The sequence below is a fragment of the Panthera onca genome, chromosome A3 (assembly GCF_046562875.1).
Source record: "Panthera onca isolate mPanOnc1 chromosome A3, mPanOnc1 haplotype 2, whole genome shotgun sequence".
NCBI classification, from domain to species: Eukaryota; Metazoa; Chordata; class Mammalia; order Carnivora; family Felidae; genus Panthera; species Panthera onca.
The window spans coordinates 4718233-5003886 of NC_138341.1; the positions used below are offsets into that span (position 1 = coordinate 4718233).

General features: G+C 48.9%; 3 protein-coding genes and 2 long non-coding RNA genes across 20 annotated transcripts; 3 read left to right on the top strand and 2 right to left on the bottom strand.

Moving 5' to 3' along the window:
• Positions 1 to 9836: 9836 nt before the first annotated feature.
• Positions 9837 to 21580, bottom strand: CMPK2 (cytidine/uridine monophosphate kinase 2). The gene is made up of 5 exons (XM_060647842.2): positions 20859 to 21580; positions 19090 to 19204; positions 17957 to 18158; positions 11655 to 11888; positions 9837 to 10200 (listed from the first exon to the last, which is right to left on the bottom strand). The coding sequence occupies exons 1-5, from the start codon at positions 21516 to 21518 to the stop codon at positions 10083 to 10085; spliced, it is 1329 nt and encodes a 442-aa protein (XP_060503825.1). The 5' UTR covers positions 21519 to 21580; the 3' UTR covers positions 9837 to 10082.
• A 7388-nt stretch (positions 21581 to 28968) lies between these two features.
• RSAD2 (radical S-adenosyl methionine domain containing 2) lies at positions 28969 to 48084 on the top strand. 2 transcript variants are annotated; one of them, XM_078445047.2, is made up of 6 exons: positions 28979 to 29385; positions 35442 to 35603; positions 39290 to 39519; positions 42139 to 42288; positions 43103 to 43135; positions 44996 to 48084. In XM_078445047.2, the coding sequence occupies exons 1-6, from the start codon at positions 29034 to 29036 to the stop codon at positions 45158 to 45160; spliced, it is 1092 nt and encodes a 363-aa protein (XP_078301173.1). In that variant the 5' UTR covers positions 28979 to 29033; the 3' UTR covers positions 45161 to 48084. The 2 variants fall into 2 exon arrangements, with proteins under 2 accessions (XP_078301174.1, XP_078301173.1); XM_078445048.2 differs by lacking the exon at positions 35442 to 35603 and having other exon boundaries at positions 28969 to 29385.
• Positions 48085 to 58911: 10827 nt separating this feature from the next.
• Positions 58912 to 223779, top strand: RNF144A (ring finger protein 144A). Of its 15 annotated transcripts, none has more exons than XM_078445029.2 (11): positions 127339 to 127467; positions 129059 to 129173; positions 129417 to 129605; positions 130777 to 130910; positions 134378 to 134523; positions 145533 to 145637; positions 145796 to 145856; positions 153124 to 153331; positions 159482 to 159629; positions 165463 to 165552; positions 222717 to 223779. In XM_078445029.2, the coding sequence occupies exons 2-11, from the start codon at positions 129145 to 129147 to the stop codon at positions 223041 to 223043; spliced, it is 1437 nt and encodes a 478-aa protein (XP_078301155.2). In that variant the 5' UTR covers positions 127339 to 127467; positions 129059 to 129144; the 3' UTR covers positions 223044 to 223779. The 15 variants fall into 15 exon arrangements, with proteins under 15 accessions (XP_081651278.1, XP_078301164.2, XP_078301166.2 ...); XM_078445030.2 differs by having other exon boundaries at positions 129425 to 129605; XM_078445032.2 differs by lacking the exon at positions 222717 to 223779 and adding an exon at positions 178725 to 182935 and having other exon boundaries at positions 127348 to 127467.
• On the bottom strand, positions 182850 to 184201 carry LOC145715350 (uncharacterized). Its single transcript, XR_014137384.1, has 2 exons — positions 183996 to 184201; positions 182850 to 183379 (listed from the first exon to the last, which is right to left on the bottom strand). It is a non-coding gene; the product is annotated as an uncharacterized LOC145715350 (long non-coding RNA).
• On the top strand, positions 188107 to 197191 carry LOC132688680 (uncharacterized). The gene is made up of 2 exons (XR_013554823.2): positions 188107 to 196256; positions 196952 to 197191. It is a non-coding gene; the product is annotated as an uncharacterized LOC132688680 (long non-coding RNA).
• Positions 223780 to 285654: the final 61875 nt, after the last annotated feature.

A 285654-nucleotide genomic window follows, 5' to 3' on the forward strand; every position in this document is an offset into this window, starting at 1 on the left:
TTTTAATGTGAACAACACATACGATAATGCACGTGAAACACTTAGCAGATGCTTCATGCTCTTTTCATCGACTACGGTGACTCCAACCTCTAAGATACAAACATTCTCTGTTGGAAAAGAGGTTGGTTTTTAACTACAAATGGAAACAGGTCTTCTTGAAAGCTTTTCGTTTATAAAATCTGCTGGGCTGTCTCTTGTGTTGGGTCACGGGGCAAATGCTTAAGCTCTTGTTACCTAGATGATAAAGGGGTAGCTCTTAACTCTTCATTTTTCTTTATTAGTAAAATTCAATAATAAGCCACCAATGTTCTTGACTGTGAGAAAAGATGTGGACCGTCGTCGTGCGTAAACTCTCGGATAAATTTGCCCTGCGCTGTGGCAATCCTCCTGCGGAAAATAATGTATATGTTGACACAACTCCAGGGCTGGAGAGTCTCAATTTGCCAGCTCGCAAAATAACTCAGCAGTGAATATTAAGAGATGTGTTTTTCGTTGAGCCCAGACATCTGTGAGAGTCCAGAGATGCTCAGCAAGATAGAAGGAGAAGGAAGAGAATTAACCGTAACACACTGTCTTGTCTGGGCAAGGACTGATCGCTCCTTTTCATCGTAGTGTCTGATTTCTCTCTCACATCAGATAATCTGAAGAAAATGATGATGTCTTTGATGCAGAAATGAGAAAATGAAGTCACACTGAAGTTAAGTAGCTTGTCCACAGAGCTCATAAAGTAGCCAAAACTCAAATCCCAGCCCAGGTCTGACAGGCAGGAGAGCCTTCATCCATTGGGCAAATACTTATTGGACTCCTGTTATATGCTGGGCACTGTTCTAGGCACTGAGGTTACAGCAATGAGCAAACAATGCCCCTGGCTCCATGGAGTGTGCATTCTAGCACAGCACAAATGAACATGTGTATATTATGGATAGAGTTATAGACATGCAAAGGGAAAGAGATACAGTTATAGATACGGATATAAATATTGTTGTGGATATAGTTATGGATATAAGTATGTAGTTACGGTATGGGTATACACGTATAGATATGCATACAGGTACAGATAGAGCCATGGATGTGGATATGATAGATGTAAATGGGGACAAAGGGGCGCCTGGGTGGCTCAGTCGGTTGGGCGTCCGACTTCGACTCAGGTCACGATCTCACAGTTCATGAGTTCGAGCCCCTCATGGGCGCTGTGCTGACAGCTCGGAGCCTGGAGCCTGCTTCGGATTCTGGGTCTCCTCCTCTGTCTGCCCAGCTCATGCTCTGTCTCTCTCTGTCTTTCAGTAATAAAACAAACAAACAAACAAATGTGGACAGAGACGCAGGCATAGACAGAGACACAGGTAGAGACTTGTAGTGACGAGTCAGAACTAAAGAGAAGAGAAAGATGGATGGTATTTTAGGCCAGACGATGGGGAAGGCCTTTCTTACGAGTAACGCTAAACAGAGACCTGAAAAAAGACCAAAATGAAGCCCTGAGTGTGATGTACGAGGTGGCGTGGAAGGATCAGGTTGGGTGCTATGCAAACAGGAGACTCTAGGGGGCAGTAGTGTGTAGGCAGAAATACCAGTGAAGAGGTCATCGGCGCAGTTCCTAAGGAGGAACATGGGGGCTCCACTGAGTGGAGGTGCCAGCACTGCTGAGAAGTGGTCCTCGCCAGCCACACCACGTCACGTTAGATTTCCCCAGGGAACTTAAAGGGACTTTTTAAAATAAAAGACTGACTTACCTAAAGGTTTTGTGGGAACCAAGGCGTGACGTAATGCAGTACGTGCCCACACCGTGCTTTCCCAAGTTCTCGAGACGGCAACGAAAGGGCACCAAACAACACATCCTGTGCTGATCCTGATAAAAATCATAAGGGATTTAGGACTCTAAGTGGATCCAATCCATTATGCGGTTGTGAAGTCATGGCCTGGAGAAGTGGGAAGCTCTCGGACCCCTTCCAGCCTGATCCTGTTTTCCAAATAGAGGCACTTGGGCAAGGTCACATAGCCACTTGGTTGGGAATGACGCCTCCCTCTGCTCACAGCCTCTTCCTGCACCCATCACCTCTTATTGATCCACATAGAAAATGAAGACGATTGTTTTATTAAAAGAATGACCACCATTCTTAGAAACAGATCTCTGCGTCTTCTACCGGACCGTAACCTCATCTTTTATGCAAGTTTCTCTAGGTAGAAACAGCCCCGAGCTATGAGTCAGAATATTCAGCAGCATGGAGGAAACTCCTTAACAGAAGTTTTGACTACAGAAAACGTTGAAAGAAATACTCTTTTACGCCTTCAAACACGTCCAGATTCATCGGTGGCTTTTCTTTTTTTTTTTTTTTTAACAACTACAGAATAGAATATTTGGGTGGGTTTTTTTTTTTTCCAATTAAAACTCGGAAAATAATCTTTCCTACCTCAAAGATGAACACCAAATGCATTGCATTTGGGAAAGTTTATAGACCAGGTTCAGCCAAAAGTGAAATTTGATAGCTCCCCCAAATGCCTTATTATTTCAGAGAAATGGGACACGCCCTCAATTATGGCAACATCAGCACAACCATTAATGTCATGCATGTTAATAAAAATCTTGGAGACTTCACAGGAGAGTTTACGATGTGCTTTCTAAAGCGTGGTATTTTGGTGATTGGTCAGTAATTACAAGAGCTCGGACCTTGTGGAATCCATTAGCCGCACCCAACATGAGCAGTGCCATTTGCGTCTAGAGTATATAAGGAAAGGGAGGTTTTAAAAGCAAATAAACAAGTACACATAAAAACCCCAGAATGTTTCTTCATGCCAGATCTCAAATCATAAACCTCACAGGGAAGAAAATACATACATCCATATGCATGTACACAAATATGTCTACGGAGGTGTGTATCTATAATATTTACTGCATCAGATTAGCTGACAACCGTCTCCCATGTTACAAAGAGCTCGGGAGGAAGGATTGGAAAACCTTCCTCTATCCCCACATCTGTGGCTAACAAATCATATGACCCTGGGCAGCAGAAGCCTTTCTCTGGCCTCATTTTCCACAACTATTAAAGAAAGAGATTGAGTCCTCTGATCACTAAGGTCTTTCTTTGAATATTTTTCTGACCCCGGGGCTGTATTTAGAATTCTTGAAGCAAGAAATTAGCCACTTTTAAAGACGTGCTACTTTGACCTAGAAATGTTCCATGTTTTGTCCTTTGTTCTCCCATTAGAGCAGACATTTAAATAAAAATGAAAGAAACCACTGTTGTTTTTCCAAGCACAGTTTGTGTGTAATGAGGGAAGTGATTATCTCGGCACAGGACCGAGGAGGGACACGGCTCCCTTGGAAATATTTAAAATTGGCTCTTTTCCTCCCTCTAGTGGAAATGCAATGTATTTGCTCTGTACGGAATTGATTTTTCAAGTCTTCGTCGGACAAAATAGAAAACAGCTAGTGTGACTTAAGTCCTAAGCAGGCATTCAACCAAATGCAATTTCTGGCAAGTTTTCTGCCCAAATGCCTTATATATGTTACTTTGTTTTAAAAAAAAAAAATCAAGATTAACAATAAAAACTTGCAAAGTAGATTTAGACCAATGCACAGTCTTCAAACCGAAACACCCTGGTCCAGATTAGATATTGCGTATCTTAGTACACGCCCACAAGAATCCTAACCTCAGTTCACTTAGGAAAATGAGTGCGTCAAAGCGCTTTACCGAATAGGGCAAGCGACACGGCGCTGAACAGCACGGCACAAGGTTGGGCAAGAAATGTCCATGTCAATCCAGCGTAACATGTATTTACACCTATTCTGTATGAGGTTCTTGCTTCCATCTCTGAAGCCACTCTTGCCACGCCCCGGCCAACGTAAACCATACCCTGGTTTGTCTTAACCGTCTACACCAGCCACAGAAAGTATGGCGGTGATGTGGATGGTGTGTGTGTGTTTCTGTCTCTGTACATGCACTGTGAGCTCCTGGTAGGAGCCCCTTACTCTACTGGAGAAGAAGACTGGGTGGGGGGCGGAGAGACTCTGACACAGGTGGACAGGCCGTGACTCGGAAGGCTCCACCCTTCAGTTGTCTAAAGATCACGGGGCTGAAAAGTTTGTTTGTATTTAAGTAAAATCAAACAATGTTGTCCTGGCTGAATTCATGGTGCTAACCACTCCAACATCAGCCCTGCCTGGCCCTGGGAGAGAGATTTTCCACAAGGAAGAGTTGTTACGATATCTGCACTTTAAAGAGGAACGGGGGACAGGGAAAATAGAGCCGGCGGTCACTGGGTGTCTACGGCAAGAATCCAGAAGGTGAGAGCTTCACTCCATGAGATCAAAAGCTACACACGAAGTTTTCGGTCTTACGCATCAGTCGTGAGCCGCTCCCAGGGTTACCAGAACCTGAGGAAAGCATCCTACCCGGAAGGTGCAAATAAACAGAACTCCACCTTAGAAGAAATGGTGACTTTCTAAAAAGAGTTTCATTTTTTTTTAAGTCTATTTATTTATTTGAGAGAGAGAGAGAGGCAGAGAGAGAGGGAAACAGAGAATCCCAAGCAGGCTCCGCACTGTCGGCACAGAGCCCGACGGTGGAGCTCGAACTCACGAACCGTGGATCGTGACCCGAGCCAAGATGAAGAGTCGGACGCTTAACAAGACTGAGCCACCCAGGCGCCCCTATAAAAAGAACTTTAAAACAAGGCACAGTTGATCATCTCAAAAAGAGAAGTAAAGACCTAGCATCCAAGAAAAAAGAAAAGACATTATTTTTTAAGACAAGAATATTTAGATATGAAAAGGAAGAAAGGAAGAGGGCAAGGGAGGGATAAAGGAAGGGAGGGAGAAAGAGAAAGCTTTTAGAATTTAAAAACCTCATAGCAGATTTCCAACATCTAAATAATAAGCTATGTTTGAAAAAAAATAAAGAGAAAAGAGTGAGGAGAATTCATCAAGGAAACAATCCAAGAGAAAATTTCCCAAAACTCAAGGACGTGAGTTTCCAGACTGAAAGGACCCAGCGAGAACCCAGCAAAACACACACCGAATTATGTGATGGCGAAACTTAGAATCCAGTAGGCAAGCGGAAGATCCTGCTTGCTCCAGAGAGGAAAAAATAAGGTTGGACATGTTGAGGCCCATGCCCCCCAACTTCCTGCTCCAGGCTTTGCCCCCGAACCACCCCCAGGGGACATCAAGAGCACCAGTCTCTCCAGTGGCAACCTCGAACCTCTCTGAACCAACCCAAAATAAAGTCTTGTCAAAATAAACCAGGCTGCGCAGAATGACTGAGCAAAGGAAGCCTTGACATCTCCTTTCTTTAAGTTTATTTATTTTTGAGAGAGAGAAGGCATGTGCACACGAGCGGGGGAGGGGCAGAGACAGAGCGGGAGAGAATCCCAAGCAGGCTCCACCCTGGGTGTGGATTGGGGCTCGGTCTCATGACGAGGAGATCGTGACCTGAGTAAAATCAAGAGTCTGATGTTCAACCAACTGAGCCACCCAGGCGCCCCCACATCTACTTTCTCGACTGTTCTCAGTTCCTTGACATTTGCACATGCCCTGAGAGTCTGTGAGCCCCCAGAGAGGAGGATCCAAGGGCTGCAGAACTGAAAGTGGCCATGAAGCCAACTATGGCTGGGGCTGCATGGAAGACAGACTCAGGAGACCCAAACACTGGTGAGACCCCCCACTGAGGCCAAGTTCATCATAGAGGGCTGAAGGAAACACATTTCAGTTGCCTGTGCCATCAGGGCAATCCACACCCAGTTAGAGAGAGGGCACGCTGACGACAGACCCCTTTCCCCTCATCTTCAAGGTGGCCTAAATGACATTCTAGGCTCCAGCCGCCCAGATGCCATCTCGGAGAAAGGCCAGCGTGAGGCTTGGAAGATGGGGGAATCTGAGCCACTGGGCATCTTCTCTCCAAGAGTGTGCATTACCTAGAGGGCCTGTTAAAAGATCACATCAAGTTTAAATCTGATAGGAATAAACCTGTTTCCTCCACTAACCAGTTACGGTGCTCATGAGAAAGGCCAAATGCAAAGGGAAAACATCTTCTAGTTGCAAATTGCGCCAACAGGCTGAATGGATTTCATGAAGCTTTTAAAGTGAGGAAAAAACGGGGCGCCTGGGTGGCTCAGTCGGCTAAGCGTCCTCCTTCAGCTCGGGTCATGATCCCATGGCCCGTGGGTTCGAGCCCCACGTCGGGCTCTGTGCTGGCAGCTCGGAGCCTGGAGCCTGCTTGGGATTCTGTGTGTCTCCCTCTCTGCCCCTCTCCTACTTGTGCTCTGTCTCTGTCTCTCAAAAATAAATAAAGATTTAAAAAATTAAACATTAATAAAGTGAGGAAGAAAGTAAAACCTTCTGGGGGAAAAAAGACAGCATTCATTTCTCCTCTCCCTGCTCCCACGAGAAATATATCCAAGCATATGAACACAGCTACCTTTACAGAAGCCTAAGGTTCAAACGAACTTGCTAGTGGACGTATTTGCCAACGTGAAACATAGCTTACGGCCTGGCTCCCAGGTTCAAAGAAAAACAACAGCCTGCATACAAAGAAAGCCTAAGGCCAGAAACACCCGTCTCCCAGCACACCTGCAATCATACTGTTGCTCTCGCGTACACAGAGCTCCCATCCTGGACCTGCCAACCTAGTGAAATGCTGTAAAATAATTTCAGCTGTATCTTTGCTTTCGGCTGAAATTGAAATCACTGGCTCTCACTGAGAGAAAAGTATTTTTGATGCTTTACAACTTCTTAGGTGTCCTGTACTCTGCTTAGGAGTCCCTTGAAAGGATTCACCCTCGGGGCACCTGGGTGGCTCGGCCGGTTAAGCGGCCGACTCTCGATTTCGGCTCAGGTCATGATCTCATGGTTCTTGGGCTTCCGTGGGTTCGAGACGGCACGGAGGCTGCTTGGGATTCTCTCTCTCCCTCTCTCTGCTCTTCCTCACTCACGCACACAGGGGCACATGCTCTCTCATAAATAAATAAATAAATATCTTCATAATAAAGGATCTACCCTGATGTATTTAACGGATACATATTATACATAAACATACATTATGCAAATACATACGTATGCCCCAATTGCTTGAAGTGTGTTATGCGGAGACGATATAACATTTGTATGTGCCTCACCGACTATTTCCTTGGTACACATTGCAAGAAGATCCCAGGGCCTAAGCACTTTGAAGATGCTACACAGTTCGGGCCCCTGGCTGGCTCTGTCAGTAGAGCACGCAGCTCTTGAGGTCAGGGCCGTGGGTTCGAGTCCCATGTTGGGTGCAGAGATTGCTTAAGAAAAATAAAATCTTTTTTTTTTTTTAAAACCTTTTTTTTTTTTAATGTTTATTTACTTTTGACACAGAGAGAGACAGAGCATGAGCAGGGGAGGGGCAGAGAGAGAGGGAGACACAGAATCCGAAGCAGGCTCCAGGCTCCGAGCTGTCAGCACAGAGCCCGACGCGGGGCTCGAACCCACGAACCGTGAGATCATGACCTGAGCCGAAGTGGGTTGTTCAACCGACTGAGCCACCCAGGTGCCCCAAGAAAAATAAAATCTTTAAAAGAAAAATATGCTACACATTGCTCCTAGAAGACAGAGAGGTCACAGAGAGAGGGGGCAGCAAAAAAAATAAAAAAAAAAGAAAACACTCTGGAAAACAAAAAAGAGTTCAGGACGTGCCACTGAGAGAGGCAGGCTGTGGACGAGGAGGAATCTGAGGTACCATAGTGCCCTGGGTCTGCCTGACGGCCCTTCCCTAAGTAGATGCCCTTTATGCCCTTTACGCATTCATCCCTCGTCCACATCTGTTTTCAGGAATGAAGGCAGCCTCCGTTCAAGCCTCCTGTTGTTGCCTCTGCACCTCCACAGTGTCACCCTTGTCCCTCGGTCCCAGGAAGGCTCACTGTCACCGCCGAATACCAGACAGCGTGAAGGGTCAGCAGAGGAAGCGACGCTCCATACGCCCCTCTGCTCACAGGTTCCTGGAAGACCTATACGTGCCCAGTTGGCCACTCTAGCTGCAAGGAAGCCTTGGGAATGTACTCATAATTCTTGGCAGCCATGTGTCAAGTCAAAAATTCTATTACTGGGGAAGAAAGGGAGAATAAATACTTGGGACAACCAAAGGTCTATCACAAGACCAGAAGCGAAACCCAACTTGTCACGAAATCGAGCCAAGCGAATGATTCCTTGTCATCAAGTTTCTGGGTAGGAGATGCCGTCTTGTCTCATGCTCATAAATCACACACCTATCGGTGCATGAAAGAACCCAAGTGTACAAAGAACGATTTCTTCTTCTTAATATCTGCAATGAAGAAAAGATTCTACTTTCCTGAAACAGTGTTTACAAGAAAGTGAACACACCCCCCTTCCTCTGAAATCACTTTGACCAGAGATCCCACTTGGCCCACGAGTTCACACCTCCCCACTTTGCTGACCAAAAATTCCAGGAAGCCACACTGGAGGGACGCCTCAGAAAAACCAACATATATGGGGGACACCACCATAAACTGGACAATCCCAACAACTTTACTCATTTGCGAGGTACAGAAGGCAGGCATTAAATGTTTGTTTTTCTAGACTGCCAACACAAGCTTTTCAAAATGTTCAGACGAAATAATACCAAGGACACAGATATCACGTCTTACAGAAACCTAATGCTATTTATTAGCTTTAAAAAATATTTTCAACAGAAACCAATTACATAGTTATATATGCAAATATATTATATAAAAATTACCTGGAATTCTTTTGAAAGACAGTATGATACAGTTATTAATATGAAATTTATTATAATTCAAGTCCCCATATAACCGGATAAGGCCTTGTCTAAGACTTAAATGTCTTGGCAAGAAGACATTCCCCCCAAAACAAGTTGCAAGCTTCATCTATCTTAGAACCAGAGGGATTTTAGGTAATCACCTGGTTCAGCCAACTCCTTAATACAAATAAAGGATGATTATCACTTTTCAGATCAAGTTACATGGGCTATTGATGTTCAGCGACTCACCCAAGGCCACATAGCTATTAAATTTCCTCTTTCCTCAGCCATTTCTTTTTCCTAAGCAAACAGATCTCAAAGCTGATTTCATATGTAATCATAAGACATTCAAGTGCAAGATAATTTACTAAGAAACCCCATTCCAGGATCCACTGTGCTTATTTAGCAAGATAAATTAAATCTGTGTAATGAAAATACACAACAAGCACTGCCTTTAGCTTCTTGGCTTTGATTTTAATTAGTAAAGCATAGCCCCTCCACCGAGCAGAAACATGATGTAAATATCAACATAAATATATTGCTGCATTGGCTAAGTTTTAATGCATCTAGTTTAGTCCAAAACACTCATTATATCCAAACCCGTGTTTTCAGAGGAAAGGAAAGGAACGTAAATAAACAGAACATAATCCAAAGTGGGTTGGTATATTTGTATTGAGAGCATCTGGGTTGGCAGTCTCTATATTTGACTCTGACCACGAGGGGATCGTCTCAGGGGTTGTGAGACACAAATCAGATGTCTTCTTTGTAAATGTCGCCTACCCACAAGGCGACCCTGTGGGCGTTGTCCTCAGACAGCCAGGACACGTGGACCCTTTCTTCAGGAGCATTTAGCTCTAGGATCAGGGCTGAGCCCCCCCAATGATGGAGTGAGGCCATATAGGGAAAGAGGTAACTATGTCACATCAGGGTCTTATCAGTGACCCAGGAGGAGGTATGGGAGGGGCCGGAGGGGCTTCCGCCGATTTGGAAGATCTTCCTGGTTATTTCTGTATACCTCATGCTTTGTGGATAAGACAAAACTTGGAGGGATTTGGTAAGAATGAAGCTGAAAACGCGTTCCAGGAAAACGTTTGTTACACTTGAAGAAAGCAATCACTGATCTCTGGCTGGAACGTTGACGGGCTCAACCTTGATGCGTCCTTTGGTCAGAAGGGAGTATAACGGTGTAGGTAAAATCGAAATGGTCTGGTCTTCGGCTTTCTAGCACACGCCATGGTTATGCAACAGAAATCTGGGAACACCATGTACCCCGCCGTGGGCCTAGATGTATCAAACAACATCCAATCTGCCAAAATGCAGAATTACATTTTGGAGTAATTACAATTAGCTAAAATTATTTTGGATTATGCCTAAAACCGTCTGGAGGACTTTCTCTCTCGAGGGACTAGCATCGACCACGTGGCAGGCGGGGTTCTCCATCCGCTGATAGGACACTTCTACCCTGGGGACAGGCAGAAACGAAAAGAGTTGGCTTATTTTTTAACAAGGCTCAACACACAAATGCCATTTCCCCACCAGGATGCACACAGCCAGGGCCCCATCTGATTTATCTCGCCGTTGCCCTCGGCCGCTAGCTTTGTCCGCAGGAGACGTGTGACACGTTTTGGTTAATAAATAACAAATTCAGAGTAATGTTTAGTAGCTAGCCTTTACGGCTACCTGTTTTCTATACAGGCATCAGCGTCCTGCGTGATCCTCCCGTTTTCATACTCAGGGTGACCTGAGGAAGGGAACCGTGTCACCCCCATTTCTGCAGAGAAAGTAGCAGATTCCAAGAGGTGAACTAATTGGGCACACAGGAAATCGCTCCACAGTCTGTGCCCTGAGGGATTTCAGACAAGCCAGAGGCCCTCGGCCAGGACACTGTCTTCACAGACGAGTCTCTGAAAAATTCACCAGGTTGTTCCAGAGCTCCTTCGGGCGTTAGCTAGCCTTGACGCGTAGGAATGACGGAGGCCGGTGGCGTTCGGGAAGCGTGACAGCGTGTGGTTGTCACACGTGCTGTTTACTACTCACTAGCTCAGTGAACTCATCAAACTGCTTTCCCCTCCGCCTCGGTTTTCTCACCTGTAAAACGAGGGCTGAAATAATGCCTTTCCGGTGATGTGTCACGAGGCCTAATTGAATTAATACGAGTAAACTGCCTGACACGGTTTCTTTGCGCACAGCCGAGTTGTTATTTAACTATTTAGAACAGGGCTGTGTTAGGACAGCGGTGCTATGATTGTTTATTTGTATAAACTACTCCGTTTTGGCTTTTCAAACCAGTCTTACGGAACGGATTCAACCTCGGCTCTAAGACAGTGAGGCTCTGGTCCAGGGTCTCCAGCTACCGTCCCACAGCTTTCTCGTGAAAACAAAAGCGCTGCCTTCAACATCGAAAAAGATCTTGATTTTAATCCCAGGTTTACTACACAGTAGCTATGCAAATCCAGACAAGTCGCTTCATCCTTGGAGCCTCAGTTTTGTAAACCGTAAAATACGGCTGACGTGGCCCTCGTGCGCATCAGAGAGCGTCCGGACCCAGATGCCTGACACACGGGAAGCACCTTCTAAGGAAAAGTCACAGTGAGGTCATCGGACAGCACTCTGTGCCCATTCTATTAGGACTGGGGAACCAGGACCCAGAAATGTGTATTGCGTTCCCCGGGTTCACACTGTTCCTGGCACAGCCAGGACTGGAAGGAAGCCCCGATGCCCTGTGGCCGTGCGTCACCAGTGCTGCGGCCGTGTGGGAACTGCACCGTCAGAAGGAGCTGAGCTACCCTGGGGGACGCTGCCTCTCGGGTTCGAACGACGAGAACAACGGCACTTCCTCCACATTCCTAAAGCCGGCGCCCATCCTGGCTCTCCGCCACGGCCAGGAACCCCTGCCGTTCACATCGGGACACCTACTTTTGACGAAACGTGCTGTCGGCCTCCAGTTCAGCTTCCTCTCTGGTCCGCTCCACGCCCCGGCCCTCAATTCTCTGCATCCTCTTCTTGGGGCTCACTGTGAGCAGCAGGGCCAGGTCGGGTCTGAGCAGGTCCCTGGGCCACTGGTATATAGGGTGATGGGCCGGGGGCAGGTACTGGAGCCCCCCGGTCACCTCGGTGGCAATGGCGTAGGTGGCCGTGCTGTGCCAGTACCTGGGAAGGAGAGGACGAGTGAGATCTCCATCTGTAGAGGCCGAGGTCAAGGTGCACCTGAAAATCTGCCGCGCGAGAGGCTGAAGCCAGCACGGCTCCGCTCAAGTTTCCCCTGCGTTGCAATCTGTTCAATAAATAAAACTCAATCTGGGGGCGCCTGGGCGGCTCAGTCGGTTGAGCGGCCGACTTCGGCTCAGGTCACGATCTCGCGGTCCGTGAGTTTGAGCCCCGCGTCGGGCTCCGTGCTGACAGCTCGGAGCCTGGAGCCCGTTTCAGATTCTGTGTCTCCTCCTCTCTCTGCCCCTCCCCGACTTGTGCTCTCTCTCTATCAAAAATAAATAAATGTTAAAAAAAAAAAAAAAAAAAAAGAACATCTATTCCAAAACGCCCAATGGCTTTCCACTGCCTGCCGGAAACGTCCAGCCTCATGAAGACACAGTTACGGTGTGTGTCCAGGCGCACGGCTCCACGCGGGCCTGTCTTCACACTTTCCTCCAGCGGGAGTGAGGCTCTCAGTCAGCAAAGCTCCTACTCTGCCTGCACAGTCCCACTCAGACGGAGCCCCACGGAGAGCTCGCTGTTTTCTCCTCTGGGCTCCCAATGCCCCTCACGCCCGACTCTAAGGAAGAACTTCTCACGGTAAAGAAAAGCAAGTTGTTTGTAGGCATGACCTCTTCGGGCTCCTCCGTTAGAAAATTTCTTGTTTAGTCACTCCTGCCTTCCAAAACCTGAAACCAGCGTGTGGCACACAGTAGGTACACAATAAATGTTCTCTGGGTGTGCATATGACTAAATTGGAATCATTTCATTAATTGGCATAGCTTATTATAATCTTGACCTGCCCATGTCGTATTCCAATTTTAAGAGGCTACAAAACTCCAAATTCAATATCAAAGGACTCTCATCACAGATATTTATGAAACAGTTACAAACATTCCAGTGTGGAGAAGGACCCATGGCCCCATCCTTGTCTGTATTTTCAACTTACTAACTTTAATGTTTTAAAATCCTAAATTCTTGGGGCGCCTGGGTGGCTCAGTCGGTTGAGTGCCGACTTCGGCTCAGGTCACGATCTCGCAGTCCGTGAGTTTGAGCCCCGCATCGTGCCCCTGTGCTGACAGCTCAGAGCCCAGAGCCTGTTTCAATTCTGTGTCTCCCTCTCTCTGACCCTCCCCCATTCATGCTCTGTCTCTCTCTGTCTCAAAAATAAATAAACGTTAAAAAAAAAAAAAATTTTTTTTTAAAATAAAATCCTAAATTCTTAATCATTGGAGACTTGAACTACTTTTCCCAGTGAAAAGGACAGACTGGTATCTACCAAACGAATTCACAGTGTTATCTGAGCTGTGTGTTAATCTACCTTCTGCCACCTACTTCCTCTGCGGACACAGGTAACTCATTTAAGCCAATGTAGTCTCAATTTCCTCATCGGGAAAATGAAAAGCATGCAAAACCCCGTTTCTCTTCCACAGTTGCCGCAAACATAGACCGTACCTGTGTATCACACTGTCATTATAAGAAAACACACACAAAAAAAATAAATAAATAAAATTAAATTAAAAAGAAAACACCAAATGTTGGGCGCCTGAGTGGCTCAGTCGGTTAAGCGTCCGACTTGGGCTCAGGTCATATCTCGCGGTTCGTGAGTTCGAGCCCCTTGTCGGGCTCTGTGCTGACAGCTCAGAGCCTGGAGCCTGTTTCGGATTCTGTGTCTCCCTCTCTCTCTGCCCCTCCCCTGCTCGCACTCTGTCTCTGTCTCTCAGAATAAACGTTAAAAACAATTTTTTTTAAAAGAAAATCCCTAATGTTTAGCGGACACTGCTTATAACTAAAGCTGCATTTTCAAATGATGGTAATACAGACAGTACTGAAAAGGAGACACAAACAAAAATTAATTTGGGAGGTGAGCAATTCTCACACCATCCATCCTTCGAAGCCCTCATCCACCTCCAGAAGCGGCCACCGTATCGGCCAGCTCCTTGAGTCCTGCCCGGAAGCATTTCTCTGTGCCGCGTCCCTGAGTCACCATTTCCAAACGTGTGCTTTCACCTTCTGTCTCAGATGCATCTCGTCTCCCAAGCCGAATAAATCCACGAAGGGTCCAGGTTTTCTGTTTCTTGGCAGCCAGACTACAATTTATTCTGCTTTTTTGCACATGTTCCGTGTTCACTGAATTAAATACTCAGCTATGAATACCGAGGCTGATATCATCTTAATTTTAAAAGCCTTCCTTTTGTAGAAAAACCATCAGCAAGAACAGACTTTTAAAGGTAATGAGGGTGATTAAGTTGCCAACCTTAACCACAGTCACCATCAAAAACTACTCTGTCTCCCTCGTTTTTTTCAGCTAGATGAGGGTATAGTCTAAAATGGATTTCATTAAAATCTTTACACATGAACAAAGCCCACCCAGACAACAAATAACTGCTCTTTTCTTCCCGTTTGACAAGGTGATACAGTATCTCTTTAAAGAGCAAAATTGCCGACGATTCCCAGACACAAAGAAGGAAAATCAAGGTAAAAATGGAAGCCCGGTTTTCTATAGCTAGAGCTCTCTCACTGACAACGCCGTGGCTCATTTCAAATAATCACACCCTCTGGCCATCAATTTCAGACTCTCCGCTAGTTAGTATTTTCCATTCTGCCTTCAGGGAAACCACATGGGTTCAAATCAGATGCAATTTGTCCACACGTTATACGCAGCTTCTATAATAACGCTTTGTATCTTCATAGCGATTTGCTATTTCGAAGCACTTCTCCCTGTATCAACTCAATGGCTATTCATCACCAGTCCTAACGGTAGGCGGGGAAGCGAGGAGGGCTCTCTCCCTTTAACGGATTAGGAAGCCGGGAGCGGAGGGGATCGGCATCCACCTACACACAGAAGCCAGTGCAGCTTCAGGACTTGGGACATCGGAGGAAACAATGTGCCTCATCAAGTCGCACCATATGAGGAGAAGTTCAGGCTTTCTCACTGAAAAAGGACACTGCATGAAAACAAAAAAAATCTCAAATATGGCAGATTCACTTATTAATAACGGGGCAAAAACATCCCCCAAAGAAGTCCCACAAAGGAATGCAGTTTCTCACCCTTCTTGCCAACCCTCAACCTCTTGAAATAACCACCTTGCCATCCCCGAAGTTAAAACTACCTCCCGGCACGGTCGCTCCGACGAGAGTACCCGGCTTCTAACTCATTTTCACTGTTTTCCTCTCGCCCGGCAACCCACCACCTCAGGCTTTATCTCCTGCACACGCTCAGAACCACCTTTCCGTGGGGTGTTGCAGAGCTACAGAAAAGCCTGTACAGAAAAGTACAGGGGAAGGTATTTCAAGAAAGGGGTAGAAGTTTCCAGATGTGGCAAACCAGCTTGAACAAGGGGAAAGCCTAGCATAAAAGGCTGGCAATGCTAAGTGTTGACCAGGATGCGAGTCAAAGGGAATTCTCATACACTGCTGGTGGGGGATGGGGGTGGCTGTGAGTCGTTTCAACCACTTCAAAAAACTTTCTGGAATATTTGCTGAAGTTGAACACATGTGAACCCCCACGCCCCTGCAGCTCCAGTCATGGGCATCTCTGCACCAGAACTGCAGATATACAGGCACCAGAGTTACGTAAAAAATGTCCACAGCAAGGGGCATCTGGGTGGCTCTGTCGGTTAGGTGGTCGGCTCTTGATCTCGGCTCAGGCCACGATCTCGTAGTTCGTGGGTTCGAGCCCTGTGTTGAGCTCTGCACTGACAGTGTGCAGAGCCTGGTTGGGATCCTCGCTCCCCCTCTGGCTCTCTCTCTGCCCCTCCCCCATGCACACACACTCTCTCCCTCTCTCAAAATAAAAAAAACAGTAATAAAATAAAACAAAAACGTTAAAACGTGTTCATAGCAGCAAGGGGAGTATCATACGCGGCATGAAGGCCGTCAGACGCAAAGAGCAGTAATGCACACCTGCGTGGACAAGCAGTTCAAAAACAGAAGGAACAAGTCAGGGCAGCAGTTACCACGGTGGGGGGGGTGGGGGGGGGGGAGGGAGGCAGGAGGGGAGAATGGACGGTGACCGGGTGGGAGAAGGAGGTGGCTTTATGGGGGATGGTGAGGTCGTAAGTCCGGACACGGGTGCGGGCTATACTTGGGTGTGTTCCCTACTTGAAATTCCTTGAGATTTACAGTTATGATTCCTGCTTTTTCCTGAACTCTTGTCATACTTCAATACGGTTGCTTATCTTTCCAAAAATAAGCAAAATTGCAGAAACGGCAACAAACATTCACGTAATGCGAAGCAATAACACAAATGCAGCTCATGACCTTTTGTACTTTTTATCGACCGTGCGTTTTTTCCCTAGCCCTCTCCTGAATTTGCTCAATAACCTTCCATCCCTCCGTACTCTACAGTTTGTCTTAATTTGCATGTATTTTACTCAACGCCCGTCTGCAACTCGATTTTTTCAGATTACGGTTTTGTAATTTCTGCACAGGGATACACTGCACTGGTCTATGTGGCTGAATGGGGCCCCATTTTACAAATACGCTGGCATTTATGCACCCTTTCTCTTACTGATGGGCTTTGGTTTTTCACATTTTTCAGTATCTGAACACAGCTGAAGGCATCTCGGTTTCTTCAGGCGGTGAAGCGGTCTCCACTCTGCTGTGTCTCCACAAACCGCTCTCCTAGCCCTCCACCCCCACCAGCACCCTGGAGGGCGTCAATCCATGCACGTGATCGCCAGCTCTGAGCTCTGGGCATTAGGGCATTTTAACTGGTTCTCAACAACCTGATGAGAGCAAGCTGCGATCTCATCGCGACTGTAATTTCCATACCACCAAGTCCCGGTGATTTAAAGCCTAGGATAACTTGCTTTCACCCATTTGTGTGGTATGTTGAGCTATTTCTTACGCATGGAATTGGAAACACACAAATCAGTTTACATCACTTCATTATCTGAAACCTTCCAACGGCTCCCCTCGGCGCTCAGAATAAAACCCACACTCTCTCCGCCTACGGGCCCTTCTCCTCTATCCTCTGCCTCTCTCTCTCTCTCTGCTCATTCACCCAGAAAGCAGCCCCCGGTCCACTATGTGCTCATTACACTGGCCTGTTTCTAGTCCTGGATTATGTCAACTTCTTTCTGTCTGTAGGCTTTGCTCTTACTGACTCTGCTGTCCATAACGCTGTTCCTCCACAGTTTTCATTTCCACCTCTTCTGGGGCGTTCAGAGCTCAGATCAATGTTACCCCCTTATACAGGCCTTCCTCAGCCATACCCACTTTGCTTTACCCTCTTCGGGGTATTTATCACTCTCTGATAGCATCACAGCTGTTTATGCACTTGACCATCAACTTCTCCTGCAACAGTATGTCTGCTCCACGCAAGCAGGGCATCGCCTCGCTCACGGACCGCCGAATCCCCTAAATTGAGAGCGATCTTTGGCACACAGGAGATGCCCAATCAGTGTTTTACAAATAAGCCGGTGAACAAATGAACCACTGAAAGCATCAATTTCTAAAAGCACAGCCTTTGGCCAATATCCTCATACACCATTTCTAGCTTAGTCACTTGGCAGGTCACTTAACCTTTTTTTTTTTTTAATGTTTATTTTTGAGAGAAAGAGAGAGAGACAGACAGAGCATGAGCAGGGGAGGGGCAGAGAGGGGGGAGACACAGAATCTGAAGCAGGCTCCAGGCTCCGAGCCGTCAGCACAGAGCCTGATATGGGGCTCGAGCTCACAAGCCGTGAGATCACAGCCTGAGCCGAAGTTGGACTCTCAAGCCCTGAGTTCCCTAGGCACCCCGACCTTTCGAAGACCTATGTTTCTCATCAGTAAATTGGGAATAACATATAGTATCCACTAACCATGCATAATTGTTCCAGATATCGAACAATGGTATGCATGCTCTTAGCGAAATGCCAGCCTGTGACGTAGGTGATTAATAAAGCATAGGCATTCTTCCTATTCTTATCATCACGCGGTTTGACTTAACATACACAGTTGAATACATGCATGCGTAGGTACACACACACACTTACACGTTGGGGAACAAAATGCCAAATTCATAGGATCTTCATACCTACCTGTCTATAATCACAGGAGATTTTGTAGATTCTTTGGCTATTTCAGAAGCCACAATATAATTGCCCAAAGAATAAAAAGCTCTCCTAATGATAGTTGGCTCATCATCAAAGATTTTCCTCCACTGGCTGATGCAAGCAGGTGGCGACTTTAAGAGGACAGCCCCGAGTGTGTCTGAAACTGACTGGGTCACAGTGGTTTTACCTGCGGGCCAGATACAAACACAGGGCTTCGTTACCATGGCCACGGTATCACTCCCAAACTGCTCAGATGAACTCAGACAGAGCAAAGACACTCTTTCCACCCGTAAACCAGCGTAGCTCATTACCTACCAAGATTATTTAAAATAAAAAAAATTAAAAAAAAAAGATGCAGACCTTCAGGAACCTGGGTTTGCTCAGTGTGGTATCAGAACACTTGAAAGATATCACAAAGCAATGATAAACTCTGGCAGAGACCTCCTGGCCCTGGGATAACCTCCTCGCTCCTTCACACTCTCTGCACCCGGGGAGCCCCGCCTCACGCTGAACCACGTGACTTCAGCCCAGGCTCCACCTTGTCCTTGGCTGTTCTCCCGCCGCCTTTACAGCCTTACTACTCCTACTTTTGTGTTTTGGGCCAAGTGTGGGTATGTCCGTTGTACTCTGAGATCTCTGCCAGCTCCAACGCTTCTGCCCCCCACCTTCCTAGTACTTCCCAAGGGTCCTCGGAATGGCCTGTGCTTCCCAAATGCCCCCAGGCTGGCTCAAGTCCCTTCTCTTCGGCCCACGCTGTTTCTTCCGCCCGGAGGACCACTTCTGTCTTCCTCACCTGACCTGCTCTGATCTGCACTGAAAACAGCCCTACGGGAGCCACCCCAACCACGCTCCGTCCCCCACGCGGAGGCTGCCTTAAGTGCCTTCTCGTGGTCGCCAGAGCACCTGAGGCTCAGCCCCTCCACCCCTCCCCTGGCTTCCCACTCAAGGCCTTATTCACCTTTGCATCGCACGCCTGCCCGGCTCTGTGCGTGGCACACACCAGACACTGCCGTGAAGCTTACGAGCTGAACTCTGTATAAAGTTGTACTTGTGAAGCCCTGTCTATTCCCACGAGAGATCAATGTCTCTCCTTGCCTGTAACTGAAAGGTAATATTACCTGTGGCATCCAGTCCTTCAAAAGCAATGACCGGGAACTTCCCTTTGTGGACTTGTTCCGGCAACTGGTCAACCAGGTCGAGCACTGCTTGGGCCTCAGGAATGAAGGGTATACACTGTAAAACAATGCGTGTGCAGCCGTAGTGAGGCAACGGGGCTTTTGCAATATCTGATTGCTGAGAACAAGATTGCCCAACACTAATAAGACATAAGTCGTGTTTCACACCACACCAAAATCATGCTGTTTTGAACCTGAGAGGGGTTGGGGTGCCTGGGTGGCTCGGTCAGTTAAGTGTCTGACTTCGGCTCAGGTGATGATCTTACCACTCCTGGAATATGGGTTCGAGCCCTGCATCGGGCTCTGTGTTGACAGCTCAGAGCCTGGAGCCTGCTTTGGATTCTGTGCCTCCCTCTCTCTGCCCTGCCCCGGATCGTGCTCTGTCTCTCTCTGTCTCTCTCTCAAAAATAAACATGTAAAAAGAAAAGCAATTTTGAACCTGAGAGGGGCTGAGTCCCTCCATTTTATACTGAATAGCTCTGGCTCAAAAAGGCGACAGCAGCTGAGATCCCTCAGCCTTACAGGCCAGCTACCCCAGAGGAAGGAGAGGGAAGGCCACAACTGGGGGGGGGGGGGGGGGGGGGCGGGGCAAAGGCCCCGCTTGGCACAGTATGTGGGATGTGGGAAACCAGCTAGGACTGTAGCTCCCGGAAGCAGTCAGCCGGTCCCTTCCTGCCCCCGCTACGAGGGGAGAAGACAGCCTTGCACTGTGGTCACCAGGGAGCAGCACAGGAGGTGCTGGGCATTCAAAGTTCTCGCCTCTGCTCTCCCGCTCTATAGCGAGGACCACATGTTTGTTTATGTACACGCTTAATCTCCTAAATGCTTCTCCAGGATTAACATGGCCAGCCTTCACAGTAACCCTGCGAGGGTGGCAGCATTATTATTCCCAACTACAGACTAAGGAAACTGAGGCAAGGAGGGTTTAAGAAACTGAAAGTGACACAGGTAACAAATGCCGGAGTTTGGATTTAAACCCAGGAGACTGGTCCTGCCCTCTTCACCACTCCTTAACACTATCCCAAAAGCTTGCAGAAGGCACTGAATAAACTCCATTGCGCAGCCTCAGCAAGTCGAGTCTGGACACCCCAGGCCCTGCCCAGGCTGCCCCTGGGAAAAGATTCTCAGTGCTCCTTGCCGGAGCACCTGCTGTGTCCCAGATGTTTCCTTGTCCTAAGCACCTCAAGGGGAGTGTTTCACAGACGAGACAGGAAAAACAGGGGGCTTGTGCCGCTTGCATGGGCAGCCGGTAAGCAGGTGGCCACAGATTCAGTACGCGTTTCTCAAACCCCAAACCCTGGCCCTTTTCTCCCCAAAACTCATGCCCCGGCCTCCCAACAGTGTGACGGCTTCCCAGATGGCATGACCCTCCCGGCACCCAGCGGCCTCTTTCCTCCTCCCGCAGCGCCTTCCCCGCGCATTCAGGGCAGGAACTCGAGCGCGGCCTCGGGACATCCATCACTTGCCGCCTCGGAGGGAAAGTTCCAGGCGGCTGAGGATCCAGAAAAGAGCCGCAACGTCTAAACCGGAGGCCGGCACTCAGGTTCACGGCCCCATCTGCCCAGGGACGTCAATCAGTTCCCCGCGGCAACAGCGCCCGGGCTGGATAGACCGGCCCCCCCCACCCCCACCCGAGAACCCACTCCTCCTTGTCTGGGGGGGGCTGGGGGGGGGGGTCCACCCCGAGTGCGAGGAAGGGGCAGGCCTCTTACCGCCTCCAGAACGGCGCGGGCGGCCTCCCGGTGCGGGAAGACCCCGGAGCTGGGCAGGTCAGGCACCACCGGGTGCAGGGCGGGCTCCGGGGCGGCCAGGACGCGCTCGCGGGGGCCCACCTGCCGCCACTCCGCCCCGTCCCGCAGCTCCCACAGGCTCTGCCACACCTGCTGGTGCGCGTCGCCCACGAACTCGCCCAGGCGCGGGCCCCCCGGGGCGTCGCCGAGCAGCGAGAAGAGCGCGCGCCGGGTGTCGGGGCTGTCGCCGGGGTCGCGGAGCAGGAAGCCGCGCTGCACGCCGCCCGCGCCGCCGCCGGGGCCGTAGCACAGCAGCCGGCGCAGCTGGCACCGCCGCAGGGGGTCGCGGCGCAGCTGGTGCAGCAGGCGCTGGTGCAGCCGGGCCGCCCGCACCCGGGCCGCGCAGCCGCCGCCCGGCGCCTCGGGCACGCACAGCGAGTAGCTGCGGCCGGGCGGGCCCAGGAGCGCGGCCACGCGGGGGTCGAGGCGCGCGCCCGGGGCGTCCCCGCCGACGGCGAAGTGGGCCAGGCCGCAGCCCGGCAGCTCCAGCGCGAAGCGGCGCGGCGGCGCCATGGCCAGAGCGCGGGCGCCGCGGAGACGCGCGAGCGGCAGCGGGGCGCGCGGGCCGAGGGCGGAGGCCATGGCCCGTCCGGTCCCGCCCCCGCCGCGCCCGGGGCGCCCCCGCCACCGGGGAATCGAAAGCGAAGTGACCGGCGGGCGGGGCGCGGGGGAGGGGGTGGGGGAGGGGTGGGGCGGCCGCGGCCTCGGCCTCGGCCTCCTCCGCCCTCTCGCGGTCGCACCCGGAACGGCGGCGGCGGGGAGGGGACGGCCGCGGGTGGCGCGCACGCTCCGCCCCCCCCCCCCCCCCCCCCGGCTTGCACCCCGAGGGTGCCCGGGGCCCGGCGCTGGGGGCGGGGAGGGGGCGGGGGCCCCAGGCCCTGCACTGCCGATGCTTCCGCTGTTGTTTACGTCCCGGGTGGGGTGTGTGTGCGCGCGAGCGCGTTAGAGAGGGAGAGAGAGATCGGGACTCTCCGCTGCTCCCCACCCTCACTGGCCCTTCAGTGCAGACCCCTTACCCACAGGCCGCTGGCTCAACCTCAACCCTCCCGCTGGCCGGCTCTTTGGCCCTCACTCCCACCCGAGTCCTAGCAGCTGCTCCGACTGCCCAAACGGGGAGCGCTTCTCCCTCTTCTGGGACTTACCCCTCTCCTTTTGCTGACTCTCAAACCCGGGTGTCTCCCGATGTGCGCGCGGGCCAAACCCAAGGCCCGCATTCGGGTCCCAGTCGGTGGTGGGAGCAGCTGTATCAGCCAGAAGTCCGCCGTCGACGGTATCGCTGTCCTGGTGCGGCAGCTTTCACACGCCTGTCTGGACGTATCGTTGTGTGCTCACTGCTTAGCTGAGGATATCTTGGACGATGATGGTCAGGCCGACTGAAAACCAAAATCCTATGGGGAAGAGTCAAAAATTCACAACTGAGCTAAAGGTGGAAAACGTTAGCTGAACGGAGAGCAAATAAACTTTACGATTTAAGCAATTTGGATTCAGCGCGGGTGCATGTGTAATCCCGAAGGGAATACAACTTGTCGACAAGCAGGAACTTTTAGACCTGAGGTTGAACTATGGCTTAATAGACCAGGGGCAGTTCAGCTCTTCGAGAACAGGATCACTCTTACTCTCTGTGAGCAATCTGACTTTGGGCACTTAGCGCGCAGAGGTGTTTTCACGTGTATAATCAGCACATGGGAGACAGAAGAAGAAAACACCCATACTGCGACCTCCCATGAGCCTCTCTTGGCCCTTTTTGCGCGCCCCTTCCCCACTGCCTCTGTCCTTTCTTTGTTTTCCTCTCCGTTTCACCTACCTCCCCCCACCAAGAAGACAGTGAAATTAAAGACCTCGCACCCCCCGTGCTCAGTCAACGTTCATATCTGTTGACAATTGAATATAGAATATTTTCACTCATAAAGGGAAAAAAAAATCTGTCAGATTTTTGAGTTCCAGTTTCAAATTCCTGTACAGAGAATCTGATGGTCCCAACTTAAGTGGATGTTTCGATGGAACAAACTACCCTTGTGGGTGGAGAGCAGAGAAGCTGGGAGCTGGAAAGATCCTTCAGTGAAGTCTTTCAGTGAATGGATAACACAGCTTCATTCATTTAAAAAAGTCGTATTTTTCGGGGTGCCTGGGTGGCTCAGTCAGTTAAGCCTCCAACTTTGGCCCAGGTCATGATCTCGCAGTCCGTGAGTTGGAGCCCCACGTCAGGCTCTGTGCTGACAGCCCGGAGCCTGGAGCCTGCTTCGGGGTCTGTGTCTCCCTCTCTCTGCCCCTCCCCCATTCATGCTCTGTCTCTCTCTGTGTCTCTCTGTCTCTCTCTCTCTCTCTCTCTGTCAAAAATAAATAAACATTTAGAAAAAAAATTTTTTTAAGTCATAGTTTTCAACACTTGGAGTATTAAATGGGAAAACTAAAGCTATCCTGGCCACTCTGTTCATGGGCGGGGTGGGGAGCAGAAAGGAAGAATTAATAAATATAAATGCAGTAAGTAATAACTAATAAATGAAAACACTAATATTTATTTTGGAAAGGAGATTGGTTTTGGAAAACCTGCTGAAGTAGATATACTTCTAGGTCGACTATTCAAATGGAGAAAAAGAAAGAAAATGCAACCAGCACGATAGGTATCCAAGAAAGGAAAAAGCCACAGATTGTGAAGGCCTCCAAAAACAGAGAAGATTACATACAATTCTACATCAATACGTCTGAATGTCACAAAATAAACGGTGAAGTTGGAAAATAAGAATTGACAAAATAGATCCGGGAAGGAGTGATGATTCTATAATCTAAACCCTGGGAAAGAAGGTAATGAAGGACCCCAAAGTAGACGCATTTAGTAAGTAACTGCTTTATTAAGGAACAGGTAAACCCTCTAGTCCATAAGCCTTCTATTTCTCTTTTATAAAGTTCTTTTGGATGCATTTGTGAGCTTCCAATCTGAAAAATATCCTATCGTATTGCAGAGTTGATTTTCTCACTAATAGAGCTTACGTGTCAAACCATGAAGAAAGAGTCAACACAGCTCACTCAGAGCATCTCTCCAGGGGAGACCGGAGCCACGATCGATCCTGGCCAAACCCTAGAAACATGCCCTTCAAAAGGTTCTTTCTACGGATCATTGATGATTCTGTGTCTATACGGGAGCAATGCCACATCGGCCTGTCAGCACTGTTCTGCACACACCAAGGTTGGTGATGGGCACCTCATTCACCGTTGGGTTTCTTAGATTTGGTGACCATGGCCAGTCACAGCTGAATGCACCTACACGTCTGGCCCTCCACATAAACCCAGACTCTGAGACTCAAGCAGGCTTCCCTGACCAACTAATTTGTACTTGTCCCTGTAGTGCACTGCTTAAGAGAAAGTCCATCCTGAGCAACTCAGGCCAAGGGCTCAGAAGCCTGTGCAGACCTCTCCAGACTCAGTCTGAGTTTTCATCTTCTTCCTGTTTTCACTCTGCATCCCTTCCCTGGAATAAACCCTAACAGGGAGTATAACCTGCTCCTGAGTCGTATGAATCCTTTTAGCCAATACCCACACACAAGACAGCTAAGTAAAAATTTCAAGGAACAATATCTTATTTTGAAGCACTTCAATAGTCCATTTCATTTCCTTAAATACTCACACGGATACACAAAACCACAGCTCTGCAAATTAATAAAATTGTACCCATTAAATCAATTAAGTTTCAACTAGTAAATGAGTGAACAAGAAAGCCAAAGAGTTAAAGATATGTACAATGTGTGTAACCAAGAAAGTTCATGATAAACAATGAATTTCTAAAAATCTGTACTAAAAATACGGAAAGTCCACTGTGGGGGGAGGGGAGGGTGGAATGCAGGAAGTCCAATACAAAAGTGGGCAAGGGACGTGAACAGGCACTTTACAAAAGAGATGGCTAATACACATATATAAAGGTGCTTAATATCACTAGTCATCAGAGAACTGGAAACTAAAAAAGAGCTACCATTACATATCCACTGGGTGGCCAAATTAAAGCAGACAAAACAAAAATCTTACAGTGAAAGTGCCAAATGAGAAGGAAGATGTGGAGCAGCTAGAACTCTTACGGTATTCTGGTGGGAATGTAAACTGGTTCAAGCGCTCTGGAAAGCTCTTTGCAGATATGTGCTCAAGGGGAGCACACATACACCACATGAGGCAATGAGTCCATTCCTGGGTATATACCCAACATAAACGCACATGTATATGTTGACCAAAAGGCATATACAAGAATATTCATGGTGTGATAGCAAAATATTCCAAACGTTCATCATAACAAAATAAGGGGCGCCTGGGTGGCTCAGTCGCTTAAGTGTCCGACTTCAGCTCAGGTCACAATCTCGCGGCCTGTAAGTTCGAGCCCCGCGTCGGGCTCTGGGCTGATGGCTCAGGGCCTGGAGCCTGCTTCCGATTCTGTGTCTCCCTCTCTCTCTGCCCCTCCCCCGTTCATGCTCTCTCTCTGTCTCAAAAATAAATAAACATTAAAAAAAATTTTTTAATAATAATTAAATGAATTGTGGTACATTCAAACAATAGAATCAATAAATGCTAGCTAGGAAAATGAACAATCTACTGCTAAACACAGCAACATGGATAAGTCTACAAACAGCATTGAGTGAGAAAGTCCTGACAGAAAGCGGGCATGTCGTGATTCCATCCACATGAACTTTAACAGCGGCAAACCTGGAGTATGGTTTCTAGAAAACAGGACAGGGTTATCTTTGGGGCAGAGGTAGGGTTCAGGGCCTGAGGGAAGGTCTTGGAGGCCTCTTGGCAAAGTTCTATTTCTTGATCAAGATGCTCATTACATACATGTGTTCAGTCTACCAGAGATTCATCGTGCCGTGCATTTACGAATTGTGTACCTTTTGATGTATGGGATGCATAGTAGTTGATGGGTAGTCCTGACGTATGGCATGCGTGAGCAAAAGACTTACCACAGAGATGTTAGGATGTCTGCAAATAACTGAACGGATTCTACGTTCGGCTGATGTGTTGCAGCCGCTGTTGGGACATCCCTGCAGGAAACGGTACACATTAGGGAGCATGGAGTATGTTACAGATGTTCAGGTGTTTAGGAAAAAAAGTCCCTGGCTACAGAAAAATGACGATGACATTTGACTGTTTTCCACTTGCATGTGGATGCCTTTAGAGATGGCCGACTCCCACTAGAGAGCCAAAACGGGGCTGCCTTGTACTTCCCCCAGCCCAGCCCCATCTTGAGCAGTTGGAGGCAGAAATCCCTCCCTGGCTTGTGCAGGCCCTGACTTTGAATAAGAAAGTCTACCACTCCTGAACCTTACTCTTAAATGGGTGGGAAAAGACAGGTTGGAAGGAATAGGACATATGTTCAAGGAATACCATAAGGACTTAACTTTTGTGAGTTCTCTGCTGGAAAAACTTGGGCTTATTTATCTGATTTGTATTTTATTCACATTTACCAAGGTTTTCTCTGAAAAGTAGGAGGCTCTCAATAAACACTTGTTGAAGCAAAGAAGAAAGGAAGGAAAGAGAGAATGCCTGGAGGGAGGGAGGGAGGGAGGGAGGAAGGAAGGAAGGAAGGAAGGAAGGAAGAAAGGGAGGGAGGAAGGAAGGAAGGAAGGAAGGGACAAATGAATGCATAAAAGAAACTGGCCTGCTTAGAACAGATTTAGGAAAAACTAAACTAACGTGCTGATAATTATCATTGAGCAGGTTTCCAGGTGTTACATCCCAGTTCAAACACTCCCTGCGTGGCGTGAGCTTCTCCAGCTGTAAAATAAGTAAGTGCATGCAAAGTGTAGGCCGGGGCCTGGGGCACAACGCTATATGGTGTGTTAGATATGGTTAATTTATCACGCAAGCACTACTCTCGGTGCTGAATATACATTTTTTTTTTAACATTTATTTATTTTTGAGACAAAGAGAGACAGAGCATGAACGGGGGAGGGTCAGAGAGAGAGGGAGACACAGAATCTGAAACAGGCTCCAGGCTCTGAGCAGTCAGCACAGAGCCCGACGCGGGGCTCGAACTCACATACCGCGAGATCGTGACCTGAGCCGAAGTCGGACGCTTAACCGACTGAGCCACCCAGGCGCCCCATACATTTTAATCCCTAAAATGCCCTGTGTGAGTGTGACATTACCATCCATATTTCCAGATGTGTTAACAAGATCAGGCAGGTGAAGAAATTTACCCCAAATGAAACACTCTTGGCTGAATTAGGATTCAGACCTTAAAAGGTCTGGTTTGAAAAGCCTACATGGTCACCCTCTGTGCCTTACCTGATACTTAATTTGAAATGTAAACCGATTTGGTTTTCATTTCTTCAAACACATGTGATCCGGGGTGGGGAAAAAAGTATTTCCTGATTGAGCCATACGACAGTGAGGTTTTAAAATGCTTTGGGCTAAGATTTCAAGCACTTGCGTTATATCCGTTAGTGTGTAATCAGATCATTACACACAGGCTTGCTATTTTGCTGACTTTGCTTTCAGTTTTCTTTCCAAGTAAAGTGAAAGTCATCTTTGTTTCTATTTAGAACACAACACCGCCAGAATAACAATAGCTGACCCCAAGTGAACACGTGCCACTTTCCAGACACCGTCCCAGTTGATGTGATCCACAGAAATGAGAACTTTCAGTCTTCACACACAAAAAAAGCCGCACGAGCTATCTGGACTTACAGATGAGGTAACGGAGATCCAGAGAAATAAAGTAACTTACCAAAGCCCCATAGCCAGTACGTGACGAGCTTGGTTTGTGGCTCCAGAAGCTTACCTACCAGGACTGTCCCAGCTTTCCATGAGCTTCAGGAAAACTTAAGACCACCTGCTCGAACCACAGTCCCTGAGTTCGAGCCCCGTGTCAGGGTCTGTGATGACAGCTTGGAGCCTGCTTCAGATTCTGTGTCTCCCTCTCTCTGACCCTCGCCCGTTCATGCTCTGTCTCTCTCTGCCTCAAAAGTAAACATTAAAAAGAATTTTTAAGACAATTCTGATTAAAGACAGCTAAAGCAAAAAAAAGGTGCAGCACAAAATTCGACAATGCTCTCTAGGAAACTGAAAATCGGGAAGAAACTGCTGTAATTCTTGACAATGAACAAGAACCTTAGCAAAGCTTCTGATTTTCCTATGGTCTTTTGAATGTAGAATAGAAACGGGGTGCCCGGGTGGCTCAGTTGGTTAAGCGTGTGATTTGGGCTCAGGTCATGACCTTACAGTTGGCAAGTTCAAGCCCCACGTCGGGCTCTGTGCTGACAGCTCAGAGCTCGGAACCTGCCTCGGGTTCTGTGTCTCCCTCTCTCTCTGCTCCTCCCCCCACTCTCTCTCTCACAAAAATAAGTAGATATTTAAAAAAAAAACAAAAAAAAAAAAACTAAAATAGAAATGGTGTGCCTGGCTGGCTCAGTCCGAGGAGCGAGCGCCTCTTGATCTTGGGGTCGTGGGTTCGAGGCTGATGTTGGTTGCAGAGATTACTAAAAATAAAAAAACTTTCAATCAATCAATCAATCAATCAATGAAATGCAGGAGAGTGTAAGTGTCTGAGTTTCAACGCTGGGAAAATACAGAAGGTGGAGACGGACAGCTAAAGGTGGATGGAAGATGGGTGTTATCATGTGCCTGTGCATTTGGACCACGGTCTGCGAGGGGCGCCGAGGCTCACGGGTCCTGTCCTCGCCCCGCAAGGGCCGCCCGTGCCATTCATTCTGTGGCTTTCACACCAGACTCTCGCTGGGGGCGGCAGCAGGAAGCGTCATGTGTGAGGAACGTGCCGCCTGGAGAGCCGCGGCATCTCTGTCCGGGCTGCGGCTCCCTGCTGGACGGAGGGCCAGACGGACAGAGGGTGAGGTCCTGGTCTGTATCCAGTGAGAAGGCCCGTGCCGGCCCCCAAGACAGGTGAAAGGTGAGGCCGGGCCGGGCCGATGCTGGCCCCGATCCCCAGCCTTCAGCCTTGGCCCCGTCCCAACTTTCATTTTCACGAACAGGAAAATCGAAACTTGAGCTCAGCCGAGAGTTAGTCAGAAGTGTGTCCGGCCGGCCCACGTGACAGGTCGCTCCTGGCACATATAAGCCCTGTCTCCAGGCAGCAGGACAGCCTCAGGGAGCCTGGCCACCATGTGGATGCTGGTGCCCGTGGCTTTTGCTGGAAAGCTGCTGAGCGCTTTCAGGAAGCCCCTGCGCTCCCTCTGGAGCAGCCTGGTCCCCTGGGTCCTCTGGCTCAGGGCCACACTCTGGCTGCCAGGGGGCCAGAGCGCCCGGCCACCGCAGCCGGGCCGGGGAGAAGCGCAGGGGAGCAGAGGGGACGGCGGGCAGGGCCCGGAGCAGCCCATCACCCCCACCAGCGTCAACTACCATTTCACCCGCCAGTGCAACTACAAGTGTGGCTTCTGCTTCCACACGGCCAAGACGTCCTTCGTGCTGCCCCTGGACGAGGCCAAGCGAGGGCTGCGGCTGCTGCAGGAAGCCGGTGAGTCCCCTATCCCAGGAGGAAGTCAGGGCGCGGCCACGGGCTTGGGGATGCGCACAGGTGGCAGAGGGCCTGCAGAGCGTCCGTCCCGCGAGGGAGAATTGGGGTGAATTGGGGGGGGATGCCTGGGGTGAATTTGGGGGGGGATGCCTGGGCCTTCGGAACCAGTCGGCTGGCGCAGCCCGGAGGGACTGCAAACCCATCCCTCCTACAGCCTCCAGGTGAGCAGAGGTCCCTGCACCTGCCAGGCTCCCAGTGCCCCCGCTCCCCCCCGTTTGCCAAGAAGCAGGTTGGGACCGTTCTACTTTCTGAGTTTGTCCAAAGCACCAATGCAGTGGGGGTTTTCCAGAAAGAATTAATGAGGAAAGTTGAAAACAAAGACGAAAACTCTGATTTGGGAACTACAATGTTCCAGTCTCTTACTTCGGATTATGTATGTGTTCCTCCCATGAAACTTTAAAATTTTTTTTTTTACATTTGTTTATTTTTGAGAGACAGGGAGAGACAGAGCGCAAGTGGGGGAGGGGCAGAGAGACAGGGAGACACAGAATCCGAAGCAGGGTCCAGGCTCCGAGCTGTCAGCACAGAGCCCGATGCGGGGCTCGAACTCACGAACCGTGAGTTCATGACCTGAGCCGAAGTTGGGCGCTTAACCGACTGACCAACCCAGGCGCCCCTCTCCCATGAAACTGTAAAGAAACTATTTGCAGTACAAATACGACAATGATTTTGATCTCAAGACTTGCTTACTGAGCTTCTCCACGCTAGCGGAAGCATCTCCGAGAAGGCTCGGCATGTACATGATTCCGAGGCAGCATCTTCCCCTCCACATCCGTCCTTCCTTCTCACCTGGTCTTCCTGTCTTTCCCGGAGCTCCTGGGAAGCTGGCAACTTCAGCAACCTTGCCAACTTTTTCTCAACTTGCTTAACTGTTGTGTTGTCGTTTTGTTTTGCTTTTTTTTTTTTTCAACGTTTTTTTTTTTTTTTATTTTTTTTTTTATTTTTATTTTTGGGACAGAGAGAGACAGAGCATGAACGGGGGAGGGGCAGAGAGAGAGGGAGACACAGAATCGGAAACGGGCTCCAGGCTCCGAGCCATCAGCCCAGAGCCTGATGTGGGGCTCGAACTCACGGACCGCGAGATCGTGACCTGGCTGAAGTCGGACGCTTAACCGACTGCGCCACCCAGGCGCCCCTTGTTTTGCTTTTTTACAGAAGTATAACACACATACACAAAGTCACGCCCGTCCTGAGGGCATAGCTGAGTGAACTGCACAAAATAACCACGCCCAGATAAACAGTGCTCAGACAGCATCCCAGTGCCCAGAAACGTCTCCCTTCCATCACTGCCCTGCCCCCCACAAGGGTAACCCTGAGTTTGTCTTCTAACGGACAGATGGCTTTTGCCTGATTTTGTACTTTACATAATGGAATGATCTGATTTCTTTTGTCCCCCGTGGTGTTTGCTCAATCATCCACAGCCGTTCAGCCAAGTGGAGTCCCACCTCACTGTTCCCGTGGGGTCTGGCTCAGCGTCTCCCCATTTCTCAGCTGGATTGCTGCGATTCTTACAATCGTCTCTGCTGCCCCCACGGGGACCTCGACATCCTTCACCCCAATGCCCTCAGTGCCCTATGCTCCAGGCACATCATGTTGTACTCATTCTCCCTCACCACCTGCATAAATCAGGCCTGTGATCACGCTATCCTCTCTTTCTGGAATGCCCTCTCTCCCTATTCGTGATCCCACGGTGCCTGCTATGAACGTGTACTATAGCACTTTTGAAGTTATGTTTCGTTCCATTGTTTTAATTTTTTAATATTTATTTTTGAGAGAGAGACAGAGCATGAGCTGGGGAGAGGCAGAGAGAGAGGGAGACACAGAATCCGAAGCGGGCTCCAGGCTCCACACTGTCAGCACAGAGCCTGACACGGGGCTCGAACTCACGAACCATGAGACCGTGACCTGGGCTGAAGTCAGACGCTTAACCGGCTGAGCCACCCAGGCACCCCAGGTTGTTTTATTTTTAATATCTGGGTCCCCAAAGGGTTTGAGTTCCAAGGCTGAATGTTAGCATTCTGTGTATTTTTGTGCCTAGGAGAATATCTAGAATGTAATAGGGGGGTAATAAATGTTTTTGGAGACATGAGCAAATGAAGGGAGGTCTGGCGTCCTGGAAAGAGCTCAGACTCTTGACTCGCAAGGCAGGACTTGACCTCTTGCTGCAGCACTTATGTGACGTGCCAAGACATTTAACTTTTCTGAATGTAAGTTAACTAATCTTTAAAATGTGTGTAAAGGTAACTCATATGCCAACCTCAAAAAGTAGCTACGAGGCACAGATAAGCAAATGCTCAGACGTTTCTTAATAGGGCCTAAACTACTTTAGTTATAATTAAAACCCTTATATGGTGACCTCTCAGTTTTAAGTAAATAAAACCAAAATTACTTAAAATGATTAAGGTGTAGTATAGGTTATGTGCCCTGTAGGTGAGATTTGTGGCTAAAATAGGACAAATCTACTCTGGTGGTGATTAAAATTTTAAATCTAAATGCAAATTATATTTACAATGAAAATGTACTACTCCGGCTGGAGATGCTTCTCCAGAATATTACTGACTCCTCTCGCTTTTACACGCAGGACACGGAAGAGAAGGTAGCCACTCCGGGGTTCAGTAGTGATCTGGGCTGTAATAGGATCACTCCTTGTATGTTAAGATCACTGTGAAGTCATTGTTCCTCATCTAAGATCTCAACTACGCATCCACATCCCGTTCCCTCAGCTCCCTCTTCCTTTCATCCCCTCTACGTCTTACCCTCAAACTCATCAAGGGCCACGTCACTGGCCAACACACTGTGTCACGCTCTCTGGTTTGTCTGACCCTATTTAACCACACTTTAGGGAATAACGATGTTTTTATTAAATATAACCACCGCCACACAGCCAGGCTCCTAGCCCTCACCAGTGAGGGGATAGAACTTATCTCTGTCCAGTCGTAGGCCCACCGGAGCATGAAAGGCGGTGTTGAAAAGAATAACAGGTGACATCTGGTCTGCCATCAGGCGGGACTAGCTTGGGCAAGCGGGGGTGAAGGGCCGCCCCGCTGACAAAATGGAAGGCTTTGGAGCTTGGACATCCATCTCAACATTTTTTTTTTCCTAGCCTTGTATTCGTGAATAATTCGTGAACCTTTCCGGGCTTCAACCCTGCAACTAAAAACCAGGATGGGGCGCCTGGGTGGCCCAGTTGGTTAAGCACCCAACTCTTGATTTCAGCTCAGGTCACGATCTTGCTTTTGGTGAGTTTGAGCCCCACATCGGGCTCTGCGCTCACAGTGCGGAGCCTGCTTGGGACTCCCTCGCTCCCTCTCCCTGCCCCTCCCCTCCCCGACTCGCGTGTGTGCTCACACGCTCGCTCGCTCTCTCTCAAAAATAAACTTTAAACAATAAATAAATGATAAAAACCAGGGTAATGATGCCTTCCTTGCTGAATGAGTTTAAGGATGAATTTAAGGATGACCAGCCTTCAGCCAGGACCTCAAAACCGGGTCCGGACAGCATTTTAAAAGCTGGGCTACAGTGAGTTTGCACAAATGGAATGGCCAGGCACGGTATTCCATACTTTGTAGGGACCAAGTTTGTTGAATGGATGTTAACAAATAAAATTCTTAGGGAATTTTGTGGCAGATTGTGCTGTTTGGCCCTTAATAAGATCCCCAGCCTTCTCCGTTAGTTTATTTGGTGCTTCTAATTATTTTATTCCAGTGACTCGGTCTGTTTGCTGCTCTTACTGGTCTCACGCTTGCTCCTTTGACCTCTGATGCCCACACACGCTTCTGTGTCAGCAGCCTGTCACCCTGTGCCCTTTCCTTCGCATGCTCTGAAGCGTGGTGGCTTCTGTCTCTAATCCGAGCAGGCTGTCCACTGCCTGAGCTATCAGCACCCTTAGAGTCCCATGAAGCATGCGTTTCAAACTCCACTTAGCGGAGCTAGTTGCTTACCGATTAAGGGTTCGTTCTGGAAACGTCCCGCTCTGATATTGCCAGTGGAACAGAGCATCTGGTAGAGACGCAGTCAACCGAGTTGAACTGAACTGAATGGAAATGAACGCCACTATGACAATATCGCTGCAGAAATTCTAAATGTATTTAGACCTTCTGGACGTTCTACTGAACGCCCTTCCAATCTTTCCTTCATGCCACTAAAGTTCCAATAGCATCATTGAAAGAAGGGGCATAAGCCCACAAGGAAATCCACAGGTTGTTGTCCTAAATGGTTTATGGCTCTTGGACGCCTTCAGCATGTGTCTGCAGGGCAGTGGCTGTAAGAGGCTCACCAGCCTGCTGCATGGAATGTAGGACATTTCAAAGACGGGAAGCATGTTAGCATGCAGAAGCACAGCGTTGATCCACAGGTAGGGGGTGAGGCGGGAGGGAGGAAGTAGGCCAAAGGCCCTTCCACGGCTCTCCCCACCACGGTCAGACGAGGTCCCTCTCCAAGTCCTGCAGATGACAGGCGGCTTCTTTTCTGAGGGATCTGGACCACCAAGGCTGTGCTCAGGGACCCCAGGTGGGGCCGGGAGGAGAGCCCACACTGAAGGCCGGGGGTTGAGAACCGGCCTGCTGGTACTTTCCAGGGTACAGGCAGCCAGGTGGTCAGGCATAGCAGGAGATTAAGAGTCCTTCTCCAGGAGAACAAAATGGCCCAGAGGAAACACCAAGGCTACCGGCATGTGGGGCATTATCCAGTGAATAAGTCCATTTCTCGCTCTGTCACTCTGTACCGAAACCCTCCGTCTGCGTGGTTTCTTCCTGAATCACAGAAATTCCATTCCGCTCTTTTATGCTTCACTCAAATTAGAAGGGACGAATAGAAACCCCAAAGTAAAAGGCAGATGCCAAAACAAATCAGCAAAGAGAATAGAGGAAAACGTCAAAAAAAAAAAAAAAATCTGTAACTGATCATCCCAGAGAGATGAGAGGAAAATTATTATGCATAAGAAGTAACACAATGCTGAGAAAACAGTCAGGATATGGGAGAGTCTGGAGAGTGGACACTGGGATTTCCAAAATTAGAATTTTGATAGAAAGACTAAAAGATAAGGTCCTGAGAAAATGGGACTCCAGAGACACAGCCCGAGGGCGCGGTGGTTACGAGCGGAGCACCAACAGACCAGAACCTCCAGGGAGAAAAGCAGGTTCGAGAAGAGGTGGGAGTTACCGACAAAATAGGAGAAACGTCCCATTCCCAAAGAAGCTGTATTTTTCCATCCAGGACCTGCCAAGTGGCCAGAACAATGAATAGAGACAGATCTCACGAAGGCACATCACCTTGAAATTTGGGGACATTGGAAAGAAAGCTTCTGGAAGGGAAAAAAGCAAAATCATGTCCTTCGAAAGGATTATGAATCAAAGTGTTATCAGGCTTCTGAACAATAGTATGAAAACCTAGAAGACAACGAGTAATGCCCTTAAAATCCCGAGGGCAAAGTGATTTCACCCAGAATAATATACCTGGTCAAACTACTGATCACAGGTGTAGTTTGAAACATAAGTCCTATAGTTTGCATATTGTTTTTCGAAAGCCTTTTCCAAACTAAGGGAGTACATTGAGAGAGGAAAGGGCAGGAATTTTGGAACCACAGGCATCCAGCAGGCAGAGAGGGAAGGGACCCCCCCAGGGCAGCGTGCGGGGCCGTCTAGGCCTGAGAAGGTGCCAAGAAAGACCATTCTGGATGGGATGGAGGAGGTTTTCGCACATCCCTGTGTTGACTCAGCACCCCCTTTGCCTCCTAAGAGAGTCTCTCACCCAGGTAACTGATTCCCTAGTAAGATGCATCCGTGTTCAAGCAGGGGCCAAGGGGTAGGCCCCGGCTTGGGTGTGTGTGAGTCCCTCCCCGCTGTGGGAAGCACGGGGAGCCAGGCTTGGGGGTGAGGGGGGAGATAATCATTTCGTTTTTGTTACCTTGAGAAAACAGCCCTTTTGTGGTTAAAGCAACAAGGGGTGTTTTGCAGTTGGGGGGGGGGAATAAAAGATTCACGTCGGGCCTCTCACAGGGATGGAGAAGATCAACTTTTCCGGGGGAGAGCCATTCATTCATGACCGGGGCGAGTACCTGGGCCAGCTGGTGAGGTTCTGCAAGGAGGAGCTAAGGCTGCCCAGCGTGAGCATCGTCAGCAACGGGAGCCTGATCCGGGAGCGCTGGTTCAGGACTTACGGTGAGCTGCCTGGCGTCACGCGGGAGTCGTGGCCGCCGTGAGTGTTGGTTCTGGGTCCTTCCATCCCGGGGCCTTAGGCTGGGGGGCGGGGGGGGGGGGTTGGGCAGGGAGGAGAAACCAAACTGTAATATCTTTACAAGGCTGGCACGCAGTTAGAGGTTTTCATGCCGCAGGGCTCCACGTAAACAAGCATGGCAAGACAGATAACGGAAAATATTAGCAACCGCGACTCTTCTGTGCGTCCCAAGTGAGCAGGTATCGGCACCTGTGGCTTTAGCTTAGCCGCTGGCAGGGGACAGTGACACCATTCTGCAGAATAAACCCTTATGGCTTGCTGCTAATGCTCAATTGTTAAATCTCCAAGGAACTGTCATTCTGTTAGTCTCATCGATGAAGCATTTGGGCCAAAACTGTCCTCCCCCCCTTTGGCTACATATGCGGCTGCTGAAGACATTTAAATAGACTATCTGCGTGGGGGACTGAATCCCAGGCTCATTATGTCAGAACGTCGTGGCGTGTGGACAGACCAACCTGAGGGGCTCCGAGGGGCTCCGCTCTGCAGCCGGGATGGCGAACCATGGATCCTAAGACCCTGGAGGTCCCTCACAGCTGAGTTTCCATAGATGTGACATCCCTAGAGCAGAGGCTGGAACTTAGGGAGCCCCGGAAAATATTAGCTCTTATTACTATTATCATTTCAGGAGACAATTACCTAACTCTTAGAGCACAGCGTTCTGTCCTCCCTTTGGACGAGCGGTGTGAGCTTGGCTGCCACCGAAAACGTGGCCGTGTTTATTCTCTGTTGAGGCTGCTCACAGAAAGGCTCTGACCAAATACCCCTGCAGAGATGGTGAAGACATGGGTGTGGGGGGGGGGGGGAGGGGGTCGTGGACGTGGGTGGTGCAGCCCATGGGATGAAGGGTAAGCGGGAAGACAAGATTCGAAAGTGTCTGGGAAAGGCGAATCCGGGAAGACTGTGAAGGGAGCCGCTTAGTCAATCAGGGTCAGAAGCATCAAAGGAAACTTTAGGAACCAGATTCAGAGAGGTAACAGAGGCTTAGGGAACCGTGTGAGCAGAGGATGATCGGCCGGGCTTACTGGCAGTGTCCCTGCGTAACGTCCTCCCTCCAACACTGGCTCTATGTGGGCGACATAGGGAGCAGGCCCCGCGGGCTCGCTGCACTCCAGGGTCAGAAGCCCAGATGCCTGTGTGGGAGAGGCAGGGTGAGTTGGAAGCGCATGAGAAAAGCCCGCTCCAGCCGCGGGGAGCAGTAAGAGAGCGCGAGGCTGTGAAGGATGGGGAGCACCAAGTCCCGTTCATGGTGGACGAGCTGACCGCCAGCTGGCCACGGGCTTCCACGGGCGTTTGTCCTACATGGGGTTTGGGGTACGTGTCGCCACGTCCCGAAACTCTTAAAGATACTTCAGAAATCCACATGCTCTGTGAAATCTCCCAATTCAATATTTGCACGGAAATTTGAAATATCTTGAGATGCCACGAGGACCAGCCACGGCAGTGTTCGTGTCTCACCGGGTGGTCTGTAAGCCTCAATTTTCCACCTCTGGTTTAAAGGACCAAGGGTAAGTCTGTGAGCTTGAGTGGACAGAGGGAGCGGCTGAGTCTGGTAGTTTTCTAGGAGTGCTCATGAGACTCAGCGGCCACTTATCACCACAGCTAAGGTTCCTGAGAGCCAAGGACACGGCTCAGAAACAGCAGAAGATGTGCATCCCTGGGGTCCAGAGAGGCCAGATGCAGGCTCCCGGGTCCTTCCCCTCCAGGGCGAGCAAGACGTGCTTTCTCTCTAGCCGAGAACTTCAGGGACGTGTTTGGAATGTTTTTGCCGAGGAATGTTCATTGGAGTCTGAGGGCCTGAGACTTTTATGCAGGGCTGGTCACTTAGGCTCGCACTGTTGGGCAATCACCCACGGCAACTGAAACTCGGGACTCCCAGCAAGGAAACCAGGTACGTCATGAATCTTGCATAACAATCCCAACAACTCTTGACAAGCTGGTAGAACGTGCCCTAGACATACATACGTCATCAAAGGGAGACCCAGAGAACGTGCTGGCATCCATATATGCAGGGATCGGCCAAGACTCCACCAAGGTTCCAGGCTTTCCTGGAGACTTACAAGGACTGAGCACACAGGTCTGCATTGCTAACTCTCTCTTCACAAGGGCTCCGACAAGAAAATCCGAGAGCAGGAGGAGGGGACATCATGATCATAGAGCAGAAGCTGGAGAAGCGACAGAATAAACCAATGGACAGAGATGCTCAGCTGACTCGGAAATCAACTAATATAACATAACTGACAGGTCTCTATTCTAGTTTGGAACTTTGATTTTGTTTGGGTTAGAGACCACTCTCTCAGTTCATTCCTTTCTTCAATATCGTAAGCCATTGGGAATTTACCTGAGACCAATTTTTAGAACATTTTGAGTCGCTTTATTTTTTTTTAAGTTTATTTATTTTGAGAGAGATAAAGATAGCACGAGAGGGGGGAGGGGCAGAGAGAGAGGGAGAATCCCAAGCAGGCTCCACACTGACAGCGCAGAGCCCAACACAGGGCTTGAACCCACCGACCATGACATCATGACCTGAGCCGAAACCCCCAGAGTCAGGTGCTTAAGCGACTGAGCCACCCCGGTGCCCCATTTTGAGTTGTTTTAAATAATGGTCAGTTGCCTACTCTGGTTCCACTTTGTGCTAGATACTTTGAGCCTCTAAAAGAAGTAAAAGACAAGTGCTTGTCCTTGGAGAAACTAAAGATTAGTTATCCTACGATGGAGCCACATTAATTAATAGATCACAACTCATGGTTCAGAGTTCAGGACGGCCAATCACATCAGTTCCCAGTTTGTGTTGAGAGGCGGAGGGCGTACGTGTGGATAACGTATTAGCCCCCACATCGTACTTCAAATTGCTCCCTGATTAGAAAATCAGACAATAGTTGCTTACAGAGTTTTGGAACCCCTAGTTTCTATAATTAGGGAGTCGTTTTAAGAATCAACTTTGCAACCAATTCTGCAAAGTCCTAATAATGAGGAAAGCTCAAACCTAGTCCGCTGTGAAGATGTGGCCGGAGAATGAGTGGGTGGTAGAAAATGTCTGGGCTTCGGGCACCTGGGTGGCTCAGTGTAAGTTTAAGTTCAGATTTAGCATCTGACTCTTGATTTCAGGCTCAGGTCATGATCTCATGGTTCGTGGGATCAAGTCCCACATCAGGCTCTGCACTGACAGTGCATAGCCTGCTGGGGTTTCTCTCTCTCTCCCTCTCTCCCTGCTACTTCCCTGTTCACACATTCTCTCTCTCTCAAAATAAATAAAATAAACTTTACTTTTTAAAGGTTTTTTAATTAATTTTGAGAGAGAGAGAGAGAGCAAGTGGGGGAAGAGGCAGAAAGAGAGAGAGAGAGGGAGAGAGAGAATCCCAAGTAGGTTCCACACTGTCAGCACGGAGCCCATTGCAGGGCTCAAACTCACAACCCGTGAGATCATGACCTGAGCTGAAATCAAGAGTCAGAGGTTTAACTGACTGAGCCACCCTGGTGTCCCAAATAAAATAAACGTGAAAAAAAATGAAAAATTAGATACAAACGACACTTTTTATCATAAAAGGCTATAAATGGCCTAAAAGGTTTGGCCCTTGAATGGAAAAGCTTAAAGATGCCCGTTTTCCTTCAGGTGAATATTTGGACATTCTTGCCATCTCCTGTGACAGCTTTGATGAACAAGTCAACGTCCTCATTGGTCGTGGCCAAGGAAAGAAGAACCACGTGGAGAATCTTCAAACACTGAGGACATGGTGTAGAGACTATAGAGTGGCCTTCAAAATAAATTCTGTCATTAATCGATTCAACGTGGATGAGGATATGAGGGAACAGATTAAAGCCCTGAACCCGGTCCGCTGGAAAGTAAGTACCGTGTCCCGTGTCGCTTCTGCCGAGTATAACTCAGAAAATGTTTCGGAGACGCTTGTGTCAATGAAACCCGAAATGTCAAGGTTAGAGAGAACTCTGGACTGAAGGAGCCAGCCAGGAAACCGGGTCTTTCTTCCAGCCCTGTTAAACTTTAGGCTGCTTACGCTGTCTTTGCCTCAATTCCCCCTTCTAAAAACTGGAACCGATTCCCTTCTGGAATATTGGGAGGATAAAGGTCAAAAGATATAGTCAATGCTTGCAGGTGTTCTAAAAAAATACATCCATAGGTGGGGCGCCTGGGTGGCTCAGTCGGTTAAGCGTCGGACTTCGGCTCAGGTCATGATCTCAAGGTCCATGAGTGTGATCCCCACACACATGGAGGCTGCAACACGGAGCCTGCCTGGGATTCTCTCTCTCCCTCTCTCTTTGCCCCTCCCTCGCTCTCTCATTCTCTCTCAAAATAAACATTAAAAAAATAAAGCATATATCCATACAACACCTAACCGGTATTTATTTATTAAATATAGTAATACTGGATTTCTTCTTGAAACTCTTGGCTTATTCATAAGTGGATACACGTTCTTCATAAATTCTGTTAATATATTACTCACTGAATTATTAGTAGATATTGGGGCAACACCATCCCCAAGCTGCAGCAAAGTTCATTCACCGAGATTCGTGCTTTCGATCCCTCCATCAGCTACTAAAAGTCTAACGTTCCAATTCAAGGTGTAATTACAGCACCCACCATGGACAGACACTTGCAGATAATGACAAATTAAGCTTTCCTACCCTTGGCTGTTCCTCAGACTCAACTCAGGGAACTGTTTGAAATGCAGCTTCTTGGACCTGCGCCCCGTGCCCCGAAGGAATTAGAGAAAAGCCAAGAAAGAGAGACAGGGGCAGGAACGAAGGCTGTGGTCCAGCAAGGGGGATGGACGAGGACCAGAGGCAAGGCTCAAAGCTCTTAGACTCTCCTTCTAGAACCACCTGCCGGACACTCTCCTTTTCCCTGATCCCCTATCTCTGTTCCACTACTGTCTTCCTCATTATTCTCTTTTTAGCTTCTCTCTCCCTGTATGTGTGTGTATACATACATACATACCTGGCTTTGGTTTGCTGGGAGCTCCTTGTAGCTTCCTGATCCCATAGCTTCTTTCCTCCCATCTTGTAACTCCTCTTGTGGCTTCTGCGTGCTGAGTCACTCCAGAATCGCCTTTTCAAAATCCTGAGTTTTCTAGAGGGAGCAGATTAGCTGCTGTCTGTTTGAAAAGCAGGTTTGGCATCAGATCACTGGCGTCTGCAGGCTGCAAACTGATGAAACGCAGCGCCCCTGGGTCAGGTGCCTGGACCCCCGAGGCCGCGTCCTCCACGGGAGGCCCCGTGCTCAGTACTCCAGCACTGAACGAGCGTGGGAGGGAAGAAACCTCAGTGTTCGTCCACAGGGGGTCTGCCATCACCTTCAGGCTTGTTCTGGGGACAACAGAGCAGGCTGCACCTGACTTTCCCCATCCAATCCCACCACCCTTCCCCCTGTTTTGCTTCTCAAGCCCCACTGAAGTTGGTGGATTCCAGAACCAAAGTCACCACGGCCAAAGTCCCTGCGTGTCTTTACTGCACCTGCTATTCAAGCCGGCTTGGGATTCCCACCTGTGTGGAGACCTCCTCTGACCCCCTCTCTCTCCTCACCCTGTGCCTGGACTGGGGATGGGTGCCATGGGGACAAAGATGAGAGGTGTCCCCTCCCAGGAAGCTCCCAGCCTACAGAGCAAGACAGCCAGGAAAGCAAATAGTAAATCTACTGTGTGACCAGGGTACGCGGAGATGGATGTTTAAGGACTAGGGAGCAGAGAAGAAGGGGGTGGGAATAGAGTGAGCAAAGAAGGCAACATGTAGGGCGCTTCAAAATTAATTCTAAGCTGGCTAAAGTCTTAATTACATGCTGTGCATAATCCCCCCTCCCTTACATGAAAACCCTATAGCCCTGGGCTCTCTGCTGGGTCTGCGTTTGATCAGCTGTCACCTATTACCACCTTGCTCAGGTCCCTGGGACAGTTTTTTCCTTCTCAGAGGATGGTATTCCTTACGATGGAATAATAATTCACACACACACACACACACACACACACACACGCACACACACACTTTACTTACTTAAAAGAATGTTAAAAGACTATTAATGGCTTTGGAAACTATCCTTGTATATCTACTGAAAAAAGCCCCATGTAGTGTAGAGGGCTTAATAAGGGATGTTTGAAGTCAGCAGAGACAACATTTCGAAAATACTTATTTCTTGGTGGATCGCAAATGATTTGTCTATTTTCTTCATACTCTCATTCCCTGCGGTGAACATCACTTAGTTGGTGGTCTGAAAAGGTTAGATGGTCAGACTGGCTCAAACATAAACTCGACCAGTTTTATATTTTCAGACCGTTTGCACTTCCTGACGTTGAGGGCCCCAGAGAGATGTCTTTCTAGAATGTTCTTTAGTAGGAGGACTCTTCCTTGCATAGAGGACACGTAGCCGGGTCTGGGGAGGTGAGGCTTGGGACACAAACATGGGGGGGTGGGGGGGTCACTCTCTGCTAAGCAAACACCCTCCTCGCCTTCCAGGTCTTCCAGTGCCTCCTCATCGAGGGGGAGAATTCTGGAGAAGACGCCTTGAGAGAAGCGCAACAATTCATCATCAGCGATGAAGAATTTGAAGGATTCTTAGACCGCCACAAAGATGTGTCCTGCTTGGTGCCCGAGTCTAACCAGAAGGTATAATGGAGCAGACATGGTCATGTCTTGAGATGGTTCCAAGCAGGGACCTCTCTAGCTCAAGGGATACACACATTGTTCCTTTAGAGGGCTCAGCGAGGAGGATGAGAGGGTGCAGCCTCGGGGCTGGAACCCACCACCAGCCCTGCACCTGCCAGCTGTGGGGCCTCTGAAAGACCTTCAGGTTCTCTTCCCCCGCCCCTGTCCTTGGACTCTGTGTCCGCCCACCGTTCCCGCGGTGGGAGCTGTTCCAAGGACGCAGCCTCGAGAGGGTAGGTATAGCTTCCTCTGGGAGAATAGGGACACCTTTCATATACCTACAGAAGGTAAAACTAGTTACGGGTAATGAAAGTAACATTAAAATCTGCAGGCAGACTCCCAAGTTAATAGCCTTAAAGCTTAATTCCATTGAAAATGGGGGAAATTCCATGCATGGTGGAAAAATAGCCATCGGGAACACTGAATAAAAAACAAGGCTCTCCCACAGCTTGAGAAAATGGGGAAATTAGCCTGGGGATTTCATCCTCGGAGAAGCTCTCACAGTGTCCTTTGCCCCTTTCAGCCTGGGGCGGAGAATCCAGCCTGCTGAAAACTGTGAGAGACGCCCCTGGAGATGTATGTTAGGTGGGGACAGGGGCGCTGACTGATGTATCCCCTCGTAAGGGACAGAGCCAAAGACACTCACGTGGTATAAGAAATGCAGACTCCAGAAGCAATAAAACACAAACGCGCAAACCCCGTAAGACCGACCGTTGAGCGCACATACTGAAAAATACACTTGAAACTAAATTTGTATTTAATTTCTCTTTTGCAGATGAAAGATTCCTACCTTATTCTGGATGAGTATGTGAGTATTTCTCATGAATTATAAAATTTAAAGGCTCAGGCTTTCTCCCGTGGGGCGATGGGTCCTCGGGTGTCACATAGAAAGTGGCACTGCGTGTCCTGTTGTCTTGGGCTGGGGGTTCTCCAGCACCAGAGCGCCCAGGGTACTTTGGAGGAAGGTCCTATCACACTTCACATCACCTTTAATACCTCTGATGTTGCCAGCTTGTCCCCTGATCAATCTTGGCTTTGGTGAGAAGAGGTTACCTGCGGCTCCTCTCCAGAAGTCACTGACACGATTGCTACCGGCTCTGCCTTCCAGAGAAGAAGGAAAATATTCCCCTTCTCAAATTTGAAAAACAAATTACTTTTTTCTTTCGTCTTTTTTTTTTTTTGCTAGATTCATAAACCATTGCCAATATTTCTAGTACAGGACAAACAAGTCCATTCAAAGACCTGTTTCTAAGACATGAGCGAGCTCCACGGGCGCCTGGGTGGCTCAGTCGGTTGAGCACCCAACTTCAGCTCAGGTCATGATCTCGAGGTTCATGAGTTCGAGTCCTGCGTCGGGCTCTGTGCTGACAGCTCCGACCCTGGAGCCTGCTTCTGGTTCTGTGTCTCCTTCTTCTCTCTCTGTCCTCCCCTGCTCACGCTCTGTTGGTCTGTCTGTCTCTGTCTCTCTCTCTCAAAAATAAATTTAAAAAAGCATTAAAAAAAGAAATGAACTCCAACAAGAACAATGGTTTTAACGTATGCATGGAACTTGTCAAAATGAGAAATGCTCATTTTGACTTTTGGTATTTTATTATTTTCAAATTAACCAATGATGCTTCACAGCCATTTCATGGTCTGTCAATAGGACAAACTCTATGGGGCATAAGGAGAAAGGCAATGATGCTAATGTCCAGTGTTAGAGGGTTCAAGGTAGAGAGGAAAAGTCAAGTAGAATTTATTTCTGTTTTTGGAGTATCATGATAGGCAGGGGGTTTTGACCAATGCTCCTTTACAAACTCTCTGGCCTCCACACAGTTCGCACAAACATAGTGACACCAAAATTTGCTTTTGGTAATTTAAGAACATTCTGAATCATCAAATATTACTGTAAGGTGCTTAGTGCCATGGTGGGTGTTAAGAAGGGTGAAGACCTCATTCCCGCCTGACAGGGCATATAAGACTCTTCGGTCTGGTGCCTGCCCGCCTTGGTATTTCCTTTCTTATCCCACTCTCTCCCTTTCTCAAAAGAAAGTTTTATTAACTTTACACCTGTATATCTGTGCGTGAACAGTTTTCATTCCAGCAGTATCACCTACATGCCAGCCTGTGTCATGCTTCTGTGCATTTATAACACCGTTCTCTCCAGTTAACAGTTTCTAAAATTTTCTAAGTTTATTCTTTTATTTTGAGAGAGAAAGAGACAGCGCGAGTGGCGGAGGGGCAGGGAGAGAGGAGAAGGAGAGAAAGAATCCCAAGCAGGCTCTGTGCTGCCAGTATAGAGCCCAAAGGGGCTCAACCATGAGATCATGACCTAAGCTCAAACCAAGAGTCTGAACGCTTCATCGACTGAGCCACCCAGGCCTCCACCTTACAATTTCTAAACATTACCTCCCCCCGACCCATGGAGGGACGTGTGGCAGGCATGTAATTTGGTTTATCATGTGCTCGTCGATCTAATGTGTTTCTGTCGGTTAAAGTGAGCTCTTCGAGCAGAGAAAGAGTGTTCTAGGAGGTCAGCATCCACAGTGTAGTGTCTGGCCAACAGCCGTCGCTAAATATTTGTTGAAATGGCTCCAGGGTCAAACGTCACTGTGGATTAACCCCCCAACACTGAGTTTCAAGGAATCAGTTGTACAAACATATCCCCTTTCTGTCTTGAATTTTCTAGATGCGCTTCCTGAATTGCAGGAACGGGCGGAAGGATCCTTCCAAGTCCATCCTGGATGTTGGCGTAGAAGAAGCTATAAAGTTCAGCGGATTTGATGAAAAGATGTTTCTAAAGCGAGGAGGCAAATATGTGTGGAGCAAGGCGGACCTGAAGCTGGACTGGTAGACCCAGAAGTGGACCCTGGCCCTCGACCCGCCCGTGGGGACACTCGTTCCGACCTGACGTGTGCTGGCCGTGCTCAGCAGTAATTCCTGCTGCATTTCTCAACGGCCCCCAGTCCCATCGTCTGTTGCACCTGCTACCTGATTCTCCGCGGTAAATCCTGGATCATCAAAACCCATAGATAATGCAAAACCCTTAACTTGAGTTAATTAGCTTCTTTAGGATTGAGTTTTTTGAGCAGCGTTTTCTGCGACTCCCGTGTTCCCAGTTTTGAAGCTATTTGTATCAGACCTTTCATTTGATAGAGTTGGGGGCTTTTTGTTTGTTGTTTTTTTGTTTTTGTTTTGTTTTTTTGTTTTTTTGTTTTTTTTTTTTTGCTAAATGTTGAGATGGCAATTTTCACATCTAGAACAACGACACAATCCCTCCCCCGGTTAGTCTGCCCACTGTAACTCTGTCCTTTCTGCCTTCATACCATCGTGGTCTTGGGCTTTTTAACCCAGAAGTCTAGAAATAGTCAACAGATGTTTTCAGAGAGCAGGAGACGATGATCTCATCGGTGTTCAGTAAGGGCCTAGAAGGAGATAGTTCATCTGCCCATGCTCTGCACGGCCCCTGGCCCATGCTGACTATTCCGTGAATGTTAGCTCTCTCTGCTAGTCCCTTTTCTCTTCCAAGAGTCTCAGCAAAACAAATACACACTTTACACTTCATGACAAAGGGGTCAGGGTTCAGATTGCTGTATGCACCTGTTATCCAAGCCACCGGGATCTTCCCTGCAACAACGTATGAGTGCATATGAATAGACAGTTGTCCCTGTATCTGTGATAAATCACGGCTACTAGATTGCTCTGATCTGTTAGGAAAAGGCACTGGGATGCTGTCTAGGAAAGAATGAAGGGAAACGCCTAGAATGTACCTGGATTTTACATAAATGAAGCCATGGCTCAATATAATATTTCTCAACTAACTCTGAATCACTTGAAACAAGGATATAATCTGGGTCAAAAAAAAAAAAAAATCTAGGCGAAGAGGAGAAAACCCGTGCCTTCCTTTTCTTAGCTTCTTTGGGAAAATATCACTTAAACTGGGTCAGGGGAAAAGATTCTCTACTTGTGGAAATATCAAACACAGTTTGTTTATGTAATTTAGACAGTATCTCATTGCCTGGAAAACAATAATTTCCTATCATTGTTTCAAAAAAGCAAAATCATGGACCATTTTTTTTGCCCAAGCCTGGAGAAATTGTAACCCAGCTGCCATGCCAGTGTCGGTCACTAGGTGGCGTTTAAACGCTGCCCGAGTCTGTGAAGCAGCCACACAGATTCGCTTCATAATCTACTTTCCAGACTTGGTGATTTTGAAAGTTTGGTTTGTGATTTTTTTTTCCCCGGAAAAGATATTTCTACTTCAAATTTGAAGTCACTATCGTACAACGGAAATATATTTGTGTCCCATCTAAAACAGGATGGGTTAAAAAAAATAAAATAAAAACTTTTTAAATAAATAAAAAATAAAATAGGATGGGCTGTCCTGCATTTTCCATTTTTTTGTTTTATATTTTAAGAGAAAAATGAATTAGAAAGCTTTTTCCCTGTATGGGCCTTGAACATATCTAAGCTATGACCGTAACTAAGCTATGATGACCTTAGTATATATAATCAGTATATAAAACACTTTTGATTTTTTTTGCATAACATGACCACACTTTGCTGATCTTCACATTATTCAACAAGAGTAAGTTCAGCAAACAAAGTTCACGTATGTGAAAGCACCGACGACGTTGTCTGGTAGACAGCAGGTCCTCAATCATGAAACAAAATCTAAATTGAAAGTCCAAATCCTCTGAGTTGGAATGAATTTCTCTCAAATTCGATCAAACTCAAAATGCAGGAAATTGTATTACTCATTCCCCAAAGGAAATCTAAAACAAAACAAAACTGCACCAGAGAAATGAGTATCCTACATCTATTTTCCGGCTGTTTTTTACATCACTAGTCCCTTTCCTTATGCACCGTTAGGATCTGCAATGTTTAAAATATCTAAATGTTCATTTTTAAGGGGGAGAAATTGGGACATTTAACACTGCGTAAAATTCACATTTGAACTTCAGAACCTTTTGCTTTATATTTTCAGTTTTAAATATGAGTGTCAGTTTTGTGAAAGTCTTTTTTATTGAAAAAAAAAAAAAAACAGAGTCCACGTCTCGTGATGAGCACTGAGTAATGTATAGAATCGCTCGATTACTATGTTGTACACCTGAAATAACACGATGCTGTACGTTAACTGGAATTGGAAAAAAATAATGAACAAAAAGGGGGAAGAAAACAAATGGTAAATTTAACTGAGGCATCTTCATTTCAATGTGAAGAACAAAGGTTTTGTGGTGCTTTTGAGTGTTGCTAATGTTTACATGGTGATGATATGAGTAGAATTTTGTCTTACGAAACCTAGAAAGGTCAGACAATAGTAATAGCATGTTGGTTTCAAAAGTATGAATCAACCCTGCCATTTAGTGATCGATGGTGCGAAAGTTGCCTATTTTCTTTTAAGGTTGAAGGGGAGTGAGATCATGAGCTGAGTCATCTGAAATGCAGGCTCCTGTTCCTTCTCTGCTGGGGTCTGGAGTCCAGTCCCTGTGTTGGGAGAGACACGACATGATGCTAACACAAGCGAAGTCTCAGTGAGACTCTATCGGGCAATAATTCCTCCCATAGGCTACCCTCTGGTTGAAAGACTGTTTAATCAGCTGTGATTAGAGGAAGACCAATCATGCCATAAGATTTTAAAGCTTTGTCTTGCGTATGTATAGAAGGTCTCCATTATTAGGGGGAAAAATATATTTTTTCTTCATATGTGCTGCTCTGGAGTATGGATCTGATGTATTGTAAGACGTTGTAATATATTAAAATATTGTTTGTACACTGCCTCCTCTCTCAGTGGGCCAATATAACGAAGCCTCTCCTGGGTGTGTATTTAAAGTAATCGTGTGCTTTTACAAACTGCCATTGCTAAAGGCAAGTACAGTTTAAAAATCAACAAGGTTATCAATAATTAATGAGCACATTGCAGACAACCCGATCACCAACCAGAGGGAGCGGAGACGAGTCACCGGAGAAAATGGCCTTTGTATTCTAAAATGAAAACCGGCGTCTTGGGGGCCGGGTGTCCAAAACCCGGTCACGTCAGGGATAGCACCAGCCTCCGCACCAGTGGGCCTAGCTCGGCGCTCGGAGTGTGAGCCGTCCAGCAGTCCCAGGGGCAGGCAGGTGCCTGGCCCTGGGGTCCAAGGAGGTGCACCCCTGGCACCCTGGCTCCCGGCCGTCCAGTCGGTTCCTGACCCCTTCCTTACAGGCACCCCCTGGCCCTGCCCCGGCTCCACAGGAAGAGCTGTTACCTCCCAGCCGGCCAGCGCCCTCCCCTCCGTCCCTCCCATAAGTGATTCATCTTTTCCCTCAGGGCGTCTCAACGTGTCCCTGTCTCATTCAGCTCCCAGTTCCAGGCTCTCGCAGCCAAGTGCTCTGCATTCCTGGCCCGGTGTCCCCCTCGTGCCCTCCATTCTTGCTCTGGTCCTCCTCGGCCGTGCAGGATCCTCTCAGACATGCCTGTGCCCCACCCAGACCTCTGGTTGCAGCACTCGCTTCTTCCAAGGGGATGTGGCCTCACGACTTTCACCCTCCTGGACACTCGCTAACCCTGGGCTCCAGCCCCAGAGGTCAGGGGGCAGATCCAGTTCCTCCTTCCAGCCAATGAGTCTCAAGGAGCAGCTCGGGTCATTGGTCGTGTGTCCAGGCCACATCCGGGGTGCACGACTCCGTGTCAAGCCCCTGGTGCTAGGTGCCCTACGCAGCCACGGTGAACGAAAGGGCAAATTGTGCAGAACCACCCCCAACACCCCCACCCCCACCCCCCCAGCAAGCCCAACTCAGGTGCTCTTGAGATGGGCTCCAAAATTCAGGCTTTAACATTTTTTTTTTTCACGATTCCTCTTCTTTTTTTTTTTTTTTAATGTTTATTTTTGAGAGAGACAGAGTGTGAGCAGGGGAGGGGCAGAGAGGGAGACACGGAATCCAAAACAGGCTCCAGGCTCTGAGCCGGCAGCACAGAGCCCAACGCAGGGCTCGAACTCACGTATCGCAAGATCCCGACCTGCGTCGAAGTCAGGCGCTTAACGGACTGAGCCACCCAGGCGCCCCTTCATGATTCCAAAAACGATACACGCTTGGAGTATATTTGAAAAACAGAGTAAAGCCAAATGAAAGAAATAAAAAAAATTATCCATAACTCTATCACTCAGAGGTAACTGCTAATTTGCTTCAGGTCTTTCCGGTCAGGCACATTTTTTTAAGAGAGTTAAGTTCATTCTCAATTTTGTTTCCCACATAAAACCTTCTGAAGGTTTTTAAAGTCAGTGAGCATTCTTACACCTTAATGAGAAAGGCCAGTTCCTCACAATTCACACTAATAGGTGGAAGGACGTTCAATGTCGTTCCAAAAACCACAGTTGATTTGAAAAAAAAAAAAAAAATCACTGGGTTTGGGTTTTGAGTTGCTTACAGATTTGTTTATGAATGTGAATGTATCTCATGTTCTGGGAAGTCACTTTATCTAGAAAAAAACATAATAATAATTATAATTACAACATAATATATATAAATATATAAATATATATATTTTATAAATATATATAATATATAATATATAAATATATAATATATATTTTATAAATATATATAATATATAAAGTTTATAAATATATATAAAATATAATTATAATTATAAATATATAAAATATAAATATACAAAAATATATAATATATTTTATAAATATATATAAAATATAATATAATTACAATTATATAAACATAATTATAATTATAAATCAGCTTCTCTGTGCAAGCTCTTTCCTGGAGAATCTGGGAGACCCCCCAAAGGTGAAGTATTTTTTCATTCAGGGCCATCTCAACTTATCCCTGCCTGATTCTGCTCCCAAGTTGATCTGTGAGGTTTTTCCCCACCACTGAGCCACTCTCCAATTGTGGGTGCCCCACAATTCAGCTCAACTCTGACATTTCTGCCTGGAGATAGCGGTAGGTCCACAGGGTAAGTGGTCCCTCCCACAGGACCGACCCCCACACCCCTCTTCAGATGCCAGTCCCAAGTTCAGAGAATCAACAGCTATATATTGGAGGTTCCCACAATCCCTCCTCAGGTTCAATTAATTTGCTAGAGCGGCTCATTGAACTCAGAGAGACATTTTACTTTCTAGATCACTGGTTTATTATAAAAGGCTATCACTCAGGAACAGCCAGATGGAAGAGGTGCGTAGGGCCAGCCACGGGAAAGGGTGAGGAGCCCCCATGCAGTTTTCAAGTTCACTGGTCTCCCCAAATCGCTGCATGTTCCCCAACCTGGAAGCTTTCTGAACCCTGTCCTTCCAGATTTTTATGGAGTATCATTACAGATGCGTGATTGACGGAATCATCAGCCATTGGTGAGTGAACTCAATCACCAGCCCCTCTCCCCTCCCAGATGCCTGGGGGTGGGAAGAAAAGATCCCACCTTCCAATCACAGGGTTGTCTCCCCTGGCAACCAGCTCCTAGCCTTCGAGATTTTCTGAAGTCACCGTATTAACATAACAAAATACACTTTTATCCCTCTCATTAGGATAGGATCCCTTAGGAAATTCCGAGGGTTTTAGGAGTTCTGTACCAGGAAGCGGGACAAAGGCCATAGATACATTTCTTTTTTAAAAAAATATTTTTTAATGCTTATTTATTTATTTTGAGAGAGAGAGGGAGAGAGAGACAGACCGAGGGAGGGGCAGAGATGGAAGGAGAGAGAGAACCCCAAGCAGGATCTGCACAGCCAGCATGGAGTCTAACTCGGGGCTCGATCCCACGAACCGTGAGATCATGACCTGAGCCGAAACCAAAAGTTGGAGGCTCAACCGACTGAGCCCCCCAGGCGCCCTTATTTCTTATTATGTATAAATCACAGCATCACACTCTGAAACCCCCTTAGCTCCTCGACTGAAGAGTCTGACCTCTGTCGCTTCTTGAGGTTTGGGTTGTAATCAGCTTTCTGCGAGCTCTTTCCCGCAAGCAAGTTGTTACGGAGGAGTCAGAGAACAGGAGAATATGTGAAGTTAGAACCGTGTCTTTTCAGGAGGGATAACTTACTGCTCCATAATAAAATACCATCGACCGGGTGGGGGGATGGATCTTTAAAAAGAGATGTGTTTCTCCCAGTTGTGGAGGCTGGAAATCCAAGATCAAGGTGCTGGCTGATTTGGTTCCAGGTGTTAAAAAACAAAACAAGCCCCGAGTGGAGTCACGTGACTCCTGAGGGTGAAACTAAGATTCCAAGTTTCAGCCTCTCCCAGGAACGTGGCCTTTTAAAAGTCCTTCCGAAATGTCCTGATCAGCCCCAGGGGAGGCCATCCGTGGGATCAAAACCCTGCTGTTCTTTCCCCCTGAAAAGAACCCGACCTGGCCTGAAACAAGCCTTCCTTTTCTTCCCCCGGTAGCTCCTTGCCCTGTCGTCCTTCCCACGAACACCTGCCCCTGTGCGGCTGCTGGGACATCTCTCCGCTGGCTTAAAGGGATGCTTTGATTCAGGAATCACTTAATAAAGCCAATTTGATCTTCAGACTTAGTCGAACCTTGTTTTTTTTAACACAGGTATGCGATTCCCCCTGGCCTGTCCTCGCACGGCAGAGACCCCTCTGTTCTCCAGCACCCGAGTTCCTCAGAGCGCAGTCCAACGTCAGAGCCAAGATGAGGGAGAGACCTGTTCCCTCCTCCTTCCCAACCGCCGGGGACCCAGACTCCACATCTGCCTTCAGCTTCTGTTTTGCTGTTTGCTTATTTGTTTGAATCCGTGGGGCCTTCTCCGAGGGTTAGATGTTGTGAGGGTGTGTCTTCTTTCGGGCAAATGGGATATGTCCTGACCCTGTGGTCCTGGAATAAAAGTTCTCAGAAACACAGCCCCGGGGGTCCGAGGTTCGTGCCCGGATAGGAGAGGGGCGAGGGAGCCAAAGGGAAAGGGGGTGGCTAGATCTTTGGACACACACAAAACGGGGAAAGAGACATGCCACATCCTGCGTTGTAACTTCTCACGCGGCCACGTCTGGCTCCAGACACACGTAAAACGAAAACGTAGCAAAAGTTCCTGCAGGTGGAACAGGACAGTCAGATTAACGCATCCGAAGGAGTCATGGAAGTTACCAAGGGCATCACTGGGACGAGGTCTGAAATAGTAGGAGAGGTTTGCCAGGCCGCCAAGGGGTAGGGAATTCATGTGTGTGTTGTTGTGTTGTTATTGGTGGTGGTGGTATGTATGTGTGTGTAGACAGAGAGAAAGAGAGGTGTTTATGGATTGTCTGCATTTTAAGGAGGTTGAACAATCTTAAGACTACCACTTTTATTTATTTAAAACAATTTTTTTAATGTCTATTTATTTGAGAGGGTGAAAAAGAGCGCGAGTAGGGGAGGGGCAGAGAGAGAGGGAGACACAGAATCCGAAGCAGGCTCCAGGCTCTGAGGTGCCAACACAGAGCCCAGCGCGGGGCTCGAACTCATGGACCGCGAGATCATGACCTGAGCCGAAGTCGGGCGCTCGACCGACTGAGCCACCCAGGTGCCACTAAGTACTTTTAAAATCACAGTGGAATAAAACTTAAACACAAACAAAACCCTTCTTAGAAACCAAACAAAACAGCCTCTAAAGAGCTCTCTACATCTTTTTAGGCCCAGAAAGGGTCTGCATAGCCCCAAATTCTATTCTTACTCTCCACAGTCCCGGCCCCAGACCTTTCCATCCACAGGTGGATCCCAGGCCCGCGCCCAGCTGCCACCCTCATTTCTAACGGACAAACCCTCTGTCCTGTCAAACCGGATGGTCCGTGCTGGGGAAGGTGTTACCCGATTTTCGACACTGCGGTGGCTGGAACTCTTCAGGGGCCATCACTCACAGTGGTCGGATCCCCGTGAAGCGGTTCCGGGATGGCTGTTTGCCAGCTGGAGATGCTGTCAGGACCGCCCCCTGTAGAGGGTGGTGAACGGCAGGTCTGGGGTGCATCCGCCGTGGAGACTCAGCGGGTGGATCTGGGGGCTGGGACCCTAGAGGACTGGCTCAGGGTGAGGGCGGCAGGGCAGGTCTTTAACCTGGCACGGACCAGTCGTTGGAGGAAGCTGCTTCCAGAAAGCGGGTATAAATGTGGGTGCATCAGCTTCCTTTGGGAGAGGACAGTTCCTGGGAGGTGTGCCGTCACCCCCCCCCACACACACACCCAGCAGCTGGGGGAGTGAGTGTTGTGGTTCTGCACAGGGGTCTGCACAAGTCGCTGTGGCATTCGCTACACCTGTGAAATCTCACCCAAACCCCAGCCAGTGGATGAGGTGCTATGTCCCACACCCGCCTCACCATCCTCTGTACCTCTAAGACATGATACCACGTGGCCACATCCAGGATGCGTGTGCTCTGGGCACCCCACCTCTTGTCCTGACACACTGCCGGTTTCCTTACTGCCAACCCGATCCCTAAATTCCTTCCAGGTTCCCAGAGTTTCCTGGCTCCTTGCTACCTGCCTCAAATGAGCTCTCGTGTCCGACACTTGACAATCTGTTCTCCTTCCTTGGTGGCACACTTTGGCTCTCTTTAAGACGCCGAACGACGAATCGCTGCTCCTCAAAACCAGTCTATACTGAGCGCGTCAGTTGGTTTACACGAGACCAAGCTGCAGTCACAAATGCACCCTAAAATTTCAATAGCTCGACACGTGGGACTTTATGTTCTCCCGGGAATTGTCTTACGAAGAGGCGACTCCGAGATCCGGGCGGATTTCACGTTGTGATCCAAACATCTCGAGAGGTGGGTCTATCATCACTATGGTAGGGGTGGGCAAGGTGGAGGTCTTGAAATTCTTCTCTGTCTCAGCCCCAAAGTGAAACTCCTGCCTGCAGTCTATTGAACAAAATGAGTCAAGTGTCCCCACCTAACTGCAAGGAGGCTGGGAAATGTGGAGAAACACAGGGGTATTCAGTGAGCATTAAATGTCTGCCCGCAATTAAGTCCATCGAATGTTGAATATAACTTAATCATTCCTTCCGAACTGAAAAAGGCCTTTTAAATTTTGTTGAGCCACAAGGGCCATATTCTATTGATCACTATAGAAAAGCAGTGTAATAAAATGTCACAAGAACTCCGAATCTGCCAAGAACCTTGAATAATAGCACCATTTATGCCACTAGCTGGCGGTGATCTTGGAGCCGTCAAAGGCCACTTTAAACCTTGGTGTTTCTGGATGTGCAATGAAAAGATTAGACTCAACCTGCTCCCTGGTCTCAACGTCTATGTACATCTACGGCATTTACGTCTGAGCCACACAGAAGTCGTAGTTCGTGAGACTGTAGAAGACGAGACTCATTTACTTCATTCAACAAATACTTATTACGTGTCCAGAACCTGTCCTTCCTGAGCTGAGTGCGGTGGGGAACAGGGCAGAAAACGTCTCTGTGTGCTGCCAAAGATGCCAAGCACAACAGTTTTACTTCGTTATTGACACAGCAACCTTCTTATTTACGATTGTTACTCTTAAAAATAAACCTACCAGTGGGGCGCCTGGGTGGCTCAGTCAGTTAAGCGGACGACTTCGGCTCAGGTCATGATCTCGCGGTCTGTGAGTTTGAGCCCCGCGTCGGGCTCTGTGCTGACAGCTCAGAGCCTGGAGCCTGTTTCTGATTCTGTGTCTCCCTCTCTCTGACCCTCCCCCGTTCATGCTCTGTCTCTCTCTGTCTCAAAAATAAATAAACATTTAAAAAAAAATAAACCTGCCAGTTGTACCAGCAACAACGAGTTTATTCAGGAATAACAGAGAATTGCCATCTGGGACAAGCAAGCTATGGCAAAAACCATAGGCAAGTCCACAAGCAAAGGAAAGGAACGCTCCTTTCTCAAGGACACCAGGACGTTGGGAAGGCCGTTGTACGTAAAGAGTCCACTGGAGTAAACGAGGAGCTGGAAGTGTAGTGGCTCCTCGAGGGCTGAGATGTGACGGTTTCTCATTGGCTGGGCTGTTGCCCTGGAGGAGAAGACCTTCCTTCCACCGGCAGGTGGGTGCGGTAAAGGAACATCCATCTGCCAGGCCCCTCTTGTCCAGCCGGATTGGCAATGACCGGGAGTGAAAGGGCCCGAGAGATCCCTCTGCCCAACCTCCTGACTCCTACTTCTGTGCGGTGTCCTTTTAATTCATCCTCACACACCCATTAATTTTTACCTCCTTTGTATATGGCGTTTGTATTTTTGTTGTGACGCTTATTGCCTGGATTGTAGTCACACATTGGGCACCTTCTGGGGGCTTGTACAGGGTCGCTCGGACTCCTGGAACAAAACACCAGGGACTGAAAGGCTCAGACAACAGAAATGTATCAGGGCACAGCTCTGGAGGCCGGAAGTCTGAGATGAAGGGGTTGGCTTTCGGGGAGGATCTGTTCCCAGCCTCCTCTGGGCCTCTGGCGCCTGGCCTGCGATCTTTGGCGAGACCCAGTTCGCGGAAGCATCACCAACCTCTGCGTTCATGTTCACGTTCACAGTAGCGTCTCCCTGACGTGCACGTCTGTCCTCAAACTTACTCTTTTCGGAAAAACACCAGCCACGTTGGATCGGGGCCCACTCTACTCTAGTATGATTTCATCTGAACTACTGACATCCCCAACGACCCTATTTCCATATAAGGTCACATCATGAGTTAGCCGTGGTTAGAACCTCACCATAAGAATTTGGAGGGGACACAATTCCATCCACAGAAGTGCCGTCAAGGGACCACAGGGGTGAATTTTTCTCTCCACTTGTATTTTCTTACTTGAAGTTTTGATTGTCTTCCTTAAGCTGTGCTTCTTTTTTGTTTCGACCACGTATTTCAAGTGATCGTAATGTAACTTTGCTTTTTTGGTACCTTCTCTCCAGGTAGTCTAGGAAAAGAGCTGAGTTTTATAGTATTTCCAGCTCCGGGGTGTTTGCAAAGCTGAAGGCAGAGCTGAGGACAATTTCCCTGCATCCTGTCTTACGTGGATGTTCTGGGCACGGATGAGATTCTTTGGGATGTGTAGGTTGGGGGAAAAGGGAGAGGCCTCTGAGAGGTGGGAGGCAGGAGTGGCCACCAGGGGAGATTTCCCAGGATGCCCTGAGAGTGGCAGGAAGGGATCTGGCATTGCCTTGTCCCTCGCAGGCCACCTGGGCCACCTGGGGAGCTGACCCCGTGGAAGAGAAACCGTGGCCAGCTTGCTCAAAAGGGACAGCACGGCTTGGGGGAGGCTGTCAGGGGACCTGGCCACGTGCTGAGGGCAAATGTGGGTTCCATCCTGCACTCCCCGAACCGTGAGATGCTCCTGATTCTTGTGTATCCCAGCCAAGAGAGGCAGAACAATAAGTGACATTTAGTTGCTGGCTGCGCTCTTTGAAACGAGGCATGGCATCCAAACGGATTTTAAAAATTAAAGAAATGGGAACTTTCTGTACTTAAAGAATGTGTGATTACAAAGTCATACAAACTCCGGCGTCTGAAATGTTTTCCTTTTAATCCACGAGCGTGAATCTGGAGCTTCCCTCAATTTTGTGTCTGGAGGAGAACCTCGAGAATGGAATTGCGTTTCTCCAGCCTCTGGACCATTTAGGCAGCAGCCTGTTTCCCAGCGAGCCCAGAATCTTGCCTCCAGTAGGTAATCAAAAAGGCACTTGTTCCGTGAGGGAATGATGTGTCACAAACACTTAGGAACAATGGGTATCTTTTAAAATGGGCCTGGCGTGATAAGCCTCTGACAAAACCTCTGGGGGAGATGGCCCAAAGTCACCACCTGTGAAGGGATCGGACTGGAAGCCAAACAGCAGTGAGTGGAAATGACCTTGAGAGACCCAGGCAGCTCGTTGCTGGAGAGAGCCAGGATGGATGCTCCCAGGTTAGAACTCAGAGTGGACGATTTCACCCTTTATTTATTGGGGGCTTAGTATGCCCAAGGCCCCATGGGGGAGTACAGAGAAAAACGGCCTCATCACTGTTCTACAGAATCTTAAGATCTAACAACCAGACGGTAAATATCCGAAACACGAGTGTGACAGATGCCATGGTCCGCACAGAAACAAGCTCAGTATTACACAAGTTTAGAGATCTGGGGGGTGGGAGAAGACGCGATTGGTCGGGAAGCCTCTAGAGAAAACAACTGTATTCTAGTCGCATTGGATGCAAGTTATATTATCGATGACGATGTCCTCTTTCTCAGATGATCTCATTACCCAAGTCAGAGCGGGAATGAAGTCATATACACGTCACTGCATAAACACTAGCTCAGGTGTACCCCGGTTAAGAGCACACCCCCTTCCAGCCCCAGATGCTCCTTCTCAACTCCTCTGATTCGATTTCATGTCTGCATCTCAGCATGGACCCAGGCGTCACGGAGCGGGCAGGCTCATTTCCAATCCTCGTGGATCCACAACCGCCCTTCCACCCGACATTCTTCCGTAGGTCCTGTCACACAGAGTCCGGGAAAGGTGATTATGTGCTCTGTGAGGCTCCGGCCCCTGTGCTGGGCCGTTCTCACCTCCCACCGAGCATCTGGAGTGAAAGTATTAGGGTTCATGTCACTATGCCTCCTTCCTGATCAACGACATTTCCATGAGGAATTTGAGAGACCTCGGGAGTCAGGTACCCGTTCATACGTTCATACGGGTACCTTTGAGGAGGGGAAATATTTACCGGAGTAACTTCCCAATGTGGATGAGACAGATTTATGTTTTTGAAAAACAGACGTGTGTGCCATAGAGGAAGATCAATTAATTATACACAAAGTCAAGGAAGTTGAGAATCTTGCAGTGTACCTGTTTGGGGTAAAGGGGAGGAATAACAGCCAAGGGCACTGCTGTCCTTAGAGTCGGGCATTATCCGTTGTGTGCATACTGCTCTGTGTGTAGCTGACTGACTTAACCCCTCGGAGGATCCCTGAGACACACGCACCTGCATTTCCAGCGAAAACAATGGAAGCACCGAGAAGTTAGGAAGCACAGGGGGCCGTGGGCGAAGGCGTTAGAATTGTGAGCCCACAGTGGCGGGGATGGTGTTAAGGAAGGAAGATACTGTGGGGGGTTGACCCACAATTCTGGAGAACCCAGTCTCTGCATTGAAGGAGGCATTGTTTCACACACACACCAACGAGTTTTGTTCGGCTCTGCATGCCCGACAGGCATATAATTTAACACTTGGCGAACTTCTAGCTACCAAAGGGAGTGGCAAAAATCAATCTTGCAGGAATTCTGCCGTCAACGGTCTTCGACAGCAACGAGCCAGAAACCCTGAGACTAGGAAGTGGATTGCTTCTGCCGGGGGTCTCGCGTCTCCGACCGTCCAGGTCGGCTCTCCTCCGTCCGTCCGAGCAACCAGGTAGCGGGGATGGAGAGGCATCTCCGTGACGCCGGCGGAGAAAGGCCCTCGGCCGTGACCGCCAGGTCCTCAGCCGGCAGGGATGCGGCCGCGGTCCTGCGGGCTCGGGTCTGGCCCGGGGCGGCGCTCTCCCGTCACCCGGCTGACGGTCGGAGGGGGTCACCCGCTGGCTTCCCAGCCGGCTGACGCCGCCCCCCCTCCCCCGCCCCCTCCGGGGTCCCGGCGGCCGCAGACGAGGCGGGACCCCGCGGTCCCGGGCGCGCGGCGGGCGGAGGCGCCGCCCCGGGCGGGCGGGCGGAGGGCGGAGGGCGGAGGGCGGAGGCCGGGCGCGCGGCGGGCGGCAGGGGGCGCTGCGCGGCGGGCGGGGGCGCGGGCCGAGCCCGGGCGCCCGCGTCTTTGTGCCGCTCGCCGCCGCCCGCTCTGCCCCCCGCCGCCGGTGCGCCCCGCTGGAGGGCGGGCAGGGGATAAAGGGCGGCTCCGGCGGGCGCGGGCACCGGACAGCGCACCCCGCACGCGGCGCCGGACACCCGGCCTGGGCGCAGCCCCCGGAGCCCCGGCCGCGCGGGACCAGGTGGGTGACGCGCGTCGCTTTGTGTCGGCGTCGCGGGAGCGGGGCGCGGCCGGGGGTGGGGTGGGGGGGACGGAGGGATGCGGCGGGGCGGGGCGGACCCCGCCGGGGTCCCGGGGCGCTGGGGTCGGGGCGGGGACGCGCAGGCTCCCGGCCGAGGGCGCCACCCCGGCCCTGCCCTGTCCCTCGGTGGCCCCGGCGCCGGGCGCGGGTCTGCAGCGCGGCGACCCCGGCGCTCCGGCAGGCGGGTCGGGCGGGTTGGGGCGCCGGGGGGGGGGGGCGGGGGAAGGCCGCGGGCCGCCGGGTGGGACGAGCGCGAACCGGCCGCGCGCGGGAGGCGGCGGGGAGGGCGGCGCGGCCCGGGGCGGCCGGGAGCCGCGCGTCCTCCGCTCTGCCCATCCCCGCACCCCGGTGACCGCGGCCGCTGCCCTCCCGCCGCGCCCTCCCCTCCCGGGGGTCTGGGCGCTCCGCCCTCCGGCGCCGCACTCCCTCCCCCGCCACCCCCAGCACCCCGGCACCATCCTGGGCGCTCGGGCCAGGCTCCTGTCCCGGGGACCAAGGGGCTCCCTGTTGTACCCTCGTGATCTCCATAGTCAGGTCTAGGATGGTCACTTCCAAAGTTCTCTCTCTGCCTTTCTTTGCGGCGAATAATAATAATAACAATAATGCCGATTCAACAAATACCCGGTGCTTGTCTTGCGCCGGGCGGAAGTCCGGGTAACGGACAAGGGTTGGATAAGGCTCCTCAAGAATATCCCGAGTGGGTGCCCTGGGGGAGGGGGCCTTGGCCCCGGCACCAGAAAGACATCTGACTTGGACATCTTGCAATGAACAGTTCTGGCAAGAAAGCTCTTTGCTGGGAGCGGGGCCTGGGGATCTGTAAGGACACATTCTAGTGAATGGGGCGGGGTGTGGGGGGGGTGCCCTTAGGAGAGAGTGGCCAGCGGAGGAGCTGTGTGCTGAAGAAAAGGGCAGGGCCCAAAGTAAGTTGGTGCGGATTTCTGTGGAGCTGGAGTCCCGGGGAGGGAGAGGAGGGTCGGGCTGCCTGCCGGGTGAAGGAGGACTGTTGAGTCAAAGCTGGAAGGCGGGGCGGGTCCGGGTGTCCGGAAATGCACCTGGCGGGAGCGATCTGCCTGGCCCAGAAAGGGGGGGGGGGGGGGGTGGGAACCACGGTGTGCAGGGATTTTTTTTTCCCTGGCACCAGGCACCTGGTGTTTCCTATTTTTCTGGTTGACTTTACGGTTTTTGTTTTTTTATGATTTGTAAAGAATGCAAAGGAAATTTGGAGACAAATCACCATCTTTCAAACTCCGGGCTGACTTTGGTCTCGATCCAGTGGCGGCGGGAGCCCTTGAGGGTTTCCGAGGTGGAGGAGAGTGAGCGAGCTGAACGCTGCTTTGTGTGATGAGGGGGGTGTTGGTGCAGTGTGCCCCCTGGAGAATCCGACCCGCCTCCCCGCCTCCCACCTACTGGGGCGTGGGCTTCCCCCTCCACCACTTCTCAAAGGTCAGGCACGGATTGCAGACCTCGTGAGAAAACGGGACGCACATAACCTAATTTTGATGGGGTGGGAATTTTCCAGATCCAGCAGAATTGGAGTTTGGAAGTTTACGTGTTTAAAGGGGCCCTGACACTAATGGCAGTGGGCCTGGAGAGCTACCCGAGGGCGGACTCAGACGCTGAGGGCTGAGCTGAGGCCACGAAGGCGCACCGTGGGCACCCACGGGCTGTGCCTGGATGGGGTCCTGACAGCCGGAAGGCCACTTTCAGATGCGTGTTTGATCAGCGTGTTCGGTGCCCCTGGTTTGATAGTGTGTAATTCCCGCGTCCCGGCTGCACTAGAGGACGGTGCTTCTCCTGTGGACCCGCTGTGGTTGGGGACTTGGGAGGGACCCCACGCACTCTCCGGCTGAAGCTGCTGACGTTTGGCGGGTGAACTTGGGGCTCAGCCAGAAGCTAGGAGCCACGTCGCTTCTTTGTTCGGTTGTGGTTCCTAATTTGGCCCTGCTGCCTTCTTTTGTTCAAATTTCTCCTCTTCTTGAGAGCCTTTCTCTCTGGTGGTGGAGACAGGAGGGGGTCGTGTCCTTGCAGACTGAGGATCCCAGAGCTGGATGGTCATTACAGATTCCTAGCCCAGCCACTCGTTGTGACTTGGAGAGGAGACAGGCCTGCGACCCCAGCCTGGGGACCCACGCACACGAGGGCTATGGCTGGCCTGGGCCCGGCATCCCCTTTCCTGTCTGCTGTTCCTTCTGTTCTGCGCTTGGGCTAGGGACAGTGGAGACGAAGTCAGCTGCTCTGGGGGTCTGGTGGTCTGGAATCAGGATGACAGTGAGGCCTCAGACTCTTAACAGGTCATCTGACCAAGCATGGAGTGCCCCCCCACACTCAGATTTCTGGAGGTGGGACATCAGAGGGAGCCAGGGGGCCATGAACAGAATAGAATGCTTCTAAGGAGGATGGACCCTCTCCATATTCACCCGGGTAGCCTCCTACCTTGGAGATCCAAGGACTAAGTTGAAGGTGCCTTTCCTTAAGACTAGAAAAGTTGTTTGAGGTCATCATTCTCGGGACCAGCCTCCTCTGTCCTTTGTTTCTGCATTGCTGACACACATGAATAGCTTTTCTTAATTAGGTGATGAAATTCAATTGCAGCAACTGTTCACATACCTGCTGGGGATTATTCCAGAAGGACAGAGCTTGCCCAACTCTCTGACCCCGCTACGGGACTGAGAGCGAGTGTCCTAACCTTCTTGCGGGGGCCCCAGTTCCTTCAACTGTAAAACTCAGGTGTTGGCCTGAATGATTTCCAAAACCGAGAAAGAACAGTGGGCTGCCTTAAACGGCTTTTCCGGGAGAATCAGCCTTGCAGGATAACTCCCCAGATGCAACCAATTTTAAGGATTTATCAAGAAGAGCGTCTTCCCTTGCAGATGATTATGTTGAGAGGTAGGCTTTGGAGAGGGTGGTTCTTGGTGATGAGAATGTCCATCTTCCTTCATTCCCGGAATCTAGAACCTGAGTTGGAACCTGTTTCCTGGATGGCCTGTGGACTCGGAGAGCAGGACTTCCTCTGCAGAGCAGGTTGACAAGCCGGATGTACTGTTAACAGAGAAAAATAAGTTCCCCCCGGATGGTGTGAGGTAGTGTGTCGACCAACATTTGAGTCTCCTAGCGTTTGCCGTAGGGAGAGAGGAAACCGTAGCTCACGTTCAGTTAGCGCGTTCTGTATCAGCAGGTGCTGGTCGGGCCGTAGCGGTGGACCCAGTGTTCACACAGCCCCGAGGGACAGGCGCTCCTGCTGTCCCCGACCTACAGGGGAGGGAAGTGAAGCCGAGGGCCGTTGGGTTGGCCAAGGCCATGCACTTGGTACATGTCGAAGCCTGTGTGAGACCCGGAGTCCTCAGGAAAGGGTATATTATGTGATGTTGAGGGCGGAAGCACATTCGTAGATTGTTCCATGGCTGGGGCTGGAACGCAGAGTGAAGTGGGGCGTGGCGAGGAGTCTGCCCGTTAGAGCCGGTGATGCCAAGGACTTGAAGGATGAGTCTGGGTTAGCCAGGCCACTTTGGAGGCCCAAGGTCAGATCTGGGTCTGGGAACAGCAGGCAGTAGCCAGGGTGGGCTGGGAGCTTAGAGCCCACTGCTCTGCCGTGGTCTTGTTCTCCAGGAGGCTGGCTGTCTCTGAAGGCTGTTCCAACCGAGAGTCTCCGGGCAGTAAAAGAGGTGCTTTCGTTTGGGGTGTCTTCTAGAAGCTCCTCCCCTTCCGGGGGGTGGGGAGGAGATGGGCTCACTGTGTAGTTTTAGAGCCTCTGCCCCTCCCATTTCCCTTCCCACCCGCCAGGTCTGTGGGCTGGAGGAGATTCGGTTCAAAGAAGGTGAGCGGAACCGCAAGCAGCAATCCAGGAACCTGCCTCTTGTCTTCAGGGCCCCCTGAGCAAGGCCGGGCCCGTAGCAGCCTGCCTGCTATTGAGAACCTCCCAGTCGGTCGTCAGCCACATCCTCTGTAGGTGCGGGCTTCGGTAGCTTCTGTCCCCACGGCACAGCTCTGTGGGTGGGAGCCTGAGCTCAGACCCAGCAGAGCAGAGGGGAACATTCCAGACCCACAGAGTTGCTGTGGATGGTGGCTCTAGGAGGGTTATTGCTTCCGCAGGGTTTTGTGTCTGTCCTCGGAATGCCTGCCATTACGTGGTTTTCCTGGGACCTTTTTGGGTGCAGTTCCTTGGAACGGGGTGTGTTTACTTAACGCTGGGGGACGCAGCGTGTTAAGGTTATCAGGAGGGCGGTGGGCCGGTGCAGGCTGCGTCAGACCAGGAGAGAATGCCTCTCAGACTTCCACTGATCTGTTAGCCATGCAGACAGGGAGGGCGCCCGCCCTCCCTTTGGTCCGTCCGCATCCAGGACGTGTGTTAGGGGGCCAGCGGTGGGTGGGGTGTGGTCCTTCCTAGTTGCCCCCGGCGGCTGGCTTGTCCGCTGGCTCTCCCAAATTCCACCTGCCCTCCCCTGCTCGCCCACCCCTCCTCCCATCGAGGCTTCCTACCCTGCGGGAAGGGTAGCCTGCTGATCAGGGAGGCCGTCACTCTCCCCTGGCTTGGGGGTGGTGGGACACGTCCCCTTCACAGAAACGTGCAGACCCCTGCGTTAGGCACCCTCCTCTTCATCCGGGTAAAACCTTCTCTTCGATAGGTGTTCTGAAGCCAGAACGATGCAGGTATTTTTTGACTTTCTTGGGAAGCTTTGTGTGACACCCACCCGGGTCCCTCATCATGTCTTGTCAGTTTGCTGCTGGGACACCCCCGGCTACCTCCCTTGCTTGTCGACTAAGGGGGGAGCAACCTTGGTTGAGCCTCCTGGAGTCTTCATCGCTTGGCCCCAGCCCGCCTCCCCAGTGCGGTTCCCCCCGCGGTCTCCAAGCGTGTGCCCTGGAACGTTCTTCTGCCGTCTCCGTGGGCCACATTCCTAGCGGTCCTTCCAGGCTCAGCGCACGTACCGCCTTCTTTTCAAAGCTGCAGGATCATTAACGTGGGGATCGTGGAGATCCACCCACCGGGGGCTGGCATCTTGCAGATGGGACACTGGCCGTGTGTGGAGCACAGGACAGAATGCCAGCCTCTTCCCTGCCAAGTCCTGGCTTTCTCTGTCTCCCATCCGCGGGCCGAAATGTTCTTTCTACCAGGTGCTTCCATGGCAACTTTTCCTTCAGAACCTGTGATTGCCCTTGAAACTCTCTAATCTAATTTTAGTGATTTATGTAACCGTTTTATTTCCTCTGCTAAACCGTAAGCCCTACAAGGGTAAGAACTTACTCATTTTTGCATTCTCTTTGCGCACGTCATGCAGTTTCTAAATGCGAGTTTTTTGTTAAGTGGCTGAATACAAGATAAACCTGGCTCAGAAGGGAAACCTTGGGTGGACTGTTGGTGAAGAAATCGGATTCCAGGTTATGTTCTGTACTCCAGCTTGACCTGAGCAAATCGAGAGGGTTCTCTCTTTGGGAGGTGAGTCTGAGCAGTGCGCTTGTAGGACGGTGAGAAGCTGAACGCAGGGCTGGTGGGGGTCGGTTGGGGTCGGAGAAGGGAGGGCTGTGGGCTCCAGCCCTGTCGGCCAGAGATGCAGGGAGGAAGGCCTTGCCGGTCCTGGGTCCTCCAGTTGTGTAGACAGCAGACGACGTCAGTTTGAGTGTGAGACAAGAGCTCCTAGTAGGAGCTAGGAGCTCCTAGTAAGAGCTCCTAGTAGGAGACTGGAGTTCCCAGGAAGAGTGTTTGTTGGGTAAATGCGGCGTGGGCCCCTGAATCGCACGGTTCTTCGCCCGGAGGAATCACAGAGCAGCTGCGGAGATCCTCCCGCTGCGTGTAGAATGTTCCGTGTGTTCTCCACCTCTGAGGAGTCTGTTGAGTGCCCTGCACCCTCCTTTGGTCTGCGGTGACGCCTCCCATTCTGTGGCATGACACAGGGTGTGGCGCCCAGGAGCGGCTTTGCTTCGGGAGGCGTGAAGGCGTGGGGGGACCCTGGGGGCCGCCGTTGGTTATGTCAGCGAGCAGGTGGAGAAACCGTAAACCGACGCTTCCCGACGCCCCGATGGCCACACGGTGCGTCCTGGTGGCACACACGCACTAGCACAGCGGAATTAGGAGCTTCCGGGAGGCTCTGACCCTGATCTTGAACTTGTTGGCTAAAACCGTGTATACGTCTTCCTAATTGCTTGACAGGCAGGCGGCCCCAGTGCCCCGTGTGGATGAGACCGCTCCGCTGAGATCATACTCACCTCTTCCTTCGTTGTGTCTCCACGAGGCATTAGCCGCAGGCCCCGGGATCCCAGGCCCTGTGGTTTCCGGAGGCCAGAGGGGTGGCGGACAGGGCCCGACGTTGCGGAAGAAGGAAGAAAAGAAGGTGTTTTTTTCCCGTCGGCTGGTGGCACCCGAAGAAGCCACCTCTGGGTCAGGGTGCGCTCAGTGCGTGTCCCGCCAAATTCCTGCGTGCAAACCTCATCCCCAGTGCGATGGGGTGAGAGGCGGGGCCTTTGGGACGAGCTTAGGTCATGAGCGGGGCGCGCTCATCCACGTGATCAGCGCCCTTATCACCAGGCCCCAGGGAGCTCCCTCGCCCCGTCGGCCCTGTGAGGGCACAGTGAGTGGATGGCTGTCTGGACCGGGCGGCGGGCTCTCCACAGACACCCCGGATCTTGGACTTGCGGCCTCCAGTGCTGCGAGAAGTGAACGCTTCTGTTTACCAGCCACCCATCCTGTGGGGTTCCTGGCATGGACAGATACAGGCAGCAATGGCTGGTCGCCAGTCTGCTGGTCACCTCTCGACTCGACCGTCTGCGGAGACCCCTAACGAGGTCACATTCGCAGATACCGGGGGTTAGGAGTTCAGCGTCCCTTCTGGGGACACGGTTCATCCCATGGCACCCCTACCAGCGTCAGGTCCTACACGTTTGTGTGCGTTCGTACGTTACTACTGTATGTCTGCCCTGCAACGGAGCACCTGTTAACACGCACTTAGCGTGTTTCTGTGTCCTCGACGGCACGGGGGCCGCTCCGTGCTGCTGGCCAGAACCGGGTTCCGCTCTTGCTGTTACCTGCGTCCTCAGCATGCTGTCTTTTGCCCTCATGCTGGGTACCCCCGGGGTCCAGCCAGCTCTCCCCAGCTACCGGCTCACATCCGTGTCTGAGGTGGCGTGGGAGGGGGGCCGCGTCTGTCCTTTTTATCAGGGAAGAACAGGCTTTTCCCAAAGCACCACGGCACAGGGGTGCCTGGGTGGCTCAAAGCGTCCGACTCTTGATCCCCACCCAGGTCATGATCCCATGGTTCGTGGGATCGAGCCCCGCGTCGGGCTCTTGCTTGGGATTCTCTCTCTCTCTCCCTGTCTCTTTGCCTCTCCTCCTCATGCACCGCTTCTCTCTCAAAATAAATAAACTTAAACAAAACACAATAAACAAAGCACCGCGGTTCCTCTGCATGTGTCTCCTGGAACCGGGCTGCCCGGCAGGTGAGAAGCAGCCAGAACCTGGAAGAGCGTCCCTGAGAGACTGGACGGGACAGACCATGAAGCCAGTGCCCCAGTGGTGCCTGGCCAGACTGTGCTGTCATAAATTGTGCCTGCTTCTCTCACCTGTTCTGTGATAGGCAGGAGTCCTCAGGGGACGAGGTCCAGACCAAGGTGCACGCGGCTTACGAGGTCTTGGTGTCTTGCCAATGTAAGGTGAGCACCCTGAGTCTTCTCTGAGTACTTGTCGTTTCAGGTGCCCTGGGCACCAAGGAAATCACGGTCCCGTCCTGTTGATTTCTGTATGCCTGTCCGGCACCGGCTAAATATCTGTGGAACTTAACCCGGCATCTTCCCCGTTCAAAGACATCTGAGGCCAGAAAGCAATCTCGTCCATTCCTTCTTTTGTTCTTTTGTCCATTCATTTGGCAAACCTCCTCGGTTCCAAGGCAGATGAAGGAGTACAGGGGGGAAGGCGAGGACAGGGCGCGAGGGAGGGAAGGGGGCTGGCGAGGCCCTTCCAGAACAGATGGGGTGTGCTGTTCTGTAATCAGCAGGCAGGTATGCGCCCCGTAAGCTTTTGGAATTTCATACATTCCAGTTTTGTGGGAGTAAAAACAACCGGTCGGGACACACAGGAATCCCTTTTCATCGGGCATCACCGCTCACCCTGCACTTTCCCTATTCGTGAAGGAGCTCAACACTTAAGGTGTGTGCTGTTTTGTTTTGTTTTTATGTTGAATGAATATTCACTGAGCCCTCACCCAGGTGCTGGGCTGGGGACTACGCAGACGGGAACATGTCTCAGGAGGAAACGTTTTCAGTTTATTCTGAAATGGACTTGCTCTTCCCATAGCAGCATGGTGGCCAGGGGCACAGTTCTTATCTGTTAATACTTTAATCGCTCCCGAGACTCTTTCTCCGCTGGCCCCACGCCCTGCGTCCGTGACAGTGACCTTGTTTTCTTTCGGTTCCTGGCCACATGCAGTGGGTACGGACTCTCTCCAGGGGACCAGCTCGCGACCAGCTCGCGACCAGCTCGGGCTGTGCCCCGCCGGCCGAGCACACAAGGCTGTTCCCTGGAAGATGGTGTTTATCTAGGGGAGGCAGGACCTCCTCCTCCGGGTGGAGCAGAAGCAAACCGGACCGGACAGGCAGAGGGGAGCGCAGGTGGAGGGCTGGGCTGGCTGGGCGGTAGCTGCCGGCTCGACGGGCTCCCGAGCCCCGTGCTGTGTGGCCCGTCCCAAGGGACCCGGTCTGTGAGTGTAGAGTGTAGACAGCACCCAGGTCTCGAAGGTCTACTGTGAAAGACAGAATATGCACGTGTGAAATATCTCAGTAATAACTTCTGTATCAATTGCATGTTGAGATAATTTGACTTTATTTACATACAGTGTTGACTAACCCTAATTTTCCTTGCTTATTTTTCCTTTTTAAAAAACCGTGCCGGAAAGTTTAAAATCACAGATGTGGCTCACATCATATTTCCTTACTGTACTTGCCATAGCGCTGGTCTGGAGGGACAGGGCCGAATACCTTTCTTTGGAGGTCCACGGACCTTCTGAACAGCTCCGCCCCCCCCCCCCCCCAGAGGGCCCGTGCGTCCTCGGACGGGGGTCACCAACACTGGTTGGCTGCACAGTAGCGTGTCTGGCCCTGATTTGGGCCGTGTTCTCATTGTCACTCTGCAGTGACAACGTGTTGAGTTTAGCCCCAGATACTTGAGATTCCTGCCTGATTTGGCACATTTGTGCCTCCCTTCGATGTGGCCTGTGTCATTCAGATTCAACTCTTCAGGGGACTGGGCTCAGGTCAGTATCCGTTCAGATGCACATATCCTCGGACTTTGTTTTTGTTTTTGTTTTTTTCAGTGTATAAAATGAGGGGGTCGGGTTGGACAAACTTAACACCACGGTCCTTGAAACTTGCCCCCACTGTCACCTTGGAAGCAGGTTAACTGCCACAGGACCTCCTGATTGTCCCCCTTCCCTGGAGAGGGAGTCCACCTGTCACTCTCACAGCCCCTGCGGTGATTTTTCCGGAACATTGGCCCTCTCCCCGCCCCCCTGCAGGGATCAAGTCAAGCGTACCCGGATCTCCCACATGGTAGAGCCCAGCGAAGGCTGGTTGAGAGACGCCTGTCCCCACATTTTGTCACTTTAGCACCTGCTCCCTAAGTCAGCGTGTCTCAGCTTAGTCTTAGAATACGAAACTGAGCTGCCCTCCAGCTGGCGAGCCCCTCGCCCAGGATGGCTCTCCCCGACCTGCTCCCTGCCGCTTGCCTCATTCCTGGAAGCAGTGCCTTCCTCACGGCACCCCCACTTTTCCTCAGGGCACCCCTGCTTTCATAGCTTCCCAGTGATTTCCTCTGCATCTCGGAAGCATGTGGGTTCCCCTGGCTGGTTCCGCTCTCTGTCCTGTTGTCCCTGGCTGGCTGTGTTTCTGGCGGTCACCTGACACGCCCCTGTGGTCCAGGGCATCCCAGGGTATCCACCCCCCCCCCCCCCACCTGCTCCTTCCTGCATCCCTGCTGCCTTCTGTCCCGGTCATCCTGCCCCGTCTCCCGCCTGAGCTGGGACTCAGACTTCCACACTTATTTGTCACTCTTTCTTGGGGTGAACGTGCTGCCAGCTGGGCTCCTTGAGGGATTCCCAGCACAGGACCTGGTCCGCTTAGCTTCAGGACGTTAAACTTTAAAAAAAAAATTTTTTTTTAGTGTTTATTCATTTTTGAGACAGAGAGAGACAGAGCATGAACGGGGGAGGGTCAGAGAGAGGGAGACACAGACTCTGAAACAGGCTCCAGGCTCTGAGCTGTCAGCACAGAGCCCGACGCAGGGCTTGAACTCACAGACCGCGAGATCATGACCTGAGCCGAAGTCGGCCACTTAACCGACTGGGCCACCCAGGCGCCCCAGGACGTTAAACTTTAAAAAAAAAATTTTTTTTAATGTTTATTCATTTTTTTGAGAAAGAGAGACAGAGCATGAGCCGGGGGGGGGGGGTGGGGGGGGGGAGGGTAGAGAAAGAGACACAGAATCCGAAGCAGGCTCCAGGCTCTGAGTGGTTAGCAGAGAGCCCAACGTGGGGCTCGAACCCACGAACCTTGAGATCATGACCTGAGCTCAGGTTGGACGCTCAACCGACTGAGCCGCCCAGGTGCCCAGTATATTAAACTTGTAACTCAACTTGATACATTAAAAAATATAAAGGATCTTCAGATCTGCCCCAGGGTTTATGTGTTCGGTTTTTCTAAAACCTACTCTAAGGTGATTTTTAAGACTAATGGCATCTATAAACTGACCCCAGTGGCAAACACCCTTAGCTGAGCTGCTAGTAAAGAGAACCGTCTGGATGCCACAAATGTAGTTTGTGTGATTTTCGCTTCAATTACATATGAATCTTTCCCTGTATGAGCTCTGTCTACCTTATCTACACCATACTGTTTCTCTAGAAGTCAGTGTGGTTACAGTGTAACTACTATTATGTGATAGTAAATAACTTGAATGGTCAGAAAGATTTTTCTTGGTAAAGATGAACTTCTTATTTAAAAGAATTTCTAAGAGGAATAGGTTAAAGGCACATTTGCTAATACGAAGTGGGCTCTGAGGCAGAGCAGGAAGTGGTTGAGAATAAATTATGCTGGCTCAGCAGAAGGCAGGCATTTCTAGGCCTAAATACGGCTGGGGTGGGGGAGGGGACTGCTTAAGGATAAATGCATGATTTTCTTTTTTTTTTTTTTTTTTTTAAATGCATGATTTTCTTTCTTTTTTTTTTTAAATGCATGATTTTTATTTGGGACCGCAAATACTTCAGACAGTTGCATTCTGGGCAGCGTAGCTCAAGGAAGCCATAGTAAACATGGAGAAAAAGAAATCTTTAGGCCCAAATGTTTCTCTTGTTTGTTTTTTTAAGCAACAGCCCCAAATGGAAAACATCTAAGTATGGTTATGTAAATATCCTTCTCTGGTGAGATAAGATTTTTGGAGATTGTGGACATGGGAAAATGTTCGTAATAGATCATGAAGCGAAAGCAATCAGGAGACTGAAGTACCATGTACAACACGTGTCCAACCTTGGAAAATATGCTGAGGAAAGGGATCATAACTCATAAGGACCGTGGCATTTTCTTCTACTTTTGACTCTTTATTGTGGTTCTGCCTTATGGTGAAATACGTGGTTTTGTTTTTAACATTTTTTTAATTGTAAATCTTGCCCACCAACACACCTGCCTACATTTTGTTGGTTCAGAAGCAGCAGATACATCTTTCAACAAATAAAGTCAACTGTCTCCGGCCGGACGTGGACATTTCGCTGCCGTGGGCTGGACGAGGAATGGGTAATTAACAAGGAGAAGGCACCCTGTTATCGATAAATGAAAGAAGCCATCGGAACGCACACATTTCCCCCGCGGGGGGTTTTACGTCACAGCTGTGCAGGTCTGACCAAGGGCAGCTGACATCAGTTGGGTGTGACGGTGTGGCCCGAGGAGCACCTTACGGTTCAGCCGCTGTGGTCACGACTTGAGGGGAACGTGGCACGACCGCCAGGCAGGGGCTCCGGGGCTTTGGATCCTGTTCCAGTCAGTGTCCACGGGGTCCTCTGCAAAGACCTTGAACCTGTCTGGAAACTTCCCATCTTATTCATCTAAAAAGTGAGAATAGTACTTGGATGACTGCCTTTTCCGGGCTCCTGCAAGGATGAAATCGACCGTGATTAAGAAAACTTAGAGAAACCATTTAAGGCGTGTCCAAAACGCAGATTCACAGATGACCCCTTGGGTTTGGCAGGTGCGAGATGTGAGGAAGTGGGGAGGGCTGTGGACACTCCAGGAACGCTGTCTGCTCTCCCCAGATTCATCTGGAAAACACTTTCTGGTTGAATAAAATACTGCACTTCTGGTCTGCGAAAACGGAAACCATTAGGCCCATCAAGGCTGCTATTATTTTCTCTAGCTTTTCAACTAAAACTAGGGCAGGCTAAACGAAATGATGCCGTATTTCCTCCTTTCCCTGTTTTTCTCTTTTGGTGGTGGTTTTCCTTCACCTTTTCAGTGACGATGCCAGCAAATGTGGCGAACTCAGCCCACGGCTGGTGGACGCAGGACGGGTACCTGGCCGTGGGCTGAGTTCGCCACAACTTCTTATGGAAGGCATACACCCCTAACATCTTCGGTACCCATCATACCCTTCACGATTTTAGCCTGACTAGACGTTTATCAATTTTATTCATCTTTCAGGGAACCAGATCGTGATTTCCTGTTGATGATTTCGTTGATTTCTGCACCAAAATTTATGTCTTTTCTTATGCTTGTTTGAGCTTAAATTGCTTTCCCATTTTTTTTAAGTTTATTTATTTTGAGAGAAAAAGAGAGAGAGCGCGTGCGAGCCAGTGGGGAAGGGGCAGAGAGAGAGGGGGAGAGAGAGAATCCCAAGTAAGCTCTGCACCAGCAGCACAGAGCCCCATGTGGGCTTGAACTCATGAACCGTGATATCATGACCTGAAATCAAGAGTCGGACACTTAGCTGACTGAGCCACCCTCGTGCCCCTTAAATTGCTTTTCGAACTCTTTTTTCCTAAAGAGGAAGTTTGGAGTAATCACTTTAGATCCTTCTGATTTTCTTTAATGTTTATTTTATTTTTGAGAGAGAAAGAGCATGATTGGGGGAGGGACAGAGAGAGAGAGAGGGAGACAGAATTCAAAGCAGGCTCCAGGCTCTGAACTCTCCGCAGAGAGCCCGATGTGGGGCTCAAACCCGTGAACCATGAGATCATGACCTGAGCTAAAGTCGCTTAACGACTGAACTACCCAGGTGCCCCTTAAATTGCTTTTCTAACTCTCGTTTCCTAAAGAAAGGTTGGAGTACTGACTTTAGATTGTTCTGATTTTCTAATATATGCGTTTAATACTACAAATTTCCTGGGGTGCCTGGGTGGCTCAGTTGGTTAAGCATCCAGCTCTTGATTTCAGCTCAGGTCATGATTTCACAGCTCATGGGTTGAAGCCCAGTGTTGGGCTCTGGGCTGACAGTGTGGAGTCTGCTGGGGATTCTCTCTCTTCCTCTCTCTCTCTCTCTCTCTCTCTCTCTCTGCCTCTCCCCCACTTGCTTGTGCTCTCTTGTACACTCTCAAAATAAGTAAATAAACAAAGCAAAAAAAAAATGCTACAAATTTCCCCGTAAATACTGCTTTTGCTACATTATACGTGCTTTGATAAGTTTTATTTTTTTTTTCATTCAGCTCAAAATGTTTAGTAATTTCTTTTGAGGCTTCTTCTTTGCCCCAAATGTTATTATTTTTTTTAAGTTTTTTAAAGTTTATTTATTTTTGAAAGAGAGAGAGCAAGTGAACATGAGCTGGGGAGGGGCAGAGAGAGAGGGAGACACAGAATCTGAAGCAGGCTCCAGGCTCTGAGCTGTCAGCACAGAGCCTGACGTGGGGCTCAAACTCAAGAGCTGTGAGATCATGACCTGAGCCAAAGTCGGACGCTTAACCAACTGAGACACCCAGGTGCCCCTGCCCCAAATGTTATTTAAAAGTCTATTTAATCTCCATATATTTGGGGATGTTCCAATTTTCTGTCATTGACTTTTAGTTTAATACCATTGTGATGTGAAAGCAAAGCTTAAATGATTTTGGCTTTGATTTTTATTTACTAAGGTAGCTTTTATGGCCTAGAATGTTCCCTATGAGCTAGAGGAATGTGCATTCTATTGCTGTTGGATGGAATATTCTATGTGTCAAATAAATCAAGTTGACTGTTAGTGCTGCTTGGGTTAGCTATGTGTTGACTGATTTTCTGCCTTCTGGATCTGTCAGTTACTGAAAGAAGGGGTGAAGTCTCCAGCTATAATAGTGGATTTGTGTATTTCTGCAGGGTCTGTCAGTTTTTCCTTCTGTATTTTGATGCTCTGTTGTTTGGTACATACATGTTTAGTGTTGTCATGTCTTAGAGAACAGACCCCTGTATCCTTATGTAATGTCCCTGTTTATCCCTGATGATTTTTGTTCTGAAGTTGGCTCTGTCTGAAATTAACACAGCTACTCCAGCTTTCTTTGGATTATGGTATATCCTTCTTTACCCCTTTCATTTTAACCCGAGCCTTTTTATTTACGGGGTATTTCTTTAGACAATATAGAGTTGACTCTTGCTTTTTTTATCCACTTTGAAAATCTCTCTTTTAACTTTTATCCAGTGTATTCAGACCGTTCACATTTAAAGTGATTGTTGATACAGTTGGATTGATATCTTCCATGTCTGCAATTTTTTAAGATATTATTTTATTAAAAAATTTTTTAATGTTTTTATTTATTTTTGAAAGAGAGACAGTGCATGAGCAGGGGAGGGGCAGAGAGAGAGGGAGACACAGAATCGGAAGCAGGCTCCAGGCTCCGAGCTGTCAGCACAGAGCCTTAGGGGCTTGAACTCACGAACCATGAGATCATGACCTCAGCTGAAGTCAGACGCTTAACCAACTGAGCCACCCAGGCACCCCTTAAAGATTTTATTTTTAAGTAACCTCTATACCCAAAGTGGGGCTAAAACCCATAACCCCAAGATCAAGAGTTGTGTGCTCCACTGACTGAGCCAGCCAGGCACCTCGTAATTGTTTTTATCCATTACACCTGCTCTTTTTCCCTCCCCCTTCTTTTTACTGACTTCTGTGCTTCTGAGTATTGTATATAATTCCTTGTTATCTCTTCTGTTAACACATAAGTTATACGAATTTCTAACATTTTCAGTGGTTGCCCTAGAGTTTGCAATATACATTTGCAAGTAAACTTAAGCCCAGTTCCAAATAATACTCTACAGCTTGATATGTAATAATGTTATCTAAGATACAGAGTATTCCTTGTTCTGGTCTCCCTTCCCTTATGACTTTCCTGTCATTCATTTCCCTTATCCATATGCTATAATCACCCAGTGCGTCGTCGTTGTCATTGTTTAAGCCATTTTCTTTCAGATCAATTTAAAATAAGAAAAATAAAGTATTTTAACTTGGCTTGTCCCTTCTCTCTCTTCCTGTGTTTATGTTCCTCTGAGTTTCTAACATTTGAACTCTCCTTCTCTCTGAAGAACATTTAACATTTCTTGGAGTGCAACACAGTTGGTCCCACATTGGTCAGTTTTTGCTTATCTGAGAGTGTTTCTTTTTTTGTCACTTTGGACGGATAGTTTTGCTGGAAATAGAATTTCAGGTTACTGGTAGGTCTTCCTTCAATGCTTGAAATATTTCACTCTGTTCTCTTCTTGCTTGTATGGTGTCTGAAGGGAGCTCAGACCTGATTCTTGTTCCTGCTCCTCTAAAGTACCAGTGTTTTCCCCTTCTCTGGCTTTTTTTTTCCAAGATTTTCACTCTGTCTTCGATATTTGCCATTGACTGTGATAGGTAGGTGTACATTTTTTTTTACCCTGCTTTGTTATTTGAGCTTCCTGAATCCAGAGTTTGGCATCTGTCATTGATTTGGGAAGTTTCTCAACCATTCTTGCCTCAAATATTTTTTGCCCCCATCCTCTCTTTTCTTCCCAGTATTCTGGTTTTGTGTATGTTATGTATTTTGAAATTATCCTACGGTTCTTGTATGTGCTGTTCTTTTCTTTTTTCCTGTTTGTATTTTAGTTTAGAAACTTCTCTGTCAAAGTCTTGAGGCTCACTGCCTTTTCTGTCTGCTGTGCTCAGTCTACTGGTGAGCCTGACAGAGGCATTCTTCATCCTTTAACTGGGTTTTCATTCTGCCCTTTTCTTTGATTCTGTCTTTAAAAGTCCATCTCCCTGCTGGTTATAACCCGTGTGCTCGTCTGCTTTTTCTCGTAGTGCCTTTAACACATTCACCCCAATTATTTGTAAGTTCCCTGTCGGATGGTTCCAGTATCTGTGTCCTGTCTGAGCTTGGTTTCGATGCTTGCGGCCCTTGCAGATTGGGATTTTCCTTGCCTTTTGGCCTGCTTTGTGTATTTTTCATTGTCGTCGATATCTGGGGGCGATGGATCTGGTGTAGGAAGTGACCTCAGTGTGAGGTTTCAGGTTCATCTGCATAGGAGCTGAGTTGTGTTCCTCGAGGGCAGAAGCGGTGGGTGCCGAATGCTCCAGGTCCTCTAGGGGCCTGTTTTCATCTGGCCTGTGGTCTTCAGGGGTTTCTTCCTCGTTCAGCAGCGTCCCTTTCTTGCAGCTCTTTGAGCTGTCACCCTTCGTGATCAGATGGGACCCTGTGAACGGGCGCGAAGTTGAGGGGCAGGAAAGCGTTCTCTACTCTCAGGATTCAACCCCAGGCTTCCAGCAGGCCTGTGTAGCCAGCCCTCTCCAGTGTTCCTGAGCCGTCTTGCCGCTCCTCAGGTGAGCTGAGGAGGAGGTGGGGCTGGGGTCGGGTCACTGTCCTTCGTCAGGTGGGGGGACTGTGTCACGTGGACCACCCCACGCATACGTCGCTTGGTTACTCTCCCCCCGGCCTGAGCTGGGGCTGGGGGTGTTCTTGGCCCTTTGCCGTGCGATCCTGGTGGGACTCCTGGCGGGGTGGGGTGGGGGGGTCAAACCCACAAATACGTGGGCTCTCTCAAGACCGTGGCTCCTCGGAGTTTCCTTTTCACTCTCGAGCTAGTGCATCAGACTCCAGCAATTTGTGACCATTGCCATGCAGGTGTTCTGTCAGTTGTGGCCCTGACAGCGAGCAGATCTCGGCTGTGACTCTCTTTGTCTCGCCTCTCGCCAGATTTTGGGGGGGTGGGTTGCCCTCTGCCCCGTTTTCCGATGGTCGCAAGAAGCCCTTGATTCTTGGTTTGTCCGACCTTTTCTCGCGAGGATGCGACCAACGGCCTCCCTGCGCTACACGTGTTGGACTTGAAACTTCAGACTCCCACCCTCCAAGTTTTACACCCACACGTGCTCCTCTGTCTCGCTCACGTCTCTGCCCTCACAGGCCCCTTGAAGGCGTTGGCCGTGGTAGAGGACAGGTCATAGCTGGACACAGGACACACTGCAGCATGAAGCCGGCCAGTTTTGTGGGTCTGGGCTGCGACTTTCTGACCTCTGAGTAAGAGTTAATGAACCCTCTATTCCCTTCCAGCTCTGAATCTAACATTCTGTTTCTTCTAAACGACTTAGGACACCTTGCAAGATATTCTGCACAGGTTGTGTGTTCAAAATTTCCGGTTGACTGATAACTTTTGCACTACTGAGCAGAAAATGCTTCTCTGGATAATCTTTGCAGGGATCGTTTCATTTCTCTGTCATCTTTGGGGCGTGATATAATGGGGTTACAGATATTAGGCTTTTCAAATATTTCTGAAAAAAAAAGTGACAGTGAATGACTTGGATAAAATATTTCCGGGAAATATTTGATTTATGTTAGGGTTTTTTTTCTTTTTTTTTTTAAAGATGTCAGAACATTTTATTTTATTTTATTTTATTTTAACGTTTATTTATTTATTTTGAGAGGGAGAGCAAGAGAGCGGGGGAGGGGCAGAGAGAGAGGGAGGGAGAGCAAATCCCAAGCAGGCTCCGTGCTGTCAGCACAGAGCCCGATGTGGAGCTCAAACTCACAAACCGTGAGATCTTGGCCTGAAGCCGAAACCAAGATTTGGATGCTTAACCGACTGAGCCACCCAGGTTCCCCCTAAATGTTAGTGTTTTAAAATGAAGTACAGGGGCGCCTGGGTGGCCCAGTCAGTTAAGCGTCCCACTTCGGCTCAGGTCACGATCTCGCAGTTCATGGCTTCCAGCCCCGCATCAGGCTCTGTGCTGACACCTCGGAGCCCGGAGTCTGCTTTAGATTTTGTGTCTCCTTCTCTCTCTGCCCCGCCCCCACTCACATTCTGTTTCTCTCTCTTTCAAAAATAAATATTGAAAAAAAAAAATGAACTACAAGAGAAGCCAGCTATAAATGGTCACTGACTGTGTTATCCCAATTTTATGAAAGATCCAGAATAGGTAAAACCATGGAGGCAATGCCGATTGCTGGCTGTGAGGAACTGGGCAGAGGGGGAGTGGAGAATACCTGTTTAGTGGGTAATGTGTTTTATTTTGGAATGACGGACATGTTTTGGAATCAAATGGAATGTGGTAAATGGCACTGAATCATTCACTTTAGTTTGGTTAATTTTCTGTTACGTGAATTTCACTTCAATAAAAAATATATAGTACATTAAAAATTAAAAAGCCTAGTAGTACAGGAACGTTCACAATGCAAAGCACTTCTTTCTCCTGCCCTAGGCCTTTAGCCTCCTATCAATTTCTTACACATACTTGCACACCGCCCCCCCTCACCTCCCTTTTTAAATGGGAAATACGGCATATTGCTTTTTTCTACTTAATCTGGAGATTTTTTCCCCCTATCAGCACATAAAATCTACCGTATTTGTTTTCAGACTACATAGTCAAAGGAATTATTTTCTAAGTTCTTTAAAGTTGGTGTATGCTTTATGTCATCGTTCCATTTTTTTTTTCCCTGCAGTAACACCTGTACTATAACAAGCTTCTTATTTTGTTCCTAATTCAGTATCCAGTCGGGTAAATCGGTCAGCCCTTTGTGCAAGCAGGTTTAAAGCTGAGAATCAAATTCCTTTTTATGAGTCATTTCTCAGAATCAGGAATGATGGTGGAATTAGCCAAATGCCTTCTATGACAACAGGAGAATTAAAAAAAACAACGCATTTAATTAATTGATAGTCAATGAGCCAATGAATTTATTCCATAGCTAATTTCACAAATGTCTCCATTACTGGAGAATGTATTTTATTTTCCCCCAGAGGAGACAACGGTGGAGTAAGTCAGTGCAGGACAGCTCTAAAGGGATGCCTGTGGGGCTCTCTGTCCCCCAGCGTGCACGACCATTAGTGACAATGCCCGTAGACAGAGATCGCTTTCTTGAAGCTGGACAAGACCTCTATTCATAATAAAGTCAAACAGATGGCACATGCGAAAGCCTCCACTCATTGTGGCTGCACAGGCCGAAACGCATAGATCTGTGTTGATTTGGGGAACAGTAACTTCCACGTTAGGCAGCAGCTAAAAGAAATTCTCAGCTTGGGAATGGAAAGATTGGGGAGAAGCAGAGGGATTGCCTTTGGGTTCCTTTTGTGTCTGTGTGTGGACGGGGTTGTAGGTAAGTGAGCACGAGCCTGTTAACACCGAGTCTGAAAGTGCATTCGCCACGAAGAGGGGGACAGAGGAGACAGAGACAGCAAGGAGAAGCCTGAGCTTCTACTGACTATTCTCCGCACAGATGTCAGAGCAAGCCTCACACCAAGAATTTGCTTCAGGGACCCGAGAATGCAAAGCAGTGGGGTCTTTCTGTGGGATTTTAATTCAGACTTGCAATGTGTTGTACTTAACATGGTCTTTGGTGAGGCCAAAGAAAACTAATTATTTTCCTTCAATGTGTGTTATCTCATGGGTAATACATCAAAAATCTTTAGCTCTAAAAACATAAGAGTTATAAAGGCAGAAAGTAAAAAAAAAAAAAAAAACAACAAAGAAGAAAAAAACGCAACAGTTCAATTAGAAATAAAATGAAGGGGCGCCTGGTTGGCTCAGTCGGTTGAGTGTCCGACTTCGGCTCAGGTCATGATCTCACAGCTCGTGAGTTGGAGCCCCGCGTCGGGCTCGGTGCTGACAGCTCAGAGCCTGGAGCCTGCTTCGGATTCTGTGTCTCCCTCTCTCTCTCTGCCCCTAACCCAGTCGCATTCTGTCTCTGTCTCTCTCAATAATAAATAAACATTAAAAACAATTTAGAAGGAATAAAAATGAAGAGTAAACTTCCTTTTAGTCTAAAGTATTTGGATCTGTTTTTAATTTATTTTACAAATGGCACCCATTATCATACTCCTAAAAAAATAAATGGAAGTTCCTCTCACACCACACTCAACAATATTGAGTTTTTATCCAGCAATGTTGCATTTTTAATCATTGCTGCTCTGATGGCATCTTTTCACCCCATTTCTTTAATTAGGAGTGAGATCCAGCATCTTTTCAAATACGTATTCATGTTGTTTCTCTTTGTCTATTTGTTCACATCCTCTTCCAGCTTTTCTATTGCAGTGTTTTCTATTGTTATTTTTTCTCCTTTTTCTCCTTTGTCAATTAGGGATGTTAATTGTTTATTACATATAACAGGAACGACACCACGTTTTTCACTTATTTCTTATTTGACTTATGGTATTTTTTTTTACCATATAGAAACCCAATTTTTATAGTTAGGTCTTTATGACTTCTTTACTTTTGAGGTTTGCTGGTAAAGTTGTGGTTTTACCTCAAGGCATTGTTAGGAGACACAGCCCATTTTTTTCTCACGTGCAGCCTGTGTCCCAACACTAGTTGTGAAAGACCAGTCTTTCTCTAGTTGTTTGGAGACCACAGAGTATCCACATAGTTACCTGTCTTCTCATCTGTGAATGAAGCCCTTGTGCAGTGACTGTGTTCTTGCCAATGTGCACCTGCTACTGGGTCAGCGAACACATTTATCAGGATGAGGTCGATGCCTCTTTCTTCTCCTTGCTGCTTCTAGACCACTGCCCCTCTTCCTCCCTAAATATCCCCTGCTCCCTTGAAACATGAGCATCAGACTTTCTCATTCCCATCCCCTCTTGTTTGAGCCTTATGCTGACCCCCCTGGCCCTCCTCCATGCCTACTGAGGATTTTACCAACAAGTCCCATGTCTGCCTTCCTGTTACTGCATTTGCAGTATCTGTCTACACAGAAGATCATTCTAAAAGTAGGATCCTGTTTAAAGTCCAAAAAGAAATAAAGAAAAGTAGGTTCCTGTTTCTCCCTAGCCCTCCTTTCCGGTCATCTTGGCTTCTGTCTTACGGCAGCTGCCTGTTGCCGGAGTGGTACCTGGTGGTTCTGACACCGGGGCGCCTAGCGCCCGCTCGGATCACCATCGTCCCCCATGGTAGCTATCCTCGTGCACCTGAATACTTCATCCCTGCTGTGACCGGCGGCCCTGCTTCCTTCTTGGTGTTCGCTGCCCCCTTACGTACGACCACACTCCTTTTCCTTCTGGAAAGTGGTCCTTTCTCCTCCTTCCCTGGTTACCTGGCAAAAGCCAGCTTTGGCTAAAACACAGTTGTCTGCCGCTGTGTGCTTGCACTGGGCTGCTGCATGGGGCTGGGCGCAACGCTCATCCCGGCCCCCTGCCACCCTGTGCCCGACCACTGTGCTCCCTCAGCAGGCTCCAGCCGTCCCGGTGTTTATCTGCTATGTATGTATGTACATGTAATACCTGACTGTGCATCTGTATGCATGTGTGTGAATATAATACCTGCGTGTGTATATGTATGTGTATATATATATATATGTAATATCTGAGTGTACGTACATATGTGTACGTGTATAATATCTGAATGTACATATACTATCTGAATGTCATTATGTATGATACCTGAGTGTATATTTGTGTGTGTGTGTGTGTGTGTGTGTGTGTGTGTATGATACCTGAGTGTGTATATGTATATATGTAATATCTAAGTGTATGTACATATGTGTACAAATACAATATGTGAATGTATATATAATATATGAATGTCATTATGATACCTGAGTGTACGTATATAGGTGTGTGTGTGTATATACATAATACCTGAGTGTATGTATATACGTGTACATACGTAAAATCTGAGTTTATATATGTTTAATATCTGAATGTCATTATGTATATCCGAGTGTATATATGTGTGTATATGTAGAATACCTAAGTGTATATATGCATATGCGTATATGTCAAATTTCTAAAGGTTTTGAATGCTTATCCCTAGCCCCGTTTTTTTTAGTGATGCTACTGTTCTTTGGTGAATTAATTTAACGAAGAAGAATCTTAAAAATACGTGCTAACAGGACCCGTTTATGTATTGACGGACATACAATTGGTGAAAGAAATAAATGAGTAGAGTAACCTCTTTAATGCATATTTTTGCGCCAGTTTGGCTTTCTCTGGCTATCCCAAACAACCGAATCCTTTGTTCATAATTCGATGTAGCGTCCGTGTTCACATAAAGGAGAGAATTAATGAAATTGAAATTACCACAGGGGCGTACTCTTACAAAAGGAGAAGCCTCATCCCATACTTTAGTACAGCATATTTGGTTCAAGCAACAAACACTTCAAATGGCAACCACTAACACAGTTAACTTTTTTTAAGCATTCAAAGGGTAACGGATGGACGTAAAGATTCCCACAACGTCTGAACTCCTTCAGAGCAAACTCGTATCCCATCCATTTTAATTTTTAAGTTTTGTTTTTCTTTTTCGGAATCTCTACACCTAGGGTGGGGCTCCAATTCCTGACCCTGAGATCAAGAGTCGCACAGTCCTCCGACCGAGCCGGCCAGGCACCCCACATGCCGTCCATTTCTGTATCACTCCTACACGGGTTCTCAGCAGATGGTAGGAGGGCAGGAAAGGTGGATCCCTGAGTAGCTACCATTGGTGTTTCGGCTACACTGCAGTATGTGCGTTCCTGGTACCCTGCAGAACTGTGCACTAACAGTAGCAGGGCTTGTGGGGAAGTGTCAGGATAGGGACTGGCCACTCACTCTCCGTGCAGCTTCGTAGGCAGAGCACTGCTGAGAGCTGGATACCCGGGTGATCGAACCCCGGCTGGAGGCTGCCACAAGTCCTACTCAACACGGACAGGAAAGCCACCGCAGGAGACGCTACAGCTCTTTCATTCCTGCCTGTGTTGTGTCGGGGCAGTGCAGGGGCCGGCAGCTCCCTGGCAGCGGGGCTCTGGAAAGGTGGGGTCGGGGGCGGGGGGGGGCGGTTTGCAACCTGCGAACAGCCCACAAGCCACGTGGGCTCACAGCGAACCCCCCCGGGTTGAGAGCTCTGCATGCAGCCTCCCTTTATAAATCTTTGTAAAAGGCAGCTAGAAAAATCTCCTTTGCCAGCGCACCAGCTGAGCGGAGAGCTTTTCCTTTCCTGCCGGAGATTATAATTCTACTTCCTGGCTCTTCTAACCTGGGAAAAGTGCAGAAGCAGGTAGCAGAAGACTGTCTTGTATTGTGCGTTGTTGGAAGCGTCTGAATGTATTGCCAAGTAAAGGTGGACAGTAGACTTGCAAACAATGGGATCATGTTTTCCAGAGTCCGTATCTTGATGCCTCAGGACAAAGGAAGTGTAGCTTTCTGCGGGTCAAGAGGCTTGCTCTGTGCAAGGGCCACGTGATGCTGGGGGCAGGTCGAACTCTCAGCCTTAACATGGAAGGCTTTGGACTCAGGCGCTCTGACGTGAACATCGCATTTGGGAAATCTTGTCATGGGAGAGAGCAGCGAGGAAGGAATAGCTGTGGGTTTATCCATCGGGATGTATCTCCTGTCTACTCGGATTTAAACGTTGCCTGCTCTCTGTGCCCCTCTTTGAAGTGACTAGAAAAACGGAATTGATTTTGTGCTTTGCTCCCTGACCGGAGATGCCTAAAAATAAGCCAAGTTCAGATGCTGGTGTTGAGTTCCTGAGCAGACACTGTACTTGAGGAAAGAGAGTTTGGGAAGTTCAGGAGTTATCTTGCCTTACTCTTTTTAGACTTTTTCCAGTTTTTTAAAGTTTGTTTATATAAGTAATCTCTACACCCAATATGGGGCTCGAACTCATGACCCTGAGATCAAGAGTCACATGCTCCACCAACTGAGCCAGCCAGGTGCTCCTGATGTTTTTCTCTTTCTTTCTTTCTTTCTTTCTTTCTTTCTTTCTTTCTTTCTTTCCTTTTTAAAGTTTATTTATTTTGAGAGGTGGGGGCAAGGGGCAGGGAGAGGAGAGAGAATCCCAGCAGGCTCCACGCTGCCAGCACAGAGCCCGATGCGGGGCTTGAATTCAAGAACCTTGAGATCATGACCTGAGCCAAAACCAAGAGTCAGACACTTAACCAACTGAGCCACCCAGGTGCGCCTCTTTTTAAATGATAGTTTCATTGAGGTTAAAATTCATCATTTTAAAGTACAGTTGACCCTTGGATCACATGGGTTTGAACTGCCCAGGTCCACTAATATGTAGATTTCTTTTGCTAAATACAGTCCAGGACAGTCAATGTGTTTTCTGTTCCTTATGATTTTCTTAACAACATTTTCTCTTCTGTACCTCACTTTGTGTAACAATACAGTATATAATACATACAACATACAAAATATGTATTAATTGAATGTTGGACGTTTTTTTGTGCTTATTGGACATTGAACGGCTTTTTTGGAGAAATGTCTTTTCAAACTTTTTGCCCATTTTTGATTTGGGTCATTTGTCTTTTTACTGTTAAGTTGTATGAGTTCTTTGTATAATCTAGATACTAGGTCCCTGTCAGACATATGTTCTGTATGTATTTTCTCCCCTTCTTTGTTTTTTGTTTTTTTTTTTTTTTTTTACTTTATTGATGGTGTTTTTTGACACATGAAATTTTAAAATGTATTGTTTATTTTATTGTTTGCACTTTTGGTGATATATTTAAGAAACTGGTACCTAATCAAAGGTCACAAGGATTTACTCCTATATGATCTTTTTCTAAGAGTTTTGTAATTTCAGCTCTTATGTTGAGGTCTGACCCATTGTGAGTTAATTTTTTATGAAAGTTATAAGGTCTGTGTCGAGATTCATTTTTTGCACGTCAGCACCGTTTGTTGAAGAGACTGTCATTTGCCCTTTAAAACGTCATGGAATTCTTGTCAACAGTCAATTACCCATGAATGTTTGGGTTTATTTCTGAACCGGCAGTTTTAATCCAGTGATCTCTATGTTCTTATGCCAATACCACACTATCTTGATTACTGTAGCTTTTTTTTGACATCGGGAAGTGCAACTCCTCCAACTTTGCTTTCCTTTTTCAAGGTTCTTTTGGCTATTTTGAGTCTCTTGGATTTGTATAGGAATTTTAGGATCAGCCTGTCGATTTTGAAAAAAAAAAAATGAAAAGAAAATGGGAAACGGATTTGAATAGGGGTTACATTTGAATCTGAAGGTCAGTTTGGGGAGGATTGCTGTCTTCACTGTTTTCTAGCCTATGTGCACTGATGTCTTTCCATTTATCGAGGTATTTGAAGTCTTACAATGATGTTTTGGTCGTCTTCACTGTACAAGCCTTACATATCTTTTGATAAATTTATTTGTAACTATTTTATTCTTTTTGATGCTCTTCTAAAATGTGTCTCTTCTCTAACGGCGCATTTTTAAAATCCATTCTGCCAGTGTCAGCCTTTTGATTCAAGTGTTTAGACCATCTTACATAATTACCAGTAAGGTAGAATCTATGCCTACCATTTTGCTCTTCATTTCCTATGGGTCTTACATCCTTTGTATTCTTTTATTCCTCTAGTGTGCTTTCTTTTATGCTGAATAGTTTCTTGAATACCGTTTTAATTCAGTTGTTTATTTTTTTACATATTTTAAAATTATTTTCTTAGTGGTTGCCTTAGGGATTACAGTCAACATAGTCTTATTTGTAAGCTTTTCAGTGGACCTGAACCTTTGCCTATAGGAATCCGATTAGGAGAAGTCCAATGGCTGTGAACGGAAAAGGAGGGGACAGAAGAGAGAATCGGGGACGATTTGTTATCTGAGAGTTACTTGTGTTGGTGGATTCATCTGTTAACTCCTTGGTGGAATTATTTATACCACAGACCTCTCCAGTGAACCAGGATACTTACCAAATGTTGGATCTGATACAGTTTCTAGTAATCGTATCAATAGCCTTCCCTCCGGGCTTGGGGATTTGAGAGGCTGGTGCTGGGGAGGCTGGAAGTCAGCGTGGTGTCCTTTCTGCCTCCTCCTTGCAGCCTGCTCTCTGAGCTCCTGTGCTGTCCCCACGTTTCCCAGGTGCCGAGCACCCTGCTGAGTGTGGACCGCTCCAGGTCCCCACGTGTGGAGGGACCCCAGGGCCCGAGACCTTCTCCCACGTTTCCGTGAGGGTGGCCGGTCATGAAGGGAGGGGCCAGCCGAGTGCACGTGAGCGTAGCAGGACACCAGGATTTGGCCAGAAGACGTTCCTTTCCTCCCCCAGGACTTCTCGGAGGTAGTTTTGAATTTGGAAAAATGAAAACCTTCATTTATGTCTTCTTGGCGGAACCTCAGCCACCAGAAAGACTATAGCCCTGCCTGGGTGGATTTCTCCACACCTCTTAAGCTGCACCATGGAAACAATTGCCTAGTACAATTGTTAATTTTGAGGATGGTTCTCAACATATTATGTTAAGCTATTATAGTAATTAGTACTTTATGAAGATTTACACATGGGCCCTCATTTACTGCTTGTAACAACCCGTGGGGTCCATATTGCTCGTCTCGCTTCGTAGACGAGGAAACCGGTTCAGAAGATGTATCGAAGGTCTCACCGATTGATTAACTCATCGAGAACCAAGGGTTGTGCCTGGTGCTGTTCTCACTCAGGACACACAGTGAACTCAACAGACACAAGCCCCTGCTTTCAGGGAGCTTCTAGTTGAGTGGGGGTGTGAGTGGAGGATGGGGGTGGGGACGGGAACAGACAGACCACAGACAGCCGCCAGCGTGAAGAAGGAAATTGTATGTTTCATTACAAGGCGCGAATGTTGTGGAGAGAAGAAAAAGTAGACCAAGTTTTGGAGGGTGGAGGAGGTTGCAGTTTGAAAGGGGGTTGGTCAGGAAGGGCTCATTAGAAAGTTGACATCTGAACGCGGATTTAAGGAGTTGTGCTAACTAACCACTTAGTGTCTGGGACAAGAGCATTGCAGTTAGAAGAACAAGTGGGTGCAGAGACCCACTGGCGTGCTGGAGAGTCACCAAGGAGGCAGGGTGGCTGGAGGAAAACCAGCAGTCACAAGTGAGTTTGGGGGGTGGTCGGGAGGCTGAACAGGAAGCTGACCACGTCTAGCATCACAGGCTGTTGGGGAATTCTAGGTTTTATGATGGGAAAGCAGTGCAGGGTGTTAAGCAGGGGACGGACAGGATCTGCATTGCATTTTCATAGGTTCATTCTGGCCTCTGTGTCCATATGGGAGGTAGGGGTGGAAGATGGGGGTAGACCAGGTGACCGTTGACAGGCCAATAGAGAAATCCATTAGAGTCGTTCAGACGAGACAATGGTGGCTTGCTCTATGGTAGCAGTGGAAGGGGCGAAAAGTGGTCACGTTCTGGATACAGTTTGAAGACAGGGTCCTTAAGATGTCCTGGCGGAATGGGTGTGGGGTGTGAGAGGAAGGGGCAAGTCTGTAAGTGTGTTGAGGGTTTTAGCTGGTCACTAGACGGACCTGTCACCCATGGAAACGGGGACGTCCGCAGGTAGAGGAAGTTGGGTCACGAAAAGAGTAGAAGTTCGGTTCTGAGCGTGTGGAGAGGTTGTAAGACAGATGCTGAGTGGACAGGTCCGTACAGATCCGATGGTGGAGGCCGGTGATCCGGCTCGGGTGTAGTGGGAGTCTTGGACCTGTGGTTGGTTGGTGTTTAGGGGAGTAAGATCGGATGAGATCCCAGCGAGAGGAGAGTTTTGAGGACTGGGCCCTGGGACATTCCAGCTTCGGAGGAGCAGGCGGAGAGGAAGAGACGGCAAAGGAGACCAAGGGGGGACAACCAGAGACCAGGGGGAGACCAAGAGCGTGGCATCCTGGAAGCCCCATGGAATCATCTCAGAAGCGGGGGGGTTCTGAGCTGATGGCGCAGGTGAGGGGAGGGCTGAGAAGTCTCTGGGGTCGGCACCGTGCTGGTCGCTCACTGGTGGCTCTGGGAGCAACACGGAGGTCTGGTGGCTGTGGGCCCAAAAGCGCCATTGGAGTGGTTGCGGAGAGAAGGCCCGAGGGGAGGACCGGGAGACAGATGCTGACAGCTGTTCTGGGCCGCTCGCTCGGCTGCAGAGGGAGCGGAATCGGGGGTGGTGTCCGGCGGGGTAAATAAGGCCAAGAGAGTCAACTTTCAGTTGGAAGCGTTGGCCCTTGTGCCGTGGGCGGCGGTTCAGTCGAGACTGAAAAACTGGGAGTGCTGGAAGGACCTTGCTGACCTCATTTCTTGAGCAGGTGGGAGGCGCATCTTGCACTACAGGCTTGCTGGAGAGGAGTGCAGACAGTTGGGGTGGGGGAGGGGCCGAGGACAAGTTCGGGGTGGGGGGTGGGGCTGACGACACACGCGTGGGTGCCCGGGAGGTGGCCCTCGGGGAGGAGGCCCTGCGGGTTTTCTTCTGGTTGCTTCGATCGTGTTCGTGAAATGGGAAACCCGGTGGCCAGCTGAGAGAGTGCCCCGGGCGGAGGGGGGATTGCGAGTTTGGGGAGACGGGGCGAGGAGTGAAAAGCCGCCTAGAAAGAGTGGTCACGTGGTAGCAGGAGGAAGCGCGCACCTGACTCGAGACCCTCCTCCTCCCCCATCAGTGTGCTTGTGTGTTTCTTTAGCCAGCTGGCTGGGGCACGGAAGGCGCCCCGGGGGCCAGGAGCTGAATTCTGGTTTGGCCCGGCCCAGGGGGCAAAGCGAGAGGGGTGGCCTGAGTTGTGACAGTGTGTGTGGGAGGGGGAGGGAGGGGGCCGGGGCGGACGCTGGGCAGGGGAGGCCTAGAGGAGGGCCAGCACTGTCCCCTTCCGGCGCGGGTGGGAGTGGTTGAGAGACACAGGTGGTGGGGTGGGGCTGGGCAGGGCACTGGGGACCATGGGGCCCCTGCAGGTGCCTAAAGTCCCTCGTTCCTCCCTCCGGCCCGGCTCCTGGTTACCCACCCTGGCCTCTCACTGTCTGACCAGAGAGCCTGCCTGAGGCATCCTGCTGAACCCCAAACCACAAACCAGTGCTGCCTACACCGCCCCGGGGCGGTCTTGGGAATGTGTTGCCAGGAGCACAGGGCTCTGCTGGGCCGGAGGGGGGTCTGGGGCCCTCCTCACCCTGGCAAGGAGGAAATGCGGACGTTGAGATTTGCCATCGTCTCCTTCACATGCCTTGGAGGCTGTGTGCTTGCTGGCCTTTTCTTTTTTTTAACCTCAACTTTAACCTTCTGGGGTTCTTACATCTTTCCTGGCCCAGAGGTCTGGAGAGTGTCAGGTGTAAGGGAGACAGGAGGGCTCCCCCGAGAAAATGCACTGTAAGGCCTGGAGGCGCGGGGCCTTTTTCCCTGCCCACACCCACCTCCCAGGACGTTCCAGCAAATTCCAGGAGCTGTGAACCGGCTTCATAGTCACAAAAGATTTCATGTGGAAGAGGCCAAAATACCAGAAAATGACATTCCAGCATGAGCAAAAGATCTTTTTAAATGTTTAGGATTTATAAAGAGAAACAGTCTTCATGGACCATAAACCACCCCCCGTTCACACTTCTGTGACTGCAGACGCTAAATCCGAAAGCTGATTCTGTTTTGGTGTTTGGTTTTTTTTTCTTCAAGTGGAGAATGTCATTGGCGAGAAAAGATGTCTCGGGCTGAGAAAAACTCCGACTCGGCCTTGGCCGAGCCTTGGCTGCAGCCGTGAGGCTCGGCTCAGTCACCTCTGCTCTTGGCTAGTGAAGCTTTAAGGCAAAGGTCGTTTAAAACGCTAACTAGAATCGAAAATATCAATACCCTGCTTTGCTTCGCTTGGGTTTCAGAGTGGCTGAGGTGGTTAGGCGAGCGATATTTTTAGAAAGGGAAACAGTTAAAGATGCTGCTCGGAGATGCTGTGGCTGAAGGCTGTTAGAATAAATCATCACAACCACATTTTCCACGTTCATCGTAGTGGCAGTTGCTTTGTGTTTATTTTTTGTTCCTTTTTTTGTTGGTTTGAGAGCTTTGGGTCACTTTTCGTGTGTGCTCACTGCCTTGTGGGCCTCTGCAGGGCCTTGGGCACGTCCTCTGTAAGCACCGTGAACTTGCCCGTGCCGGGTTCTGGTGGCAGTGGGCTCTAGGGGTCGGAAGAGAGAGAACGTGGGCCTGGGACAGCAGGTTTCTCTGGATGGGTCATCGGCAGACATCCTGTGAGCATCCCTTCCGAGCAGGGCCAGGTGAGGGGGCCGGGAGGGGAGGAAGGGGGGAGATTCTGCTTGTGTGTTTTTCTGTGACTAATGTCAACAGTGTCCTGAGCTCAGGACAGAGCAAAGCCCAGGCGAAGAGGAGGGGTTGCCGAGGACAGGAAGGTCCCCTGGCCGCTGAGACTCCATGAGCTGTCCTGCCACGGGAGACGACAGGAGCAGAGATGAGAGGAAGAGGTGCCAGGAGCCACGTGTGCTGGGCCCTGAATATTTGGAGGTAGAATCTATCCTGTGGTTGATGGAGAACCATAAAAATGAAAGGTAGTGGTAAGATTTATTTATGTATTTATTTTAAAGTTTATTTATTTATTTTTGAGAGTGGGGGAGGGGAAGAGAGAGAGAGAGAGAGAGAGAGAGAGAGAGAGAGAGAGAATGCCAAGCAGATTCCGTGTTGTCCGTGCAGAGCCCGACCAGGGGCTTGATCTCATGAACTATGAGATCATGGAGATCATGACCTGAGCTGAAATCAAGAGTCAGACACTTCACTGACCGAGCCACCCAGGCGCCCTGGTAGTGATGGGATTTAAAAAAAAAAAAAAATGCTTCGGACAGATTCACTGGAGGCTGTTGTGCTTCCAATATGAAGGCAAGATTGGAAGCAGCCAAGAGTCAAAAAGAAACATTTGATCATGTGACCTAACAAAATTAAGGGACTTCCCCCACCCCCCACCCCCCACCCCCGGTTTTAAAAATACAGTACTTTTTTTGGTCATTCCTAAAAGCCTAACAACAGAGCTCACAGACTCCTGCATACACAGTTACCAAAGAAACGTCATGCCTTCTGCTGTCCTTAGGGTTGCGTAAATAACTTAACGATCTTAGCTACATTTAACACTGCTTGATTAAATATCAATGAGGAAACCGTTAGTATCGGGTCATTATAATTTATTACAAAAGGGATAACATAATTCAGTTGCCTTAATCTCATTTTCATTCTGACTGTACTGATTTTAATAATTGATTTTATGAGTGTGTCCCATAATTTATTTCTAGTGTTGTATAAAGTGTCTGTCTATCGACACATTCACTTGAATTGAATAATAAGGTGAAACGTTTTCTGATAGGAAGGAAGTCTGATGGGCTGATTGGTTTGGCAGTGAAAATGGTCTTTGTCTCTTCAATTATTGGAACACACTAAATACACACTAAATAATATGGACAAACATACAATGAAGCCCTGTTAAAATAAAACAGTGCACTAACATATTTTGTATGAAAGATACATTAAAATTTATATTTTTTCTTTTAAAAAAAATTTTTTTTTTCAACGGTTTTTTTATTTATTTTTGGGACAGAGAGAGACAGAGCATGAACGGGGGAGGGGCAGAGAGAGAGGGAGACACAGAATCGGAATCAGGCTCCAGGCTCTGAGCCATCAGCCCAGAGCCTGACGCGGGGCTCGAACTCACGGACCGCGAGATCGTGACCTGGCTGAAGTCGGACGCTTAACCGACTGCGCCACCCAGGCGCCCCTAAAAAAAATTTTTTTTAATGTTTATTTATTTCGGAGACAGAGACAGAGCATGAGTGGGGGAGGAGTAGAGAGAGAGGGAGACACAGAATCTGAAGTAGGCTCCAGGCTCTGAGTTGTCAGCACAGAGCCCGATGCCGGGCTCGAACTCACGGCCTGAGATCGTGACCTGAGCCGAAGTCGGACGCTCAACCGACTGAGCCACCCAGGCACCCCATAAAATTTATATTTTTTCAATTCTTCCTGAATGTGTTGGTTTAAACGAGGTGCCTCTAAGAGAAAGTAATGAGTACAACTAAGATATTTCTGTAGCTTTAGTGTACTGTTTTGACGTACTTCCCGGAAATTGGACCTTGAATGATAGATGTCTTGATAGTTCATTCTTGTGCAGAGCAGGTGTTTTTTTGTTTTTTTGAGGAAATCCACCGATTAAATTGTTGGTGGATCACTAACACTAGTTTTTATTTTATGATTATGTGATTTTTGGCATACGTGTGGAAGAAGTACAAAAAAGCGAGTTCCATTTTTAGAAATACCATCTGTTCTCGGATATGTCCATATATGCAAAATTGATCTTGAACTGGTGCTTTGTGGGTGTCCGAAGATTTCCCGAGTCCCGTTGGTCACTGCACCCAGCCATGAGAGGGGCCATCTGTATTGAAATCTGATGAATTATTTGCACAGGTTAGGACCGTCACTGTTAAGACCGTGAATGGACAGGGTTGGTGAACGACAGGAGGGGTACCTACCAGTGGGCTTTGGGCATCGGTCCCTGGAAGTGAGGCCATGCAAGGTGACCACGCAGTACTGTGTGATTTTGTTCTGGATCCCCCTTGTCCATTTTGAGTTCCACGTTGGCGTAAGCTGGAGTGAACACCAAAGAACGTAACCTTATCACCCTGCCCCAGCAAGAAAATCAAATGCAATATGAGGTTTCGAAAAATCGGAAGAAAGAGCATTCTGTGATTTCCCCACTGTATGCGTAAGAGAGCGAATGTGAGGATTAAGAAGAAACAGGATGTTTTGTGTATAAATTGCTTCAAGATGGGGAAAAATCATATTTCATAATCTTTGAAGGGGGTGCTAGCCTGGAGAAAGCATTTCACAATACTTTTTTTTTTTTAAAGGAATCCAAAAGTTTCCAGTAAAATAGAGACTAAATCAAAAGTGCATGGTCTGAGGAAGATTCTTGCTCTGTTACAAGACAGGACACAAGGATGTGCTCTATACCAAGGGTCACAGAATCATGGATGTTAAGAGCTGGCATTGGAGTTGAATCTTCTGTAGCCTAGAGCTGGGTCTCTGGCCGTGGACATGGAGGTGAGGGGAGGGTGTAGATGTTACTTGGATTTCCATTCAGAGACTTGGCCACCAGCTCTGCTAAACCATCCGTGTTCTATTTAAATCGATTGATAGTGAGCCAACAATGGGTTTTCTGAATCCATCGAGGATCTTATCTCTGATTTTGAGTTTTTTATTTTTTAATGTTTATTTATGTGCTTAGTTATTTATTTTGAGAGGGAGAGCGAGAGCGAGAGCATGAGCAGGGGAGGGGGCAGAGAGAGAGAGAGAGAGAGAGAGAGAGAGACACTCACAGAATCCAAAGCAGACTCCAGGCTCTGAGCTGTCAGCACAGAATCCGACACGGGTCTCGAACCCACAAACTGCGAGATCATGACCTGAGCTGAAGTCAGACGCTCAACCGACCGAGCCACCCAGGTGCCTGAGTTTGGGCTTTTAATACAGTGTTGTGTTGAAGTAATGGAAGATGTCCTTTCCCTGTTCCTGATTTTTATAAGGAATATTCTAATTTAATTAAGAATGATATTGCTGTCGCTTTTTCTTTTTCATGTTCCTTATTAGGTTAAGGAAGTTCCCTTATGTTTCTGTTTTGTAGAGTTGTGTTTTATGTTTTTAATCATAAACGCATGTTGAGTTTTATCAAAGGCTGTTCTGCATCTATTAAGATGGCCATATGGCTTCCACTGTTTTCCTCCTACTATGTTATGTTACATGAATTATTCCAACGGCAAACTCTTTTGTACTCCTACGATAAATCTAGCTTGTTCAACTTTATGGTTTTTCCCCCCTAAATACAATTCTGATACACATCTGGATTCTGTTTGGTCTTAACTTTGTTTAAATTTTTTTTTCTTTACTCATAAATGAGTTTGCCTATATTTTTCCTTACTTTAACTGCTTATGTCTGATTTAGAAAGAGGTTTCTTTTTTTTTTTTTTTCCTTTTGTCCCTATTCCTTGCAGGATTTTGTATGTGATTTGAGTTATCTGCTCTTGAAATTTTGGTAGTACTCAGCTGCAAACAAGAACCTAGTCCTTTTCTTGTTGGAGGATTTCTATCGCTTCAGTTTTTTTCAAGGCTTATAAAATTATTTGAACTCTTTCTTTTTGAGCCAATTTTCTTAAATTATATTTTTCTAGGAGTACAGTAAAACCTTGGATTGAGAGTAACTTGTTCTGCGATTTTTCTGCAAGACAAGCAATACTTTTAATAACTTTTAATTTGATAAATAAACCAACGAGGTCTTACAATACGAGTAGTACATGATGCTGAACACCATGCGATCACAACTGAGCCAACGGTTCTCACAGTTAATTCCCTTTGATATGTGAGTGCTGTGGATTACAAGCATGTTTCCAGAATGAATTATGCTCGCAAACCAAGGTTTTAGTGTGTATTTACATCCCCTATATTTCAAGTTAAAATTAGCATAACACTATTCATTTAATTTTAAGTCTCTGCTGGCTGTGTTTCATCACAAATATAGTTTGTTGGGGCCATGTCGTTTTTTTTCCTTGACCGACTTGCCAAAGAGTATATGTTTTATTACTATTTTCAAAGAAAAATACTGTTGACTTTGTTGCCTCTCTTTATTTTAACTTTACTTTGTGTTTTATTTATTTTTGTTTTTATCTGTAACTGGTCTTTCTTTCTAGTCTGTGTTTATTCTGTAGTTCTTACCTAACTTCTTAAGCTACAGACAGTTCTATAATTTTTAGACTGTTTTTCTTTATTTTTTTAAATTTTTTTTATTTTAGAGAGAGCACATGAGCAGAGGAGAGGGGGAGAGAGTGAGAGAGAGAGAGATGGAGAGAGGGAGAGGGAGAGGGAGAGGGAGAGGGAGAGGGAGAGACAGAGAGAGAATATCTTAAGCAGGCTCCATGCTGAAGGTCGAACCTTACATGGTGCCTCTTGGTCCCACGACCCTAGGATCATGACCCGAGTGGAAATCAAGAGTCAGATGCTCAACTGACTGAACTATCCAGATGCCCCTAGACTTCTTTTTTAATAGAAGCATTTAAGATGATGAATTTCCCTCTCAATACTGCTTTAATGGTGTCTCCTAGGTTTTCTTAAAAAACATTCTTATTGTTGTTTAGTCCTACATTTTTTTAAAGTTCTGTACTTTCTTCTAAACCCATGAGTTACTGATAAGTCTTTTACAGTTTTCAGACGTGGGGACTCTTTTCCTTATCGATGTCTGTCTTGACTGCCTTAATGTCAGAATACCTGGTCCGTGAGATACCATTATTTGAAATTTGCGGAGTCATTTTTTATGACTGTGTGTGATGTCAGGTTTTGTAAATGTTCTATGTAGTTTTGAGAAGTTTGTGAATTCTCAGTTTGTTGGTGATGAGACTGACGTTTATTCAATTTAGGTTAATAGTGCTTTTTATACCTTCCATGGTCTTACTAATTTTGTATGTTTATTATATTAAGTAATATGTAATGAATTTCCCCTCTGATGGTATTTTTGCCATTTTTTCAGTAACCATGTCAATTTTATTTTTCATATTTTGAAGCTGTTTGGTGTATACAAATTTAGAATCACTGTAGCCTCATGATGAATTGGACCTTCTACTGTTACATAGTTACCTTCTTTTTTCTAGTTCTGCTTTTTGCTTTAAGTTCTCATTTTTCCAATAGTTTTCTTTTCGTTAGCATTTTCCTGGATCACCTTCCTCTGTGATTTGATTTACAGTCTTTCCAGTTCCATGAGGTTTCATGTGTATCTCTCCCATTTTATGATGCGGTTTTATCATTTTTCTTCCTTTTGGCTGTCCAGTATAATCCATTTATTTCGTAGGATCTTTAATATCTTTGGCTTATTTTCTCCCAAAGTATTTTTATACTATTTCCTTTCTTTCTTTTTTTAAGGGCATGTTTCTTTGTGTTCTTACTGCATTTTTTCCCTTTTATGATTTGGCAGTTACACATTCTATTTCCCTTCTCTTAGTGGATACGACTGAAACTTTACCACATGTTATACACACAGCTTAAGGCAAATCTCTTCAATCCTCAGTTTTTAAAATACACAACAGCTTGGCCAATCACACTGTGATTAACTTAGAGGCTTATATGCCAGCCACGCTTTTCGGTGGGGGACTTTATTTTCCAACGTGAAGGACCTTTATAGAATCGAATTCATTATATTGAGAGGCATAGCTGTTTCTCATTTTTATGTTACAGTCATTGCATCTTTGTTGCTACTAAAGGTATGGCCTCTTGAGTCCTACGCCCATGTCAGAATCGGGAGCATCCCAGAGGGTGCTAAACCCTTCCCTGATGGCAAGGTTTCCATGACTTCTGTGTAGATTGTCAGTGAAGTGTGTGCAACAAGTACGAGCATAAAGACATATTGTTAGTCAGTGTGCACTAGATGAATGATCCGGATTTAACCTGTATGTGAGTAGAGCGGCTCCTTCTTACGTCATACAAGCATACAGAAAGAACATCACTGTTAAAATTAGTTACTATCAACAAGGTAGTGTAGATGTTTGGATTCTATAATCTCATTTGACTTTTATTTTCTATAGTATATCAACATGGGTAAGGAGACTCGCCCCATTACCCCCCACGAAAGAAAAGGCCAACGGGATGTATTTCTTTAGAAGACACCTCTTTGGCTCACGTTTTCGTCGGTGACTTGAGATTCTGGGACACAGGGTTTCGTGATCAGGTGTGTTTATTAGGTGTCTGTGGCATTACACCAGACCCTGTTAGGGCCACATCAGATGTGCCTTTTCTCCTGATGTTTCATTGTCTGGCCACACCTATGTGTCTGGATGTAGAATTGCAGAACATTCAGCTCAGAGGAAGTCAGGGAGCTCTGCGGACAGCGGTTTCCAAAATTATTTTGGGGAGGTGATGGTGCAGTGGCCTCTTTCTTCAAGTTAAGTCTCATGGAAGTCCAAGGTCTTAAAAATAAATAGAAATAAAAGTCAGCGCAGGCTCTGACCGGAACAAGCTCGGGGCACCTGTAGCCCGCACCAGCTACGGCCTCCCCGCCTTGGCCCCAGGCAAAGCCAGGGAGCAGCAGAACCCGCAAAACACCCTTTCCATTTCACCCCTACGTTTCAGCGGAAGAGACAGCGGAAGCACCAAGGGAGTCACGGGTTGGTTGGTAGCTGGACCAGAGTTCAGTTCTTCCCGGCCCCTTCTGGGTTCTCTGCAACCGCCTGCTCGTTTCCACAACCCGGGAGAGTTGCTACCCCACGTGAAGCCGAGTAGGACGTGATTTACACATGTCCACTTTGAGTTGAGTTGCTTCTTCAGACCCAGATCTCCTGTGGATCCGGGCCTTTGGCCTGGGTGACCCCAGTTTTCCAGCCAAGACTTGCTGTGTCTCCTTAGTCCCAGCCCTGGGTCTGCTGCGAGCTTCCTCGGGGGTCTGCCAGACCAGGGAGACGCCTGTCCAGTGTCCCGTAACAGGGCCATGGTGACCAAAAGACTCGTCTCTTCTCTGCCTTTTGTTTGCTTCAGGCCCCTGCTAGTCTTCTCACTGCTGGTCACAGAGGGATCGATTCTTTCCAGCAGACAGACCACATGCTATTTCTGTGCTGTAAATTTCCAAAGCTTCTTCCCCGTCCTCCTCTCCAACCGCACGCTGGAATAAGCAGTGTGTTTGCAGCTATAATCAGCACACTTAAATACTAGTTAAATTCGGAGTGAGTACAAAATCCGTACAGCTATAAAAATACCACGTGGCTGGGGGCCCTCTGAGACCTTTGACAACGAGGTGATCCCTCCAGAACTTTTTCAGGCTTATGGGGTGTTCCAAAATAGCCCAGATTACAGGTTAAGGGGGCTCTGATTCACAGAGAGTCGTGTCTGACACCAAGGAGTCTTGGCTGCCGGCTGGCAAATTCCTAGTTTCTGTTTTCCCGAGGGAAGACACGCAGTCAGAAACATTGGTTTTCCTGTCAAGTCGCTGAGGATGACACCTTCCATAATCGCCCCTTGTCCTTGGCGTCTGGAGCACGGTATGTGCCTGGATGGTTGCGGGCGGCCCCTGGCTCCCCGCGTTCCCGCTCTCCTTCGTTCGTGTGTCTCTGGCGCTTTCCCTGCCCCCGTGTGCACACCATTTCACCCACCCCTGTGGTCGCCCGGCAGGTGTAGTATGCAGGCTTGCAGGGCGGGAGCTCAGGAATCCAGTTGGCAGTTGGGTGTGGGGTCTAGGTCGGCTGAATCTCACACACGGATTCTTTCCATTTCACTCTTGCCTCCAGGTGGATCCTCAGAGATGCTCTGTTGTTGTTTTTTTTAATGTTTATTTATTTATCTTGAGAGAGAGAGAGAATGAGAGAGAGAGCCTGAGCAGGGAAGGGACAGAGACAGAGGGAGAGAGAGAATCCCAAGCAGGTTCCGTGCTGTCAGTACCGAGCCCCACATGGGGCTCGAACTCAAGAACCGTGAGATCGTGACCTGAGCCGAAATCAAGAGTCGGCCGCCCCACCGATGGAGCCACCCAGGCGCCCCGAGATGCTCTGTTTTAATCTATGGCATCTGGGGGCGCTGTTCAGCCCCCACTCAGCACGTCACTTCTGGAAGGCTCGGTGTTGTGCAGTGCACTCCCTTACTTGTTACGTGATCGGCTTTGACTGCATCCACACGCTACGGAAAACGTGGAGGCTGTTTCCACATTATTACTTGTCTGCAGCGAAGTTCTAACTGGGTGTCTCTGCCCCTAAGCTGTGGAGTAATTGCTCTAAAATGACAAACATGATGACTCTGTTCACAACTCCCATCAGTGGCTCCCAGGGCCTCGGGGGCCAAGTTCAAACTCTTTATCTGAACCCCACCAGCCGCTCTCATGTGCTCTCCGGGCCCCGGAGACCACCTGGCTGGGTGCTTTTTCACCGGATACTCCCTCCCCTCAGTCAGGGGTCTTCAGGAAGCTTGTGCTGGCGCAAGTCTGGTGCAGAAGCCCCTTCTCTGTCCCCTGTACCTGCTTCTGTCGTAACCTTCATTCTTGGGCCCCGTGGCCACGGATTTCCTCAGCGGTGACTGCATCGTGCACTCCGTGTGGAAGGCCTTGTGCGTGCTGGGCTTTCAGAGGACGCCTGGAGGTCAGGATGCATTTTGTTGAGTGTTTGCCCAAAGAATGAGCAGCAGTGATACAGGTTCCCTTTTGTGTCCCCTTGTGTGGAGTGTGTGCAAAGTGTGGCCGTGAGCACGACCGTCCCGGGGGGGCAGGAGCTCGGTGCGGTGATTGTCCAGGGGAGGCCGGTCCCGCCGGCTGTCCTCTGTGGCATCGGGGGTCCTGGCTCCACGCGCTGGTGCATAGGGCGCCATGGGGTCTGTGGGCGGAGTGGTGCCCCTGTGTTGTTTGTCCCCGTGTTCTCCCAGCAGCTCTGTGTGCCTGTGTGCGTGCGCTGGTGCTCATGGGATTAAATAACGCCGTGGTTTCTCTAAGCGCCGAGACTGATGCTGTGCTTCTGGGCATCATCTGAGACCTAGAGAACTCCCGAGAACCGACTCTGCAAATGCTTCCTTTTAAGTAACAGACATGCCCTTCTTTCTCACACCCCTTCCCCAGTCTTTGAACTAGATTCCTCCTTGTAGGTCATCTCCCCCCCTCACCCCCCGCCCACCACCCAGTCCCGGTTTGTCTGGTTTTTAGTAGCCTATACTGGGTTTTCGGCCTGTCTCCTGGAGGCTGCAGCCGAGGCCGCCTGGTCCTCGATGTGCCCCGTTAGGCCATCGCAGGCTCAGGGGGTTAGGATGACAGGTGTGTGTGGACTGCCAACGGCTTCCGTCCCGTCGCGCCTGGAAGTTGGCAGATGGAAACACACAGCTGGCTTGGGAAGGTTGTCCTGCGTGGCCGCCGTGGGGTGCTGGCCGCCCGGTCACCGCCACCCCTTGCCCCAGCTCTTTGCAGCCTCACTGCTCTGACCTGCCGCTCCAGGGGGAAGGCTGGCCGGACGTCCAGAGAGTATAAGGGACGTTTAAAGACAAATCCCAGGTAGTCCGCTAACTGCAATGACACGGACAGCCCAGACGGACGGACAGTGGTAAATGAGGACAAGCCTTCCTTGCTTTTCCCCCACCCCTTTAGCTCTATACCCAGTGTGGAAGGAAAAAAATAGTTCTGGTAGAGCAGCCTACTAAACGGAAAGTTCGGGACCCAAATGGTTGAGTCACGTGTAGACCGCTGGGTGTATACCCCGGGAAGGTGATCCGTGTGACCCACTTGGGAAGCCCCTGGCTGCTGGAGCTCCAGGTCCCCTGGGGAAGTTGTAGAGGTCAGCCGTGACCCGCACCTTCAGCTGACGCACGGCAGACTCTGTCCTGAGTCAGAGGGGCCAGTTCAGGGGACTCTGATGTGGCTTTTCTGGGCCAAGCCAATGCCTCATCGTCCACTATTCTGGGAACGTCCCGGTGACCATAATTGACTTCCCAGAGGGTCCCGCCGGCCGCTCCTTCCCGGTTGGGCAGTGGTTCCTGTGAACGTCAGCGGGGCCACGGGGACGTGCGGGGCTCGGCGTGGCCCATGGACGCGGGTGACGGCTACCCTGGTTTGTGTGGCACGTGCCTGGAAATGCAGCATTCGGAGAGATCCGTGCGTCCTGTGTTCCTCGCCGACCTCGTTCCGGTTGGCAGGGTGGGCGGCCTTACCAGACCGAAGGCCTGTTCACGGCCGCGGGGTTGCAGAGTATTTCAGACCCGCGGGGCCCTCCGCGCTCGCGCAGGCCTCATGCTTCCAGAACACTTTTCTTTAGGCAGCAGAACTTTTTTTTTTTGGTCTTTTTTCTTCAAATGAAATAGCATGTGCGGCCTGAGCTGGGGTAGAGGACTCAGACCCTGTGCCTGCCCCCCCTTCCGCGTGCAGCTCCCGTGTGCGGCCTGCTGCTGGCTTCGGGGCGCCCAGGCGGTCCTCTCCCTGTCCTCCAGCCACACGCCAGGGGCTGGAGGCGGCACTGGGACGAGCTCTGCTTAGTCTCTGTGGGCGCTGGCTCAGATGTTCTGGGAGCCCCGTGGACTCAAGGCCACCTGCATCCCCATCGTGGGTCCCGGCCTTCCCCTGTGTGCTCAGAAGGGCGAGTTTTGTCCGCATCTATGACAGCGGGGGACAGACAGCCCATTCACTGACCACATCTCAGAAGCACTTGTGGTTAGGATGTGATGTGTTCTGTTAAAAATTGGGGGGGGGGGGGCGCTCGTGGTGTTTTTCCCTTGAGAAGAAGTTTAAACGCCCTCCCCCCTTCAGGGTAGGGCTGACTCTGGAATGAGCTGGTGACTGAGACAGCCGTCCCTTGTAAGGTCTTCCTGTGATCAGGGAAGGGCAGTGAGGACTCCGTGTTGTCCGAAGGGCTGGGCGCTTTGCACGTGTAACCACAGTGACCTAAGGGGCGGGCATTTCCACCTGGGTTTGGATGTTAGGAAACGGAGACCCAGAGAAGTCAAGCTCGGGCCCACAGAGCAGTTAGGAGCCTGACCCACACGTCACGCCCGGTTTTCCCGGCTCCAAATCCTGCCTGCTTTCCTTCGCACACCTTGGTCCGCTCACAGGGCCGTGAGGTCGTTGGATGGTCTTTATCTGTCGGTGCCCATTCTCCTGCGCCCGGTGCAGCTCAGCGTTATGTACCCGAGGCCTCTGCGTGGTGAAAGGCCAGTTCACTCACAACACCTGTTAGGGAGAGGTTGGGGAAAGGACCAGGGTTGTGACCAGGGTCAGGTGTCCAGGGTGCTGCTGGGGCCGGTTGTGGAGACCACGGCCAAGAGCTTGGGCCCGTCTGAAGGCCCTCGGATACCAAGCTGAGAGTTCCACTTTACTCCATGACTACCCCCTAAACGATGCCCTTACGAGTCCGCTGCTGGCTCATGGTCATTACTCAGCAGCACTGGCTGCCGGCATGACCGTTCTTTTTTTTTATTTAAAAAAAATTTTTTTTTAACATTTATTTATCTTTTGAGAGACAGAGACAGAACATGAGCTGGGAAGGGGACAGAGAGAGAGGGGGAGTCACAGATTTCAAAGCAGGCTCCAGGCTCCGAGCTGTCAGCACAGAGCCCGATGTGGGTCTCGAACCCATGAACCACGAGATCATGACCTGAGCCGAATCTGGCCACCTAACAGACTGAGCCACCCAGGTGCCCCCGGCATCACTGTTCTCTTAGTGCCCTAGGGAGGACATGTGACTGTCCCACTGAAGTGCCCCAGACCTGTCCCGGGCACACACCCCTCCCCGTGGGAGGCCAGGGTCACCAGATGCTGCAAAAGGTGCTGCCCTGGCCAAGACCCAGCTCCCCGTGAGGCTGCTGAACGCGTCGGAAGCATCCCAGCCAGCAGGGAGCTCCAGGGGGCTCGGGGACCCACGTCTCTGGGTCGGGGAAGCCTTGCCACTGTCCAGCCTGCTCTCCTAGGAGACACCTGGGGTTGCTGGGAGGTGGACAGGGTAGAAAGGAAGCAGAGGAATTGAGAGGTGGGGTGCAGAGAGCTTCTGCAAAGTAGTCTCGTGGTTGAATAACAACGCTGAGACCCTGGGGTCTTTTGGCTCGCTCACATCCTCGGGGCGGGGGGGGGGGGGAAGGGACTGCGGCTGGGGCAGCACGTGGGGTGCCCAGGCCTGTGGGAGTCCACGTGGCTTGTCTGGCATGAAATCGGTCTCTGACCTCAGCGCCTGCTTCTCACCCGGGGCTTGCATGGTTAGCACCGTGTCACTTCCTTGCCGTGACCCTTGGTTTCCTAAGACCCACCTGCTGCCCGGCCCTCACGTTCTGGGGTTCTGAGAATCAGGTTTTCTTCAGAAATGTGCAGGCTGCCTGTCCTGTCTGGGCGGATGTTCCGTGACGGCGGAGGCCATTGGAGAACCGCATGCAAACGCGGGGGGAGGAAAGGAGACTGCCTCGGTGTGGCTCTCGGCTCAAGGCCGCCCTTAGATTTTATTCTCTTCCGTTTCTCCCCCGGGATGGGCTAGGATGGGCCGCGTGGACGTTTGTTCCTTTGGAAGGAAATCTTCACAGCAGAGCCGAGCTCTCTGAAGTTTCCGGAGCAAGAACCAGCCTGGAATCTGGCTGCGGTTCTTAGTTTTGAAAATTCAGCCGAGCAAAAGTTTGCTTCTGATGCTGGGAAGGGAGCCTCTGCTTTTGTTCTGTCAGAGCGGCAGCGTGCGATGAGTCTCCCAGGGTCCCCGGTTGCTACTTCAGCAGGGCGACGAGAGTGGCCGGCGTGTATTCCGGAAGGTGTTCTCCAACCCACGCAGCCGAAGATACTTGATCCAGTCTGGAAGGTGCAGAGAGCAGTCGAGACTCAGACGAGTTGGGGTGCAGAGGTGGGCTGATGGAAGCTACAGGAGCCGTCAGCTTGTTCTCTGCACGATGGGCGCAGAAATGCCCGGAATGTCTGCGCACACACGGGGTCCCGGCACCCACGTTCACAGGGGGTCTGTGTACTTCCTTCAACCGAAGGAAAAAGTGGTCCGCATTTTATTTTGAACTTGGCAGTGAAGGAATCGTGTAAGGTCATTGGTCAGTGTCATGCCAATTTGAGGGGTGTGTGCGTGTGCGTGTGGTATTGGGGAGAGCTTAAAAAACTGCTTTGGTGTTTGAGATAAACCTGGTGTCGTTGATGTCTTCCTTGGTTTGTGGATTTAGACTTTGTTTTCTTTATGCATTTTGTGTTATTTCTCTCTCTTTTTTTCAGCGTTTGTTGAGGGAAGGGAAGGGAAGGGAGGGCAAAGAGAGATGGAGACACAGAATCTGAAGCTGGCTCCGGGCTCTGAGCTGTCAGCACAGAGCCCGACGCGGGGCACCCCCTCGCATGATGTTTCTAAAGAGAAAAATATAGGGCCACCTGGGCGGCTCAGTTGGTTAAGCGTCTGACTTTGGCTCAGGTCATGATCTCACGATTTGTGAGTTCGAGCCCCACATCAGGGCTCATACACGGAAGATCTTTGGCTCATGTCTGGACAAACCCATGCTCTTCCTATGGTTTGCACCATCACGAGGTGGATGCTGAACCCTTGGCGGGGGGCGGTCTTTGGACCACGGTAGGGTTGGCCGTGGAAGAGAGACCACGTGAGCATAATGGTAATTGGAAAAGATGGATGAATGAGGAGGCCTTCCTGAGAAGGGGCCGTCCTGAGCACTAAAGCAGAGGACTGGAGAAGAGTTAGCTGTACGTGGCCTGGAATGAGGCTACCGAGTCCCAGAGAAGCATTTGACTCGTGAAATCCAGTTTCTGTGAGATGCGAGAGGACGTTTCTGTCTGAACTTCGCCTTCCACAAAGGCACACGGAGGTCTGGAGAGCAGGGGTCGAGGTCACACGGAGAGTTCTCAGATGATGGGAGCATTCGGTGCTTCAGAACGCGAGCCTGACTTCCGTTCACCCTCTCTGGCCAAGCAAGGAGCCTTTGGGTTGAAACATGCCCGTGCATTTTAGAGATGAGGGAACTTCCGCTGGGTTTTGGCTGGGGCCCCGGAGTTAGTGGGCGGCACCCCCTGGTCAGATCCCCTCCCTGCGCTGGCGTCGTCCTGCTTCGTTGCTCGGCCTTGGGGCCGTGTCCCTCTCCAAGCTCCCAGACGTTCCTTGTCACGTGTTCAACTGCTCCTTGGCGTCGTATTTTCCTGCGTGAAACCACTTCATCTCGCTCCATCCCCTTATCAGAGTTAATGTGTGTAATTGAATGCGTGGATCCAGGTGGATGCCGTCTCCCTGGCCGCCTCCATCCAAAATGACAGAATGAAAGAACATTACGGGAGAAGAGGGTCCAATAAACCAAGGAGGTTAACTTCCTTCCCTCCCTTTGTCCTTCTCTCTCTTTTTCTGTGTTTCTTCCTTCTTTCCTTCCCTGTGTCCTTCCTCTGAATTGAAGAGTCAAACCCTTCTAGCTGGTTAATGACACCTCTAGAGGTAAAACTCAGGGCTTCTGGGTCAAATGTCCTTTATATGCAGTCGCTGGGTGAGGATTTGGGGGTTTTTAGGACGAATTGCATGTGGCTCCTGCCCCCAAGCAGCCCCAGACGAGGGGAAGGTGCAGGGCCCGCGGCCTGCACGTGGTTGGCAGGTGTGCATTTGAGGACCGTCCCTTTGGGAGCTGGAGTCTCATATTCCTCACCCGCTGACTGGCCCGTGTCACCAGCCTGTGGGCAGAGCTGTTGGAGATCTCATGAAGAGGCCTAGACCAGAGGAACACCACTGCCAGAGGATCACCGACTACAAGAGGAGCACCACCGCCAGAGGAGCACCGACCACAAGAGGAGCACCAACCACAAGAGGAGCACCACCGCCAGAGGAGCACCACCCACAAGAGGAGCACCAACCACAAGAGGAGCACCACCACCAGAGGAGCACCACCCACAAGAGGAGCATCACCGCCAGAGGAACACCGACCACAAGAGGAGCACCACTGCCAGAGGAGCACCAACCACAAGAGGAGTACCACCGCCAGAGGAGCATCACCGCCAGAGGAGCACCGACCACAAGAGGAGCACTGACCACAAGAGGAGCACCGACCACAAGAGGAGCACCACCGCCAGAGGAGCATCACCGCCAGAGGAACACGAACCACAAGAGGAGCACCACCTCCAGAGGAGCACCAACCATAAGAGGATCACCAACCACAAGAGGAGCAATACCGCCAGAGGAGCACCAACCACAAGAGGATCACCAACCACAAGAGGAGCACCACCCACAAGAGGAGCACCACCCACAAGAGGAGAACCACCGCCAGAGGAGCACCAACCACAAGAGGAGCACCACCGCCAGAGGAGCACCGACCACAAGAGGAGCACCACCGCCAGAGGAGCACCACCGCCAGAGGAGCAGAGATGTAAAGGACAGTGCATCCCCCCTCCCTCGCCCGGATTCTCCTCCTGTGGGAGCCCCCGTCTGCGGTTCGAGCCCCAGGAGGCAGCGAGGAGAGTCAGTGCAGAGGTTGGCTCGCTGCGTCTGAAGGAGCCCTCCCAGGGCTTGTGCAGGACGCCCCGAGTGGAGTGGCGTCTGGACCAGTGTCGTCGCGCAGCTCGACTGGCCGCGTGCTGGGAGGATGGATTGTCACCAGGAACGTCACATGCTCTGCAGACGCTGGTCCATGAGGTGGCCGGGAGGGAAACGGGTTGTGTCCTTGGGTGCTGTCTGGGGGTGTGTTGGGGACAGTGGCAGGAGGCAGGTTTTCCGATCCCGTGAGGAGGCTGAGATGTCCGATGGTGTCTGCAGAGCCGTGCTCACTGGGGCCGGTGGAAAGTGCCGGATCAGTGGGCTGGCGGCCCCAGGCCCCTTCCGCAGGGAGGGCCTTTTCTCTCAATTACCCGGATATGGGAAGCTCTGTATATTTAGGGCCTTTAAGGAGCTTTGGGGGCCAGTGCCTTACGCGGGGCGGGTCCCCTCTTACACTGTGGACACGGATGTAAGCATTTTATGTGGAGAGCAGGTGCATGTGAATGTGACTTCAGCAGAGACCCAGAGTGGACAGCCAGTGGCTTCCAGTTCTGGAAAATGGCACAGGGTAGTGTCTTTAGGACTCCACAGAGGAAGCCATGCCCCTGTCCTTCCAGGTAAATGGCAAAATGGGCACAGCATTTTGTCTGTAATTAAGTTTCGTCATATGAAAAAGGGAATCTCTGTTTTAAGAACCATTGTGTTCACTGTGGTTTCATTTATTGTTTCCTGTTTTTAAACAGGGTGTGCATTGTGGTTGTGCGAGAGTTAAACGTTTAGTGTTATTTAAGAAAAGAAAAGGAAGGGAGGGAGGAAGGAAAGGAAGGAAGGGAAGGAAGTAGGGAGGGAAGGAAAAGAAAAAGAAAGAGGAAAGAAAGAAAGGGAAACACCCCAAAACACCCCAATCACACATCCAGTGCGAGAGGAGGCATTCAGTCAGCAGACATCTGTGTGGCCCATCCTGTGAGGCACCAGCTTTGCCTTCATTCTTAGGCCCTGTATTTAGTAAGAAAAAGAGGCGATCTGGTCGGCCATGTGAGTGCATCTAATCGTGGCACATCGGCCAGGGCGGCTTGGGAATTTTTTAACGTTGGGGTTACTCTCCGCATGGGGGATGTTGTCCTCACCTGGGAGCCAGGCTGCCGAACCCACAACAGCCCGGCACGAAGACTGAAGGGCAGTGTCTCGTCGGCGTGCCGGCCCCGGCCTTCCCAGAACCTGAAAGGCTGGGCTTTGAGGTTTGTTTTGGGAGAAGGACAAATTGCCACTGTCAGAATCCCCGCTCACCAGAAATATCCCAAACGGCCTATTATAAAGAGAACATTTGAAGCTGGGTCCCTTTTCCATGACCCCCCCGCCCCGCATTCTGCAGTATAGTAAATACCACCGGGAGGCCGTGCTTTGGAGGCAGTTCTGTGGGGTCCAGAGACCCTCTCTGTTCAGTAGAGGAGTAACCAGGGCAGGAGTTTTGCGTGCGGGACAGGGAGGAGTGGCGGTCGTTTCTGCACTTGCCGGGATCCTTGGGCCGCTGGTACCCAGACGGGCACACGGCCCGGACGCTGCCACCTGGAGGCCCTCTGTGCTTGCACATGCATGTTTCTACCCTGCACAGACACCTTTCCCCCCGTTAACCCTCGAGTTCTTGCCCGATTTCTGCTAATGGTGTCACGACACTGCCGTCCCCGCGTCCACGTGCACGCCCCCGGTCACCACCCCCACCGTGGGACTCTCCGGGGTCCATTCTTTGTGCCTTCCTTCCTCGTGGTCACCCCAGGGCCGGAGGCTCTTAGCAGGTCTCTCACGGAGTGGAATACATTCTCACCCATGTCTGTGCCTGTGGGTTGTTCTTGCCCCAACAGGAGTCTGCCTTTTCTCACAAATTACTGCCCATCAGGCTCCGCAAATGTTACGGGAGACACATAATTCCCCATCCACAGAAGAGCCCAGCTCCTTGTCACCTTCTGCAGAAATCTTCCTGGAAGGACAGGGCTTGGGGCAGGACGGGAGACCCGCCCCCCAGCGTGGCCCGGCTGTGGGCACCTGCGTCTCCTGCCCGAGGACTTGATGCGAGGAGCCCCCCCTCGGCCTGCCCCTGTGGAGGCTGCAGGCGTAGAGATGAGCACCCGGGCCCCTCCTGGAGCCCTCCCTGCCCTCGGGCATAGAGGTAGGGACAGGACCCTCTCCACCTCCAGGATGCCGAGACGGTGAGCAGGGTGTGACAGGAGCCCCCACCGTCCCCAGGGGGATCAGTTCCCGGTAACCACGCTGGCGGTTGCTTGAGGACAGGTCCTTACCGGCTGCCTGGCCCAGCACCCCCCCCACACCCCCGCAGCCACAGCCCCGTTGCCGCATCGCTTCCCAGATAAACGACCGGCGTCGGTCTCTGTCTCAGGGTCCCTGCTGCGGGGGGAGGTGGGTCAAGTCTTCCACACGCTTCGGTTTTCCCGGGTGTGATGCGAAGAGCTTGCTGGGAGAACCAGACCCGTTGAAGAACGCGAACGGGCTTTTAAACTCAAAGCACTAATCTGTTTGCTTCTGGCATCTGTGTTTCGGTGGGCCTCTGATTAGCATCTCAGGGAGCCCTGATGTTTTCCAGAAATGCGTCACTGCATGCAGGGAGTTGTTGACGTCTGGGGAGTAGGGGAAAGGGTTTCCTCTCGAAGGGATTCTTTTTTTTTTTTTTTTAAGTGTATGTATTTTAGAGAGCGAGCGAGCACGAGCAGGGGAGGGGCAGAGAGAGAGGGGGAGAGAGAGAGAGAGAGAATCTCCAACAGGCTCTCCACATCAGCACAGAGCCTGATGTGGGGCTGGATCCCGGGAATCGTGAGACCGTGACCTGAGCCGCAATCAAGAGTCGGATGCTCAACTAGCTGAGCCACCCAGGTGCCCCTTGAAAGGATTCTTAATTCTCTGGCATTTGTTGTCTGTTGCTTTTAACCGTGTGCCCTCCTGCCTGGCCACTGCCAGGGTGCCGTGGGACAGGGGACAGAGGATGAGGGTGGGGATGTCCGCTGCGGGTGGTGTGCGGGAAAGACAGCAGGGCGGCATCCAGCCCCCCCAGCCCTGCGCGTGTCCCTTCATCAAGTGTCTTCTCTCGCGGCCACTCTGGACACAGGTTCTAGAACCCTCTGGCTTTCCTTATTTGCATTAGAAAATACAGAATGAGAATATCCTCCAGGATGACTCACGAGTTAAAATATGTTGGCAGAGTTTGTTTGTATTTTATTTTGGTTGAAGGAGGAGGACGGTGAACATTTAGGGCACAGAAGGAAGCCAGGTCAGAATCGATGCCAGAACAAACTTCTGGTCGGCAGTCTCCAGCTTACCCGACTGCTATGCACATCCTGAGCTGGGGCGAGCCGGTGATTTATTCTGGGCGCGTGGAACACTAGTCCAGTAATTGTGCCCCGTGGCACAGGCAGTGCCGAGGCCCCGCGTCTCCCCCCCCCGGCAGGACTCGGGGTGGAAGAGCCCCCTCCGCGCTGCAGGGCCAGCCCGCGGTCCTCGCAGGGGGCGTATACACTTGGCAAGTGGCTCGTTTCCTCCAGACAGACGAAACGGCAGCCAGAAGTACCTGTCAGTTTGTCGTTTACAAAGTGGTGGGGCCGCAACGTCTAGGGAACAGCCGAGCACTGTCCCTCAGGACAGAGCATTCAGTTTGGGACCTGTGGGGCCGTTGCCAGTGGCTCTGAGAGTCACGTGACCCTCCTCCAACATCGGGACGGGTGGTGACCATCACTGTGTCCCCTGAGCACCACGCCGTTCCCTGGGAGGGCGTGTGAGGTTGGCGGATGGCGGCCCACTCCTGGCGGTCGGATGGGGTCTCGGCGCAGGGACACTGTGGACGTGGCATCGCGTGACTCCCGGTTCGGGGCTGCGACCGTGGTGACGGCCCGTCGTCCGTGATGGAGCAGGGGACGTTATGACCGAGCTGGGGCACCGTCGGCGGAGTGCCACAGCTGCTCAGGTGTGTGGTCCTCACGACAGCTCTCTGAGGTGAGCGCCGCCGTGGGCTGAGCTGTGTGCCCTCAGAGTCACATCCCCGGGACGTCAGAATGTGCTGCTATTGGAGACGGGGCCTTTCCAGAGGGAATCAGGTGGCCACGGGGTCGTCGGGGTGGGCGGTAACCCGCCATTGCACACGTGCTCATGACAAGGGGACATTTGGAGACGGACGCATAAGAAGGGCAGACACAGGAGGAAGATAGCCCCCTGCAAGCCCAGGCAGATGGGAAGCCTGGAACAGACTGTCCCTCAGAGCCTCAGGAGGACCCAGCCCCGCGGCACCTGATCGCAGAGCTCAGCCTCCGGAACAGCCGGACGGTAAATTGTTCCAGCCACTCAGCCTCCGATCCTTTGTTACGGAAGCCCTAGCAAACTAATCCAGGTGTTATCCTCGTTTTGTGGAAACCGAGGCACGAGTGGCTCAGTCACCTGCCCAAGTTTCCCGGGAGAGTGGGGGCTGCAGGCCCGTGAGGCCCCAGGCCGTCGGGTTCCAGGGCCTCATGTGCAAGGTCCTTCCTCCTGAACAAGGTTATCGACCCAGTTTCCTGTGGCAAGTCCTCAGGTGGCCCAGTGCCTCCTGTCCTTCCTCCCCCCGTGCCCTCAGCCCCGTTCAAAGTGTTGAGCTAAAGTGCCTCCAAAGCATGGCCTGCACAAAACTTAGTGCACGAAAATGTTTCTTAAAACAAATAAACCAACCTCGGGGACATGAATTTTGTACACTGACATCACGCCTGGCCCTACTTTGTTTTCCTAAACATTTCTTTCCTCGTTCTCACGTTCTCTTACCCGTTTTTCGTATTACGAAGTAGAGCTCGCGCCTTGTAGGATGTCCGGCAAGTGGAGAAAGTCAGAACTACCGATCACCATTTTGTTTTACTTTATAGTTGGTGACTGCTGGTTTCCCACCGCCCCTTTCTGTGGTCCTTGTGGCAGAAACTCCGGCTGCCTTGAGGTTGGCCCCGGCCCGGAAGTCACTCGGGGCCTCGGGGAGGGCCGTGGGGACTGGTGTTCTCTCAGTTCCCTCCATTTCCAAGAGTCTGTGACGCTCCGCCCGCAGGTGTCTCGTTTCCTGAGTCAGCCCTATCTCTTTGGCACCGAGAGATCTGCAGGGGGTGAGGTTGGCCGTGGTGGGTGGGGGCCCCACCCATTGGCCTGTCTGGTGTATAGGATAACCCTCATCCTGTTCAGCGTAGGTGCCAGAGAGATCACGAATGTTGCGGAATAAAATACGGAATAAAAATAAAATTGCGATGTGATGCTTAAGGCTGAGAAATGAACCGGGTTCTTAGGTGACGTCTGGCTAAGAACCAGATGGAGTTTCAGGATAACTCAGTGTTTTCCTTGAGCCTTCACTCTGGCAGACTTCCTGCCCTCTGCCCATCACTCCAGCCACGCGGAACGGCTAGGAACGGGCCATCCCTTCTTCTTTAGGCTAAGCCCTGGGATCTCCGTGTGGTGGGCCGGCAACTCCAACGATCTGGGAATCAGGAGTCCCGTCTTCTGGCTTGGTTGCGCCCCTCAGCCCTGCGACGTTGGACTCTATAGAATGAGGGCTCGGGCCACAGGATTCCCAGGGCCCCTCCCTCGCTCTTCTGCCGCATTTTTGGCACGGATGCCATTCCTCATTCTCTAACCTGTACCTGCACCTCCACCTTCGAAACGAGACCTTGAATGTTCTCCTCCCGTAAGTTAAGAAAGTACAGAAGAGATACTTCTAGCTTCCTGTTCTGCTGCTGCTGCTGAACTGAACGCGGTTTTCTTCCTCTTTTCTTCCCGGTTTGCAAAGGGGGGAGACGGCAGCCGGGTGGGGGGACGGCTCTCCCCTCCATGCTCGCAGCCTCACCCAAGTAGGAGCAAACCGGGCTGGAGCCAGCGGAACCCACCCGTCCCCCTGGAAGCCCGAGCAACAGCGGCACCGCTCAGTAGACTCTAATTTTAACTGGTCCCCCTCCTCCTCTGCCTCCCCCTCCTCTTCCTCCCAGGCGGGGGTTGCGGGCACGCGCTCGCTCGCTCATTTGCGTGGCGGTTCTGCAGCAAGATCGAGTGACAGCCTGAAATGCTGCCGTGCCCCTCTGTTCATTTGTCAGGCTTTGGGAGACAGCTTTCCCCCAGCCTCCGGCAGGCATCTTACATAACTTCCTCCGGTCACCCCCACCCGTCTTAAGTCGCACGTCTTCATATGTTTGTAAGTCATTTTTACCTTTAGGAGAATTTTTCCAGCGGGTTGGAGTGAGCGGAAACAGCCCTGGGTGGCTTCTTCTTTGGGCTGTTTGCTATTCTTGGAGTGGAAATGGGGGGTTCGCTTCGCCTTGGCACCCCTTCCCCTTTCTAGGTCCTCTGCTTCCCGGCCCCTCTAGCTTATGAACACTCTTACCTAAGACATTGGCTGCCTGCTGCGGGTGGTTCCTGTGACCACGGCTGGCAAGGCGGCCAGCTGTGTATCCGGGGTGTGTCCAACCTGGAGGTCAGGGGACCCACCCCTGGGCCGTGTCCTGGCCGAAACTCGCAGAGAAGAACGTTTTCTAGACGCTTGTGGCTGCACGGGAGAGAGGCGGGGAGGCCAGTTCTCTGGCTCACCTTAGCCAGACGGTGCACACCTGTACCAATGGGGGTAGAATAATCCCAACAGCCCACGTTGAATAACCGGCGATGACAGCAGACAACATCGCCATCGCCGTCGCCGTGGCCTCTGAGGCCTTGAGTGCATGGTCGGAGCCGTGAGACCTAGATCACCCGGGGGAATCAGGGCTCTGATATTCAACCCTGGAGACTTTGTGGAACCTCAGCACCTCAGCCCTCTTGTCTGACGTGGGGTAGGCGTGTGCCCTTCGCAGCCAGCGAGAGGATCAAATGAAGCGATGTGCGGTCATACGATTTAAGATAGCGCCGCGGGAGCTGTGAGCCTTACATATGTGACTTGCCGCGGTAGCACGGCTGACGTGGTAACATGTTGGCTCAGCTGGGATTCAAACCCGGCGGCCGCTGATCCTGGAGACTGCACGCCTTCCGCGAAGGCCGCTGCCTGTGTGAGGCTCAAGTGGCGTCTTGGGCTCCTCGGATACAGAGACTGAGGGTCTTCTCTCAGAACTGCACGACCTGTGTAACCACCGTCTGGCTGGATTCATTTTAGGGCAGGTCCTGCGCCTCTCTGTGTGTATGGGGATCGTAAGGCCGTCATGTTTTCCCCAAAGCCACGGAAGAGTCAGGGGCATGGGGCCAGATGGCATGGCTTTGACCCTGAGACTCTTGTAACCTTACTGTGGAGGCAAGTGGTGTGTGAGGTGCCTCGGACACGGGGTCCGTGAGACTCACAGGGGGTCCTCGTGCCTGTGCTGTGGGGGTTTCGGGACACGCCATCAGCTGGCTCGTGAGGGGGGACACGCAGATTCACCAGGTGGAGAACGAGGTGGGTGGATGTCTGTGCCACTGGACGTCCCACTGGACGGACGTGTGGGAAGGCCCGGACTTCTTCGAACAATAATCCCTAGAGTGCGTGGCCAGAATAGAATGTTCTCTCTCTGTGTAGACTGGGTCTGAGTCCTGTGTGAGGCTCCGAGGATGAGGCCGTGACCTGTCTTCACAGCAGGCTCAGGCATTTTGGAGAGGAAGTGAAATTTTAGGGGGGGGGAACCCTTGTTAACATGAGTTAACGGTGTTAATTAGTTACCGAATTAACTAAGTCTGTTAGTTACCCGTGTGTGGAGAAGGGGAGAGATTGGAATGGTGGGAGCAGGCTCTTCCCCAAAGGGGCCCCGCACCAGGGACCACGGCGGATTAGGAATGGTTTCTGGCTGCCCGGGTGCTGCATTACTAGAGTCCGGTCGTTGCTAGAGAGACTCCGTGGCCCGCGGAACCCAAAATACTGTCTGACCCTCTACGGACACAATTTGCCGACCGACGCTCGGCACCTGTACTGGGCTTTAGGGCGGCAGCGGGAGGAGGGCCGCAGAAGTGAGGACGGGGTCACAATTCTGGACTCCGTCGTGTAGGGGCCGTGGTTTGTGCTCGTCCCTGGATCATAGCTCGCTCGTTTACCACCTCCTGACCTGGGGGCGGTGGGGGGGGGGAGCTTCGTACACCTGTTCTCCGGGAGTGTAGTGCGTGCACGAGACCATCCTGAAAACAAGAATGTGACTGGCGCGTGCTTCTGCACGTGGCCAGGAGTGTCGCGGCTTCGCACAGTCCCGTGTCACTTCCGACGGGAGAGCCTGTGGGTGGGAGAACGGACTGGACCCCATCTCCGTCGCGAGGCTCCCTGTGCCTGGGGTCCTCCACCAGATGCGGGACACCGGCCCCCACCTCCCCAAGCCGTCCTGCGAGCAGGTGGCTGGTGGCCGAGGAGATCTCAGTAAACACGAGCTACCATTATTATTTCTGAATTCCTGCTCGAATGAACGTGGCTTTTTTTTTTTTTCTGCCTTGTGGGAAAACCAAAAACTCTCCCCCAAAGCCTGGAACTGCTAAAGCCTTACTCCCTGAGCTGACAGGCACTTGTCTGAAATCTCAACGCTGACAGGCAGCTGATCAGAGGATGTTGAGTCTTTTGACGATGAAATAAATGTCAGATTTTAAATTCGGAAGAGACACGTAGGAGAGCAGATATCCACTGACATTTTTGGAACTCGGAGCTAGCTCCGAGAGGAAAAAGTGCTACTAAATATCATTTGGAACTTTTCTCTCAATTCGTATATACTGACAGACATTTCCCAACTTTAAGTAGGCAAGCAGGTATGTAGAATGAATAGATACGACCCTCTTGATTGAAGGATCAGAAAAGAGACCCTTTACTTATCCTAAACTACTGTGATTATGAAGTTTAAGTTCATTTCATTAAAATCTTTGTAATTTCAAAATAGAGCTACCCATAGCATTCACAGGCAAATTAATTTAATTGTAAATATCGGGAAGTTCTCTGCCTCTCTCTTCTCCACCCTCAAGCCTCTCCATCCTGTTAGAAGACTGTTTTAACTAGGATCAGGGCACCTGGGTGGCTCAGTCGGTTAAGCGTCTGACTTGGGGCCAGGTCATGATCTCACAGTTGGTGGCTTCGAGTCCTGCATGGGGCTCTGTGCTGATGGCTCAGAGCCTGCATCCTGCTTCGGATTCTGTGTCTCCCCTCTCTCTCTGCCCGTCCCCAACTCACACACTCTCTCTCTCAAAAATAAATAAACATTAAAAAATTAGAATATAGGGTATTTATCTACTGCCTCTTTATGCAAACAAGAAGAAATGGAAGTATGCATGAAGATTACGCAACGTTTGGTATATAACATGTACCACTGCATATACTTTGCTCTTTTCACTTAATGTCTTTTGCACATCTTTCCACTGTAATGCGTAGAAGGCTTTTCTGCTCTGTCTGCGGTGGCGTGGTATCCACAGTGTGGACGTTCCACGGTTTATTTAACCAGTGTCTAACTCGCATTGTTTTTAATCTTTTGGCATTTTGAACAGGACCACCGGGACTCTTTAGTCAATGGTCACGTGCATAGAAATGGGATATCTGGGTCAGTGGGTAAATGTAGGTAAAGGTTTGTAGATTTTGACAAAAAACTCTTTCCACGTGCTGTGTCATTTTGAACTTCAGTGTGTAAGCCCACCCTTTTCCATTCTCCTGCTTTTACTGGTTTGATAGTCTTTTAAAAAATTACGTTTATGCCCTTCAGCTTTTATAACATTGTGAGAAATACTGTAATGAACATTTTCATGCCCCGGATTTTTTTCTTCTATGGACAGATTCCTAGAAATGGGGCTTTGTGATCAAAGGATTGAAACGCCTTGAAGGTCATGGGTAAATCTCGCCTGATGCCTGTTAAGGCCTGTCATTGCTTCTTGCCATTAGTCACGTTGATGGGTTTCTCCTTGACTCGAACCAAATTATTATCATTTAGAAAACGTGCAGCTGATGGGGCGCCTGGGTGGCTCAGTCGGTTAAGCGTCCGACTTCAGCTCAGGTCACGATCTCGCGGTCCGTGAGTTCGAGCCCCGCGTCGGGCTCTGGGCTGATGGCTCAGAGCCTGGAGCCTGCTTCGGATTCTGTGTCTCCCTCTCTCTCTGCCCCTTCCCCGTTCATGCTCTGTCTCTCTCTGTCTCAAAAATAAATAAAAGGTTAAAAAAAAAAACTAAAAAAAAAAAAAGAAAACGTGCAGCTGATTTTTACAAGTGGAAAATCAACCCCATCATTTCCTACGTGTGTCATCAGGGTGCAGAGCACTTAACAGATGTCACGGTCACGGAGCTGGCTAAAAGGCAGACCCGAGCCCAGAAGCCAGTGCCCGCGTTCCCAGGAAGAGACACCTGGCACGTTTTCTACACGAGTTCACACCAAAGCATGGGTGATGACATGGTTCCCTGGGCAATTTTCACATAAATTCATTGGGCCCAAACGAGTGTTTTTATTTCCCTGTAGAGCAGATCACACCTAATTGCTAGTAGTCATCGAGCCTTCCACTCTGCAGATACTCTCCATGTGGCACATTATACCAGGTGTCATGTAGAACATTCTCCCAGGTAGTTGCTATTCCACGGGCATAAAAATCCTCCCTGTTACGAAGGACGCTTCTAAGATAATAGAAGAGGTAATTCTTTCAACACGGTTATCCCGGAAAGGAGTTTCGGAGCGTCACATGGTGTGGACCTGCTTTTATGGACTTTCTCCGCCATGCCAGTGCCGTGTGAGTTCTTTGGACGCGGGAGAGAGCCAAGCAGATGCAAATTGCTGCCCTCAAGGAGAGCACATCCTGGAGTGGGGACAGAATCGAAGGAAGTTGAACAAGACAGATAAGTGCCGGGGAGAAGAGGAAAGTCCGGAAGGATGCTGAGAAGTGTGTGTGGGGAGAGGGTGATGAGTTGGCTTATGAGGCCTGACACCGCGGGGGACCCTGGCCGTCTGCAGGCAGGGGAGATCTGCCGAGGTCACTTTGTTGTGGGCACACGGCCGGCGGGGAGCCCAGAGAAGGCACCCCAGCTCCTCCCTTCATCTTCGCACAGGTGAGCGGCCCAGGAGCGGAGACCTGGTCTCACACAGCCCTGCAGAACTTGGACCTTTGTCCTTCTGGAACACCAGGAAATCCGTCCACAGCTGTTGGCGTGTCTGAGGACTTGTGAATGAGGACAACACGGGTTGCACAGAGTCGGTTGTATTAGTTTTGGTCCCATAACTCTATACTGATGATTCTCAAGTGACCCAAGAGTTTTACGTCCGTAAGAGAACATGGTCCCTGTAGACCCATTATCGCTTCAACGACTTGGTCCTTCTTATTTTTTTTTTTTAAATTTACATCCAAGTTAGTTAGTATATAGTGAAGTAATGATTTCAGGAGTAGATTCCTTAATGGCCGTTACCCATTTAGCCCATCCCCCTTCCCACATCCCCTCCAGTAACCCTCAATTTGTTCTCCTTATTTCTGAGTCTCTTCTGTTTTGTCCCCCTCCCTGTTTTTATATTATTTTCATTTCCCTTCCCTTATGTTCATCTGTTTTGTCTTTTAAAGTCCTCATAGGAGTGAAGTCGTATGATTTTTGTCTTTCTCTGACTAATTTCACTTAGCATAATACCCTCCAGTTCCATCCACGTAGTTGCAAATGGCAAGATTCCATTCTTCTTGATTGCCGAGTAGTACTCCCTTGTAAATATATACCACATCTTCTTTATCCATTCATCCATCGATGGACATTTGGTCTCTTTCCATACTTTGGCTATTGCTGATAGTGCTGCTATAAACACGGGGGTGCATGTGTCCCTTCAAAACAGCACACCTGTATCCCGTGGATAAATGCCTAGTAGTGCAATTGCTGGGTCACAGGGTAGTTCTATTTTTAGTTTTTTGAGGAACCTCCATACTATTTTCCAGAGTGGCTGCACCAGCTTGCATTCCCACCAACAACACAAAAGAGATCCTCTTTCTCCGCATCCTCGCCAACATCTGTCGTTGCCTGAGTTGTTAGCCATTTTGACAAGTGTAAGGTGGTATCTCATTGTGGTTTTGATTTGTATTTCCCTGATGAGAGTGATGTGGAGCATTTTTTCATGTGTCGGTTGGCCATCTGGATGTCTTCTTTGGAGAAGTGTCTATTCATATCTTTTGTCCATTTCTTCACTGGATTATTTGTGTTTTGGGTGTTGAGTTTGATAAGTTCTTTATAGATTTTGGATACTAACCCTTCATCTGATGTGTCATTTGCAAATATCTTCTCCCATTCTGTCAGTTGCCTTTTCGTTTTGCTGATTGTTTCCTTTGCTGTGCAGAAGCTTTTTATTTTGATGAGGTCCCAGTAGTTCATTTCTGCTTTTGTTTCCCTTGCCTCTGGAGACGTGTTGAGTAAGAAGTTGCTGTGGCCAAGATCAAAGAGGTTTTTGCGTGCTTTCTCCTCATTTTGATGGCTTCCTGTCTTTCATTTAGGTCTTTCACGACTCCGTCCTTCTGAGGCCGCCCTGTGTGTTCTCCACAGCTGAGGGCTTCACACACAGGGGCACCGGCCCTGGTTGGGGGGGGACCCAGGTTCTAACCCTGGGCTGGAAGTAAATACGATTTACAGACACGTGTTATTATGGGAATTCCCAGCAGGAATGCTTCCTCCTGGAAGCCTGCTCCCAGCTTGTTGCTGGTGTTTTCCTGGGATTAATTTGAAGTTTGCGTCTGTGTTTCCCTTTCAGGAAAGGTTGCATCAGTTTATTTGATTATGTTCGAATCCCTCAGGGGTGGGCTTGGAACAAAGCTTCACGTTCAGGAAACAGTGAACAGGTTCTGCCGTCAGAGCACCGGCCTCGTTCGTCCGGGGCTTTTCTTCTCTCCTGGAATACTCTTAAACTTACAGCTGTGCTCCTACACCGTGGATCCAGGCCACCATGTCAGAGCTGATTTTGAGTAAGTCTTGTGGTTTGTTTTCATATTTAATAGAGCTCCCAGCATCCTCCAGCCGAAGGATGAAGTGTGGGGATGGGCGAGGCGTGGGGAGCAGGTGGGGCGTGCAGGGGTTCCCAGCACCGCCATGATCACTTGTCCCTGTCGTGAGATCACATGTCCCATTCCCTTTCGTGACTCTTCGTCTGTCCGTCTGGTGAACTCATCTGTACTTGGGGTCTCTTTGGCCAGGCCCAGGAGAGGGGGAGATTGGAATGGCCTTGCATCAACGTGAATTCTAGAATAGTGGGTGGGGGGCTGAGCCTGGGGTGTGGATATGCAAGTCATGTTGGGAATTGTCTGACTGTGGGACGGAGCTGTAGTGGGCACACCCTTCCTGATCTCCTCGTGGTCCTGTGTGAGGACTTAGCGAGGGCCAGCCTTCCTCATGGAGACTTAGGAGACTCCGATTAAAATGAGAGATATCCTGCCTCCCCGAGTATTAGCTTTTACAGTCTTTGGCCTTGGCCTTGTGGGAAGACTGAGGGGTTGAGTGCTGGATGGATTCCTGCATTGTAGCCAGCCGAGTGGTCTTATCATTACCATCATCAAGCCAGATGCCTCATTTAACAACCGGAGGGGTCTCTGTGATGACAAATACTCTTCTCAGGTGCAAGAAGCTAAAAACGTCAGAGGTGTATTTCCTCAGAGGGGAGCCTCTTCTGTTTTCTAGCAGGTGGGACACGGGATGGGCGGTCACGTCACCCCTTTGTGTGCTGATGGGGCAGATGGGGGTCTGGTGGGGTGGTGCAAGCATTGGGAACCTGCTGCGGCCGGGGAGTCTGGTGCCGGAAGGGAACGTGGGCTTCGCAAGCCTCGGGTTAGAATCCTGGAATTACTACTCGTCACCCTGGACTTTGGGCCAATTGTTCATCTTCTTCAGCCTCACTTCTTCACGGGTTAAGGGAGGATAATTAAGCGGACTTCCTGCCTCGGTAGGGCGGATTGATGAATTGCAGAGTAGAAGTGGGGACACTGATGCTAAAGCACAGGGCAGCTAATCCTAAGAGCATCACGAGACGCCATTCAGTGTGATTCGATGGGAAAATCGGTGTCTTGAACCTCCCCTATTTTATCAGTGCAGGGGGCAGTTTGTTTGCTTGGCTGCTCGGTGGCTGGGGAAAGGAATTGTCTCCACCGCAGTGAAACAGGCATCGTCCCATCGATGTGAGTACTTTTTTCTACCCAGTTAGCGAGGCAGTATAGGAGAGAACAGGATAATGTATGGCAGGATTTCTCTTTGAGTAGGATTTTCAACTGTCAAATGGTAATACTCACCCTCGTCATGGAGCTTACTCTCTTCAGGGGGAAAAAGGCAAACAGACCAAGATGTGCACATAGTGTGTGTCAGAGAATGGCTGGGGTGGGTGAGAGGGGAAGGTGACAGGGAGTGATGGGTGCCAGCATTTAGGGGGTGCGGATGGTTAGGGGTGCGGGCAGTTAGGGGGTACTTGGGGTTAGAAAGGCGACGGTTAGGGGTGTAGGCGGTTAGGGGTGCGGGCGGTTAGGGGTTTGAGCGGTGGGGGTGTGGGCAGTTAGGGGCGCAGGTAGTTGGGGGTGCTTGGGGTTACAGGTGTGGACGGTTGTGGGTGCAAGTGGTTAGGGGTGCAGGCGGTTGGAGGTGCAGCGGTTAGGGGGTACTTGGGGTTAGGGGGTACCCGTGTTTTTATGTGGTGATCAGAGGACTGAAAGCTAGTGGGGGATGTAAATAGGCTGTAGACCACTGTGCTTTGGAAAACAAAGGTTAGTGACGTTTTTGTCCCAGTGATGGTCCTGCTAGAGTGACATGTGATTCTTCAGGCTTGTCTCACTTGTAGTCTCAAAACAAAGTGGGGCCCTTTATAGGTAGGGCTCCTGGGTGGCTCAGTTGGTTGAGTCAGACTCTTGATTTTGGCTCAGGTCATGATCTCAGGGTTTATGGGTTTGAGCCCCACGTCGGGCTCTGTGCTGACAGTGCAGAGCCTGCTTGGGATTCCCTCTCTCTCTCTCTCTCTCTCTGCCTCCCCTGCCCTGCTGGCAGTCTCTCACTCTCTCTCAAAATAAATAAACTTAAAGAATGGGCCCCTTTCATGATTCTCAGACTCTTTTTACACCGAGAAGATGGTTGAGGCCCCGTGTCCCAGAACGTCGTGGGTGCTGCGCAACTCAGTGCACAGCGGGTTGCAGTTTACGAGCAGTTAGAAGTGAACTCCGACGATACCCCGAGGTGGAGACCCGTTTGGAGATGGCACAGGAAAGATCTGTCACGTGTGCGGCGTGCCCCAGGTCAGTGGGTGCTGCTTGCGGTTGGCAGGCGTCACCTGCTACGGCTTCCAGATCGCGAGACGAGGAGACTGAACGTGGGTGGACTCCCGGGGGGGCTGCAGAGTTTGTCCGCGGGGCCCTCCGTGCGGGCTCCTGGCCCCCGAGAGCAGAAGCGCATGGAAGGCTCCTGTTCGCATTCCCTCTGAGAAGTGTCCTCAGAGCTAAGGCTGTGTGGGCTGCACCCTCTGGCCTGGGTCCTCCTTCTAGAACACATCCTGGGAGCCTGTGGGTCTCAGTGGCGGGAGCGCCCAGGCGCGGAAATGGCAACATGTCCTTGAGAGGCTGCTTGCCCCTGTCACGAGCACCCACCATGTCACGTGTGGAGCAGGTGCACGTGTTAAGGGGCATGTTTGAGACTCAGGCCCCTGCGGTCCTCCCGTGGTCTTGACCGGGGACCTGCTCGCAGTGGGGGGTTTCCAGCAGGACTTCCCACAGTCTTGTTCAGGAATCCTTGCTTGGCCCCGTGTGCGGAAGCCGAGATGCCAGCCTCTACAAGCAGGGTTGGCAGACTTTTCTGCAAAGGGCCAGATAGTGAGTATTTGAGTTTTGCTGGCTTACGTGTCTTTGTGTGCTTGCGACTAGGTCATTTTATAATCTTTAAAAATGTAAAAAAAGTATTCCGTTTGAAGGCCATCTGAGGAAAAGGCCTGGACCTTGGCTGCACACGGAGCCTGCTGTAGGAAGGCCCGCGCCTGCCTTCTGTGCTGCTAACAGAGCACTGTGCCTGCCTCTCGGGAGAGGAGCGGGTGGGCTCAGGGGTCTCGCTGATTTTCCCGCAGCCCGCGGCCCCGGAAGGCGCCACACCTGCCCTCCCCGGCTTCCTGTGGCAGCTCCTTGCCCTGTCCTGTCTGCTAGGTCAGAGGCCTGGGGCTGCCCGCCGCCCCCTCTCACACCCACACCCGACTGTGAGCCTTCCAGCAGCTTTTCTTGCAGAGTCTGTCCAGAATGTGACCGCTTGTCATCAGTCCTGTTTGTCATTGCGCCCCCCCTGCAGGACAGGCACCGACCTCTGACCTGGATTGTTGCAGTCACTCCCCGGCAGGCCCCCCCCTTCACCCGCCGGTGTAAGGAGCACCCTGCACCCCTGCACAGGGTCTCTGCACCCCCTTCCCGTCCCTAGTTAATGCCCCCCCCACAGGACTCACGGTACTAACTAACATGCTGTGCATTGTACCCGCTGACCTTACAGACGCATTCTCCGTTCCCCCGTGGACTGTAAGCTCCCGGAGGGCAGGCCGCCTGGTCTGTGCATCTGCTCAGCGGTATCATTCCCGGTGACTGGAACAGCGTTCGGGCCGGGCGCTGCGGGGACCCCTCCGGTTGGTGACCTGGTGCAGGTCTCCGCCCTCGGTTGCAGCAGGTATGTGAGCCGAAGGACCCTTGCGGCTCACGTTTTCTCCACCCCAGCGACGTCGATCCGCATTTGAAAATGACGAGTGTGTGCGTAGCGTTAGAAAAACAAAACCCAACCAAGTAAATGTGAAGAGCGATCCCTGAACCGGGCAGCACGGCATGCAGCCAGCGGATGTCCCAGCAGCCGTACAGGGGCAGGTGTTTGTGGGAAGGACGGCGGGTCAAGGAGCCACCGGGGGAAGAAAAGGAAGGCTTGTTTCAGGCCAGGTCGGGTTCTTTGCAGGGGGAAAGAACAGCAGGGTTTTGATCCCGCGGATGGCCTCCCCGGGGCTGATCGGGACATTTCGGAAGGACTTTTAAAAGGTCACGTTCCTGGGAGAGGCTGAAACTGGAATCAGATCTCAGTTTGCTGAGCTGGGCGGGAATGACTCCATTTGTTAAGCGTGTATACCTTTCCCCGTTGTGTAGGGCCTGCGTGATTCCTCTGGCATGTGCCTTGGTCCTGGGCTGCGTGTGTACCTACCAGGACCTGGGGCGGGGGCCACCGATGCCTCCTGGTGATTTGAGACCCATCAGTGGGCCCCAGTGTCTTCCTGCCAGTTCTCTGTCTCTGGAACCGCCCGCAGCTCCTGCCTCCCTCTCCCGCAGCCCTTCAGCCTCCCAGAGCACTCCCACCTGCCTCCTGCTGTGTTTTCAGGGACCCTGTGCCCTCTTACCTTCCCCGTCCAGCTTCTGGACAGAAAGCAAAGACTAAATCCAAATATTCTTGAACTTTTGAAATATTTTTGAAATATCTTGAAATATTCTTGAATATCCGTGCAGTGAGAAATGTGCTCCGGGGTGCCCGGGTGGCTCTGTCGGCTAAGCGTCTGACTTGGGCTCAGGTCATGATCTCAACGGTTTGCAGGTTCAAGCCCCACATTGGGTTCTGTGCTGACAGCTCAGAACCTGGAGGCTGCTTCAGATTCTGCGTCTCCCTCTATCTCTGCCTCTCCCCAATTCGCTCTCTCTCTCTCTCTCTCTCTCAAAAATAAAAAAAAAAAAATTTTTTAAAAGAAAAAAAAAGAAACGCGCTCCACATAATTGGAAGCCACAGATTTTACTTAATTTTCTCGTTGAAGTAGATCAAAGAAGTTAAAACCACAGCCTAATATTGGTAAGAAGGTGATTCCCCTCGATTTCCCTAAAGTTCCTCTGAACAGATCCCTTGTCATTTTATACCTTGTACTTGATCTTTTTCTTTCTGGATGGGATCTTCCAAGGTAGGTGCATTAGCCAGAGAAAGAGGGTTTGGGTTATCAGTGGGTGCTCTGTGCGTGGCGCCTCTGTTGCTTGTAATCCCGAGTCTAGAACAGTGCTTAGAACGTTGTGGGAACCTGTAGACGGTGGCTAAGTTACTGTGTGAATGGATTAGGGAGTGTAAATCAGGACCAGGAGGGACAGGACCTGGGGAGGTAGAACTGCTTCGTAACACAGGACCTGCCGTACATGCTCTAATGGACAGAACGGGGCCCCTGGGCGCGGGCACATCGTGTGCTCTGAATTGGGGGCTGTGGTAGCAGGGTTTTCTCAGGGAGGCATGTTTGTCCTCCACTCCTCTCACGTCGGGACCCATTTCTCACCTCCGGGAAGACATTCTGTTGCCATGGCAGCAGCCGGAGCAGGAGGCCTGTCACAGGAGCAGAGTTGCACCTGCTCAGGTGGGTCCGAGGAGCAGGGGGGATCCTGGAGGCCGGCCCTCCCAGCCACGGTGGAGGCGAGGCCGTCGGTCCACGGAGGATGGCGATGCACCATGAGGGTTTGCGTGGTCGGTGAGCAGCAGAGCAGAGACGATGATGTCCCCGGTTTCCTGACTCTTCCCAGAGGCCTGTTTCTACCCCCACCACATGCTCCTCCCTCCATCACGTGCCCCGAACTCACAGGATCGGCAAGACCCCACACCTGGGAATTCCCCAGACTTGTCCTGGCAGCAGGGATCCCACTTGGTGCCTGGCCTGCCAATCTCGCGAGCTGGCCAGAGCCGTGCCCCCCAAACCGTCCTGCCGCCGGCCAGGACTGACCTCCCCGCCACGGCGGGAACCAGCCTCCCGCAGCCCACCCGTGTCCTGTGGTTCGGGGCAGGGAGCCGGGACGGCCCACGGCTGCTCAGCCTTTGTCGTAGATGTCAGTATATCTGGCTGCTCATTTTCCCGTGCCCTTATCTGAAACAAAGTAGGAGATCGTGACTATGTCACTGGCAGGTCGGCCAGAATACATTAAGGGTAGTTCATTATCAGGTAGCAGGAGGTGGTGTTGGGGCCGGTGTGTGGCCTCTTAGCAAATCCCTAAATGGCATAGACTAAGGAAATCATCTCTAAGAGGACAAACGATCCAAAGACCCCCTTCGGCCTTGGAATGTAATGATTGTTTTATGTATGACTTCTAAAGTGTCACTTGTGGTAGCCAAAGTGTAATGTTTTTGCGGGCGAATTGAAGTAGAAACAATAGGTCCTTTGTGTCTCCTCTGCACTTCATTCCTGGATGGAGGTCAGAGAGGCAGGCTTGTCTGGGGCCGTCTGTGGGAAGTCAGCTGTGATGTGGAAGCCACCAAGGCATTTGCAGCTTGCGTTTTTTTGCATATTTGATTGCATAAAATAAGGAGTATTTTATCCGCCTTAGAAATGAGACCGGGAGTTCTCTGCCATGAATGCCGATCGTTTCCCAAGCCACACGGCCCACCAGGGAGGCAGCTTCGGGGAGCAGGTCCGCAGAACCGCTCAGCCTGGGGAGGAAGAGTCTCAAGGTCATACCTCAAGGTCATATGTAGTCCTGGCCGCCACCGGAAATTCCTCCGGGGGCATTTTCAGCAGGATTTTTGTCACATCTGTGTGGGTTTCCTGGGGGCCTTGCTACAGGAAGTTTTCCGCCAGCGGTCTCTGCATCAGTCGCGACGTTTTCTTCTGTCAGGGCAGGTGCACAGACTCTGGGTGACATGATGGGGGCAGGCCGGGGCCTGCTCCGTGGGAGGAAACAGCTCCCGTTACGTGGGCCTTCTTCAGAGTCCCGTCGACCTTGGGGTACTGTGCGGTTAGGAAGCTGCAAATGATGGGCCTCTTCTTCTCCCTCACCTGTACAGGTGTGTGTCCTCGTGGGGAACAAAGCCCTCCGCGTGGCTATGGCTGTTTCTCCAGTGGATCTGTTAAGAACTGGTCCTCTGCGTGACGACAGCTCGGACAGGCCAGGGCCCTCTCTCTGGTCCGTCCCTTCTCCGTTGTTGATCGTATCTGCTCCCCTCAGGCCCCTGCAGACTCTGAAGGCAGGGAAGCCTGTTACGGGGGAAGTTTATTCCGCCCTTACAGAACCTGCATGGCGTGTGGTTGCATGTGAGCGAGCGTGTGTGGTCCTGTCCGGTCCTACTCGACGTCCTTCTTGGAGCGTCACTGGGTTCGTCAGCATGTTAGAAACCACACGGAGTTTAATCGTTAAAAATAAACAAGCCTGTCCGACTAGACTGAGGACAGTATTCCTCAGACTTTTAGTGTCACGCTTGATAAGTCTATTTGGGAAAACAATGGCTTGGAATGTTTTCTTTCCAGTAGAATCTGCATTCCTGTGTCTTATTTGGGTTTAAGTGGAAAGGCAAAGTTGTTTTGTTCATAAGCGTTTTATTTTAGTGCGGTTTAGATTTAGATGTACAGATTTAGATTAGATTTAGGTTAGCAGATTTGGATTTTGGTTTAGAAAAGCAACCCAGATACAGGAAGTACCAGGAGCTCGCCTGCGCCCACACCCAGCTTCCCTTATTATTGACATCTGGTAGGAGTGTGCTGCACTTGCCATGGCTCATGAACCGGTACTCACCTTGGTTTCGATGACCTTGACAGTTTAGCGGGGGAAGACCAGTCGGTATTTTGTAGATGCCTCTCGACTGGGGTTTGTCTGATGTTTTCCTCATGGCGATTAGGCTGGGGTTGTGGGTTGTGGGGAGAAAACCGCAGAGGCACAAGTGCTGTTTCTGTCCTGTCCTGTCACGTCAAGGGTCCGTGCGATCGTCGTGACTCCCCGCGGCTGATGCTTGCCTTGACCACCTGGCCGAGGCGTGTGCCAGGTTTCTCCGTGTGCAGTTACTCTTTCCCCGCATCCACCCTGTCCCTTTGCATGATGCCACCCCGCGCAGCCACACGTAGAGTCGGGAGTTGTGCCCCAACTCCTGGGGGGTGGGGAGCAGCTACGGAATATGTCTTTTCTCCGCCATTTATTTATCAGTTCCATCATTTACGTATATCATTGTGAGCTTATGGACACTTATTTTATATTTTTGATTATGCTCCCCATGACTTTGTCGCTCAGACTGTCCCAGCTTCAGCCATTGGGAGCCCATTGTGTTGCCGTGACACATCCCCAGCAGTGTGGCTGTTTATTTCGAGCACTTCCTTGCTTTGTGGCACTACCGAGTGTTCCAGGATCATCCGGAACGTTTCTTGTGTAAGCCCTTCGAGCCGCCCTTGAGCCCTCGTTCCTTTGTTGCAGCGTGGCCTCAGAAAGCAGGCTCTGGGCACTTGGTGTGCTTTGTGGCGAGCCGGGGCACCCTCGCCTGTGTGCGCCAGCCGGCAGAGCAGGGGACCGGCCGTGCGTGTGTTGTCCCTCGAAGACGCGTGTGTCTGTAAGCCGTGCCGAGTGTGGTGGGCTGCACCTGTGTTGAGCTAATCGTTGAGTTTGTGCTGATGTCTCCAGCTCTAAGCCAGGACCTCGTGGATCATTCCAGCCACCTCCCCTCGCTTGTCTGGGACCTTCCACTCTGACAGCGAGAAGCCTGACTCCCACCTTCCACAGTCCGCTTGCTTGTTTGTTCTAGTACACGGATGCATAGTAGTTTCAGAATTGTTAACCCACCCTCGAGCGGAGACGGCTTTGTCTGCTAGGGTCCGGGGCTTATGGACAGTTCCGTTTGCCTGCGGTCTTACAGGTTCTACTCATTTCCAGACTTACTCAGGTCAGGGCTTTTCCCCACCCCTGCGGTGAGGTCATTTGGTACCCTTGTAGTAGAGTTCGAGTTTCTCTTCCCAGCCTGCATTCCGTGCCAGGATGCCCTTCTTCCTAGAGTATTGTTTTAAAAACGTGCATGCATCCAGGTTCACTCCCTGTGCTGTGAAGTTTTGTTTCATGGGTTTTGATAAATGCATAGCGGCACGCATCTGTCCTTACAGTATTCTACAAAAGTACTTTCCATGCCCTCACACACCCCCTGCGCCTCACCTGCTCAGCCCTCTTCTCCCTCCTCCCTCCCCATCTCCTGGTAACTGCTCATCTGTCTACTGATTCTACAGTCTGCCAATTCCAGAATGTTCTATGATTAGAACCATATAGTATGTAGCCTTAAAAAACAAACAAACAAAAAAACCCTTTTGTTTCTTAGAGGTTTAGGTTCATAGCAAAATTGAGGGCCAAGTACAGAGTTCCCGTATCCGCTCTGTCCCCCCACAGGCACAGCTTCCTTCACTATTGACATCATGCACCGGAGGGGCACCTGTTACATGGATGAACCTGCAGTGACACATCATAATCACCCAAAGTTCATGGTTTACTGTGTCAGCTCAGGCTGCCAGAACAAAACACCACAGACCGGGTGGCTTAAACAACAGGACTTTATTTCTCATGGTTCTGGAGGTGGGAAGTCTGAGATCAGGTGCCAGCATGCTCAAGTTCTGGTGAGAGTCCTCTTTCTGGCTTAAGACGGCTGCCTTCTCACTGGGTCCTCATAGCGGATGAGAGATGGTGAGGGAGGGAGAGGGAGGTACCCACATTGTCCTCTCTTATAAGGCCACGGTCCTACTGGATCAAAGCCCTGCTCTTTTTTTTTCTTAAGTTTATTTATTTTGAGAGAGAGAGAGAGAGAGAGAGCATGAGCAGGGGAAGGGAAGAGAGAGAGAGAGAGAGAGAGAGAGAGAGAGAGAATCCCAAGGAGGCTCCACACTGTCAGCACAGAGCCCCACACGGGGCTTGATCTCAGGAATCGTGAGATCACAACCTGAGCCGAAACCAAGAGTCGGACGCTGAACCGACTGAGCCACCCAGAAAGCCCCAGTCTTTATGACCTCATGTAACCTTAATTACCTCCTAAAGGCAAACGGTCACATTAAAGGTTAGGGCTACCCCTTAGGGATTTGGGGAGCAGGAACACCGTTCAGAGCATCCATCTTAGGGCTCCCTCTTGCTGTTTATACATCCTGTGAGTTTTGACAAATGTAGAATGATGCATATTCACCATTGCAATTATGTTCTGAATAGCTTCACTGTCTTAAAAAATGTCTATGGGCTGCCTGTTCACTCTGTTTATCCCCTTCTCCACTCCCCCCGTGGGCAATCACTGATCTCTTTTACAGTCTGCATAATTTTACGTTTTCCAGAATGTCACGTAGTTCGAGGCACACAGTATGTAGCCTTTTCGGATCTGCTTCTTAGGAACATGCACTTACGGTTCCCCCACATCTTTCCGTGGCTTCATAGCTCCCGTTTTTTTAGCCCCGAATAATAGTTTATTGTCTGGATGTGCCCACTTAAATAAACTGGCATATTTCATTCACCGAGGCCCCATTCTCCCGTGATCCAGAAGGAGACACAAAGGAGGTCTAGCAGGGCGGTCACATGCCTGTGCGTCAGCACCTTGCAGACTGCGAGTCAGTGGGTGTGTGTGTGCTTGACCAGGTCACGCTATCTCTGTGCCTTGGTTTCCTCGTTTGTAAAATTGGAATAACCCCAGACTGTTAAAGTCCCAAAGTCACCGTGTGGAGAAATGAAATGATGCATGGAAGTGATGACCGTGATGCCTGATGCACGTTAAGCAACCAAGATGTGTCTATACGTACATACGTGTCTACATGTACATACATATGCATATATAGAATATGAGCATGTGCCTGTGACTAGCACTGTTAAGGAGAGAGAATGACACTTAGCCTTGGATAATATATTAGCAAGTTGGAGAGAGAAGCTAATACATACAGACTTGGAAAGCCACACTCCCCCAGAGAATGTCCTAAAAAGAATAAATGAAGATCAACATACCGAGTCTCGCCAGTGCCTGGCAGACACAGTGCTCGGCTGCGATGTTTGGAGAGATGACGTGCCTGTCGGGCTTAAGCCCACATGGGTTTTGGAGCCCGCGACCTGGGTGGGGGGTGCCGGAGGCAGAATGGCGTAGACCAGTGGCTCTCAACCCTCCCTGTAGAGGAGAATCCCCGGAAAGGCCCGTGGAGCCGCGCATTGCTCTGTCTGTCCCTCCTCCCCGCCCTCCCCCAGAGTTTCTGATTTTGAAGGTCTGGGTTACCAGCAAGTCCTCCGGCGGTGCCGATGCTGGTGTTGTGGGGAGCGCGTGTTCAGGGCCGATGACCACGTGCAGCAGAGACTCAGACAGGTCAGCAGCTGATGGGTTCAGAGGACCGGGGGGGACCTCACGACGCCAGGGGCTGATGGTGGGCACGAAGGGCTGGGAGGGTTCAGACCCCTGGTGAAGAAGGGGGAATGCAGCGGGGAGGCAGGATGCGGGGGGAGACGGCGCTTCTGCCAGCGGGGGCTTGTGGGTGGTCTTCGGGAGAGGGAAGGGTGGGCAGTGACCGGCTGGCAGTCAGTTACCCCTCCTCCTTTGCTCTCCTGGAAGGGGTGAAGGCGGGGAGCGTAGGGACCCGCACAAGCGCGCAGCCCCCAGCCCAGCGGGGGGACGTCTCCGGATGGCAACCAGAGCTCGTGTTCACATGCGACTGCCTTCCTTTTCGGCCCTTTCTGCTCCCGTGTCCACACCTCCTGCGCCACAGTGCCTGCTCTGCGCGACCCCCGCAGCGCTTAACAAGTAACTTGCCTGATAAACATTCTGAATCACTTACATTGAGCAACGCTTGTCATTGACCAGATGTGCTTAAAATAGTTGGCTTCATAGGACTTGACCTTCACATTAGGAAAACAAAGATTGTTTTTCTTTTCTTTTATTGTGCATTGTGATTTTCTTAGCAAATTCCTATTTCAAGTTTGCAGCTGTTCAGTGTTTGTAAAATCATATTCAGCCCATCCTGTGTGTCGGGAAGGTCCATGACGGGCTTCAAAAATATCTTTTGTTATGTCCCGTTGTCCCCCGTTTGAATCCTGATTTGGGGCACCTCAGAGAGTATCCAGTCTAGAGGAGAAAGAATACCGACTGACGAGGGACCAGGAAATTGGCATCTGACCCGCTTTAAGAGTAGCGCCCAGGGAGGGAAATGAGGGGCCGGGCTGCCTTGCGTGCAGGGCAGAGGGAAGCCACGGTGTCCAGAAGTCAAGTGGAAATCACGGTCTAGGAGGAAAGGAAGTGAGAGGTCAAGCCTGCAGTTTGTGCTAAGGATCACATCTTCGGAGAGGCCGTAAACAGGAAACAGAGCCAAGCCCAGAAGCCAGGAAGAGCGGGGAGAGTCTGGGAGCGACCAGGCCAGGAGGTGACCAGTGGTCCAGGGTGAAGGTGGTACACGGTGGGTGGGGCAGGCGAGCGTTCACGTGACCCCTGGTCTGCCCGGGACTCGGGGTGGGGGCTGCGAGGACTCTGTGTTGAAGGGTTAGATGTCAGCCGTCCTGTGGTGCGTTCTGGGGTGCCGTCCGATCGGGGGCCACACTGAACAGCGGACAGTAAAGCAGGGGCCTTTGGCTTTCGTGTGCTGCTTCTGAAGGTTACCGCCGTCCCTGGCACTTCCTGAAAGACTAAGTTGATCATACAGTTTCTATGCTCGCGCCTTGTCTGTCCCTTTAGTCCATATGGGTTCATGCCCAGGGCTTTAAACCTGATGCAGGACAGTGACTCCCACTTCCCGGACAGGTAAAGTGTCCCAGGAGTCCTAAATCTATCTCTTCTCACCCTTCCCAGCCAGTGGATGCGGGAGGGTACGGCGTGTAGTTTCATGGAGTGAAAACAACTACAGTTTCCTAGTCTGTCCAAAGTCAGTGACCCAAGCGGCAGAACCCTTCTCCCTTCCAACGTGGGACCTCTTTACCCTCAGACCGCTGCTACAGAGCCCTCCAGCATCCGAGACTGGGCCTTTGCAACAGAGCTCCCGGCCACCTGCCCCCAGCTGTCCGGGAGGGACGCACCAGTCAGCAGCCGCCGCCCACAGCTGCGACGCCTCTGGTACAGGTTTGTGATCCCTTTTAGGGATAGCGGACCTCCATAGTCAAAATGGGATCGTCGCTCTGTACAGTGAGCTTTAAGCAATGTTACTTGAAAAAAAAATCATTGAGGAATAAAACAAAAGAAGATGTGGAGGGATAGAGAGAAAGAAAAAACATCTTGGTTCACGAGCCCAGGATTCAGAAAATGCTTGTGGACATTTAAAATAATAATGATGATGAGGTTTTTGGGGGGGGGGGGCGGGTTCGGAGCTGACGGCCAAGAAAGAATTCTTGAAGATGTGTTTGGTGCAAAAAAGGTGATTTTAGTAAAGCACAGGAACAGGACCCGTGGGCAGGAAGAGCGGCACTGGCGTTGTGAGGCATGACGGGTTATACACTATGGAGTTGGGGGAGGTACAGTCAGGAAGACATTTCTTAAGGGATTTCCATATGCTAAAGTAGACTCCTGGGGTAGCAGAGGCCTAGCTATGGTCAGGCTAAGGTGGTTTTTGCCTCTGGCAAAACATTAGCATTAAGACAGGGGGAAGTTTCTGGACTTTAGGTTATTGGTAAGATTGCCCTTTTTTTGTAGTTGTACTAAGATGTTTGTGAACTGATGTGAACTCTTATCAGTTTAACCGTTTGTTTTCTGTCCTTTCCTTTGCTCTTGGGCACCCAGAAGTGCCTGAGGAATGTTACACATATCCCACGGGGTGTGGGGGGGTTATGTGTGCCCCGAGATAGCTCACTGACCCCAAGCCACCTAAGTGTTGGCCCGTTGGCTGTAGGTCAAATTATGAGGCTTGTTTAAATTATTTGGAAGACTCCGACCAATCCAAAAGTTCCTTGCGTTTGTGTCAAAGAGTTCTTTTCAAACAACAGAAAATACACTTACTTTAGACTAAGTTGCTCCCAGTGATTAGCTTTCCGGGGAGGGGTCCTGGGTGCCGTCCCTTTCCTGCCCTGACCGCTGATCTCTCCTCTTTGTCTCTGTGCAGATTCCTGCCGGCCTCCGGTAACTGCCGTCCTTTGCTTGGGCTCTTGAAGGTCAGGGTCTCCCCCTGCGTCTCTGTTATTTTTCATCACTTATGTTCCTTTGTTCTTTGTGTCTAATCCGTCTGAGTTCAAGATTCTGCAGTTACCTTCTCCCCCTCCCTGGACGCCCAGTGTAGGATCCACAGCGATGACTGGTGAAAGTTGAGAAGGGAATATGAGTAGATTGTAGAAAGCAATCGTGACAACTCCTCGCCCCTGGGAGTAGCTGGCACAAAGAATGGCGGTATCTAACGCCTCGTTGGAGAGCTAACTGGCATCCTCAGAGTCTGCCAAGGATGGCTAAATGAGACCTTGCAGGGGAAGAGGAGCGGGGGTCTTTTTACTGAGCACTTCCTACATGTGCCAGGTCCTGCACATGACCTCTCTTGACCTCACAGCGACCCCGGGAGATGGCGCTTCTCCACCCCCTCACCCACGGAAGCACACCGTGGCTGATGACGGTCAGGCAACCGCACCGTAATTGTCCTGGACGCTCAGTTTGCCCTCAGAGCACAGAGTTTCCTGTTGCTTCTGCTGTGGTCCTGCCACGCTCGGTCCGCCTGGTGAAACCTGTTCCCTCCTGCTTTGATAGCCACTCCCTGTTCCCGATGTGAAATGTAGCCTCCCTTCCACACTCAAGCTTCGTCTTCCTCATGAAGCTCTTCCAGTTTGCTGAGGAGTCTTCTACCCAGACTTATCTCATCTTTACCAAGTGCCTTGAGCACCGATTTCGCACATAAACCATATACTGCCTTATAGTATCGGTTAGCTTGCTCTTTGGCCAAGTGGGTTCGTGAACCGAATCCGAAGACGCCCCAAGGCAGGGAATTGTGTCTCCTGCATCTTTGAATCTTTCCAAGATGCTAGAATCATTTTGTGTATGTTCCGGTCATTGGTTGGTATTCTGATTTATTTTTGTTGTTCCTTCGTGGGTTAGGTCTTTGCCATTCTATATCCATCCCTCTGCTGTAAGTATGAGGCAGGACAAGACAGATCCTCCCTTCGTGGCCTCACAAACTAGCAGGGAACGCAGGTGTCTCTTGCTGTCTATGTCATTTAGTCCCTCAGTTCAAAGATGAGGTTGGGCAGAGAAGGATGCCAGGTTGTCTAAATCAGTTTGGATCCTGAAAGCTGGATAGTAGGAGCTCTCTCTCAGAGTTCAGATGGCTGGGGATTGCGCCTGAAATTTTAACTGAATCGTACTCGGTTCTGAGTTTGGGGAGCACGGGCACGCTTACCTACTGTGGGTGCACACTGACTGCCGGGCTTAGGTCGGGTGCCAGGGGTTCAGACTGAGAAGACGTAGCCCGAGATACAAGGATCTGTTCATTCACTCAACAGGCAGTTGTTGAGAGGTCGCTGTGGGTCAGGCGATGAGCCAGAGGCTAGAGGCACGCACCTTCCCTGTCTTCCCCAAGCAGCAAGCAGTGGGAATCAGTGTGATAAATACAAAGAGAAAACACATGCTATCGGGAAGCAGACTGTGGGCAGGTGAGGAAGTGACCAGAGAACGTCCCCGGAGGATGGGGAAGTTCCTGGGGTGCCTGGGGTTCACACCAGGCATCGTTGGATGCACTTGACCCGTGTAAATGAACAAGTCTGCCAAAGGCCCTTGCCTCCCTGAAGCTTACGTTTGAGAAAATCTGCCAGTGCTTAAGGAGGCAGTGGTGTTGGGGCTATTTCTGGGGGGGCCGGGTAACACCTGGGTGTTGTGGTGTGGAAAGGTGGATTCCATTTGGAGGGCACTGAAGACTGAGGGGGAGGGGCCACACCCACCGCTTTCTTTCTTTAATTTATTATTTATGTTTTTAATGTTTATTTTTGAGAGAGAGAGAGAGAGAGAGAGAGAGGAAGGGAGGGGCAGAGAGAGAGGGAGACACAGAATCCGAAGCAGGCTCCAGGCTCTGAGCTGTCAGCACACAGCCCGATGCGGGGCTTGAACTCATGAACCACGAGATCTTGACCTGAGCCGAGGTCGGACACCCAACCCACTGAGCCACCCAGGCGCCCCTCCACCGCCTTCCCTGAGATGTTCCTGCAATAGAAATCCTAGAACAGTCCCGTCTGATCAGACTATTTTAATGGAAGCTTCTTCTCCACGCTTGCCGAGGTTTTGCCCTCCTAGACGAGGTGCTCGGTTGGTGGGGGTGGGGGCGTGTCTTACTCAGTGCCCATCAGAAGGATGGAGGGAAGGCGGCAAGGGGGTGGGTCGTTTGCCATTTGGAGGGTAGACACGATCGTTACCCTCTGCGCGGGGGAGGGGTCACCCACAGACCCAAGGGACCCGGGGACCCCTGGTTAAAGCTCCGAGGACCCAAATGAGCTAAATCCCTGGGCCCATCGACCGCCCCTTGGCCACTCCCTGGGGCCCCATGTGGAGCCGAGAGAGGTGACTCCTGCCTCGGTTCTGCTGGAGGCCACGCGGGGGTCTGATGCCCTGTGCTTCTCTCGTTTCAGACTGTTCTGCCATGACCACAGCGCGGTACCGGCCCACGTGGGACCTGGCCCTCGATCCACTGGTGTCGTGCAAGCTGTGTCTCGGGGAGTACCCGGTGGAGCAGATGACCACCATCGCCCAGTGCCAGTGCATATTCTGTACTCTGGTGGGTCCTTCTGGAGAAATCCACTATTGGAGGGAATTTCGGGAGGCGGCCTCTGCTTTCGGTTTTAGCGGCACCCGGCAAATCTCTGACCCCACCTTTGCCAGCTACCGAGTCTGTCACGCGGTTGCTGAAGGAATCCTCCTTCAAATCAGTCGGGCCCCCGGGTAGATGGCCGTCACAGGTGCTCGTGATCCAGAAGTGATCAAACAGAATTTTAGAAGCTAGTGATGATGCAATTTAGAAGACCTGATCACGGCACGCGCTCGCCTTTCCAGAAGGGAAAAGCTTCACCTTACCTCATTGTTTAGTTTTTTTTTTTTTAAGTTTATTTATTTATTTTGAGAGAGAGAGAGAGAGAGAGAGAGAGAGAGAGCACGAGCAGGAGTGGAGGAGGGGCAGAGCGAGAGGGAGAGGGAGGGTCTATACTGCCAACTCAGAGCCCGATGCGGGGCTCGAACTCACTAACTGCGAGATCAGGACCTGAGCGGAAATCAAGTCAGATGCTTAATTGACTGAGCCCCCCAGGCGCCCCTACCGTTCCTCATTTTAAATTGAATTGTACAGTTCTGTGCTTGAGGTTACAAGAGTGCTGACCTAGTGATCGTGCACAGGTTGAATATTCAGCTATTTGCGTCACCTTTCTCTGGTGTGGTGTTAGAGGGGATGTTGACATCACGTTTAAATTTCCGCAGATTGTCTCCAGCACTATTTGGGGGCCAGATGATCTGCTGGTAGTGATTATAGGGACCTCTCTTTCCATCAGGCCTAAGTCAGACCCAGCATCTGACCCTTCGGAAAGGGAAAATGAGGATGTAGGGGTTTATTTTCAGATCATCTTAATTGAATTCTACTTGATGGTTCTTCCCATTCAAGGGGGGCGGGGGGGTGAAAGTCCAGAAAAGAAAAAAAGAACTGTTTTCTTCCAACTATAAGAAACCAAAGAAGTTGCTTCTGAATTTAACCGCGTTATAAATGGACCATCTGGGTGGCCTGCCTGTGTATGTTTCAGATGTCTAGGTTAGTACCGGGCACTAGCTGGCCGTCCCTGGCCTTCTGCAGGAGACGTGTTCTTCCTTCCTGGCCACGCTTCACAGGCCTTGTTTCGCTTGTCTCCTGATGTCCCTGGGGCACCGGCACCTTCAATGTACCATCTCCGTTTCACGGAGGGGGAGATGAGCTCGGCAAACATTTATGTCTCCATCTTCTGACTTGGGCTTGAACCAGCCGCTGGCTTTCCGAGGGGCTGGAACCCTGGGTTTACTCAGGACTCGTGATCACTAATCGCTGAAGGGTCTCTGGCCTAAACTGCAGCGAGTCTGCGTTGGTGTTGACGTGGGAGAAGTGTGTGTCGTTAAAGCCTCAGGAAAGTCACTTCAACCAGGAGGACAGGAAATTGCTTTTGACCTTTTCCTGAGATGGCGAAGGATGGGAGGGAGGGGGACGCGGGAGGGGCGGACTGACAGACCTCCAGCCGCTTACTGCGGCGTGTTGGACTCCTTTTCATTTCTAGGGGAAACGCCAGGATGGGGGGAGAAAGTCTGGGTGGATTAGAGAATCTGCTTTGTGCCCATCGCCTCCCTCTTGGCGGAAGCGAAGTCTTCCTCTGTCTCCACCAGTGGAGTCCAGTCCCCTCCGCCCTGCGCCTCTGGGCGACTTTGCTGTGTCTCCGTCACCTGCTCCTTCCCTGGTCTTTCACCCGCTTTCGCTGTTGCTGTTTGGGGTTTCTGTTCGTAGAGAATTGTAGTAAAAACCAGCAACTCTAATTCACATCATATGCTTAATGTAAGCCAGGGGACTTTGGAAGGGGGAAAATAGCTCTGTTCCCTCAAAGACGGGGTACCTGCAGCTCTAGGAGACGGCGTGACAGCGGAGATTTTTTTTTCACTACCAGGTATTAAAAATTAAAATGTTTAGAGCAGTTCTGCTCGTTTCTTCAGCGTGAATAGGGGAAGCAGGTGCGTGTTGACCGACCGAGATTGGGGCAGGTGCCCACGCCCCATTTCTTCCCGGTGTGGGGCCTCATGTCACCCCAGCCCACTGCCATGGCCGCAGCCAGAGAGTTGTGATGTCCCGGGGGACAGACGTGGGGACGTGGGAAAGAGCGAAGAGAGAAAATTGTGTGAGACCAGAGGACGCCCTCTTAATAAATAATCACGGAAGAGTTACACTTAAGTTCTGAGGCACATTGATTTTGAGGAGGAAAGGGTTCATGGGGAAACTGACTCTGCAGTCCGGCGTCTCTGCCTTGAAATGCAGGCTCTGTTTCTGACCTCGTAGGCCTTTTCGCCACATCCGTATATGCTGTTCCCCAGGAGTTAATGGTGGAGCCCATCCCGGAGCGAGCCGAGACTCGTGGTCTGTGTAATCGATGCTCTTCCTACAGCGGCCAAACGATGGCAAACTGTGACACACAGAAAAGTTGGCCTGACTGGAAGAAGGTCAAAAAGCAATTTTGACTGGTCAAAAGCAATTTCCTGTCCTCCTGTCCCACTACTCCGGACCCCACGCTTTCTGCCTCCTGTGTGGCCGTGGCCGGGCGTGGGAGGTGGATAACCCAAGGCTGCCCTCAGAGCACCCACTTTCCAGGCAGGTAGCACATTGCTCCTCTCCCCCCACGTCTACACTGCCGATTTCTGGTCAGGAGCCCCTCCAGGCCCTGCCGGCTATGTCACTGTTACGCTTTAGAAACCAGTGGAAACCCCAGCAAAACCCTCCCCGTCTGGCCCCATCACATCATGACACCCCCACTTGTGCTTGCCTGCTGTGATGGCTCTGTCCACACTCACGTGTCCTTCAATAGCTAGTTCAAGTGACCCCCTCTGTAGTTGAGACTCTTCTTGAGTGGAAATGCCACCGTGCAGTTGGGTCCCTCCCTTTTATCCAGCCTCAAAGCTCCATTCCTGACTCTCTCTGTCCACTTCCTCTATTCCTACGCTCAATGGTTCCAAACTGTCGGAAGCTTCCAGCTCCCCTTATTTTCTGGTTCCTTTCGTCCCACTGTGTTGTCATGATGTCTGCTTACCTATACCCTCCCCTAGAGGAGCAGGGATTTGGTTTTGTGTCATTGTCCACATAGTGGAGCTCACACAAAATGTTGCTGGAACGGCAGGCAGCTTGAGTTCTAAAATGGCTCAGGTGCTTCTCTGACTGTTCTCTTCTTCGCTGTCACAGCTACTCTTGCTCGGATCCTGCCTCTCCTCCTCTGAGACGAGTCTGAGAAATGTTAGTGTCTTCAGAGTTAGAGGAAGCTAACTCTGGCTCCCCCCAGGGTAGGAGTGAATCCTGGGAAGTAGTTTTCAAAGGGTCCTGCAGTTCAGGGTCTCTATTCAAACCAGAGTCTACAGGGGAGACTGAAACCATGTGAAGTGGTTGAACACAGGCCTGCTCTGCCAGTATGGTGTTTGGGGGCCACGAGCCCGGTGGATTATCTCTGTCCCAAGTGCTCTGAGCACCCTGGGCCTCTGAGGGGCACAGACTCCTGGCCTCTTCTCCGTGGGCTGGGGGCTCCGTGGTGTAGAGGGCCTCTTCCTAGTCTGGGGTCTCTAGATGGGGAAAACACTCGCAGGCTGAGGTGCCTTGGGGCCCAGGGCTGAGAATGGACCAGAGGGCTGGGGCTTCCAGCTGCCAAGGTGACAGGCATGTGGATGCGTAGCTCTGCAAGGCCTTTCTGTGTCGATGTGGCCCACATGCTTCCTGATGTGCACCGTCTCGAGGCGTCACCCAGACCCCTCGGATTCTCTGTCCACGCCGCTCACGGGCATGCCAGCGTGGTTTTTGTTGTAGGGTCCCCCTGAAGCTCTACCTGGCGGATAGAAAAGGATAGGGAATAACATTTGTTAACTGCTGGTGACTTACCACATGCACCTGTCATAAAACCCTGTGAAGTGGCCAGAATTCTCCCATCTCACGAGAGGCCACTGCAGCCCAGAAAGACGAAAAGGCCTGCTTAGACTGGCCGCTCGCACCCAGACGTGATGCTTATCCACCAGCGGCCCCTAAGATGACGCTGACTCCTGGCGCCTGCTTTCCCGGGGAACTTCGCACAGGGCTAGAGGGCCGCTCTGGACTCATCCGCGTGCTGCTCTCTAGGTCATACATCCCTGGATCCTGGCACCTTCCAACCCCGAACGGGCACTCGGAGGCTGCTTTCTCTGTCCCCGTCTTGTGTAGTTGACTCTCCATCCCCAAGCCCACCTCTGTGTTCGCATCCAGGAGACCCTTCCAGGTCTGTGGCAGGTGGGGTCCTGGGCACGGTACCCGGATGGATCCACCCACCCATCTTCCCGGCCCCTTCTTATCTGAGGTAAAGAACAAACAAACCGTTGGTGTCGCCATTTGATGGAATCATCCTCAGTGGTGTGGACGGAGGAGACCGCGTGGCCTGAAGAGGTGGGATGAGCGGCCTCTCCCTCTACTGGAATGAGCCCTCAGGCTTCCCCAGCTCTGAGCAGTGGCACCGCTTGGGTCCTCAGAGTCATATACGTGCACCCCCTTCTCTCACAGGCCTTTACCCCACACACGCGTGATCCCAGAGCCGCACTTAGAGGCACGCGGACTCCCTTTGGCAGACGTCCCCCCGGGGCTCATCTGTTCTCGCACGGTTTTGGCTTCTAGACTTTGCTCCAGGGTGAATCTGAATTTGTTGAGTGGATGGCATGCTGGCCTCTTGGTGTTCCCACCTCTAGTGTACGTGTTAACCCCATCCCACCAGACACCTCTGACCTGCCTTCTTTGTGAGGAAGGTGAGGTTTGGTCACTCAGTTTTGCTCCTCTGTGGCTTTGGTTTTTCACATTCAGCAGGTAGAAAGCGTCGTCCACACTTGCTGTTTCCCTTACAGCTTATTTACAGGTGTGGTGGGAGGAGGGTGTGACCTCTAGGAAGGAGACTGTGCTCCCCGGAGGAGGATGTGCTCCCTGGAGGAGGGCATGCTCCCCAGAGGAGGGTGTGACCTCTAGGGAGGAGGCTGTGCTCCCTGGGGAGGAAGGTGTGCTCCCCGGATGAGGGTGTGCTCCCTGGGGAGGAGTGTGTTCTCCCCAGAGGAGGGCGTGACCTCTAGGGAGGAGGCTGTGCTCCCTGGAAGCGGCTGTGCTCCCTGGGGAGGACTGTATGCCCCCTCGAGGAGGCTGTGCTCCCTGGGGAGGAGCGTGTCCTCCCTGCAGGAGGGTGGTGCACTCTCTGGGACCTGTCCACTCCCCACTGGCCAGCTCGGCCTCTGCACCAAGGAAGGGAGCGCAGGAGCCCCCGGTCGGTCACTGTGCAGGAGAAAGTCCTCCTTCCCCTGGGGTGTCCGTCCTGCAGAGAGCAGCAGTGCCCAGGCTCCCGAATCCCCAGCAAGCCCGCAGGTTGTCAGAGCAGGATGGGGCCCCCTTCAGGCCATCCTAACCATCACCTCCCGGCTTCCCTCAGCCCCGCACTGCACCCCACTCCGGGTCCCGCCTCATCGGAGCCCGCCAGGCACTGGGCATGGCCCGGCTCTCGGAACGTCCTCTGGTGCTCCGTCCACAGGGCTGCCTGTGCCTCGTGCGGGACCCCGGGAGATGCCGCGTTTCGATGGTCAAGTTTTTCAGTCCCTAGTGGCTTCAGGCCGGGCTGTAGGATGTGCCCAGTTCCCGACCCGTGAGTTGTCACCACCACCGCTGCCCGAAGCCGGAGCGCCACGTGGCCCTGATGGGGACCGTGGGCCTGAGCCGTTTTACCTGGTCTCCCTGCCCCGCTCAGGTCTCCCCTCCCCCCGCTGAGACTGGGTTCTCGTGATGTAGCCTTTGATGGGGCAAATCCAGTCCAGCCCCAGGTACTCTGTTTGACACCCCCGGCCATCAAGACAGCCTTCTGGCGTTGTGTGCCTCGCGTGGACCTGACACGGGGACGGACACTTCCTTCTCTGCCGGACTGTGTTGAATGAGCAGCCGCCCCGTCCATCACGGTCCTCACGTCACCCGCAGCTGGCTCGTGTCTCTCTTTGCTTTGATTGTTGTGAAGTGAGGGCCCCCCAAGCCTCCCCCTCGCCCCCACGAAGCTCCAGCGGTCCTTGTCACCAAAGCAGGTGCTCCGTGCCTACTGGCTGAATTGACCCAGACCCCAGACACGTGACAGAGCCATGCCTGAGGGCCTCCACCTCGGTGCTCTGGAAGGAGAGGGTTCCACGCCATTCTGTCGCTCTGCGTCTTTACTCGGCATCTGTAATCACAAGCCTACGAAGGGCTATAGGATGCCCGTGTCCCTGCGTGGGGGGGCCATCCGTGCGCTGATACCCGAGGGGGCGGTGGCTACAGGCGGCTGCGGAGCTGAGGCCCAAGGAAGGCGTGTGGCGCCCGCCCGGTGACTGCAGCCGCCGCAGGTTGATCTGGTGGCTGGAGGGGGTTTGGCGGCAGGCTTACCCCGTGGGGCTCGGGGAGGTGAAGCTCCTTGCTCACATCTGCCAAGTTGGTAAGCTGGGATGTGAAGCCAGCTGTGCAATTCCGGGGTCCTTGCCCTTCAAACAGTGCTCACTGGGGTCCCACTGCGGTTGCGTGGACCTGCCTGCACGTGATGTTCCTAAGTAGTGGATCCCTGAGGAGCATTGGCTCCTCGGGCCCCTCTGAGCACGGTTTCTGGAGTTTTCTCCTGCTCTCAGGATCTTCCACAGCCGCCAGGCCCTCAAGTGAGAAAACACACAACCTTCAGACTCGCTGTAGTCGAGGCAGGGCCCTGCGTCTCTGTGGCCCGCTTCTGCTCGGAGGGAAATGGATTGCCATTCCTCTTTGGAACTGGGTTTCAGGCTGTTGGAAGACGAAATGGAAAAGGAAATTCCTGGAACATTCTGTGGCTCTCGACACCTCCCCTCCCTCCTTCTGCCCTTTGTGCAGCAGACACCCCCTTTCCTGGGATGTCCTTGTCCCAAAGGAAATTCCTGGAACATTCCGTGGCTCTCGACATCTCCCCTCCCTCCTTCTGCCCTTTGTGCAGCAGACACCCCCCTTCCTGGGAGGTCCTTGTCCCTCTGGCCAACATGTCACCTCTGGAAGCCTTCCTGACCCCGTCCGGGTGGAGCCCCTGTCCTCCCACTGGGACGTCGGGCACAGTGCACGACCATGACCTGCAGATGAGCCCCTCCCCCCCGCAGTGGCTGTCCGGGGCTTGGTGTCTGGGACCGTCCTTGCATCTGAGCGTCATGGGCACGTACAGATACATTCCTGGCTGACTCAGACCTTGCCAGTTTAACCAACTGAGCCACCCAGGCGCCCCTAGACTTTGCCAGTTTAAAGAACATACAATTCTCCGTTCTAACAAAAACACTGATGAGGTCACTGAAGATGCATAATAGATAATTACATTTGAAAGAGTTGTTAATTGAGGAAGAAGGCAGAAATTAAAATCAAGAAACAAAGACTCACCTGTCTGGACTCTGGCACGCGTGAGTCCCCGCTCCCTTACTTACAGAGTATGCCTTTGAGCCATTCTTAGCTTCCCCCAGCCTTTGTTTTCTCATCTGGGAAATGGAAGGCTGTGGGTAGTGGGCTAACAGCTAACGTGAAGACCTTTGATCACTGGGAGCTATAATTAATATGATAGCAGGAAGTCCATTGATATCTGCTTTTGTACTGCGTAGTTTACTGAGCTTCTCTGCCCATTTTTGTGTGTGCCTTTTAAGACATCTTTTAGCTATTAAATTGAAAACCATGACTTGTGAGTCATGACCCACGCGTATCTGGAAGAAGACCGGGCTTGTTTTCAGTGGATGGTTGGTCAGACACTTAGATCATCTCTCTTTATGTAGTAAACAAATTGATGCTCCCAGAGCGTACTCGTCATAATCATTTTGCAAACAGCACAGATGCATCTGAGGGGCCGGGGATGTTCGCTCCCAGCCAGACGTGACACACTCATCGTTGCTCCATGCGAGTCTGTTGTGGGTTTTTTTTAATGTTTTTATTTATTTTTGAGAGAGAGAGAATCAGAGAGCATGTGCGGGGGCGGGGCAGAGAGAGAAGGAGACACAGAATCGGGAGCAGGCTCCAGGCTCCGAGCCATCAGCACAGAGCCCGACGCGGGGCCCGTGAGAGCATGACCTGAGCCGAAGTCGGTCGCTTGGCCGACGGCGCCACCCCGGCGCCCCAAGACAAACTGATTATAAACCGTAACGTCTTGTGGCTAAGGTTTTGGTTTGTTTTTATGCCCGTGACTGTAGGAAACACGCACAGGTAGACAAAGCGCAGGAAACGGGAGTCGCTGTTTGCCTGGCTCGGGCCGCATACCAGGAATTGTGTCGGGCTCTTTGACGTTCTTTCTTTCAGTCCCCAGAGCCCAGCAAGCGGGGCATCCCTATTTTATGGCTGAGGGAGCTGCGGCCCGAACCCGCCAAGGAGCCCGGCCGTGGCCTCTGCCTACAAGGATTCCATGGGTCTCTCTGGCTCCAAAAGCCTGCGGTCTTTCTCCCTCCGCGCGCGGCACGAGCCGTAAACAGGACGTTCCACGTTCGTCCTGGCTGTAAACACACCATTGCTGCGAGGGTCGCGGCCGCCAAGCCGCGACATTGCCGTTTCCCCGAACAGCTGCTGCGACGGGGCCCGGGCCCGCCAGAGGCTCCGTGTGACTGCTCCCTCTTCCTCTGCTGTTCCCCCGCTTGTGACGTTGGCTCCGATGAGTGGACCCCCGGGACCACCCTGTGCCTCATTGCGGGGCTCATCCACGCCTGGTTCTCCGGGAGCTCTCTTCCCAGCCATCGTGCCGGCAAACTGTCTGTGGTCTGTGAGTGACAGACGTTCGGGGCGACTGCACTCACCGGGGGCCCAGGCAGGACAGAGGAGGGCAGGCTGAACTCGGGGCCGGGGTCTGGGCACCAGCGTGGCAGGTGACAGGTGAAGCCACGCGTTCTGTTCAGCGCTCTGGAGGGAGGCTCCGGGGAACGGCTCCTTCCGAGGATGACCTTGATTGGTATTTTTAAGAGAAATTGCTACCTGGGGTCTGTCGTGGACGACGTATCCTGATGTGCTACGACGGTGGAAATTACCCGTTTACGTCAAATTATTCTTTACATAATCAGGCATACGCTGCTTTCCACACGGTCTTCTGGATTCTCTTGCGCGAATTCTTACAGCTCCACCAGGAGGTGGGTTAAAGCGCCCCAAAGTGCAGGTCGGGAAAACGAGGCTGGTAGGAGGAGAGGAAGACTTAGCCCGGGCATAGGGACAGGGACAGTTGAGGCACACCCATTAGCAATGACCACGCATCCTTCTAGGGAAATGCGGAACACGTCTGGGGGGAGGTGAGGCTTGGGAAACATAGCTTATGGGCTTTTCTCGATGAATCACTATTACTTTTAATAGTGTTATTATAAGAGTGGTGTTGGCCTCATGAACCCCAAATATTGAACTGGGCTGTGATTGCAAGTTGATTTGAGGATATGCTGTTGTCATTTTTACACTGGTTTCTCTTCACTTAATGGCCCCAGGTTTAGTACTCTGAGTTCTTCTCTGAGCTCTTCAAAGTCTGTCTCTGTTTACTTTTGGTAGTGAGCTTACTGGGGAAGGCTATATCTTTTCTTTTCTTTTCTTTCTTTCTTTCTTTCTTTCTCTCTCTCTCTCTTTCTTTCTCTCTCTCTTTCTTTCCTCCTACCTTCCTTCCTTCCTTTTTCTTTCTTCCTTTCTTTCTTCCTTTCTCTTTCTTCCTTTCTCTCTTTCTTTTTCTTTCTTTCTCTCTTTCTTTTTCTCTATTTCTTTCTTTCTCTTTCTCTCTTTCTTCCTTCCTTCCTTTCTTTTTCTTTCTTTCCTCTTTCTTTCTTTCTTTCTTTCTTTCTTTCTTTCTTTCTCTTAATGTTTATTTATTTACTTTGAGAGAGAGAGAGAGAGAAGGAGAGGGAGAGAGGGAATCCCTAGTAGGCTCTGAACTGTCAGCACAGAGCCTGACTCGGGGCTCGATCCCACAATCCGGGAGATCATGACCTGAGCCGAAATCAAGAGTCGGATGCTGAACCGACTCAGCCACCCAGGCGCCCCCATGTTTTTTCTTTTAATTGGGCTTTATAATGTGCTTTGCAGGGGAGTGTGGGCTTCCCAGGCTGGTAGACTGAAGCAGGAGTAAATCAGCATGGGGTACACCCTCATCATTCTCGCTAGAACCCTGCTGTGCCTCCCGCTTTTTCTGTTTGACTGACCTGAGACTTTGCAACAGTCCACCCCGTAGGTGAGGTTGTAGTAAGTTATCACTGAGTAAGCGGGGTGTCAGTGAGTAAGGATCGGCAGAGGGTCCTAAGGGGGAGCGTGGGGGCATTTCCGAGTCGAGATAGGCTGGGCTTGAATCTGGGCTCTGCCCTTGCTATCTGGGTAAGCTGGCAAGTTCCTTTGGTGACTCAGTGTTCACACCTGACATATGGGACAGTCATGCCTGTCCTGTAAGAGTGTTCTAAGGAGTAGGGGCGCCTGGGTGGCTCAGTCGGGTAAGCGTCCGACTTCAGCTCGGGTCATGATCTCGTGGTCTGTGCGTTCGAGCCCCGCATGGGCCTCTGTACTGACAGCTCAGATTCTGACCTGCCTCAGATTCTGTGTCTCCTCCTCCTCTCTCTCCCTCCCCTGCGCGCGCGCGCTCACACACACACACACACACACACTCTCTCTCTCTCTCTCAAAAATAAATAAACATTAAAAAAAAAAAAGAATGTTCTAAGGAGTACATGAAACAATGGAGTATAACAATTGAGTCCGGTGCCCGATGTCTAATATGTATTTGAGAAATATTCCTTCCCGACCTTCCTCCTCCTCTTAGACTCACTGGCTTGGTGTTTGGTGAGGTCGTGTGCAGGGGTCCCACCCGCAGCCTCAGTTCTGTGACCAGCATGGCACAGGGGGTGCCCCATCAGTACTCGAGTGAATGAAACCTCTTATTCGGTGGTTGCTATGGGTGACCCAGGGAAAATACGAAACCGTAAGGGAACAACGTGCTCGATTCATCACCTCTTCTGCACCTGCTGAGTTTTCTCCCTTAAGGAAGTAAAGATGTTTACAGATACTTCTCTGACTTTTTTTCTTTTCAGTGCCTGAAACAGTATGTCGAGCTCTTGATCAAAGAAGGATTGGAAACTGCGATCAGTTGCCCCGATGCCGCCTGCCCTAAGCAAGGCCACCTGCAGGAGGACGAGGCATGAGCCCCCGAACAAATCCGGTTTTTAACACGTGCAACTGTGCCCTGCTTGGTTGGCTTTGCGGGTGCCGTGGGTTCGGTTTAGGCTGACCTGGTATCATAGTCTAGCCCTCGGCTTGTTACACTTCTTGTTTGTATTTTTTTTTTTCTTTCTAGATCGAGTGCATGGTGGCGGCTGAAATTATGCAAAGATATAAAAAGCTACAATTTGAAAGAGGTAGGTGGCCTAGCATATTAGCCGGTGATGACTCCTATGATAGAAGAAAGGTAACTCGGCGGGGAGAGCGCTTCTGGCGGATAGGATTACGCATCATTTGGCTGCCACAGTGAGAGAGTCAATGTAAATTGGGTTTCTGAAGTTTGTCACTCTCAAAAAAATTTTTTTTAATGTTTATTTTTGACAGAGAGCGTGTGCAAGCTGGGGGAGGGGCAGGGAGACAGGGCGAGAGAGAATCCCAAGCAGGCTCCTTGCTGACAGCACAGAGCCCGACGTGAGGCTTGATCTCACAAACCGTGAGACCATGACCTGAGCCAAAGTCAAAGTCGGATGGACGCTTGACCGGCTGAACCACCCAGGCACCCTGTGAAATTTGTCACCTTGAATTCTCTGCAGAGCTCACAGTTGGAAGGACTGTTGTTGGGTCATAAGGTCATTTGGTCATAAGAAGGATTCATGAAACATGACTCGTTTACAGGGATTTGGCCTTAGGGGGTGTTCTAAAGAGATTTCACCCTCACGGGGTGTTATTCTTCAGCCGGGTTAGGACTAATAGTTTGAGGACCAAATTCTGGGACCTATGCAGAATTTAAAAGATCCAAAGGCACACAAGGAAGTTCCGAGGCCAAGCATAGGTGAGTTATGATGACTGCCATCCTGACAGGAAAGCACCCTGGTCCTCCACATTCACTGTGCACCTGGTGCTGAGTCCCTGGTCTCAGTAAGTGTCCGGACAGCCCTGCTGGTTGTCGTCATATGTGAACAGGACACCCCAGAGACTGACTAGCTCGCCTGATTTCCACCTCTAGTGGGTGGGGCGCGGTGTGGACCAGATCCCCCTCAGGCCCCCAGAGGGCCCTGCACAGCCCTCGTGGTGGGAGCCGGACCTGCCGTAGACCTCGGGGTTCTCCAGGAGCACGGTGTGGCATGTGCAGAGCGGCGACGGCGTCATTTTCGAGGTGGCCGTCGCAAAGCGTTCACACGGGTTGGACATCCAGGACTGGTCTTTAGCTTTGCTCTCTGAAGTGTGCCAGGGTCATCAGATGATGTTCTAAAGAGTCCATCAATTCCATTCGCCTTCATTTGCATATATGTCCTGGACCTTGGGCTCCTCTGAAAAGGAGCAGAATAACAGACGTGGGTAGGTGACGCTCCTTACGCAAAACTTCACTGTGTAGATAACGCATCCGAACTCTGACCTCAGCTCAGGTTGGAATGGTCCGAGCATGCCCTCTCCTCTTCCCGGTCTGGTACCCAGAGCCTGGTCTGCATCAGGCGCTCACGACTGAGACACAACCCTGGGAAACACCATCAAGATGGGACTGGAAGGCAGAATGGACCAGAGCAAAGTATCAAGAGATTCCCAGCTTAGCTGAATGTGGAAAATTTTTTCTTTTCTTTTTTTCCCCCATGTTTATTTTTGGGAGAGAGAGAGAGAGTGCACAAGAGTAAGAGAGCGAGCCTGAGCCAGGCAGGAGCAGAGAGAGAGGGGACAGAAGATCCGAAGCAGGCTCTGGGCTGACAGCAGACAGCCCAATGCGGGGCTCGAACTCGCAAACCATGAGAGCATGACCTGAGCTGAAGTTGGACACTCAACAAACTGAGTCACCCAGGCGCCTCTTCTCTTTCTCCTTCTCCTCCTTCTCCTTCTCCTCCTTCTCCTTCCCCTTCCCCTTCCCCTTCCCCTTCCCCTTCCCCTTCCCCTTCCTCTCCTCATTCTCCTTTTCCTTCCCCTTCCCCTTCCCCTCCTCCTCCTCCTCCTCCTCCTCCTCCTCCTCCTCCTTCTTCCCCTCCTCCTTCTTCCCCTTCCCCTTCCCCTTCCCCTTCCCTTTCCCCTTCCTCTCCTCCTCCTCCTCCTCCTCCTCCTTCCCCTTCCCCTCCTCCTCCTCCTTCTCCTCCTCCTCCTCCTTCTCCCCTTCCCCCCCCCCTCCTCCTTCTTTTTTCCTTAAGAAATGCTAAAGATAGTTGCATTTCTTTTAGAGGCTTACTTCTGGAAAACAAAAAAAGGCAGTGTGTGGCCAACTTAAAAAAATAAAATCAAACAGGATTTTGATGGCATTGAAATTGTTTTCAAGAGCCTGTTTATTTAAATGCCATATATCATTTAGTTTGCGGTGGTTTACAGCTTAAATGTAATGCCATGTGATACAAGAGTCAGTATGTGGAGCTATAAACTTGATGAATTCGGATTTCTGAGACTTTCAGGCTCTTCTGAAAATATTTTCTGGAGAGAATCCTGACAGAAACTGGCAGTTATTTGGGCTACAAGAAAATTAACTTTCCTGGCCTGGAATTTAATTTAAAAATGCAGCTGGATAAATTTTCCTACCTAATAATTTTGACTTTGTTCTTTCAAATACTTTGTAATTTCCAGTGCTTTGGTTTAGTCAAAGACCTTTTTTTATAAAAACTTTGCAGAAAAAGGAAGCCAGCTTGACTTAGGTTAATGGAATCTCTCAAACCCATGACTTTAGAACATTTTGCTAGCATTATGTGAAAAGTCACAAGAACACCAAGTGAACTCAGACTCAGTATGACCAAAGACCCTTCTGGATGAAGCATTAAGATGTCAGAGCTAAAGGAGGGACGGATGCCTGGGGGTTCAGTCAGTTAAGCGTCTGATTTCAACTCAGGTCTTCATCTCATGTTGGTGAGTTTGAGCCCCGTGTCAGGCTCTCTGGTGACATCGTGGAGCCTGCTTGGGATTCTCTCTCCCCCTCTCCCCCCTCTCTCTCTGTCTCTTGCTGCCCTTCTCTGCCTGTCTTACTCTCTCTCTCTCTCTCTCAAAACAAATAAATAAACTTAAAAAACAAGATGTCAGAGCTAAAAGTAAAGCTGTTACTTCTAGTTCGTGGACTGAACAAGTTTTGAGGTATGATCATAGAGCAAGTTTCAGCCTGTTCTGTCCTTTTGAAATGCAGCCAGGGAGGATACCCTGGGAGAAAACCCAGTTCCCAGATCTTCTGACAACCGTTAGTTACTGAACAGTTCTGTGGTGGCTTTAAGTTGCAGACATTGTTTCCGTTGGGTCTTAGAATGACTCATCTGATATAACAGCCTTGATGGCTCTGCTCTCTCTTGTTTAATTGAAGTGTGGTTGACACGGCATGTTTTATTAATTTCAAGTCTAGCAACCCTGATTTTAATCTGATCTCCCCCACTCCTCCAGTTGGGTTTCTGACAAGCCGGAGGCTGTGGGGCTTGTTTTCCTTCCTTCCTCCCTCCCTCCCTCCCTTCCTTCCTTCCTTCCTTCCTTCCTTCCTTACAGTTTATTCATTTATTTTGAGAGAGAGAGCACGAGTGGAGTAGGGGCAGAGAGAGAGAGAGGGAGACAGAGAATCCCAAGCAGGCTCCACACTGTTAGCACAGAGCCCAACACAGGGCTCGAACTCACAAACCGTGAGGTCATGACCTGAGCTGAAACCGAGTCAGACGCTTAACTGACTGAGCCACATGGGCGCCTCTGTTTTTTTCCCCCCGAGTGCTCCCTTGCCCATCTGGAAGCCTCCAGAGGCTGGTGGAGGTAGGCTCTCTGGGAGACTCCCTCGCTCTCATGCCCCACGACGCTGTACCTGTGCTCCTGTTTGAGCTCCGCCAGGCCAGGCTGCTGGTGCTTGTTTGCGTGTTCCTCTGTCCCAAAGCCCCTGCCACCCAGAGACAGGGCCTGCAGCCTCCCGGGTTCGTCTGACAGCCGCGTGTAGGTCAGAAGCATACTGGAGGGGTGTCTTGTCCAGCATTGTGTCGGTGCTTTAAACAAGAATAGAGCCCGGAGAGATGAACCGACTTGCTGGGCTCACCCATCAGTCATCAGGCCTGACCAGAGCCAGGGATCCCCACAGGATGGAACTCACTGCCTCCGTGTCGTAGCCAGTTGGCCAGCCTGGCCAGCGGTGCCGTGAAAGCCCGTGTCAGTGAGGGACGGGATGCTAGGCACGTCCCCTCTTGTAGTGTGCTTCTCAGAGAAAACCATGTTTAAAAAAGAAAAGCGCCTTTTTAAAAAGTCTTGGGCTTTTTATAGACAGAGCAATTAGGGACCTGCTTCATTAATCTATTTTTTTAAATATTTTTAACGTTTGTTTATTTTTGAGAGACAAGAGTGCAAGCAGGGGAGGGGCAGAGAGAGAGAGAGAGAGAGAGAGACAGAGACAGAGACAGAATCCAAAGCAGGCTCTGGGCTCTGAGCTGTCCTCACAGAACCTGATGCGGGGCTCGAACTCATGAACTGTGAGATCATGACCTGAGCCAAAGTCAGTCACTCAACCGACTGAGCCACCCAAGCATCCCTAATCTGTTATTCATGTATCTTTGGGAGATGGGAGCTGAGATTGGTTTCTTCTGGTATGCCAAAAAATATGCTGCTTGCCTTGTTTGACAATATATGCTATGCATAGACACGTCTATATAAAATATTGGATATAACACATACAAGATACAACATGCGTAACGTACTTTATATATACGTGTATGTGATTGACAGGTCTAGATGTGTATACCTACATGCGTCCTGAAAAGAATAGCGCTCTGGTGTTTCCCAGTGGATTTTCTTATTGATCGATTCCTGTCTTCTACACCAGCTGCCAAAATTCAGGAGTGGGGGTGAAGAGAGGAATATTAATAGAAGTCCAAGTCAAAAACCCTGGGGCCATATTCACAGGTTTTGTGGTGCCCTGGCAGCAGGGGAAGGATGTTTGCATTTGGCAGATGGGACAGATTATTTGCCCTTTGCTTCTCTGATAGGGAATGTCTCCCCAGGGGACAGGGGAGAGCCTGTCACAGCTCCATGAGGACAAAAGTCTCAAAATTTAAGTCATTGCCATGGAAACCTTAACTGGATCTGCTCACCCTGCACTCCATGATAGAATTGGGCCTTTGAGGACGAGGCTGGCTCATAGCTCCGTTTGCTGGGCAAGGGGGGATGGGGCACAGCCATTGGTGCATGAGGAGGGGTCACCGGCAGCGTGGGGAGCCAGCCCCTCCCTGAAGCCAGAGTAGAGGAAGGGGCAGGAGGGTCCTGAGAACCAGAGGGGTCTGCATAAGGGCAGCGTGTTCACCGAAGCTCTCAGATCAGCACTAACCACGGGGTCCATCTGGAAAGAAAACAGAACAGGCTGAGGATTTCTCTCCGTGTCACGTGGGGGTTGCTGTGCTTGGGGCCCCCATCCTGCATCGCCCTCCCTCAGGGGCCGTGCCCATAGGGGACCCCGGAATCTAGTTGGGGTGGAGCTGGGCTCCCCTAACACACTCACGAGCACCCAAGGCAGAGAGCCGTGTAGACACATGAGGACGTGAATCAGGCCGGGCAGGGGGAGGGCCGAGGGGTCACCTGCCTAGCTTTAATTCCCCAGGGGGACCTCCGTGGGGCCTTCGCTCCCTCCTCCTTTCTCCCATCCCATCAGCTTAGGCTGGTTCCACACACATGTGCCTTGGAGGCACCACCTGGGATCTGACGGCCACAAACTTTCCTAAAAAAGCAAACCCTGAAACTCAACTGATGAGAAGAGCTGATTGTACTCATTCACTCACAATTAGGAACACCATAAAGATTTTTCATTACTCTAACAGAAATCGGTTAAAAAGCAGCACTTTTTCCTGGATTCCAGAGTTCCTTTATATTAATAGGTTCTACTAAATCTTCCCCTAGACCTACCAATGTGATGGTTTCCTGTCCCCTGATTAACTCCTCCTTCAGAAAAACAGGTCAGGGGAGGACTTGCATTTGAGCAGGAGTGGGCCAGCCATGGCCAGCTGGCCAGAGGGGCCGGGCCCATGGCCTGGCGTTATAAATAAAGCTTTATTGGAACCCTCATTTACAGATCAACATGGCTGCTTTTGTGCCCCAGGAGCAGAGCTGAGTGCTTGGAGAGAGACCGCATGACCCTCAAAGACCAAAATACTCACTGTCTACTCCTCTGCAGAAAACGTTTGCCAGTTCCCAGAATAGAAGACAGTCTTCAGGGTTGTACCTGACGCAGCTTATTCCTAGAGGGCTGAATCCGGCTTCCCTGTTTCATTGGGGAACGTGGCGCCGCCTACGTGTGTCCCGGGGCGGCCCGTGTAGGTGAAGTCTGGGCACAGTCCAGCCCACGTCCAGCCCCCCAGGCTGTGGTAGATCCCTAGTGCACACAGATCCCGTTTTCCACGCAGGTGAGCTTCACCCACCCTGGCCGTCGGTGGGTCACACGGCCGGGAAACTTGCAAGGGCCTTTCATTGCCTTCCAAGTTTCCCTGGCAAAATTCGGCGGTCTCGGGTTACTTCCCCAGAGCAACTGCTGGAAAGCTTAGAAACCAGTGGCCTACTTGAGGGCCTTTGAAAATAGTCCGTAATCCTTTGGCCCGTGATAGCTTTCTGGCAGAGACTTCGCATTCTGTGCGGTTTCCTGTCGGGTCCTGGCTGCTGCCCGTCGCTGAGGATTCAGTGTCACCCCAGACAAGCGCTGAATGAGACGAATGACCAGGCTCACGAGGCAGGGGCAGCTCGGGGCTGATGATTTAAAGACTTGCCAGTTCTGCACCGGGACACGGAGGAGTGGGAACGTCAGGGTATCCTGTTTTTCAAAACTCGCTTCCTCCCTAACTTCCCTTAGTGGGGCTTCTTAGCAGTTTGGGCTCCACTGGGATGGGAAACCCGGCCCTTTCACACAGTGGTTAGCCCACGGCTTAGACTGAAATCTGGGAAGGGCGGCAGCCTTGGGCAAACGGGCCGTTTGTGGAGAAGAATCTGGCCACGTTCCTTCCCTCCTCTCTCTCTGTCCCCCTTACTGGGCATCGTCCGAGCGCCTGCTGCGCACCTCGCCCGAGGCGAGGTGGCGAGGCTGCAAGACTGAAGACACGGGCCTGACTTTAGAGAACTGAGTCCTGGGGAGGCAGACGAGGGGGCAGAAGGCCTGTCTGGACCGTGGCCTGTGGGCACTCGGAGAAAATCCTGCCCCGCCGTCGGGCAAGGCTTCCTGGATGTAACGCAGGCAGGGGCATCCCGGGTACCACCCGGGTTCAGACAGCAGCATCGCTAAAGGACTCTGAGTGTGTTTTGTGTGGGGCGGGGGGGGGGGGCGCGGGGGGGTCATAAGCAGGGAGTGTCTGGAGGGGAGGAGAAAGAACCAGACCGGCACCCGATCACGAAGGGCATAGAATGTCAGACGACGTGGTCTGGACGTTCCCACCCTGTTACAGACCCGCAGCCCTGCGCCGACGAGATCCCTCAGTCCGAACATACCATGAGATCCTTCGTGTGCGGACTCTGACGTGGCTGTTTTTGTCCTTGCGCTAGAGGTGCTGCTGGACCCCTGTCGGACCTGGTGCCCTACTTCCACCTGCCAGGCCGTGTGCCAGCTCCAGGACATGGGGCTGCAGACGCCCCAGCTGGTGCGGTGCAAGGCCTGTGACGTGGAATTCTGCTCTGCCTGCAAAGCCAGCTGGCATCCCGGCCAGGGCTGCCCGGAGACCATGCCCATCTCCTTCCTTCCCGGAGAGACCAGGTACATTCCTCACGGGCGGCCATGGAAGGCACGGGCTGGGGCTGGGGGCTGGGGGGAGGGAAGAACACGACTCCTGAAATGTGTCTCCGGAAGATACGACCGCCATCTGGATCGTCTCTTTCTCTTCAGCCTCATTTATAATTTTTTTAACGTTTATTTATTGAGAAAGAGAGAGCATGGGCAGGGGAGGGGCAGAGAGAGAGGGAGACACAGAATCCGAAGCAGGCTCCAGGCCTGCTGTCAGCGCAGAGCCCGACGCGGGGCTCGAACCCACAGACCGCGAGATCGTGACCTGAACTGAAGTCGGACGCTCAACCGACTGAGACACCCAGGCGCCCCGTTCTTCAGCCTCATTTAAACCCAGGATGGTTGGTTGGTTGATTTTTTTTCTTTCTTTTGGTTTATTTATTTTGAGAGAGAGAGAGAGAAAGAGAGAGCAAGTGGGGGAGGGGTAAAGAGACAAGGAGAGGGAGAGAGAATCCCAAGCAGGTTCCGTGCTGTCAGCTCAGAGCCGGATGTGGGCTGGAACTCACGGACCATGAGATCATGACCCGAGCTGAAATCAAGAGTTAGATGCTTAACTGACTGAGCCACCCAGGCGCCCCGGCTGACTATTTTTGAGAACCGATTACGTGTCGGGTAGCGAGCAAAGCAGTGGCTCTGTAAAGTTTGTAGGAAACAAACCGCACTCTGCCTCTCCAGAAAGACAGACGCGTGACAAACGCCTGTCACTGCGGGCTTTATGACCCGTGATACCTGAAGTTTTTCCGACACTCCGTTGTCAGGAACGGGATCAGGAACGGGGACAGGAACGGGAACCAGAGTAGGTGGACCGTGGTTATAAGTACCAGACGCATCCCCAAAAAGAGGTCCCCAGGTGCCCGAGACCAAGAGGTTACGTCTGCCTGGCAGAGGGGGCGGTCAGAAACACGTGGGGCGGCAGGACTGCGTCTAGGCCCTTCCGCCCGCTGGCCGGGCCCTCTGCCGGGCCACCAGGTGGGCCCTGTGGCATCAGTGTGTGTGCCTTGAAGTTAAGGAGGCTGAATCACAAGAAATTGGTAATATTCAGCTATTTTTGGCCTGCAAGGTCTGTGGCACAGATGGCTTACCGAGACAACGTGGGCCCTGTGCCTGCTGAGGCTGCGTTCTTGATGGAGGGACTCCCACCATCCACTCGAACGTGTGGTCACCAGCTGCTCCCCGTTTTCTTCTTCCTGTTCTGCTGCCCCGCCCCCACTCCTCAAAGCTCCACCCGCACAGAGAACCTACTGTTCCTTGTCCCTCGGGCACAGCCCTCCTCTCCCGAGTCTGCACGTTTGCACCTGTGTCTGGATGCCCCTTCGCCACCCTCCTCCTTTACCTGGAGTCGACTCGCCGCCCTGGAAGGCACGGCTCAGGTCCGTCCTTTGTCAGGCTGCCCAGCCCCCAGGGCGGGACTGGTGACCCCACCCTCTGTGCCCCCACTGGAGATTGGTCTGCCTGGATTACGAGGCCAGCCAGACTGTGCCCTGGGGCATCCGTTTACGTGGCCGATTCCTCCACGAGGCTGAGCTCCTGACATCACAGCCTGTGTTGGTTTGAACTCTCGTCGCCGCAGATCTTGGCACGTACAGCAGGCACTCAGATGGTCGAATGAGTCACTTACCTCGTATTTTAGGTTCTTAATGTTTCGTAACTTTGCAAGAAGAAACACACTTCTGTGTGGTCAGAGTGCACATCGCTGGGAGAGCTGGGTGTCCAGGGTGGGGACCAGGTAAGGAGGAGGCGGGTGGGCAACCCGGTTACCTGTTTAAAAGAAAACACCCAGGGCACCTGGGTAGATCGGTTAAGCATCCAATTCTTCACTTCAGCTCAGGTCATGATCTCAAGGTTCCTGGGATGGAGCCCCGCGTCAGGCTTGGGATTCTGTCTCTCTGTTTCTCTCTCTCAAAATAAATAAATAAATGTTTTAAAAAATTAAAAAAAGAGAGAGAGAGAAACTCAGTGAGTGGGTTTCTACATTCTGTTAAGAAGGAAAATCGGGAGTGAGAAAGAGTTGATGCCCCATCCTGGGTGGGGTGGAGGAGGGACCCAGCCGTGATGTTTCTTAAGCGTAGAACCTTCAGATTGAAGCTGGTGAGTGTTGGGAGCCTGATGACTTAGTATTTCTTCACCTGTGATGTTCTGGTCTCTTCAGGTCATTGGAGAGAGCGACAGCCATTGCACCCTATACACGTGTATTAAATCATCACATTGTACACCTCGCAAAGAACAAAAACAAACAAAAGTGAAAAATACCACATTTTGCATAGTAAAAAAAAAAAAATGGCACAGGGAAATTTAGATCCAAATTCACCAGTCTCATTTTGCGGAAACGTAAACATCAAAAGATGTCACGTAAAAAATCTGAATTTCTGGCTCGCGGAGCCACACTGAGCCATCATGCATCCCCAATTCCTGGCAGTCTCTGGAGCCCAGAAGCAGCCGGCTCTTTAGAAGGGGGTTTGTGCTGTCTTTAGCCTGCGAAGTCGTGACCACACCCTCTTGCTCGCCGGTCCTGGGGCTGATGGCAGGTGGTGTTTGTAACTGAGGTACACTCAACTGTTTTCATTGCGGTAGGGTTGTTTCCCCCATTCCCTTCACCGCTTGACCGGTGTCAGCGGCTGTGTTGGCCTGTCTGCCTCTTAAAGACATCAGAACATGCGTGGGCGCCTGGGTGGCTTAGTCGGGTAAGCGTCCGACTCTAGACTCTAGATTTCAGCTCAGGTCGTGATCTTGATGGGGTTCTTGAGCGAAGGGCTAAGAAAGAATTCTTGAGATGTCTTTGGTGCAAAAAGGTGAGGGGACAGGACTGTGGACCGACAGAGCTGCACTGGGGTTGTGAGGAGTGACTGATTATACACTTTGAGGTTGGGGTGAGGGATGGCGTAAGTCTCTAAGGAATTTGAAAGCAAGGCTTTCAGAACCTTGGAGTAGCTGCTGTTAAGATAAGGTTACTTTCAGTCTTTAGTAAAACAAAATCACTAAGGAAGTGAGGCAGCCATGAGTTCCTTGACCTGACTCAAGGAACCTGCATGTTTCAGCTCTATCTGTGGGCTGTGAGTTGTAAGGAGATTTAATCTAAGCTACTTTGCTCTTGCCTTTGTTTTTCTCATCAATCTCAAGGTTCGAGGGCTCGAGCCCCTCATCGGGCTCTATGCTGGGGGCATGGAGCCTGCTTGGGATTCTCTCTCCCTCTCTCTGCCCCTCCCCAGCTTTATCTGTCTCTCTCTCAAATAAATAAACTTAAAAAAAAATAAACGCATAAAGACATCAGAACGTGCAGATCATGAGGAAGCTGTCGAGGGCTCCTATCTGCCTTCATAACTTTGAATTTTTAGTGAGAGTTGTCATTAGTAGTAATTTGAAATATAATTCAAATGCCAAAATATGTTTGAAAACCATTGTCCGTACCATGTAAATTTCTATACATGCCACAACACACCAGAGCTTACATATTTTAACTGTTTCCATTTTTTTTTTAGTTTATTTTTATTTATTTTGAGAGACAGAGAGAGAGACTGAGCTTGAGCAGGGGAGGGGCAGAGAGAGAGAATCCCAAGCAGGCTCCGTGCTGTCAGCACAGAGACCAACTTGGGGCTCGATCCCCGGACCTGTGAGATCATGACTTGAGCCGAAGCCAAGAGTCAGTGGCTCAACTGACCGAGCCACCCAGGAGCCTCTACTTTTTTTTTTTTTTTTTTTAATGTTTATTTATTTGGAGAGAGCGGGCGGGAGAGGGGAAGGGCAGAGAGGGAGAGAGAGAATCCCAAGCAGTTTCTGCATTGTCAGCACAGAGCCCAGTGCAGTGCGGGCTCGATCTCATGAACTGTGAGATCATGACCCGAACCGAAATCAAGAGCTGGACGCACAACTGACCGAGCCCCCCCACCCCCCGGCACCCCTAACTGTTTCCGTTTTAAAAAGTCTCCCTGAGAGAGGGTCTTCACTCTCATTGATGTTACGCCCCCTCCCCGTTCATGAATCATGTGAGAAGATTGGTTTTCATGACGTGAAGGTCACTGCCGGCTTTCAAACTGAAACAGTGTTATCTAAGCTGATAGCCGGCCTCAGTCACGGATCTGGTGACTTTTTGGCTCTCTGCAGAAACCAGATTCACCTTCAGGAGTGGCCGGCTCGCGTCGTGTCTGGTCCTGCCGGAGGCTCCCGCAGGGTTACCTCGCCCGCGCCTGTGACCGTGACCGCCCTGTTTCATTCTAAGTCACGTGTGCAACCAGCCTGCGGGGCGTTTTGCCTTCCCTTTAGAGAAGAGTTTGAGCCACAGACAGTGTCATCTTTCGGTGACAGCATGACAGGCACTGCCACCTACTGCGGGCCTCGCTATCCCTGTGCCGGGTTCCGTGTGAATGTACCACACGCACGGAGACCCTTTCGAGCTTCACAACAGTCTCCGATGGGGAGGCACCAGCCTCGTTTCTAGTGGCGGAAGGGGGACACTAACACTGGTGATACCCGAGTGGCAGGGCCGGGACTCACGCGTCTCTAGACCCGGGGCTCCTTACCGACAGCCTGCCTGCCTCCTCCCAGCATGTCCTCCCTGGTCACCTGCTAGTGAACAGAACAGAACCGCGTTCAGCTGGAGCCCAGGCCTCACGGACGAGGAGCCTCCACTGACCATCAGATTAGCTCTACTGAAGTCAAACCGTTTTTGATCATTGCATTTACTGTGATGCCTGTGGAAGATCCGCCAGCCAGAACGCACCCAAAATGCCAGAATTTGCCCACTCTCAGTGAATGTATGCTCATGAACGCATAGGGTTCTGGAAGGGTTGCTCGGTCCCAGGGGCAGATCATTTTTCCCCTGGCGGTGTTGGTCTGATGTAGCGGGTTCAGATAATGCGGCAAACGTGTTGCCATGACCCGTGATAACTTCTTGTAGCGGTTAACCATTTATCCTTCCAGATGTTTCCATGCATATTTGTTTAGCCTTCCCTTTCAATTTAATAGCGTGGGATGGACCATCATACCGACGCATCTGTGTCATGTTTTTATTAGCATAGAATGGTTGCTGTCATGTATCGGTCACTTCACCCATGCTCGGTGCTACGCTGGGCTCCTGTCACGCGTCACTGTCTAGCATGCGCACGCTGGGAGGGCTGAGGCCTGGAGTGGCTCTTACACAGCTTGTCTGCAGAGAGCCAGCACGTGACCCCAGGCCTGCAGCCCCTCAGGCCAACCACCTGACTCCCCAGCCCCTCAGGACAACCGGACTTGCCAGGAAAGCGATTCTGTCAAGACAGGCCCAGTAGATCTAATTAAACGATGAGCATGTATCTGTAACCATTTTTTCTGGTAATAGCAAAGTGCATAAAAATTGTCATCGATCCTTTGGAAATTATACAGATATATGAATAAGGAACATACAATCCGACCATAATCCCATTACACAGACACCGTCATTATAGGCCTTTGCCATAGTTTCTCTCTCTTTTTTTTTTATAATTTTACGTATTTATTTTTAATGTTTTATTTTATTTGAGAGAGAGCGAGTGGGGGAGAGAGAGAAAGATTTTTTTTTTAAGTTTTAATGTTTATTTATTTTTGAGAGCAAGAGAGAGCAAGCGGGGGAGGGACAGAGAGAGAGGGAGACACAGAATCCAAGGCAGGTTCCAGGCTCCAAGCTGTCAGCACAGAGCCCGACGCGGGGCTCGAACCCACGAACCGCGAGATCAGGACCTGAGCCGCAGTCGGGTGCTTAAGGACTGATCCACCCAGGCGCCCTGCCATAATTTCTTTTGTTTGTCTACACATATCTAAACGTGAATGCCTCCTGACACTGCTTTCTCCTCCCCCCGGAACCCAACTGGCTGACCCACAGTTTCTTTGGTGATTGTTTTTTGGAGGGTTAGCTTCATCGGTTTCACTCTGTAACATCTGATAAGAAGGGGGGGGATGGGCATCGCGGGGAGCACCTGTTGGGATGAGCACTGGATGTTGCATGGGAACCAATTTGACAATAAATTTCATATTAAGACAAAATAAAAAAATAAGAAGGGGCCTCGGCCCCTCTGGCTGAACTAGAGCTTGCAGCCTGGCCCTGCCCACGCCTCTCCCCTCCCCTCCCCTCCCCGGGCCCCGCTGAGCGGATCACTGACAGACTCTCTCCCGCAGCTCTGCTTTCAAACTGGAGGAGGACGACGCGCCCATCAAGCGGTGCCCCAAGTGCAAGGTGTACATCGAGCGGGACGAAGGGTGTGCACAGATGATGTGTAAGAACTGCAAGCACGCCTTCTGCTGGTACTGCCTCGAGTCTCTGGACGTGAGTAGAGCCTCTGGGTGCGAAACCCACCAGCTGCCCTGAGGAGCTTAGAGAGTGTGCCCCGGGGGAAGCAGAAAGAACATTATCAGATGTTTTTCTGTGCTTCTGAAAATATTAATTCCCCCAGTGTAGTGGTGCCAGAAGATGGCAATTCGTGCAGGGGTTCCAGAAGCAAAAGGGCGGCTCAGCCTTGGATTGAGCCTGGGCAGGTGGCGGCGGGGTCTCAAGGTCTTTGGTTTTGTCTGCGGGGACCATCTGGGCTCAGTCTGCTGTAACTGAACACCAGAGAGTGGGCGCTGGAACAACAGGCTTTGATTCTGGAGTCCGGTAGCCCAAGGTTAGGGTGCCAGCAGATTCGGTTCCTGGCTCTTGACCTCCCTCGGTGCCCAGAGAGGCAAGAGAGCCCTCCTCCTGGTTTATGGACGGCCGCCTTCTCACTGTGTCCTCACGTAGCAGAGAGACAGATTGGTGTCTCCTCGTTGAATAAGGGCACTGACCCCATCCTGGGGCACCCACCCATCTCGTGACCTCATCTGAACCTAATCACCTCCCAAAGATGCCACCTTCGGACACCGTCACATGGGGGATTCAGGCTTCAATGTATGAATTTGGGGGGGAGGGGAGGATGCAAACACGCAGGCCAAAGCACGAGTGTTAGTGGAATAGGAAGGGTAAACAGAGGCAGGGCACTGGGGAACATGTTGGCAGTGGCACAGTTCAGTGACCTTCTGTCACCCACAGGGCAGAAAAACATACAGTCTGTGCCATCTGGCAGAATGGAAGTTTCTAGCCTCATATGGCCACCTTCTCCCAAGTGTGACCTGTGCTGAATGTGTCCCAAGCACTCTGTACCCCAGTAGCTCTGCACGTGCTAAGTCCCCACCGAGAGCACACAACCCTCCCCTCTTGAAGCACCTGGTTTTCTCTGGAGCTTCAAGGCCAGATGCAAAGGATACTAATTTCAGTTTGATGTTCTTCTTCAACCATATGAGGAGATTGGGCATCTTGCCAAAATGATGACATTCTGACTTCAGTTTTACAAGAGTTTATTTGTACATAGGTTTTTATTTATTTATTTTTTTAATTTATTTATTTTGAGAGAGAGGGCGTGTGCAGAGGGGCAGAGAGAGAGAGACCGAAAGACAGAGAATCCTAAGCAGGCTCTACACTGTCAGCTCAGAGCCCGACTCAGGGTGTTAACTCACGAACCACAAGATCAGGACCTGAGCTGAAACCAAGAGTTGGCCACTCAACCCACTGAGCCACCCAGGTGCCCCTGTACATAGGTTTTTAAAACTATAATTAAGGGGCACCTGGGTGGCTCAGTCGGTTGAGCGTCTGCCTTCAGCTCAGGTCATGGCCTCACACTCCATGAGTTCAAGCCCCGCGTCAGGCTCTGTGCTGACAGCTCGGAGCCTGGAGCCTGCTTCGGATTCTGTGTCTCCCTCTCTCTCTGCCCCTCCCCTGCTCTTGCTCTGTCTCCCTCTGTCTCAAAAATAAATAAAACATTAAAAGAAAATTTAAAAAAACCACTATCATTAAGTACCAGAAATGATCATCTGTTAAAATCATTCCTATCAGTGACAATCCAAGCAAATCAAGTCCCGTGTCCTGTGTGTTTGTGTATGTATATCCTGGACAGCAAGGATGACTGTGTGCAACTCTTCTAAAACTAGTGAAAGAGAGGAGGGGTTGTCACACACCCCTGCTTTCCATCGCTAGGAGTTCATTTGTCCACAGCCTGCCCCTGCTACCCTAACTCTGTTATCACTCTGCTGGTCTGGGTGAGTGTCCCTCTCAGGGGCTACATCAGAGCGGTCAGTGACCTTGAAAGTTTGCCTATCGTCCTCAGGACGGGCCTACAGATTATCAGGAATATACATGCATATTTGAGATTGAATCTTAAAGAAGGTAACAGATCTGTAACCTAAGGGCCATCTTTAAAAATATTAGATTGCTTCTTTTGTGTTGTTTTTTGGAAAAGGCTTCTGTTCGTTTATTAACTTTCAGTTATGAAACGTACAGCAGAACCGTATGTGGCTGAAAAAATCTCAGGGAGTCATCACCTGTTTTCTATCCTGAAGGCTTCCTTTTCTCATCCTAGGCAAGTTTCATAAATCGGTTTGGCAAGGTTAATCTTCTCTAGCGTAGATCCAAACAAGTTTGTTCTATGACCTTGCGTGGTGGGGAGAGATGTTAGAGGATGTCTCAAGCGCTGCAAAGTCCTTGGGGCCTTAAAGTTCTTACATATGTATGTATATAAAATTATATATGGCCTTTCTCTATGTTATGTCTATAATTTTGCATTTTTACCATAATCCAATTTGGGGGGAAATCTGATTTTTAAATTCTGATGTTATCATTTAGTATCTGGTCTGCAATTTGCCACTCCTTACAACTTTTCCTACAGGGGAAAGGAAGGGAAATGCCAGTTGTATTACATGTTAGCAAATCTCCTGGGAGACTTTTCTGGGGACGGATTGAAAAGGAGCTGACAACAGGTTTAGTTTGCGGTTGGGGGTGGGGAGGGGAGATCACTGTGCTGCCTTGATGAAGTTACAGGAAAGGGAATGGTCTCCATTGAACACAAAGCTGTTGGCTCTGCTCTGGTCCCTGGAGAAACACCCCGTCTGTCTGTCTTTCTGTCTGTCTGACTCCGTTCTGAGGCCCGGGTTCCCCCACCCTGTGCAGAAGGCCTGGACCCTCCTGGCTCTGCCTGAACTGATGACAGAGGAACGGCTCTGCCCTTTTCCACCTTGAAAGTCATCATCCTCCTGGCCAAGTGCTTCCTGTTAGTCTCTGTAAAGGAAGAGCTGCTGAAAAATGACCCTGTGGCTTAGAAAGCAGATTCTCAAGGAAAGCGAGTCTGCCCTGGGGCCATTTATCAGGGACAATAACCATGATTTAAGACAAGTGCATGAGCACATGGCTGGAAGCCAGGAGTGCTTCTAAGACAGGAGTGCACTTTACTGGTCTTTCTCATCTCGGGAACTTCTCCACTCGAGACAGCCTCTTGCACATGTACACATTGAGGAGTTATAAGTCACATCAGGCTGCTTCCTTCCATTGTGGGCCTTATAGTCCTCTCTGCACCTGGCCCGGACCCTCACTGGTGTGCACGTCGTGCTCCCCCTGCTCCCCGCCATCGCCACACAGTTGAAAGGGACACATGTACTCTCTTCCTTTTATTTTTTGGGGGGATAGTTTTTATTGAAGTAATTGTTACATGGCCCACCCTGTGCAATTTGTTCTATAAACCCATTTTATTAAAAAAATTTTTTTAACATTCATTCATTTTTGAAAGACAGAGACAGAGCACAAACGGGGGAGAGCTAGAGAGAGAGGGAGACAGAATCAGAAGCAGGCTCCAGGCTCCGAGCTGTCAGCACAGAGCCCGACGTGGGGCTCGAACTCAAACTGTGAGATCATGACCTGAGCCAACGTCGGCCGCTTAACCAACTGAGCCACCCAGGCTCCCCAAACTCATTTGATTTACTACACACATTCTGTCTGTGGGAGTTGGAATTAGTTTGCGAGCAGAATTTGTTCTGGAAACATGCTTGTAATCCAAAGCATTTGTATATCAGAGTGAATTTCAAGAACCATTGGCTCAGTTGTGATCACGTGACGTTCGGCATCAAGTTAAAGTTTATTAGAAACGTTTGTCTTCGCGGGATGCGCCCAGAACAAGTTACTTGCAATCCAAGGTTTTATTGTACTTCCTTTTCTCAAGGGGAATCCGGGAAGATTTAATGGTCTCTACTCTTTGATCTTTCAGTCTCTAAAAGACAACAGTTTGGGGGGAGACCCCACTGGTGCAAGCCCGAATTTGACACAAAAGGCCTGGGGGGGATTTACTTCTATCCTTGAATCTCTCCACGATTGCAGCTTTCTGCTCATGTGCCATTGTTTCTGTTTCCAGCCAGGGGCTCAGTGAAACTTCCCTGAACGGTAGTAAGGGAAATGTTGGCCTCCCACAAAAATACACCTGGATTCCTGGCAGGGCCTGGGGTGGGGGTGGGGGGTTCTGCCCCAGGGCTTCGGCGGGAAGCTTAACATCACAATGAAATCATGTGTGTTTTGTAAAGGCATCTTCGAGTGCTTTTGTCAGGTGTAAGAAAGGACCTATTTGAACAAGCTTTTCATTCTGTTCCGGAAGCTGGCCCCCAGTGTCCAGGCTCCACCGGACTCCTCTGAGCAGAGGCTGGGGTGGAGGCTGTCTCCAGGAGGCTGGCGGAGTCCATGATCTTGAGGAGCTAGTGATTGCCCTGCCCACCCCACCCCACCCCCACCCCCGCTTTTTTTTTTTTGTATTTCTGATAACAAATTCAAAAGCTGTTCAGGAGCCTCCGGTACAAGGCCTTATGATAGTCCGTCTGGGAAAATGAGACATAGCAATGAAACATTAACTAATTTCAGCGTATGAGTAAGTTAATATCAGGGTGAAGGAGGGCGTAATTCAGAGTTCAAGGAAGCGCGGGGGGTTCGCGGTGGACAGACGCCGTCAGGAGGAGCTTCATAGCAGATGAAGCACCGGCTGGAAGAAGCTTTGTGTCCACGTGTACCTAGGCTTCCTTCCACAGTCGCGGGGACCGGGAGAGGCCCTGAGGCAGGAGCCGCAGGCTGGGACGGCAACTCCCGCGGAAGCTTCTTGCTGCTGCCCCAGAAAAGCCAGGGTCTGCTGATGTGGGTGTGCGTTCTGGCACTGCCAGGGTGGCCCGTAAAAGCCCCAGATTTTCTGCCAGCGTCGTTCTCAGGATGAGCCGAGGGCCGGGGGACGGCGGCCGCCCAGTCCGGTTCCGACAGAGCTGGGTTTAAGGGCCGGGCACACGGCTGATGTCCGGCTCCACGGGGCTCTCGAAGAGTGACTTCCGGGCCTCTCCGAGACCCGGGGCCCTGTGCTCATTTATCCCTTTCTCAGGGGGAGGCTGGCTGTTTACACCCCCAGTTAAATGAGCGCGCGGCCCTGGGCCCCTCCTCTGCACTGTTTACTGAGCTGTTGTTTTTCGTGTTCGACACGAGAGAAACGGCATTTCCTGCTGGAGTTGGGGGAGCGGAGGGTTTTGTGTGCAAAGCCCCTTCCTGCTCACTTGGTGCGGGCTCGGGATTTGGGGGCCGAGCGCTGAGCCGCGAACATAGTTAGAGACTGTCCCCGGCTGAGGGTCCCCATCCCAAGAACCTGACAGCGATCAGACGGGAGGTGAGGGTGGGAGGTGAGAGCGCCCGGAGGGAGGCAGGAACAGGATGTTTCCGTGGGTCAGAACTCACTTCAGACATCTGGAGGAATTGGAGGCGGCAGATGGTTCCCGAGCTGCTTGCTGTGGAGGAATGAGTAGGTTTTCGTGGTCTGAGCTGAAAGGAAGCCGCACTTCCCAGGTGGGAAGCCCGGCACTAATGGAGGAGGATGAACCGGAGATCAAGAGAATCATCTAATCCGGGGGTAATCCTGCCGGGCGGGCGGCCGGAGGATGTAAAGGCAGCCGAGCTCTGGGGGCATCAAACACAGCCAGGCCCGGGAGTGGCTGGCGGAGTAGCTGGGGCCTCTGACCTACTTGTTCACAAGCCCCACTGCACTGAGAGCCTCTCCCCTGCAAAAGCCAGAGATCTGGGGCAGGGCTCCCTCTAGTGCCCGAGGCCACGTCCCCTTGGGGAGGCCACGGGGAGAGAATGGAGGAGGGAGGTCCCCAGGAGGCAGCCCGGTGCTGTGGGCGTGAGCCCTTCCTCTGTGCCCCCCACCCCCCGCCCCTGTCCCCCACTTACTTTGGCCCAGGCAGGACTCACTCGCTGAACTTCGAGGAACCTGCCATCCACCCTGCTCTCTCTCCTCTTCCAGGATGACTTCCTCCTGATCCATTACGATAAAGGACCGTGCCGGAACAAGCTGGGCCATTCCAGGGCATCTGTGATCTGGCATCGGACACAGGTAGGAGGTGACTCACCTGGAACTTTGATCCCCGGAAGAGAGAGTGTGTGTGCGAGCCAGTGGGTTGGAGACGTGCTGTTTAGAAAAGTAGAGCCTGCCCGAACTTTTCTTGCTCTGCGATTGTGCTTCTGGTCGCCCTGGCCCAAAGTTGTGGCAAATAGGCATCGCATTTGGCGTGTGGTGGTTCTTGGAACGTCAGGCTGTAGGTTTCTTGCACCTTACTCATGGCTTTGGCGGTGATCCATTCTGTCGGTTAATTCTTGCATGGCCCTTAATGAGGAGCTTTTTTTCTAGAAGCCTGGAGGTAAGCAAGTCAGTCACAGGAAAGAAAAACAGAAAGAAAGGAAAAAGTCCCTACCTGGTAGTGTCTGAGCAGCAGCCTGTTGGGTTTACAGAGGGCCAGTGCATTAATATTCATTCATACTTTCAACATGCATTTATTTCCTGCTGCGTGCCAGGCGCTATCCTAGGACAGGGTATTCACTGGAAGAATACGATTCATGTGTCTTACTCACTGGAACACTTCCAGTGAGTAAGATAGATGTACTCCAGTGAATAAGATAGATGCGTGCCGTGTATAATACACCAGCAGGACATACGTGATAGGAATTCAACTGTGGAGGGGATGTGATGGGGATTGCGTGGTCGGGAAGGGCCATTCGATGGTACCCATGGTGGAGTGCTGAGTGGTATTAAGCCTAAAAATAAAACTTCCAGCTATTTTACCAACAAAAATGGGTTTATTTGGGAATAGCCTGGAAATGCAGCTTGGGACATACAAGCTACAGCCAAATCACAGACCGGTCTGGAGAGCAAAGGGGAGGAACTCTCTTTTGTAGAAGCAAGGGGGCGCTGGGAAGCTCCTCACACACATCAGAAGTCCTTTGGAATAAACCTGGGGGCTCCAAACGTAGTGGCTTCTCACTGCCGAGTTGTGAGCGTCTCATTGGCTGGGTTGTGGCAGGGGTGGTGGGGGAGGAAACTGTCCTTCCTCCTTCTGGGGAAACAAAGTAGTAGCTAAAGTAGGATCCAAGTGCAAGGTCCCTGTTGGGTCTGCCCTTGAGGACAGTGGTGGCGTCTGAACTCTACCTGCTGGCCTCCTGATGCCTTTTAAATGAAGTTTCCTTTAGTAAATTTCACAGTGATGAGGAAGAGCTGGCTGTGGGAGAGGGGGACAGGGCGGAAGGGACAGTCCAGGCAGAGGAAGGACAGCCTAGGCACAGGGGACAGTTCAGGCAGAGGAGGGGACAGTCCAGGCAGAGAAGGGGTAGTCTAGACATAGGGGCATAGGGGACAGTCCAGGCAGAGGGGAGACGGTCCAGGCAGAGGGGGAACCGTATGCGCAGGGGACAGTCCAGGCAGAGGGGAAAGTCAGGCAGAAGAGGGACAGGGACAGCCCAGGGAGAGGGGACGGTCTAGGCAGAGGGGGGACAGTTCAGGCAGAGAGGGGACATTCAGGCAGGGGGACAGTCCAGGCAGAGGAGGGGACAGTCCAGGCAGGCAGAGGGGACAGGGAGGGTTGACTGGTAGGACCTTGGCGTGAAGGTCCGAGGAGACCGAGCAGGGTGAGGCAGAGGGTCAGAGATGCTGTCAGAGGACGGACCCCAGCGGCTCGAAGGGCCTCTGTCCACTCTCACGTTTCAGCGCCTGTGCGGCTGGCCGAGGTGGGTCCGCCGGCCCATCTCGGGTAGAGGAGCGGGTCTCAGGGCAGATGCCCTGTGACTCACTCAGTCGCCATCATTATAGCCCACGTGGCCGAGCCAACGAGGTGCATGCCGTAGGGGGCTGACAGAGGCCTTCCGGCAGGGGGCCCGGTGGCAGAAAGTGTCGGGTTTGCCGGCGGTGAGTTCTCTATCGCAACCCTCAGATGTGCCTAGTGGGGAGCAGCAGCTGCGGGCAGTGTGTCAACACAGATCTGTGGCTGGGTTCCAGGAACGAGCCTTCTGAGAAGTGGGTGGAGGATTGAAGTGGTGGCGGTCGCACGATTCTCTGGACGCCAGACACCAGTGACCCGCGCACCCGCCTGGGTGGGTTGTCAGCGGTGCGCACTGTGCAGCCCAGCAGAGCTGTTAGAGACTTGGCCCTGGGCCCGAGCTCTGACCAGGGTCTGGAGAGACAGGTGCGTGTCCTGCCTCCTGCTAGCACAGCCACCTTGGGGCTCAGCCCCACCTGTGTGTGAGTTTGGCCGTCTGTGGTCATTCGCGAGGAAGCGTCTCGAACAGCACGGCAGCAGAAGCGTGTGCCTCAGGGTCTGGAGCCATGTCAGGCACCAGGTGTCACGGGGCCACACCCCCTCTGAAACCTATAGGGACCCCATTCTTGCCCATTCTGGTGGGGGCCATCGGTCTGCACTGTTCCTCAGCTCACAGATGCTTCCCTCCAGTCCTGAGTGCTGGCCGGGTCGTCTGTCTGTGCAACTCTATCTGGGTCCCCGTTCCCCTTCAGTAAGGGCACCAGTCCCACCCTAAGAACCTCATTTTAACATGGCGACCTCTATAAAGATGTGATTCCCAAATCAGGGCACGTTCTGAAGTCCTGGGGGTCAGGACTCCACATATTTGGGGGGACAGGATTCTACCCATAACTATATCCGCACCCTCACCCCCACACAGGAAAGGGAACCATAGCGAGGCCACGTTCCTCATTTGCTGTCCTCCTCCCGTGTCTGGTGGGGATGAACCGCACTGATTTGGGCTCCCTGCCTTGGCACAGCAGCCCCGTAAGGGGAGGCTGTCGTGTGCACCTGTGCGGGATCACTGGCAATCAGGGCAAAGGGAGGACTCGGGGATCATGTTCTGCTCCAGCCTTTCCCATGTAGGGAATGAGCCCCAGCCGAGGGAATGTGACTTGCTCAAAGGTGGCTACCTATTGCTGTGTGACAAGCCTCCCCAAATGCGTTGGCCTCATATCCTCACGTTCGCCGTGTTCACCATCTGCAGTGTGAACAAGGGCCCACAGAAGGCTTGTCTCGGTCCCCATTGGCATTAGCCGGGATAGAAGTTCCTTCAGTGTCCTTCAGTTCCTTCGGGGTAGCTGGACACGGCAGGGCCGTGGCTGGTGCTGGATCTGGAGCTCCTAACCGTGTCTGTCCACGTGGCCTGAACTTCTAACCACATGGCAGCTAGTGGCAAGCGTGAGCCCCCCAGGACAGAGCAAGGGCAAGATGGGAGCTGTGTCCCCCTTTCTCCTGGAGCCTGGGCAGTCACACCTGATCACGTGTGTGTGTTCATTCAGACGGAGAGAGTTACATGTCCCTGGGGGGTCCTGGGCAGCACTGAGATCCTGGTAACAGTCATTAACGGGACTAAAGAAATACACTTGAGAAAGAGTCCAAGACACAAGGGTCCCTACCCTGCGCTAGCCTGAAACCCCTTTCTACCAGCTCCTTTTTGGCTCCTGAGTGCCCGCTCCGAGCTAGGTCCCGAAGCCACTTGGGTGCCCCCGATCGCAGGAACTGAGCGGGAGAACTGAACAGAAGCATGCACTGTGTAGGGTCCCACGGAGACATCTTCTCTGTGGTGTGAGAAGCTCCCGGAACGGATAAGGCCATAGCTACAGAAGTAGAGGGTGTCCACAGGTTAGTGTTAGATTTGGGGAAAACGGTAAAACACCTGCGAAGCAGCGTCAAAACGAAGAAAAGGTAAATCACCAAACACGCAAAGTAGGGGAAGTGGGAGGGGGTGGGGCCACGGTCTGTGGGCTGGACTCACCGAGGGGCACTGTGGGAAGAGGTGGAGCCCAGGCCTGTGGGCGGGACTCACCGAGGGGCACTGTGGGAAGGGGTGGGGCCAAGGCCTGTGGGCGGGACTCACCGAGGGGCACTGTGGGAAGGGGTGGAGCCAAGGCCTGTGGGCTGGACTCACCCAGGGAGTCTGTGCGTGGAGGCCAGAGCCACCCGGGAGAGATGTTCGTGTGCAGAGGACGCCCCAGCTGTTCCTGAGCCTTCGGTGTTGACAGTGAGGACCACCGCCAGCACAAGGTAGAGACCACCCACCGCCGGAGGCTCTTGGGCGTTCGTGGCTCCTTCTTAGGGTGAAGCATCGGGTGGAAGCTTAGTCCTCATTTCCCGTGTGCGTCTCCTGCCCTTTGCGCCGCTGGGGCCGTCGGTTCCCTTCCCCTTCACACAGGCTCCTGCTTGGGGCCCACTTCCCCGCAGGCTTCTTACTGATCCCGGGGCGGGGGGAGCCTCACTTTGTGTTAGTGCAAAGCTTCTTGAGCAGAAATGGGTTTTCCTGTCCCCCTTCAGCTCATCTCTGAAATGTCCGGGAAGTGTTGGTGAGGCGCCTGGGGTGGTGGTTGATCGATGCCCGGACACCCCAGAACGACAGGTGGGACCCTGTTTCCAGGGCCTGGCGACGCCTTCCTGCTCTCCACTCACTGGCCTGCGGGACCGCGGTCCTGCCAAACCCCGGTGTCCTCCTGATCTCCCCGGCTCTCTCTTTCCTCTGCTTGTCCCAGTCTGGCTCATGGAGATTCTACTCCCTTTGTCTATAGCCAAGGTCGGGGTCACGTCCTCCGTGATCTCCCCCTACCCCCCGCAACTGTTACCAGAGCCCCCCCCCCCCCTCACCCCGGGCTCCGAGCATTTGTTTCAACACCGATCACTTATCGCGACCCCTCTTTTTTTCCCCTCTCGAGCGTGTGGCTTAACTCTGAAGAGAGATAGACTGTCCTCCATAGTTGGGACTTGTTTTGCTTATCTTTGTGGCCCTATGCCCCAGCTCCATGCCTGAGCCAGAAAGATGCTCCAGAAATCAACCTGGTTGAAAGTGTGGTCGATTGATTGGGCTTTCTTGTGACTAGTTCACGGCCTTCCTACTCAAAGCCAGCCGTCTTTGGAGGGACCTTTGTCCTTGTTCACTCAGCTACTTTTCCCTTTGGGTGGGACAGGAAGCAGAGGGGCCTGTCCGGCTGGCCCATTTTCTCCAGGAATCCTGCAGGAGCTGCTGGTGTCCTGGTGGGGGCCTGATGGCGGCTGGGGACTGTTCAGAGAAATAGCACTTGGCTGTTGTCGGGAGGCGCTGTGACTTGTTCCCTGTCTGGGGGAAACAAAAAGGCTCCTGTTAAGAAAAGTGGACTCTGGACCTGGAGCACGTGTGTTGGAAGGAGCAGGAGCAGGAGTGTTGGTGTGACAGAGTGACAGGTAAAGGGGGCAGCACTTGAGCGGACACCCACCCTGCCTGGAAACCCCCAGCTTCGCCTGGGCTCATCTTTGTCCGCCTGTTAGATCATCTCCAGGGGCCCGCCTGGTCCTCTGGCTTCTCCCGTCTCTCCTGCCACCTTGTCTGTCCTCTGTGCTATGCAGGGCTGACCCATGTGGCCTCCCTGCAGCACTTTGAGGGAAGCCCAGCAGACATCGATCAAGCATGTTTCAGGAGCTCATAGGACTGCAAGGCGGAGGGAGATGTGAGAAGCACAGAAGTATTTCTCGTTGATTATTTAGGCTGGAAGATTTGAGGAAAACTATGGAAAGCGGGGCAAAGAATTCTAACCATAAAGTTTCTGAAATGGGAGGCTGCAGAAAAGACTTGTGGCGTGTGGGGCCATGAAACAGGGGCCCAGAATGTGACCCTGGGGACAGGATGGGGGTGCCTGGAGGTTCAGTGCAGCGGATGGGAAGCTGGGGCAGAGTAGTGATTGAGCCTGGAGAAGACCCCCAGTGTCATGCTTTGACTTAAAAACTGTGGCACTAGGGAGCCACAGCAGGCTTAAGAGCAGCAGAGTAGAATGCACAGATGGGATACAACCTGAAGACTTCTCATCCTGGCATTCCTGGTCCCTCAGGACCAGGGTCTTACTCCAGCCCCACCTGCTCCGGTCCCCCGCCTATCACATACCCAGGCCGTAGCGCATTCTGAACAATGGCTTTAGAGTTTTAACTTGACTGAGACCTGTAGGTGGAAACACACAGCGCCCTTCAACCCGTCAAGTACTTGCACACACCCACGTATGTATCCTACCTGCTCGATGTGTTCTGTTTACTAAAGTTCTGGTCTTGACCCCCAGACTGCTTCACCATCCCCCAGACGGGTCAGGTGCTGCCCTGAGGCACACAGATGTCTCTTGGAGCTTCTGCCCGGGGTTGGCTTCCTCAGCTCCTTAGGGAAGTGCCTCTCTGTCGGCCGCTTGGGGCCTCGCCCGACACAGACCTCCGCAGTACTGCAAACACGGCCCTGAAGGCAGTGCCCTGTGACTCCTGTGTGTAGGGGCTGTGGTTGAAAGCCCAGTGTAATCTCTTGCTGGACAAGGTTCCTGCTCCTTTGCGTTTCCTGCCTTTCGATAGGAAGTTCGGTAACATTATTTTAAGAGATCGTTTGTGAGAATTGTGGCGTGCTTCCTTGTGACGATTGCAGGCTGCCCTCAATATTGTGGTGGGAGTGAAAACATTAGATGCCAAACACGTTTTACCTAGTGTTCTGCCAGATGAATGGAAAAACGCGTCTTTGTCACGTAGAGGTTTTATACAATTCCGTTTTGTCCCGAGCGACGTCCTTGTTTTGATTTCGTTCGGCAGGCTCTCCTTGCGGGACGGCACTTTTGCACACAGGAAGGAGGAGCGGGGTGGTGTCGGCTGTGGCTGCAGGGGTGGAGACGTGGCCTGCTCCTTACTAAGCTGCGGAGGCCTGGGTGTGAGCAGCCGGGGGTGGACAGCTGTGCTCTGCCCTCGGCCCCCGCTCGTCACTTTACACAGGGTTGCTGTGCACTGCGGTGCCTTTGCTAGTGCTGGCCCCGAACTCGGCCATCGTGTGCCTTTCCTCTGCACGACTTCCTTGGGACTACTTCCTTGGCTACTTCCTTGGGACGCCAGCACCTGACGGGGGAGGAGGGCCCTCTCTACACGGGCTCCTCCTTCCCCTCTGAGCAGGGAAGCGTCACCATCTTCGTGCTCAGGGACACCTCACAGTGAAGGGAGAGCTCACTTTTACTTACTTATTAATTTATTTTTAAATGTTTATTTTTGAGACAGGGAGAGAACGATCAGGGGAGGGGCAGAGAGAGAGGACAGAGGACCCCAAGCAGGCCTCCAGGCTCCGAGCCGTCAGCCCAGAGCCTGCCGCAGGGCTTGAACCCACGAACCGTGAGATCATGAGCTGAGTCACAGTTGGATGCTCAACCTGCTGAGCCACCCAGACGCCCCGGGAGAGCTCACTTTTAGCCACAGGATGGTGTTTAATAGCCAGCTGATGGCCGGTCTCTGCGTTCATGTGTGTGCGTGCAGGCGTGCCGCTGACGCCCTCTGAGTCCAGGCTGACGGGTGGGAGTCCTGTTCCACAGACACCCCTGTCCTGGGAGCCTCATGCAGGGCCCTGTCCTACCAGTACTTTACTTTTCCAGAGCTCAGTGAGAGAGACACGCACTGTCTCCTGTACTTACCCAGGATGCCCGGTCCCTTCTGTCTTAAACAAATTTCGAGACCGTTCGAATCGCCTTTGGCCACAGATTTTGCACTGGTGAAATGAGAGCACTGGGCTGGACTGTAATCTAGGGGCCGAAATGACTTCCTCATCCTGTGTTTGTAGGGAGGTGGGACCAGCCCTTGTGACAACAAGGAGCCCTCCTGGTGTGCTCCCTGCCTCTCCTGTGACCACGTGGCCCTGCCCGTGTCGCAGCCCCATTGACCTCCCAGCAGAGGCATCTCATGCCGCTCGCTGTCCCCACGTGGGTGCCTAGTGGACATTTCACACAGGACGTGTATGGGCAGAACTTAGGTTTTCCCTCCAAGCCCCCTCCATTGTGGGAAGTGCTCTGCTGGCCTCCATGGCCCTCAGATGAAAGGCCCCAGTGACCTGGACCCCCCACTTCCTCAGGGGCTTGCTCCCCTCCAGCCAGTGTGTTTCTATTCTGTTCCCTGAACCCCACTCCCACGTCCCTCCCTGTCTGCTTTCCCCGGCGGCACCCCTGCCCTGTGCTCGTGGAAATGTGTCTGTTCACCCGGCTGTGGCCGGCCCTCCTCCCCGTGGAACACACTGTCTGGGTCCCCTGAGCCCACGGTGCGGAGGTGGAACGTGGGTGCACCCGGAACCCTCCGGAGCCAGGAGATGAAGAGAGGGAATCGAGGAGACGTCTGTCTAGAGGATGCAGGCAGCCCTTTGGGGGCCACCCCGAGCCCGTGCCAAGGGATCTGAGTCTCCCGTGTGCCCCTCCCAGCTTGCAGACCTGGAGGGAGGTGGGAGAATCAGTGCATCTGTCCCCTGCCACCTGCTTCTGCCCCCACTCCTACCCGCCCTCCTCCCTCTCCACTCGGGGTCTCCTGACACCGAGTTCCTTCTGATTCTCCTACAATCCTGTGCTCACTTCAGCAGCACATGGACTAAAATCCCACAGTCCTGATGCTCTTCCTTGTCAGGGGCTGGGGTGGGCGCCCCGAGAATTCCCGTGTTGCAGTCTAAGCCCAGATGTCTCAGAACATGACCGTATCTGGAGATGGACCCTCAGAGAGCCGATGAAGTTACAGTGGGGCTGTTGGGTGGGCCCCAATCCAGTATGACTAGTGTCCCTATAAGAAGAGATGGGGACACAGACGAGCACAGAGGGACGGCCGTCTGTGAGCCCAGAGAGAGGCCTCGGGAGAAACCAGCCCTGCCCACACCTGGGTCTCAGGCTTCTTGCCCCCGAGGACTGTGGAAGAAAGACAGATGTCCAGTGTTTGGGCCCCGTCTGTGGTGCATGGTTATGGTGGCCTTTGAGATGGCCTTCTCTTCTGCACACGGGTGGTGGGATGGCTTCATTCCCTTGCTCACTGTGCTCCGTCCCTGGGAGACAGTCACTCGTTTGAACATCTCGGGGCTAATGGTCCTGAAATCTGCTGGCTTCTCCGCAGAGCCCAAGATTCACGTCCCCACTGCCTCCTCCATATCTCCATGTGGGTGCCCGCGGGTCTCCCAGACTCAGAACGTCCAAACGGAGCTCACTGTTCTTCTCGTTACCAAGATGGCACGTCCATCCCCCTCAAGCCAGAACTGAGTGCACGGTTCTTGGAGGCCTTCAGGTCTTGCTGATTTTGCCTTCTGAACACCCTCTGCGTCTGTGCCTCTTCTGGTCACTGTCCTCCCTCCCACCTGCCCGGCCTGCTGTGAGTCCTGTAGGCTCCTAGCTCCATCTTCCCTACTGTGGACCCGTCCTCCACAAAGCCCCTGGAACTTACCCCCTTGGTTTCTCAACGAGATGAGTGCTCAACTTGCGAGCAGGGATCCCGAGCTCTCCGTTCTGGCCTTGCCGGACCCCGCCCGGATGTCCTGCCTGCACACGTCTGTGTTTCCTGTTTCCACCTGTACCCTCCTACAGCCGGCCAGAAATTCTCTCTTCCTGATGCCTCAGCCCGTGCACACCTGGCTCACACCTGCTGGCCCTGCCACGTCCCTAAGGAAGCCACCCTGAACTTCCCAGCACCTGTTTTCTGAGTCTCGAATCTGTTTCTGCCCAGAACTCTTCAGCCCTTTGTCACTGCTTGCGGCTGCCTGCCCTCCTGCTGGGCCCCGTCTTTCAGAGAACAAATCGCCCTGCACCGCACAGTTCAGAACAACAGATATTCATTAAGCGGAGAAATGAGGAGCTGTTACAAAGGGTGGGCAGGAGAGAGCGGAGCCGTCACCTAGCTAGACTCCACACAGCCCCCACCCTTACCTTGTGGCTTCCCCTGCCTCAAGGGCACGCGTCCACCCGCTTGATAGTCATTTAACAGCAGCCTACCTGGCAGGGGGTGTTTGCTTCCTGTGGTGTAAACACTCCCATCCTGGCTGTTTCAAGCTGCCCCCCGTGATGGCACTGCAGGGAGAATTGGGAGGAGACATGTGAGCGACCACAGCCCTCGGTCCCTTATTCCTGTCATTGTCCCAGCCTCTCCCAGCCTCTCTAGCGTGTGGTGTGCTGGGTGGGCCTCGATGTCATGTTCAAATGCCAAGTGTCAGAGAATTAAAGGGGTTCCATACATTCACCTTATTGCATCTTTGATTTTGGCATATAGTTCCTAAGTGCTGGAGTGTGGTTTGTAGAACTCTCTGGAGGAGAGGATTCAAAATGTACCAGTTTCTGTTCATCTGGGTCAGTCTCCTAAATGTCTGTTGCATGTTTGGTACAGGAGATGCACTGGTCTGTGCACAGAGGCTTATACGGGTCACAGAACCTATGTTATACTCTGAAGATACAGTCTGAATTTGAGAAGCCATACTTTAAAAATTTTTTTTAAATTTTCTTTAACATTTATTTATTTTTCAGAGACAGGGAATGAATGGGGGAGGTGCAGAGAGGGAATCCAAAGCAGGCTCCAGGCTCTGAACTGTCAGCACAGAGCCTGACATGGGGCTCGAACTCATAAACTGTGAGATCATGTCCTGAGCCAAAGTCGGACGCTCGACCGACTGAGCCACCCAGGCACCCCTAAAAAAATTTGAAAAAATATTTTTTTTAATGTTTATTTTTGAAAGAGGGAGAGACAGAGTGCAAAGAGGGGAGGAGCAGAGAGAGGGAGACACAGAATCTGAAGCAGGCTCCAGGCTCTGAGCTGTCAGCAGAGAGCCCAACGCGGGGCTCGAATCCACAGACCGTGAGATCATGACCTGAGCTGAAGTTGGACGCTTAACCGACTGAACCACCCAGGCGCCCCTAAAAAAATGTTTTTAATGTTTATTTATTTTTGAGAGAGAGACAGCATGAGCAGGGGAGAGGTAGAGAGAGAGGGAGACACAGACTCGGAAGCAGGCTCCAGGCTCTGAGCTGTCAGCACAGAGCCATATGTGGGTCTCGAACTCACTAACTGTGAGATCGTGACCTGAGCCAAAGTCGGCAGCTCAACTGACGGAGCCACCCAGGTGGCCCGAGAAGCTGTACCTTTAAGTCTCAGAGTTTGCCAGGATGAACAACGCCGCGTTCTGCTGTGAGTCCCTCCAGAGCCTGAACTGTTTACTCATCTGTATCACCTGTAGTATACAATCTAGTGCCTCTCACACGTTTATAACACGCTCACTGATTACTTCTGTTTTGTGATATTTGCATCCTGTCTGATTCGTCACTGGTAGCTGCTTTCCTTCTGGCAGTTCTGCATCCCATCACTGATCCGCAGGAGACTGGGTGGCTAACCTTGCTTACTACCTGGCACGCGAAGCAAGAGGCAGGATAAACGGGGTGGAAACTAGGATGTGTCATTGGCCAGGAAGGTGAGCATTTGGTCAAGGATTTTGATGTGTTTCCGATCGCAGAGTGTCCCTTCTTTGGGATGGACGGTGTGTTCCAAGTAGTGGAGATGGCTCCGGGGCCTTCCAAGCAACAGCTTTCTGGGTGTTTTCATATTTTCTAAAATATCAGCATGCACGTGATTTTAACAAAGCCTGATCTGGTTTCACATCTCATAATTCCACCGTCGACATTATGTTCAGACAAATGGACTTCGCCAACTGGGCAGAAAGCATGGCTTCCTAGCATTTGCAGTATAATTTATAAATGCAGTGCGATGCATGTGTGACGGTTTTCAGGCAGAAATCTAAGTGAAGGTTCCTTTCTTTGACGCAGTTGGAGTGCTATAGCCTGGTATCCTCTTTCAGAGCTTATAATGACCTTTAGAGTTCTTTTCATCTCACGTGTTTATTTTGTATTTGAGAAAAATGAGGCGCAGAGAGGAGGGAACACGGAAAAGTCAGAATTAGCACAGAGTGCCCGGACCGGTCATGTATTTATCATTGTGAACACTAGGTGGCATTGTGACGCTGTCATCAGGTTTCAGTTCTGCATTGTCCCCTGCTTGGGGTGGGGGATGGGGGGGGAGGGGGGTGGCGAATGTTGGAGGCTGTCAAAATAGGAACACCCTGCTTTCCTGACCAGCTACACTGTCTGACTTAGATGACAACGTGTCTACATTTGAGGCTTATTCCTCTTGGCACCTGCTCATACCGAGGCATAAGCATGTGTTATAAAACAAAGTCAGAACCTGTAACAGTCAGTTTTAAAAGCAGTGCTGGGTTTTAAACTCTGGGAGTAACACAGGTCTGGTTCCTTTTCTCAAGTTCTCCCGTCTTATCCTAGTCTTTCCTGTACGCTAACCACCTCCTTATCTTTGTAATCTCGGGCATGTCCCACTGGCAGCCTTCCTTCCCATTAGCAAATGCAGGTGTCTGACCCTTGGACTCCCTTTATACCTGGAGCCTGATGGCAGTTTCTTTAAAATGTATTGTTGTCAGTTGATGAAGTCTCAGTCTCTTTCCACTGAACTGGTGCTCCTCAAGGGCCATGATCTGATGTGTCTCTGTATTTGTAAGACCTCATACAGTGGCTCAGGGGAGACTTGTTTGTTAACTGGGTGTATCAATGGATGGTAGTTTGGGTCCTTACGTGGAAGTAGGTGGAAGAGGAAAGGGAGAGGAAGAAAAAGAAATGAAAGGGCAGGGGATGTGAGAGGAAGCAAGTACTGATGGATAGGTGGACAAATGGATCCATGGATGGATGAGTAGATGGATAAAGGATAGAATGATAGGTGGATGGGGGATAGGATAGGTGATGGATGATCGTTTGATATATGTAGGTATGGATGGATGGCTGAGTGGATAAGTGGGTTGGGTGGATGGATAAATGGATGACGGATGGGTAGATGGTGGGTGGATGATGGGTGGATGGGGGGATAGGATGGGTGATGGGTGATCGTTTGATATATGTAGGTATGGATGGATGGCTGAGTGGATAAGTGGGTTGGGTGGATGGATAAATGGATGACGGATGGGTAGATGGTGGGTGGATGATGGGTGGATGGGGGGATAGGATGGGTGATGGGTGATCGTTTGATATATGTAGGTATGGATGGATGGCTGAGTGGATAAGTGGGTTGGGTGGATGGATAAATGGATGACGGATGGGTAGATGGTGGGTGGATGATGGGTGGATGGGGGGATAGGATGGGTGATGGGTGATCGTTTGATGGATGGATGGCTGAGCGGAAAGATGGGTTGGGTGGATGGATGAATGGATGGGTGGGTAGATGAGTAGTAGATGCAGGATGGGTAGATGGATGGGTGGATGGATGGGTGATGGATGAATGGCTAGATGGTAGATGGGTGGCTGGGTAGATGCATAAATGAATGACAGATGAGTAGATGATGGGAGGACAGATGGTTGTGTGGTTTATATTTCAGTCATGGAACCTACAGACTAGCCACCTTACCCTCTGCTCCTATGTTTCCTTCTTGCAGGTCGTGGGCATTTTTGCTGGATTTGGGCTCCTGCTGTTGGTGGCCTCGCCTTTCCTGCTCTTGGCCACTCCGTTTGTACTTTGCTGCAAGTGCAAGTGCAGTAAAGGTGACGATGACCCACTACCCACCTAGAGGAAGGCGCGATGCTGGAATGAGACCCCTGCCTCCGGGAAGCGTGGCCCGCCCCCACCCCACCCCGCCGCCCCCCTCACTAAACATCTTTCTTGCCTTATGTGCCCCATAGAGCTTCACAGTGTCACGCTGGATGCCGTGATTTCAGGGACTGGTGTCAGAGCGCTTGCCGAGGCCCCGGGTGCAGTCACCTGGGCGTGGGGAAGGCAGGCTGCAGCGGGTAGGGTGCGTCCCCGCACGATCGGTCTCTGCCGACTTGACGAGGGAGGCGCTGTGCAAGGCACCCCGGGCAGTTTTCTCCCAGTGGCGATAGACTAGGAGTGTCTGGTGGCTGCTTCAGAGACCTTCTTGTGCAAAATGCTGTCCGTCTCCTCCTTGGCGTCCTGATGGTGCCATGTTTTTGAGAGAAGGAGTCTTTTAAGGATTACAACTCACTTCAGGCAGAATCCAATAATTCTGACTTGAGAAAAGCACTCTGTTTATGACAACTGTTTTTATTACTAATGGCATTTAGTAAAATCCTTTTTAGAAGGTGTCTTTTTGTTTTTCCAACTGAGTAGTGAAAAATCAACAAGGTGCATCTAAACCATCCTATGCCTTTCTTGAAATGTGCATTTTAAGAAGTTACTGTTCAAATGACTTTTCTGGCTCGGCCACTTTTCAGGAGATTTAGAAAGCCTTATGCGCTCTTTGTGTTTTTCTTGAAACCTGTGACGACGTTTTGAACACCGTAAGCGGTGTGCTGTTAGAAACGCGCTTTCTCTATTGTTGCGTTTCTTTGACGATACTGACGTGTTTAAAGGAGTATCTTCATCACTAGATTTTCCTTTTGTTTTTTCTCTCTTTGGTGATTCAGCTCAGCTCATGGGGCTTATCTCTTCTCATCCAGGTATGAGCAGATATTTTGTAATGTCTTTGGAAACCAAATGTTTGACTCGGGCATGGCTCTGCGGAGAATCAGTATGTTTTGGCTGCTTGCCCCAGCCTCCTCGCGCAGACAGTAAGGAGCGAATAGTGCTATTGATCCTCTTAGGCAGGGCTTCCTGGCAGGACTGGAGCACTCCCCTGGGGCCTGGGGGACAAGCTTCCTGATTTTCAGTTGTTTAAATGACTTAAGTTATTTTGGAGAAATCCTGTTACCTTACAGAGTTCCGAGTCCCGTTGCTAACCATTTTGCCCCGCTGAAAACACCTTCCCTTTCACTTAGGGGGTTTTACCACTCGGTCTCTCCTAGGCCGCGTGTGACTGTTACCATGGCAGCAGAACGCGCGGATGACTAAGACACACGTTGCTCTATCCGTTGAGTTTAAAACGCAGAGAGCGCATCTTTACAGAGAGTTGGCTCTCCTATGGCCTTTGAGGCCACCTGTGCTTTTAAGGAGCAAACCGATTACATTGAACTTGGGGGCCTCTGAAATAACAGAAAGGCAATTGTTGTCGATTTATTATCGCGGAACTTTTTAAAACTTATTACACATTCCACAAAGGAGTGAAACGGAAAATCTGACGTGTTTGCTTATTGTGAGCACATTTGTAAAACGTGGCGGGTTTTTTGTGTGTTTGATTCTACCTTTCTGTGTTGGCCTCGGGTCCTGCTTTCCTTCCCCGTGTAGACACTTCTTTGTTTCTTAACATTTGCTAGGTTAGAAGGAACAGCGTCACCTCACTCTTCACCTGTAGTATTTATTATCTTTATGAAACTGAAGCCATTAGGAAGCTAGTCTGTGTCAAAATCATATTCAGAACATTCTCCTTATGACCGCAGCTGAATTCTTACTCAGTAACAAAATAAGAACATGCCTGAGACTGTCTTTTCAATGGAGCCTGGGCAGTGAGTCTCCGTCGCCGGAACTGTTGCGACAGGGCCTTGTGGTAGGTGGCTTTCTGGAGAGGTCACGCTCAGTGAGTCCTGAGGCTCGAGTCGGTGGCCCAGGCTGGGATCAGTGAATGCACTTGTCTAGTGGCACCCTTTAAAATGCCTGTCAGAGGCGGCCGGCTTGCGGCCCTGTTTGCATTTTGATCCAGGAGGGGGCAGGCCTCACCCCATCCCTGTCCTGTTGCACACGGCACAAGTCCCCGCGGTCGTGCCCCTCTCCTCCGAGGTAGAACGGGAGCCTTTGGAAAGGATGCGTTCCCTGGGCTAGAGCTCAGGTCTCTATTCCTAGCGGCTTGGGCTGTTCGTCTGTCCCGGAGAAATCTGTAAGCAGGCCCTGCACATTCGTAGCCCCCCACCATCCTTGTGCCTTCACCCCTGACACGTTTCACAAGCACGTGGGTCGACCCAGGTAGGGACCATGAAGATTCTCGGGCCAGCCGCAGCCACACTGGCACCTGCTTGCTCCCGAGTTTTTGCACCAAGCATGCCTCAGTTTGATTTTGTAGTTACACAGCTAAAATCGTCTGTTCCTTGGGAAGATACCAGCAGGATTACAATGGGATCCTTATATAAACTTGCATTTCTTCCGTGTGACGCTTTTATTTCAGTAGGGAACGCCAACCCCATTGTTCACGGGGGTGCAGTACTAACCATGCCTGATGTAAAATGTAAACGGAGCCTGGGAAGATGGCCCGCGTCTTGGATTTTAACCTTGCCCTCACTCCCTGGTGAAACCTGGGGAGTTCTGCACTTGGTGGTGGGCTGTTACATGGCATAGCTTGTCTTAACTGAAGATGACATTCCCTTTCACGGATGGTCTTCATGCCGACGTTCTGGAAGCACACGTATGTTTATCCCTTTCGAGGCCTTGAAATCCTGGCGAGGAGGGAAGAAGGTCCTCAGGTCATGGCTAACTCAACCGGTGTCCAGTTGGGGTGGCCCTGGAGGGTGCGGGTGACCTGTGGGTCATCCGAGTCCCTCTGACCCCGTTGGGTGGTTTTGCGGGACATGCCTAGTCTGTCAGTCTGGCTGTCATGTCCCCTGCAGCCTGGCCTTCGAGCTTTGCAGCGGTCACAAGAGGCCGGCGCCCTCCGAGGAGGAGTCACTGTAGATCTTCGCGTAGCAGAGATCGACTCAGGACCTGAGCATAATCAGATCCTTGGAAAGCATGACCGGCTGTCCGTATCAGTTCTTCCTCACCCCGTGGGAGTGGCCGTAGCCCGGGGAACTGACCTCCACCACCGCTCACACCTTCTGCAAAGGGGAACAAGTTCTCTTTATGGAATATTATTCCATAAAAACCAGTGTGTGTAGGACCAGGCCGGTTCCTTTTTAGAGCCCAGGGCCTGTGGGGAAAGGGATCCTCAGAGATCTAAAAATTGCTCCAAGATGAGTCTATCTTTTTCATCTATCTTGCTTGCAAAGTTTAAAGTTATTTAAAAATTGGGAGAAGACATTTTCCCTTGATAGTCTTTAAAAATTAGGAGATTGGAAAGAACCAGGGTGGGCTTTTTGTATATTTTTCAGATTCTCATTTATTAATAAGTCTCCATATATATATATGTGTGTGTGTGTGCGTATATACATATATATATATGACACTGAAATCATCAAGGGAAAATATTTTGCATGTCTAAAGCTTCGTGAAGGTCTCTTTAAAAAATACCAAAGCTTGTTTATTCTTTATAATTAACCCAAGCCCTTAGGAAGATACACAAAATGAAGAGGTTATGACTGGTATTGCCCAAAATGCCACATGGAACGAAGGGCCTGCGCCCAAATATAGTCGCTAATGCGTCAGTAGTAGGGGAGCATGCTGTTTGGGTTGAGAAAGCCCCGCGGGCGCCCTTCTTCCTCCGGTTGGTATAATCTCGTCTTCCACACTCCTGGGAGCCTTGGGTTAGGGGTAAGTACCAGCCACATGCCTGACCTTTCCTTCATTCTTTGCTCATTTTACCACGGGTGTATTTTTACTCTTGTAGAAAATATGCACGAATGGGTCATGCACACGTAGACAGTATGTATTTGGCAACGGTGGTAAAAACAAGAGTTCGGTTCTCGTTTTTGACATGTCAGTGCATCTTGTGCCACTAACACTGTGATGTATAAAAGAGCTGTTTGAATGCCTTTTAATGTTGTGTTTTGTACTTTGGAATCACATGGAAAAGCTTGATTTGTAATTTCAATACATATTTTAAATGTATTGTGTCTTACATAGTTTGTCTCCCCCCCCCCCCCCTTTAGAAAAGGGATTTTTCTTTTTAAAGAGATTTTGGCTGGAATACAGGTTACTTTTGTAAATCCGGTCTGGCTCCATCTTTTGTACATTCTTCGTTGACTCCTGGCCCACAGGTTGAAAACACGACGATTGGAGGCGGGAGTGAGGGCGGGTCGGGGGGTGGGCTCCCGTCACCGCTTTCCTCTTCTGAGGTTTTCTCCGTTGGGAGTGTTCACAGCTCCTGGTGCCAAACTGATCTGAGTTGCCGGGTAAGTGGCCACACATTCCCCTCTCCTCCTTGTGGTTCCGGTCCAGTGACGCAGCATCAGAAAGCATCTCCCTGTTGGCTGCTTCCGTGCCCAAGACGAATATTTACAAGCCTGTCAAGATTTGTGGGCAGTGTCGTAACAATCCATGAGCATCCTTTTCCTGCTAGGAAAAGAATAAATACAGATTCTGCTTGTCTTCATAGTGACTCTGGTAACTCACTTTGATTTTCATTTGCTGCATTTAAACTTTGTGGGAGAATATATACCTTACTTACTAACGTGAAGCAGCAGGCCAAGAATGGGGGACTGTTCCCTGTATTGTGGTTACATTTTAAAAACCATCCTTAGAAGCTTAAGGTGCCGATCAGAGGGGGTGTATTTTGTTAACTGGTGATTTGCTGGCACCCAAGACACTATTCCTAGTCACTGGGAGCTCCTAGTCTGGAGGGGAGGCAGGTCTGCCGTTCGGTGACGAGAATAAGGTGTGGCAAGTGCTACGTGGAGGGCATACGTATGCACCGCACCCGGCGAGGGTGGCGGGTCAGAGGAGGCTGATGGGAAGATGCCGTGTGCGGCCTTGCAGATGAGTAGGCGTCAGCTAAGCAAAACTCGGGGCGGGAGCGTTCAAGGGAGTGGCCAGTCCAGGAAGTTGGTCCATCCGGCCCATCGGGGTACCAGTTACCCAAGTGTCCGACCTCAGAGGGCCCAGTGCGTGGAGCCCGGGAACTGAGCTCTAAAGCTGTGGGGAGTGGGTATTGGGCTGCCGTGCAGATTACCAGAGACTGGGGGGCTTAAGCAACAGAAGTTTATTCCCTCGTGGTTTCGGAGGCTGCAAGTCTGCGATCAGCGTGTCACCAGCGTTGCTTCCTTTTGAGGACCGTTGGGCTGGGATGTCTTCCCAGCCTGTCTCCCTGGCCTCTCGTGCTTTGCTGGCACTCCTTCACCTCCCTTGCCTTGTAGATGCACTGCCCCAGGCTGTCATCCTCACATGGTGTTTTCCTGTGTGTGTGTGTGTGTGTGTGTGTGTGTGTGTCTGTCTGTGTCCACCTTTCCTCTTTATGAGGACACCAGTCATCGGATTCAGGCCTGCCCTAGTCCACTATGACCTCATCCTGACTCGATCATCTTCAGAGACCCAATTCCAAGTAAGGTCACAATCACAGGTCTTGGGGGTCAGGATTCCCAGCATCCTTCTTGGGGACACAGTGCAGCCTATAATAGGGAGTATGGTCCACGGGTGGACGGTCCCGCCCTGGCGAGGCCAGTCAGAGGAGACAGACAAGAACAAAAGGTGAGGGGTTGCCCAGCTGGGGTCCAGAAGCCCCTGTTGCTGAAGCTCCCCTCCCCGAAACAGGGCTTCCGCACTCTGGTTGGACTTTGATTCTTTGAGCAAATCTGGAAGGCAGGAATAGCCCCAGAGAATGCTCTTGCTGAGAAACAATTTTGAGCAGGTAAATCTGTATGCATGTTGTATCTATAGGCACATGATCTGTTTCCCTCCCAGAATGCCTCAGTGGTGATGTTTGCCAACATTAAAGACTCAGAGGGACCCAGATTACCAGGCGCCAGAGGTGGGGCCGCACCGATGGGCAGCACGTGGGCAGGGAAGGTTATTCCGAGTTGAGCTCAGGGTGTGCAGGTGTCACTTGGGGGCGGTCCTTCACCTTCCTGGCCTGGTGGATGTGTTGCCCCAATCTCTGTCGTCCTCACGTGGTGTTTTCTTGTTGACTCTTCCCGGTAATAGTGACTGGTGGACTGTGGAGCAGAGGCCCCGCCCCACGGCGTGTAGAAAGAAAACTCGGGATGTGAGCACTTCAAGGGCAGGGACCAGTGGTGACCAAGGGAACCTGTCTTCAGAAGGGGTTTCAGAGACGTGAGAATAGGGCAGCCTTGCTAGGATCAAGGGGCATTAACAGCACCATGAGGATTTTTCCAGACTGTTCTCCCAGGACAGCAAAGTACTTCCCAGGACAGGATCACCTTGGAAATCGACATTCCCCAAGGTGTGAACTGGAATAAAAATAAGATCCTGGATGAAATTGGAAACCACAGAAGCAGATGTTGGCAAAGGCCACTCAGCTCATTCTGGAAGAGATTCACTTTAGCTGAAGATTAAGTATGAATGCGCAGGAGATGGATGAAACGATGGATGCCAGACACCTGCTCTGCGGAAATCACCAGTAACAAGGACACCAAAAGATGCAAAGCTTCCTCGCCCCCATCCTCGCGGGGCTCAAGGTCTGGTGGGGTTTACAAGCCACTGTCCTACATGAGAGGATGGGAACCTTGGCAGGACATAAATTCTTTTAAATCTTTTATTTTCTTTTGACGTTTATTCATTTTTGGGAGACCGAGACAGAGCATAAGCATGGGAGGGGCAGAGAGGGAGAGGGAGACACAGACTCTGAAGCGGGCTCCAGGCTCTGAGCTGTCGGCACAGAGCCCGACGCGGGGCTCGAACTCATGCGCCGCCTGATCATGACCTGAGCTGAAGTTGGACACTTAACCGACTGAGCCATCCAGACACCCAGGATATAAGTTCTTAAAAACAAAAGCAATAGACAAGAAAGGACTAATTAGGTAATGTTATGTCCCTCTGGGGAGAGAGGATCTCTGGAGATTTTGTTTTCTGGTTCCACCTGACACCCAGGATCCTGAAAAAATAATCCTTTTGGTCCACGAAGGGGAAAGGGCAAAAACTTACCCACACTCAGTTGCTTGAGAAGTTTTCAGGGGCAGGAGGAATGGGGCACGTTTAGAGTGTAACCTGTTTCTCTATTCTGCACAACTGATTGGTTGTCAGTGCAGAATGGATATTAAATAATCATTTAATGTTTTTATTCATGACAGGAGCAATCAGCACGTAATGAAACATGCAGGTGATACTAGATGGGGAGTTACTACAAATTAGGAGAAGCAGACAATGCCGAGGGCGGAAAACAAGGACAGTTACAACAAAGCGAACTTCTGCTTTGCAAAACGCAAGCAAAATACACCTGTAAAAAAAAATGCACACTGGACAGGCAGAGGGCGAGGCAGACACAGGCCTGCAAGGGACAGTAGCTCCCTGCCCACTGGCCCTCCTCAGCACACTCCACCTAAGGGTCGTGTGCCTCATAGATCTTTTCTGGGTTGTTCTAGTGAATTCTGCAGCCCTGTCCCATTTCCACCCCCAGCCTTCGGTATTCTCTCAGCAGCATTTCCTGTCACAGCCTTCAACCTTTCCTTCCTGTTAGGGAGTTGCCTTTGCGTATTTTGTTATAATTCAGATTGCATGGCTTTCCCACCTGGCTTGGTCCCCTCTTCCCTTGCTTTCAGTGTCTACTTTGCTGGAGTCACTGGTGGCTTGGTCATCTGCAGATCTCCGGTTTCTGCATCCACTGCGTTGAGAACCATAATCCCCGTGTACACCAGAAGCTCCCCGACCGTTTGCCTGGTGCGGCATGTGGGCAAGCTCCCTTCGGAGCTCTTCTCTGGAGCTTCATGTGCTGAGATGCCTCACGTTCCCTGCCCAGGACTGCACGGTCTGACCCCTGAGAGCTCTCACCAGTCTGGATTATCAAAGAAATGGCTCATTCATCAGCTGGAGGTGAGAAGGGAGACTTCGAGAAGTACGTTACAGCCTTAACTGTGGCCAGGTCGAGGGTTAAAACCATCAAGCTTTGTCTTTGTGACACACGGAGCTCTCTATATCCCTTATTGGAGACGGTGACACAATGGCTTGTGTTAAATCTATCTGCAATACGTTCGAAGCTGACAGCCAGCCCGTTTTCTCTTGACCTGTCTAGCTCCACTTCCAGCACAGCACCTGATGCACACTGAAGATCTAATATTTGCGGAGTGAGTGCTCCGTGGTTCATTCCAGAAGCAAGATTTAGGGACAGCTTAGTGAGGAAGGGCTTTCTGATCTGGAGGAACAGGAGTTGGGTGGCCCTCTGGCAAGTGTTATAGAGGCCCCAGGGCGTCAGGGAATCACAAGAGCTAGATCTCATTCTCCGTTCATTAGCTGAATGAACTTGGACAAGCGTGTTCTCTGATCGCCAAGTTTATTTGCCAAATAGTGAAGATAACCTCCATTCTGTGGACTCTGTTGATGGCATGACCATAATGGATGGGGAAGTTACTATTTTCTTTTTGTGTGTAATTACTATAGAGTGGCTCCATTCTTCCTATGGAGATTGGAGTTATCTTACTAACAGTCTTAGAATTATCAAGTTCTAGTTGCCCTCCATCAACCTGAATATATTTTAATTTTTTTAAAGTTTCTTTATTTTTGAGAGGTGGGGGGGAAGGGCAGAGAAAGAGGGAGAGAGAAAGAATCCCAATCAGGCTCCACGCTGTCAGCGCAAAGCCCGATGTGGGGCTCGATCCCATGAACCATGAGGTCATGACCTGAGCCACAATCAAGAGTTGGACGCTTAACCGACTGAGCCACCCAGGCTCTCCTGGATGTATTTTACATAGTCCTGTGAACTCCAGGATAATCCCAGGGGGTGCATAGGTAAGAACTGAAAAGAATCATGGTACATTTTCCCTTAGACATCTTCCCGGAAGAGCAAACGTAAGCCGATACTTGTCAGTGGACACATGTGACTTAATCCCCACAACACTGAAGAGACGAAAATAACAGTCTACTTTTTAATGTAGGTAGGGGCACCTGGGTGGCTCAGTCGGTTAAGCGTCCGACTTCAGCTCAGGTCACGATCTCGCGGTCCGTGGGTTCGAGCCCCGCGTCAGGCTCTGGGCTGATGGCTCAGAGCCTGGAGCCTGCTTCCGATTCTGTGTCTCCCTCTCTCTCTGCCCCTCCCCTGTTCATGCTCTGTCTCTCTCTGTCTCAAAAATAAATAAACGTTAAAAAAAAATTAAAAAAAAAAAAAAAAAAATGTAGGTATCAACGGTGTGCCAGGCACCGTGCTAGATATTTAAGGTGCAAAGATGAATCAGCGTGATAGGTGAGGTGGCCACCACATGAAGACTCGAAGAGCCAACTGGAGTAGGGATTGGGTCAGAAATGGAGGAAAGAGAAGAAAATTAAGAATCAAGACAAGGGTGCTCCAGGCAGAGGATAACACAACAGCACAAGCTATGGAGGCCAGTTGTAAAACAAGAGGGTGTGTATAGGGAAAGTACGAAGACAAAGCTGTTATCAGACTGATTATTTTTAGCTTTGTATTATGGAAAACTTCAAGCATATACAAAATGATATAGAACAATATGAGGAACCCGTATGAATTCAACATCTATGTTCAACTATCATCAGATCATGGCCAGAAACTCTGGTTTTCTCCATATCTTACTGACTTTCTTCAGCCTTTATATTTTGAAGTAAATATCAGATATCTTATCAATGTTTAAACACTTCTCCAGGTTATTTCTTTTTTTTTTTCCTTAAAATTTTTTTTTCTTTTATTTTATAGAGAGCAAGCAGGGAGAGGGGCAAAGAGAGAGAGAAAGAATCTCAAGCTGGTTTCACGCTCGGTGCAGAGTGCTACATGGGGTTTGATCCCATGACCCTGGGATCTGAGCAGAAGTCAAGAGTCAGATGCCCAACTGACTGAGCCACCCAGGTGCCCCTGCGTGTGTCTAAAGGATAAGGACTACTAATTATAAGTCTGCTACTACTATCGTATCTAAAAAATCAGCTATTATTACTTGATATCCCAAATCTCTAATCGGTGTTTACGTTTCCCCTGTTATTCCACAGATTTTGCATTAGTTGGTTTTAATCAGAATCTCAGAAAGGTCCAAACATTGTGGTTGGGCATATCTACATGTGTTTGACTCTGCAGCTTTCTCTTCCCTCAGATTTTTTTCCTTACGATATTTTTTTGTGAAAGAGGGAGCCGTGTTTCCTACAGAGGGCTCCCACATCCTGTATTTCTTGGACGGCATCTCTGTGGTGCTGTATGCATGCTCCCTTCTCTACGCTCCCTGGACATGCCTGTTGTGTCTAGATGTCCCTTTATGAAGAACTTAAAGGAGGGGGGTGGTGCTGGGTGGCTCAGTAGGTTGAGCATCCGACTTCAGATCATGATCTTGCGGTTCGTGAGTTCGAGCCCCGCGTCCGGCTGTCTACCGTCAGCACAGAACCCACTTCAGATCCTCTTTCCCTGCCCCCCACCTCTGCCCCTTCCCCACTTGCACACATGCACACACACACTCTCTCAAAAATAAATAAATATTAAAAAAAAAAAAAAGAACCTGAGTGGGTAGAGGAGACCCAATGAGGCCTGGTGAGAGTTGCCATGGATGAACTAGGACACTGTTGTACTATTAACCTAAGGTTTTAGTTTTCAGTGTTTCTTGCTCTCTGGTCCTCTGTGTTTGCCACCACCGCCAGCCCAGCGCTGTTGGAGTCGGGCAACAGTGTGGTGTCTATACTGAGGTTTCTGGGTAGAGTGAGTGCACCAAAGACGCAGGGGAAAACAAAACTTCTGGTAGAAATGCAGGGTGGTTCTTGTAGACAGAGGCCTGGGGGCCAAGTGGAGGCAGATACCTCAGTCGGTGTTGGTGCCAGTAACCAGGGGTCAGGAGTCAAACGGAAATCTCCATCAATTCTCAGGAGATGCTGACTACTGAGAACCCCAAGCTTTCCCACCCGGTGCTTTGTTACCCTGGAACTTAGCCCAAGTCAAAGTCGGCAGGGGTGAGGGAGAAACCCTAAGCCAATCACAGGGGTCGTGGGTGGGGGGGTTGCAGAGAAGCTCCCTGAGTGGATTGCTTAATAGGAATTGTTTAAAAGTTCATTTTCTTGAGCGAAAAGGGTGCTGGAGGCAGAAAAAAAAAATGCAGTGCTACTTTGTGGCTCTCCGAATCTGCCGAAAGCCTGGTGTCACGATTGCAGACGCGGTGTTCAGGACCTGAAATTGTTGGCAGGGGAAAGTGGCGCTTAAATGCTGATTTTGGACACAGGAGTGTTTTGAAGTATCGCCCATTCTAGCGGCAGCCCGTCAGGATAAGGTTCACAACAAGGGCTTTCTAGACAGAATCCATGGAGCCCCACCGGCCATGCTTCCTCGTCTCCCACACACTTGCCTTTGTGCTTCTCTCGCACGGTTTTCTCTTCTGTCTTTTGTCCTGTTTGGTACTTTCTTCAGAACTTTGGAAGGTCTGAGATCTGATTCTAATGTTTTGCTTTTTTTTAACTGTGAGGTTTCTGGCTGGATTTTGCTGGCACTCTGCTTTCTCAGAGAGACATCAGTAGCCAGGAGGACGTTGACAAAGACAACAGGGCTCAGGTCCAAATGCACGAATGTCCAGGCAACCGCCAGCCCATTCTCGAAGCTCGCGGCAGCCTGCAGGGCTGGTGCTTCTTTTGTTCCCATCAGATTCCAAAGGAGTCAGCCAGCCTCATAGCCCAGTGCCCTCCGAGTCGTCCTCTCTCGCCCAAACTGCAGCCAGAATTCACCAACGATGAGATGGAGGGAAAGGCCACTGTATTTTTCTGGGTCTCCAAATTCCTGTTCCAGATTTAGCTCCGATTTTTCCAGCTTATGCTCCCTAACCATCACCACCCAGGCCTTCACTGTCCCAGACCACAGCAGAGACGCATGGAATCTCCTGCCCCGTCTTCTCACCTGCAAATTCTCATCTCCTCCTAGAGACCCGCTCACGTCCCATCCTCTGTGAAGACTTACCTGCAGATCTGGCCACCACCCTGTCTCACCTTCTGAGACCAGCGTCCGCGGCCCCTCCTTCCTCTTGCAGCCCCCTACCGTTCGGTCTAGTCACCAGGTTGACACTTGAGATCAATTACAGTGACACATTTATGAGTCTGTATTCCTTTGTGGAATGCACTTTCCTTGAGAGAACATAGGGCCTGAGTCTACACTTTATCTTTCCTAGTGTCTAGGGGTTGGGTAGCAAATGATTTCTAGAAGGGCGAATGGACACCACAGAATCAAAAGGCAAATAAAACAATACTTCGATGACCTGGGCTCTGCTAATACAGTGGCCCCAGTAGCCCTACTCTGTTCACCCCCAACAACATGAAAGTGGGTCACAGACATAAATAGGCTGCTGGCACTCAGACCGGAGCTTCATCATCAGGTCCAAATTCATTCCCAGTGTCCAGGCAAAAGCATAACGTAGCCCACACTGAGCTTGCTTATGTAAATATTTTTCTGCATGGTTTTGTGGGTCTGACTTGGGGTCTGACTTCCAATGTCAGCATAGAACCCTGTTGGGAGTATAACATTTCCACCAGGCTTCAGTTGAATATTTATGAGTATTCTGTAGTCGCTGCCTTCTATTGTTCCTGGAAGACTTGTATTATTTAGAGAGTGATTAATCATATTCCGAGGGAACATGCTGGAGCTAAGCCCCGTGGTGAGGTTTCTGATGGCTTTTTCTTCCCGGATGGGCAGAAGACTAACATCAACCAAAGCTTTCCCGGAGAACTGCTTGTCTCCTGTCCCCATCTGCGCACATTTCCATGGGTCAGGGCAGAATTCCATCCCCAGGCAGCCAGTTCAGGGAGGGCACAGCTCAGGAATAAGTCTCCTGCTGTTCAATTTTGCTGACTGTTAGCACACCCATTCTTTGGCATTCACGATTTAGGCCAAATGCTGAGGCCTAGAATGACATCTCACGCTTACTTGTGGTAAGGATATCGCAGCTCTTCAAATTACCCAACACGAGAATGAGAAACAGTTCTAGAGTCTCAGAAGTTAATATGCAGGAATGCTCACTCTGTGCTGTAGACCTATTACTCGACAGGCTTTACCTTTCAAGTATCATATGTAGTATAAGTCATCTATTTTATATGGTAGGCATTTTCCCCCATTTTACTCCAGATAAAAGAGGCAGGAGCGTATCAGTGTGCTACTGATAATTAATCATCCCCACCCAAATTTAGCGGCTGAAAACCATGAACATTTACATTTACTACTGCCCATGCATCGAGTGGTGGTGTGGACACTTCTTCCAGCCTCCGCAGAGCTCACCCAGGCCCCTGGGATTAGCTCCGGGTCAGCTGGGTACGTGGTTCTCCGGGTCAAGGCTGGGGCCTGTCCTGTGTCCCTTACCTCAGCTGGGGCAGTTGGATGGACTCGGCTGTGCTTTGTGTGGCCTCTTATTTCCTGCTGTTGTCCTCAGCCTGGCCTGGGCAGAGGTCAGAGAAAGAGCAGATACAGGCACCCACGCTGGTAGTCTAGGCTCGAACCTATTTCATTTTGACTTTGACTTGGATTTTGACATGGACAGAGGGAGGACATGCGGGTGCCAGTCACTGCTGTGTTCTTAGCAATGATTCGGAACACTCGAGAAAAGAGGGATAGAAAGGAGGCCTTCCGTCTCAAGGAAAGGTCACAAGGCATAGCATCCATAGTGGGAAGGACATCATTGTCCCAAGTTAAAATAGATGGCGGGCATCTCTGGAGGGGAGTGAGATAAATGAGGTTTGCTCACCATTGGTTCCAGGGTGCACGGTGTTGAGTGATATGGGCCAGAGGAGACGTTAGAGACACGTATGCAGTTTCTCTCTCCGTATCTCTGCTCACTGAGAAGTGAATTCTGTCCTCGGGTCAGACTGATTGTGGTACAGACCGATCACTGGCTTCACTGCTTCTTCACCAGCTCAGATATGCAACTTCTGCCCCTGCAGCATAGTGGGGGTGGTAACGCTACAGATGGAACAGTGTCCAGTAAGTGCCTGTGTAGCTCCTCTCCTTTCTTGAGACCCTTCTTTAGGAGGAACAAAAATACAACAAAACAACGACAGCAACTCGGCTGGAAATATTTGTGGTCTGAGCCCTGAGTAGAGACGGAAGAGCTCAAGTTTGATGTTTATCCTCAGGTTAAGTTGTAGGCAGGTCTGGGGCACGATCGGCTTTGCAGTTTAGTCCCGGGTGAATGCCGACACTAGATTTGGGAGCACAAACCTGGCTGTGGCAGGAGTTCAGCGGCGAGATGATGAAGGTCCTGACCAAGGCCAGTTGGGTTGGAGAATAGAGGTTGTATTTAGTGATGTTCGTAAGGAACATCACTTGGCAGTTCCTTGGGTGCAGAGTTGTGGAGATGACAGGGAGAAGTCAGCAGCTCCCTGTTTTTGGCTTGAGACTTTGAATAAATGTGTAGAGTGCCCTGGGGTAGTGACTATGGGGGAGAAACAGGATGGAGATGGGAGGGAAATTGTTGGTTTAGCTATGGACAGGCTGAGCACCCAGTGGGTGTGTTCGAAGGACAGGTGGATATATGAGAATAACACTTAGGTAAGTATTCAGGGTGGGATATTAATTTTGGAGCATTGTTATACAAGTGGACGGTAAGGATATGGGAGCCAAAGAGGGATGAGAGAGAGAGTTGCCAAAGGAGAAGAGGCCCAAGGCAGGGAATTAACTTTAAAGCACGGGCAGAAGAAGAGCTACCTGTAGAAGGAAGGCTCAGGAGAAGTTGTCTGCAAGGTAGAGGGAGAAAATAGGAGTGGAGAATAAACCATTTCCAAAAGGAAGGAATGGTCTAGTGTCTCATGCTGCATAAAATTCAGGTTAGCTCTTTCTGAAAGTATCTGTTATTTAGAGCCATAAGGAGAGCGTTCGTGATCCCAAAGAAAAGATTGTATGAGAGCAGAGTCACGGACGCCAGCTTGTGGTAAATATAAACAGCTATTGCGTTTAACATGCTTGTTACACGTCTGTGACTTTGCTTGGCTGTAACAACAATAATGGTAGAGAAGCTAACATTCCCTGGGGGTTTAACCTGTTCCCAACATGGCGCTTAGTGTTTTAGAAGGCGCCTTTTCTTCTTTAAAACTCTCAACAACACTGTGACTTTGGTGGTCTCATTTCTACCTTGTAATTGAGCACAGGAGACTTAGAAATGAAGTATTCGGTCCAAAGGCACTCACCTAATCATGGGGGAACAGAATTGGTTCCCAGGGGCAGCCCTCTTAGAAAACAGTGCCCCCTGTTCATGGTGTATTAGTTCAGGCTCTTTGGGCTACAGGGATCACATCAAGCTATTTTAAGCACGCAAGAAGAAGGCAGATGGATTCATGACAAGGATACAGGCAGGTGTACAGGAAATCTATTGGGATGGAAAAAAGCTGTGGTCTTTGTAGTGAACTCAGTCTTCTCTCCATCTTCTTGCATTGACCTCTCCTCCTTCCTGAAGGCTAACTTTATCGGTTCCTCACACATCAATTTCCTGGCAACAACTGCTTACATTCACTCTTCAAAGAGGACTTAAGTTGATGTGGGCATCCCTCAGTTCCAAATGCCAATTCCTGGGGAAGAACTCTAGTTGGAAGGAGTTGATCAAGTGCCTTCCTCAGGCTGAATCGACTGAAGCCGGGGGCCTGGACAGTCATCGAATGGCTACTCTCGTTTGACCACTGAGAACCAACAGGGCCAGGAGAGCAGGTCCCTCAATAGCAGGATGGGTGTGGGGAGTCGGGGATAAATCAGTAGTGTCCATATGTCTAATTTCTGTGCCATCCCTGAGAGCTCGATCGTTTACCCCACATTTTATTTTATTTTTTAAGTAAACTCCATATCTCTACATCCAGTGTGGGGCTCAAACTCACGACCCAGAGATTAAGAGTCTTATGCTCTACTGACTGAATCACCCAGGTGCTCTTACCCCACATTTTAAACCTAAGGACCAACTGGTAAGTGAAAAAATGCTCAACGTCGCTAATCATCAGGAAAATACACATCAAAACTGCAAGGAGATATCACCTTACACCTGTCGGGATGGCTGTTATCAAAACAAACAAAGAAACAAAAACAAGACAACGAGCATTAACAAGACCATGGAGAAGACAGAACCCTCAAGCCCTGCTGGTGGGAACGTGAAACGGAGCAGCCACTGTGGAAAATAGGAGGGAGGTTCCTCAAAGAATGAAAACTAGAACTACCATAAGATCCAGCAAACCCCCTTCCGGAAGTTTATCCCAAAGAGTTGAGATTGGGATCTCCAAGAGAGATGAACACTTCGGTGTTCATGGCAGAGTTCTTCACAATACTCAGGATATGGATACAACCCAAGTGTGCACCTGCAGGGGAATGGAGAACAGGTAAATACATACAATGGTCTAAACACACCAATCAGCCTTAAACATGGCAGTCCTGCCACCTGTGACGACATGGAGGGACCTTGAGGACATTACGCTTGTTGAAATAAGCCAGCCACAGAAAATGAACACGGTCTGATTCCACGCGTACGAGGTATCTGTCGTAGTCAAATTCACAGCCTGGAAGGGTGGAGTAGTGGTTGCTGGGGCCTAAGGGGAAGGAGGAAGGGGGTTTACTAACTAACAGGCATCAAATTTCAGCCAGGCAGGATGAACAAGCTCGAGAGACCTGTTGGACGACAGCACACGAAGGGTCCAGAAAAACGTAACGCACATGCAGAAATTTGTTAAGCGGGTAGATGTCCTGTTAAGCGTTCTTACCATAATTTTTACAGAAAGACAAGGAAACTAAAACAGGAAAGGTAAATAATTTAGGTGATGCCAAAGAGAAATTTAGTCATGAAAATGATGGTGGGTTCTGATGACAGGCTTCAGACACTATGGGGGAAAGGAGGCCTGGAGGGTGGTGTTACCATCAGAAACAACAAACAAGGATAAGAAATGAGAGAGATCGTGATGATTCCGAGTGTTGACATGTTAGTCAAGGTTGAGGCCATCAAGACTGGAGAGGGGGCATTCCAAAATGGCAGCCTGGGCTGGAGGTTGCCAGGCAGACAAGAAAAGCCAGACTCAGAGTGCCCGCAGGCACCACGGGGATAGAGGTGTAGTGAGTGTCCCGGCCGCCAGCTGTGAGGGACTAGAGGAAGGGACAATGAGAAGGTATAGCCAGCTCCCGGAGGGCAGCATCGTGGAGTGGTGACATCACAGCAGCCTCCCGCTGATGAAACTTAAGGTGGGCGTGGAGACTTTGGGACCCCAGGGGCTGGCAGAGGCCTGTCACCAATAGGGACACTGAAGTCACTACGGATGGGAAAGTGGAGGTTAACCAGCATTTCCCACGCTGCAGCCCCTGGGCCCGTGCTCTGCACACGCCAGCACCTCATCCCGACAGCGACCCTGGGAGGTAGTTACCGCTCCGTCTTCCAGCTGAGGAACCTGGGAGCTGGGGGGTGGGTCCGTCTGCCCTAGGTCAGTAGTAGCCCGCGGGGAAAGCAGTCCAGTTCAGTCGGCCCCACAGCCCCCGATTTCGTGTGGGGCTGGCCCAGCTGGATGTGGCGGGCGAGGGGCTGTGGGGACCGCTGTTGGGCGCAGCCCAGCGCACCTGGAGCCCCCCACCCACTGCCCATGTCTGCTGTGCACGGGCCCAGGGCCCACGGGGAGGTCTGCCTCAGCCCCCAGGAGCCCTGGCGGGGGCTGGCGGGTCACAATGGATGGATAGCAGGGTCGTGCCACACTGACAGCAACAAATGAGTCCTAGTTTGAAAGCATGCTTGGGCCCCGGCATACTACTTGGTAGGACTTTTTTCTACCCGGGTTTTCTTTTCCCTTCATGACGTCGTTCCAGTGATACCTGTGTACCCTCCTGAGTACCTCCTGTACTCTCTTTTCTTTCCAGTACTCTCTCCCATCTGCTTCTGTTTCTTTCTTTCTCTTTCTCTGTCACTTGCTACTTTTCTCTCATTCCGTACATCCGTGTCTCTCTGCGCCCGTCTCCCTTCGTCTCTGTCTCTCTCTGTCCTGTTCTGTCACTGTCAGAGTCTCTAGCCCTTGTAAATAATTACAGATTGTCAGCAAGTTTTCTCTTGCTCCTCTTCCCAGATCTCGGAGGGATGAGGGCAGGGGATTCGTGTTCAGGTGGATGAGAAATCAGACCCCCGCTTGTCCCCAGGAAACTTCTGCAGAAAGTGATCGACCCACACAGTGGTGAAGACACAGTTCTCGCTGGTCTGATAGAAGTTTCTTACCATCCTGGAGATGAACTCCCTGAAATATTTTAGAATTTGTGCCTTGAGTGACAGAAACAGCTTCGTTCTCAACAGTTCTGGGTCTTCTCCTCAAGGTTCTGAGTTGTCTTTTTCCTGTGCCTGGAAGTGCTAAAATAATGTCACTTAATAATGGTGTCAAAGGGACTGGGTTTGGGTACTTTAGGAGACTTCCAGAAGAATGGAGTGATGAAGACCACTGCATGGACAGTAACAGGGAGCTTTTTTTTTTTTTTTTTTGATTGAGCTATTATTGACATATAATATTATATGAATTTCAGGTGTGCAACGTAGTGATTTAATATTTACATATGTTGCAAAATGACCACCACAAGAAGTCTAAAAAGGGAGCTTTTTGAATGAAGACCAGGTGAGGGAAATAGCTTCCAAATAGTGTCTGAACCTGCGTGGATTGAATTATGTCCCCAAAAAGGAAATGTGAAAATCCTAACCCATGCTACCAGTGACCTTATTTAGAAATAGGGTTGTTGCAGGGGGCGCCTGGGTGGCTCAGTTGGTTAAGTGTCTGACTCTTGGTTTTGGCGCAGGTCATGATCTCACAGTTCGTGAGTTCGAGCCCCTCGTCGGGCTCTGTGCTGACAGTGCGGAGCCTGCTTGGGATTCTCTCCTTCTCTCTCTGCCCCTCCCCCACTTGTGTGCGCATATGCTCTCTCTCTCTGTCTCAAAATAAACTTAAAAAAAAAAAAAAGAAATAGACTTGTTGCAGATGTAATCAAATTAAGATGGGGTCATTCTGGATTAGGGACGGCCCTGATACAGCATGACTGGTGTCTTTATAAAATGAGGAAACTTAGACACACACACACACACACACACACACACACACACAATACCACATGAAAACAGAGGCGGAGACTGGAGTTCTGTCGTCACAAGCCAGGGAGCACCAGGGTGGCCAGCAGCCCCAGAAGCTGGAAGAGGCCAGGTTCTATCCAGGGCCTCGGAGGCGATGTGGTCCTGCTGGATGCCTTGATCCCCTCCAGCTGCACTGGACACGTGGCGGTCCCTAAGGGACACTGAGCTCCGTCACTCCACGGGCCCTCCCCTTGCCGGTCCCTTTGCCAGTGATGAGTCCCCTGTCTTCATCCCCCCGGGAAGGTCTGCTCAGCCTTCAAGACCGGCTCTCAGCAGCTCCTCTAGGAACCCTTTTTTCAGCCTCCCCTCTGCCAAGTCCGCTGAGTGTCTCACTGCCGAGAAATCCTGCCGTGTTCACACCAGATTGCAAAGACGCCTGTCACTATTTGGAAATGGATTATGAGCTTTGGAGGGCGGGAGCAACCTCATGTTCCTGTTTGTACAAAGACCCACACGAGGTCAGGACGCCGCTCGAAATGTCCGATTCATACTCAACGTTTGTCTCACGTTTCTCTGAATATGTGATAATTTTCTGGAAGCAGCAGGAAGAATGTCCTAAGGGATGGGTGGCTTTTTGAAATTAAGTCGAAGGCTCATCAGGGATAACGGTGTGTTGGCGTGAGGTCTGGCACTCCTGCCCTGTGCCGAGCAGAGTAACCCAACGCCTGGCACACGCTGAATGTGCTAAGTAACTGCTGTCCTATCTGTGAATGGAGACAATATAACAAAGCTGAGGTTTGTTAAGCGCTTACACCACGCCAGGCACTGTTCTAAATGCTTTTTATGCATGAACAACACCTCGAGGAAGACACTTATTCCCCAGGTGAGAAAGGTGAGGCACAGAGACATAAATTGGCCCTCCCAGGTTTACGCCACAGTGCGTGGAACATTCTTCCCGCTCCTCCAACCCAGACTGTGCTGGGAGTGAGACCGAGAGGGAAGGCCACCTCCCAGAGTCAGCTCCCCACCCCCGTTCTCTGCCCTCAGCCCCTTGAGCGTTACTCACAGAGCTTCTGTCCATCTGTCTTGCCACAGAGCTGACTCTTCTGTGTATTCAGGAGGGCGGAGCCCTGGCCCATCCCCAGGGTGAACGAGCAAGTTCCTGCGAGCAGGTGTAATTCTGCCTTCCCCGGCACCCCCCCCCCCCCCCACCATCCCATGCCAACACCTTGCACAGAGAGGAAATCCGTTACATTAAGTGGCTCAGTGACATGGTGCCAGTTTCCAGGGGTTTGGGAACCTTCCCTGACATAAAAGCCAGTGGATTCTGTGTACTATTCGAGAGCCTCTCTGGCACGACCCACCTCCAGAGCCTTACTAGATCTGTGTTCATGCGGGCCTACCTGCCCACCTGCCTGCCTGCCCACCGGTAACCCCACCTCCCATCGTACTGAGGGTCCAGGAGGCAGCCACAGACCCCATCACACGTAATCTTAATGCACAACTATAGGAGTTGAGTTATAGTTGACTAGTTGAAATGTTACTCTTGGAGACATTTAGAGAACTATAAATTAAACTTTATAGTTCTAAACAAAAGTTTGTATATAGCCAGTGATTCATTGGTGGTGATGGTAGTGACATATTTTCCTAGGCTCTTAGAAACCTCTATGCCTTCGAGTCTAACAGTTAAGCCTGTTGAAAGTCATTCAGTGCATCTCCTCCTCTCTGGGTCATAAGCCCTGTGCCAGGAACAGCTGTGTCTTTCTCACTTCTGAGACCTCAGAATAGAGCAGAGGGCCCGGAACAAATAAACAACTCTGGAGGGAAGGAAGGAAGTCCTGTATCTTTAGAATTTCTTGGAATGAAATGTGACTGAGAGACCAGAGAATGACAGGGAGGAAGAGGTTAATTCTCATTAGGTTTTTCCTATAGTATAGCTTGATTTTTTATTTTTTTTTATTTTTTATTTTTTTTTATTTTTTTATTTTTATTTATTTATTTATTTATTTTTTACTTTGACGACTTTATTATTCCTACTAACTGTGTCATAGGTAATTACTTAAATTCTCTCTCAGTTGAATTTTTTATAAAATATTGGTTATGATTTCACAGAAGCTTTTTAATCAAGATTTAGTAGGATAATGTCTTTATGTGCTTAGCATAGTCACTGGCATTTAGCAATTACTCAATTAATGGTCACTGTTTTTGTTTTTAAAGTTTGTTCAGATCTTTGTGACTTCTTGGAACTTTCATTGAGTTTTAACCTGTTACTTGTAAAAGACAATATGTATAAATCCTTAAAAACTTTAAGCATCACCCATTCTTCTTCTGGTCACTTCTGTGATGTACATTAAATTTTCTGAAAGTTGCTGTGGGCATCCACAAACAATGTGTAATATTTTCAAGCTCTCTTGAAGGATTCTTTAAACTATATATGCTCAAACATGCATTTCAAATATGTAAGATGAAGTGGACAAACTGATGCCTTAATGAGAAGAAATATCGAGAAGACATAAATTTTAAAAGTGTAGCACAATTATCCCCTTACTCTGGATCTTTTGGCTCTGAGTAGAATGGTAGTTTTAGCACTTTCCAAGTTAGCCAAGGCCATGGGAGTTATAATTAGATAATAAAATGAGAGTAGTATCAAAGTTTTTACACTTTTTATATGCCTGACAATCATACAAAGAGCAAGTGTCTCTCAAGACAGAATTGACACGATGGCTCGACTTGGCAACCACAGGAGCATGAACAGTGTACCTTGAAGAGCAATTGAAATCAACCCATCTTATCAGCACCCACCATGGAAACATGTTCTCTGGAGCTTGGATTCCCTAGCTCAGAGATTCTTTCAGCTATATTCAAAATAAAGACTGAGATCATGCACATCAATTTCACTTAATTAGCTTTTTACATGACTTTCATTTCTGTTAAGTTAGCTAATTAACAACATGCTTCTGAATCAACTCTCTTACTTCTCTCTCTTGAGTTCATGGGCTTCTTCACTCTCATAGTCACTAAAGTCAGCTCTGTTAATGTCTCTTCTTCAGCAATGATTCAGGCTTGAGGGTAGTTCCCCATCGAGATACAGTAGCTATACTATTATTATTTTTTTTTTAATTTTTATTTTTATTTATTTATTTATTTATTTTTTTAATATATGAAATTTACTGTCAAATTGGTTTCCATACAACACCCAGTGCTCATCCCAAAAGATGCCCTCCTCAATACCCATCACCCACCCTGCCCTCCCTCCCACCCCCCATCAACCCTCAGTTTGTTCTCAGTTTTTAACAGTCTCTTATGCTTTGGCTCTCTCCCACTCTAACCTCTTTTTTTTTTTTTTTTTTCTTCCTTCCCCTCCCCCATGGGTTTCTGTTATGTTTCTCAGGATCCACATCAGAGTGAAACCATATGGTATCTGTCTTTCTCTATATGGCTTATTTCACTTAGCATCACACTCTCCAGTTCCATCCATGTTGCTACAAAAGGCCATATTTCATTTTTTCTCATTGCCACGTAGTATTCCATTGTGTATATAAACCACAATTTCTTTATCCATTCATCAGTTGATGGACATTTAGGCTCTTTCCATAATTTGGCTATTGTTGAGAGTGCCGCTATAAACATTGGGGTACAGGTGCCCCTATGCATCAGTACTCCTGTATCCCTTGGATAAATTCCTAGCAGTGCTATTGCTGGGTCATAGGGTAGGTCTATTTTTAATTTTCTGAGGAACCTCCACACTGCTTTCCAGAGCGGCTGCACCAATTTGCATTCCCACCAACAGTGCAAGAGGGTTCCCGTTTCTCCACATCCTCTCCAGCATCTATAGTCTCCTGATTTCTTCATTTTGGCCACTCTGACTGGCGTGAGGTGGTATCTGAGTGTGGTTTTGATTTGTATTTCCCTGATAAGGAGCGACGTTGAACATCTTTTCATGTGCCTGTTGGCCATCCGGATGTCTTCTTTAGAGAAGTGTCTATTCATGTTTTCTGCCCATTTCTTCACTGGGTTATTTGTTTTTCGGGTGTGGAGTTTGATGAGCTCTTTATAGATTTTGGATACTAGCCCTTTGTCCGATGTGTCATTTGCAAATATCTTTTCCCATTCCGTTGGTTGCCTTTTAGTTTTGTTGGTTGTTTCCTTTGCTGTGCAGAAGCTTTTTATCTTCATAAGGTCCCAGTAATTCACTTTTGCTTTTAATTCCCTTGCCTTTGGGGATGGCTTGATTTTTTAAAAAGGAAAGTATTGTTTTGTAAAACTTTTATTTCTGTTGCCTACACGTATACATGCACGCTGGTGATGCAGTTACAATGGTCACTGACAAACCTTCTCAGGGCAACCATCGTATTCTGCTCGTGGTCCCGCAGAGCAGGAATTTGGGGGCAGGACCCATGAGATAGCTCCTCTCTTCTCCGTGACGTCTGGGGGCCCAGCTGGGACGAATCAAAGGTGGGGAGGCTTGGCCCCTGGGAAGCATCAGGAAGCATCTTCATTCACGTCTCATGACAGGTGCCCTCCGGGGCCTCAGCTGGCTCTCGGCTAGAACATACACCAGGTGGTCTCTCCGCCTGGGCCACTTTGGGCTTCCTCCCAGCATGGCTGCCGAGCTCCAAGCAAACAAGGCTCAAGCGATGGCATGTTTCCCACTCAGCTGCAGAAGTCGCATGGCGTCACTTCTGCTACAGGCTCTTGGTGGAGCCAGTCACAAAGGCTGTCCCACGTTCAAAGGGAAGAGAGCCCTGGAGACAGGGCGTATTACTGAGGCTTCTTGGGAATGTATCGTCAGTCACAGCAGGTCCACAGTGGAAAATGTGTTTCCTCTTGTGCTTAGTGGCCAAAAAACGTTTGAAAAATCTCTGCTTGATATCCTCCAGTTACCATGTCAGGCTGTTCGAATGGACATGTAAGTAGTTTCCAAGTTTCTTGACTCTGCGAATGATGTTGCAGGGGGCGCCCAAGCTAGTGCTCCCGTGTGCACACGGGACGGCTTTGTCACAGTGCGTGCTCTCAAATCCTAGCCTCCTCCGGGTTTGCTGAGGGTAGATGGCCGGTGTGGTTGAAGGTTAACTGTGTGGGTTGAGGATGTGTTGCCGTTGTGAGAAACCCTTTGTTAATATAATTGCTTATCACGTTGAATTAAAAGGGACATTGCAATTGATTTCTTACTTTACTAGAAATCCTGTGTAAATACAGCTTCTTCCCCCACACTTTTGTCGTATAGACGATCCTGCAGGAACTCTGCGGTCCTTGCCGGCTAATCATTTCCTCGGGAGTTTCCCGGAAGGATGATAAATGGTTCGGCGGACGCTAAAAGCATTCTGAAGGCCCTGGTGCATATGGCCGATCTATAGCATGCTGTTTTGGCCGGGCAGTGGGGATGAAAGTCAACTTCTCCATGTTAATACTGACTACACGGCTGTACTCTGTGCTCCTGAATGTAATCAGGGAAGTTGTGCAGTAGCATGACATAAGCAGTCATCGGGAGGATAATTACCGGTCGGCCAAAGCCCAGCTTCTGATCGGAGGTGCCTGCGGGATGCAGCCAGCCCCCCAGCCCCCCCCCCCCCCCCCCCCCCCCGCCAGGCTTGCAGGGTGCTGTCCCAGGCCTGTAGCACCGGCTTTCCCAAGGCTCACCTGTATGGAGTTACTGCAAATCAGCCAGGCTTCCTTGGCCTTGGGCTGTGAGGAGGCCCGTTCCGCGGGGTCCTGGCAGACACAGGCGGCCTACAGATAGGCGCGGTGTTGATAGACCATCACACGGCTTTGAGGAAGCACCTTCCTCCCCAGCACGTGCATTCCTGCAAAAATTAACGCCTTCCTGTTCACAGCATCTGTCCCATTCAGCTTATCAAACATTTACTGAGCATTCAGTGTGTGCCAGGCCCCGTGCCAGGGATCTGTATGCAGATTTTGGGGGGTGGTTTCTCAATAGGGAAGCTAGTCTACAAGATAGAGACAAGGTTGTGAGCCAGCATTTGGGATCGATGGGCACTGGCCGTGAGAGGGGCAGGTGCAGACTGATGCAGATGTGTTCACGCCCCGGGGCTGTGATACAACAGCTTCTAAGTATGGGGTGGGGCGGGGGGGGGGGGTCCCAGGGGAGCCAGTGTTTAAATTGGGTCTTGAAAGATGTTCCCCGGACAGAAAAAAAGAGGGGGGGATAATTGAAAAAGGGTCAGTTCATTTCCAAGGATCCTTTGTACCTTGGGATCTGAACGGGGGAAGCGCTGTGGGACTTACGGGCGCTCCGGGAGGTCCGCAGGGAGAGGGAGCAGCGGGTCGGATGGGAAGCCGCGTGCAGGCCTGCACACTTATCCGCAAGCACCGCTGAGGAACTGACCGGTGAACGGCGCAGACTTGCCCTTGCTGAGCGCGGAACCGGTTTCTGAACACAGCACACGGTTCTTTTTCCAAAGCTCTGCTCAGAGAGCGCTCCTGTTAGAGACCTCGTGGCTGGAGCCAGCCCACGGGGGCCGCGTGCGCCTGGGGAGGATCCGGGCTTGGCCTCCTTGCTCTCCGGAGACCCCCGCCCTCCCCAGGGCGCGGCTGGGGGCAGTTCCCCACCTGCCAGGGTTAACGGAGAAGCCCCGTCTCCTGCCAAAGCCGTGGGGAGGGTGGCTTCAGCAGCGTGTCTAGGGGGCCATAATCATCACAGTGTAATGCCGTGAAAATGAAGTGCTTTATCTGCTCTGCCACTGGGCTGCAAGTGGCCCCAGTGACAGGCCACCCCGTGCAAAAGAGGGCTGTGACCGAGCCCTGCCATGTCCCTGCGGCCTCTTTCTTTCTCTCTCCCTTCCTCTCTCTCACATCCCGGCTCCCAGCTGGCTCTCCTCCGCCAGGAATACAGTCACGACAGGCTCCCTGCCCGCGCCCGCACTCGCTGGGACAACCACTGTCACCAGCGCCGGGAGCAAGCAGCCATCAAGGGCCACCTCGGTGGTGCGTGTCCCGCGCAGCCATTTCCCCTCCCTGTGACTCGTCATTTCCTCGATCCCGGGTGCTGGGCTTTCGCTGATGAGAAACCGAGCCAGAAACCATAAGCAAAATTGTAGAAGGTGGCATCGTGAGAAAGTGGCATGGGGTGATCCCAAAGTCTCACCTCTCAGGACTTGACACTTGAAGCAGTTGGTCAGGCCACCTCGTGCCGGGCCTGTGGACGGGTGGAGAATATCCCAGATGCGTCTCCGGGTTTGCCCCCTCGCCGCTCCCCCTCCCTGGACACTGGAAGAGTCCCCCCATGATGTGGTTGGTTTTTGTGGAGCCCTGAGTGTTACAGGGTAGGGGGCTCCTCACTTCACTTTTATTCCTGCGGCCAGACCTCTGCTCACCCCTTTCCATACTTGACCACAAAACTCTGCTTTTCTGGCTTGAACTCCTTTCCCAAAAGAGCCGTGACTCCCGTCCAAGGACTTCCTCCACGTATGCTTTAGGGAACCAGCCCAGGCTGTCACCTCTGGCCCCTGGAAGCCAGCCTGACCTTGGCCGATCTGCCAGGCTGCCAACCTTCCTGGCTTAGCTCTGGGTTTCCAAAGACGGGTTCAGATGATGACAGGCTGACATGACTCCACCATTACCAACGTGTGGGCCACGAAGCTGCCGTCCCACTGCCCGGACGTGGCGAGACCCTGGTGCGCTAACAACGCTGCCTCCAGATGGAAACGCTTGCCCTTGGATCCACCTACAGGGAGGCAAAGAGAACAAAGCTCCTTGTCCTGACAGTGCTTCACCGTCCCAGTTGGCTTTGTCCACTTGTGTCGTTTGGACCATATGTGGCTTAAGGCAAGAAGAATTAGCTGTCTTTCCCAGAACTCATTCTCATCAGTATGAAAGCCACCTATAACAGACAATCCCTCTGGATCTACTGTCCTTTAAAATTGCTAAGATTTAATTTTTTAGGGGCGCCTGGATCACTCAGTCTGTCAAGCATCCAACTCTTGATTTTTGGCTCAGGTCATGATCTTTCATGAGTTTGAGCCCCGGTTCATGAGTTTGAGCCCCGAGTTGGGCTCTGTGCTGACAGCATGGAGCCTACTTGGGATTCTCTCTCTCTCCCTCTGTCTCTCTCTCTGACCCTCCTCCACTTATACATGCACATGCTCACTCTCTCTCAAAATAAATAAACTTTAAAAAAGATTGAATTTTTTAAAGTCATTTAAGTTCCTAGAAAAATTGAGAGAAGGTACAGACATTCCATATGCCCTCCGACCCCACGCTGCACAGCCTCCCCCCGGCATCCACACCCCACACCTGAGTGGGGGACACTTGTTACCACTGAGGGATCTGCATTCACATATAGTAATCAGCCAGCACCCATAGTTTACCCTAGGGTCCACTGTTGGTGTTGGACCTTCTGTGGGTTTGGGCAAATGTATAATGCCATGTATCCATCGTTAGAAAATCACAGAGTATTTTCACTATCCTGAAAGTCCTCTGTGCTCCGCCTGTTCATTCCTCCTTCCCCCAACTCCTGGGGACAACTGATCTTCATACTGTCTCCGTAGATTTGCCTTTTTTGTTTTTAATTTTTTTAATGTTTATTTATTTTTGAGAGAGAGAGAGACAGAGCACGAGCAGGAGAGGGGCAGAGAGAGAGAGGGAGGCACAGAATCCCAAGTAGGCTCCTGGCTCTGAGCTGTCAGCACAGAGCCCAATGCGGGGCTCAAACTCACGAACCGTGAGATTGTGACGTGAGCTGAAGTCGGACATTTAACCGACTGAGCCAACCAGGTGCCCCTAGATTTGCCTTTTCCAGAATGTCACGTAGCTGGAATCATACAGCATGGAGCCTCTTCAGATCGGCTTCTCTCACTCAGTGGTATGCACTTCAGTTTCCTCTATGTCATTTTCTGGCTTGATGGCACATTGCTTTTTAGCTGAGTAATATTCCGTTATCTGGACGTCCTACAGTTTATTTACCCGCCTACCTACTGAAGGACATCTTGTTTGCTTTTGCCGGTTATGAATAAAGCTGCCACACATACCTGTGTGCAGGTTTTTGTGTGGACGTGAGTTTTCAACTCCTTTGTTTCTTTTTTTTAATGTTTATTTACTTTTGGGGGGGGGGGCGGAGAGAGAGGGGGGACAGAGGATCCGAAACAGGCTCTGTGCAGACAGTGGAGAGCCTGAGACGGGGCTCGAGCTCACGAACGGGGAGATCAGGACCTGAGCCAAAGTCAGATGCTCAGCCACCCGAGCCACCCAGGTGCCACTCTGCTCCTTTGTTTAAATACCCAGGAGTGCATGTGCTGGATCACATAGCAGGAGTACATTGGGGTTTGTAAGAGACCGCCAAACTGTCATCCACAGTGACCGCACCACTTTCTCTTCTTTACCAGCGATGAGAGTATTCCCGCTCGCCCACATTCTCAGCACATTAGATGTGGTCAGTGTTCTGGGTTTTGGCCATTCTGATATTTACGTAATGGCATCTCGTTGTTTTAATTTAAATTCCCCCCTGACATATGATGTGGAACATTTTTTCACTACTCTCTTTTTTTAGGGCTGTGTTTAATCTGGAAAGGTCATGAAAAGTTCTCTCTAAAGATAGAGTAATATGAATTATTAAGGTTACCCTCAAACGTGTGTTACCTTTATCCTTCCTTCCCTCCTTGCCTTCTTCCTTCCTTCCTCTGTCCCTTTCTTCGTTCCTTCCTTCTTTTCTTTCTTTCTTTCTTTCTTTCTTTCTTTCTTTCTTTCTTTCTTCCCTTCTTTTCCTTCCTTCCTCTTTCCTTCCTTCCCTCCTTCCTTTTTCCTTTTCCTTCCTTCCTTTCCTTCTTTCCTTCCTTCCTTCCCTTATTCTTACCCTCCCTCCTTCCTTCTTTCCTTCCTCACTTCCTTCTTTTCTTTCTTCCTCATTTCCTTCTTCCTTCCTTCCTTCCTTCCTTCCTTCTTCCTTCCTTCCTTCCTTCCTTCCTTCTTCCTTCCTTCCTTCCTTCTTCCTTCCTTCCTTCCTTCTTCCTTCCTTCCTTCTTCCTTCCTTCCTTCCTTCCTTCCTTCTTCCTTCCTTCCTTCCTTCCTTCCTTCCTTCCTTCCTTCCTTCGACAGAATGTCAGTGGGACTAACTCTGCCATCACTTGCTGGAGGGAAGGGGAAGGGTGTGGCCCGGCACCGACAGGCAGCCCATGGTTAGCGTTAGCAGCCCTCCATCACCAGCAGCCTGCGAGCTCCCTGAAATAGGGGCTAAGGTTGTATTTGCCTTGGCTTGTCCCCTAATAAAATGCTAGGCTCTGAGTAATCACTGAACCATGTTTTTAAAGTATGAATAGATGAATCTTGTGATCATTAATAATTTACAGTCACCTGACGCAGTGGTACTTAAGCTGGATTGTACGTTGGAATTACCTGGACCTTTTCCCAAATGTAGACCCAGACTGAATGGTTCCTAATTTCTAGAGATGGAGCCTGAGGGGGAGGGGGGCGGGTAAAACCTGCTGCAAGCTCCCCCTGGCGATCGTGATAAGCAACTGCACTTAGAAAACTAAAATAGACCATCCACTTTCAGTCATGAAAAAAGTGTAAAATTTCCCAAGCGTATAAGAATCTGGCGTTTAAAAATATCCAGGGAAATAATTTCATGTTTCATATCTTGGAGATGAAAGCATGTTCTTAGAAAAAGACGCACTTCTCGGTAACTCCTGCCCCTGACCTCTTTTCTATTCCTGTGTGGCTTGCCCTTTAGATCTTAAAACACTGCAGTCCCATCTGGGGTCAGCTGTGTGTGGCGTGATGTGAGCTTGTCTTCCAGCTCTGCTGCTCCTTGGGGGTGGCCCCCTCCCTGCACACAGTCGCCTTTGTCTTCCTCCCTGCCCTCTGTGGGCTTTTCCCTTCCCCACATGCCCAGCCTCAGCCACCTCTAATGCAGAGTGCTTTTCTAGGGACCCATCCACGGGGATGAGGCTGCTTGCCCCTTTGGGCCAGGCCTCCTCCCAAACAGTCCGTGTGCCGTGATGCTGCAGGAACACGGATTTTTTTCATTCATTACACTCTCAGGGCCTCCTGTGGAAGCCATGCCGGGAGAGGTATGATGGGACTTCCCCTGCCTACTCCAGGGGCGGGATGGCCACAGGCTTCGGAACTGGAGATGATGGGATTTGCGTGGCCACATGTGCAATACTGGAAACGTGCCTTGGCCTGAACCCAGCGCTCCATAAACCAGTGATTCCGCTTTGTAGGTCATTGTCGGGATGGAAGGAAACGTATGCAAAGTTCCAGGCACGTAGAGAGTTATAAGTCGATGGTAATTACAAGACGAGTGAAAAGGATCACAGGATGGATGAAGGAGCGCCGTGGCATTAAAACTACTCCAACCTCTGGGGCTCCTGGGGGGCTCAGTCGGTTAAGTGTCCGACTCTTGGTTTCGTCTCAGCTCATGATCACACGGTTCATGAGATCGAGCCCCTTGTTGGTTTCTGCACTGACAGCGTGGAGCCTGCTTGGAATTCTGTGTCTCTCTCTGCTCCTCTGTCTCCCTGTGTGTGTGTGTGCTCTCTGTCTCTCAAAATGAGTAAACATTTCTTAAAAAAACTTGTTACAGCCTCTGTGCTGTCCACTTCATCCTCAAAACCCTTCATTTATAAATTTAAAATAACTCACTTTATCAAACCTTGGAGTTACAGATGGTTGAAGTTCAAAAGACTTTAAAGATCAGCGACTTAATCCCCAAGCATGCCGATGAGCCCATGAAGTCATAGAAGGAAAAAGTGATTCACCCAAAGTCACGTCTCTCTCTGGTCCCTTCTTGATTCAGTCCCTATCAGTTTAACTTCAAATGAGAGCGCAGGCCTCCAGGACGTGGGGCATTTCTTTCTAACCTGGTTAGGAGATGGGGGGTTGATGAGAAACAGAAGCTGGAAGTCTGAGTTTCTATTTTGAGGAATGCGAAGAAGGACGGAGGTACAGGTCATTTATTTCACGGGCCTGTTTAATTGCCAGCCCTTTGGGATCTGAGATGCCCGGGGGATGAATCAGGGAGGGCCACACGGCAGAGTTTGCTCAGAAGGTATTCACAGCCTGGGGCAGCTACGGGAGCAAGGCTTTTGTAGAACAGAGGGCGGGGGTAGGTGCCATGACTGGAGGTTTGGGGAAGCTTCGCTGGGAGGGGGCTTTGCGCTAAGCCTAGAGGGATGGGTACAGTTTGGACATACGGCATCCAAGGAGGGCAGCCCACTCAGAAAGAGCAGCGCAGTCAACACAGACGCTGGAAAGCCTGCAAGGAAACTAAGTTGTCTGGCTTGACTGGAACACAGCGCACCTGCAGAGAACAGGGAGGAGCCGCGATGGGGAGGATGGGACAGCGGTCACCTCTGTCATGGCGGCGACACTTTGGCCTTTGACCTGCAGACCAGCGTTCCCCAGACAGGCTTCCACGGGGCACTGGTGATATGCCACAGGTGTCCTGCAGACGTCACCTTGTGCTCCACCCCATTAAAAGGAGGCAGGAGGGTAGGGAGAAGTTTGTTGTCAATTCCTGCCTTGGGGACATGATGGGCTAATACAGTTACAGATGCTGCTTTTATATGTCACCCGTCTATTTATTGGCCTTGAGAACCTCATGAGAGACATAGGATGTGGCGTCTCCTATGAATGTGGACTTGGAGGTTGCTGGTTGCACCATAATCTGGTAAATGTCAGGGTCCCAGTTTAAAGTTTGGGGTAGAAAAGAAAGCTGCCTTGGAACGCCTGGGTGGCTCAGTCGGTTAAGCGTCTGACTTCAGCTCTGGTCGTGATCTTAGGGTTCGTGAGTTCGAGACCCGTGTTGGGCTCTGTGCTGACAGCTCAGAGCCTGGAGCCTGCTTCAGATTCTGTCTCTCTCTCTCTCTCTGCCCCTCCCCTGCTCTCCCTCTGTCTCTGTCTCTCTCTCTTTCTCAAAAATAAAAGAAGCATTAAAAAGAAAAGAAAGCTGCCTTAAACAATGTGTCAAAACATCAACCTTCATGTGACCTGGGTTAGCATCCGTTTCTAACTGAACACTCCCAAGGTCACTGTCCCCAAGGTAGGTTCAGAAATGTCTAGAGGCCCCGTCTGCTTGCTCCTTGTCCCTGGAGCTAACCTCTGACGGGCCCTCCTCAGGGCTGCGGGCACTGACAATCAAGGCCCCGGAGTCTCATGTGCAGGGCGGCCTCTGCTCCAGGGCCTGTCCCGCTGGAGCCAAGGAGCCTGGACAGGGCCCCCGACCTGCTGCCCGTGGGAGGCAGAGCAGAGGCAGGAGGCCAGGGCCTGTGGCCGAGAGCAGGAGGGTGACTCATGCTTTCCAGGGGGTGTGTCCGGGTCCGGGAGGCCCCAGAGCTGCCTCTGCTTTGAGAAGTAGCCTCCTGTCTGTGGTCAGGGCCTGTGCACGGGGCTCACCCTGACATGGAAGATGCACCAAAAAGATTTCTGGCCAAAACTTTTTTGTTTTTAAGTTGCGGGACTGAAGTGTGCACGTGTGCATGTGCCCAACTACATGTGCCTGTATGAGTGTGCGTGTGCGGACTCGGGCTTGTGCACGCGCGCGTGCATGCATGAGAGTGCCCATATGTGTGTGGATACATGCTTGTGCACGAGTGTGTGCCTGTATGAGTGTGCATATGTGGACACAGGCTTGGGCACATGCATATGCATGCATGAGAGTGCACATATATGGATATGTGCTTGTGTGTGAATGTGCACCTGTATGAGTATGCGTATGTGGACAGGGCTTGTGCACGCACGTGTGCATGCATGAGAGTGCACATATGTGGATATGTGCTTGTGCATGAGTGTGTGCCTATATCAGTGTGTGTGTGTGGACACGGGCTTTTGCACATGCGTGTGCATGCATGAGAGTGCACATATGTGGATATGTGCTTGTGCATGAGTGTGTGCCTATATCAGTGTGTGTGTGTGGACACGGGCTTTTGCACATGCGTGTGCATGCATGAGAGTGCACATATGTGGATATGTGCTTGTGCATGAGTGTGTGCCTATATCAGTGTGTGTGTGTGGACACGGGCTTTTGCACATGCGTGTGCATGCATGAGAGTGCACATATGTGGATATGTGCTTGTGCATGAGTGTGTGCCTATATCAGTGTGTGTGTGTGGACACGGGCTTTTGCACATGCGTGTGCATGCATGAGAGTGCACATATGTGGATATGTGCTTGTGCATGAGTGTGTGCCTATATCAGTGTGTGTGTGTGTGGACACGGGCTTTTGCACACGCGTGTGCATGCATGAGAGTGCACACGTGTGGATATGTGCTTGTGCACGAGTGTGGGCCTGTATGAGAGTGCGCATCGGCAGACACGGGCTTGTGCATGCACGTGGGCCTGTATGGATGTGCGTGTGTGTGTGAGTGAGAGTCCCGACACAGGCAGGTTCTCCCTACGGGTCCTAAAGGTGGAAGAGGGGTCGGTTTGCGCATGACGTCATCGCAGGGACGAAAGTCCACGCATTTCAGCAGCTTCGTGCGAGCAGCCGGGCGGCTAGGCCTCAGCCTGATGCAGGTGCCCGGTTACAGTCAGTCCTGGTCAGGACCCCCCCGCTCCGGGTGTGCCTTGCCCTCTCCGAGCCTCGCCCCCCTCAGCCTGCAGGCAGACAGGATCCTCTGCGCTCCCACTCTGGTCCAGGCATCGGCTCCCTTCAGCCTCCTCCCCGAGTTCACGCCTGCCTCTCTCCAGCCCTGAGCTGCTCGGCTCCCAGCCTTCTGGCCCCGTTCCCTATTTCTACTCCCGCACCGGCCCCTTGGGACTGAAGAAACAGTTGGCATCTCTCCTCTGGCCTTTATTCTGCTTCCAAATGTGGTTTTCTTCCCTTCTGACTCCTGCTCCCGGCCACACAGGGGCTCTGGGACGCAGCCCTGGGAGGCAGGTCGGACACTGATGACCGTGCCCTGGGTGAGGGGCAGGCAGGCCCAGGAGACGGCGGCCGGTCTGAGGAGCACCCCGGAAGGAGGCAGGGCTGGCCTGGAATCTGGGGAGCTGACCCCGGGCTGGAGGCTGGGAAGGCCTGGAGATAGGCAGTGCCTTCCGGGTTTCTGCCTCAAAGTCTGCTCCTGCCTTCCCTGGGGTTGACTGAGTGAGCCAGGTTGAGTTCAGCTTCTCAATCTGATTTTAAATCCTTATTTTTTTTCTTATTTATTTGGTAAATCCCTAATTCTTAACCTTTGTCAGACTTTTTTTTTTTTTGATGTTTGTTTATTTTTGAGAGACAGAGTGACACACAGCACGAGCAGGGGAGGGGCAGAGAGAGAAGGAGACACAGAATCGGAAGCAGGCTCCAGGCTCTGAGCCGACAGCACAGGGCCCAACTCCGGGCTTGAACTCATGAACCGTGAGATATGACCGGAGCCGAAGTCGGACACTCAACCGACTGAGCCACCCAGGCGCTCCGACCTTTATCAGACTTTTTAAATTGTTTGCACAAACCTTTCTAATCTAGAGGGAGAAAGAACCCTGTAACTTGTGGTAAATGCTGGCAAGTCAGAAGACGTGGCCGTTCCCACCTTTTAAAGACCGGAGGCAAATCTCTCTGGATTCTGCTCGAGGCCCCGGCAGTGCAAGTGAGGGAGGATTACGCAGCAGAGATGTGACAAGTGGGGGAGACTCCAGAAAAGTTTCCTTGATGGGGTCATTTAAGGTAGAAGCTGGGACCAGCTTGCCGCCCCCAATCCCCGGAGACTTGGGGAGGAGTTGCGGTTCTTGCCAGAAGTGTGGGGGCAGACGCAGGAGGGAGTACTAAGAGGTGGCGGAGGGAGTTGGGGCGATGCCCCCATTTCTCGGCCATTAATTAGCCTCCCAGAGTGCTTGGGGTGAAAGAGCTGTGTGTGTGTGTGTGTGTGTGTGTGTGTGTGCGTGTGCATGGAAGTGTGTGTCCGCTCTCGTAAACCTACTGCAGGGTCTGGATTGGCATGGAGGGAAGCCCTCGATCAACCCGTAAGAGGCAAGAGGAAAACCCGGGAGGGCCTGGAGCCGTCGCCGTCTCTGGAATTGGAGTTTCCGTCGAATTGCACTAGATTTCTGACAGGCTAGAGTCAGGGGCTCACATGGGTTTCTGGTCACTGCATCTCTCATCGTAATGTAGGAGGGCTGAGCTTTCGGCCAGCACAGACACCGGTGGCCTGAAATGAGGGGCACTGGCCACCGGGAGACGTGCACTCTTCATGGTCATATCGAGAAAGTTGCATCAATAGCACATGGTGAGGGAGGGATGTAGGGAGCAAGGGAGACCAGGTGCTGGTGGGGAATCCCAGATTTCTGGGCATCTGGAGAATGGCAGTGCCTCTCTGCTCGGCACAGGGAAGTCGGGAGGCAGAGAATGTTTGAAGCGAGCAGGGCACTGATGAGTTTAGATGCATGGAGTCGTCCGTGGCACTGAGCATCCAAGTGGAAAGACGACCAGTTTGGCTGTTAGGTTCTAGACTTCCGAAGGGACTCTTGGGTCGGCAGAACAGGCTTGGCGACAGGTTTATCCTTTGAGCCCCGTCTGAGGGTTTTCCCCTGTAAAACACTTGTTTCAAGGCTAGACTTGTTGCCCAGAGATGAGAGTGTTGAGTGGTGCAAATAGGAGGAAAGATTGATGAGCAAGAAAATGCTGGCAGTGGGGAGGACAGGGCTCTGCTCCAGGAAGGAAAGTGAGAAGGGAACTGATAGTTGAGGGGGACACTCTTAGGTCGTTTGCGGGGGGTGACAGAGCCTCGTGTTGCCTTAGTGATCCTCCTGGGGACAGCCGTGCTCACAAGGCTCAGGAAGAAGGCATCCACTAGGTCCACGGGGCAGAACTTCAGGAGATGGACCACAGGACCTTGGTCACCACTGTACTGTGAGAGAGCCGGTGCTTGAAACCCTCCCAATTCTTAGCCTAAGAGGAGCAGAACTGGAGCCTGGTCCAAGGACCGGCATTTTCTTTGCAAGTATTAACTCAACAGACAGCGGTTGGAAGCCTCGGATGTTTCACGCTCCTTGTTCTGAGGGATAAACCAGTATCGCTGGAACCTCACAACCTACAGAGGCCATGGGTGCGCGAAGGGGCACGAACCTTGCGTGGAGCTGGCGAAAGTAGTGCCGGGCTGGGAAAGGCGGGGAGGAGGACAGGGAGCCTTGAACTGAGCCTAGAGAGAGGTGGGTGGTTTCACCCAAGGAGCCCGGAGGAGCCAGGCTGGAAGAACAGGGAGGGTCAGGTTTCGATGCCCTTCTGGGGGAAATTGCCCCTGTATGAAATGGGAACCCCTGGAGGGTTTTAGATTGGGAAGTGACAGTTAAGTCCTACGCTTTAGGAAGACTTTGCGGCGCCTGGATTGGAGGGGAGGAGCCTGAGATCTGTGGGGTTTGCTGGAAAGTGGAAGGTCCTGGATGGGGAGCCGCCTGCCAGCATGCAGTGCCGAGAAGCGGCCAGCAGGTGGCACTCGAGCACTGCGTTTATCGAGTTTCAGGCGGGCCTGTGCTTTGCATTCTTTTGTTACTTTGTTTTTTATTTGGGTGTTTTTGTTTTGCCTGTTAGTGGTGGATTTTTGTGTTTGCCTCCGGGCCTTCCACCCTGTACCCACCCAGCTTCCTTTCAGCTTCTCTTAGAATACTTTCTACCCCGCATCCCGCGCGAGATAAACCGAAATAAGAAAGGACAGCAAAAAAGAGAAAGCAAGTGGTCAGTTTCAGAGGGGACAGGCTAGCATCTGGGGCAGCTGGGCGGGCCCCCGTTGCCCTCCGAGCTTGAGGCCAGGCCTCTGGGGCCACTGCCCCACCGTGGGCCTGGCGGTCATCACTGCCAGCAACAGAGACCTCAGGCAGGGGGAGCCCAGGCTCCGGAAACGAGGGGCAGACAGGTACCTCTTCGTGCACCTGCCACACTTCCTCCTGCATCCCAGGTGACCCCACCCATTTAAAGAGGTCCCCTTTCAAGGTGACACAGAGATCCACCTTCATCCCAGAAGTCCTTCTGTGACGTTCTGGGTTTGTCTTACTCCGTGATTTCCCCCCATAGGCTCCTTTCTTCATCGTACAAAGAGAAGGAGCTCCGGAGGCACATCCCCCTAAGTGGCCCCGGTTCTGCCAGTCCCCCCGGTGCAGCTCCCTCATGCTCAGTGTGGCCCCACCTGGGGCACGCCCCAACCCCCAGGGCGTGAGCGGAAAGCAAAAATGAGGCAAGGGTGCCCACCTCCCTTCCAAAGGGTTTTCTGTCTCGTTTAACGCTTGGAAGGCCTCTGGGCTACACATCACCTCCCCCCCTCGCCGTCTCTACCCCTCACTGAGACCAGTCACGCCTTGGGCGCTTCACGTCCCTCTCTGAGCCGCAGGTCCCTTGTGTGCGCTCCATCCGTAAAGTACGGGCAAGAGTCCGACTCCATCCAGGGGTCCGTTAATGGAAACGAACGTGTGTGACTGCGGAGGTCAGTATCACATCTCGGGATCTAACCTGACGCTAGCCTGTGCGTGGATGACAAGGGGACTATCTTCTTCGTTTATCAACCGCCACACGCTACTAAGAATATGGGTCCAAAACATTTGCTCACCAGTCTTGCAGTGAGGTGTTTGGGCTGCAAAGGCGACCCTTATCCCAAGTAAAGATCCTTCTTGCGTAAGGAGAAGAGTGATCCCAGGAGAGGAGTGATCCCAGCTCTTCCTCGCTCCCAGTGGCTCAGCCCAGGCTCTGGGCGGGGATTCAGGGTGTTGGCCTGTTGCCAGCCGGACGCTAGAAGGGGAAAGTGGAAGACCCGGGGTCCTCTTCTGCTTCTGGCCAGCTGTGTGGTCTCAGACAATTCATATCACGCCTCGGGACTTTTCTTCTTGAAGGTGGGCTTTGCTTTCTTTCCTTGACTGTCCCCTAAGGCTGTTGGGAATATCCAGGGCAGATGGGGGGCGAGAAAGCCCTCCCGGCATCACGGAGACCTTGAAATTTACCTTGAGAATCTTTTTCTTCCCTGAGTATTGCCGTGAACGTCTTCCTAGCTGCCAAGCCACTGTCTTCTTCCTCACCTTGTGTCCCAGTGTTGTACCGGCTGGCAAGGGTGCTGAGCCCATGAAATGGTCTTTACGCTCTGGAAACATCCGTCGCTTTTTTCTGAGAACACAGGCGGTTAGCACCCACGTGGGGCATCGGTGCTGTTAACTTATCCACCAAACAGGCATCTCTCACGTGCACATTATCCATTCTTTAAAAATTCATTTTGCGTGTTCTTGCATTTTGCATAAAAAATTTTGCATTGTCTCGCAATTTCATCTTAAGCTACCTTTTTCTTTCAATGCCATCATCATTAGAACTCTTCTTGTGTTACTTTTGAAACGTCCACTATGCATGCGTTTATGAGATGCAGGGAGGTTTATATATTTGTGAGATGCTTCACATCAAAGCACCGTGACATACTTACACCTGCATCGCCCAGCAGAGCAGACGGAGTTTGTTCTAGAAGATACCGTCCGTCCAGTCTAAGAAGGTCCTAAATGAAAAGTTTGTGAGCAGAAAACAGCTTGCAGTCTTGCCCATTCCTATCACAACAAGAGTTTTAAGCCGAGAATTAAATTTTAATTTTACCAAAAAATTCTAGAAATTGCTTCCTTTCAGCGCATTCAAATGGAGAATTGCACTGGTAGGCCGTCCACCGTTCAGTCACTCTTGCATTTCCAGAATAATCGCTGCTGTTCATGGTGCTAGTCTTTGAATGGCCTCTGCATTGTGCTTGCTCATGTCTATGAAATTAAATATAAATTAAACATAAAGATTTGGAAGCGCTGGCGGGCTACGTTTTTCTTTTTCTTTTTGCCTCTTGGTTGGGGGGGGGGGTTGGGTTTTATATTTTGTGAGCTTGGCAAAAATGATTTGGGGAATTTTCTTCCGCTTCTGTCTCTTCCTCCCTCCTTGTCCTGATTGGAAATACTGAATACTGTTTTCCTCGAAGATTCATTAGAAATCTCCTGTTAGGGGCACCTGGGTGGCGCAGTCGGTTAAGCGTCCGACTTCAGCCAGGTCACGATCTCGCGGTCCGGTCCGTGAGTTCGAGCCCCGCGTCGGGCTCTGGGCTGATGGCTCAGAGCCTGGAGCCTGCTTCCGATTCTGTGTCTCCCTCTCTCTCTGCCCCTCCCCGTTCATGCTCTGTCTCTCTCTGTCTCAAAAACAAATAAACGTTAAAAAAAAAAAAAAGAAAAAAAGAAATCTCCTGTTAATAAAGAGAGTGGGCTTGGCGCTCTTTTACGGGAACGGGGTTCATCCCCTGACTCCGTCTGTTCCATGAACTTGGGTCTGCGTGGAAGGTCTCCTTTCTGTGGGAGGACACACGAGTGTCTGTTCTCTTCCACATGCTGCGTGAACCCTCCGCAAAGTACGTTCCTGCCTTTTTTTTTTTTGTTTAAACTTCCCGCTAGGCCTGCAGCCATTTCTTCACCATCAGTTCCTACTGTTAACGGTTCATCATTTTTACTGTTACCGTTGGCTCTTTAATGTGTAAAAACCAACTCATGGGTTTATTAATTACTTCTCACACTTACTGTCTCTAAATAAACAATTTCTGCCTTCATCTTTTTAAATTCTTTTGTTCTGCTTGCCTTAGTGTTTTTTTTTCTTATTGTTTTCTAATTTCTTGAGTTGCGTAATTAAATAACACATTTCCATTCATGCTTGCTAATTGATATACATATTTCTGGCAGAAAAATCCCTCTGAATGCTTTTAGTCCTATGCTCTGGATTCTGGCATTTCGTGTTTCAATTTTCCTCCTGATGAGATGTTTTGCTTTTCAGTATTGAGGTTTCGGTTTACTCTTTTTTTTTTTTTTTTTTTTAATGCTTATTTATTTTGAGAGAGAGAGAGACAGAGTGCAATCAGGGAAGGACAGAGAGAGAGGGGGAGACACAAAATCTGAAGGAGGCTCCAGACTCTGAGCTGTCAGCACAGAGCCTGATAAGGGGCTCGAACTCACGAACCACAAGTTCATGACCTGAGCTGAAGTCGGACACTTAACCTACTGAGCCACCCAGGCACCCCTTGATTTACTCTTTGATCAACGTGTTGTTAAATAGAAATTTCTTAAATTTCCTTCTGGAAGGCTTTTATAACTGGTTTGACATTCCAATTTCATTTTTGTTTTTTGTTTTTTTTTTTTTAATTTCTAAGTTTTTCTCCTATGTAGCATTTCTTTGGGTTTTTAGTGAAGTTTTCTTGTCTTGTCGTCTAACAAAAAGTCAGTTTTTAAGGGCTGTTCCATGGACACTTGAAAAAGTTGGCCTATCTTCTGTTTCCATGGCATATGATTAGACATGTGTGAAAAATATCCATTGATTGATTGATTGCATTGGTTAGGTCTTCTGTATTGTGATGTATTCCGTCTACTTTTATCTCTTATGAAACGAGACACGTATAAAGGGCCACCACTGGAGCGTCCCCATGTGTCTGTGCCCTCTTTCGTTCTTCATAAATGCTGATTCCAGGGTATTTGGAGAATAAACCTTAGGTTTGTTCTGGCTTAAGTTCAAGTCCTGGCTCTATCACCTGTTAAGAGTCTGGCCTTGATTGAGTTCCTTTGTTTGGCTGAGCTGCCTTGTCTGGAAGATGGGCTGATGATTCATGTCCTGCCGAGTCATAACCCACTTTAGGGGGAGAGCCTGTGATGTGCTAGCCCCACAGTAGATGCTGCTGTGCTTTTAACTGCGGCTGCCTGCTCATAAGCGCACCTGGCTGGCGAGCACAGTGGCTAGAGCTCGTGGTGACCTGTGCTCTCCGGCGCGATTCTAATGGGTTCGCGACTTCCTTGGAAGTTGTTTGTGTTGGTCCTTCCACTGCAGGCACTACTACTGTCACTCGAGCTACTGAAATCGCGTTACCCCTCTCCCGGTGGCTGCTTGGGACCCCCGTCGTTCCCGTTACTGCGTCTGCTGTGGTTCTTGCTGATGCTACAGCGACTCTACTTGGCGCTCCTTGTACCGCGACAGCGTCTCCCAGGGCAGCTGCTTCTCTTGCCGCTGCTACTGCGTAATCACTGGCGCGTTGGTACTGTTTTTTAGATTTATTTCAGGAGAGAGAGAGAACATGAACAGGGGGAGGGGCAGAGAGAGAGAGAGAGAGGGAGGGAGGGAGAATCCTAGGCAGGCTCTGCACCGCGAGCGCAGAGCCTGACGCAGGACTTGATTTCACGAACCGTGAGCTGGTGGCCTGTGCCAAAATCAAGAGTCGAGCGCTCAATCGACTGAGCCACCCAGGCGCCCTGATGCATTGCAATGATTTATGAGCCTCTTAGTATAAAAGGAGGTGGGACTGGATGCAGAGGGTCAAGGCATCCTTCCGGCTTTTCCACGTACCCGCCTTCCTAACCTCACAGACGTCCTCACAGAGGATGTCACCGCCTGCAAGGCGCCCCCGCAGACTTGCCGCGACGGGTGAATGAGACAGCATCTCTGGAGGGTCTGCGAAGCTCTGGGGCAGTAGAGGTGGCCTCAGAATATGAAGCCTTGGCTTCTCCCTTGCTTTGCTTAGAGAGAGACAGGGAGCGACAGAGAGACAGAGGGAGAGCGGAGGTTAACATGAGCCAAAGATACAGGACCGAGCGCCTCAATTCCCGTGTCTGGTTCCAGATGAAATACCACTCGTGCAGGGAGAGGACTGTGCGGGGCTGGCAGTTCTGGAGGCCAGTCGATTCTGCGCCGTTCCTGGAGGAAGAGAGCAGGTAGGTGGAGGCCACAATGTGTCACTCTGTCCTGGGGGTATTGAGTCTCCAGTTTCCAGTATTATGGCCAAGCTAAAGCTATGGACCCGTAGATACAATAATCTACTTTAGGTTTCAAGATTTGTTATCTCCTAAGTGAGACCAAGGAGATGGCTTTTGCAAAGGTTTCCGGGGGGGGGGGGGGGGGGCGTGGCATATACCAGAATGCGACGTCTACAGGAAGGAACCCAGTGTGGTTTTCATTAGGACTTTAAGGTCTGAAGTCACTGAGGAGCCTATTGCTTTCCCAAGGAAAGATGCGGTTAGAGTCTCCTTCCCCTTCCAGATGGAGGACCTCGTGGCCCCATGTCCGTCCGCCGTAGCTCACTGGGGGCCAGAGGTGACTTCAGAAGGGAGTAGGGCCTCCGATGCTGGCCTCCACTCCTGTTCACAGGGCTGCCTCCTCTGAGTTTCCACGCCTGGCTAAATGCGATCATGCCAAGGTGTATGCAACAGTGAAGGCAAGTATTACATGCTCAGTGGATGTTGTTATAACAAAGATCATCATCTCTTCCCTACAGGGAATGTGGCTATAAAAGGGAGCGACCATGTGCCTGCGTGTTTTAGGCACTTGGGGAACGTTACCCTTTTCTCTTAGATGTTCTGTCACGACAGACAAGGATTCAGCATGAGAATAGAAGGTGACGTTTGCAGGACTGACAAGAAGCGACCAGAACCTTAGAATTTTGGAGGAGTAATGAGGAGACAGAGGTGGGCAGCTCTCAGTTAGGTGCCCACACATGTGTGGACGTGCATGAACCGCTCACGCACAACACGGAGGCTGTGATGTTGAATGTGCCAGGAGTTGGCTCAGATATGAGGCACGCTGGAGAGGCCGTGCCCTCACTCAGATGCAGGGGCTGACCCGGAGGCTGGGCCTGGACAGAGGTGCCTCACCTGAAGGGTCCAGTAGGTGACTCTTCTTCATACATGGAAGTGATGGAAGGCAGTGCATTTCAGAGAAGCCCGATGGATTTCTCTAGGTTCCCGGCAGTTGGAGGGAGGGTACCCCCACTGGGGTAGGAGGCAAGGGGAGCTGAGAGCTGAATGATGAAGCAGTAGGTGGGAGAACCACCCTGAAGAATTTCTCAGCTCAGGCGTGTATTGCCAAAACCAGGTTTTTATCAGAAGCCCGAGCATCTTACGGGGTTGGGGGTCACTACATTGTGACTGGTGTGGACGGAGCTGGGAGGCCACACACACCTTTGTCAGGGAAGGAGCCTCCCTGCTGCGTGTCTGGGGAGACAGACTGCTGGAAAACCTTGTTGGGTCGGGGCACCCAGGCTGTCCAGTCGCCGTGTGCAGAGGGACAAGTCTCAGCTGTGGTTGGGATGGCGTGGGCACCTTTGTCCCAGCCAGGGACTCTCCAGGTCAGTAAGGGCGTCTCCGGATGACTGGCCAAGAAAGCAAGTGCTAGCGGGTGAGGGGTCCACTGTGAACTGAGACCAAATGCAAAGGGGTCTGATGAGGTGACAGATAAGGGATACCTTATTGTGGCTTTTATGATCATTGGTCATTTACAAATCTTCCCCGGGGCTCACCTGCTTTGAAACATAGTATTTCTACAACACAGGCATCTACGAGTTGATTTTTCAGCTGTCATAATATTTGATCATTAAATTCCACAGATGAGGAACTCGACCTTTGAGATAAGTAATTTGCCCAGGTTTACACAGCTTGAGAGGTGGAAAACGTGACTGGCCTCAGAGCTGGTGCTTTATCTCTTGGCCTGAGTGTCCTAAACTCATCCGGGTTCTCAGAAGTCAGAATGGGTTGGTTGGTTCCCTCCTGAAGGTCATTTATGGCGATGTGTGCATTCAACCGTTGCCCGCAGGCAGCCTCTGGTGCTGTGTGGGTGTGCGCTTGTGAGTATGGGATGTTCACCTGAGCCTGCGTCAGATTCCATCTAAGCCAACCAGGGGCCCTTCCCACCGGGTGTCACCAAACACCCAGCAAGGCCATTTGGCTGTTTTATAGCACACGTGAGTGAGGCCGGGTTGGGTTCTGTCGTATGATGAGGCATAATTCCCTCTCGTGAAGCCCCAGAAACGTCTTTCTCTTCAGCCTGTTTAAAGGTTTTGCTTTATGAGATATTGGTTAATGATCACAAAGTAATAATCATTTGCCATTAAAAACAGGTGCTCGTCCCTGCACTTGACGCTGGTGTCTGGGGCCAGTGGGAGAAGAGCTTAGTCCCTACGCGGTGCGTAGGCATTGGCGGAAGAAGGCTGCAAGCCCCAAGTGGGCAGAGCATCCAGCTGAGGGCCCCTGAGCTTGCGCTTGGTGCTATCTTACTACCACCGGTCCTGTTGGCTCAAGACCTTATCATTTCCTTGGGTGGGGGCTCTTCCCAGCCCTGTGGACGCCCTGTCCAAATACAGGAAGGGCCCTGCACGCTGGAGTTAGTCTGGTGGGCCTGCACTGTCGCCCTGATCTTCCTTAGAAAAATACAATTGACTGCCTAGAAAAACACCCAGAAAACAGATGCCAAGAAAACTGGTGACTGCTCACTGTGCGTGCCTGATTCTCCAGGAGCAGTAAACCCGACTTTACTCGAGCAAGGCACTGGGAGGAGACGTGTAGCTAGACTGCAGCCACGAGCAGCACCACCACCAAGCTCTTGGGCTCCGGAACGCGATTTTGTGCTACAGGGCCTTCTCAGCGCCTGTAACGTTGCCCCAGCGATGCTACAGCTGTTGGCCGTGAGGGCCACTAGTTGGCCTCTTCGTGTTGGGTCCATGTCAGAGATTTTATAGGAAGCATGGGCCAGAAATGGAAGAAGCCATGATTCTTTATCTGCTTAACCAAAGTTCAGTTTGGTTCCCTCAGCGTGTCCAGAAGCAAAAGTACGAAACAAGGCTTCTCCTGCCCCTGGGTTGCGCCTTAGAACCTGGGAGCCTGGGAGCCCACCAACACCAAGGTCATATCCCAGAGAATTAAGTCAGAACCCCTGGGGCTGAGACGTAGGCAGCAGTGGCTTCTCTTGGGCTCTTGATCGCATCGATGTGCAGCCACTCTTGAGAACCAGTAGTGGGCCCGGGCTTAGAGAAGACAACAGGTGAATTTGTTATATTAGAGAAACCAATCTTACTCCATTCCGAGACAGCCAAGTTATTTATTTTTCAATAGCTCCGTCTGGTTCTAGAGTGTTATTTTTAGATCCTCAACATTCAGCAGTCAATAAAAATGCCTTGAACTTGAGGGCTACAGAGCACTCCGTGATGTTCCATTTCAGATACTCGCTCTCCATTTATTCAATAATGACTGCCCGGGTTTCACTTAGCGCTAGGCGTTGTGCTGGCCACAAAGATACAGCCGACCTCTGCGTGTGAAGTCATAATCCAGTGCGCGAGAGAAACACGTAAGCCAACGACTCCAGTCCGGTGTCAATGAAGGGAAACCCACTTTATAGCGAGGGTCTCCGTGAAGACAGGGTCCATCCCGGCGCTATCAGATGTATGCAGGTCCCCAGATTCCAACGATAACAGCTGCTTAGGGCAAGACCACCGGTCTGGACGGCTCTGCTCGTTCTCGCCAAACATTAGAGCACCGCCTCTGTACTTGGGCTTTAAGACGTGTTTCACAGCACCTTCTGTTGGAAACTTGACACACCTGGCCCAGGGCCACACCCTGCATTTAAATGAAAGTCCACAGCTCTGGGTGGTAGGTCACTATAAATGTATTTCACTAATCGGAAGATGTTGGTGTTTTAGTTATTTTTCCCTTCCTGGCTACCAGCCTCTCTCAGGGGGCTGCTTTAGGTGAAGACACTCGTCTTCCATTGCCCACACTATAGAGCTCCAGACTCATTCCAGCCTCCTGTTGTTTGAAGGGGCGGGGTTGGTGCCAGGTACTAACTCAAGACCGGGTCCCTGGAAGAACATTAGCTGAATGAGTTGGGCTGCAGACCCAGCCCACCCCCCACCCCCCGCCCCCGCAGGTGTGTGGGCGGGGCCTTTCCCACCGCCGGTAGACTCCAGGTCCCGCCAGCCGATGCATAGCCACCAGGAGGATTTTCTCCCACCAAAATACACCGCTAATCCTTGCTGCCTCCTCACACTCCGTATCTACTTCCCCAAATCCACATATTTGTGCAACAATTTCCAAGCCTCGGGTCCTGCAAAACTCCTTTGCACATCAGACGTTTAAGTCTGTTCATTTATCCCAGTGAGTTCGTCTCTTCCTTTGACATTCTCTTGGTGAACAGGGGACTCGGGCGAGCCTTTAGTCATGACTTCTGCCCACAGGTCCATATCAGGGACTGTATCACTTATGCTGTATGTTGGGCACATCATTATTTTATGTAAATTAAGAGGTTAGGTAAAGAGTAAGGGTACTTATTGGGAGACTGAGTTCTACTTCCTGCTCTCCCTCAAAGGTATTGCCTGAGCTGGGGTGGGCTGTTTGGAATCCCAAGGCCTTGATTTGCTCCCGTGTAAGACGAGAGGCTGGGGTTCTGTCCCAGTCCTAATTTGAGCTTTGGTGTGAGACCATAAAAAAAGAAGGAAAAAAAAAAATCTAAGTCTCAGTTAAAGACAACTGAAACACCAGCAAGTCAATGGCTTATCCAGAAAGCTTGTAAGGGAGTTTTGGATCACTCTAGATCTTTTTTTTTAAAAACAGCCCTCTGCCCCAAGCGATGAGCATCTCTTGACCAGTCAGTGCATCTGGGCATGACACTCAAAGCTTCTCACCCTTTTATCTCCCAAATATCCCGTGGCGAGTCAGTGTAGAAGTCTGTGTCACAAGTGCAGCTCCCAGTGGGTGCACACTCTATGTGACGGCTGTCTTCCTGCCTTTCGCAGACCCGATGGTGGGAAACTCCAAGGCCGGACATTCGCAACGGCCTCCGCACACAGCGCTGCCTTCTGTGCCCACCATGTCCGCTTCCCGACAGTTGTAGGTGACAGACACCTGCACCAGTGGAGTGGCTAGGGAACGTCGCTAGGTGTGTGTGTGCTTTAAGGAAGAAAAAAAAAAAAAAAAGGAAGCAGAGGAGTTGGGCTTTTTCTCTTTAGCTTTTGTGGCCGGCTGCTTCCTGCTTCATAAATCTGGGGTGGGAGGCGGGGGAGTTGGCGAGCTGCGCCCCGCGTCCCCAGCCTGTGGGAGGGGGGTCAGGGCGGCACCTCTCTGACCAGCTGCCCGGTCCATCTGCAGCTGGGATCCGCTCCGTGATCTACAGCCACAGCGCTGCGCAGGGGGCCTTTAGTGCTGCTTCATGGCAGCTGGTGTGAATGGGAGTGGAAAAATAAACCCTTTTCTTCCCCAACATCAGGAAAAAATGCTCCCAAAGACAGACAGACAGACAGACACACACACACACACACACACACACACACACACACACACCTCAACTCTTCCTGGTTGCAGTTCTCAGCCTGTGATCTGAGCCCCTGGGTTGGGGTTTTTACTTTTGAAGGTCTGTTTTTGCTTGGAAGCAGATTGAACCCCCAGTGATGTATCAAGGTCATTGGCATCCAAGTTTCCAGCCTCCAAGGGAGCTAGGAGGAAAAACCCAGGAAAAAGGAGGACTGGTCTTGAATTAAGAGGAAAAACATGTCCATTTCCATTCCCGTTGGATTTTAATTTCAAAACACATACCATAAAATGACAGATTGCAAGCAGCTATTTTCCAAGCCAGTGGAAACTCTGTGTTTTACTGGACTAGCTTGGTAATGCAGGGGACTGAATATGGACCGTGGGTCTGTGTGCTTTTAACTCCACGCCCGTGCCCACACCCAGTACCCAGCAGTCCCCGGAATCTTGTGCAAATGCCCCTTCGTTCAAATGGGCTCTACTCCTCTCTGAAAGTACCCTACCTCAGTTAGCACAGGATCGTGATAGGAACTGAGTGAAAGAATACGCATGCGTTTTTTTCTTCCACTTGGCAAGTATTTTTAGTAGTTACTAATAAATCCAAGCACTCTTTAGTCTTTGGTTAAGAAAAACCCAAAGCCCTGGGGCACCTGGGTAGCTCTGTCGGTTAAGCGTCTGACTTTGGCTTAGGTCATGATCTCTCGATTCCTGAGTTCGAGCCCCATATCAGGTTCTCTGCTGTCAGTGCAGAGTCTGGAGCCTGCTTCCCATTCCGTGTCTCCCTCTCTCTCTGTCCCTTGCCCACTTCTGCTTTGTCTCTCTTCCTCTCTCAAAACTAAATAAACATTAAACATTAAAAAAAAAAGAAAAAAAAGAAAAACCCAAAGCCCTGAAAGGGCTCAGAGCCCACAGAGGGAAATGGAATTAAGTGCATTAGAGTAGTAGGCGTTAGGGCAAGTATTTTCAGAGGACCCTGTGGGGTGCAAGGGAGGAAGTCACCAAGCCTGCCACTGGGGAGAGGCGTCAGCAAAGGAGTGGGGCATTATGGTTAGAATTGCCAATTCACACGGCCCGGAGTAAATGCTAACCATCTTCAGGAAGCCCCTTCTGTCATTTCAGCCTAAAGTGATTTTTGCTTCTTCTGGGCTCCAATAGTTTAGTTTCTAAAACTTGTTTTTACTAGTTCCGAATGCATATCTAATTTCTATCCCTAGACATCATGGGGGCAAGGACGGTGATGATACACCTTGTATTCCTACTCATACTTGGCAGGATAGATAGATAGCACATGTTTCTTCTTTGCCTTGAATAGAGAGCTGGGCAGGAGTCAGCCTCGCTCAGGTTCATGCTAAGATCTGTGCACCTTTGGCCTTCATTCCGTGCCAGGCCCTGGCCGGCTCAGGTCCAGTGTGGACAGATCAGAGGTGGGGGGTGAGTTCGTTGCCTGCAAAGCATCCTCAGGAAAGCTGGCCTCCTGATGAAGTTAGTATCTGTAAAGGTCCTTTATCCTACTGCTGTGATGTGGGGGAAGGTTAGCACTAGTTGAAAGAGAACATGCTAACAGGAATCAAGAGAACAAGGTCTAAAGAGAGCTACAGTTGAGGAAACCTGGATTGGCGTGATAAAATATACCGTATTAGAAAGGTCACGGTCCATGGGCTTCCTTATTCTGCCACTGTGGATATGTGACCCGGTGTCTCTAAGCTTTGCTTTCTTCATCTTTAATTGGCACTTGTGAACTACATTTTAATAGTGAGGAATTAATGATATATATACACACACGCACGCACACACACACACACATGCATATATATATATATATACACATGAGAATGCTTCACAAATTACTGTCATATAGAAAAAAAAAACTGGATTAGGACTCACATAAACACAATTATGGAAAGGGAGCCCATGCATTTCTCTTTAAAATCATAGTAACAACTGTGTATGGTTTAGAAAATTCAGAGTAATAAAAGCTTAAGGAAAACCTGTAGACTCTATGATGCTCTTCCTTAGGCCCCAGTCTGCTGCTTCAAACCCCTTGCTGTTTCTTCTGGTGTAGAACTTCAGATTTCTAATAATACATACTCTATTTTTTTAGAAAAATTAAGCACATCCTCTGTTGACTTACACTGTGGAAGGTGAGGGTTCTTACAGCACACCACGTGTTCACTGCACCTATATTTTATTAAAATTGACTTTTTTCTATCCACCTGCTAATAATTCTTTCTGAAAAGGTATTTAAAGTGCCACTAAATACCACCCAATACTTAGGATATATATTGGTCCCGTTGCGTTATTGCCGTTAAGACATCCTGAGACCTCCCATCCTCAAGCTCCAACACGGGACTGTTCCATGGTGAGCCTGTGGTTCAGCTGTCACCCTGGCACTTGCCTGCACAAGTTTCTGGGAAACCCACTTTTTGCCACACCTCATCTGGATTGCCTTTTTTCTAAACTTCATGACTTTCTCTTTTCTTGGAAATTTCCTTTTTCATTTGTTGGAGCACATCCTCCAGTAGCTTTCTGAGAAAAAAAATGTGCGTAAGATGTTAATCTGGTGGGAGACTGCATGCAAAAATACAATTATTTGGAGGGAAGATTTTGTTTTGGTTAGATAAACAGTACTAGATCAGAAATTATGTTAATCTCTGAACATTGGATTCTGCAGATAATTATTTCATTGAGTTGTAGCAATTGTTGTTGTGAATCCCATCTGAGTCCTTATCTTTAAAGATGTGTTTCTTAGCCCTGAAGCTTTAACTCTCTTTTCCTTATGCTTGGTATCCCGAAAGTTTGCCATGATGTTTCTTGCTGCAGGTGTTTTATTCGTTTATTTATTTAGTGGGTCACTTTATTAGTTTCTTGTGGCCACAACAATCACCACTAACTGGGTGGCTGGAAACAAAACAAATGTACCCTCTCAAGTTCCAGGAGCTGATAGTTTGAAATCGGTTTCCCTGGGCTGGGATCGAGATGTTGGCAGGACCAACATCCTGCCTGCAGAGGGTCTAGGAGAGAACTTTCTCCCTGCCTCTTCCAGTTTCTGGTGGCTGCCAGTGCTTCTTGGTTTGAGGCTGCACTACTCCCTCTCTGCCTCTGTGGACACAGTGCCTTCTCTCCTGCATGTGTCAAATCTCCTCTGCCTCTCTCTTATAGATATGCAAATGGTTGCATTTAGAGCCCACTTGGATAATCCAGGATACTCCCCCCCCCCCCCCCCCCGGGTCAAGACCCTTAACTTAATAACATTTTCAAAGACATTCACAGGATTTAGGGGTTAGGGCATACACATTGTCTGGGGGCTGTTATCCAGCTGGCCATGGTCACTCAATAGGAACTAAAGTCCTTTGGTTGGTCCGTTCCTTCCTTCCTTCCTTCCTTCCTTCCTTCCTCTCTTTCTTAATTAAAGTATATTTGACACGTTACATTGGTTTTAGGTGTACAACATAGTGATTTAACAAGTCTACATTTATGCCGTGCTCACCACAATGCATCTGTCACCATACAATTCTATTACAGTGCCATTGACCATATTCTCTATGCTGTGCCTTTCGTGTCTGTGACTTATTCCTTCCATAACTGGAAGCCTGTACCTCCCACTCACCTTCAGCCATTTTGTCCATCCCCCAACCCCCTCTCCTCTGGCAACCACCAGTTCGTTCTCTGTATTTTTGAGTCTGTTTCTGCTTTGTTAGTTTACCTGTTTTTTTAGATTTCACATACAAGTGAAATCATATGCTGCTTGTCTTTCTCTGTCTGGCTTATTTCACTTAGGATAATACCCTCTGTGTCCTTCCATGTTGTCACAGATGGTTAGATCTCATTCTTTTTTTTTTTTTTTTTTAATTTTTTTTTAACGTTTATTTATTTTTGAGACAGAGAGAGACAGAGCATGAACGGGGGAGGGTCAGAGAGAGAGGGAGACACAGAATCTGAAACAGGCTCCAGGCTCTGAGCCGTCAGCACAGAGCCCGACGCGGGGCTCGAACTCACGGACCGCGAGATCGTGACCTGAGCCGAAGTTGGCCGCTTAACCGACTGAGCCACCCAGGCGCCCCTCTCATTCTTTTTTATGGTTGAGTAATATTCCATTGTCTGTATAAACCACATCTTCTTTATCCGTTGATGGACACTTAGGTTGCTTCCACATTTTGCTCTTGTGGATAATACTGCAATGAACATAGGGGTGCATATTGCCTTTGGAGTTAGCACTTTCATTTTCTTTGGGTAAATACCCAGTAGAGGAATTACTGGATTGTATAGTTTTCCTATTTTTAATATTTTGAGCAAACTCCATACTGTTTTCCACCGTGGCTGTGCCAGTTTTCATTCCCACCAACAGTGCACGAGGATTCTTTTTTTTCCACATGCTCATCAACATATGTTATTTCTTGGCTTTTTAATACTAGCCATTCTGACAGGCATAAGTGATATCTCATGGTCATTTTGATTTGCATCTCCCTGATGATGAGTGATATTGAGCATATTTTTGTTTGTCTGTTGGCCATTGAAGCCCTTTCATTCCAAGACATTTTCTTTAATTATTTATTTAACTATTCTTCCCTTCCATTTATTCCATGCTTTCTGGGACTCCTGTGATTGAGACCTTTGATTTCCCTGATGAACCCTCTTAATGTCTTACATCCTATTTTCCATTTCCTATCATTTTTATTCCAGTTTCCAAGAGATTTTCTAAAATGTAGCTTCTGGCCCTTTGGCGTGTTTTTAATTTTACAGATTTTAGTTTTAATATCTAAGAATTCTATTGTTCTCTGATTGTTCATACTTAACAGCATTCTGCCCATGGTTTGTTGATGTAATGTCTTATCTCTCTGAAGACTTTAATTAAATATATTTTTAAAGTTTCCTTCTCAATGCAGTGCCTCAGTTTCCCTCCTTTTTCTTGTTCTTCAGCTTTGATTTGTCTTTCCTGCTAGAGGCTTTCCTTGGATCTCTACTGTTCTTGGTTTTTAGCTTGGATGCAAGAGTCAAGTACATAAAAGGTGATGGGAAGGGGTGTGTGTGTGTGTGTGTGTGTGTGTGTGTGTGTGTGTGGCTTAGGGATTGGTAAGCTTCACTTAGGGTGATTGGTGTTTGGGATGAATGTGGCTGTGTACCTGTCTGTTCTCTCAGGCTCCCCCATTCTCCACAGATCTATTCTCTACCTCTTGCCCAGGGTGTGCTGGGAGCCAAGGAGAGGAAGTTTGGAGGACATCCCCTTCATTATGGTGGCTTCGTTCCCTCTGTCTTCAGCCTCATACTTTACCTTCTGTCCCTTTTTCACTCCTGTCTGGAGACTCCGGTTGGGTTTCTCCCTGAAACACACACCCAGTGTCCCACCCAGATGGTGGGTGTTGCTGCCTCACTGCCCCAGGGTGGGGAGGCATCTGGTCTAGCTCTTTGTATGGGCATCTAACTGATTCTACTGTTTTAGCCTCTCTTCTTACTCCTGCTTCTAGAAGTAAGTGGAACCTTCATTTCCTGAGATTTTCTGTGGCCTGTGTATTAATAAGCGATTGACTTTTAAATACAATGATTTAATTTTTTTGTTTGGATAAACAACAGACATTGAGCACATACATTGTCCCAGTTAGCATGTGAAGCATGATCTGGGAAATGTGAATGCTTTGATGTGGTAAATTACCCATGGAGGAGACATGTAGGGGATTATTAAAAACTGAGTTGAGAAAGGTCAGGAAAAGCTGATCAAAAAATCCCTGTATGCTGGACCTTTGAGGTTGAATTCATTTTGTGGGCTGTGAGGCACCTACGAAGGGTTTGAAACACAGAAGCAACATGTCTAACAACGAGTTCAAAAAGGCACGCTCACCAAATCCTTGTCTCTCTTCAATGATTTCTGTGGCTTTTTTCTCTTGTATTCTCCTTTTCTTCTTTCATGGTCTTTCTGATAATAAACACTTTCATTATAAATATCCCAAGTGGATTTCCTTTCTTTGGGTTTGACATATCTAAGTATCAAGTCATCCTATAACTAATTTACTATTCTTGCCTTTTCTTTTTCTTTCTTCCTTTCTTTTCCTTCTTTCCTTCCTTCTCTTTTCTTTCTTTCTTTCTTTCTCTTTCTTTCTTTCTTTCTTTCTTTCTTTCTTTCTTTCTTTCCCTTTCCTTCCTTCTCTCTTTCTTTTCTTTCTCTCTTTCTTTTCTTTCTTTCTTTCTTTCTTTTTGTTGTTGTTGTTACAAGCACAAATAGTTTGATTTTTTTTGAGGAAGATTTTTTAATTATTATTAAAATAAACAGTTCACACCAGTAAAAAGAAGTCAGTGCTTACAATAGCTGAAAATGGATAGACATAGAGATTTGGAACATCTTTGATAACTGAACAGGAGGGCAGCTTCAAGATTTGTGACTAAAGGTTGTCCAAGATTCCCATATTTTAAAGATTTGCAGGCAAGCTCAAAACCTGCTTAAAATAAGGAACTCGGGTCTCAAATGCCGCCTTGCACTTGTCCTGCATATGGATAGTGCTTATTTTGTAAATGTCATCCCAGGGAAGGTCAGAGCCACCCACCTGGTCCTCATCTTTACCAGCTGTAAAAAGAGAAAGCTGTAGAGAGGGAGGTTCCAAAAAACTTACATCTCTGGCCATGTACAAAAAAGTAGGAAAGAAGCCAAATGTGCCGAATACCTACTATGTGCAGGTCACTGTGCTGGGCACGTCCTCCTCCATTTATCGTACTTCCTGGAGCTGTAACGAGACACAGGTGGTTTTATGACCGTCTTCAGATGGCAAAACGGGCTTTGAGGTCAACAGGTCCAGGTCACAACGGTGGCTCGGGGGAGAGAGCAGTCTCTGCCCAGGGCTGTCTGGGGTCTCACAGCTGCCTTTTCAGGTTTCAAGAGAGTCGGACTGAATCATATGGTTTCTTCTCGTCACACACTGCCGAGAGAACGAACTCCAAATGCTACTGTGTGTTTGAAGGGGAAGCAGGGCTCTTTCGCGCCTCCTTGTCAGCGGTGACAGTCCGCCTTCCTCCAGTGTGGTGCAGAGGGTCAATTTAAATCCTCTGAAGTGCCAAGCGCCCCATCTGCTTCTCCATCTGAAATGGGAATATTTTGCTCTTTTTTTTTTTTTTTTTAATCGCGATTCGGTCTTTCAGTGTTTTGTGCTGCAGCCTTCAGCCCAGATGCCAATAATGAGGAAACTGTATTAAGTGATAAGGGGCAAATCAGTGAAATTAAAATGAGCGAGAGAGGGAGATTGGCAATGGGAACTACAAAAAATGAAGTCTTGCTGTGATATCCCGTCCAGGTGTGATGGGGAACGACAGTGTGTCTCTAAGAGATTCCAGCAGTGCTGACAAAGCCCCCACGGCTGGAGTCGGGGGGGGGGGTCAAGACGGCCCCAGAAGGTGTGCCAGAAACACCTTGGAGAGCCTGCCCACCGATGCAGCTGCGCTGTGGTCCAGCTGCTGTGTATTAAGGATACTCATATTTCACGTGTGCTTGCCTGAGAGGGGAGCGTGGCAGTCACACACCGTACGTTGGGACCTGCAGATTGTTAGTTTCACATCCACGTGCAAAGCTTCAACTCTTCCATTACAAGCAGTGGTTTGGAGAATCATAGAACTACGGAGTTTGAAGCCACCAATCGTTGAGGTCACAGGGGGTAGGGGTGGGGATCAGGGATACTGGGATGAGCACTGGTTCAGGAGTCACAGGACCCGTGTGTGCGGCTGGGCGACCTCCAGAATCTCCCGATCCCCAGCTGGAAAATGAAGCTGGGGATGGCGCCATGGAGTTCACTAGAGTGCGGGTGACATGGCCGTGTATAGTACAGCATGCCAAGGTAACAAGGTGTCAGTAACGCTCACCGCATCTGAATCTCTCATTTCATAGTTGGGGGAAGAGAAACCAAAGAAGTAAATTATTATTTTCCTTTTTACTTTCTAATCACCATCGTTTAGCTCTTTGCACTAATTAAAGCTTCTTCGTCTTTGCTGCCCCCCTTGATTCTCACAGTAAACCCACGAAGCAGGCTGAATGGTCCTCATCGTGCAGATGGGGATACAGACACAGGAGACCTGGGGCTGGTGGTCCCTGTGGGGTATGGTGGGGACTGGAGATGAGGGCAAGGCGGCTTGCCCTGTGCTTGGCAAACTGGCCCATGGGGGAGTCTCTGGGCTGCCAAGGAGCCTTTTCAAGGCCGCTTTGGGGAAAAATGAGGACCCCTACCTTTTCCAATTTTCAAATTAGGCTTCCGTGCAGATTTTCTTTTGTATATGCAAAAGGGGTTAACTAATTTCTTCAAAACTTTGGAAACTCTTGAGTTATGCTCGGACTCCCTCATTTGATACGTAGAGAACTACGACTCAGAGAGGTGAAGACACCCTGCTGAGGATACACAGCCTCATCTGAGACCGCCCACTTCTACAAACCCAGAGATCAACACTCTTGCTATCAAACTGAAACTCTTCCGTTTAGGTATTAGGCACATTGATTTGATGGATCCCGTATGGAGGTCAAAATAAAAGCTGAGCTTTATATCCATGATGAGAAAATATTTTTGGAATACAAAAACAATCATTTCTAAAGTATTTACATAACTACGTAAGGAGCAGGTCACTTTAAAATGTGCCTTGGGGCGCCTGGGTGGCTCAGTCAGTTGAGCGTCCAACTTGACTTGGGCTCAGGTCGTGATCTCACGTGTTCATGGGCTCAGGCCCCATGTTGGGCTCTGTGCTGACAGTGTGGAGCCTGATTTGGATTCCTTCCTTCTCTGTCTCTGTCTGTCTGTCTCTCTCTCTCTCTGCCCCTCCCCCACTCATGTGCGCACACACACGCGTGCCCTCTCTCTCTTTTTGTTGAGTATACGGTAAGAATTTGATAGACACTTCAAATGTTGCCTCACTTAAAAGTTAAGTCAGGTGCCTGGCTGGCTCAGTAGGTCATGCATGTGACTCTTGATCTCAAGGTTGTGAGTTCAAGCTCCATGTTGAGCATGGAGCCTACTTGAAAAAAAAGTTAAGGCAAATTAAAATCACTAATAATAGAATTATTCCCTAACATGAAAGGCAAGTGGAAAATGGGCATGGATAATAAATGTCTCTTGTTCTAATTTCTGGGGTTTTAAAAACTGGAGACTTGTGTCTTTGGACATGTAGGTCCTGTAAAGTGAAGGCAGGTGAGACTACGACAGTGTGCATTAGCTCAAGGCAGGGAAGACCAAACAAGGAGAACATCCCTCATCACCTGCTGTGCCCTGGAGTGTGGGAAATGGACCTTGGCCGTCCTTTCCTGGAGGGAAGTCTGTCAGCAGAAGCCGAAGGTAGGTCAGGGTCTTCCTGAAGGGAGGCTGTCTTGGCCTCCAGTGACAGAGACAGAGCACCCTGTCTCCTGGAGGAGGGCCCATCGACGGTGCAAATGGGTCTGAATCACAGGGTCCAAGGGCCATTTCAGAGCAGATCCCTGGCTGGCCGCTCTGTGTCAGGCCAGAGAGCTCTTTGATTTCTTTGTTTTCCATCTCAGGAGACATTTTCTTTCCTTGTTTCTTGTCTTCCTGTCCCTGGCCACTCCTTCAATGTTGCTTGTTCAGCACGGCAGTACCTACTGCCTGCAAAATGAACCCACTTATGCATCCAGATGTTGGAAATCTGAAATCGGTCTTTGCCCCACGGAGAAATTTCCTCTGAGAAATCACCAACTCTGTCCTCAACAGCAGGTGTCACTCTTGCAGCGGAAAATGAGCCAGGGCCCTGGCCAGCCCAACAGATATTTTTACCCAAAGGAGAAAAGACCCAACGTGAGACACAAACTTGGCAAAGGAAACTCCGAAATGAATGTGGAGCCTCATAAAAGGCTATAAATTATCAGCATGTCTTTAAAGGCTGAGCTGTTGGCTTTGAGCTGATGAGCTCCCCAAGATCACCTCCTCAAGGCCTAGGAAGGAGGCAGAAGGAAACAGGCACCGAACCCCTCCTCTCCTGACCACAGACCTCGGGAGCACCCCGCGCTCGAGTCCTAGATTCCTAACGACAACGTCAGCAAGAACTTGTGCAGCGGGACGTGCAGAGTGTACTTGATTTGCCCAAGGACAGGCAGAGAGAAGGAAAGCAGCGCAGGCCCCACTCGCTGCTCCTTCCCCCACTCCTTCCGGTAGAGGCCGCTAGGACAGCAGTGCGCATGCCCGGACTTCTCCCAGCTGTTCGCCCACGCACGGAAATCCGTCAATGCTTCCGGCTGGGGGACTGCTTCCCAAGGGCCCTGGTGGTTGCTCCTCTCCGCACGATCCCTTTGCGCTGAAATGTGCTTTGCTGTTTGCAGACGTACTTGTTCATTTAAATCCAGACATCGTGACATATAAATAAGAAGAATTTACCAACCTTACGCACACATGAGAAAGGCCTATTTCAGCACGGAGAACTTGGAGACACAGTTTAGCCCTTCGCCATGGATTTAGGTAGACTGTGTGCAGACCTCACAGACAGAGAGAACCAAAGAAATGAAGAAAAACTGGGAGAGATTGGGCTGGGACTGGATGGGTCCAGAGTGAGAGCCATCGTCTTCCCCAGCAGGATCTCTGATCCCCAGGAGGCGGTGCTGGGGGCGGGCTGGGAGCTGCCGCCACCAGTTAGTTGAGTGGCTTATTCTTCCCAACGAGTCAAACTCAGGGCTCCAGGCCCTGAGCTGTCAGCACAGAGCCTGATGTGGGGCTCAAACCCACAAACCGTGAGATCATGACCTGGCCAAAGTCGAATGCTTAACCAACTGAGCCACCCAGGTGCCCCGCCCCTATTTTATTTTATTTCAAATTTTTATTTAAGTATGGTTAGCATATAATATTATATTAGTTTCAGGTGTACTACTCAGTGATTCAACAATTCTCAGTGCTCATCACAACAGGTGCAGTCTTGACCCCTTTCGCCTATGTCACTAGTTCATGTTGTAATTAAGAAATCATCCTTGCTATAGCTCTGTTGGATTCTTCTGTTTACCTCTGTTTCTCTCTTTTTAAAAGAAGTAACAGTTTCTATTTCAGAGAAGTTTTATTTCTGTAGAAAATTGGGCAAGTAGCACACAGGGTTCCGGTAGACCATCTACGCTCTGCCAGTTTCCCATTATTATCAATGTTCATTAGTGCAGTGTGTTTGCTACAACTGAGCCAATAGGCAACAGTATTTACTAAAGCCCACTGTTGACATTAGAGTTCATTCTTTGTGCTGTACATTCCATGGGTTTTGACAAATGCATAATGTCATGTATATACCTGTACTTTGTCATAGAGAATAGTCTCACTGCTCTTAAAATTATCTGCCCCCCCCCCCGCCAATTCATCCATAACCTGAGACTGGTTTTAATTCTTGACCTGTAACTAGCTAATTGTGTGACTGAGTTGGTCATCTGATCTTCCCAAGCCCCGACTTTCAAATCTGTGAAATAAGATTTATAGTGTCGTATACTTTATGGGGTTGCTGTGAGGAATAAGGGAGAAGAGGAATATAAAAGTACTGAGGATGGCGCACCTGGGTGGCTCAGTTGGTTAAGCATTCAATTCTTAGTTTCAGCTCAGGTCATGACCTCATGGTTCATGAGATAGAACCCCTCATTGGGCTCTGAGCTGACATTGCAGCGTATGCCTGGGGTTCTTACTCTCTCCCTCTCTCTTTCTGCCACTCCCTGGCTTGTCTCTCTCTCTCAAAATAAATAAATAAACATTAAAAGAGTACTGAGCGTAAATCTTTATGTATTGCAACCTTGCATTAATAAGTATTTGTTAATAATAAATAAGTAGAGTAATACTTGGCTTTCCTTACATAAGTACTGACCTTTCTGGCGAGAAGCACCCTCAGACATGAGAGGAAAGAAGGGTGTTTGTCTCTTGCTGCACCGTGAGCGGTGCATAGGGTTGACAGAGGGCTTCATGCACTATCCTGAAGCTAGGTGCCACCTAAGTAGGAGAGAGTCTTGATCTTAATCCTCAGTGCCCATCAAGGTCACAGGAAGGAGAAGTGATGTCATAGGGGCTACATGTTTGCCTCAGTTCAGATAAGTCCCGAGTGGCCAGGGAAGCCTCCCCGGGTGATGTAGTTCATTTTGTAGCCCCTTAGCTCCAGACCCCAGTCTCACAGACCCCTGAGTCCACATCCCATTAATCTAAGCTGCTACCACTGCTTAAATCCTGAATCAATTTACCTAGTCCTTTGGTTGAGATCAGGGATTTAATTCCTGAACTCCAGAGTGGAATTTCTGTAATCACTCTGCATCATCTCTAGTCCCAGGATAGAGCAAGACATGAATTTTTCAACCTGCCCCATCAGAAAGATTCAAGAGAATCCATGCAGACTCTGCCCTCCCCTGGTGAGGTCACCAGTGGGGCTGACTGTCCTCCAGCCACTTGCCTGCAGTACTGTTGGGGCCAGTGCACAAAGGGCCATAATTTGAAGTAAACATCATAGGTGGTAGATATGAAAACCAGTATAGAAAGAGCAGGAGATGCCCCTTATGATCTGGGGGCAGGACTCATTCTAAGTGAGTCATGTTCTCCCCTTTTCTCCTTCTCTTCCTTCTCTTCTCTCAGATTTCTGTACCAGACTTTAGTTGGTTTAGAGTATGGGATCGATGTAAATACAGGGGTAGAAGTAGGTCAGATCTCCACTTCTGTTTTAGAAGGGCAATGACCTTCCTTAACTAGCTCTGACTGTTTGGTCTGGAGCAGCCAGAGGGATGGACTTGCTTGGAAGTGACCATCACATTTCATGTCCTAGGATGAGATGAAATGTCCCCAGATGTAGCAGCCACATGCAACAATGTGAACTCCCAGAGTGCAGGTAGCCCAGAGCACCCAATCCAGCAGGGAAATCACAGCCCTGAACCTGAGTGCTCCCTGTCTGGCCTGCATTCTTGGGGTGGGGGCCTGTTTACTTCATCTGTTTTCCTCTACTTCTTATCAGAATTTTGACTGCAGTGGTACAAATTTCTAGGAGATCAAATATCTGTTTCTAACAACACAATATCTATTTCTATCAGAGATTCTTTAACTCAAAATATCTGAAAATCGTAAGAGAATTAGTTGAGAAGGGGCCAAGCCCACACTATGGAATGAGGAAAAAAGCCTCCCCATTTTATTTGACCTATTCTTGCACACCTTCAAGTACTGTCTGTATAGTGGTTCTAATATTAAGTTCCTCAGCCAAGTGTGATTGAGGTAATCATCTCTATGAAGGTCCGTCCTAGATTTATCGTACTCTCTTAGCCACATTCCACTGGTCTCTGCTTCTGCAGGCACCTTGCTGTCTGATCCCATGTCAATACATGCTAGAACGCAACCTCCTTTATTATGTTCTTTCAGTGATTTTCAGAAAGTCCTTGACTTCTAGTTCCGGTTGCTTAAAATATCACCATAAATACCTGTTCTTCTCAACTGTATTCCCCTAGGGGATTGCTTTCTTCCCTCTGCTTTGCCCACCTCAGCTAGTGACTGGATAGAGTGGGGCAGGGGCAGGGGGGTGGACTCTGGCTCAAGTTTTGCCCACATGTCTTCCACCAAATGCCCCGACCTGTCCCATTAAAAACATTCTGTATTTCCTGTATTAAAAATCTTGGAAGAATTCTTCAAAGTCTGTCATTTGCTTATTTGTATTACTGTTTGCAGAATAACTTCTAGACTAAGTTCTGAAATGATAGGAGATCCATATCTTCCCATCTTTGGACATTAACCGTCTTGCAGATGTGGAGGTAGAAGTGGCTCAGGGCTTTAACATTTAACCAGTTCATGCATGTTGACAGACAACCAAGATAGGAGTCATTGATGGGCTGCCCCGTCTTCATGTGCTCCATAATGCCATCTAAACACTCATCATTTGCTGATTTTGAGGACTGAAGCTGAAATCACAGCTTCCCACCTTACCTGTGAGCCTCACTTACAGGGGCTTTCAAAACCTGTGAGCTGCCCCAGCACACGTGGCTCTTCCTGGCTCCCCGGGACAGCTGTCCTTGTAGAAGTTTGTCCTACCAAGGAAAAACTTTAGTTTGAGTGAAGGGATATGTCTCTGCTTCAGCCCTACTGCTCTGTCTTCTGGAAAATGTGTGAATTTAATCAGAACCACCAACAGTAAGTTTTGAAAGGATAATCAATAGCAGAAAATAAAAATAGGTAATTATGCCAAATTAAAGGACAACCAGGGAGCTGCTGGCTGCAGACCTTGTGCTTGCCTGTGCATTGTTCAGTCTGGAGAGCCGTAGGTGCCAAGAATCTTGGGTGTCTTTTCCTAGGTCCCCTGTGAGGTGGGGATGCTGGGACACAGTCTGTTCCCTTGGCTCTACTATTCTGTGCTTCTGAGCTCAATTCTTGGGCTACATTCTTGGGTTCCTTCTGAGGTAAATGCTGGAAATTCAGAAGGGGGAGTGAGGCAGAACATGGAGAAACTTAGAAAGAAAAAAATTACAGAAATACTCTGTAAAAAAGGCTAGCATAAGGTCCAAATTTCCTCGTTTCATGCTGGATTTTGTATCTGTGTGGAACATAGCCTGAAAGGGATAGACTGTATTAGGACAAAAAAGAGCTACTGTTTTCCTGCATTGCTGAGACTGGCAATGATTAAATGGAATAAAAATATACAGCGTGGCAGAGGGTGAGAGGCCTGAGGTGTGCTCATACACAGCTTGTGTGAAAACAGTTTATTGTTACCTTTCTGCACACCATATCGGAAGCTTTAAAAATGTTCATTGCTTTGACCCACTTCTAGATTTATACCAAGGAAGTTATTAGTCCAGTGCCAAGATACATATACACAAATGTTCATTAGAGTGTTTTTAAAAATAAAAACAACAAAAGTTAATCAACTGTAACGTTAATAATTTAAGGCTGCGTAGCAAATAATAGTATGAGTCCCGTGTGTTGGCATCCACAGCCACTGAGATGATCACGAACATTACATGAACATTGTAAGGAACATATCATGAATGCAATGAAATTGTTAATATGGAAGCCTGATAATCGATTACAGATAGCACATACAGTGTGATTTCACTGTGTAATGTGAGTTTATATGTTCTAAACCTATAGGAAATAAAAAGACAAGTCCCCAACAGGCTATAAGGAGATTAAAAAAAAGATTTCCCCCTCCCTACAATTGGGTTAACATAAATCAAAGCAAGTTGGTATTAATACCCCCTTATCACTGAAGAGATTACACAGGACTTTTTCCTTTCCTGTTTTTTCTTCTCTGCGTTTTCTTCTCTTTTTTAAAAATTTTTTGTTAATGTTTATGTATTTTTGAAAGAGATAGAGACAGAGTGTGAGCTGGGGAAGTGCAGAGAGAGGAGACACTGAATCCGAAGCAGGCTCCAGGCTCTGAGCTGTCAGTGCAGGGCCTGATATGGGACTCCAACTCATGAACTGTGAGACCATGTCCTGAGCTGAAGTCAGTTGCTTAAACAACTGAGACACTCACACGCCCCTCTTCTCTGCATTTTCTATTTTTCCATATAAGCATGCATTATTTGCATACTAAAACAATGAAAGTTAAAATAAAACCAGGTAAAATGTCAACAGGAATTTGGATATTCTTTCCTTAAAAGAAGAAATCAACAGTGATGTGATTGGCCTTTGTTTTAAAAGTGAAAGCTTTATAAATTTAAGTTTTTTGTTTGTTTTGTTTTTTGTTTTTGTTTTTGTTTTTTTGTAGTTTAGGACCCTTTGAGTTTCTCCCAGTTCCTCCCAAGCTACAGTATGGAAATGCCAGCTGCCATCTGTTCAAGTATTGACCTAGATCATCAGGGAAGAAAATTTGTGCTCAGAAAAGAAATGCAGAAGAGAATTCAGAGACTGAAAATACCATCAAAGCATAAAGCAAATTGTTCTTCCTTAGAGAAAACCTAGCTCATGCTGCTGGCTCCTGTTCCCTCCAAGCTTGACCTTACTTTTGTAATTCTTTCAACAAAGATACAGCGGAGAGCATAGATGTGTGGCCATATGGGTATCTTCAACCATCTTCTCTTATGATGAAGAAAACTGTCCTGTTTCTATGAAGTCACACTTGAAGATGATGTTCCTGTTCTTTTGGAACATGATTCAATATATGTAATAACTGGTTAGCCCTGGGTGTGAACTAATCAGAATGAACCCTGGTGGTTAAAGAAAAAAAGGGGCTGTGATTATATTTGCGTGCTGGCTGAATACCAGGGAAGCTCTAATGTAGTCACATAGCTTCCAATTAAATGATTTGGAAGGGCATGTTGTTTTTGTTCTTTTACAAACGAGAATCTACAGTGTGTCACTTAGGATAGTGATCGGTTTCTACTCCTCTATCAAGTGGAACTTCTTCAGCTTGAGGATGATGGTCTGATTGAGTTAAGGGTGTCTTTGGATTCTGACAGAGGAGGCTTTGAACCTCAGTTGCAACCCTCATCAACTGCATATTCTTGGGCAAACGATTTATTTATTTATTTATTTTTATTTTTATTAATATATGAAATCTATTGTCAAATTGGTTTCCATACAACACCCAGTGCTCATCCCAAAAGGTGTTGGGCAAATGATTTAAACATTTAGGCTTAGTGTCCTAAACCACACAATGGGGGTAAAATTATTTCTCTTGCCCAACTGTAGCACCGCTGAGATAAAGTGTGCAAGATGCCTCCGTGTCCAGCAAGAATAGATACGTAGTCCATAGTAATTCTTCTTGTCAATGTCACTGATAAAACAAAGTTAAAATAAAGTCAGCTTTTTTATGAAATCCTGCTTCACTTGGAAGCAGTTTTTTTCATATGAAATCATCTAAAAAACACACAATTTCTGCAGCCAGTGCAAATATTAATTAGCAGTCTAGCAAGAAGCGGGTCACAATGCTGAATGTCAATGTGTTAAAATGTCTCCTAGTTACAAGACAGTAGCACCTTGCTAATTTGCCATTAAGGGGCCCCTGGAGCTGAGAGAAATGACAAAAATCTGTGTGAAGAAGAAATTCTCACTGACTAAATCAAGCTTCTTCAATTCTGTAAAAATGTGCTACTTTTGTTACTTTTGCTTTGGAGTTTTTCATGATAATCTTTACAGTTGATGGGGTTTTCTGCAGATGAACATTTACCTCTTCAAATCAAGTTTGGCAAATTTTTTTTTAAACCTTAAATGACAAAATCTTCTCATTGTGGACCTGAAACTAGAGACTTATCCAAATATAAATCTCTCAAAATTTTGCAACTGGCTGTCCCTTCAAAATCAGCCCATTCTATTGCAGTAGCATCAGGAAATGTCAAGATTACTTGGCATTTTCATACACAGATGAGGAAGTTTAAGAGTCAACCCAACAAGAAATATAGCATGATCCGTTTCAGATGGGGATTTTGTATTGAAAAAGCCAACGTTTTGAATTCAAATAAGCCTGTATTTGATTTCTAATTCCAAACTGAGTGTGTGACCTTTGGCCACACAGGTAGAATGGGGACAATTTTTCCTACCTGAACAGGGCTCATAGAGAAGTACGTGGTGTTGTTCTAGAAGATTGGGCACTCCGTACGTGGTGGTAGGCAATTTCTCTGATCGTATTTATATTTGTCAAGTAAACATCGTTGGGAAGAAAAAAAAATCCTCCTGTTCCAAATTCTATCCTCAATTCCAAACTTTTTGCCCCTCACAAATAGATTTGGAGGTCTCGGATATTTCCTGTAAGGACCCAGTAAAAACAGGGAGGCATGTGAATTCACAAGAGCGCCTTGGTAAGAAGTCATCTTCCCCAAGTGTCCTGGTGCACAAAACTCATCCAAAATGTGCCCTGCACAGTGAGACTTTGCGGACTGAAGTTTCCTTCAGGGTGTCTGAAAGCTCCATAAGTGCGTGTCAATCCAGAGTCAAGACCCTGGAGGGCTGCCCAGGGTCTCACACCATTAGCTTATTTTTGTCAACGGGGATCCTGTGTCTTACAAGCAGAGTCCCCATTTTAGGCAGGAGGTTGTCCAAGGCAGTGGAGGCAATGCCGTGTTGCTTATATCAGCCCGAGCTGAGGAGCCGGGACCTGGGGTCCGTCTGGGGTCCACCTGCCATGGGCTGTAGAACCTGGGTGAGCGCACCTCCTTGAGGGTAGACTTCTGCGTCTACGAGGCCCATCCGAGGCCCCGCCCTGCACCCCGATCCTGTGTTTAGGAAGCGGATGTGCCCGAGTCTAGGTTTGCACAAGAGTCCCTTATTCAATAAAGAAATGACAAAGAAACAACTAGTTATAGACACTACTGTACGAAAGTGATTTAGTGATTGGAAACAACATATTCTAACTGGGCTCATTTTCATGCTTTAAGAGTTAAGACTGGAAGGGGAGTCAACGGAGAGTTTTGCCCGTGTGCTGCATATATTTACAAACAAATTTTAGCAAATAATAAAATTCCTCAATTCAGACACTAGGTTCCCTAACATTATTTCATATTCTTGTGTCGTAATTTAAGAAGCTTTGTTTGCCTTCCAAAGATTAATGCATAATTGTATGCATATAATAACGGGTCTCTACCTATAAACTTGTGGTGATAGAAAGCCACCACTCTTTGTCATGAAAAAGCCTTCAGCAGGTCAAGCTCTTGGTTCTAATGAAGTTATATTTACAACCCCGAGGTATAAACCATATCGTAACGTCCAACGCTTTTCCAGAGTGAATTTCCTGACTGGCCTTGACCTGACATCTTTAACTCATTCAGTCCTCGTGAAAAATCTCTACGCTTGGGAAAGCAGTAACATTATTTCCATTTTACAGACGGAAAAACTGAGGCACGGAGGGATTAACTATGCTGTCCAAGGTCACAGAGCTTCTAAGTGGTAGAATCTGCTAGGGAGCCCAAGCAGGGTGAGTTCAGTGTGTTTTTCACAAAAAGCAGAGTTACTTTCGCTAAAGCACCCAGGCTTGGGGGCCAAGAGCCACAGACACTTCACTGTAACTTCCTCCTCGGGACAGCAGTTCTCAGTGCAGACGCAGCGCAGCCCTCGGCCCTCCACCTTTCCTCTGCTCTCACTACGCGACTCCGGTGTTTTTCTCCCGTCCTATTGCTTTAAACAGCATCTGTGCTCCCAAACGCTTATCCGAGTCCCTGCCCGGAACCCCAGGCTTCTACGACCGCCTACCGGCTTGGTATCTCTTGGTCTCTTGGTGGATCACCGCTTTCATGTGTCCCCCGCTGAACTCCTGGTCCCTCCACCCTACACACACACGGAGCTGCCTCCCCTCTCAGCAGGTGACAGCCCGACCCCACACTCGCTCAGCTACACAGCATCTTCAGTCCCATCTACCTCCCACCGTTCATGTGGACAGTCCTCCTGGGTCATCTTCAGAATAAACCTCCCCATGTCCATTCCTCTGGCAGATCCAGACTGGCCTCACCACGCCCCTGGATTATCACAGCTGCTCCAGATTTGCTCAGGCTTCTCTTGCCTCCCTAGCATGGTCTGTTCCTGACATGGGAATGGAGTGATCCTTTTATTTTTTTAATGTTGCATTTGTTTTTGGAAGAGTGAGGAGCAGAGGAGGGGCAGAGAGTGAGGAGCAGAGGATCTGAAGCAGGCTGCAGGCTCCGTGCTGTCAGCAGAGAGCCTGATGTAGGGCCCGAACTCACAAACTGCTAGATCATGACCTGAGTCGAAGTCAGGTATTCAGCCGACTCAGCCACCCAGGCGCCCTCAGAGTGATCCCTTTTTGGAAGTCCCATTATTTCAGGCCTCTGCCCACAACCTTCTGGTTGTGAGTCTCCAACTCACCCCAGGTAAGAGTTCCTTGACCTAACTGCCCTCTCCACCGGCTCTGCTCTGCTGGCCAGCTGGCCTCGCCTCTCCTCCCAGTGTCCTGGCGTCCTCCCTGTTCCTGTGACATGCCGAGCAGGTGCCCGCGCCAGGGTCCCTCCCTGTGGTTCCTTCTTTTGGATACTCTGCCATCGGATATTCTTATGGTTCCTTCTCTCCCTTCATGCCCCTACTGGATGCCTCTGTCCTACCGAGGCCCATCTTGGGACACTCTAGACATAGTCACCCCCCTCCCTCACCAGTCCTGGAGATTCTTTCCCCCTTACCTTGCTTTGTTGTTGTTCACGACATTTCCTACCTGACGTGCTCCGTAATCCTGGTTATTACTGTCCGCCCCTCCTGCTCCATCCCTACCAGAACAGTCTCACGAGGACAGGGAGAGGCTTTATTTTTGTTGTTGTGGAAGCTGGAGCGTCCACAGCGTCAGGAAGTAAGTATCTGTTGAAGGAGGGAATGAGCGAGTCTCCTAGAAACGTCCAGCTTGCACGGAGCACAGCCATCTGGGCTTGGCAGCAGGGACATCGGTGGCGTGAGCTGAGGTGTAAGGGACCGACTTATGCGGGGCCGACTCCAGGTGCTAAGATCCAGGAATCGAAATGACACGTTCCCTCCCGTGTAGGGAGGGGGGTCAGTGGTGGGAAGAAGCTTCTGTGTGATCCACGCCAGGGTCAACATCCAGGGCAGCCCAGTCCGAGGTAGGATGCAGGAGGGGTCGTCTATAGTAAAGGCATCAGAACGTTCGGTCTGCTTGGGGTGAAGGTGTGTGACTGGGCTCTAGAAGAGGGAGAAAAGAGCTGGGGAGGGCGTCAGGAGCCAGCATGCGAGGCAGGAATGGCAGCGAGGTGGCCGGCGTGGCACGTCCCGGCACGGCTGGGTCCACCTGCAGAGTGTGGGTTCCGGAGCGCGGCTGGCAATCCTGGATCCACGTGGACTGGGTCCTGCTGCAAGGTGCAGCCCCCACGGCGTCTTCCCCGGGGACTGGGATTGTGCAGGTGCTCTCTGGCAAGGCAGGGCTGACGCCTATCACTGCAGCCTAACGGATTACCTTTCTGGAGGTTTCTCCAGCGTCTGTTTCTGGTACTTCCCTTCTGTTCCTTTTGGTTGGTTTGTTTGTTGAAAGGAAGATTAAATTCACGCCACTTGAAAATAAAATGAACGTGGAGATTGTTTTTACAAGGAGATAATGAGGCAAACAAACACCTCTGTCTCCTGCCCACCTCTCTCAGGTGGGTCTGCTGTCAGGATTCTCCCGGCAGCACAGCCTCACTGCCGGGTGCACATCATGCTTGCTCGAATGCAAATTCTCTCATAAATCTTCGCGGCTCCAAGAAGCCTGGTGTGTGAACTCCAGCTACCACCCAGCAGCTCTCTGCTACTACCGGCCGGTGGCCAATGGGACATGTTCGTCCTTCCTATTGTGGCCCCAGATCACTCCACATTGACTTAGAGCCCAGGTCTCTGCTCTGCCCAGACCAGCAACCTAGCCGACATCTACTTGTGGGGAGCTCCAAAGAAAGCATCTCATGGGGTACGTGGGTGACTCCGTCAGTTGAGCATGAGACTTCAGCCCAGGTCATGATCTCGCGGTCTGTGAGATCGAGCCCCGCGTCGGGCTCTGTGCTGACAGCTCAGAGCCTGGAGCCTGCAGCCTGCTTCGGATTCTGTGTCTCCCTCTCTCTCTGCCCCTTCCCTGCTCGTGCTCTGTCTCTCTCTCAAAAATAAATAAACATTGAAAAAAAAATTTACAAAGAAAGCATCTCACATTTCGAAACTGAAGTTTTAGCCCTTCAGTCCTGGTTTATTTCAGTGAGTGATGCCAATATCCGTCCTGGGATATCGCGTTTGGGTAGGCAATTAGTGAATCTTGAAAACAACATCGAAGCGAGGGAGGCCTTATTTCCAAACAAGGCGTGCAAGCCCGTGGACATAGCGTTAACACGACAGGTTCAATACTAAAACACAGAACGTCCTACTTCCCTACCACCTGGGGATAAGGGTAGTGGAAGATCCCCCACCTCCACTCTGCTGCCTTCCTGCTGTGCACATGTCAGTGCCTTACTGAGCATGGTTACTGGAGGGATCTGTTTCCAGCAGCATAAGGAACCATGGTCCCAGAATGACCTTCTCGATGAAAACGACAACTACAAAAATGCCATTACTTTACAATTTTTAGAGATATTTTTCTAGAAATACATATAAATCATCTTCAAAATTTTTTCAATGTTTATTTATATTTGATAGAGAGAGATACAGAGACCGAGTGTGATCAGGGGAGGGGCAGAGAAGGAGACACAGAATCCAAAGCAGGCTCCAGGCTCTGAGCTGTCAGCACAGAGTCTGACGGGGGGGCTTGAACTCACGGACCTCGAGATCATGACCTGAGCCAAAGTCGGCCGCTTAACCAACTGAGCCACCCAGGTGCCCCTAAATCATCCTTTTAATTACATAACAATCCCTTAGAAAATCCCTCGGGGACATCTCAGAGGCATGAGTGTAGAAGAGGAAACCGAAAGAAGCTGAGCAGACAATAAGCTGTCACCTTTAGGACATTTGCTAACAGGGTGATTATGAGATTCAGTATTCAAGGCAGCACCAAGCACCAGGCCACACAAAAACAATGTCCCAGCCATCATGGGAGGGCCAACACATCTCCCGTCTTGGCTGTCACTTCAAACGGCCTCACTTTAGTGTAAGAGTAGTTAGAGTATCCTCACCCGCAGTTAACTACAAGGAAAACTACCTGTCTCAAGCCTTTGTTCTAGATTGAAGGGGAGAGAAATCTTCCCTGAGAATCCAAAACAAGGTTGAAACTCACTTGGGTATAGAGATTGAATTCATACTCCTTGTGTAGAATGAAAAAGGTCACTCAGGGTTAAGGATCTCCAGGTACCTGATGAAAGCAAATACAAGTCCTCCCTGAAGGAGCTTACCTTGTTAGAAAGGTAGGTCCTTGGGACCCACTCCAGACCTTCTCAGTTAAAATCCGTAAACACATTTGCACACTGAAATCCCACAGATAAATTTCCAGTAAGTAGGAAGGAGCTCACAGTAAATCATGAAACATGCAAAGAACCAAGGAACCATGAACAAGCGTGAGCAGAAACAAGAAACAATTGCAAGACCAATGTGTCGGATATTGGCATAATCAGACCAAATGCCTTATAACATTGCTTTTGAAAAATCTGTGTGTCATCTGGTAATATTTGGATTCGTTCAAATAAAACTCTTTTTTAATGCTTATTTATTTATTTTTGAGAGACAGAAAACACAAGTGGGGGAGGGGCAGAGAGAGAGGGAGAGAGAGAGAGAGAGAGAGAGAGAGGGAGACACAGAATCTGAAGCAGACTCCAGGCTCTGAAGAGAGTTGGATGTGGGGCTCAAACTCACGAACGGTTAAATCATGACGTGAGTTGAAGTGGGACGCTTAACCGACTGAGCCACCCAGGTGCCCTTTAAAATGAAATTCTAACTCTGATGCCGGAAGGCTGAGGCCCCAAGAGGAAGGGCCTCAAGGCTCTTGCCAAGAGGATTTTTGGCTTTGCACAAGAAAGAATTCAAGAGCAAGCCATTTAGAGAAAGAGACAGAGATTTATTAATTGCAGAGATAAGAGAGGAGCTCTTCACAAAGCAGTGGTCTCTCCTTCCAGATGGGGAAGACAGCCTCCCTTTGCCTCTACTGTAGGATTTTGTAGGTTTTTTAAAATTTATTTTTTTATTTTTTAAAATTTACATCCAAGTTAGCATATAGTGCAACAATGATTTCAGGAGTAGATTCCTTAGTGCCCCTGACCCATTTAGCTCATCCCCCTTCCCACAATCCTGCCTGTAACCCTCAGTTTGTTCTCCATGTTTATGAGTCTCTTCTGTTTTGTCCCCCTCCCTGTTTTTATATTATTTTTGTTTCCCTTCCCTTATGTTCATCTGTTTTTGTCTCTTAAAATCCTCATATGAGTGAAGTCGTATGATTTTTGTCTTTCTCTGACTGAATGATTTCACTTAGCACAATACCCTCCAGTTCCGTCCACGTAGTTGCAAATGGCAAGATTTCATCCTTTTTGGCTGCCGAGTAATACTCTATTGTATATATATACCACATCTTCTTTATCCATTCATCCATCGAGGGACATTTGGGCTCTTTCCATACTTTGGCTATTGTTGATAGTGCTGTTATAAACATGGGGGTGCATGTGTCCCTTCGAAACAGCACACCCGTATCCCTTGGATAAATGCCTAGTAGTGAAATTGCTAGATCACAGGGTGGTTCTATTTTTAGTTTTTTGAGGAAACTCCCATACTGTTTTCCAGAGTGGCTGCACCAGCTTGCATTCCCACCAACAACGCAAAAGAGATCCTCTTTGTCAACATCCTTGCCAACATCTGTTGTTGCCTGAGTTGTTCATGTTAGCCATTCTGACAGGTGTTAGGTGGTATCTCATTGTGGTTTTGATTTGTTATTTCCCTGATGATGAGTGATGGTGAGCATTTTTTCATGTGTCGGTTGGCCATCTGGATGTCTTCTTTGGAGAAGTGTCTATTCGTGTCTTTTGTGCATTTCTTCACTGGATTATTTGTTTTTTGGGTGTTGAGTTTGATAAGTCCTTTATAGATTTTGGATACTAACCCTTCATCTGATATGTCATTTGCAAACATCTGCTTCCATTCTGTCGGTTGTCTTTTAGTTTTGCTGATTGTTTCCTTCGCTGTGCAGAAGATTTTTATTTTGATGTGGTCCCAGTAGTTCATTTTTGCTTTTGTTTCTCTTGCCTCCAGAGACGTGTTGAGTAAGAAGTTGCTGTGGCCAAGATCAAAGAGGTTTTTGCGTGCTTTCTCCTCGAGCACTTTGATGGCTTCCTGTCTTACATTGAGGTCTTTCATCCATTTTGAGTTTATTTTTGTGGATGGTGTACGAAAGTGGTCCAGGTTCATTCTTCTGCATGTCGCTGTCCAGTTTTCCCAGCACCACTTGCTGAAGAGACTGTCTTTATTCCTTTGGATATTCTTTCCTGCTTTTTCAAAGATTAGTTGGCCATATGTTTGTGGGTCCATTTCTGGGTTCTCTATTCTGTTCCATTGATCTGAGTGTCTGTTCTTGTCCCAGTAACATACTGTCTTGATGATTACAGCTTTGTAGTATAGCTTGAAGTCTGGGATTGTGATGCCTCCTGCTTTGGTTTTCTTTTTCAAGATTGCTTTGGCTATTTGGGGTATTTTCTGGTTCCATACAAATTTTAGGATTATTTGTTCTAGCTCTGTGAAGAATGCTGGTGTTACTTTGATAGGGATTGTTTTGAATATGTAGATTGCTTTGGGTAGTATGGACATTTTAACAATATTTGTTCTTCCTATCCAGGAGCATGGAATCTTTTTCCATTTTTTTTTTTTTTTTTTTTTTTTTTGTCGTCTTCAATTTCTTTCAAAAGTTTTCTATAGCTTTCAGTGTATAGATTTTTCACCTCTTTGGTTAGATTTATTCCTAGGTATTTTTACGGTTTTTTGTGCAGCTGTAAATGGGATCAATTCCTTGATTTCTCTTTCTGTTGCTTCATTGTTGGTGTATAGGAATGCAACTGATTTCTGTGCGTTGATTTTGTATCCTGCAACTTTGCTGAATTCATGAATCAATTCTAGCCGTTTTTGGTGGAATCTTTTGGGTTTTCCATATAGAGTATCATGTCATCTGAGAAGAGTGAAAGTTTGACCTCCTCCTGGCCGATTTGGATGCCGTTTATTTCTTTGTGCTGTCTGATTGCAGAGGCTAAAACTTCCAATACTATGTTGAATAACTGGTGAGAGTGGACATCCCTGTCTTGTTCCTAACCTTAGGGGGAAAGCTCTCAGTTTTTCCCCATTGAGGATATTAACAGTGGGTCTTTCATATATAGCTTTTATGGTCTCAAGGTATGCTCCTTCTATCCCTACTTTCTTTAGGGTTCTTATCAAGAAAGGATGCTGTATTTTGTCAAATGCTTTCTCTGCATCTATTGAGAGGATCATATGGTACTTGTCCTTTCTTTTATTGATGTGATGAATCACGTTAATTGTTTTGCAGATATTGAACTAGCCCTGTATCCCACGTATAAATCCCGCTTGGTCATGGTGAATAATTTTTTTAATGTATTGTTGGAGCTGGTTGGCTAATATCTTGTTGAGGATTTTTGCATCCATGTTCATCAGGGAAATTGGTCTATAGTTCTCCTTTTTAGTGGGGTCTCTGTCTGGTTTTGGAATCAAGGTAATGCTGGCTTCATAGAGTTTGGAAATTTTCCTTCCATTTCTAGTTTTTGGAACAGCTTCAAGAGAATAGGTGTTAACTCTTCCTTAAATGTTTGGTAGAATTCCCCTGGAAAGCCATCTGGCCCTGGACTCTTGTTTTTTTGGCAGATTTTAGATTACTAATTCGATTTCCTTACTGGTTATGGGTCTGTTCAAATTTTCTACTTCTTCGTGTTTCAGGTTTGGTAGTGTATATGTTTCTAGGAATTTGTCCATTTCTTCCAGATGGCCCATTTTATTGGCATATAATTGCTCATAATATTTTCTTATTATTGTTTTTATTTCTGCTGTGTTGGTTGTGATCTCTCCTCTTTCATTCTTGATTTTATTTATTTGGGTCCTTTCCTTTTTCTTTTTGATCAAACTGGCTAGGGGTTTATCAATTTTGTTAATTCTTTCAAAGAACCAGCTTCTGGTTTCATTCATCTGTTCTACTGTTTTTTGTTTTGTTTTGTTTTGGTTTGGTTTGGTTTCAATAGCATTAATTTCTGCTCTAATGTTTATTATTTCCTGTCTTCTGCTGTTTTTGGGTTTTATTTGCTATTCTTTTTCCAGCTTCTTAAGGCGTAAGGTTAGGTTGTGTATCTGAGATCTTTCTTCCTTCTTTAGGAAGGACTGGATTGCTGTATAATTTCCTCTTATGACCGCCTTTGCTGCATCCTAGAGGTTTTGGGTTATGGTGTCATCATTTTCATTGACTTCCATATACTTTTTAATTTCCTCTTTAACTGCTTGGTTAGCCCATTCATTCTTTAGTAGGATGTTCTTTAGTCTCCAAGTATTTGTTACCTTTCCAAATTTTTTCTTGTGGTTGATTTCGAGTTTCATAGTGTTGTGGTCTGAAAATATGCACGGTATGATCTTGATCTTTTTGTACTTACTTACGGATGATTTGTGTCCCAGTATATGGTCTATTCTGGAGAATGTTCCATGTGCACTGGAGAAGAATGTATATTCTGCGGCTTTTGGATGAAGTGTTCTGAATATATCTTTTAAGTCCATTTGGTCCAGTGTGTCATTCAAAGCCATTGTTTCCTTGTTGATTTTTGATTAGATGATCTGTCCATTGTTGTGAGTGGGGTGTTGAAGTCTCCTACTATTATGGTATTAATATTGATGAGTTTCTTTATGTTTGTGACTAATTGATTTATATATTTGTGTACTCCCACATTTGGCACATAAATGTTTACAATTGTTAGGTCTTCTTGGTGGATAGACCCCTTAACTATGATCTAATGCCCTTCTGCATCTCTTGATACAGTCTTTATTTTAAAGTCTAGTTTGTCTGATACAAGTATGGCTACTCCGGCTTTCTTTTGTTGACCATTAGCATGATAGATGGTTCTCCATCCCCTTTTTTTTCAATCCAAAGGTGTCTTTAGGTCTCAAGTGGGTCTCTTGTAAACAGCATATAGATGGATCTTATTTTCTTATCCATTGTTACCCTATGTCTTTTGATTGGAGCGTTGAGTCCATTGACATTTAGAGTGAGTACGAAAAGATATGAATTTATTGCCATTATGATGTTTGTAGAGTTGGAGTTTCTGGTGATGTTCTCTGGTCGTTTCTAATCTTTGTTGCTTTTGATATATACATACACACACACACACACACACACACATATTCATCTTTTCTCCCCTCAGAGAGTCCCCCTTAAAATTTCTTGAAGGGCTGGTTTAGTGGTGACAAACTCCTTTTATTTTTGTTTGCCTGGGAAACTTTCTATCTCTCCTTCCATTTTGGAAAAACAGCCTTGCTGGATAAAGAATTCTTGGCTGCATATTTTTCTGATTCAGTACACTGAATATACCCTGCCACTCCTTTCTGGCCTACCAAGTTTCTGTGGATAGGTCTCCTGCAAACCTGATCTGTCTTCTCTTGTAGGTTAGGGACTTTTTTTGCCTCGCTGCTTTCATAATTCTCTCCTTGCCTGAGTATTTTGTGAATTTGACTATGATATGCCTTGTTGATGGTTGGTTTTTGCTGAATCTAATGGGGGTCCTCTGTGCTTTCTGGATTTTAATGTCTGTGTCTTTCCCCAGGTTAGGAAAGTTTTGTGCTATGATTTGCTCACATAACCCTTCTACCTCTATTTCTCTCTCTTCCTCTTCTGGGACCCCTATGATTCTGATGTTGTTCCTTTGTAATGAGTCACTGATTTGTCTAATTCTTACATCGTGCTCTTTTGCGTTAATCTCCCTCTTTTTTTCTGCTTCGTTATTCTCTGTAAGTTTGTCCTCTATTTTGCTGATTCTCTGTTCTGCCTCATCCATCCTTGTCGCCACGGCATCCATCCGTGATTGCAGCTCAGTTATAGCATTTTTAATTTCATGCTGGATATTTTTTACTTCTTTTATCTCTGCAGAAAGGGATTCTCATCTATTTTCAACTCCAGCTAGTATTCTTATTATCATGATTCTAAATTCTGGTTCAGACAACTTGCTTGTATCTGTGTTCGTTAAATCCCTGGATGTCATTTCTTCATGCTCTTTCTTTTAGGGTGAATTCCTTCATTTTGTCATTTTGAAGGGAGAAAAGGAACTAATGAGGTAGAAAAATTGAAATTTAAAAAAATTAAAATTAAAAAAATGTTAAAATTAAACACACACACACACACACACACACACACAAATCGAGTAAATGATGCTAGATCCTAGGTATGTTTTGGTCTGGGTGTTGAAAGTGGTTTGACAGATTAGAGAAAAAAAAGGGGGGGAGAAAAAAAAAGGAAATCCTTTGAGAATTTGAAAAAATGAATACACTGAAGTAGACTAAAATGAGATGATGGGAGTAAAATAGAATTTGAAAAAATATACACAAAAGTAAATAATATAGTGGAAAAAAGTAAAGAAAAATATTTTTAATAAATATTAAAAATAGATATGAATTTTTTCTTTTTCTGTATTCAAGAAGAAAGGAAATGAAAAAGAGAAAAAAGATAAAAAAGGAAAGAAAGGAAATTGTTTGAAAATTTGAAAAAGTGAATCCACTGTAGTAGACTAAAATAACATGAAGGAAGTAAAATAGAATTTGATAAAATTTACATAAAAACAAAAAATACAGTAAAAATTAAATAAAAATATATTTAATAGATATTGAAAGTAAAAATGAAGTTTTTCTCTCTCTGCATTCAATAAAAAGTAAAGAAAAAGAGAAAGAAAGAAAAAGAAAAAAAGGAAATTGAAAATTTGAAAAGGTGAATACACTGAAGTAGACTAAAATAAAATGATGGAAGTAAAATGGAATTTGAAAAAATTTACATAAAAGCAAAAAATACAGTAAAAAATGAAAGAAAAATATTTTTAATAAAAATTGAAAATAAAAATGAATTTTTTCTCTTTCTGTATTCAAGAAAAAGGAAAGAAGTGTAAAAGAGAAAAAGAAAGAAAGAAAATTGAATAGATGGACCCGCTAACAGATTAAAGTAGGACTGAAATCACTTCGTTTTCTCTAGAAGTCAGTCTATGTAGCGCCTGATAGTCCATAAACTAAGCCGGCGGGGAGACTTGTGTTCTTGAAGAGCGAGGTTGGCCCAGTTGGCCGGGGCTCAGTGTAACGGCTCCGCTGTCCACTAGATGGCGCTGCTAGCCTCCTGGGGTGGAGTGTTACAGCGGTGGAAGGTGCGTCTGCGCCTGCGCGGGAGCGGTCAAAATGGCGTCACGCAGCTACCCGGTCTGTTCTCCCGGATCAGCAATGGCGCACCCATCCTCCGTCTTCAGCTCTCGTCCGCTCCCTGCTTTTCCACTCTCCGTGACCAGGCCCCAGGCCGTACCTCGCTCCCGAGTTTTGCCTCAGACGCGGCTGTTTTCCCCGGCCCCTTACTCCCGAAGGACTGAGGCCTTGACCCGCTCCGCCCCTCCGCGGGAGGGTACGCGCGCTGGACCCTGCTGTTGCTGTTGCCGGTGCCCCGAGACTGCGGCCCGAGGCCAGAAAAAGTTGGCGAGACAGTCTAGCAGCAGCGTTTCAGGGATGGTGGAAAATCGCAACACACGTCTGGCCCCAGGCTTCACCCTCAACGACCTGGTTCCAGCACCAGCGAACGTGGCCGCCTTCCGGGGTCTGCCGGGACCAGGTGGCTTCAACAGTCTCCGCCAAATGTCCTTCCGGCAGCGGAACCGCCTTGCCCCGTGTGGCCCGAGCACCTCCCGGACCCCACTCTGTTCCTGGGGATTCGCCCTTCCCACCGGAGCACCTCCAGGTAGGGAGCTGCGGAGGTGCAGGCTTGCGCTCCCCTCGTTTACGGTCTTAATGGGATTTAAACCCTCTCCTTTCTCCTTTAGTCCCTGCGGCCGGTTCCCATTTTCCACTTTCTCTCCAGCTCCTTTTGGGGAGGGGGAGGGGTGCTTTTCCCGTATTCTTCCCGCCCCCCTCCGCCAGTCTCCATCCTCTCTCCCCCCGCAAAAGCACCTCCCTTCCCGCGGCTTCCCGCTCCCCAAGTTCACTTGTCTGCGCCGCGTACCTGCTGAATTCTGTGGTTCAGGTTGTGCAGATTGTTGTGTTCATCCTCCGATCAGTGTTCTAGGTGTGTAGGATGGTTCAGTGTTGGTCTGGCTGTATTTCGTGGACATGAGACACACAGAAATCATCCATGCTGTTCCGCCATCTTGGCTCCTCTCCCCCCCAGCCCCCGCCAGATTTTGTAGGTTTTTAAAAATCTGCTAATCATACAGGGAAGAGGCTTACTCGTTAACTTGGGTTTTATCATTTACATTGGGCGGTGAGTTTTTCCATTCTCTGAGGGCTGGGAGTTAGCCACAGGAAGCAATTTTAATAATGACCAACCTTTGTGGCTTTTACTCTCAGAGGGAGTGGGGTCCTGTGGTCTTTCATGAATCAGATCTTGGGACTCTTTTTATGACCTGTTGACTTTTAGGTTAAAGGTCATCCTGAGACCAAGATGGCTTTACTTCCATCAGCTTGTCTCCCGAGTCTCCCTTCCCTCCTGCCTCAACTCAATAAGTCTGAGATGGTCTTGACACTTTGCATTTCTAGTAAACTCCAGGGTGTTGTCATTGCTGCTGATTTGTGGACCACACATTAAATGGTAAAGGTTTGATATTACGTTTAAAATTTTTTGACATTTTTATTCATTTTGAGAGACAGAGACAGAGTACGAGTGGGGGAGGGGCAGAGAGAGAGGGAGACACAGAATCTGAAGCAGGCTCCAGGCTCCGAGCTGTCAGCACAGAGCCCTCACAGGGCTTGAACTCACGAACTGAGATCATGACCTGAGCCGAAGTCAGACATTTAACCGACTGAGCCACCCAGGCGCCCCTTGATATTATGCTTAATATGCTCTACTACTGTTCTAGTGTCGCTATAAAAAATTACCACAATTTAGGGTCTAAAGAAACCCAAGTTGATTATCTCACAGTTCTGTGGTTAGAAGCATGAGTTGGCTCAGTTGAATTCTCAGCTCCAGATCTCTGGAATCCAAAATTAGGGTGTCAGCTGGTCAGGCCCTCATGAAAAGTCTCTAGGGAGACCAAACTCCAAGCTCATTCATGTTGTTGGCAGAATCTGGTTCTACTCCATCATAAGACTAGGATCCATTTCCTTCCCAACTGTTATGTAAGGGCCACCATTCATGCTATGAGGCCTCTTTTTGGTCATTTTATGGGCACACCTACCTCCGAGAGCCAGCAGAGTTACACTGACTCCTTATCACAGTTGGCATCACTAAGTTCCTCTTCTGCTGCATTTTTTTTTTTTTTTCTGCTTTTTCCAGGGGAAGAAGGCCTCCCATGATTTATGGCCTCCTGTGATTAGATCAAATCCTTCTGGGTAATCCAAACTATTCTCCCTATCTTAAAGTAAGATCTCAGTTACGTCTGCAAAATCACCTTTACCATTTAAAGCAACATATTTGTAAATATCAGGGATGGGGCGTGGACATCTTGGGTGGGGGGGCATCTCTCTACAGTATATGTATTAGGAGATACTAGGAAAACTTGGTAATACTTAAAAAGTTAAAAATAATGAAGAAGGTTGATTAGAGAAATAAGTGAAATACTGAAAAATGAAAACACCAGGGCACTCACGATGGTTCACTCGGTTAAGCATCTGACTCTTGATTTCAGCTCAGGTCACGAATTCATGGTTCGCGAGATCGAGCCCTACGTCTGTCAGCACAGAGCCTGCTTGGGATTCTGTCTCTCTCCCTCTCTCTGCCCCTCCCCTTCTTGCACGTGTGCACATACCACTCTCTCTCTTTCTCTCTCTCTCAAAATAAATAAGTAAACTTAAAAAACACGAAAACACCAAAATGATGGAAATTAAAATCTATCAGAGAGATAAATGGTGTCACAGATAGAGTGAAGTTGACACAGGTGCAGAAGAGATCATCACTGTTAATTTGTACCAAATTGGAGTTCATGAAGGAAGTAAGAGTGAGAACCATAAATGAAGCAATATTAAAAGATAATGGATCAAATATTTCCAGAATTGTTAAAAGAAATCAATCCTTAGATCCAGAACTCCCAGTACATCCCCAGTGGGTTAAATAAAAAGATTACATAGATAGAGCACAATGACACTGGGAAAAAAACAAAAAGACCAAAGGAAGATTTTTAAAACAAAAAGAAAAACAAGATTACATTTACAAAGATGATACTTTGATGTCTGACTCCTCAAATCCACAATGGAAGCTCAGAAATAAGATTTTCAACCTATTGAAGGAAAAGAGATGACAAAGTAAAATTATATATTTATAATTATAATTATTATAAGCTTTACATATAATTATGAATCATTTATTATAGGTAATATTTATAAGTTATATAATTATATGCTATTATATGACTATGCTATATTACATAATTTATAATATAAGAGTTATAATATATGTCATATTTATAAAACATATAATTTATGATATAATATTTCTGGAGGATGGCCTTTGGGAAGAAGGAAAACTATCACCAACGGAAGGTCTGAGAATCATGAAGAATTGAGCAAAGACAGTAAAAAATATGCAGAAGAATTGAAACAATCATAAATTTAATACTTGAGTAATAATAAAGCGCATGGTATTAAAGAAACAAGAAAAAGGTAGAATCAATGACAGCAATAACTTAGAAGTCAGGAGACACAGGCAATGGAAAAAATAGATGCTTTATGATCTCTATATTGCTAGTGGGGAAGGTAAAGCTATTTATCGTATTTCTGGTACCGAGGGATTAAGTATATATTTTAAATTGTCTATGATAACCACTGAAGAATGACAAGAGTTCATAAACTCCAAAGTAATGGAGGGGACAAATGCAAAATGAGTACTTAAATCAATTAAAAGTAAGGTGATGTGAATCAATACAGAGCGCACAGTCAGGAGGTAGAAATAAGTGCATGTGTATATGTGTTTGTAATAGTAATTTATTTATACATAAACTCAAATATCCAGTTAAAAGACAAAGATGATCAGACTTGGTTAGCATTGTTTTCCTTTTATTTTAAGTTTATTTATTTATTTTTGAGAGAGAGAGAGAGAATGCGAGTGGAGGACAGGCGGGCAGAGAAAGAGGGAGAGGGGGAGAATGGCAGGCAGGCTCCGCATGGCAAGGTCATTACGCAGAGCCTGATGCGAGGCTCCAACCCACGAAGCCGTGAGATCATGACCTGAGGTGAAATCAAGAGGCGGACACTTAACGAACTGAGCCACCCAGGGGCCCCAACATTGTTTTTCTATACAGATATGTGTGCTAGTTATAGGGAACACATCTACAACAAAGCAATACAGAAAGGTATAACGTAGAGGCAAATACTAACCCAAAGAAAGCCGTGATAGCTCTATTAATATCAGATACACTAGCCTTTAAGGTAGAAGGCAGCACATGAGAAAGAAGTGTAATCCATAGTTGATCCCGGAACAATACGGGTCTGAACCCTGGAAGTTCACGTCTGCGTCTGCGTGGATGTTTGCATGTTTTTTGATAAATGCAGTATAGTGCTAGACATGTATTTTCTCCTTCTTATGATTTTCCTAATAACATTTTCTTTTCTCTAGCTTACTTTATTCTAAGAATACAGTGTATAATACATATTAATGTACAAAATATATGTTAACTTACTGCTGTTATTGCTACAGCTTCCCGTTAACACTAGGCTATTAGTAGCTAAGTTTTGGGGGGAGTCACAAGTTATATGTAGGTTTTTGACTGCATGAGGGTCAGCACCCTTAACCTCTGCCTTGTTCAAGGGTAAACTGTACTTAAATCTACCATGAAAGTATAAAATTATAACACACATAAAGATTCTGAAACTTATATGGGGGGAGTAAATGGACAAAAAAAATCCAAGCCACTGAAGAACAACTTGGCAATACTAGGGCAAGGAGGATCAGGGGTGGCTTCCTTATGAGTTATTGAGACTTCTAATGCTACACTATTTAGGAGACCAGGGGTGTAGGGCATTGCTTCAACGATATGCCAATTAACCAAAGAGACAAAAGAATCCATAATCAGCAGTTAATAACAGAAACCTAATTTACAGCAGTACTGATGTATCTTTGCAGAGTCATAGGGAAAGAGGATATAAGTGTACAACTTTAAAAGATAATCGAGGATAATATCTTTATCACAGTAAGGTATAATTTTTAACAAGACATAAAAAGTGAAAAACAAAAAGATGCAAACATTAAACGCTTTAAAATTAAGGACTCTCTTCCACTAAGTATCCACCAAAGAAAAAGATTATGACTGCTAAAAACTAGAAGGTATTTTCCAAACATAAAATTCAGAAGGGGTCAACATGTAGGATGTATGTCCAATTGCTACAAACCCGTATGAAATGAAAAGAACAACGTAGTTAAAAAAAGAGAGACAAAGTTTGAATAGGCACTTGACAGCAAAAGAAATTCAAATGACCAATAACGTATTTAAAAAATGCTCGGTTTCATTATTCAGGGAAATGGAAATTAAATTCACAAAGTCATTGGATTCACAAGATTGGCATAATTTTAAAGACTGGCAATGTCAAGTGCTGGCAAAAATGTGGAATAATTGGATCACTTGCATGCTGCTACTGGTGGTCTAAATTGGTTAAACCATCTTGGGAAACAACCTTTCTAGAGTAGTTGGAGATGAAACTAACCTATGGCCCAGTAGTCCACCTAGATGTGTGTCTGAACAAAAGAGATCCATTGAGACGCTTTATGAACAAGACAAAAACTGGCAAAACACTGAAAACAACCCAAGCGTCCTGTAGGAGAACAGATAAATACATTTTGGGGTATTGGCAAAATTGAATGTTTGGCAGTGATGGAAATGAGTTGTAACTGTACTAAAAACATTGATGAAATCTTAGGATCAAAATTTTAAATAAAAAGGCCAGTTGCCAAAGAATCTATGAAATGAAATTTTATATAAAGTTTAAAATGTTGGATGACTAAGTATTATTTCTGGGAATAAATACGAATGTGGCAAAATTGTAAAAAGCACAAGGGATGATTGAACCTCATATTTCTTCTCCTTCTGTCACTTGCATTGCTTTCCAGATCTGTGCATTTGGAAGTATTTGTCTTCACCTGGAAGAATTTCCTTCAGCAATTTTGTAGTATCGTTCTACTGACCACAAGTTCGCTGCATCTGTTTGTAAGAAAATGACTTTATTTCCAATGCTCATTTTGCCTTTGTTTGGAGACCTTTTTTTTTGTTGGCTTTAAGGTAATATATTTAGAGGACTTCCCCCACCCCCTCTGGACTTTAAAGATGCAATTCTATTATATTTTGGTTTCCAGGTTTGCCATTGAAAAGGTCTACTTCTGCTTCCTTGAATATAGTAAGATAGTTTTTCCCAGCTGGTTTTAAGAATTTATCTTTGTCTTTGGTTTTCAGCAATTTGGCAATATAAGCTAAGTTTTCTCTGTATTTTCTCTGACTTGAGCTTATTGAGATTATTGAATCTGTGAGTTTATATCTTTCGCCAGGTTTGGAAAACATTATCTTTTCAACATTTTTGTTCTTTTCTTTTTCTCTTCTTTTTGGGCTGCAATTGCCCATAAATTAGACCATTTAATTCTGGATTATGCTTCTCATGCTGTCTTAATTTCATTATTTTTTCATTCTCTGTGTTCCACTGTGGCTTTCCTTCTCTCCAATGTGCTGTGTAAAATTGGAATATTGACCTTGAAGTTCTGCCTTTCTAACCTGAATACTCCACGAAGATATTTGAAATTGAGTTCTGCCTTACACTGATGTAAAAGCCCAACTTGTCAGCTGCCTTCCATATAAAGTTTGCCATATACGGCAAAACCTTGGTTTGCGAGCATAATTTGTTCCGGAAACATGCTTGTAATCCAAAGCACTTGTATATCAAAGTGAATTTCTCTATAAGAAATACTGGAAACTCAGATGATTCGTTGCACAACCCAAAAATATTCATATAAAAATGGTTACAATACTGTAATATAATACAAAATAATCAATACAAAATATAAAGAAAAATAAGCAAATTAACCTTCACTTACCTTTGTGGCTGGTATGAGGGAGACGAGAGAGGAGGCTATTTCACCATCACTAGCGGAATCACTGCTAACTTGTGGCTCAAGGGAATCTTTTTCTTTTAGTGCAGCTCTAACAAGAAACCTCTCTGATGACCTAGAAAGAAGCAAAGCCTTCCTAAGCTCACTCTTGTCCGGAAAAGCAAAGGACTGTCCATAGGTGCTTTGAAGTGACAAAAATACACTAGTTCCAGTTGTGGGCACCTCCCAGTGTTCTGAAAAATCACTGATTTCCACCAAATACCGCTTCCTGAGACCGAGCATGGGAGATGATCACCCACAATCCCTCAGTGCGAGTGCACGCAAGAGAGAAAGAGAGAAGGAGAGAGAACCATTGGCTCAGTTGTGATCATGTGACATTCCACGTCATGTACTACTCGTATTGCAAGACATCGCTCGCTTATCAAGTTAAAATTTATTAGAAATGTTTGCTCGTCTTGCGGAACACTGCGGAACAAGTTACTCGCAGTCCAAGGTTTTGCTGTATTTGAAACTGCCTTCATACAGGCAAACTAGATCTATGTCAACATGGGAATAGTAACGGGACTTGAGGGTCCTCGCAAGTCAATTACATGCTGTGGTAGTGCAAGAGGTGGTTGAGTTTTAATTTAAACTTGAATCTCTGCTTGTCTCATAAACACACGACATCACGGTACGTTGTTGGAAAGAAAGAAGGTTACTTGTACGGAAGATACTACACACTTACATATTATTTAGCAGTAGGAGACAATCCCGTATGAAACAATAAATATTGGCAAATATACTGCAAAAGCACACAAATTTAGAAGCTAGGTGAGACTGATGTGCTTGGAATGGGGATATGACACAGGAGGATAATTTCAACCAGCAAACCCTTGCAGCTGAATTTGAAGAGAAGTTGCTTGACTTTGACAAAATAAAATTATTTTAACCAAATGATAAATACAAACAAGACTCTGTTATTCTTAATAATCAAAATTATATTATGGATGTTACAGAGATTAGGGGGTCACTGTCCCCTACATGGGTCAACAAAAATGCATTGTATCATCGTAACCATCTAGGAAACAACCTAGGACCATTATGGATCTGGAAGCCTTTTTGGACAGAAGTTTTGTAGACTTAAGTCCTCATTTTCAGCGCAATTCTGAAGGAGAAATTAGGATGTTACCCTAATTCCTTGGCTCTCGTAATAGCCTGTTCTAATCTCCCTTTGCTATTTCTGCCTGCTCTCCCTGTTCCTGACACAGGTGTATCATCTCCAGTCCGGACACAAAATTCCACAGTTTCTCAAGACTCAGTCTCAATCTCTCTCTTCTTCCCAGTCTTTTGTGTTTACTCAAGAACTTCCATCTGTATCTCTAGCTTTATCACCACCCAGCACAGACCATGCCGAATCCTGTGTTATGCCCAGATTTGTCCTCTGAGCATCATTTCATATATCCAAATGACAACTTGATGTCTCTCTCTGGTATTTCAAAGGCAGCTCAAATTCAACATTTAAAAATTTAATTTCATGATATGTTTACTTCAAACCCTATCAACTGTTTCATGGCAAGGGTATCTATTGTCTTAGAAAAACCAGAATCCCCTACATCAAGAGGAAAATCCAGCCTATGGCCTGTTTTGCGTGGCCTATGAGCCAAGAATGCTCTGAACATTTTTGTAATGGCTACTTAAAAAATAAAAGCAGAATAAAATAAAATAAGGAGCAGAGTTCATGCATGGTCTTCAAAGCCTAGAATATAAAAAAGTCTTATGGATCCTGACTTGGAGTGACCTTTGATGCTCATTGTTCATTCATGTGGTGTAGCTGACTCACAGAATTTCTACCAGCTTGCCTTATGAATATTCCAGAAATCTTTTCAGCTCTGTTAATAATCACTGTGCCACTACAGGTGGGAATCTGATGATCTCTTCCCTGAAATATCACAGCAGGATCCTAATTATGGATTGTTTCCCTGAGTCCACTGTGAGAGAGAAGAGCTTTTGTTCTATGCCTGCTGAGAACCATTCAGTGGCTTTGCACTGGTCCTCAAATAAAGACCAGTTTACCCTACTGTTCACTACTACTTTCTGTGCTCCAGCCACAGTGGCATTATTTCAGTTACCAACACATGCCCTTCTTCCTGCCACAGGACCTTTGCATAGATGCTCCTCCTGTGTCTGGAACATCCTTCACTCCTCACCCCCTTCTCCCAGGAAATGGCACTGTTCCTTCAAATCTCCCTTTCGTTGAACAGTCTACATCTATCCTCTCTGACCAAGCTAATTATTATAATTATATATTGTCTTTTGTAGTATGTATAACAGATACAGTTATATATTTATTTGTTTGATTCATGGCTTAATTCTTTCTTTCTTTTAGTTTAAAAATCTACATATAATAAAATTAACTTTTGGATGTATAATTCCATGAGTTTTGACAAATGCTTAGAACTTTGTAACCATAAGAGAATAAAGTTACAGAAGGGTTCCGTTACCCTAAACAGTCTAATGCCACACCCCCCCAACCCCACACTTCAACCCTGAAAACCACCAATCTGTTCTCTAACCCTATCATTTTGCCTTTTCTAGAAAGTCACTTAGGTGGAGTAATGCAGTACATATCATTTTGAGTCTAGTTTGTTTCACTTACCTAATGCATTTGAAATGTAATATTGTTACTGTATGTGTCAATAATTTGTTCATTCCTATTTCTGGGTGGTGCCCATGTGCCGTATTTTATTTGTCCAGTCACATTAAAAGTCATTTGTAATATTTCCATGTTTGGTGATTATTAATAAAGCCTCTATAAACTTTTCATGTAGATTCTTTACATTATTAATTTTTATTTTTTTGAGGTCTTTTCTGATTTCTTTCATCACTCTTTTGTACTTTTCAACCTATGATACCACTACATGTATTGTTAGGATTAGTTCATTTATTTTAGTGCTGTTAAAAATCATATTTAATTTTTTTTTTTATTTCCAGGTGTCTAATCTCACAAAAGGACAATTCACTTTTGTGTTCTGATCTTTTTCCTGCAACCGTTTTAAACTCATCCATTAATTCAGAGACTATTTTTGTAGGTTTTGTGGTATTTTCGATCCTACTGCCTTCTAGAAAAGACAGCTTCCTTTTAAGGCTTCAGACTTTCCCCTTTTGATCTCCTGTTGTCTAGATTATCCAGCAAGATGTTAACTGGGTGTGATTGGAGTGGTCGTCTTTGCCATGTTCCTGATCTTAGGGAGGAAAGTATAAAATTTTCCACAACTAAGTATTAACTATAAGTAGCTTACAGAAGCTCTTTTTCAGGTTAAGGAAGTTCCATTTTCTACCTAGTTTGCTGATAATTTGTGTCATGAATAGATGTTGAATTTTTTTTTTTAAGAGAGAGAGAGAGAGAGAGAGAGAGAGAACATGAATGGGGGAGGGACAGATAGAGAGGGAGAGAGAGAACCTTAAGCAGGCTCCATACTCAGTGCAGAGCCTGACTCAGGGGTCAGTCTCATGATCGTGAGATCATTACCTGAGCTGAAATCAAGAGTCAGACACTTAACCGACTGAGCCACCCAGGTGCCCCAATGTTGAATATTGTCAAAGACTTTTTATGATGCATCAGTTGAAATGATCATGTGATACTTCTTTAGTCTGTCAATATGGTGAATTATATTGATGTTTTGAGTGTTCGGTCAACCTATTTCAGATCACCATGAACCACCATGACTGATGTATTATCCTTTTTATGTATTGCTGGCTTCAATTTGCTGATTTTTATTTCATGCATTTTGTGTCTGGTTTCATGAGGGATATTAGTCATGTTGTAATTTCTTTGGATTTGATACGAAGCAATGATAATCTCGTGAAGTAAGTTGGGAAGAATTTCCTCCTCTGTCTTTTAGGAAAGAGTGCATAGAACTGATAGAATTTTCTCGTGAAACCATCTGGGCCTTTTTTGTTGAAAGGTTTTTAACTACAGATTCAGATTATTTATTTGGTGTAGGAAGAATCATATTTACCTATTTCCTCAGTGAAGTTTGGTAATTTGTGACTTTCAAAGAAAGTTCCATTCTATCAAAGTTGTTGATTCACGGGCGCAGAATGGCTCACGGAATTCTGTTATTACCCTTTCAGAGGCTTAAGTGTCTCTAGTCCCATTTCCTCTTCCGTTCTTGAATTACACAATTTGTGTCTTCTCTTTTCTCATGGGCAGCCGGGCAGCACTTTATCAATTTTATTGGACTTTTCAAAGAACGAGCTTTTGATTTTATTGATTTTTTTTTCTCTATTGTTTTTGCAGTCTGCAACTGCTACAGAGTCCTGCTGCTCGGTTCACCCTTGGGGAAACGAGGGGGGAAATTCACCCTTGGGGAGACGAGGGGGGAAATTCACCCTTGGGGAGACGAGGGGGGAAAAACATCTACAAAACTCACTCTGGCTAAGAGCTGTTATTCAAGTTTTCACTTCAGTTCTGAATCTACCTGGTAGTGCTTACTTTTCAGAGACCTCAAGAAGCTTTCTGTATTCTGTGCAGAGTTTTCAGTGGTAATCAGTGGGAGAGCAAGGCCGTGTCAGCTTACCCCCTCTTGGCTGGCAGTGGAAGTCTCTGTGTGGTGCTGGTGTCCACCTCTGTCTCTCCTCTGTGCTGTGAATCCATTGACATCAGAACTTGCAGATTTTATTTTTTATTAGTCCTCCTGTGTGTCTGGCAAAGCACCTGATACATTAATATATAACAGTATATTGTTTTTTTTAAATTTAAATTCAAGTTTGTTAACATACAACATAGTCTTGGCTTCGGGAGTAGAACCCAGTGATTCATCACTTACATATAACACCCAGTGATCATCCCAAAAAGTGCCCTCCATAATGTTCGTCACCCAATTAAGCCACCCCCCTCACCTCCCCTCCAGCAACTCTCAGTTTGTCCATGTTGTTGCAGATGGCAAGATTTCATTCTTTTTCATCACTGAGTAGTATTCCATTGTGTGTGTGTGTGTGTGTGTGTGTGTGTGTGTGTGTGTGTACATATTCTTTATCCATTCAACAGTCAATTGACATTTGGGCTTTTTCCATAATTTGTCTATTGTTGATAGTGCTGCTATAAGCATTGTACATTGTTAAGTCCCTCTTTTTCAATGTACAACTGATGCAGTATCCCTAGTTTCCCACGAAGGTTATTGATGCATTGCTTTTATGCTTTATAAGATGGAATCTTAGGATCAAGGAGGCATTAGTTTTCTATTACTGTATACCTAATTATTGCCAATATAGTATCTCAGATCTTCTGTGGGTGAGCCTTCAGGCATGGCTTAGTGGGGTCTTCTGATCAGGCTCTCACCAGGCTGTGACCAAGGTTTCAGGTGGGGTTCTCATCTGTGTTCTCATCTGGACGTTAATTAGGGAAGAATCCATCTCAATGCCCATTTAGGTTGTTGGCAGAGTTCATTTGCTCATGTTTGTAGCACTGATGCCCTTGGCTGCTCCCTGGCTGACACAGGTCCGAGAGACCACTGCAGTTCCCTGACACTTGGCCCTCCCCTTGATCACTTCTCGATAGTCTGTTTGCTTCTACAAGGCCAGCAGGAGAAACTCTCTCTCCAGTCCACTAAGTCATAATCTTTTAAATGTAAACTTATCATGGACTGAAGTCCTCTGCCTTTGTCATATAGCATAACCTAATCAACAGAGTAGCAGCCTTTGCCATATTGTTGGTTAGAAGCAAGTCACTGGTCCTGTCCACATTCAAGGGAAGAATATTCATTACACTAGACATTACCTCAGAGGGTGTCTACCAGGAAGGAAGTAGAATATTCGTTTATCTCATGTGAGTATTTAGAAAGCAGATCAAGAACGGGAGTAGAAATGTGTCTCACTTCACTTACTGTCATGTTGCATGATCACATATGACAGAGCAGATCTATAGGAAATGTTCTTTGAATGAATAAATGGGTTAATGACTAAACAGTGGGACTTAACGTTGGACAGAATGTAGTCTGCTGGCGGCCTTTGGCTAGAGAAGGTCCAGAATAAAGCCTACTGCTAATTTGACTTCATTTCAATGTTCTCTAGATTCCCCCCAAACCCAGCACACTGTGTGTGAAGAGTTCACAGCACACAACACAGCTGGTGTTTGTCATTTCAGAGGTAGGCTCTCCAGCGTGGCTCCGGAGTTGCAGTCTCCACCCTGGCACAACTGGGTCTCACAGAGCAAGAATCCAGTTTGTGATGGAATGCGGCGTAAATGACCAGTGAATGCAGCCATTCAGCTGTGACTTCTGTGAGGCTGCTTGACTGATTCCCTGTGATACATTGCATATTGTCTAGTAAAGACCACATTGAATGTGCTCAGCTTAGTGGAAGTTACTTTCCAAGTGGCATTTTGACATCAGTTGGGGAAACTGTAGAAAGCTGAAATACGCAGTCAAAGCTTACATCGATGAAATCGAAGTGTCATTCTCCATTTCATTTTGATGATGGCATTCAGAAGCTTGATGTCCTCTCCGTACGTTACGTATACGACGCCTATGGTTTTCCCAGGGTTTCCTACCACATAAGTGATACATGCCCACACAGGCAGGTTAGGCTTCCTGAGCTTATGTTGAAATTTTTCTAGTTCAAATCAGATTTTCTACAGGCGCTTGTAAGTGCTTTTACTAAATGCAACAGCATAATCTTTAAACGTTGGACTTCAGTGTCTTCAGCACTAATGAGTTTCTTTACCTGATAAAGGGTACAGTTTAAGGGTGACAGGAGAGTCAGAGACAGTGTGCTTCTTTCCTGTTATTGTGAGTTGAGATAAAGTTGAATCCTGTAAGAATATTGAAGGTCAAATAAGAAATAATGGATCTGAAATTTTCAGAGATTACAGAGACTAGATGGAGTCAGAGTCAAGCTCAGAGACCAGAAGATGATGGTGAGTGCAGGTGTGGAAGAGTGAGGCACGGGTGGGTGGAGTGGGGAGGACAGACACCTGCAGTTCAGCCTGTGTTCACGGACCAAAGAAGGTTAGAAGAAGGTAGTGTGAAAGCTTCCTAGTTTGCCATGCAAGTCTCCTTGTTACTTGATCTTCCTGACTGGACTTTCCCATCTCTTGGTTCTTGATCCTTTCTCGCCACACTGAGGCGTGCCATGCCTTGACATAAAACCCTGCCCTTAACATAAAACCCTGTGTGTGCCAACTGGCCTCTGTGCATGGTCATTTCTAGCTCTGGTCCTAATATGCCCTTCTTTATTTTCTCTGGTTGAAGATGGTCATCTTCATTTAAACTGGACTTGGAAGATTATCTTCTCTGAGAAGCACTCAGTCCTCCCCCTTGGTGCACATTCAACATCAACGCATAGACCCACCCTAGGGTTCTTGTCCGTTTCCTCATCTGTCTTCCCTTCCACAGTGTGAGAACCCCACCCATTGAGGACGGGGGCCAGGGCACACATAGTAGGTTCTTTTTTCAATGTTTATTTCATTCATTTTGAAGTCAAGAAATCTTAGCAGGATTCAGTGCTGTGGAGGACAAAATGGCCTAGTTCCTGTATTTGAGACTGGACTGTAGTTGACAAGCTGAGATGTCTGCGTGTGGATGGTAGATGGGAGGTGATGAAAAACTAGCATTTGTGTGGTACTTTACGAGTCACAATCGTTACCTCATTTGCTTCTCACAAGGCATATGGATCAGATAATATTGTCAACACTTCACAAATGAGGAAACTGACATGCAAATGGGTTGAGAGGCTTGTTCAAGGACCACAATTATTGTTCAATAGTCATAATTAGGAATTTAATTTTAGCCTTTCCACTCCAAATGTTATGCATTTTCCCTCCAACTCATGATGTCTTTGACGAAAATGAGTGATGCAGATGACTTTTGTAGACTTTCTGAGGAAAGAGTGCTTGATTTTGCTGCATTGGTTAGAGTAGTCTTCATGGAGAATGTTCCAACTGTGATATCTCTGGAAGAATAGAAAATAATTTGATCAATGAAGTAAAAGTGGAAAACGATTCTCTAAAAGGACAAAAGAGTGAACATGTTGCATTTGGGGCATAAATTTTCCGACTGAGGATAATTCCAGAAAAGCTTAAGTTCTTGTTAGGATTTTAGTTGACCTTGAAGACAGCAAGAGTATTGATGGTTTTAGAGCAAAAAAGAAAATGATAATGTGGTCAATGGGGTGAATTATGGAAGGTTCCTAAAGGCAGGACAACCCAACAGGAGACCCGACCACATTCGTATGTGATCGTCTCTGACATAGTGCATGGATAGTAAAATCATATTTACAAAAGTGGCCATTATATCATATCCAGAGCAATCCTAACCCACTTTTCATATTTGACAAGAGATAATATTTATGCAGTAGAAAATGGTTGGGTGTTCGGGATAAATCATCACAAATAATGTTTGAGCGCCTACTATGTACCCAGCATTGTTCCTGTTGCTGAGGATGCCACAGTGAACACTACAAAAAATGCCTTCGTGGGGCTTCTGTCCTAGCATTCAATGTGCTTCCAATACATGTATTAGGCACTTAGTGACAAACAATCACTCTTTTTGGGGGTGGGGGATGGTATGAAGGATTAAAAGAGAAGCTGGTCATGAAAAGAAAATGCCTTGATTTAGTAGTTTATGCCTGAGTGAATTGGGATGAAGCTATAAAAGGCCTTATAATTGAAACTGTTTGAAGAAATTCAGTTGAATGGGAAAAAAAAAAAAACAAAAAAACCTTGTTCCTGTGGGCAGCTGGATGAAAAGTTTGAGGCTTTGTTGTTGTTGAGAACACTGGTCATTCTCATCAAGCTATTCAGAATATTCTGGTCTCCCAAGGCTATGCCCAAGCAGGAAGCAGGTACTGTAGCAATTTTTTTTTCTAAATTTAAAATAAATCCAGAAGGTTTTGTGCCAAATAATCACCAGCTGCTGTGAGATCAATGTGTGTGGAATTATTAACAGGAAGCAAATTACTAACTACAACCTATGGAGAAAATTTGTCTCAGGCAAGAACTTTCTTTGAAGGATTGCACCCAGCATGAAAACATTTAATTTCTCCACAGTTACTCCATAGGGACCCGCCAAGGGTGCCATTGGTAATAAACAAGAAGACGCTGGTTGCAGTGCTTTGGAGTTACTAACCTGAAATACAGAGAGGGAAGTGTAGGAGAGAAAAAGTACATTCTGTCAACAAGATCTTCAAGTCTTTGTGTAGGAATTCTAGATTCAATTTTTAGTGAACAGGTCCCTGTATTTGATCCTTTGATTTGATTTGAGACCTTGTGCTTGGAAGGGCCTCAACAAATATGTACTCTTAGTGCTTGGATGAACCATACCTTTATACTCAGGCCATAGGGACCATCTAAATAAAATTCATTATTTATCCAGAGATCTAGGGCTTTGGACCCAAACCAGTTAGTGGCCTAGGAGGGAACTAGAACATAGATTCCCAGGGAAGGATTTCATTGTTCATTCCACCTCACTGAAGAGGGCTTACGAACCCTGATGATATCCCAAATCTTCAGTTAATTAGAAAAGTAGAACATAAACCCACAAAAACCTCCATGAAGAACAATGAGGAGGGTAGGCTGGATATCCATGAAATCCACAGTGCCTTTCTGATTTCTTCCAGATTCTGGATTGTGTGAACCAGGTCACAGAATCATCCAGTAACACATGAAGAGCTGTTGAGGAAGGGGAGAATACGCAGCCATTGAGTGTCTCAAATACTTCAGCCATTGCGGTGAGCTTCTGTGTTGGCCGCAGCTCTCAGACTAAGGACTAGAGTACAGGTCTTCTGACTTCCGTTGGAGGCAGGAAGCTTGTACAGGAAAGCACATGGGCTGCAGATGCAGGTTCAGCTTGTACTTTTACAACTTACTCACTGCCTCATCTTAGGCAAGTTACTTCATCCTTGAGCTTTGCTGTCCTAACTGGGGGGAAAAAATCCCTTAAGGAACTCATTCTAAGTACAGAAATAAATACATAATTGCAAAACCAAATGCCATCCAGTGTTAGACATATATATATATATACATATATATATGCATATACATGTATATATATATGCATATGTACATATATATGCATATGTATATACATATATGTATATACATATATACACATATATACATATATGTATATATACATATATGTATGTATATATGTATACATATATGCATACATATACATGTATGTATATATGTATACATATATGCATACATATACATATATGTATACGCACACATGTACATATATATGTATATATATATGCATATATGTGTATATATGTGTGTATATATATAATTTATTTATTATGATTTTTTTTCTTCGAGAGAGTGCAAGAGGGGGAGAGGGGCAGAGAGAGAGAGAGAGAGAGAGAGAGAGTCTTAAGCAGGCTCCATTCTCAGCACAGAGCCCAACTCGGGGCTCGATCCCATGACCGTGAGATCATGACCTGAGCCTAAACCAAGAATTGGACACTCAACCGACTGAGCCACCCAGGTGCCCCTAGACCTATATTTAGAAGGTTTGGCCTATATTTACTGTTGGTGGTTTCAGGTTAGTATCAGGGAGGACTTCACAGAAATGAAGCTATCTGAACTGAGGTTTGAAGAAGGACTGGCAAAGATCTGTCTGCTGGAGAGCACACTTCATGCGCAAATTCTGAAGGTACGAACAAAAGACAGCAATGCAAGTTCTGCAAAAGGCTTAATGTGGGAGCCGATGGTGTAGGAAGATGAGCGGAAGGCAGTCTGATCGACAGGTGCCCCTTTGTGGATGGCTTTGTTTTCTATGCCATGGGGTTTGACCTCACACTATTATTTCATAGAAGGATTGTGATAAGGCATAAATGACTTTGGATTCCATTATGTTGACATCAGCAGCAGTGTAGATGATGATGTTGACAAAGGATTCGGAGAGGTAAAATCAATAGCTAGACAGTTGTTGCTGTATTCTTGGGTGGACACAAAGGTCAGTAGTAACAGTTATCAGTCAGGATAGTCTAGGTTATACAACAGTAACAAAGGAACCACCGATTCCAGGGGTAGAGAACATCAAAATTTTATTTCTTGCTCATACTAGCTATTCATCTCAGGTCATCTGAGGGCTCTAGTCTAGCTGCAGGCTGTTCCATCAGCCTCCTTCCGTATTATTGTTTACAATAATGGCAGAGGGAAAGAAAACATGCCAAAGAGCACATAAATCCTAAAGCTTCTGCCAGCGATACACGTCATTTCTCCTACTTCATGGGCTGAAACGAGCATTGTGGTTGCACCTGAGCTCGACATCATAGGGCGATCTAGTCCTCCAATAAGAGTGGAGTTTGGATATTGGCAGAGACGGGCACAGTCTACTGATCAGATGGTGACATTGTGGAGACTGAGTTTCTAGTATTATGTAGACAACCACAAGAAGAGCCCCCCATCTTACACACCTTGTGCTGTATTTATCTTTTCATTTTTGATAACAAAACTCCTGAGCCATATCTGTAGGTCCAAACATGCGGGGTGTGTTAGAAACAGATACTCAAATCAAAAGGTTGATTTACTTCCCTTATCCATCACTATTTCTGTTTTATTTCAAGAGGAAAGCTGGCAATGGATCCTCATTGTCTTTCCTAAATAAGGATTTTACACCCATTCTGCTGGTGGCAAGGATTTTTTTCCCCCGACACCTCTACTGATGCCAGATACATTTGGCCTCAGTCCCTGGATTTGGTTTTATACTTTTCTGGCTATTTGACAAAGTTTGTAGCTTAAAAAGATCTGGAGAGCAGAATTACAGGATGACTTTTCTGGTGGCTTTGGAACCTTCCACAGTTGATCCATGGACTGAGAAGGAAGATGTTTTCCAGAAGGTTGATGTCTGTGTCACCTGGTCTGTGGGATAGAGTAGATGGAAGCAGGATGGTCTCTTCCCCTAATTGAGGATAAGTCCTAACATATGAGGTTACTCAGAATCAGGTCCTCAGATCCAATTTCCATAGGACACATACAGTTTGGGGTGGTAGTTGAAATGCTGAGTATCACCTGGCCCCTTTCCACTTGCATGTTGAAATAAACAGTCTCCATTTTGAGCAGTGGTTACAATCATCTAAGGGGCTTTTTTTCCCCCAGCTATCATGCACCTGTCCAGTCTTACCTCTGCATAAGTGAGAAACAAGAGAGTATCGTTTTACACCTGGTAGGGGGGTGGGGGGTGGATGTTGGGAGTCTGAGTCAGGTGGTACAGAGGATTGAAATGTCATAATGTCATAATTTGTATCATAATTGGTGATTCTGCTGTGCTAAATTCAAGGTAAGTATTCAGAGGAAAACAAAACGAAACCAGGCTGACAGAATATGTAACAGCCTGGAAACAAAGTGGAGACAAAGTGTACCAGACTCTTACTTTGCCAATTGCTTATCCCAGTGCATAGAGCCTGATTTCAACTTAATCCTGTGGGTTTCCCTTGGTAAATTCCATAACATTTTAAAATTATTGAAATAATGCCCACGCAATTTATTTCAATGTATTTAAAGAGTTTCTATTTTTGGTATCTTAAAGAGTCTGGAGAGGACACGCTAGTCTGGGGCGGGGGGGACAGACAGCAAGGGCTGTAGCTTCCAGTGACCTCAGCAGCAAAGGCCTTTAAATATGCAAATAAGCAAGTATTCACCCTCTGCTCTTGGGAGGGCGCAGGAAATGAACAATGCTGTGGATATTTGTGCTGTTTAAGAATTTCCTTATTCAATAACTCTATTTTATTTGTGTACATATGTTTCTATGCCATTGTACATCCACCATCTGTATCTGCATACTTTTTCAGCAGGGCTTTGCCAAAATAGTTTTCTTTATTTCTTTTTTAAAAAATGAGTATGTGTAGGGGTGCCTGGGTGGCTCAGTTGGTTAAGCGTCCAAGTCTTGAATTTGGCTCGGGACATGATCTCACAGTTCGTGAGATTAAGCCCTATGTCAGGCTCTGCAGTGATCATGGAGCTTGTTTGGGATTCTCTCTCTCTCCCTCTCCCTCTCCCCCTCCCCCTCCCCCTCCCCCTCCCCAGTTCTCTCTCTCTGTCTCTCTCTCTGTCTCTCTCTACCCCTCCCCAGTTCTCTCTCTCTCTCTCTCTACCCCTCCCCAGTTCTCTCTCTCTCTCTTTCTCTCTCTGCCCCTCCCCAGTTCTCTTTCTCTCTCTCTCTCTTTCTCTCTCTGCCCCTCCCCAGTTCTCTCTCTCTCTGTCTCTCTGTCTCTCTCTCTCTCTACCCCTCCCCAGTTCTCTCTCTCTCTCTCTCTCTCTGCCCCTCCCCAGTTCTCTCTCTCTCTCTCTCTCTCTCTCCCCCTCTCTCTCTCCCCCTCCCCAGTTCTCTCTCTCTCTCTTTCTCTCTCTGCCCCTCCCCAGTTCTCTCTCTCTCTCTCTCTCTCTCTCTCTCTTTCTCTGCCCCTCCCCAGTTCTCTCTCTCTCTGTCTCTCTCCTCTCTCTCTCTCTCAAAATAAATAAATAAATATTGAAAAATACATACCTACCTGCCTACCTACCTACATACATAAAATGGGCGACTTTAAGGTAAACCCCAGTCTTATTTGGGCTTTGTAATCCTAGTGGTTATGAGTGATATGGCACTCAGTGTGTGGAAGGAGGTTGTGAACTGGGTATATGTCCAGCCTATTGAGGCTTTGAGATGATTTCGTAAGTCTTATTCAATAGATTTAAGTTGTTATGTTGTATTTAACTTTCACTGTCTTTATTACTTCATCAGTGTTTTGCTAACGAGAGGTTTTCAGGTCCATCTAAAATGGGGCAACAGACTGGATTCACCCTGACACTTAAAACAATCATGAAAACCAGGAAGCATATGTGAAATAACTGTTTCTAAGACCCTAGATACCAGGCAGTTGGTGTAGTTATCCTTGAGAAATGGGAGACCATTTAAGTGAGCCCTGTGATTTCCCAAGATTAATGGCTGAGGGAATTGCTAGCCTATGGTACACAATGTAGGGGCTGGTGAGATCCCAGAGAAAAGACGACGGAGTTGAGAGTTCAGGGACAATGCAGCATCTAGAGTTTGAAAGGCAGAATACAAAAGAGGAAGGAGTTGCAGACAGAGAAAACTCCAGAAATCTGCAGAAGGTCCCTCCTGAATATTAAGCAGAGTATTCAGAATGCATATGAAGAAAGCACCCGAGGCTGAGGAAAGAACCACGTGAGAGAATTAGAGAGAACGAAGCCATCGTAACACAGTGCTGGGAATAGGGGCTGTCCCATCTGCCAGACTAGGACTTCTCGTAATTCATGGGATACTGGGCATAGTGTTCGGAACAGTCATGCCTCATTAACGGTAGCCAATTAGCTTTCAATTAAATACTGCTTTGGTTCATCTTAACAAATCTTAAAAATTCAAAAATACTAACCTGTTTCCCAGTAATTTTAACTGCATTCCAAAATAACTGACTTGGGTGTTAGAATTACGAAACTTGGCGCAATCCATCCCTGGCAGTCTGAGATTATTTCCTTTTTCATGCAGAGGGAAAATGGCCCTGGATGAAATGTGGAGCTACCCAGAGGATGGAGGGGTACTGGGAATTGTTACAGTAATAAGAATCTAAGAGTACTTACTTACTATTTAAATACATTTAAAAATATTCTTAACTGTTTAAACAAAAGTAACAAAAGCAGTGCTGCGTCCTGGTGTTTATAACACATGGGAATGGAATGTACAGCAACAGAGGTTGAGGGGATAAATAGAAGTATACTATGTTATGGTTTGTTTGCTATACATGCGGTGGTATTAGTACCTGCAAGTGGGCTATGACACATAAAAGACGTATATGAGAAACCCTAAAGCAACCACCAAATAGCTAAACTAAAAGTTATATCGAGGGTCACCTGGGTGGCTCAGTCAGTTAAGCCTCCAGCTCTTAATTTTGGCTCAGGTCATGTCTCATGGTTCATGGGATCAAACCCCATGTCAAGCTCTACACTGATAGTGCAGAGCCTGCTTGGGATTCTCTCTCTCCCTCTCTCTCTGCCCCTCCCCTGGTCTTTCTAGTGCTCTTTCTCTCTCTTTCTCAAATAAATAACCTTTAAAAAAGTTATATCTAATACTCTGACATTGGCGATTGAATGAAAGCATGAAAAGTACAATTAATTTAAAAGTGGGCAGTTGAAGAGAAGTGGACACCAGAAGAAACAAATAGAAAGTACATAGCAAAATGATAGACAAATGTAATGGTAGCAAAATCCCATTAAGTGTAAACGGTCTAAACAACGAAATTAAAAGACAGAGATTGCCATATTGGATTAAAACACAAGACCACATATATACTATGGTATTTTCAGTACTACAATGCACAGTGCACTTTAAATATAAAGATACTAATATATTAGAATGACAAAATTGGAAACAGTTGTAAAAGAAAACTGGATTTACTATACTGTCCATCAAATTATATTCTAGAGGGGAAAAAAGCATATTGCCAGAGATAAAGAGCTTTTCTGAATGATAAAGGAATGGATTCATTCAAAGGACATAACTGAAAGGACTGCAAGGAAAAATAGATTAATTAATTATAGCTGGAGATTTCAATACCTCTCCCTCAAAGAATTGATAGAAAAAGTAGATAATCAGCAAGAAAACATTCATCTTTCTAAATATCTGATTTTATGGAAGAAATCATATGGATATTAGGATTTTCTAGACCAACTGGCATTCATTTTCACTGTGGAGGCATTGCAATAATTTGTTTCTCGCCTGCTACCAACCAAGAGCATTTGTGGAAGAAGCAAGCTATGAGAATATATTTGGAACTAAGCCTTCCCAAGAGCATGTGAGGTTCACTGGCACATAAAGTAGCCCAGGGGTTGCATTCTGTCCTCACGCAAAAAACCTGTTGCTAATTAAAGATTTAAGAAATACAGCTGGATAAGTAACATCAGCCCAGATGGCATTTCAAGAAACCTCTGGTGAGGCTTGAGGCAGACAGTAATTCTGCATGATTTATCAGCCAGGCAGGGGTCTGGCATGATTGGCCCAATACACTTCAGGTGGGAAAGTACCTACAAGGACCAAAGACTCAGAGCCAGGTAGAGACTGTAAACCCCACAAAATCACTCAGAAATAGGACAATTCTAACCCCTCTTGTGTTTGTCAGTGTTTGATAACTAAGGAAGAGAGCTTCATGGAGATTTCTGTCTAGTTTTTTTGTTACCTCCTTACAGGACTCAATAATCAAATGAATTAAATGTGTGCTTTAAACCGTACTGTGAAAAGAGCAAATATGCAAGATTTTTATAGGATGCAGTGGTAGAATATTTCCCAGAATGTGTTCCTCAGGACATGAATTCCATCAGCAAAATGGTGGGTAATGTGTTAAAAAGGAAAAAAAAAAAGTTGGGTTGGTAGCCAAATAAAATTAGGAAGTATTGGTTAAGCAATATCAGTAAGGTTTTGATTTTTTTAAGTTTAAACTTGTAGAATTTTTTGGAACCTGTAAAAATTAGGGAATAAAATGACTGTCGCTCCAACCCTGGATCAGCTGACTTTGTTACTAGAGTCTCCATGTGCCCCTTTGGGATTCTGTGCTCGATCATTTGGCAGAGGGAGAGAGTAGAACACAGTCTGCCCTCATCTCGGGCCAGTGTTGGGAATCTTGTGCGTGGCTGATGCTGTGGTTTGGAGAATCAGCAGCAGCATTAACCCAACAAAGATGAGCTCACAATGACATGATCTAAAGCTTCTACAATTTGGGTGGTCTTTGTTGAGAAAAAAATTGCAAAATTATAAATGCATCCTTAGGAAAGAAATGGAATACATATTTAGAATGCAAATATACATGATAACAAATGGCTAGAACATTAGAGATTTGGGTCTCAATCTTTCTGAAATATCTTTGGGCAATTGACCAGATATGCTTACACAGAAATTTTTCCCCCTTGCAAACTGCACGCGCGCGCGCGCACACACACACACACACACACACACACACACACAGAATGTTCCCAGAAACTCTGAACATTAATGGAAGGAAGGGGGATGGCTTAGTTTGGACTGCTATACTAAATACCACAAGTTGGGTGGCTTATAAACAGCAAACACTTAATTTCTCACAGTTCTGGAGGCTGGGAGTCTAGTTTCCTGTCTGGTGAGTACTTGATGCTGGTTCATGGACAGCCACCCTCCATCTTCTCACCATGTTCTCACATGGCAAAAGGAGAAGGGAGCTGTCTCCGGTAGCTTTTATAAGAGCTCTGATCCCTTTCTTGAAGGCTACATCATCATGACCTAATTACCTCCCAAAGGCCTCACCTCCTGATGTCATCACCTTGGGGATTATGTTTCAATATATCAATGGCGGGGGTGGGGGTCACAAATGTTCAGTTCATAACAGGGGCAGGAGATTGAGGGTGACTCAGGCTTTAGTTGCTTCAAGCCAAATGCTCCTGGGTCTGTTCCTCTGATTCCATGCTTCTTCCCATAGGGCTAGGGATAAGGACCCCAGAGAAACCTCCTAGAACAAGATGGAAGTGTTTTCACAGTTAAAAAATTGGTCCACCCCTAATCAGGCCAGTGTGTTCTCGGGAAGTGGTCTATTTCTCTTCTGCCCTACGAGGGACATGTTTGGTTTAGTGTTGACATCCATGGAAAGCCGCGTGTACTTCTGTGCATGTTGTTGGACTGAGTACGTGTTAGATTACAGAGGGGCTTGCCGTTCATGGAGCTCTGGAAGAAATGGAGTGCTACTCATTCAGTTACATTTTGCTTAAATCGATCTGGTGTTAACTGAGAACGAATTGAATGTCTCCACAGAAAGTCAATGAGAAAAGCCAGGGGGAATGAGTGTTGGATTTCTGAGTAGGGCCGAAAGAGCTCAATTCTCGCCTTCGATGACCAAGGGATGACAACTCTCTCTGAGTACTGGGGAGGGAAGAGCATCCATGGGAGTGTAACTGGGGAAGACAGAAGAAAATTAAGCAAAGGAGAATTGAGCAAAGGAAAATTAGAGCAATCTTAACAGTGAGGGCTATTAAACCATTGAAAAGTCTCCCGAGGGAAGTGCCGGAAACCTCCTTGCTTGAGTCATTTCAAAATCGGCAAAGCAATGGAAAATGTACTGCAGGGAGCAATCCTGTGCTGGCGGGGAGCGGACACGATGATTTACTACTTCTCTTCTGTCTCTCATTTCCACGTTCTGTGAAATTGTATTGCAGCTAAGAAACAAGATATCCTTGACTCCGACAGTATGTTTACAGAGGCTTCGTCTGAAGCACAAAGTTGAAAAGAAAGGGAAAAAAATGCATTTTAAAATACCATCGGTTCTTCACATTCCTTTTGTGAAGGTTGGTTTCAGATAGGGTATAACACGGGCATTTTAGTTGAACTTTGTGTTCCTTTGACTTGACCCAGAAGAACACGTAGAGCTTCCATGAATAATTCTCAAGTGCAGCTTGTATTTGTTGCATCATGGGATGGAATACTGGGAAGGATAAAGTTTAATGATTTTTCAGATTGCCCAAGACAACGTCAAAAAAAAAGTACAGCTTAGAAAATAAGCATTAACCAAAAACTAATTTTAGCACATAAGGTAAAGAGGAATTGAAGGGGCACATCAAAGAGTGTATCTCTTTATTCCCGGGAATTTAGAATGTATCATTAAAACGGGGCCCATGAATTTTATGTTGTGTCCTTGTTTAGAGATGTTAGATCTGATCTTTATAGCTAAGCGAATAGTTACGGCAGAAAACCTGCATGTGATCCACACACGAAAGATCTAGAAAGCTTTGTTAAGAGCAACTTTGGGTTTTATCTTGAAAGCGTTTACTATAAAGACCCAAGTACGATCGCTGAGGACAACTTATTAATTACTTTGTAATTGTTATCTTAAACTATTATATTAGTGATTACTTACTAATCAGTAAGTGATAATCACAGTAGTGATTACTTACTGTGCTGCAGACACACTAAGCCATTCACATCTGTCTATAATCCTTCCATTGGGGCACCTGGGGGGCTTAGTCAGTTGGGCATCTGACTCTTGATTTGAGCTCAGATCATCACCACACACACACACACACACACACACACACACGCACACACGCACACACACACACACACACACATATATGTTTAAGTTTATTTATTTATTTCGAGAGAGAGTGCATGCACAGAGGAGGGGCAGAGACATAGGGAGAGAAGGAGAATCCCAAGCAGGCTCTGCACTGTCAGTGCAGAACCCAAGCTGAGTCTCAAACTCACAAACTGCAAGATCATGACCTGAGCTGGTATTGAGAATCAGATGCTTAACTGGCTGAGCTGTCCAGGTGCCCAATAACCTTGACAGTTTTAAAGAGATCTGCTCAGGTACTCTGCAGAATTTGGATGTATTCTCTCCTAATTAACCTTAGTTAGTTGCTGGAGAAAATACCACAGAGAAGAAGTCCCCTTCTTATCATGTCACCTGGGGGGTACCTGGCCTCCACTGAGCATCAGTGGCATATTTACCTGATCTGTTGGTTAGGGAGCGTTGGCCAGGTTCCTCCAGTGTGAAGTTACTACCTTCCCCTCTACTCTGTTCCTGTGAGTGAGTCACTAATCTCAGAGCACTCTCAAGGGGTAGGAGATGGGTTAAGGTGGACCTCCTATAGACGAGAATATCTGCGTATGTGGTCTGAGATTTTTCTGTAAGGAAGATTTGCCTCTTCTTCATTTATTTGTATATTCAATCATTTATTTATGTGTCCACAGACTTATTTTATCCTGTGGATTATAATTCAAACTACATGATTTTCCTTTTGTTAAAGTGGTTCTAGCTTTGGCTGTGGTGGCTCTCTCAGGTTGGTCATGTCCTTTTGGTATGTCCCCACCCTTTCAATTTTTGTCAACACTTCCATACTTTCTGGAATGATGAGATGCTCCAGGCTCAACTTATATATTCCATGATTGCTCTTGAATCAGACATTTCTCCTGGGAGTCCTGGTTTCTTTCTAAGAGAATGATGTTTAGACACCAAAACCTGGATATTGGTACCAGGTGTTAAGGCTGTCTCAGTGTTAGGGCTAGATGACATGTACATGTGTAGTGACCAGCACATGCATATGTACAATTTTTCACCCATCTGTGAGTATGTGCATGTGTACATGCATGCACACACGCGAGCTCATGTCTTTCACTCATGCACACTCCCCTGGGGTCCACTGCAGCCTTGCCTTCTTGCTTACCTCTAATTTCCTTTTCCAACAATTTCCCGCCAGCCATTTCTCATTTGTTCAACACCATTGTACGTGCAAAGTAGTTTAGCAGTTACTAACTTACACCACTATGAGCAGCAATTAGGCAACGATAGTAGATAGTTCCTATGTCTTTAGTCTTGTGGTTTCCAGATAAAAATGCCACTTTTCAAGCTAACCTTGCTCAGGTCCCCCACTCCTTCCTCCTTCAGTGAGATTCTGCCATACATCTTGGATACTTAGATTCGATTGCCATTCCATCCTGGGATCCCTTGACATTCTAGTTTAATTTTTATTTTCAGTGTGCATACATTAACATTGACTTTGTGGCATGTACGTTTGTTTTTTTGTACATGTGGCATGTGTATTTGTTTTAGGCCTATGGGTTTTGACAATTGCATAGATTCATGTGTCCATTGACCCCAGCACCACACAGAATGCGTCCTTCACTCCATGATCAGATACATGCACTGAAAATGTTTTCTCCCACTTGGTGGCTCACCTTTTCATTTTCTTGGTTGTATCTTCTGAGGAGTAGATGTTTTAGCTTGCCATTAGTTTCCCACTTACCCTGTTTCTTTTATGGTTTTGATTTTGGGGTGGCATCCTTCCTAAGAAATTCTTACTTATCTGAGGAAGCTAGTAAGCTTGAAAAGCTAAGCTTACTTAGCTGAGTAAGCTGAGTAAGCTTGAAAAGCTATCCTCCTATGACATTGGAAAGAACTTTTATGTTTAGGTCCATGAATCATGTCAAAGGTTGTGAAAAATCTGAGTTAGGGAGTTAGTATTTAGTCTCCCCCCATGTTTAGTCAGTTAATGAAGTACCATTTTTTTCAAAGGAGTTTCTCTATTGAGATGCCATGGGGCTTTAGTAAAAAATCAATTGAATATACATGGGTCTATTTCTGATCTTTGTTCAGTGCTAATGATCTGTTTCTGTGTCCACAGACCTGTGACTGTCCTCTGTAGTATGGGTTGACATCGGGGTTTGCACAACCCCTAACTTTGTTCTTTGAGATAATTTTGTCTCTTTTAGTTTTTGTTTTGTTTTTGTTTTTTGTATTTTCATATATATTTCAGAATCAGCTTGTCAACTTCTACAGTAAACTCTGTTGGGATTTCAAATCTATAGGTCAATTTTGAGAAAATAGATTCTTTAAAAATACTGAGTTTTCAGATCTTTGAGCATGACATATCTCTGCATAAAGTTTGGCTGTCTTTAATTCTTCCAGCAACACTTCTCATGTTTAGTAAAGTGTTTTTGCATATCTTTTGTTAGATTTATTTCTACATATTTCAGATTTTTTAATGAAATTACAGAGGGCATTGTTTTAATAAATATATTCAGATTTTTTTGTTTCTTCTTATGCCATTTTGGTACTCCCGCCATGAAGGAATCTATCCATTTTATTTCCATTCTCAGTTTTGTTTGTTGGCATAGAATCATTTTAATATTCTCATCATTTTAATTTCTGTAGGATCTGTAGTGATATCACTGTCTTTCCTTCCTGGTAAATGGTGTCTTCTTTTTGACTCTTGACGAGTATTGCTCAGTCTTTATGTTTTCATGAAGTAACATTTGTCTTTGTTAATTATCTCCATTGGTTATTGCTCATGTATTTACATGTTTTCTCTTATCTTTTTTGAATTAATGGAACTTTATTATTACATTTTTCATCTCTCTTACATTGTATGTGAATATATTTATATACTTTTATAATATAAGTTTTGCTCTTTTGTTGACATTTTTTGTAGAGACATCTCATTATTACATTGAGATTTATTTATTATCTGTTTCCTCTCATGTTTCCATCTGGGATTTTCTTTCTTTCTTCCCTCTTGAGAAATTATCTTACATTATTTCCTTTTTTTTTAAGTTTATTTATTTTTGAGAGACAGACAGAATGTGAATGGAGGAGGGGCAGAGAGAAAGGGAGACAGAATCTGAAGCATCCTCCAGGCTCCGAGCTGTCAGCACAGAGCCCAACATGGGGCTCAAACCCATAAATGGTGAGATCATAACCTGAGCCGAAGTTGGATGCTTAACTGACTGAGCCACCCAGGCGCCCCTCTTACGTAATTTCTTTAGTGAATACCAACTGGCAAAAATTTCTCTGAGTTTTTGTTCGACTGGAAATATTTGTTTTAATTTGTGTTTCAAGGATATTTTTGCTGGGTATTGAATTCTATGGATTTCTATAGCTTCTTTCTTTTACCACTTTCAAGATGACATACTGTCTTCTGGGTTTTGTCATTTCTGTTGTGAAGTCAGGTATCAGGATAATTATTTCTTTCACAGTGATTTCTTTTTTTTTTTTTTTTTTCAAGTTTTTACTTACATTCCATATAGTGTAATATTAGTTTCTGGTGTAGAGTTTAGTGATTCATCAATTACATACAATATGTGGTGTTCATCACAAATGTGTTCCTTAATCCCCATCACCTGTTTCACCCATCTCCCACCCACTGCCCCTCCAGCAACCCTCAGTGTGTTCTATTAAGAGTCTGTTCCTGGTTTTCCTCTCTCTCTCTCTCTCTCTCTCTCTCTCTCTCTCTCTCTGTCATGTGTTCAAAATTTTCTGTTTTCAAAATTTTTCTCTGCCTTTAGCGATTTTATTATGGTAAACCTTTGGACAGTTTTGTTTGTATTTAGTTTGTTCAGAGTTCATAGTATTTCTTGAACCTGAACCTCGTGTCTTTCTCTGGTTTAGAATTCGTTTACATCATGTGTTCCAATATGTCTTCTGCCGCATTCTTTCTCAACAACCTTCCTGGGACGGACCTCAATTCCATATAAATAAAACTTTCCCGCTACCTATCTTTTATACTTTTGCCCTGTATTTCCCGTTCTTTTTGTTCTACAAGCCTCAGCCTAGATATTTTCTACTGATATATCTTGTAGTTCGTTCATTCTTTTTCTGCTGTGTTGAAGGAGTCTTCATCAACTGACATCTGATTTCCAGTACTGAGTTGCCGGTTTTAGGAGAGAGCTCTCCAGACATCCCAGCTGTGAGACTGGAGCACTCCCCCCACTAGAAAGGGGGAATCCAGGACTTGAAACTCATTTCTTAAACATAGTAGTGGTTGTCCTAGTGTTTGCGATATCC

Excerpts from the sequence above, each read along its gene's own strand:
- CMPK2 (XM_060647842.2), bottom strand. The coding sequence starts at position 21,518 with ATGGCCTCCGCCCTCGGCCCGCGCGCCCCGCTGCCGCTCGCGCGTCTC. Across the intron at positions 19,205-20,858 it reads CCCGCGCCGTTCTGGAGGCG|TGTATACCCTTCATTCCTGA; the intron begins GTAAGAGGCCTG and ends ATTGTTTTACAG. Across the intron at positions 18,159-19,089 it reads TGAAGGACTGGATGCCACAG|GTAAAACCACTGTGACCCAG; the intron begins GTAATATTACCT and ends TCTGGCCCGCAG.
- RSAD2 (XM_078445047.2), top strand. The coding sequence starts at position 29,034 with ATGTGGATGCTGGTGCCCGTGGCTTTTGCTGGAAAGCTGCTGAGCGCT. Across the intron at positions 35,604-39,289 it reads GCGCTGGTTCAGGACTTACG|GTGAATATTTGGACATTCTT; the intron begins GTGAGCTGCCTG and ends GTTTTCCTTCAG. Across the intron at positions 43,136-44,995 it reads ACCTTATTCTGGATGAGTAT|ATGCGCTTCCTGAATTGCAG; the intron begins GTGAGTATTTCT and ends TGAATTTTCTAG.
- RNF144A (XM_078445029.2), top strand. The coding sequence starts at position 129,145 with ATGACCACGTGCAGCAGAGACTCAGACAG. Across the intron at positions 145,857-153,123 it reads AAAGCTACAATTTGAAAGAG|AGGTGCTGCTGGACCCCTGT; the intron begins GTAGGTGGCCTA and ends TCCTTGCGCTAG. Across the intron at positions 165,553-222,716 it reads TGATCTGGCATCGGACACAG|GTGCTCGTCCCTGCACTTGA; the intron begins GTAGGAGGTGAC and ends CATTAAAAACAG.